This window comes from Hylobates moloch, unplaced genomic scaffold (genome assembly GCF_009828535.3).
Source record: "Hylobates moloch isolate HMO894 unplaced genomic scaffold, HMol_V3 SCAFFOLD_17, whole genome shotgun sequence".
Taxonomy (NCBI): domain Eukaryota; kingdom Metazoa; phylum Chordata; class Mammalia; order Primates; family Hylobatidae; genus Hylobates; species Hylobates moloch.
The window spans coordinates 69,421,048-69,637,388 of NW_026652292.1; the positions used below are offsets into that span (position 1 = coordinate 69,421,048).

A 216,341-nucleotide genomic window follows, 5' to 3' on the forward strand; every position below is an offset into this window, starting at 1 on the left:
AAGAAAAGAACTATGGCTATGTACTCAAATAATTGTACACTGCAGAAATGGGACTACCCAAATCCTTCAAAGGCTATAGGACACAGAACTGAGTAGGCACTAGTACTCAGGAACCCAAAGTACCAATATTGCCCCTGAGAGTGCCTATGGGGGGGGTCAAATAATAAATGAAGTCCTGGCCCTGGTCCATTTCACAGTGGATCCATTCTCATCCATTGCTATTTCCCTGATTCCTAAAGGCATAAACAACAATTTCATACTCAGGAGTTGACAGAACTCCCACAATGGCATGCAGAATAAGAGCTATGATAGTAGGAAAGGCCAAGGAGAAGTCCCTGAAACTGCTCCCTGCTCCAAGATAGTAAATCAAAACCAAGATCCCATCCTGGAGTGTATGACAGATATTAATGCCACCTTCAAATACTCAAGTAATGCAGGAGTAATAGACTCTGTCATATCCCATTTATTCAGCAGGGCAAAAACTGGATGCATTATGATAGATGTTAATGGACTATCACAAACTTAGCCAAGTGTAGTCTCATTTGTAGCTGCTGTGCCAGATATGGTGTCTTTACTAAAGGAGATTAACACAGCTTGAGATATATCATATGTGGCTATCGATCTAATGAATGTGTTCTTTTCGATATCTACATGAGAGGAAGATCAGAAACAGTTTGCATTCTCGAGGCACAAATAATGGTACAAATTCAGAGTTGCTGTGGAACTTTGTTAATTTTTCCATTCTCTCATGCTAAAATCCAAAAGGACTGTGAATGTCTGGACATCCTGAAAATGATAGGGAGCACGTAACTGTGGAATCCATCAGTCCTGCCATACACAAACCATCCAGAAGCTATTGGCCTGATAGAGTGATGAAACAACCTTGTGAATGTACAGCTGACGGGTCAGATTGAAGATGACATCCTTCTGAAGATGGAGTGCTATAATTTATGATGGGGTATATACTGTAAACCAATGGTCATTATATGGTGGTGTGTACCCAATAGATAGAACATATGGGTGAGAGAAATAGGATGGGGGTAGCATGAGCTGCTTAGGAAATTTGTGTGTCCTTTGTCTGTACCTTTGTACACTATAGGTACAGAAGTCCTAGTCTCCAGAGAAGGAGGTGTTTCCACCAAGAGATGGAGTTGAGAGTGCTACGTGGTCATTGGGCATCCTAATGCAAATAGATGAGCAGTCACAGAAAGCAGACACTATATAACAGTGGGGACAATAGACCACTGTCCTCATGAGGATATAGAACTGCTCCTTCATAATGGGGCCAAAAAATGGCTGGCATGAAGGTGATCTTTCAGAATATCTTGATAGTTCTACGTCCTATAAATGGGCAAGTACAACAACCATCATTCTGTGGAACTATATCCTATATCCTCTGGAGGAAAGACCTCAGCTAATGACTGACTGACATGGGTGTACAAAAGACTAAGCACCCCTTGACTCAAGGTAAGACTAACTCTGCTATGTAATTTTGCTTCAGAGCTTCCCCATGGGAACAAACTAAGGCTAGCCTCCAGTTGCGGCCCCATTCTTACTTAGCTTTTATTCCCTCCCTATTCTGCTTCCTTCATTCCCCTCTTCTATGACCATTTCCTGGGAAAAATTACTTGAACAAAGATACCTGTTTCAGCAGCTCCTAAGGAATTTTACCTAAATGACAGAGAGTTTTAACTGTTTTGTTCCCTGATATTTCAAAGGCTCTAGAAAGCATGGGACACAATGGGCCCCAGATAATATTGTTGAATAAAAGTTTAAACCATATCATACTGAATTGTCATGCTGGGTTTACTTGCCATCATTTATTCATTTAGTAATTTCTTTTATTCACATAATGGGCTTTTATCTAGTGCCTCCTATGTTTTAGGCTTCATGCCAAGTGTTGGAGATACAAAAAACAACATAAGTCTGTACTCCAGTTCTGACGGCACTATCAGCCTTGTCATGTAGACATATCGATAAACCGACTCACTGAAGTACAATATAATGAATGCTAATGTTATGGATTTAACTGTATGCCCTCAAAATTCATAGATTCTATATTTTGAGATAGGACCTTTAGGGAGGTAATTAAGGTTAAATTAGGTTATTAGAGAAAGGCCTTAAATCAATAGAGTTCATATCCTTTTCAGAAGAGGAGGAGGCCCCAGAGCTCGCTTGTGCTCTCTCTTTCTCGTTCTCTTTCTGCATGTGCACAGGGGTAAGACCATATGAGAACACAGTGAGATGGCTGCCATCTGCAACCCAAGGAGAGAGGCCAACCTTTGTTGGCACCTTGATCTAAAAATTAACCTTGTTGGTACCTTGATCTTGGGCTTCCAGCCTCCAAAACTGTAAGAAAATTAACTTCTGTTGTTTAAGCCGTCCAGCCAGACAACCAGAAACACCCAAGACCAGAGACTTGGGGCAGCCCAAGAAGACTGATACAGCTACTATACAGTGAGGGCCCGTATCTTCCATGTCTTTGCCCTGAAAGAGAAACACAGATGCTGGCACACAGTGGGCACTCAATAAACAAATCACTGAAAAAATTTCTCACAGCCTTATACAATGTGAGACCTGATTAGATCTTGTCAAGCACAACATCTCTCGCCTTCCATACCTCCCTCTCCCTAGCACTGTTTCAATTCTCCAACTCATGCTGGGAAAGCCATTCCATTCCTCTTTGGCTGATAAACTCCTGTTCACCCCTGGAGCATTCTCTGATCCTATTCCACCCTGAGATCCGATAGGTGCCTTCTCCAACCCGCTGGGTCTGCCTCTTCCATTGCATTCAGAATTTTGTATCATGATTTTGTGTCCATCTATCTTTTCTATGACTTAATAATCATATCAGGAACTGTGTACCCAGAGCTTATCAACTGGTTTTTTAACATCCAAAGGAGGATTGGGGTATAGAAAAAGAAAATTACCATGACTTGGGTTTTTATTGATAGTAATTTACTTACTTTTTTTAAATTTTAAAATCTGTCATTCCTTTAGCCTTTAAATTCAACTTTCAAGTCCAGTATATTTGCTTACAAATTTAACAATTGGGAGTGAATATTAAAAACCTTCTAATTCTTTAATTTCTGCTAATTTATAGTATAAATTTCACAGATTAATTTTTCCTAAGCATTATTTTCAAACTTCAACAAATTTTTTCAGACATATCAAATTAAAGTCATAAAAGCTTATAAACAACAAATTAAAATCTCTCATACTATCTAAAACTTACTTAAGTTTCCTTAATGTCAAACTATGATCATAAATTGAATATATTTTATTTTCTCAAGCTAACTCTTCCAACTTTAATAAATATGAACTTATCAAATTAGTAGATCAGACACAGGTAAGCATTTCAATATCTTCAAAAGCAATATATAAATTTAGTAACTTCAATTCTCTTAAGCTTTAAGCAAATGTAATTAAATAAAACCATCTTACAATTTAAATTAAAATCTTAAGCCAGATTCTCTAGAATGTCATTATATCTTAAATGTTTCAAACATCCTACCAAGTTTATCCAAACAACACAATGAATACAAAAGTTTTAATTACACTTGTATAATCACAATTTACATGAAGGTTTAAACACCAAATTTATTTTTTATCATCTCTATGCTTATATTTTATACTTTCCTGTAGTTACAAAGTCACTTATCCAACCAAACAGAATAGAATTACCATCTCAGGCCTACTTTAGCAAATGAAATTACAGATTCAATGTTGTCAGGGATTTGAGACACAGGTTGCAAATTCAAGGGATTTTTGAAAGACTTGGGAACACATAACCTAAATCAAACCAAGAGGAAACAGCCAGAAAAACCCAAATTAACAGACATTCTACAAAACAACAGACTGTACCCTTCAAAAATGTCAATGTCATTAAAAAAAAAGAGAGAGAGAGAAAGAAGGCCAAATAGACATAATGACTGCATGCAATGCATGATCTTGAATTGGATTCTGGATTAGGGAGAAAAATCATAGCCAAAAAGGCAGCACTGGGACAATTAACAACATTTGAATGCAGACTATGTATTGGATATCAGTTCTAATAAATGTAAACTTCCTGAGTTTGATAATTGCATTGTGATTATATTGAAAAATGTCAGTTTCTTTAGAGTAGTGACACTGAAATATTTGGAGTGAAATGTAAGATCTCCACAAATGGTTCAGCAAAAGATAAAAATAAGAATAGTGAAAGGAATAAGAATGTGAGCACATTTGTGTGTAGAGAGGAAGATAAAGCAAAAATGTGGCACAAATGTTAACAGTAGGTAAATCTAGATGAAGGGTAGGTTCTTGCAACTTTGCTACAGTTGTTTTTACAAAATAAAAAGTTAATTAAAAACAAAATTAAAGATTAAAAGTAAGATTTTGAATGGGATTATGCAAACTTTGATGTGACTTCAAGAGAATAAACTTGGGCGATAGATTATTTTATGCAACAGAAAACCACTGGCAAATTTAAACCATAAACTGCTCTACCATTAGGATACTGGATTCTTTAGAGCTGAAGGAATATTGGGAAACCAGCTTCAGAGGCTGTGCTTGTAGGGAAAATGGCAAAATTCAACATCCTTGCAGGAGACAACACTGTGTCATTGCTGAGATGAGGCATGGCAGGGTGCACCACCGGTACTGCCTGATAGAGCAGACAGTGAAACCATCACCACGGCCACTGCTCCTCTAGAAGCTGGATGCTGCTGTTGTAGCTGTTGCCACTTGCTACCAGAATGAATTCTCTGCTTTTCTTCGCATCAGTAGCTCACCATTCACAGCCTAAGGCACTTGTATCTGATTACCTGCGTCCAAGGCACATACCAAAGCATTGGCTGCATGGAAGCTAAGAAAGTCAGAATCTGAATTCCAGGGTCTGCAATGTCATCAAGTCTCTGTCCACTGTCATCAAGTCTCCTAAGGGATGGGCTTTCTAAGGGAAATGGATTCCTGTGATGGGGAGAAATAAAGAAAAAGGATACATATCTAAGATACACAGAAGACCTCTCTAAAATGGGCCCACTGTATCTAAGGGGCCACCATAGCCAAGCCTTTCATCTGGGATTTGACTTTGCCATCCCAGTTTCACCTCACCCTTTTCCTAAGACAACATCTTTGAATTCTCATCACTGTTGGAGTACACAGAAGTCTGTTCATCTCATCCTCACTGCTTTCAACAAAATATTTTATTGGCTAATTATTGAATTATTTGACCCCTTACACCCTCTTACCATTTCACCACCCTAGTCAGGATTGTGACTGATGTTTCCTGGTTATGAATTGTTGTGGGACATCCCCCAGCCTTGTTTCCACTTTCTTATTCATCTCTTGCTCATCATTTAGTAAGCATCTACTGTCAGGACCCAGTGCAGGTGGGTGAGCGCTCCGGCATGAGGACTGGTAAATGAACACATGAAGGAATGGCTAAGCAGTAAGTGGATAAATAAATTGATGGATACTATAAAAAATTACTTCCCTGGCTACACAAATGACATATAAAGCACGCAAATCCTGACCCATAACCACAGACGCAATTGCAATCTATTCCTTGGAAAATCTTGGCTGTGTTGAAACATGAGAGTTGATTTCCTAAGGCTGCTGTGTCCACTGGGTAGTGGGGGGCTGCAGAAGGGGTGGACTCTGTTCCTACCTGTGTGTGGGAGGAGAGAAATCTCTTTTGTGTCATAGGAGATGGCAGGGCCAGCTAAAGATCCCATTTCTACAGCAGCATAGAGTAGCTTCTTTCCATCCTGGGACGACCACATCCACTCCTTAGAAGGGATAACAAACGACTAACTTTGCTCATGGCTCTGAAACCCCAGCCAGATACTAAACTAAGAAAATAAACTGGTTCATTCACAGATTCTAATTTTTTAAGAGAGATGAGTAGGACACAGTGAGTTAATCATCAGTGTTCAGAATCTACAAACAGAAGCCAGTCCCAGGGCAAGTTCCCCAGCCATCCCATGTTTTTCTCTCTTTTTCTTGGCCTTCCTTCTGCAGCCAGGGACCTTGAAGCCTAAAGGCTGAAAAGCCTATTATCGCCAGATAGAAATGTAAGTAAACAAGGCATCACAATAATGAATTCTAAAGCATAAGGCAAGAATGGGGGAAGGACTCTTTGCTGCAAAGGATTGGGCTGGAACTGGGCCATTTTCCAACTACCATAATAATAGATGGCTTTTGTTGGTTTCTAGACATGTAAGTCAAAAAGGATACTTCAAGACAAAAATGGAAAGAGGAAACAGTTTCTTCACCATTGACCCTCAATCTGCATTCCAAAATTGGCTTCAAGGCTAAGAAGCTCTAATCCCTCAACCAAACAGAGAGAGCTAAAAGAATGGATTTGAAAAGACCACAGGAAATGAGAGTGGCTATAGCACTCCGGACATAGCCCTAGTCAAAGGATTTGGGGACGTTAAAAGGAGATGAAAAGGAAGAGTCAAAAAATTATCTGCAGAATATGTATGAAACACAAGGCTGAGACCAACTGAATTACTGCCCTTATTTCTCTCCCTCTCTGTGGATGTTTTAGACACCAAATGTGGGATTCCAGAGGCTGCAGCTGATATGATTGGAAATGCTGTGCATCTGTTTGTGAACTTCGAGTCTAAATTGTATTAGCGTTAAGTGATAGGGACCCCGTTTGCAATTTGATACGCAGGAGCCGACTGTTTCTGATGTTTTACTAACAATTTGGGTAAATATGCTGAAACCAATATGTTCAGCCAGGTGTCGAACGCATTTAGCCCAGCGTGGAACGGGTCTGCACAAATCTGTATCCCCAGATGGAAGAAGCCGAGTTACAAATTAGTGCAATTCAAACAGAAGAGGTTTGACCAAGGGAGAGCTTAAAGAGATCAAAGGAAAAGCAGAGGGAAATTGGATACAGTTGCATGCCAGTTCATTAGGAGGCAAAGGGGACTTAATTATTTTATTCCCGTTTTTTCTTTTTTTCTCAAAGAATTGGGTTAATGCTCTTACTACTTCAGTTTGGCCTTAAACTTCCCAAAATTATAAGGAAGCGCTGTGTCACGGTAATGTGTTAAATACTGAAGAATGTTATTCTATCATTATTAATCTGGAACCAGGCATGAAATTCCAAGTGTATTCAAAATCAGAACCCAATTTTTAAAAGAAGTATTTACATTTAAGTGTCATCAAAGAGATCTATTTACATAGTGTGCCATAATTTTTAGGATTTCCATTTATTTCTTTTTATTTCCTCTAAAGAATAAATTATTTTAAAGTTATAATTAACACAATAGCTTTTTAATATCTCTCTGTAGACATGTAAAATCATAATGATTTAGTTGTTTACCTCCCTGGTTGGGGGTCTTGCCCAGAAATAGAATAATAATTAGTTTTTAAAAAGAAGAATTGGAATCATGGACTGTGTCAATGGTGAGTTGTCAACCATAATCCGTGTATAAAGGACAAAGAGACAAGAATATCCAAGCAGTATGTTAACATTATTTACAATGTCCCTAAAATTCAGTTTGTAACCAAACAGCATGGTGCTGTTGAACTCCCTTGAAGTGGGATTCTAGAATGGAGGAAAGAGGCTAGCAGACAGGAACTATGTAACATGGGAACTAAATAAAAGTGCAGACATGGACTCAAAGAGGAAGTGGTAACATCCAGAAGAGTGGAATCCATAGCAAAAGACCTAAGATGGGTGCTGGCAGCAAATTCAGAAAAATTAGGAGTAATATTAGGTCTTTTGAGGAAACTCTGAGAACTTTATTTGCAAGGTGCTCAAAAGAATCCTGTGGGAAGAAACTCACACTAAGGAAGAAGCCTCATGAGGAAAGAGAAGGGAGGTTAGAGATGGGGTCAGAAAGACAGAGAGGAGACAATATCTGCCTTGTAGGATGGAGCTGGGAGTCTGGATTTTATTCCAAGGTCAATGGCACACCTGTGTGTGTGTGTTACCAGCTGAAATGCTACCAGGTGCTAGACCTGTTCCAGATGCTGAAGATACAGCAGGAACACACCTTCTGGTCTCTCAAGCTCAATTCTAGGAGGAGGAAGCAACACATAAATGAACAAACAAGATAATGCTATAGGTTTTACAAAGAATTAAAAACAGACTGATGTGATAGAGAGACTTGGGGCTACTTTTTTACACTGAGTGATCGAGGAAGTCTCTCTGAAGAGTTATATTTAAGTTAAGAAAATTATAATGAGCCACATTTGCATATGATTTACCACAGACAAACCCCCTCCTAAGTACTTACAAACTTTAAAGTTGTTGAGGGAAACTGAGGCAAAGGTAATTTAAGAAACTTATCTAATGTCCCTTGCTGGAAATTGTTGAATTTTAATCCAAGAAATCTGACTCCAAATCCCTCATTGCTTACCAGTATATTCTAAGTGACATTGTCTGAATGAGAAGAGATGAGGATTATCAGGAGAAGCAAGTCATGGGAGTCACTGGGGGAAGAGTAGTCCAGGCAGGCAGAGGAGTAAGAAACAGCAAGAAGGCAAAGAGGTCTGGAGCAGTGAATCAGGGGAGGGAGGAACAGGAGCAAAGTCTGAGAGACAAACAGAGGACAGAATACATAGCGCCCTGGAAACCAAGAGAAGGGTTTCTTCTAAGGGAGATGGGTTTTGTTTTGTTTTGTTTTGCTTTGGTTTTTTGAGACGGAGTCTCGCTCTGTTGCCCAGGCTGGAGTGCAGTAGCATGATCTCGGCTCACTGCAACCTCTACCTCCCAGGTTCAAGTGATTCTTCTGCCTCAGCCTCCCGAGTAGCTGGGAGGCACACACCACCACGTCCGGCTAATTTTTGTATTTTTAGTAGAGACAGGGTGTCACCATATTGGCCAGGCTGGTCTCGAACTCCTGACCTCGTGATCTGCCCACTTTGGCCTCCCAAACTACTGGGATTACAGGCATGAGCCACTGCACCTGGCCATAGATGGGGGATTTTAAGCAGGGGAAAGGTGTGATCTCTTTGGAGTTTGCAAAATATTACCTTGGTAGCTGGGTGAACAATGGAATGCAAAGAGAGAGCGCCAAAGTGTTAGCAGAAGAAAGAATTTTAAGGAAGTGCAAGAGAGAAATGCTACTGGCTTGTAGGATCATGGCCAAGACTGACTTGAAAAGAGGTAGTGACAGGGTAACTTGGAGATGGAGCTGGCAAGGCATACTGCTGGAATGAATAAAAGGCATGTTGGAAAGAAAGGAAGTAAGAATGACCATTATGTTTTTAGCTTGAGCAACTGGGTGAATGAATGATGAATGGTAGTATGCCCTTTGCTCAGATTGGCTAGGTGGGGAAGTGATGGATGGAAGAGGCGATCAATGTTGTGATAAGGAAAGTGGAAATAGAGCAGGGTAATGTAAGCCAGCATGGGGATCAGAGAAGGAAATGACTTTTAAGGTAACACCTTAGGTCATTCACACATTCCTAAAGGTCATTTAGGAAACATAAGCCACTCTCTTGCTTGAATGACCTTCTTCATGGCCTCTCTAGCCAACCCTACTCATCTTTCAAGCTCCAGATAATACATCCCTTCCACTGTCACAGCCAAAAATGTTAAAGAAAAGCTTCATGGCAGCCACAATACACTTTGAGAATACAAAGACAGTAAAACATTGGTCCTCTCTCAAGGAGGTTATTGTTTAGGGAGGGAAAACAAACATACAACAAACAAGTACAATACCTACTGAAACGGAAGTGTGTGCAGATTAGAGTGGAAGCTCAGGCAGACTCAGGAAAGTCTTCACAGAGGGACAGATACTCTAGTTTTCTTGCAGGATAAGGATATATTTTCCAGGAAGATGAGAACATGTTTGCTAGGAAGACACAGCACAGAGGGTTGCCAGACAGATGCAACAACATAGAGAAAGGCACAAATGCATAAGGCAACAATAGTATCTTGGAAAATTACATATAACAGAGACCCAGACTGGATGGATTAGGGTTGAGGGTGGTGTGTGGATTGACAGTGACAATAGTGAGAAATGAGCTTGAAGAGGTAAGCAAAAGCCAGATCAGGCATGGATGCTGTGGCAAACCCTGCCAGTGGCTTACCCAATGTCATTCACCATGTCTTCCCTGCTATCAGAATCTTGATTCAGGTCACATATAGAGATCCCTTGATCTCTGAGAAGGCAATCCTCTTCTCAGTCAAGGGATTAAACTATGACTGGTCTAAACCAATTAGGTAATATCATTCCCCTTCCTTAATGACTGGCCAACAAGCAGACATGTGATCCAGTTCTGGCCAATAAGATGTAAAGAGAAGTCTTTTGTCTCTTCCCCTTCTTCCTGCCTTCAACATGAATATGGTGCCTGGAGCAGTAGCAAGCATCATTTGACCATGAGGTAGCAGGCATGAGAGTTGCCAACATGTTAACAGTGGCAAAGTAGAAAGGTAGAAAGACCCTGAATACTTTACTGAGGCTCTGAACAAATACCAGTCATCACCTGTTTGCAGACATTTTATCATGTGAGAAAACTATGTATTTACTAGGGACTCATGTCACAAGTTAGGTAGATTTAATTTACAGTGGACAAAAGCATACTAACTGATGCATATATCATGTGAAAGGGTTTGGATTAAAAACCTTAAAAACATTTTCACCCTTTCATATATCATGTGAAAGGGTGAAAATGTTTTTAACAGAAAGCAATCAACCTTGTTTTCTAGAAAAATCACCTTGGAAGCTTTGTAAAGGATAGAAGAAAGGGGTGAGATAAAAGAGGTAGGTAGCCCAATTAGTAAACTACTAAATATTCAAAGTTAATGATGATAAAAGAATGGAAAAGGGAAATGAAAAGAAGGGAAGAGAAAAGTTATATTTTAGTGAGATCGAATTAACAGGACTTGTCTAAGTAGATGTGAAGGATGGGGAAGGGAAGGGCAGGAGAGCACCTAGACTCACACCGATAAGTTGAGCAGAATGCTAACATTTCATGAGGGAACACAGGAGAAAGGGAGATGATAGTCAGGGAGAAGAAAATATCTTATTTATTCTCAGATAAACTGATTTTATAGTCTAACCAAAATGCACTAAGTTTCATTATGTCTAAAATTTACCTTAGTCATGGAAACAATCACACTTTGTTTACTTGTCTGAATCCACAACTAAACCATGAGCTCCTTGAGGGCTGAAAATGAAAATGATGTTAATGGCAAACACTTAATGTGATGTTTGATATGTCAGGCACTAGTTTAAGCCTCTTGCTAAGATAAGGAAACTGAGGCATGAAAGGATAAGTAACTATCCCAAGATGAGAAAGCTTTTAAGTAGTGTTGCTGCTGAGGCAATGAATTCAACCCCAGGCAGTTAAATTCTAGAATCTGTGAGCTTAGCCACATGCTCCACTGCCTCTCAGAGATGGTTCCATTTTGACAACTCCCATTAGAGTACCCAAAACAAAGATTAGTGTTCAAAACATTTTCATAATAAATGAAAAAATTAGTGAATGAATATGTAATTGTGTCTCATGAAATTTAAAAGATACATCCTTAATTTGTTTTAAAAATATTAACTTAAAACTATTTATTAAAAGATATTCACGGCTGGGAGAGTGGCTCATGCCTCTAATCCCAACACTTTGGGAGGCCAAGGCGGGTGGATTTCCTGAGCTCAGGAGTTCAAGACTAGCCTGGGCAACACGGTGAAACTCCATCTCTACTAAAATACAAAAAATTAGTTGGGTGTGGTGACATGGGCCTGTAACCCCAGCTACCTGGGAAGCTGAGACAGGAGAATCACTTGAACATGGGAGGTGGAGGTTGCAGTGAGCCGAGATCGCATCACTGCACTCCAGCCTGAGTGACAGAGTGAGACTCCATCTCAAAAAAAAAAAGATATTCACAGAAATCTATAATAAGCATGTCATGAGGCAGATAGATGTCCCCATAAAGATTATGCATCCTATGACTCAGTGTCAATAAAAAAAAATAGATATGCATCCCTGGAATATGTTCTATTACATGGCAAGGGGAAATTAAGGTTGCTCATTAGTTGACCTTAAAATAATAGAGTTATCCTAGATTATCTGGGCTCAGTGTAATTACATGGGCCCTTAACTTTGGAGGAAGGAGGCAAAATGAGCAGGACTTGACTGGCCATTACTGTCTTTGAAGATGGAAGAAGGGGACAAGAGCCAAGAAATGTGAGCGACTTTTAAAAGCTGGAAAAGTCAAGAAAATGAATTCTCCTCTAGAAGATCCAGAAGGAACACAGCCCTGCCAATGTCTTTATTTCAGCCCAGTAAGACCTGTTTTAGACTTCTAACCTTCATAATAGTAAGATAATCAACTTTTGTTGTTTTAAACCATAAAGTTTATGGTAATTTGTTATAATAGCAATAGGCAGCTAATTTAAATTTTGGTACCTGTAAATGTGGTGTTATTTAGATAAATACCTACAAATATAGAATTAACTTTAGAATTGTGCAATGGGAAGAGGCTGGAAGAATTTTGAAGTGCATGAGAGAAGAAAATCTAGATTGCCTCACAAACACTCTTAGCAGAGATATTTCTGTTAATGACTGTGTTAGTGAGGACACAGAAGAAAGTGAGGATCATGATAGGGAAAACTTACAACATCTTAGAGAATGCTTAAATCATTTTAAGCAGATTGTTGGTGGAAATATGGACATTAAAGGCACTGCCAGTGAGGGCACAGATGGAAATAAGGAATATATTATTGAAAACCAGAGGAAAAGAGATCCTTTTTACATAGTGACAGAAAGTTTAGCTGAATTGTGTACAGGTGTGTGGAAAGTGAATTTGTAAACAATGTGCTTGGATATTTAGCTGAAAAGATTTTAACCAAAGTATTAAAGGTGAAGTCTAGTTTCTTCTCTCTGCTATAGTAAAATGCAAGAGGAAATAGACAGACTGTAGAACTGTTAACCAAAAAGAAACTAGAATTTGATAATTCAGAAAATTATTGGCTTATCCATATTACAAAAGATATTAAAATTAGGATATTCACTTTCAGGGAAGCATGCTCTGGAAAGAAAGTCAAGGGTGTGGTGGACAGCCTTATGCTAGTGCTTCGGAAGAATCAGAAGATCAGAGTATTCAGTTGCACAGATGGGTTTTTGAAGAAACTAGAAGTGTTACTCATGGATCATTTCAGCTATCTAAGCAGAAGCCAAGAACAGAGTTGGGATTATCCAGGAAATATCTGTGGAGGAGCCTCTTGTCTAATGGCATGAATCCCCATGACATACATGAGTGATTAACAAAGTTCTTGAAATCTCCTATCAGCAGAAATACTGCCATCTTGGACTGAAAGGTGCAGGGAGAGGATGAAATGAAAGTCTGTCAACCCCTCCCCCAGATTCTACAGGCAAAAAACAGGCTGGTAAAACTAGTCAGCTGTAAATGCATGCTATCTTTTAAGAAAAAGGAGTTATGATTGTGAGAATAAATCCATGAGCCTAAAGGTTGAATCCTCCAGCCCAGAGGGAGGTGCCTCAAGTCATAGAGGATTATTCCCAGGCCTTGGAATCAAATGGAGTTTTCCTGGCTGGATTTCAAAATTGCTTGGAACCACTGACTTTTGGGTTTTGTTTGTTTGTTTGCTTGTCTCCTTCAATTTTCTCCCTTTTTGAATGGGAATTTCTGTAACTGATATATTATGTCTGTCCTACCACTATATGTTTTGATAGCAGATAACTTCTTGAGTTTTGCAGGTTTCAGATGTAGAATTATGCCTTAGAATGGATTATACACAGAGCCACATCCATACCTGATTTAAATGATTTAGATGGAGAGACTTAAGACTTTTAAGCTGATGAAATTTAGATGATTTTTTTTTTTTTTACTGTGTATGCTGTAATTAGTTGACACATTTGTAGCTGTTAGGAGGAATTAGACAATTGTGAATGTTTTCATATCCAACTTATGTTTTGCATGTAAGTTGGATATGAAACTTTGAGGCCAAACAGCACACTGTAGGAGGCAGAATAATTTCTTCCACTCCAAAGATGTCTATGTTCTCATTTGCAGAAGCTGTGAAATATCATGTTATATGGCAAGGGGGAATTAAGATTACAAGTGGAATTAAGATTCCTAATTAAATTTGAGGCCCTGCCTCACACCATACATAAATCCATCCCAGCTTAAACAAAGACTTAAATTTTAAAGGCATAACTGTAAAATCTTTTAGAAGACACCACTAAAAACTATTTTATAAGACTGAGGTAGAAATTAACTGTAAACAAGAGAACAAAATGAAATGAAATTCACAAATTCTAATAGAAGAGACTAATAAATTCAAATACACTCATTAAGACTCCCCATTTATGCAAAGGACATGAACAGACACTTCTCAAAAGAAGACATACATGTGGCCAACAAACTTGGAAAAAAGCTCAACATCACTGATCATTAGAGAAATGCAAATCAAAACCACAATTAGATATCATCTCATGCCAGTCAGAATGGCAACTATTCAAAAGTCCAAGCAGGCACAGTGGCTCACGCCTGTAAACCCAGCACTTTGGAGATGAAGGTGGGCAGATCATCTAAGTTCAGAAGTTTGAGGCCAGACTGACCAACGTGGTGAAACCCTGTCTCTACTAAAAATACAAAAAAATTAGCCGGGCCTGGTGGCGGGTGCCTGTAATCCTAGCTACTCAGGAAGCTGAGGCAGGAGAATCGCTTGAACCTGGGAGGCAGAGGCTGCAGTGGGCCGAGATCACGCCATTGCACTCCAGCCTGGATGACAAGAGCAAGACCCTGTCTCAAAAAAATAAAATAAAGTAAAATAAAAATAAAAAGCTCAGTTTGGGAGGCCAAGGCAGGTGGATCACGAGGTCAGGAGATCGAGACCATAGTGAAACCCCGTCTCTACTAAAAATACAAAAAATTAGCTGGGCGTGGTGGCGGGCGCCTGTAGTCCCAGCTACTCGGAGAGGCTGAGGCAGGAGAATGGCGTGAACCCGGGAGGCGGAGCTTGCAGTGAGCCGAGATTGCGCCACTGCACTCCAGCCTGGGCGACAGAGCAAGACTCCATCTTAAAAAATAAAAATAAAAATAAATAAATAAATAAATAAAATAAAAAGCTCAGAAACAACATATGCTGGCAAGTTTGTGGAGAAAAAGGAACAGTTTCATACTGTTGGTGGGAATGCAAATTAGTTCAACTATTGTGGAAGACAGTGTGGTGATTCCTCAAAGATTTAGAATGAGAAATATCATTTGACCCAGCAATCCCATTACTGAGTATATACCCAAAGGAATATAAATCATTCTGTTATAAAGATAGAGGCACGTGTATGTTCATTGCAGCAATATTCACAATAGCAAAGACATGGAACCAACCCAAATGCCCATCAATGATAGACCGGATAAAGAAAATGTGGTACATATACACCATGGAATACTATACAGCCATAAAAAGGAGTGAGCTCATGTCCTTTTCAGGGGCATGAATGGAACTAGAAGCCATTATCCTCAGCAAACTAATGTGGGAACAGAAAACCAAACACCACATATTCTCACTTACGAGTTGGAGCTGAACAATGAGAACATATGGACACAGGTTGAGGAACAACACACAGTGGAGCCTGTCAGGGGAGGGTGTGGATGGGGTGGGGAAAGCATCAGGAAAAATAGTGAATGCATGCTGGGCTTAAAACCTAGGTGATGATAGGTGCAACAAACCAGTATGGCACACATTTATCTATGTAACAAACCTGCACTTCCTGCACATGTACCCTGGATCTTACAATAAAAAGAATTGTAAGACTTCCCGTTTGTCAAAAAACAATAAAGAAAACGAAAAGACAAGAAAGAGAAAATATTTGCAGCATATACTGACAAAGAATGAATATCCAGAATATATAAAGAAATACAAAAAAAGACCAGCAATCCAATAGATAAATGGAAAATATATGTGAACAAGCTTTTCACAGGAGAAAAATCACAAGTGGTGAACAAACATTTTAAAAATTAACCTTATTTAAAAAGCAGGGAAATGCGGGCTATGCACCCTCATTCTTTCCCCAGCCACCACAACAGAACTTGAATAATGTTTGACTGACAGGAATACGAAAAGCCGCCTTCTTTCAAGGAGGACTAACTCTGTGGTGCAATTTGTGCTCCAGAGATTACCCTTAGATTATATTGAAAGATATAACTAATGCTAAATGACGGGTTAATGGGTGCAGCACACCAACATGGCACATGTATACATAAGTAACAAACCTGCACGTTGTGCACATGTACCCTAAAACTTTAAGTATAATAATAATAAAAATTTTTTAAAAGATTATATTGAAGCTAGTCTATAGCAGAGAGCCACTCTTGCTTGAGTTTCTTCCCTGACCTATTCTGCTTTCTTTACTCTTCTTCTCCTGAGAGCATCCCTGCAGTAAATAACTTGAACATGGATCCTCATCTCTGGCTGTATTTCTTGGGAACCCAGACTTAGAAAAAAGTAAAAGTAACAAACAAATAGTAGAAGAAATTGAAATAATTGAAAAAATCCAAAAGAAGGCAAGAAATTAGGGTGACCAAACATGAAAAAAGTGAAATGAGTTTTTAAAAGGTAGTAAGATGATAGATTTAAACCCAAATATATTTGTAATTACATAAAATGTCAACAAAGTAAGTACTCTAATTAAAAGCCAAAGATTGCCAGATTGGAAAAAATAAAAATACCAACTCTATGATACTTTCAAGAGATATTCCTTACATAGAAGAATATAGAAAGGTAAAACAATGGAAAATGTATAACATCCAACCAATATGAAACAAAATAGAATTTAAGGCAAGGAGTATTATTAGAGATAAAAAGGGAAGGCTGGGTGCAGTGGCTCACACCTATAATCACAGCACTTTGAGAGGCCATGGCAGAAGGATTGCTTGAGTCCAGGAGTTTGAGACAAGCCTGGGCAACATAATGAGACCCAATATCTAAAAATAAAAGCAAATTTTAATAAAAGGGATATTGTAATTATAAGAGAGTCAATCTACAGGAAAACATTTTTAATCTAAATTTTTATGCACAAAATAACACAGCTTCACAATATATAAAGCAAAAAATGACCCAAATTCAAAGGAGAAACATATGAAGCCACAATTATAGTGGGAAATTTTAAGATACTTCTATCAGTGATCAGTGGAACATGGCATCATAAACAAAACTAAGGAAATGTAAGATTTGAGCATGTATGCAATAGTGAATCTGATTAACTTATATAGGAAAATGCATTCATAACCTGCAGAAAACATATTATTTTGGGGTAGGTAGGACATATAGGAGTTGCCAAAACCAGCCATAAGTTGGACCATAAAGTAAGTCTCAACAAATTCTAAATGATTTAAATGAGAATATATCCTTTGATTACAATGAAATTAAGCAAGAACAGCATTAATGGCATAAGCTAACTGGAAAATCTCCAAATATCTTCAATTTGAGCTTTACACTCTCGAATAACCCATAAGTGAAAGAAAAAGTCAAAATGGAAATTAAATAATAATTTGAAGTGAATGATAATAAAAATGCAAGATATCAAAACATATGGGATGTAGTTAAAATCACACTCATAGTAAAACATATAGCCTCAATTAAACCTAGCAGATAGGAAGACAGGCTTGAAGTCATGATATAAGATGATGACAGGAAAAACATGTCAAGAAGAAAATAATGAAGATGAAATTCTAAATTACTGAAATACAACACAAATGTACAATAAAAAGAATCAATAAATCTAAAAGTTGATACTTGAAAAGTTAATAAAATTGATAAATCCATTGTAAAACACATCAAGAAAAAAATAAGTTGCAAAAAAAATACCATCAGTGAAAAATAGGACATAACTACAAATTCTATAGACACTCAAATTAATAAAATATTATGATAAATTTATACCCATAAATTTGGAAATGTAGGTTAAATAGGTGATTTATTATAAAACAACTTACCAAAGCTAAACAAGAAAAAGTAATTTGAATATGTATATAAGTATTAAAGATATTGAAGTAAGTAAAGTTTTCCATAAAGAAAATTCCATACCAAGATACATCACTGGTGAACTCTTCCAAACACTTTAAGGAAGAAATAACACCAATATTACACAAATTTTTCCAGAGTATGGACAAAGCCTGTTCCCTTTTCAAGTCATATTACACATAGGGCCAGTACATCTTTGAAATCAAAACATGACAATGATATTGCAAGAAAAATACTAGAGACCAATAATTCACATGAACATAAATAAATAAAACACCAAACAAAATATTTGCAAAACAAATTAAGCAACACATGAAAAGAATTATTATGACCACATTGTGCTTATTTCAGGAACATGAGGTTAACTTAATGCTCAAACATCAATGGATTATAATCCACCATATTAATAGAATAACATAAAAAATTACACAAACATGTTAATAATGCAAAAAAATGGATAAAATTTCCTATTAAAAACTTTGAGCAAACTAAGACTAGAAAGGACCGGGTTAAATTTGATTAAGGGCACCTACAGAAAGAACTTCAGAAAATATTTTATTTCAATATATACTAATATATTCAAAGTAATAATGCAAGATAAAGAACTAAAAGGTATAAGAATTGGAAAAAAGAAACAAAGTTGTCTTTATTTGCGGATAACATTATTGTGTATATAGAAAAATCTGAAAAAATACAGATAAGATAGAATTTGTTAGTAAATTTGGGAAAGCCACTAGATAGAAACAATATAAAATTAATTTTATTTCTATATACTAACAAAAAAACTACTAGAAAATGAAATTTAAAAAGACATCTTTTACTGTAGCATAAAAACTTATAACTATAAATATATATATTTATATATACCTCTATATATAATAAAATAAAATAAATAAAAATAAAAAGTCCAGTATATATATATACATATACAGAAACCTATTGAGTAAAACATTTTAAATACTTTAAAAAATGGAGGAATATTTCATGCTTATAGACTGAAAGAAGTTGTAATTATCAATTCTCCACAAGTTAATCATTATAATTTTAATCAGTATGCTGGAAGGATTGCTGTAAAAATTGATAAGCGGGTTTAAACATTTTTAATGAAAATATGGGGTCAAGAAAAGTGAAAACAATCTTGAAGAAGAACAAAGCTAGAGGGTTCATGGTCTCAATTGTCAAGATGTATCATGAAGCTACAGTAATCAAGAGAGTGTAATATTGACATAAAGACAGACAAATACGTCAATGGAATGTAAAAAAGAGTTCAGGGATGGGTAACACATAATGGTCATTTCATATGAGAGTGTCCCCGCACTGCAGTAGGGAAAAGATATCTTTCAATAAATGGTACTGGGTCAATTAGACATCCATATGAATCTGAATAATTACGTTATAAGATACATAAAAACCAATTCCAGAGAGATTACATATCTAAATATGTAAAGAACAATAAAGCTTTTGAAGGAAAACATAAGAAAATATCTTCATGGCTTCAGGGTAGACCAGGACTTCTTAAAGAGGACATAGAAGGCATTCATCATAAAGGGAAAGATTGATAATTGGGCTACATTCAAAATAAAAAGTGTATATTCATCCAAAACACAATTAGAAGAGTGAAAATGCAAGGCACAGAGTGGGGAAAGATATTACTGACAAAGAATTCCTATTCAGAATATATTCCATGAATCAATGAGGAAAAGATCGGCAACCTAGTTTTTTAAATGGGTAAAAATCTTGGGCAAGCAATTTAGAAAAGGCAATAAACATATGAAAAGGTACTCAACTTTATTGATCATTAGGTAGCTATAAGTTAAAACCATGGTATTGAATGACTATCTTTAAAAAGACTGAAAATGCCAAATGTTGAAGATGTAGAGTAATGGGAACTTTAAGAACCACTGCTGGCAGCGTAAATTGGCACACTTTAAAAAACTATCTAACCAATTTAATTATTGATGCGAATTTCCTCATTTCTCTGTAATAGAATTATATATTCACACACTAACAAAGACCGCATGGTGGGTGGCATGATTTTTCCCCATCCCTTGGGTTTGACTTGCATTGCACTGAGGATATTGGTGGACAACATGTGAGCAGAGGCTTGAAATATGCTTTTGCAGTTAGGCAAGCCATCTTGGTTCCAGCCTCTTGCTGTGAAAAGAATGTACCCAGAGAAGCCACTGGTCCGAGAAAGACGAGAGACACCCAAACAAAGCCCAAGTAAGCCCAACTTAAATCAGCAACATCCCAGCCAGCCCACAGATGGGTGAGTAATAAATGCTCATTGTTATATGTTGCTCATTTTGATGTGGTTAACTTCATGCCGTTATTGTGACAATGGTTGATTCGTATGTGCTCTACTCTACCTGGTAAAGCTCCATATATATCCAATCTATGACTCAGCAAATCCACTGTTTATATATATAAATATATTTATATATAATTATAATACATATTTATAATTATATATAAATATATTTATATATAAACATATTTTAAGTATATATTTAAATGGACATACATGTGTATATCCCATTAAAATGTGTGTGTGTTTATATATACATATATATATAAACACACACACACGCACACCCCAAATGTATGAGGCTTACTGGAGCATTATTCATAATACCATACAATAAAAATAACTCAAATATTCATCAACCCTAGAATGGATACATATGCAATTATATGCTCAAACAATAAAATACTATATTACAAAAACAAAAAAAAATCAAAGAACCACACTACACCTACCAACACAGATGAATCTCACAAATACTATGTTACACAAAAGAAATCCAGATGCAAAATAATTTCCATTGTATGATTCCCTATGTATAAAATTAGAAAAACAAGCAAATTAGTCTGTGGATTTAGAAGTCAGGACAGGAGTTACGTGGGGGAAGATGGAAGCGCACAACCACAGTTGGTACTGGGAAGGTTCTATTTCTTGATCTTCATGATGGTCATTGGGTGGATTCACTTTAGGAAGCTTCATGAAGGTGTGCACTTTGGTATGCACACTTTTCTGAACAAGTTAGACTACAATGAAATAAAAATTTTTTGTATTTGCTTAATTATATTGTCTGAGGAAAAAACATTTGCTGAAATCAATAGACTCTAGTCCTTCCATTTCCAGCAATTCAGTGTCCTTCAGTGTGAGGTGAGCATGGCCATTTTGGGAACAGTGAAAAGAAAATATTAAGAAAAACTATTTATTCATCCTTGAGAAATAATAAGAGCTTTACTAATGTTTTACATACATATTGATACTCTCACCCACCTTTGGTTATTATGTGAGAGGGTCACATGCCACATAATGTGCAAAGAGTGCTCTCAAGGACAAGTTCCATGAAGGGAAGGGACAGCTGCAGCTCCCTCACACATCTGTTCACTGTCAGTATATTAACATGCACCTGGTTAAGTGGATATGCATTTTATTGTCCAGTTCTAATCATACTAATCATCACGAAATGGAGAAGTGGCTGAAAATATCCCTGCAAAGAAATGGTGAGTTGAGCATAATACAGGAGGAAAACAAGAAAACGGCAGAGTTGATGTTTCTCCTCGTGGTATGAGTTCTTGGTCAGCCCCATCACAAGATAGAAATAATGCAGTCAGTTAAAAATCTCTTCAATGTATTTTCAAAAAGTGTTTGAGTGTGAAATTATATATTAATGTTAATAAACTTCATCCAAGCATGCAGTGTGCCTCCAGAGACAAATATGCATGCCTTAAGCACAGTATGAAGCCACTAAAACCAGTGAGACTATTGTTCATATTATCTCATTCTTTTTTATTTCTATTATATATAGTAATATATGTAATATGGCTTTTTTGGTCATTTTTTGTTGTTTGTTTTTGTGTTTGTTGCGGGTTTTTTTTTTTTTTTTTGAGACAGAGTTTCGCTCTTGTTGCCCAGGCATGATCTCGGCTCACCGCAACCTCCGCCTCCCAGGTTCAAGCAATTCTCCTGCCTCACCCTCCCGAGTAGCTGGGATTACAGGCATGCACCACCATGCCCGGCTAATTTTGTATTTTTAGTAGAGGCAGGGTTTCTCCATGTTGGTTAGGCTGGTCTCGAACTCCCAACCTCAGGTGATCCGCCTGCCTCAGCCTCCCAAAGGGCTGGGATTACAGGAGTGAGCCACCGTGCCCAGCCTATAATATGTTAATAGAGCTATCCATGATTCCAAATACATATATATATATGAAGTACATGCTTAAAGTTTTTTTATTTATAGGTACACAAACAAAATGCTTTAGAAACCATTGCATACTGCGAGACTTTAGTTGCTAATTCTCTCTGGAATGAAATTTATCTATACAATAAGGAACATTAAGTTAAAGCTGAATTTTCCTTTTTTTTTTTTTTTTTTTTTGAGACAGGGTCTCACTTTGTCACATAGGCTGGAGTGCAGTGGCACAATCTCAGCTCACTGCAACCTCTGCCCCCCGGGCTCAAGCAATCCTCCCACCTCGCCTCCCTAGTAGCTGGGACCACAGGTGCACACCACCATGCCTGGCTATTTTTTTCTATTTTTAATAGAGACAGGGTCTCGCCATGTTGCCCAGACTGAAAGCTGAATATTTCTTAGATTCTTTTCTACTCTGGTGTTCCATGAGTGTATTATTTTATGTAGTAAAGGGGAAATATTACTTTAAGATATAATTTCCCCAAATCCAATAAAAATGCTATTTAGAAAACAGAAGGAGAATGAACATAGAGCACCAACTATGAGCCAAGCCCTGAGCTAACAGCTTTGTGTATACAACTTATTCAATGGCAACAGACTCAAGAGGGAGATATTATTACTCCCGTTTTCCAGATGAGGAGACAAAGTTTGATATGTAAATCATTGCTAAATAAGGAAACAGTCTCAGGTTACATTGTGGAGCAGTTGGGAATTTTAAATCAAGATCTGACTGATTGCAAACTTTTTCTTATTCCTTCACATTAGTATTCTGAAGGAGAACATGAAATTTATGTTTTTTATGTGATTTTTATGTGTATTTATATGAAACGTCCTGTTTTACTTTCCTTTAGAGGTGCTAGGGGTCTTACCAATTGTCACTGTTAACTTCTATATCCCAAGTGTCCGTACAGTGCCAAGTACATGGTGGCATTCCATAAGTATTTGCAGAAAGAAAGATGAATGAATGAATGAATGACATGGTAGAACATATTCCATGCCAACTCTAAAGGTACTCAACTGTTAACAGAGAAGCTCCTCCACTCTGATTTTTTATTTTGCCTTAAAAAATAAATCCAATATGAGCCTTCCTTCAGATGTATATTGCACTGAATACAAAACCAAAAGATGCATTTAAATCACTTATATCTAACTTTTTATGATGCCACTGGGAATGGTGTTCTTTTTGCATTTGCAGTTAAAGGGTAGAACAGATGGTGAAAGTTTAGTTTCAAGTGATGGGCCCATTAAAATAACTTATGCTGTTGAGTGATTGTTCTCTAAAGGCTCCATTCATTATATCTGCGTTTGCAAGCTTCAAAATACTTGGAAGGAAATAGGACTTCAGGAAATGTTTGCTGTATCAAGAGATTTGCTGGAATAGGACTGCAGACCCACACATTCTATCCCTTAGAAAAAAGAATATGAGCTTGCCTGAGGCTTAGCTAAATAGGAAGCTTGTTTCATAGAGCACCCACCCCGGAAGAACTTTTGCAGGAAGAGACGTGGAGTTAGAAAATAATGTTCTGGAGAACAAGTGTGGAATCCCCTTGAACAACTTTTTTTCAACTTTTCTATCTTCTATGAGTGTGAGTTTAAATATAAAAATTTGTAGCTACAAAAATAAGTATAATGACCGAATGAAAGAGAAGAAAATATAAATGTCAAAATATGGTCTGGAAGAGTCAGCTGGGAGCCGGCTGCAAGAGCTCCTTCATCTCTTATCACTGGTTTAGCAGCATGGACGTACACATCAGGAGTAGGGCCACATGAAGTCCTTTCTATATACTAACCCATCACAAATTCAGCTCAGTTTGGTTGGCCAAATGGTGGGATGCACCCTGGAATGGAAACCAGGACATCTGGGTTCTAGACCAGGAAACTCAGGTGCATCAGCTCATTTAATCTTCTCAACAACCCAGTGACGTAATATTGTCTTCATTTAGCAATTGACAAAACTGAGTATGCCCAGTGGCACCTCTGATCTAAACCCAAGTCTACATGACTCTGATATCTTTCCTCTACCCGTTATTGCACACTCTCTGTTCCATCACAATTTCCAAACTAAAATTCGCTTAGGTAAAAATGATGGGTCTTGGCTGGAAAATATCAAAAGTCAGGTCCAGTTATAACATTTCATGATTATACTACGACATTACAGAATTTAGTAAGTTTATCACAGAATATTCAATATTCATTCCATAAACATCAACTGAGTGCTGAGATACAGGCTTGGTTTGAAATATTGAGGATCTGGTTACAGATTAGATATGACCACTGCCCCTGTTAGTCAGGGATCTGGCAGGAAACAGAGAGCATGTCAAGTTGGATAAGTTAAGGAGAAGAAAGTAAAGGGAATACCTCAAAGGAATGAGCAGGAATAGAAAAGCTAATGAGAACAAGCATAGGACCCTGGGACTAATGACAGAGAGGAGCAGTTCATCTTTCTTCCTGAATGGGCAAGAGGAAGGGAAGGTTGCCAGGACCTAAAGTAGCTGCATGCAGAGACACCTGATACAAACTGAGGTCTTCAGACAACCCCTGGAGGGTTGGCATGAAATCACACTTGCAGCCCCCTTTTCCTAAACTGTACTAGTTGGAGAATGTTAGAAGTTCATGGATTGGAAATCTAGAGGTAACTGCAACTTTAAGACAGATTTCAAAGCAAATGGTTGCCCTCAGTACTGCCTTTTCTGACCTCATATATTCAACAAACATTGATTAAATGTCTACTTTTGATCCAAGCACCAGGGTTACAAGAAATAATAGATAAGCCCAGAAAGTTGACAGGTAAAACACAGGCATTTAGAATACAGGACGAAAACTGCAATAGGCATAGCTCTGGAAGGTATGAGAACTGATCTGGAAAGAAAACATCCTGGGAAAGGATGCTAACACCTTGAGTCTTGAAGGACAAAGAAGATAATGTGACTTGAAAGGAGGGAAAAGTCCTCAACCCAGGAAAGCAAATGTGCAAAGGCCTGAAGAAGACAAAAGGCATGGCTCCAGAGCCTGTGGGACCTCAGAGGGCAGATAGACTCAATAAGTAGCTGTAACTGGAGTTGGAGATAGAAATGTAGCATCATCCAGGAGAATGAGAAAGATCACCAAGGAGAATGCAGAAAGAAAAAAGAGGAAAACAGTTACAGACTATGGGGCCTGAGGTATGCAGAAGAAGTCCACATTGTAATTCCTGGAATCTGTGAATATGTTACCTCACGTGGCAAAAGGGACTGAGCAGTTGATTAAATTAAGGATCTTGACATGAGAGATTATCCTGGATTATACAGATGGGCTGAATATAATCTCAAGGATCTTTATCCATGAAAAGCGGAAGCAGAAATGTTAGAGTCAGAGAGAGATTTGAAGATGCTACACTGATGGCTTTGAAGATGGAGGAAAGGTCTATGGCCAAGGAATGCAAGTGGCCTCTGAAAGCTGCAAGGAAAGAGATCCTTTTCTGTCACTTTCCTTTTCCTACACTTTCTCCAGAAGGAGTGCACCCCTGCCCATACCTTAATTTTATCCCAGTGAAACCCATTTTCAGGTTCTGACCTCTGAACCATAAATTTTAAACCCCCATGACATGAGTTTACCTGTGTAACAAACCTTCACATGTACCCCTGAACCGGAAATAAATGTTTTAAAATAAATAAATAAATAAATAAATTTGTGTTGCTTTAAACCACTAAGTTTGTGGTAATTTGTTATGGCAGCAATAGGAAGCTAATGGGTACCCACAGAACACTTTGTTGTATGTTAAAAGAATGTGATTGGCCCATTAGTAGTGACAAGGAAAGATTTTTCAAGACACATTGTCATTGTTTTTAAGACAATTTGCAAAAATAAATTAAGCAAGTTTTTTTAAACCTCCATAAAACTAAATAAATACCCATGGATTTATACAGGTCTATAAATGCATGGGAAAAGATCTGGTACCATTTCTATCAAACCAAAACAGTGGTGACCTCTGGGGTAAAGGAAGGCTCTAAAGATTGCAGATACTAGAGGACTTCAAAAAGTTTATGGAAAGTGGAACTAAAAGATAAAAATAAAATATGTAAGTTTTATTTCACATCAAAGTCAAGACACTTTTGTAAGCTATGATTTCAGCCATTTAGTTCATCCCTAAAGTACTGAGGGTCCTGAAAATTTAGCCATGTCAATGCAACCTTTTTTAGATTATTAACTATCACATTAGTATTCTGAAGCAGAACATGAAATTTATGTTTTTATGTGATTTTTGTGTGTAATTATATGAAATGTCCTGTTTTACATTCCTTTAGAGGTGCTAGGGGTCTTTCTTACCACTTGTCACTGTTAACTTCTATATCCCAAGTGTCCAGTGTAGTGCCAAGTACATGGTGGCATTCCATAAGTATTTACAGAAAGGAAGATGAATGGGAATATGTTACCTCACGTGGCAAAAGGGACTGAGCAGTTGATTAAATTAAGGATCTTGACATGAGAGATCCTTGACATGAGGTAACTGAAGAAAAGTGGGTGCCTCTTACAGATTTTTTTAAGGTTAGACAGCAAAAAGAAGTCAGAAGACACCAAATAACAACTGTAAGGTGAATGCCTAATAATTTCCCATTGAAACGTTCCCAAAATTTCCCTTGTTTGATGAAAGGAGTGAGCAGGAGCATTTTTGTGGTGGAACAGGACTCTCTAGCAATGCTTTCCCAGACTTTTTTGTTTTTTTCTGCTCAAGCTTTGGCTAACTTTCTCAACACTCTCATAATAAGCAGATGTTATCATTTGTTGGCCTTCCAGAAAATCAACAAGAAAATGCCTTGACAATCCCCCAAAATTGTTACCATGACCTCTGCTCTTGGCTGGTTCCCTTTTGCTTTGACTGGGCCACTTCTCCCTTTTAGTAACCATTGCTTTGATTATGTCTTGTCTTCAGGATAATATTGGCAAGCCATGTTTCATTTCCTGTTACAATTCTTCTTAAAAAGTGCTTCATGATCTTGATCCCACTTGTTTAAAATTTTCGTTGAAAACTTTTTTTTGTCTGCAGATGATGTGGTGGACACCATGGTTTTGGAACCCAACAAGTGGAAAGTTTGTTAAACTTTAATTTTTCATTCAGAATTGTGTAAGCTGAACCATTTGAGATGTCTGTGATGTTGGCTCTTGTTTCTGCTGTTAATCCTCAGTCCTCTTCAATTAAAGCACAAACAAGGTGAATTTTTTCCTTGCAAGTTGATGTGGGTGGCCTGCCACTGTGGGCTTCATCTTCAACATTGGATTTATTCCTTGTTAAGGCAAATTATTCATTTGTAAACTGCTGAATAATATGGGGCATTATCCTCATAGATTTTCATAAAGCATCAATGATTTTTATCAATTTTCCACCCTAGTTTCACCATAAATTTGATGTTTATTCTTGCTTCAATTTTAGCAGAATTCATGTTGCTCTGTTAAGGATTCTTTTCAAACTGATATATTGTCCTTCTTAGTGCCTAAAACTAGATTCTGTTCAGACATGGTATAACACATTAGTATGAGTTTATTTTGGTGCAAAAAAATGTGAAAACCTTGCATAGTTTGTTCATAATATGCATTTTCTACGAACATTTTGAAGACCCCTCATAGGTGTGTATGTAAAGGCTGAGATAAACTCAGGAGTGAACCTTACCAAAAGATAAACACAGTTACCTCTGCAATATAGAAAGGAATGAAGGGTGGTATTTTAGGGGAACTTTGGCTTTATCCAAAAACAATGAATGGTTTATAAAGAAATATATTCACACATTTATTATGTAAAAAATAGAAAGCCAAATATTGGTTAAAATCCTTTAAGTAGAAAATAAAATGACCTGAATATAAAACTGCAGGTAATATGAATTTATTACATTCCAGCAAAGGGAGAGAAATAGGCAAAAGGGAATTGAAGGACCAGTGAGGGGAAGAAAGAATTTGAAGAATGTGTCCAGTGGTTTCAATCATGTTAAGTGCTGCTGAAATAAGAAAAGTAACATCAAAGCTAAAAAGAAATGCACTAAGTTTAGCCCACAGGTGGCCTGAAGGCTGAGGAATCAATGGGAAAGTCAGAAGTGGTGAGAGAAAGGGTGGCTAGGTCTTAGGCAAACTAGAACAGAAAAGAAAGAGCCACGCAAGCCAGAAAGACTCAAGGGAGGGTTTTCCAAGATGGCAGAGGTTTGGGAATATTTAGATGTTAGTGGGAAGGAAACTGAAGAGTAGGGGAAGCACAGAGGGAGGAGACAATTGATGGAGTCCCAAAGCCAGATGACTGAAGAAATGAAAAGGAAGGTGATCTAGTGCACAGGCAGAGAAATTATGCTTACAGTGCAATAGGGCATATTTTTCTCTGCATGTCAAGGGAAAGCTGTAAAGATAAGTTAGCATATAGGGGGTGAGAGGGTAATAAGCATCAGTTGGTTTGGTTGGCTTTGATTGTTTTTAGTGAAATAGAAGGCAAGTCTGTGGACTGAAAAGGGAATGATGAGTGATTGGATGGGAGTTTTAAGGAGGGTGGGAGGTTTGAAGCACTACAGAGAAGCAGAATGAGAGCTCACTCAAAAAGTACACAGTTGCTGCCAGGTAACACTGGGGAATGAGGTGAGCTCCAAGAATGTGAATTCAAAGAGACACTAGCCCACACAGGGACTAGGGGACTTTACAAGTAGTAGCCAGCAGTCAGGTAGGCATTCAGGAAAGAAAGCTTGTTAGAGTGACTCAGGGATGGGGGCTTACAGTTACTCAAGCCAAAAATGACCTAAGGCTTCTCGTTCTTTCATGCGCCCTATTATTAACCAAGGACATTTTGTTGAATTGAGCTCCTACATTTCTCTTGAAAGTATCCATTTCTCTCCATCCTGGCAGCCTTTGCCTCATGCCATTTAACATTCATCTCACTGGGATTATTGCATTTGCCCTCTCTTCAACTCTGACATCTTATTCTGAGTCAACACCCTTTAAAGTAAATGTGATAACATTATAAATTCCTTCCATTCCTTTTTTTCCATTGGGACAATATCCAAATCAAGCCTCCCCAGCCTTCTCTCTCACCAAGACCAGTCCTCAAGCTTTCTAACCATGCTGAGTTGCTTGCAGTTTCTGAAATATGCCTTACCTTTCCTTGGCTCTGGGCCTTTGCTTGACCCATGTTCCAACTCTTCACTGGATAAACTCCTGCTCATATTTCGAGGTTCATGAAAGATCTCATTTCCTCCAAAACTTCTCTAGCTTCCAAATCTAAATACCATTGTGTATGCTTTCACTAATACCCAGTTCCTTCCCATCATAACCATATCATGCTGTATCATAATTGCACATTTCCTTATCTGTCTCTTGCCATTAAATTTGGAGCATTATAAAGATAGGTGCTGTGTCTTATGTATTACTGAGTCACTGGCACCTCACAGCATGCCTAGAACACATTCAAGATTGATTGAACAACATGGTAAACCAGGCCTCAAAATCCTGGGCTTTTCCCATTAGACTCTTATTTATAGCACAAGAGGTTAAAAACATGGCATGTATGTGTTTGGGAAAGGGATGTAGTCATGACAAGCTAAGGAGTCAACCACTCAGTATCATTAAACAGGCAGCACTTATCCTCTATGGCTTGAAAAGAATCTATTTTGATGAAGGACATGCCAGGTTTCTCAACATCAATGCCAGGTGACTTCTTAATTAACTCACAGGTACTGTCAATAGGAAAGTCCAGTGTTGATTATAAGAGAGAATTAAGATAAGAGCACTGCTTCCTTTAGAACTTTAAAAATACTTTGTAGCTATTCCATAATCAAAGTAATGTTTGAGTAAGATTTGTACAATGTTTAATGTGCTATTAATCCTATTCAGTGTACTTTTCATCTTAGATGTAATTTTCAACTCTAGAATTTTGATTGGGGTCTTTTTAAAATCTCTTCTAGGTCTCTACTTAACTTGTTCAGTCTTTCCTGTAACTTATTAAATATATGGAATACAGATGTAATAACTTTTAATGTTTTGTCTATTAATTCTATCATCTGTGTTATTTCTGGGTCAGTTTCAATTGATAGATTTTTTTTCCTAATTAAGGTAATCTTTTCTTGCTTTTTTGTATGCTTGATAATTTTTGATTAGGTGCCAGGTAGGTTTAGTTGTTCTCCACTACTGAGGCAAGACCATTATTCATGAATGTCTTGTGAATTACAAGGTTTTCCACTTCGGCTGTTGGGCACAGGCACTATTCTCAGCCCTACTTAAGTTCTGAATACTGTTCCCTCTAATCCTTTGAGGTGGTTCTTCCTCTGATCTTGAATAGTTTCCTCATAGGCATGCATTGTATTACAGATATGCATCAATAATCAACTATATACTTGAGAAAGATCTTCTGTAAATCTCTAGAGTTCTCTCCGCAACACTTTTCTCTTTGGTACTCTACCCTGTGAATTTTATTATCTGCCTTGGCTTCTCCAGCCTCCCAGCTCTGTTTCTTCAGCTCTTAGAATCTACTGAGCTCTGCCTGGCTTCCCACTTCCCATGCTGTGGCTGAAAATGTGAACATAGACTGGATGACTCTCTAGGACTGCTCTATGGTTGCAATCAGGAACTTTCGTTCACTGCCTCTCTGTTGGCTTTTCTGTTCCCTGGATTCTGGATTTTTCTTCTATGTCTTAGCTTATTCCCTTGTTTTGCTGAAATACATCTTCCAAAAGCTTCCTAAAAATGAATATGTAGGAGATTAAAAATGTTAAGTTCTTTTCTATCTGAAAATGGCTTTATTTTACACTCGAGCTTAATTGAAAGGTGACTTATTAGAGAATTATATGTTGAAAATAATTTTCCCTCAAAATTTTAAAAACATTTTTCTTTGTTTTCTGGCATATAGCATATTTATTCTATTTTCTAATGCCATCCTTAATCTAGTTTCTTTGTACTGACTTGTATTTTTATGTGAAATCTTTGGTTCTCATTTTCACTGGTAGTCTAAAATTTCTGTAAGTCTATTTTTATTCACTGTGTTGGGGATTGGGTAGGCCCTCTCAACCTGAAAAGTAATGTCTTACTGTTCTGAGAAATTTATCTGTATTTCTTTGAAAATTTTCTGTCAATATTATTCTCTTTATTCTTTCCAAAGTCCCTGTTAGCTAGATATTAGACTCCCTAGATTAGTTTTCTAATTTTTCTTATTTTTCTATACTAATGTTCACCTATTTGATTTTTACTCTAATTTCTGAAAGATTTTCTTGATATTTCTACCAATCTTTCTCATTAATTTTTCATTTCATTTATTATATTTTTAAAATTGAAAAGTGGTTTTTTTCCTTATTACTCCTTGTTATGAAATCTTATTCTTTTTCATAGACTCAAGATCTTGCCTTATGTATCTAAAGGTATTAATAGAAAAATTTTAAATTTTTTTTGCTTTCTCTATTGCCTTTGTTTCTTCTGAGTTCCTTTTTATCTGGCGTTTTTCACTCATTTCTCAAGTATCTAATGATACTTCATATTTGAGAATGGGTCAATAAAATAAGAGTAGAAAGCCTCACTGTAGGGTAGTTTGGAGGCAAATTGGGTTTTTCCTTTCTATTTATTTATTTATTTTGACACAGAGTCTCACTCTGTTTCCCAGGCTGGAGTGCAATGGACTATCTCAGCTCACTGCAACCTCCACCTCCCAGTTTCAAGTGATTCCCCTGCCTCAGCCTCCCGAGTAGCTGGAATTATAGGCATGCACCACCATCCCTGGCTAATTTTTGTATTTTTAGTAGAGACGGAGTTTCACCATGTTGACCAGGCTGGTCTCAAACTCCTGACCTCAGGTGATCCACCAGACTCGGCCTCCCAAAGTGTTGGGGTTATGGGCGTGAGCCACTGTGCCCAGCCAAATTGCAGTTTTAATTGGGGAGGCCAGTACATGGTCAGGATGCCAATATCTGTAGCAGTTTTCTGCAATTCCATTTCTCCACAGAAGAATTTTCTGATCTCCTGTGTGTGTTAGTGGACAGATGATGGAATACCCCTGGCTGATGAAGTTCTAGACACAAGTCAGGAACTGAAGCAAGTAGGCAGTGTCTCACTATTCACTCTAGACTCTCCCCTAACTACTCCGATTTCAACCTGATGCCTCACTCCTCCACTCCCTTCTCACTGGTGCCCTCAGGGTTTGAGACTAAACCTCTGGTCTCTGTGGAGGAGAGGAAAGGAGCTGTCTTTGGGCAGCGAAAGGTGGAGACATCCAGAAGTCTTACTGTTCTAGTTCAGACTTTCAGTTAATTCTTTTGATTTTCATCTGGATCCTCACCTCTGGCCCAGCAGTTCATGATGTTTCCAAGTTTCAAGCCTTTCTGGGGTTCTACAGAGCAAACTCAGACTTGCTTTGTACCCTCATTCCTCTCTGCTTCTGCTTTTTCTGCTCTGTTGTGTCACTGACCCCTACTCCACGCACTTTCCAGCTTCTGATATATGTTGCTATTTCTCATAGATTGTTTTTTCCTCTCCTACCTCTGCTCTTTCATTCCTTTACCTTCATTTTAGTGACGATCTAGTGGGGAGCTGAAGAGACATAAGAATTCAATACGATAAATCATAAGTAAGTTTTACACATTCTGTCATTTAATTCTCACAATAATCCTATGAATTGAATGATAATTGTCCCTATTATATAGATAAGGAAACCGAGACTCAAAGATGTTAAGGCATTTGCCTAGGTCACATGGCCAGTAGGTGGCAGAGCCAGGATTTATGACCAGTTTTGACTCCAAAGACGATGACTATATTGGCTATATTTGGCACCATTCTGATTTTAAGTGTGTATGTGTGGATTTGCAAATTTGATCCCGTTAGTCACTGGCATCTGGGTACCCAGAGCTCCCTTATCTAATTGCACTTGGATCCCCAAAGTCTTCTGGTCCATGTGCATAAGATCTGAGGATATCCAACCTTGATCTCTGATGTCCTGCATCCCTTGGACACACACAACTACTCAGACACACTCTAAAAACCTTTCCGTCTTCCTGTTGCATTTCTTTCATTCAGTACTTAACCCTGGGCAACTTCATGTGCTAAGCACTTGCTGGAAAAATGTGTCCATGAAGCAAACACAGGCTGCCATCAGAGTGATCATGTCTAGTCAGAGAGAGAGATCCTGAGAGCAAGACAAAGAAGAGAAGGCCAAACTGGGGTAATGTGCCCTTGTAGAAAAGAACCTACTACAGCTTGGATTTCTTGGAAAACCTTGCTAAAGAGATGATGTTTAAGCTGATACCTGCATTCCATTCATTCATTCTTTCAAAGTACATTTGATGAGCATCTATCACAGGCCAATAAAAACAATCATTCAAACCTATGTGAGAACTTTCAAGTGCTTGGCATTATTCTAAGTGCTTGGTGTATGTTAACTCATTTAATCTACCCAAACATAGAAAGTAATTTCTATTATTTTCCCTATTTTACAAAGAATAAGAAGGGAGTACAGAGATTTGACTTATCTCTTTCATCCAGAAAGTTTTAGGCTAAGATTCTGCCCAGGCTATTGGGTGCAGCATTGGTGCCCTTGAACACCATGTTAGGAGGGGAGGGGGATATGGAGGTAAATGTGTCAGATGGGTTCTTGCCCCCTTGGAGCTGATTTTCTAGTGATGAGAATGAGATGAATTTAGTGATTTGGCAAAAGGGGCAGAAAGACACTGAAACTATGCATTGCAATATATATGAAATGGGCTTCAGAGGGGGAAGCTTATATGTCTTGAAGTAGCACAGAGTACACAATCTTCCAGCACTCATTATCCCCCAGAGAAAGCTGGGCTGCGCCCGCTACAGGATCTGTTCCAGGAGACAGGATAGCAGACCCACTGCACCAGCTGCTGGCTAAACCTCTAAAAGGGGGAAGGAATGGGATTTAAAGATGGTTTAGATTTGTCTCTTTTCACCAATCCAGCAAAGACCAGATGGAGGGGGAAGGCCAAGTGCTTTGGACAAAGTAACCACATCTGTTGGAGGTATGATAAGGGACAGGTCATTGGAGGTCAAGGTTAGACACCTGGGTTGTATGCACATGAACCATAAGGCTTGAGGGACATAAGTGAGCCTTGGGGGCCCTGCTACCCACAGAATAATAGAAGATGCATGGCTTGGGGAAAACCCTGAACAAAGGCCAGTGTATAGAGTGTGGTGGATGAACAGTAGAACGGTAAGAAAAGGGTCTGGAGCAGACGGCATGGGCCACATAATGCAGGGCTGGCTAAGCCATTTTGGGAGGGTTGGTTTTTCAAGCCACTGAGGATCTGATCCAGTTTAAGAACACCTTCTGGCTCCTATTAAGAGACTAAGTATGAAAAGAGCAATAGGGGAGAAGCAGAGAGACCAATTAGAATGTAAAAGATATCGAAGGCTTGGACTAGTGGCTTCAGAGTAGAGGAGGAATGGGTTCAGATTAGAGACATATTTAGGAGGTGGAATTGAGAGCACTTGTTGATGGACTGGATAAGGGAGTTGAGAGGAAAGCATTGAAGGACAGCTCCTAGGAATTGTGGAGCTATTTGCTGAGCAGGTCATGACAAGCTGAGTAGTAGAGAGGAGGTGGTAAAAGTAGACTGGGTCTTCAATTTATACTGATCTACTGCACAAGTAGGATGGAGAAATACTGGGTCAGAAGCACAGGTATCTTTTCATAGATTGCCACAATGCCAGTGGAGCCAGCTCAGCCCCACACTTACCTAGTGCAGCCCAGCAAAGCTCAAGTCTCTGAACTCTTACAGGCTGGAAACTAGAGAACTTTAAATGAATAATATAGCCCAGCCTCCTCTGGGTCACAGAGCAATCACCCCTCCTAAAATATGACTGTTTTCCTCACCATTTTAATGCCATTTCAAGGATACCTTACATTTCCGTTCAGATCTGCCGTTTTATCCAGCTGGATTTCTTTTCAATTCAACCCAATTTTAACCCCAATGCTCAAGTTATTTTTTCCCATTATGCCCATGAATAGAAGCAAATCATACCATCTTGTATAAATGCAGCTGTTTTCTCTCTTCTCTTTTCTCATTTTAGATGAAAATCTTCTTTCTTCTTTTTTTATTAACAACAGCACCCCCTCCCTGCTCCCTGCTGAGGGCCGCATCATTGGCTGTGTTTGTTCCTCATCTCCTGTGCTCTTTCCTGTTTCTTCAGGGAGTCCCTGCAGAGATGTTTTCTTATGTAATCAAATTATAGGTCAAATTCATCAAAAGAATAGCACACAGGTACATTTCTTATGAACATTAATGAATGCAGTAAGTAACACATTCTTTTTTTAAGTGGAGGAATTGGTAAATAAAGATGCTCTTTGGTAAAGAAAAATGAAGCAAGGAACACAGCTTCAAACTATGCCAAATTTCCTTGTTAAACTGTAAAGTTGTGCAAATGTTTATTGCCATCACCACCATTGTTATGACCATGTGTATTATATATCATAGAAAATATTTTTAAATATTTTATAGTTGATTTCAATAAATATCATTTGGGCACCTAGTACAAGATACTGTGCTGAGCATAGGCATGCAGAGACTGCAGAAGGTAGTTCCTTCATGACAAAGGGAAAAAGCAGACATACAGAGCACATAAACAGATAATTTTGATGTAAAAAATAGAAATGCTATAATAATGATAGGAGCAGAGACATGTCTGCAATAATACCTGCAGTGGTAGGCAACTCCAGCCAAGGCAGACATTGTCAATCATGCTTTAGATACACAACCCCATTTAATCCACATGGTAATCATGCAAAACAAGATTATGATCCTTATTCCATAGAAGAGAAAACAGAGCTACAGCAAGGTTAAGTAGTTGTCTGAAAGACACCAAGATACAGAGAAGCAGAGGGAATGAGAGGGAAAAATCTCTCCCTGACACTAAAATCTTGATTTTTTCCCCACTCCTCCCAAGGATGTTGATATGGTTTTGCTGTGTCCCCACCCAAATCTCATCTTGAATTGTAGCTCCCATAATTCTCACACGTTGTGGGAGGGACCCAGTGGGAGATAACTGAATCATGAGGGCAGTTTCCCCCATACTGTTCTCGTAGTAGTGAATAAGTCTCATGAGAGCTGATGGTTTTGTAAGGGGTTTCCCCTTTTGCTTGGCTCTCATTCTCTCTTGCCTGCCACCATGTAAGATGTGACTTTGCTCCTCATTCACCTTCTGCCATGATTGTGAGGCCTCCCAAGCCACATGGAACTGTAAGTCAATTAAGCCTCTTTCCTTTATGAATTACCCAATCTCGGGCATGTCTTTATTAGCAGCATCAGAAAAGACTAATACAGATGTATATAGTATGGTTTAGAAGGAGAGAAGGGGGCACTGAAATCAGCCTAGGGTAGAGGTAGGAATGAGTGGGTCTTTGAGGAATGCTGAGTGAGCTATGTCTTAAATGTTAAGCCATGAGTCAAGAAGGAAGGGGAGGTGGAGATGGGGCATCCTAGGCAGGAGAAAAGCAGGGAGGCATGGAATAGCATAAGACTTTGTGGCCAGACTCAAGTAGGATGGGATAGCTGGAGGACTAAGTTCAGAGAAATAAAGCTGGGGAGAGACAAGGCCAGGACCAGATTACAAAAGGCCTTATGTGTCACACTAAGGAAACTGGACTTGATTCTGAGAACAATAGAGCAGTAGGTGGATGTTGCTTTAGGAATGACATTGTCAGCCAAATGGAGGGTAGATTAGATGAAGCAGTGCTAGAAACCAGGCTGTTGTTATCATCCAAGCATCCAAGGGATGACTTCTCCATCAGAAACAGTTAGGGTTAGAGTTGTGAGGCTAAGTCAGTTTGTGCAAAGCTGTCCCTGGCTGCTTCAGCTGTATTCCCGATGGCCCAAAGCAATGGCTCTGCCATGGCGAGGCTGGTGTCATTCACCTGATATCTTTGGGAGACACCCAAGCATTGTCACCCATCTTGCTCCCTTGGCTTGGAATTCAGCCTTACCTGACTCATCTCTTGCCACTCCATTCCAGTTCACCTGAAATTCTGGACACATCGCACTTCTTACTGAGCATCAAGTGTCACGTCAGCCTCTTTCAAGCCTTTGCACATTTTTTTGACCTGGAGTGTCCTTTTCCTTCCTCTTTGTCTGGAGAATCCCCCTCCAGATAAAGACTTACCTCTTGCTTTTACCAAGCCCTACAAAGAGTCACTCTTTCCTCTAGGCCCTTGTGGGGGCCTTGTACTTTTCTTTGTAATGTCACATTTTACATGGTAACATAATCATTCCTCCTCTGTCTTTTTCCTTACTTATGCAGTAAGTTCCTACTTCCATAGATATTTCATGCATATACAAGTGTGATGGTTAATTTTATGTGTCAACTTGACTTGTCTAAGAAGTGCCCAGATAGCTGGGCAAAACATTATTTCTGGGTGTGTCTCTGAGGGTGTTTCCAGAAGACATTAGCATTTGAATCAGTAGGTTGAGTAAAGACAATCACCTCACCAATGTGAGCGGACATTATCCCTGTTGAGGTCTCAAATAGAACAAAAAGGCAAATGTAGGGCAAATTTACTCTCTTCTTACACTGGGAAATACACATTTTCTTGCCCTTGGACATTACTTTTCCTGGTTTTCTGGTATTTGGACTCAGACTGGGACTTAGACCATTGGCTCTCCTGGTTCTCAAGCCTTCAGGCTTGGACTGGAACTACACCACTGTTGTTCCCAGGGCCTCCAGTTTGCAGACAAGCAGATCATGGGACTTCCCAGACTCCACAAACATGTGAGCCAATCTCTCGTAACAAATCCATTTCTATATTAATCTATCTATACCTATCAAGATAGCTATAGATATAGCTATCAGTTCTGTTTCTCTGGAGAATCTTGACTAACACAACAAGCAAATACCCATCTATCTACACACAATACACACATACAAGTTTTTATTATTTTTCTTCGCACAGTGATGGCATACTTACACTTCCTGACCTTTGCTTTTTTAGGACTTGAGACTACACCTTAGCAATCTTCCCATAGATATACATGAAGAACTTCTTTATTGTGTAGATGAAAAAAAAAATTTAACAGTCACCTTCTGTTTAACATTTTGGTTGTTTCCAGTCTTCTGCAATTACAAACAATTACAAATCATGCAAAAATTAACCTTGCTTGTACAAACATTATTTCTCATGCATGGGAGCATATCTGCTGGATAAATTTCTAGAAGTAGGAGTATGAGGTCAAAGAATACATACATTAGCAAACTTGATAGCTACTTTCAAATTGTTCTCTGTAGAATTGTGCAAATTTCCATTGCTGCCAGAAATGTATAAAAATACTTGGTTTCCTGTGACCCCAATAACATCCAAATTTTGCATTTTTGCTAGTGTGGTTTCTGACAGTATGATTTGCAATAATGACGTTCTCGCATAGTTTTAATTTGCATTTCTCTTTTTAAGAATAAGTTGAGCATTTTTTTGTATGTTTTATACTTCTGTTTATAATTTTTTTCTGTCTGTTTACATCCTTTAGCCATTTGTTTTCTGACCATGGGTCTTTCTCTTACCATTTCTAGTGATCCATTCGTCTAGGACTCAAGAAACATTGAGCAAGTGTTTCTCCCGATTTGTTGTGTGCTTCTGAGGTTGCTCCGTGTTTTTCTTTGCACTTTTTCTCTGTAGAAATGGCACAAAGTTGGGTGAGTGATTGCCAAAGCTGAAGAAGTTTGGGTCATCACTGATTAAAGCTCATAATCTTGCTAGAAAATCACTGTAATTTCTAATAATAATACATACTATGTAGCAGAAATAAAAGGTACCCAATGATGTGTTCATTTTCTTTTTCCTCAAAAATAAAAATTTGCTTTAAGAAAGGATTTGTGGCCGAGCATGGTGGCTCATGCCTGTAATCCCAGCACTTTGGGAGGCTGAGGTGGGCAGATCATGACCTCAGGAGATCAAGACCATCCTGGCTAACATGGTGAAACCCCGTATCTACTAAAATTGCAGAAAAATTAGCCAGGCGTAGGTGGTGCACGCCTGTAGTCCCAGCTACTGGGGAGGCTGAGGCAGGACAATGATGTAAAACCCGGAGGCAGAGCTTGCAGTGAGCCGAGATGGTGCCACTGCACTCCAGCCTGGGCGACAGAGCGAGACTCCGTCTCAAAAAAAAAAAAGGAAAGGATTTGCTATAAAATTTGAACTGTAGACTGTAGAAGATTTCTCTGAGGTTGGCACATGCTTCCCTCTCCTTCTTAACCAGCATAGTTGGATTTTTTTTTTTTTTTTTAGGCTTAGCAAAAGATGCTAAATTCTTACCTCAGATAAGCCTTGCTTCTAATTTTTGCCAAACTATTTCGACCATGTGACCTTAGAAGGCTGCCACTAAAAGATTCCGTTTTAGGAGCCAATTTTTAAGAGGTGAATGAACCCCTTACATAGTTGATTTGAAAAATGAGAAGTAGACACAGAAAACTTTGTGATATCATCTAAGAATGGTAGATGGTTTAGATAAATCCAACCCTTGCAGCAATCCCTGGATAAGGATCATATTTAATCATTTTAAAATCTGTTCATGAAGAGCATTCCTGGATGCTTTTAAGTTGAAGGAGGTTATGACAAGAAATACTCCACAGCGTGTTGCACGGTAAGTAAGTATGCAAGAAATGTTTGCTGATTGACTGATATGCTTTGCTATGTATATGTAGTTTCTATGAACACAACACTGTCTCAAATAAAGCGATAAAAACAGCTGCTCCCGGTCATCAAGTTATTAGCATGAGATGTGTACATGGGTAATCTCAGCTTCTTTTCCCCCCTCAAACACTGATGTGCTGGACACTGAATCACTTAAAATGATAATTTGGCATAAGGAACCATATCAAACTCTTCCAATGGCTTCTCCATCAGAAAAAGTCACTGAGTCCCCCTGCCGAGTACTCACTGCAGCTAGAAGGCAGCCGGATATGCTGCCCACACTTCACACCCTGGTTTCTGAATTCCAGGGCTTCCCACATGGCCTACACCAGGAGGCCTCGTGCCAGATTGGCAAGAAACAAAAGCCATCACCCTCTCCCTACCTTTCACATCTCTGAAGTTGGTACAATTAAGAAATTAAACTCTATCATAGCAAAGTGTGAAATTAATTTTGAAAAAAGTACAAGTTACTCATTTATCTTAACATGTATGATGAACCAGGTGCTCTTCAAGCTTATGAGCTCCCAGTGAGCAAGAAACACAAAATTCCAGCCCTCTTGGGGGACATGGAAAATAAATACGTGACAACACAGAAACAGGGCATTTGCAGGTCAGGATGACTTAGACAGAGTGGTTCAGGAAGGCCTATTAAGGAGGTAACTTTTGACACGTGAACTTTAAAGAATAAAAATGAAGCATATATTGGAAAAACTAGGAAAATAATAATCTAGGAGCAAAGACCAATGAGGGCAAATCCTATAATAAAATGGATTCAAAGAATCAAAGAAGGGAAGAAGGAGTTTCAAATTTATATTAAAAAATATTATCATCATCGAGCCATCTTAACTCTTTTATATCTTATATACAGATATAAAAACAGCGATTCAGAAAAGGTAGTAATTTCGTCAAGGCTACCTTGCTTGGGCAATATGATTAAAGGTGACCTTCCTGAACACCAGCCAGCTATTCTGACACCATCTTTTATATTCCCCTACAAGTCAAATGCTAAACTTCCATAGGTATTAGAAATCTATGACATGACTTTAGCAAGGAAGTAGAAAACAATGATTTAGCTCTGGGGTTGGAGGGAGTAGAGAAAAGCACTCAAATGCATATTAAACCCTTCCCTTCAGAGAAGTACCCAGTCAGTCAAGATTCTCAAGCACCATAAAAACAATTCTAAATGATACTTCATTTTTAAAAAGTGTCTTTCAAAAATCCCAAAAGACTGATGGAAAAAAGATTAATAGCTATCATTTGATGGCTGTGAAATGGTTGCTTCAATCTTGGGAAAAACAGATTGGATTTCGAGGGAGATCTTATAATAACATGGTGCTTGGAAAAAAATATATACATATAAATGTATAAAGTATATTCTATATTCATAGCACATTCATATATAAATTTGTAAAAAAATATATAAATATAATATTTATATATTTCGATATATTCATATATTAACATATGTATAAACTAATATATGTATGAATGAATATATGTTTATATATAAATGAAAACTATGTGAAAGACTGCTATTATGTACATCAAATTCTGCATGGGCCTCCTGGTGCAGTCCAGTAACAGCGAGCACCCGCTCTTAACTGGTAGCTGACCATGGGCCAACTGAGAAGACGGTGGCAGGAACTTGCTGTTCCCTGTGGGTTGGTTTTCCATTCACACATACTCAAGACTGAACTTGTTCATAGGTCAGTGCCCTTCACCTGTGCATTCTCTTCTTTGCTATACTCTCTGATCTTCCTCTGTCTCCTCTGCCCCCCGCAAATTTATTCCCCAGGGCCCCAACTTCATACTGCCTGAGTCCAATATGGTCAAGGCAAAGATCCACCCCTCCAGAGACAGCAATGATGACTCCTACTAGAATCTTCCAGGGCCTTTGGAGAAGAGCAACTTCAAGACAAATTTTAAGAGTGCTAATACTGTGTCCATTTTAGTAAATACCTTGGATGCATTGTTACTCTAAAAACCATTCTCTGCTCCATGGAGGATGAGACCTGGAAAGAAGGAAGGGATGGCGATGAGGAACTGAGAACCCCAGCCTGCCTCCTATGCTTGTCTGACCCTCTGAGATGGCCATGGGAAGCTTTTCCCTAAAGCCTTTGACACTTCAGTTCTGTCAATTGCTGCCCCTTTGGCGTCTTTTCAGAATTGGTGTCACCACACTCTGCTGGTGTGTCTGCCAGAAGCCTGACCATGCTTAGGATTCGGCCTAAGGATTCGGTGAATCTAACAGCTCACTACCTGGACGGAGAAGGGAGGAGAAGATTGGGACATTAGTACTAGAATCCAAGAGGGTTAGTCTTACGCAAGTCTCAGAAATTGGCACTCCTTCAATATGAAGCCAACCTCTTTCTCCCAGGCCCAATCAACAGAAAAAGGATGCAAGTGGCAGGAAAGTAAATTATTGAGACTCTGTCTTTTAAACCACATCATCAATTTGAAAATAAAGCCTTTTATTTTTAGGATGCCAGCAGAATTGTTCTGGCTCTGCCCGTGCAGTCTCAATAGTGGCCTTGGGCTCTAAAACCTTGACCTTGGAAAGAAAACATTTACATTGTAAATGCACTGGCAGTATGAGCACTATTCTGTGGTGAAGTATCCAACAGAGGCTAAAAGTTCAGAAGCAGCTTTTCCCTTTCTTCTGAAAGGCCTAATCCGCTGGGCTTTCACAGTGACAAAATCAAACTCTTAGCAGTAATTGTGCATTGGTTCTAGCTGTGAACTTGCATAAAATCTGAAATTTCACGCCACCTATCCTGTTGCAGGGAGTTTACCACTGATCATCAGAAAATGGAGCTTCTGGAGAGGCTTGAAGGAAATTAGACTGTGCAGGCCCTTGGGCAAGCATACTTGTGAACAAAACACCTTTACAGTCATCCCTTCTTCCAAAACACAGGCAGCTTCACGCTTTGCTGAGCTGGTACTTGAATCCTGCAGAGGCACACAGGTTCTGATGCGATGGCTTCGAGAAAACAGACTATGTCTACTTCAGATATCTAAAGTCAGCCTGCTACACCCAGACATTCTCTTATCCATCTCCAGTTAGGCTGGAAAAGGGAAGACTCAGAGTGGCTTGATGGCTAATTCCATGTGCTCTGATGGATTGTCAGGAAGAAGGACAAGGTCCATTATGACCAGTGGGCAAAATGATAGCCAGTGGGTGGAAGCAATGTGAGGAAGCTTCTAGCCCATCCAGCAGGGGTTCTTTCTCCTCATTAGGACGGTCTGAAGCTGGAATGAGCCAGCTCTCAAGTTCACGATTGGCTTATCACTAAAGATGTCCAGAGGGGGGCCTCCACTGACAACCCCTGACACTAATTCTCTGCATGGCCTTGGGCCAGCATCACAGAGTGACGCAGACTGGCCTCACAGGAGCAGCCCTGGAAAATGGAGAGACATCAAGGGGTCAAGACGAAATCATTCACCTTTCTGGGGTCTCTGACTCCTTAAGAAGTTCTCCTTAAGTGTCAGGACTGCTCCAAGTGTTTTATAGTTATTAGCTCATTAAAGCTGCACACCAATCCTAAAATCAAAGGTGGGTGCGCTCATCTTTTCCTACTTTACAGATGAGGAAACCAGGGCACAGGGGTTACCTAACCCCTCCCAGGTTGCAGAGCAAGCAAGTGGCAGAGGAGAAGTCCCTGGCTAAACACCACCGTCCACCCTCATAGCCTCTGTACTGCTCTGTCTCAGAATGCTCTCTGCAGGCCCCCTGATGTCCTGTAGTGTGACCACCACTATCTGCTTTATCTTCCTTCCTTACCAGTAGCTGTTCCACTGATGGACTGGGTCTCTTCTGACATTGATTTGCAAAGGCAATACCCCCTTCCCTCCCTACACAGACTGAAAAACCCCAAGGTTATCCTCTTTGGTTGGTGATAGGCCTTGAATTCATTTTATTTTTCAGACACAGTTCCCCAGATACACAGACAGCATCTGCCACCAACGGCACTCAAAGCTGATGGAATGAATGATTTGACATCAGCAGTCACACAAATTATCACCACTGAATTGCATGGATGTTATCAAATCAGAAAGAAATGAGGCCAAAGCAAATATCATATATACGTAGTGCTTTTGCTTCTTAAATTTTAGTTTTATAAGTAATTTTGGCTCTGTATTAAAAACAAAAAAAAAAATAACATAATAGCTAACACTTATATCATGTTATGTGCCAGACCCTATCCTAAGCTCTTTTCTCTTATTAACTAATTTAGTCCTCACAAATACCCTGAGATGTTAGGCAGCATTACAATCCCCATTTTAAAGAGGAGGAAACCAAAGTACAAAGAACTGAAGTTTAGGTTTCAGTACCTGAACTAGTAACCAGACTAGTGTGCCAAGTGCCAGAGGAAGGTGGCCTAAACCAAAGTAATTTGGAAGAGGTTCAGAGAAAAGGATTAATTCAAGAGACATCACACTAAATAAGTAAATTGCAATAAAGCTGGAAATGGGAGGCAAAGAAAGAGACACCGTCAAAGACAGCTGCCAAGCTTCCAACGAACATGTCTTCTTGTCAAAACTGCGAAGATTCCACCTCCATGTCTTTGTTCAGGCTCTTCCCTTTATTTGCAACGCCTTTCTATGCCCTTCCATGACTGCTCTGCAAAGCCTCTTATTAACCACTCCTCACCTCCTGCCTCTGCATCCCTACATCTCATTGTTAGTTGGCATATAGTTCTTGGCCCTCACCCATCTTCTTCCATGTTTTAAGCTCCTCAGAGATAAAGACATAGCACAGTGACGAGTGGGGAGCCCCAAACTCTAGCCATTTGACATCAGTTTTGTGATTGTGTCTTGCTATACAGTCATGCCTGCGTTACTTTTAACTTAATTTTTAAAATAACTTGGATGGCCCAATAGGTGCAGTAAACCACCATGGCACAGATTTACCTATGTAACAAAACTGCACTTCCTGCACATGTACCCCAGAACTTAAAAATCACTTGCCTATAGGATTGCAAAGGGTATACAATAAAAAACAAATAGAAAATAGAATAAAATAATAATAACTCGCTTATTTTAGGAGAGTTTTAGATTCATGGAAAATTTCTGAAGATAGTACAGAGAGTTCCCAGATAGCCTCTACAAGTTTTCCATATTATTAACATCTTATGTTGGGATGGTATATTTGCCACAGTTTATGAACAAATATTGATACATTTTTATTATCACCTAAACTCTGTAAGTTTATTCAGATTTTCTTAATTTTTATTTTAACAAATGTCCTCTTTTCTGTTCCAGAATCCCATCCCGAATATGGCATTTGGTCATCCTGTCTCATTAGGTTTCTCTTGGCTGTGACAGCTTTTCACACTTTTCTTGTTTTTGATTACCTTTGTATATTTTGGATAAAGTTCTTTATTAGGACTTATATAGGGTTGCTCACTTTCAGGTCCATTTCTCTTTCTTTTAGCTATTTGCTATTGCTGTTGGGTGGCTGTGCTGGGTTGAACAGTGTCCCCCCAAAATTCATGTCTACCTTGAATTTGTTAATGTGAATTTGGAAATAGGGACTTTATGGATACGGTAAAGTTAAAATTAGCTCATAATGGATGATAATGGGCTCCAATCTGATGACTGTTGTTTTTCTAAGAAGAGGGAGGTTTGAGGCTGGGCAAGGTGGCTCACACCTGTAATCCCAACAGTTTGTGATGCCGAGGCAGGTGGATCACCTGAGGTCAGGAGTTCAAGACCAGCCTGGCCAACATGGTGAAACCCCCTCTCTACTAAAAATACAAAAATTAGCCAAGCATGGTGGCATGCGCCTGTAATCCCAGATATACCGATAGGGTGAGGCAGGAGAATCGCTTGAACCCGGGAGGCAGAGGTTGCAGTGAGCTGAGATTGTGGTACTGCACTCCAGACTAGGGGACAGATCAAAACTCTTCCTCAAAAAAAAAAAAAAAAGATGGAGGTTTGCACAAAGACTAGCAAAAGATAACTCTATGTAATGTCAGAAGCTGGTATCTCTCACCTAGAAAAACCTTCCCATCTTATTGCTTTTAAGTCAGATCATTCCTTAAGAAACACACACACATGAGCTGGCTCCTCTGCTTCATATCCAGAAAGTCCTCATGGAGAACATATACAGTAATAAGTTGGGTAGAAGCTGGTGGAAAGTCTGTAGAGACTTTTTTACTGTGTTTTTTAAATGTCCCCTCCAGGTTGAGCATAAATGAAAGTATTAGATTCTAGAATTTTCTCTTTGCAAGGACTTGGTTGGGGTTGCACACAGGGACAGATAGATCCTGTTCACTGTCAGGTTTGGCCCATGTCTGAAGGCCATAAATGTCACTCTTCTCTTATCAAGTAAAGAAAATCATGAGCTTCAGGGGCAGAAAGGGTTTGGGGACCTGCAGACCAGAAATTCTCTTTACAGGCTCTGTCGCTTAACGGCTTTGTAACCTTGGCAAGTTCCTCAGCTTCCTCATATAGAAAGTAAGGATGAGAACTCCTACCAGATGGGGTTGTGGAGGGATTAAATAAGAGAATAGGAGCAAAGCCATTGATACATCATGGGTAATCAATAACAGTGTTTCTTGTCCACTGGCCATCCTAGAGGATAAAACAAAACTCCCACTTTTAAAAAAATTTCACTAAGAAAATTCTTGACCTCCCTCAAAAATCCAGTCTTGTGCTATATTTTTAATGATCATTTGTGTTAAACTCCTACTATGCAAATGGTGTTACTACAGGTGCTTTAGAAATATTGGTAAACATCAGTGTTCCAGCAACTCTTAAGGTGGGATTTATTATCCCCATGTGGAGAGGATCTGATTGGTGCTCATGGGGTTAATAATTTGCCCAGAAACAGGGTAGCTATCAGCAGAGACAAACCTCTAGCCCAGGTCCAGGCGACACCACCATGTTGGAAAGCAAAACTCCCCACAGTTCTGCCAGTGTCCAAAAGCCATAAGTGAGCTACAAAAGTCACAACCTCATGGAACGGAAGGGATCTTACATTGGCTTTGAGTTGGGTGGGTTCTCCAATGTTATTGTCAACTATCTTCATCTATTCCTGTTGCTGTAATAAAATATAGGAGACCTGGTAATTTCTAAAGAAGAGAAATTTATTTCTCACAGTTTTGGAGGCTAGGAAGTTAAAGATTATGACACCAGCAGGTTAGCTGTCTAACAAGGGCCCAGTATCTGCTTCCAAGATGGGACCTTGCTGCATCCTTTGGAAAGGTCAAACACCATGTCCTTGAGTGACAATAAGAAAAAAGGGCCTAGCTAGTTCCCTACTCCAGCCCTTTTATAAGGTACTAATCTCATCTGCCTTCACGGCCTAATCACCACCTGTACATCCCACCTCTTAATGCTGTTGCATTGGGGTTAAGTTTTAACATGAATTTTGTAGGAAACACAAACATTGAAACCACAGCACCAACCACATTAGACCAGGGTTATTATGTAATAATCTCTAGAAGAGTTTACCAGTCTTTTCCAATCTCAGTTGAGTTGTATAAGTCAGGTAGGGGGCCTCTGAGAATCTGTGTAGACCTCAAGGGACTATTCCCTCATTTGTTGTGGCTAGAAGGAGCTTGGGGAGGGTCTGGAATGTCTCTGTTCAACTCTCTTGGTGTGGTGGTAGGGTTCACAGTCAGGCCCTGGCCCCATCCTACAATGATACACATTCTTTGATGTTTCCTGAACAGGCAGAGTGTGATCCTAGTCATTGGAATATAAGACGTGAAGACAATGATTTTGTTGTTGTTGTTTACTGGTAGATCTTGCCCCCAGAACAGTGCCCAGCATATAGAGTTCATGGTAAGCAATAAATTAATTAATTAACAACAGGGAATTTTCTCTGACCGTTCCCTCTATTTGGAACATTTTTAGCCCAGGATTAAATGGCTCAATTCCTCCATTTGGGTCTAGACTCAAAAGTCCCTCCACAGGGATGCCTCACCTGACCACCCCACCTAAAAATAGTTACCTTCTATAACTTTTATTCCCTTCCTTTGCTATACTTTTCCTCTTAACTCATGTGTAATCATGAGTTCATCATCAATTTCTCCACTGCCAAGTTCCATGAGGGCAGAGCACCCATCTCTTGTACATCCATTGCTATATCTCTGGCACCTAGAACAGAGCCTGGCTTGAGTCAGTGCTCTGTAAGTTATATGTTGAGTAAGTGAGTAAATAAATGAATGCAGGCATCATGCATGGGAAAAGCTTAGCACAGTGCCTGGCACATAGCAGATAAGAGATAAGTGTTAGTTTTGATGATGCTGATAATGACATCCAAATGTCACTCTGAGGCAGTGGCACTGTGGATTGGCCTCTGACATTCTCAGTGTATATCTCAGTAGGTTGGGGAGTATAAAGGACCGTCTTTTCACCCTGCTTTCCATTCCTCCCTGTCACCATCAGACATGCTAGAGAACAGTGCTTTCACCAACTTCTGCTCCTCACTTTTCCCTGTCTGTGAAATTATGATTAGGCATTGGGGATAGTTCATCCTCTTCCCCAACTCTCGAAATGAAACACTTTCAGATCCTTCATACTAATGTGTAAATGACTAACAGCAGTCTCATCTCATCCCATCCCAGCCACCTGACCTCTCTCAGAATCTGGAATTTCCCATCTCTTCTCTTTCATTCATGTTGTCAAACACCTAAAGTACCTCTACTTTGCCCCATTTTATTCCTAAAGATAATCTCTCTAAAATCCAGCTCCAATGTTACCTTCCCTGTGAAGCTCAAGCCCAGATATTGCAGGAGTTTCTGCCTCCTCTCTCTGGTTTTCCATGGAGCTCTCTGGCCCTTCCATTATAGCCATCATCACAGGGCAGTCTATGCAACCAGAACTTTCTTCTCCAGAAATGAGCTCTGCAAGGACAGGGGTCCTGCAGATGATGGTGAGAATGGGTATCTTTGACCTGAGTCAGTACAGGAGGTTCCTCAATCCTGTGAACTCTGCTGCCAGAACTCCTGGGTTCTAATCCTGCCTCCTCTCTTACCACTATTGAGACCCCAACAGGTGATTTAATCATACCATGTACCGAGTATCCTGCCTGAAAACAAAGATCCTAATTATTACACTTCAATAAGCATCAAGCACCACAGACCAATGGATAAAACTATAAAGGAAGATTCTGAAATGAGTTGCATTAGGAAATAGGTAGAAAACTAGAAGTTGTTCCTTAGTTTTTCCACTAATGTATAGGGACTACATTATGAGTTCACTTGGTACTAGACAAAAAGAAATCAAACAATGGTTGAAAACATTTCTGAAAATCATTCAGAGCTGTATTATCTTTGTTAATTCAGCAGTAAGTTCATCACTCTGCCTCATTCAGCTCAAGGACCAGTCTTCTCTGCTCATATGCACATAGCTGTGTGAGCCATGGAAGTATATAATGAGGCAGATAGCCTCTGAAAATCATATCCAAGGAAGTGAATATGAAGCAAAACAGAAAAATTTTGAAATCTGTTAAATATTCCACTCTACTCTCATACCACAAAAGTTCATAGCTTATGGGAAACTTTACAGCATACAGAGGGGCTTATGACATGACCTGCACTGTTCTCTTAACCTAATTACCATTACATGTCTGTAATACCATGAGGAAGATATTGCAGAAGGAGCTCCAGGACTTTCCACATTACTACTGATCTACTGGCTGGTCCATTTGCTGATCTGTCTGCTGGGTTGTCTTTAACAGGGTTTTGCTGCCTAGTGTATTTACATAACTGGGTTTAGCAGTGGTCAAGATCTGTGCCTGTGTTGAGCTGGTGAGGGTGCTTTCTATGTCCTGGTTTGGCTTTGTGAACTCTCTCATCTCTATTCAATATTTGAGAGTGGTCTCTGGGACCTTCATTAGCTGTGTAGGCATGGTCTTTTCCATTTCCACCTGCTCTGTGGTAGTGATCTTTTCTGTCTTGATTGTCTCAGTGGGAGTAGACTCTTCAGTTTGCTCTATGGTGGTGGTATCTTGGTGGTGATTGGCTCTGTGGGGGTGGTGTTTGAGATCTTGATTGGCTCTGTAGGGATGGTCTTTTTGGTCTTGATTGGCCCTGTGGGGATGATCTCTTTTATCCTCAATGACTCTGTGGAGAATAACTGTTGGATCTGGGTCTTCTGCTTGGGGAAGCATGGTTTGACCTCGGTTGGGTCCCTGTGAGTGGACTCTTCGACCTTATCCCACAATGTGGGCATGAATTCCATGTCATAGTGGCTGGGTTTCTTATTTGTGATCAGAGTGGAATTCACCAGCTTGATATTGGATTCTGGATACTTCTGACAACATGCCCTGGTCACCAGGTTGGCATTGGAGTTCTCATAGGATGTTTCTTGTGGCACAGGTTCTAGCTAATTTGTTTCCAGTAGACCACATTGTTGTCCAAAAACCATAGGCACAGTCTGGATTGTCCACAGAGACACAGGAAAACTCACTGTTCATTCAAACACCCTCAACTTTGAGAGTGATGCCCTCTGCCTACTCAGTCACAGCCCATCTACAGTTGGCTTGGTCTTTAGTAACAAGGCTGCTGTGATTGGGACCTTGTATGGCAGGGTTTTTGTCATAATCTGGAGCTCTAGGGCTTTCCTAGGGGGACCCGCTGATCCCTAGGCAGCACTCTATTGTCTGCTTTACTCCATTTTTCCGCTCCACCAGGAGCACCTGAGAAGCCAGTAGGAGAAAGGAGAACAGGGTGAGGCTATGGGTATTCATGGCTGCAGCTGGGTGGCACTCATTTGACAAAAGGCAGGTGAGTCAGTGGCAGGCAGCAGTTCCGCTGTGCAGGATTGCACCTTGGCCTCTCTCCACCCTGACAGGTGCCTGCCTAAATTAGGAATAGAACAAGAACGCTTCTGCCTTCTGGAATCACTAGACAAGCAGCCTGTCTACTCACATTTCCACTTGGCTTGAGTCCTGAGTGTCACAAAACTACCATTCTTTGGAGCCTCATGAACCCTTATTTTTCATCTACTCACTCAAGAACTCCTGCATTTATTCACTCCTCACTCTCATTCACTCATTCAACAAGCATTTATTAAGTGCCTACTATTAATACTTGCCATGCACTACACTAGGTATTCAAGATACCACCGGGAATGAGAAAGCCTCAGGTTTTAAAGACCTTAGAGGCTACTCATTGGGAAATTTAAATACCATTAACCAGGGAGTCTGTCCCATCTCTGTCTCAACTTGATCTTGGACAAGTGACTCTCCCCTGGGTCTCAGTTTCTTTTTTTCTTTTCTTTTTTTTTTTTGAGACAGAGTCTTGCTCTGTTACCCACGCTGGAGTGCAATGGCATGCTCTCAGCTCACTGCAACCTCCACCTCCCAGGTTCAAGCAATTATCCCACAGCAGCCTCCCGAGTAGCTGAGATTACAGGCACCCACCAACACACCTGGCTGATTTTTTGTATTTTTAGTAGAGACATGGTTTCACCATGTTGGCCAGGCTGGTGTCAAACCCCTGACCTCAGGTGACCCATCCACCTTGGCCTCCCAAAGTGCTGGGATTACAGGCTTGAGCCACAGCGCCTGGCCCTCAGTTTCTTTATCATCTGGAAATCACAGTGTTGGATGAAATGATAACCAAGCTGTCTTCCAGCTCCAATGTGCTAAATTTCTATCTCACAATCTCACATGGACACAGATGACCACAAAATGAGAAAGGGTGTAGTAAAGCTCATGAAAGTATCATAAAAGATGATGTTGACATTGACACAGGGTTGAACATGCATGGGGTTTGACACACTGAAGTGGATGGGGTTGTGGGGGTAGGAGGAGCATTTGGGGAGGAAGTAAGAGCCTCAGGAAAGGCATGAAGGAGGGAAGGTCGTCTGATTTGACTGGGTAAAATGAACCCAGGGCATAAAGAAGACCCATAATCAGGCCAAGTGCAGTGGCTCACGCCTGTAATCCCAGCACTCTGGGAGGCGGACACAGGTGGATCACCTGAGGTCAGGAGTTTGAGACCACCCTGGCCAACTTGGTGAAACCCCTTCTATACTAAAAATACAAAAATTAGCCCAGCGTGGTGGTGGGCACCTGTAGTCCCAGCTACTCAGGAGGCTGAGGCATGAGAATTGCTTGAACCCGGGAGGCGGAGGCTGCAGTGAGCTAAGATCTTGCCACTGCACTCCAGCCTGGGCGACAGAGTGAGACTGGGTCTCAAGAAAATAAAAAAAGAAGAAGAAGAAGACCCATAATCAATGCTTTTTGAAAGAAATCATTGACTTAATGATTGATGACTCAACGATGACTTGGCCAAGCTACTTAGCCTCTCTAATCTTCCATCTACTCATCCTCCCTGTCTGACAAAAGCAGCACTTCATGTATGGTTGCATACTCAATACTCACAGTGCTGAGTTATTAACATAAAGTGAAGCAAAAGAAATTTGGTTCATAATGGGGTCTGAAACTTTGCTCTTCACAAAAAGACATATTATTTATGTATTCATCATATAATAAGAGACTCACTTCCGTTAAAAAAAAAGATACAGACTTCAGTATACCTTGTCACCTCACTTTTCATAGATTTGGACATACAAAAAATTGTTCACTTCTTTCTTAACTCAAGAATAAGAAAAGCAGTAGTACAACTTTGATGATACATGGTAAATGACCTTTGGCTTTGGGGCAGGCATCATGGTGGGGACTGCGCAAACTGGAGCTTCTGCCTCTCTAAAGGTCAACAGTCAGCTCCAATTGACTAAGACTGTGTGTGTGGATAGGGCTCAGTATTGTCAGACTTTTTGATTGTTTTAAGAGATGCTTCAAAATAAAGCTGTGCTTATATGAAATTGGCTGACATGTGATCCAAATTTCCAAAAAGCAGTATCTTGATCTAATGGTGTACAGGTTAAAACTTGTAACTGTGTTGGGATTTCATGTACAATCCACCTGTTTGAGAATTCCGTGGTCACAGCTATAGACGTTGACTGATATACTCAGCTGCTCAGTCTCTGCATGAATCCACCAGAAGCAGCTATTTGTGAAGCTGTGCACCTCTCCTAAAATTGGCTCACCCAGGGGTCCATCCTCACTGTCCTCACAAACACTCCACTGAGGCCCTGACCTCTGCAAACAGGTGCTCTGGTGCAGTATTTTTTTTGGAGGATTACTTGGACATAAAGGAGATAAAACTGTTTTGCTCAACAAGGGAGACATAAATCGGAAGGTCTCCTACAAAATGTGAAATTCTACTTGATCCTCGAGAGGCAGGCAGATTCTTTGTGGAGGAAGATTGCAGTTGGAACACAAAGCATATTTACAAGGAAACACACAGACTCCAGGATCTTTCTGGGAAGTGCTTCTCTGAGATTTGACAGGTGACACCACACACTCCCCACTGGCTCTCTGGGACCCTTCCCTTTCTGTGACTCTCATCCTGGCATGTGCCTTGGTCTTTCCCTTCTAGACTGGGGGACACAGCATCAAAGCCGGCTGTGGTGCAGTTGCCTGCTTGGCCCATCCTGTCATCCACCCCCAGGTACACACAGAGGGACACACATATACACAGACAGACAGACAGACACACACACCTAGAGACATGCAGACATACAAAGACACATAAACAGATACACACAGATATTGAGAGAGACATACAAAGACACACATACACAGACATACACAGACACACATACACAGACAGACAAACACACACACACACACACACACACACACACACACACACACACTGCAATCTGGCCACACTGAAACCCTGTCCCACCATTTGCAGACGCTCTGTGCCCACACCCACTTCCTGCCTTTGCCTCTGCTGTTCCCTGCACTTGGGATCCCCTTCCCTTCCCTCTCTGCCTGGCACACACCGCCTCATCCTTCAAAGCCAGGTACCAATGCGAGCCCCTCTCTGTTGGTGTCATTGGCTCGTGATGCTCACCATGCCACCCCATGCCTTCATGAATGTCCACGGGGAGAAATGCATGCTTCCTCCAATGAGCTTATGGCGTGCTGGGCAATGTGCAAAGGCTGTTTCCCCAAGTTTTCCTTCACATCTAGATGAGTTTAGGAAACATCCTTTCTCAGTGCCCTGGGGAGACTGCAGAGGACATGGAGCCACACAGTGCATAGCAGGTTCCTGCAGCTGCAGGCCTCTCCACCTCCCCATGCTCCCAGGACCAACGGGATCTGTAACTCCTAGACATGAATGTGTAAAGGCCCACTGGCTTTTATTTCCCAAGAACCCTAACCTATGGGCAAAGTCTGCCCAGGTTCTCATGGGATAGATGGGAACTGCGGCTTACAGGGGCCGAATCCTTTGGCAAATGCTGCAGAGCTCAGAAAGCAGAGCCTGGACTTGCCTGGGTCTATGGGCAATGAGCCTCCCAGCAGAGTGTTTGGGGCATTGTCATATGGTTCTTAGATCTGAGCCTCTCCCTCCCATAGATTTAGGGGAAAAGACAACCCCTCTGTCTTAGATACCTCCATCTTCCATTCTCCATAGCACTTCCTGGTGTATACTAGATGTCTTAGTCTAATTATTTCAATAATAGATTGAGAATCTCAACTTTAACCAGCTTAAAGGAAAAGAAAAACATTTGCTGGTTCACTGTATATAAGTGAAGATGGTTCAGACAGACATGGATCCAAATGTTCACATAATCTCTGTCTGTCTCTGTCTCTCTCTCTCTCTCTCTGTCTGTAGCTCTGTCTCTCTCCCTGTCTCTGTGTCTCTCTGTAGTTCTCTCTCTCTGTGTGTAGCTCTGTCTGTGTGTGTGTGTGTGTGTCTGTAGCTCTGTCTCTGTGTGCGTGTGTGTGTGTGTGAGTAGCTCTTTCTCCAAATCTGTGTGTGTGTGTCTCTCTTTGTGTGTGTGTGTAGTGCTCTCTCTCTCTCTCTCTGTGTGTAGCTCTGTCTCTCTCCCTGTGTGTGTGTGTGTCTGTATCTCTGTCTGTGTGTGTGTGTGTGTGTGTGTCAGTAGCTCTGTCTCTCTGTGTGTGTGTCGGTACCTCTATCTTTCTCCACATCTGTGTGTGTGTCTCTCTCTCTCTTTGTATGTGTGTATAGCTCTCTCTCTCTGTGTGTGTGTGTGTGTGTGTGTGTGTGTGTGTCTGTAGCTCTGTCTTTGTGTGTGTGTGTGTGTGTGTGTGTGTGTGTGTGTGTGTGTGTGTGTCTCGGTAGCTCTATCTTTCTCCACATCTGTGTGTGTGTGTCTCTCTCTCTTTGTGTGTGTTTGTAGCTCTGTGTGTATGTGTGTAGCTCTGTGTGTGTGCGTGTGTGTCTGTATCTCTGTCTGTGTGTGTGTGTGTGTGTGTCAGTAGCTCTGTCTCTCTGTGTGTGTGTCGGTACCTCTATCTTTCTCCACATCTGTGTGTGTGTCTCTCTCTCTCTTTGTATGTGTGTATAGCTCTCTCTCTCTGTGTGTGTGTGTGTGTAGCTCTGTATGTGTGTGTGTCTGTAGCTCTGGCTCTGGGCGTGTGTGTGTGTGTGTCTGTAGCTGTCTCTCTCCACATCTCTCTGTGTTTGTCTCTCTCTGTCTCTCTCTCTGCTGTGCACTTTCCATTATCTAGTTTCATTTTCAAGCATGTTCCTTCTATTTGCAAAAGAAAAGAAACTGACCTTTACCTCCTTAGCACTCACGTGAACTCTGAAGGGATCTCTTATTGCCCATCCCTGGTACAATCACTGAGTCTGTCACAGAGAGCAGCGGCCACATGGCAGACAGCTGCCCAGAAACCCACAGAGTAGAGGAGGGCAGTTCTCAACAGGAAAGGGGCTTCTACTGTCCACAGAAAAAGACGGATACAACTTGCATGCCTGCACTTCAGGAGTTACTCATTAGATAGGAACTAATCTAGATCATAAACTACAAAAACAATTCACAGCCATCAGCCAGTTGGCTATATTATTGAGAAAGACTTCCTTGGGGCTGGGTACCATTGAACTAATTCAGGAAGCTATCTCAAACTCATGAGACACTGTGTTGGAGGACCAGTAAGTAATCTAGTTGCCTGAAGGAGCAGGTTTGTGGTGGGAGAAGTAGAAGGAAGATTGCAAAGTCGAAGAGAGGTCTTAACTGCAAAGCTGAAGAGTTTATCCCACTGGACAAAGATGACAATTCACCTGGATCACCTTCCCCTCCAGTGCCCCCGGAAAGCTGCTTGGCACTCCCATGAGCCTGAATACAGCCTCAGAGGCCATTTCAACCCCAGCCTCCAGAATGCCAGCATAAAGAACAACCTGTCCGCTGGTTCTGCTGTCGATGGGGGAAGAGCTTTTGATCCTCATTCTTAAACAGAAGAGTGAGCGAACTTATCCTGTACAGCATCCTCAAGCTTTAAGCAAGAAATTAAACATGCATCAGGAGTAGAACTTCCATGGAAGGCTTTCCTTTCCTTCACATTTTGTTCAGGTTTAATAACCCGGGAGAAAAAGTAGAACCAGTACTATCTAAAGTCCCAGGGTTAGATGTCTCCCCTTGGTCTGAGAAAGGATTTGTCTCCAACCAACCAACCCTACAGGGGAGATGGAAAGAGAAGCAATGGCGCAGAGACAGGGCTGGACAACTAGGGTAGAAGGAATCTTCATGTCATTATGACTCTTTTTAGGGTGCTTGAAGCTGAGAAATATTCACCTAACAGAATTCACTTTGTCCTTCCAGCAGACTGGTAAGACAGTTATCCCTATTTTACACTAAGGAAACTGAGATTTAAGATATTAAGCAATTTTCCTCTAATATATCTAAATAATGATGATAATGATGATACTGATAATAACTATCAGCAACATGGTGCTTCTCCATTCCAAGCACTGCTGTAAAAATGTGTGTCCCTTCATTTTTACAACAACCCAGATATGGTCTCCTTTTGTTTAGAAAGGAGAATACAGAAACAAAAGCACAGAGAGGGTAAAAAAAGCTTGCTAGGCAAGTTCCTTTGACCTGAAAATCAGATTCCTCATCTGTAAATGGGGGAGAACTGTATCCACTCACAGGGTTGTGTTTTGCTTAAGTGAGATCTGTACAAAGTATTTAGCACATGTGTCTGACACACAATGAAATGAGAGAATTAAAGATCACTTCTGTTCTTTTTATTAAAATGAAGTAATGTGCCATATATTGAAAAACTTCTCTCTCTTTTTCTCTTTCTTTTCCTCTCATCCTTTACATTTGAAAAACAAAAAAAAAACGTTAGAATCGTTTTACATTTTCAGAAAAATTGCAAAGAATATTTCCTGCCCCACAGTCACCCAGGGTCCCCCATGTTAACCTCTTACATTACTGTGGTGCATTTACAACAACTAATGAACCAATGTTGATAACTCGTTATTAAACTCCATACTTTATTCAGACTGTATTAGTTTATACCTAATGTCCTTTTTATTATTAATGGACTATAATTTTTGCAGCAGTTTTATGTTCACAGCGACATTGAGCAGAAACTACAGACTGTTCCCTGTGTCCCATATCCCTACCCAGGCACAGCCTCCCCTACTGTCAACATCCACTCCAGATGGGATATTTGTTACTGTCAATCAACCTACACTAACACATTATGACCACCAAAAGTCCTGGTCTCAACTCTTGGTGTTGAACATTCTGTGGGTTTTGAGAAATGTATAATGACATGTATCCACCATGATAGTACCAAACAATACTGTCACTGCCCTAAAACCCTCTGTTTGCTTATTCACTCCTTTCTTCCCCCTAACTCCTGACAACCACTTCTCTTTTTACTGTTTTGCCTTTTCCAGAATGTAAGATAGTTGGAATCATACAATTTGTAGCCTTTTCAGACTGGATTCTCTAATTCAGCATTTAAGGACTCTTCATATCTTTTCATGACTTGATAGCTCATTTTTTAAAAATCACTGAATAATAGTATATTATTGGATAGTATTATTAGATACTATTATGAATACTATCCACTATTATTGGATAGTATTATTAATAGTATTATATGGATGTACCACAGTTTTTTTGCTTCCAAATTTTGGCAATTATGAATCAAATTACTAGAAAACTGTATGTACAAGATTTTACATGGACATGTTTTCAATTCATTTACAAAAAATGCCAAAAAGCAAAGCATGATTGCTGGATCATATGATAAGAATAACTTTAGTTTTTAGGAAGCTTCCAAAGCATCTTGCAAAGTGTCTGCACAATTTTGCATTCCCACTAGTATAAATGAGAGTTCCTGCTGTACCACACCTTTGTCAGCATTTAGTGTTGTTGGTGTTTTGGGTTTTGGCCATTCAAATAGATATATGGTGGTGTCTCATTTTCATTTTAATTAACAATTCCCTAATGACGTGATGTTGAGCACCTTTACTTATGCTTATTTGTCATCTGCATATCTTCTTTGGTGAGATGTCTATTCAGATATTTTGCTGATTTTTTTATTACATTGCTTTTCTTATTGTTGAGTTTTAAGAGTTATTTGCATAATTTTATTACCAGCCCTTTAATAAATATATTTTTTACAAGGATTTTACTCTGTCTGTGATTTGTCTTTTCATTCTCCTAGTGTCTTTCACAGAGCAGAAGTTTTTAATTTTAATGAAGTCTAATTATCAATTTTTTCTTTCCTGGATCATGCTGTTGTATTGAAAATCTCATCACCAAACCCAAGGTCAACTTGATTTCTTCCTATGTTATCTTCCAGGAGTTTTATAGTTTTGCATTTTACATTTAAATCTATGATCCATTTTGAGTATGATTCCATTTTAACTTCTCTTTGAGTGGTTGCCCTGAGTTAAGTGATACACATTCATAATTAATTATAGCTCTACATCACTTCATAAGTAATGCAAGTATCTTATAATCTTATAACAAAGTGTTACCAATTCCTTCCTATCTGTCTCTTGTGACATTGCTGTCATTCATTTCACTTATCCATATATGCTAGTATCACCCAATACATTGATACTATTGCTGCTTCAAACTGACAGTTATCTTTTAGGTTGATTAGGAATAGGAAATAGAAAAAATTTTATTTTACCTTCATCTATTCCTTCCCTGTCACTCTTCCTTTCTTTATGTAGATCCAAGTCACTGAACTATATCATTTTTCTTCTCCCTGCAGAATATATTTTAACATTTGTTGCAAAACAGTTCTGCTAATAATGAATTTCCTGTCTTTGTTTAAGAAATTCTTTATTCCTCCTTTCTTTTTTCAGAATTATTTCATTGGATATAGAATCCTAGATTTGTGGATTTTTCTTTCAACACTTTATTATTTATTTATTTATTTATTTATTTATTTTGAGATGGAGTCTCACACTGTCGCCCAGGCTGGAGTGCAGTGGCGCAATCTTGGCTCACTGCAACCTCCACCTCCTGGGTTCAAGCGATTCTCCTGCCTCAGCCTCCCAAGTAGCTGAGATTACAGGCAACTGCCACCAGGTCCAGCTAATTTTTTTGTATTTTTAGTAGAGACAGGGTTTCACTATGTTGGTCAGGCTGGTCTCGAACTCCTGACCTCATGATCCGCCCACCTTGGCCTCCCAAAGTGCTGGGATTACTGGCGTGAGCCACTGCGCCTGGCCTCTTTCAACACTTTAAGTATGTCATTGTACTCTCTTCTTCCTTGCACGCTTTCTGATAAGAAGTCTGATGTAAATCTTATCCTCACTTCTCCTATAGATGAGGTGCTTTTTTCCCCTGACTCCTTTCAAGATTTTCTCTACATCTGTGCTTTTCTACAGTTTGAATATGATATACATAGGTGTAGACTTTTTGATATTTATCCTGCTTGATATTCTCTGAGCTTTCTGGATCTGTAGTTTGATGTCTGTCATTAATTTTGGAAAGTTCTTGGACACATGATTACTTTACATATATTTTCCGCTCTATTATCCCTTTCTTTGCCTTCTTGCATTTCCACTACACAGAAGTTATACCTATTGTCGCTGCTCCACATTCTCTTGTAGCTGCAGCTCCTGACAATTCAGATTCCTCTAGTGTCATTCTTTTTGTCTTCCCTCTTGACTTTGGCCTTCCCTGTATGCTCTTCCTCAGAGAGAGTGCCATGCAGTTCTTTCAGCTGCAATCCACCATGATACTGCATCCTTGTTAGCGGGGTCACCAGATATCAGGGAGAGAGAGCATCTTACCATCTTCTGATTAAAACTCAGACTTTTCTTGTGCCTGGGTCTTGGGATCATGACCTTCACAAGTGTTTCTTCCATGATATAAATTTCCGCCATGCTCCTTGGCATCCCTCTCCAGCCTCAGCGTTCCAACTCTATTTCCTTGAAGCCCTGTCCTCTGATGACTATGAGTTTTCTTCCCCTCAGGAGGGACAGGAAAGCCAATGGGATCTGGAGTGGGGAGGAATTTCCTCATTCCAGCTAGAATAAGTTTCCATTAAAGTTATTTGTAGGAGAGCTGCCCTTCTTCATCAAGTAGGCTCTGAGCTTATTTCACAATAGTTACTCTCCCTTTCCACTGCCAGAGCCTCAAGGAGGTTTTTCTCAGCCTCCCCATCATAAGAACTCGATATGGCTCCTAGAGGGAAGGCCCATTGAAAGTTTGGAGACCTCCACCAGTTTCCCACTCTCACAATGGTCCTGTATCTCAGGCAATTCATTTAAATTACTATTTAGATATTCCCCAGTGTATGGCATTAGTAGCTTCCCTCTAGGTAAGCAAATCTCAGGATGCACCTGTCTCTCTACTGTGTTAAGCTGGCAGCTTGTTCTGCAATCACACTTCTCTGATGATTCCAGGAAAAGTCATTGATTTTCAGTTTGTCCAGCTTTTCTTTTAAAGATGGGAATGATGGCTTCCTAGCTGTTTACATGCTTGAGCTAAAACTCAAAGTCGCTACTTAATGTTTTATATTTTCAAAATGTGCTTTTTTTATTTTAATGGATTCTATTGGACATTCCTTATCCACAGAAATCTTCTTGAGTCTTATTTTGTTGTATTTTGTGATCGCCGTGACTCTGAAACTACTTTTTTTTTTTTAACAGAGTTTCACTCTTGCTGCCGAGGCTGGAGTGCAATGGTGCAATCCTGGCTCACTGCAACCTCATCTTCCAGGTTCAAGCAATTCTCCTGCCTCAGCCTCCCAAGTAGCTAGGATTACAGGCATGTGCCCTCATGCCTGGCTAATTTTTGTATTTTTAGTAGAGAGAGGGTTTCACCATGTTGGTCAGGCTGGTCTCGAACTCCTGACCTCAGGTGATCCACCCACTTTGGCCTCCCAAAGTGCTGGGATTACAGGGGTGAGCCACCACACCCGGCCGACTCTGAAAGTTCTAAGCAGCAGACTTTTCCTAGCTCTGCAAGGAAATAACCAAAGAGCTGTTGACCTCTAGCATGACCACATACCTCTTGTTGCCTAGCATGGAATTCCACACTGCTGCTCACTCCCTTTTGGAACCCATAGAACACTTACATGCAACATGCATCCTGGAAGTAAAAGAGAGTGGTGACCAGGGGACCATCTTTGACTAATGGAAGGAAAGAAGCTGATGTATAAATGTTTTTCTCTTTCATCTCCCAGGGACATAAGGATTCCAAAAGGCCGTCAGAAGATCCTGGTGAGACCGAACTCCCACCCCCGCAGCACTGGCCAGTTCAACAACTCATTCTTGTATCTGCTTCCTGATCTACTCCCAAATTTCTGCTCCCTGAAATCATTTTCCAGAGGATTAGTCCATATGAGAACCTTTGTCTTGGGCTTTGCTTTTGGAGAACCCAGGCTAAGATATAAGATTACTTAAAAGAAAAAATTTATAACATGTCTATAAATGGATAAAAACAGCCATTTGCCATTACAAAGATGAATTCTTCCCTTCCATGACTTTCCAAAACTTCTTTGCCTGTAAATATCTATTCCTCTTAGCTCATTCTTCCCATCCTTCTGTATTTTGATAGCACATTATCAGTTGCATAAAATTATCTGTTCTTACCCACCTCCCTCTATATTTTGAAAAATTTAGAAGATAAGAAAAGAAAAGAAAACGATGCCATTAAGGACTATTCCTTATACTCATGTTAACAAAAGATTATCAAGAGTTAGGAAAGCAGTACTCAAAGTGTGGTTTATGGACAGACTATTGGCCTACAAACTGCTTTTTTGGTTTACAAACGCTTAATAAGCTTGCTCCAAATGCAAATCAACTAAATCACTATATACAGTATTATGACTGACTTTAAAAACAAATTTATGACTTCTTCAATGAAGAAAGCAAGGCATTGATTTACATTGCTGTGTCAGACTCCTGATTTCAAGAAGTACTCTCTCTTTGAGTAACACTGGATTACAGGATTAGACAGTTATCAAAGTAATAACAGTGGACATTTCTTAGTATGCACTTGGTTCTAAGCACTCTTTCATGGGCTTTACTGGTATTACCTCATTTAATTCTCAAAAAAAAACTTGTATATGAGGTAGGTTATATTATTATTCTCACTTTATAGGTAGAGATACTGACGCACAGTGAAGTTTAATAATTTTCCCAACATTACAGAGCTAGTAACTGGTAGTGGCAGCCTCCCAGGTGACTGACCCCCAATGGTCTTTGCCTCTTGGTATTTACTCCCTTGTGTAGTCAGCTCCCATAGTGTATTTGTGACCAAAGCACACAGAAGTGATAGTGTATGATTTTCAAGGATAGATCATAACAGATATTGTTCCTTTTGCCTTGCTCTCTGGCATCAGCTACTTCAAGGAAGCCAGCTTCTATGTCGTGACAACATTCATGCAGCACTATGGAAAGGCAAGAAACTGAGGCCTCTGTCAGCAGCCAGCACCAACTTGCAAGCCATAGGAGGGGGCATTCTTGGAAGAGAAGCCTCCTGCTCACTGAAGTCTTCGGATGACTCCAGCTCTGGCTAACATCATGACTGTGACCTCATGAGAAATGCTGAGTCAGAACCACCAAGCTTAGACACTTCTCGATTCCTGACCCACATGATATGTGCAAGATAATAAATTTGTATTGGTGTTTTCCATCTCTAAGTTTGGGGCTAGTTTTGTATCCAACAATAGATAACTAAAATAGTAGTAGAAAATCTGGCTCCAGAGCCTGTTTTGTTAATTGCTATGTGTACTATCTCTCAACTGAGAGTTTATCTTGGGTATATGAAGAAGGATTAAAACAGAATTGAAGGTGGAGAAGGAAATTACTTCCTTCCTATGTGATGTTATTTAATGCCAATATTGTGTACCAGCTACCCAGCTACCATCGTCTCCACTAACACCAGCAGCATGCATTCAAAACTCTAAGGGAACAGGAGTAGACAAGAGAGTATGGGATTTGAAGAAAGATAGTCTGGAATTGAATCCCAGTTCAGTTCCTTTGCTCATTTTGGTATTCCGAAAAAAGAGGCCATAATAACCAGGGAGAAAAACAACTCGTAAAGCCCAGTCTCTCTGAGCACAGCTGAGAGCTGGCTATATATATTTATTTGGGATGTATGGAGTTCAGGGATTCATGGAATTTCTCAGAAGTGGGGGTATTTACAGATTGGGTAATATTTAGCTGTATGCCTGCGTGACAGTCTTGCTGATTGGATGACTTTCAGCAGTGTTTGTGCTGATGCAAAATAGCTAATGACCAATTAGGATAAGTTTAAAACCATGTCTGGCAATTGCTTCAAGGCCAAAGAACAATGAGCCCTTTCCTAAGAAGACAGGAACTTTCTGTTCTTCCTTAAGCCATTTCCCTTCAATGTTCCTACCTGTAAAATGGGGAGAATACAGACAACTATTTATTAAGGGCCTACTATGATGCTTGCCACACGCTAATCAACTCAGCCATTGTATGGCAGCAGCTGCCAAAAACCATAAGTACACAAATGTATGTGGCTGTATTCCAATAAAACTTTATTTACAAAAATAGGCAGCAGGCAGGATGTGGCCAGTGGTCAGTAGTCTGCCAGTTCTGCTCCAGGCTATCTTTCGTCCCAGCTGTGTCCTGCTCTTCTGCCTCTCCTAGCTTCTAGCTCTGCTGTCCCGTTGATCTGTGTTACACTTTCCCCTCTCCTTAAATGCTTTTCTTCTACTGATCTGTCAGCTTTCAGCAAAGCATTACCTCATTGGGAGAAAGTGCTGTCCACACCTTTAGACTATTACAGGCCCCCCTGCTGTGTGCTCCCAAATGCATTTCCTATTTCGCCACCTTCATCTCACTTTGTTATAATTATTTATTTCCATGTCTTTCTTCCCTGCTAAACTGTGAGCTCTGTGAAAGCAGGGATTGTTTGTCTCCCATGCCATTTGATCACAGGGCTTAGCACAATTCCTGACACACAGTAGGTGTTTGGTAAATACAAGGGAAAAGAATGAATACACACAATTTTACAGAGAACATCTAAGATAAACCTTGGCTACTGTACACTTGTGTATACCTATTTTACAATTTTTCCTAAAACCACCTTGTTCCCAATAAATGGCTTCTTCAACTATATATATTTTCAAGCTCACAGGCAATTTTGCCTCTATTTTACAGCGTAAGAATTTTGAAATGAGGAAACATCAGTGAAATCCATGTTTAAGGCACTTTTATTCTCATGCCACTATTTCCCTGCAATGGTGACCTTTAAATTCAGCCTGAGTATAAGTGGGATTGTCAGAACATCAGGTTACATTATGTTATTCATCTATTTGTGCCTTTTAAAGACGATGTAAGTTCCAACATAGACCGCACAGCGGGAAAGTTACCCTGATGATATTCCGGAAACCGCCGCAGCCAGGATCACATCCGGATGTGGGTCAGTATTCAAGAAGCTTCTTGGAAGTCACTTTCACCAGAAACAGGCCCACATTTATCCTTCCAGAAAATAAGTAACCTGTGGCTCATGCATGGCCTTTCTTCTTCAGGCAGATTGGAGAGAGGATTGTGTTTGAAAGAAAAGAATGGAAATGTGCCTGCAGCACTTATTTTTCTCCTTCAGGGTGGCGTGTGGGGCTGTGTGCTTGGACCCGCAGTGAATGGTGGAGTCACTGATTGTTCCACCTAATCTGGGGCTCAGAGGACTCCGGGCTGGTACTGGTCCTCCACAATTCCTCCTAGATGTAAACCAGCCCCGCGACCTTTTTTGCAGCTGCTTCACTAGCTGAGCCTACTTCCTCATTGATAAACAGCTTTGATAAACAGGTTGAACTAAACAGCTCCCAGAGACACTTCCAGTTCTGTTCATGCAGTTGATTACTTCAGGATGCTTTCAGAGACACAGCTATCAGGGCAAGAAGCATGGGGCATGGGGTGAACGGAGGAGGGAGAGGGGATCCAGCTTTGAATGGTAAGGCAGGGTTTCTCCACTTTTTGTTGCATTGCCATGAAACAAAGACCTCTCGCTGTGCTCCCAGTCCCAAAGAATATGCTGTAAGCTGATGTCTGAGACGAAAGATCCGAAGGACATGCATAGACACATAGAAATCACAAATAATAATAATAATAAAACCTAATACAATGCCTAACTTGCTCCTTAGAAAACTGCAGTGTAGCACTAGACAAAAGACACGTTCCTGGGCTTTACCCCAACCCAGTCCAGTTTAAATGACAATGGACTTGCACACTTTAATAGTTTTTAAAGCCCATTGCCTATAGACAGGCAGGATAATCTAGTAACAATGAGAAACATCAGGCACTAAGTTCTAGCACTGTTCTGATTGCTGTAAAGGTATTAGGTAGAGTCATATGCAGCTGCTGTTTTTCTAGGCCAAAAATGGATAAACACCAGCAATTTCATATTTCTATCTAAGATTAACTCTTTTGATTTTTACAACAATCTTCTAAACACTGTTGTTGTCTTTTGTTATGAGCTCTAGATGGGTTTTTAACTCAGCTCTGCTACTCTGGTCAAATGTGCCTTCATTCTCTCCCATGTAAAATGAGACTAATAATACTGCTTGCTTCATAGGGTGATCACAAGGACTAAATGAGTGAATAAATGTAACAGTGCCTGACACGTAAGTGCTAAATAAATATCGGTCATTGTCATTAGCTTTATGTAAAGTGACGTTAAGATCTCCTTCATTCTAGAAATACTTTGTGCAGTGGCATTTCATGTTTTTTTTCTTTTTTTTTTTTTTTTACCTGCCAGGCACTTATTTCTTCTTCTCTTCTAAAATAGCATCCCAAGTTCCCTTTCAGGGAACTTGTCCCCCCCGCTGACTATCAGCCAAGTATCCTCGCCTCACCTCACTATGGTGTATACATGTGCCCTGAGCTGGGTTAGCCAGCCTCTCTCCTGTGTCCTGTATTTTCCAAAGCCACATTATTCTGCTTTTCCTGTGATTCTGAAGCTCTTCTGTGTCCTTCCAATAAATTCCTTTTTTATTGCCCATGAACAATGGGCACGTGGAGGAAATACGGAAGGTAATTTAGCAGATTGTTGGCAAGTTAAGTTAGCAAGATAAGTGGTTTCTATTGTTGCAAGTAAAGATCTTTAAAATATATATCATTGGAAATAGACATTGTAATGTTCTTTTTATGAATAATGAAACCAGCTAACATTTACTGATTCTCTGTCTAGACTTTTACTATGTGGTTATGTTTAACACACTTCTGTGACAGTAGGCTTCATTAACCCCATTTTGCAGAGAAGAAAATTGAAGACTTAGATTCCCCTGCCAGCTTCTCCTGCTTGTGTGTCCTTGAGCAAGTCTCTGAACATCTCCAAGGTCTCAGTGTCCTGATATGTGAAGTGGGGTTGGTGACATTTCCCACCCACAGGGTGGTTTTGAAAATCAAGCAAGATGATGAAAGTATAAAAGCTCTTTGTAAACTATATAGTTACATGCCATATATGGGTAAGATTGCATTATGATTCTCTTTGACGAAAGGACACATTTTAACTCCTGTGTCTTGGTGCCTAATTTAAGCCATTTGTTGTTCTTTCTGCATAATAATAATAATAACAAATAAATAATGCATGTTTCAAAATGAAAGCCCTAGCTAACACACACCCCAGAATGAGATTCTTTTTCTTGGAAGCAACACTACACCTATGTGGATTTCCTGGCTGCTTTATTTTCTTGCCAGGCTAATCACGGCTGAAGCTTGTGTTCTTTGCTTTTTTGATCAAACTTAGAGCCCTTCTCTTTCTTTTCCCTTTATTTCCCTCCTGTCTTTCCCAATCTTGAAGCTCCCCAAGGACCAATAAATTCCAGCAATGACTACACACAGCCTTCTAAGGGTTTTCAGTATATTAGAAATAAGATCCAACTTCCTGTATTGAAACCAGAATTTAAATTAAGGTTTTCCAAAGTCTACTGAGGATTATATAAAGAGTAAGCAGGAATCATAAAAATTAGGAATATTATTTTCAAATGCCAGGGGTTTTTAGTAGACAAATAATGTATGGGATCAGGCTGCAGTATATTAGCAAAAGATAAAGAAAAACGAATGAAAGAAAGATAAACATATTTCACTGTGAAAACCAGATGAATATTCTTATTGGCCCACAGCGCCATCTTGTGGATCATTTTTAAATAGGGCTTCGTTTTCAGCTGTGATTGCATTTGTTTGACTGTTCCTAATCATGTAAAGCATCCATTAAAGTCTGCAAATGATTTCCAGGTAACCCAAGAGAACATAGATGAACACACGTGGTGGAACTCATATGTTTATTGATATCTCATCCTCCTTAGGCATAGTTGGCCTGTCATTCCATGCTTTAAATAACTTCTCTGTTTGCCCTCTGTAATACTAGATGTTCACGGTTCTCTCTGGCCATTTTCTTCCAGCCTTCACCAAATCTACTTTATCTATGTAACTCCTAAGGTATGTTCTTTGCCTTCTCTTTCTAGATGTAGTGGTTACGCACATTTTCATAGGTTTTGTAACCCATAGAGAACTAATGGTTACCCATGGTCCATGGACATTCTTTCCAGAAAAAGACACTCAGATGACTGTGCCCCTCCTGGCACACACACTCTGATAGACACAGAACACACACTCTTACACTCACACACCTACAATCACATACATGCTCAGAGATTTGGGCCAACAATTTCAGGGGGGTTCACAAAGCTCCTGGTTCCATGTTTAGAACCTTTGCTTGACAGTACTTCCTTCAGTGATGTTATGGAATCCTAGACTTGTAACTATCACACCTATGAAGAGGTATCTCAGACGCAGGTTCTTTTCTATATTCAGTCTTTTGTTTCCAACTGCCCTCACTATTTCTGATGTAAACATCCTGCCCTTCCCTATGGCTAACGCTGTAGCCATGTTGATCTCCCCTCAAGGAACGCCTCTTGGCACTTTCAAATTCTGTTCACTCTCCAAGCCCCAGCTCATATGCTACCATCTCTAGGAAGCCAATCCCTAATCAGAGAGAATTAAGCTTTCCCTTAGCGATCTCTTAGACTATTTTTTTAAGTTTTCACATTAAGTATTTCAGATTTTCTACTGTTTATAACTGCCTGAGTAGATAGGTTCTTAAGGAAAGAAAATATGTCTGGTTTCATTTTGCAGCTTCTATCATAACAAGAAAGGGGCTTACCTTGTAGCTTGTAGCTTTTCCTTTAAAGTCTTTGAGGTTGGAAGACTTGGTTTAATTTCTCACTTTAGACCTTAATGTGTGACTGTGAGCAAGGTAGTTAAGCTTTCCAATCCTCGGTTCTTCATCTGTACACAGGGATCCAATGGTTCCTATATGTGGGGTCTGTGGGAGAATTCATAAGTCAAGGTATGTAATGCACTTTGCATGTTTCCTGGCACACAGCTGGGATCAAAATATGTTTCTTGAATGATAGGACCCTCAGAAAAGGAAAAGAGGCTGAGGTCACTCTCTCCAAAAAAAATGTATTCCCATGATTTTGAAATCAAGGAGTTTGTCCTTTCTTTCTGTAGGAGTGATTAGGATGTCCCTAAATGTTAGAAACTCAGTTAACAGTGGAGAAACAAAGATGAATCAGCAGTTTGCTCTAATAGATCCAATCTTTGAAACCTTTCCATCAGCATTGGGATGGCAACCCAAGTAATTTTTTTAAGTATTATTTTATTTAGGCCTGCGTGGCTGGCTTTTCAGTCTGGGCTGACCATTAGCAAGAGTAATCTGCAGCTGGTTTCGGTCTCCTGGCACCAGTGGTTTTTCACAGCAACAGCAAGTTGTCTGTGGTGCAGTAGAAAGAGCACTGAAGTTTGAGGTAGAGGGTCTGACCCAAAGGATACCCTCGTTCCTCCAAACCACATAGCCAGGAGAATGAATATGGATTTCTGCTGCTCATTGAGGTGCTCATGTCTATTGACATAAATTATTTTATGTCCTCCAGCATGATATTTTGTGCAAAAAAACAGTTTTTATAAGTTTATGTTTTTAATTAAAATCTGTTTATTTTACAACTTAAAAAATATTATCTTCCTGGTTTCTGCCATATTGCTTGCCAGCCCACTCCCCAGAGTCTTGACCCAGTTAACAATGGGCTAGATCACATTTCTCACTCCTCCCACAGGCTGAGATGTGAAGCTTTACTGTTTCTCCCTCCCCATCCCTGCCATCCTTGTTGAACTAAATATCCTCCAACAATATGATTTTCATTAATCTGATAGATGTACTGTGGAGTCATGTTGCCATTTAAGTTGGACATTTCTATGTTTATGAGAGATGTTGAACTTTTTTCCTAAGCTATTTAAATTTAAATCTATGACTCCCCTACTCATGTCCTTTGACGACAGTGTTGGCTTTCTTACCTTTTCTTGTTGGTTTGCAGGAGTACTTTTTATATTCTATGTATTAATCCCATTCAAAAATTCTACTTTTTTCATTAGCTTGTAGCTCTATGTTTCACATTGAAGTCTCTAATTATTTAAAAGTTCCTCCCCTGACCAGCCTGGGCAACAGAGTGAGACGTCATCTCTACTAAAAAATACAAAAATTAGCCAGACATGGTGGTGTATGACTTGGTCCCAGCTACTCAGGAAGCTGAAGTGAGAGGGTCGCTTGAACCTGGAGGTGGAGCCATGATCCTGCCACTGCACTCCAGTCTGGGTGACAGAGTGAAAGCCTGTCTGAAAAATAAAAGAAATAAATGAAAGTTCCTCTCCTTGTTTATGGAATAAGATGAAGATCTCACTTTATTTTTCTCCTTAATATGAGTCTATTTCCCAAAATCAACTTCTGACCTTGAGCCACCGACTTGTCTTGCCACCTCTATCATATATCAGTTCCTAGATATATATGGATCTGCTTCTGAATTTCCTGTTCCATTTCATTGTGATAGTTGAATGTTCCTGTAATAGTACTGTTTTTGTTTCCATGGTTTTGTAGTATATCTTCATATCTGCTAAGAAATTCCCTTTCATTTTCTCTTCTTTTTAAAAATTAACTTAGCTATTCACGGACTTTTAGTATTAACCACAAATTTGAGATGTCTTTTTTTTTTTTTTTTTTTTTTTTTTTTTTTTTTGAGACGGAGTCTCGCCCATTCACCCAGGCTGGAGTGCAGTGGCGCGATCTCGGCTCACTGCAAGCTCCGCCTCCCGGGTTCACGCCATTCTCCTGCCTCAGCCTCTCCGAGTAGCTGGGACTACAGGCGCCCGCCACCACGCCCGGCTAATTTTTTGTATTTTTAGTAGAGACGGGGTTTCACCATGGTCTCAATCTCCTGACCTCGTGATCCGCCCGCCTCGGTCTCCCAAAGTGCTGGGATTACAAGCGTGAGCCATAAGTCTTAAGTTTATTTAAAAAAATGCTGATGTTTATAAGCTGCTTTAATTTCTAAATTATTCGTTTGTTTTTGTTTTTGTTTTGTTTTGTTTTTGAAATGGAGTCTCTCACTGTCACCCAGGCTGGAGTGCACTGGCATGATCTTGGCTCACTGCAGCCTCCACCTCCTGGGTTCAAGCGATTCTCTTGCCTCAGCCTCCTGAGTAGCTGAGATTACAGGTGCCTGCCACCATGCCTGGCTAATTTTTTTGTATTTTTAGTAGAGACGGGGTTTCACTATGTTGGCCAGGCTGGTCTTGAATTCCTGACCTCTTCGTGATCCACCCACCTTCGACTCCCAAAGTGCTGGGATTACAGGCATGAGCCACTGTGCCCAGCCAAATTAATTTTTAAAGAATTGACTCTATTACAATTTTAGGTCATTCCACCCATGAACATAATGGCATTTTCATGTATTCAAGTCTTTGTCTATTTCCTTTAATAAAGCTTTAAATTATGATCTGTAAAGCTCTTATATTTTCTTTGTTAAGTAAATTCTTAAATATGCTAGAGATTTATTGCTGTTGTAAATGTTATGTTATTTTTCATTATATGTTCTAGTTTGATGTTGCTGGTATAGAGAAACACTATTATCCATTTGACACAGTCTCTGCAAATATTACTGATATGTCTTATTAATTCTAGTTCATGACAGTTTGAGTTTTTTGTAGATTATCACATCATCTTCAATTATGTAACTCCTCTCATCCCTTCTAGTCTTTAAATTTTATTTTTCTTGGCTGATAGTAGCACCCAAGACCTCCAAAGCCAAAACCACATTCACAGTAGCAGTAATAAAGGGTTGCATTCTGTTTTCCTAATCTAATGAGAATGATCAAAGATTTTACCATTAAAGATCATATTACAGTAAGGTTTAGGTGTGGATATTTTATCAAGTTTAAGAAATTCCCTGCTAGTCTGAATTTGCTAAGAGGTTTTAACATAAATATATTTTGAATTTTATCAGATACTTTAATCTACTAATCATACAACTATTCTTCTTTAGACCATATATTGGGATAATACCTAGTTAATTTTCATTAATATTTCTCATGTGCTAAAAGCAAATGTCATCAATTAGGATTTTTTTGCTTACATATCTGTTATCAAATTGTCTTCTGCATGAAAGTCATTCATTCTACTTTTAAAGTGTTTACCCTTAATTACTAAGACCTATACTTGTGTTTATTTTTCTATATGGGTCTCTTAAACTTAGCAATAACTCTATGTTTCTCCAAACAGTACAAAGACTCTATCTTCATTCCTTCTCCTTCTTTTTTTTTTGGGGGGGGGGTTTGATAGAGTCTACTTTTTCCATTATAGACTTCTCACATCCTAATTTTCAAGTTGGATATTCTTTGCAAGTGCTTGTTCTGGCCTTTATTACAAATTCCCTTGACTACTCCTTTGAGAAATTTATTATATAACTTAGATTTTTAAAATATGCTCCATTCATTCTACTGCATCTGGTATAGGTTATTTCCATTTGTTTTTGTTGTTTGTTTAACATTGATTCAGTTGGCCAGTGTCTTATGATTCTCCCTGGGAGCTCATATTCCCCTGGGAATATGAACTGCTTCACCATATCATCTCTACCAGGAGAGGCAAAAGTTCAGCCCCTGGTTTCCCTCCTGTAAGTCTGAGGAGAAAGGACCCTGCCTCAGGACATTGGGCCTCAGGAATTACTTATTTCTCTTAGTATTGTCCACTTGCCACTTCTACCAGCAACACTGACGTTTGCTAGCACTGTTTTAACAAGGTACCACCAACAGAATGGTTTAAACAGTATATTGTCCCATAGTTCTGGAGGCTAGAAGTCCAACATCAAGGTGTCAGAAGAATTGTTTCCTTCTGAGGGATGTGAGGAACAACTGGTTCCAGTTCTCCCCTAGCTTCTGGTGGTTTGCTGGCATATTAGTTCATTTTCATGCTGCTGATAAAGACATACCCAAAACTGGGCAATTTACAAAAGAAAGAACTTACAGTGATTGGGGAGGCCTCACAATCATGGCGGAAGGTGAAAAGCATGTCTCACATGGCAGCAGATAAGAGAAGAAGAGCTTGTGAAAGGAAACTCCCCTTTTTAAAACCATCAAATCTCGTGAGACTTATTCACTACCACGAGACAACATAGGAAAGACCTGCTCCCATGATTAAATTACCTCCCACAGGGTCCCTCCCATAAGACATGGGAATTTAAGATGAGATTTGTGTGGGGACCCAGAGCCAAACCATATCATTCTGCCCCTGGCCCTCTCATGTCCTCACATTTCAAAACTAATCATGCCTCCCCAACAGTCCCCCAAAGTGTTAACTCTTTCCACATTACCTCAAAAGTCCATAGTCCAAAATTTCATCCAAGACAAGGCAAGTCTCTTCCTCCTATGAGCCTGTAAAATCAAAATCAAGTTAGTTACTTCCCAGATACAACAGGGGTACAGGCATTGCATAAATACAGCTGTTCCAAATGGGAGAAATAGGCCAAAACAAAGGGGCTACGACCCCATGCAAGTCAGAAATTCAGCACAGCAGTCAAATCTTAAAGCTCCACATGATCTCCTTTGACTCCATGTCTCACATCCAGATCATGCTGATGTTAAGAGGTAAGTTCCCATGGTCTTAGGCAGCTTCACCCCTGTGTCTTTGCAGGATACAGCCTCCCTCTTCTCTGCTTTCACGGACTGGCATTGAGTGTCTGTGGCTTTTCCAGGTGCACAGTGCAAGCTGTTGGTATATCCAGGTGTTTTCATACATCATCTGAAATGTAAGCAGAGGTTCCCAAACCTCAGTTCTCCACTTCTGTGCACCACACCACATGGAATCTGACAAATCTTGGGGCTTGTATCCTCTGAAGCCATGGCCCTAGCTGTACCTTGGCCCCTTTTAGTCATGGCTGGAGTGGCTGGGATGCAAGACACCAAGTTCCTAGGCTGCACACAGCACGAAGACCCTGGGCCTAGCCCACGAAACCATTTTTTCCTCCTGGGCCTCTGGGCCTGTGATGGGAGGGGCTGACATGAAGACCTCTGACATGTCCTGGAGACATTTTCCCTAATGTCTTGGGGATTAATATTTGGCTTCTTGTTACTTATGCAAATTTTTGTAGCAGGCTTTAATTTCTCCTGAGGAAATGGAATTTTCTTCTCTATCACATTGTCAGGCTGCAAATTTTCCAAACTTTTATGCTCTGCTTCCCTTATAATACTGAATACCCTTAACAGCACCCAAGTTTCCTTTTGAATGCTTTGCTGCTTAGAAATTTCTTCTGCCAGATACTCTAAATCATCTCTCTCAAGTTCAAAATTCCACAAATCTCTAGGGTAGGGGCAAAATGCCACTAGTTTCTTTGCTAAAACATAACAAGAGTCACCTTTGCTCCAGTTTCCAACAATATCTCCATCTGAGATCACCTCAGCTTGGACCTTATAGTTCATATCAATCATCTCCATCTGAGATCACCTCAGCTTGATCCTTATAGTTCATATCACTATCAGCATCTTGATCAAAACCATTCAACATGTCTCTAGGAAGTTCCAAACTTTCCCACATTTTCCTGTCTTCTTCTGAGCCCTCCAAACTGTTCCAACTTCTGCCTGTTACCCAGTTCCAAAGTCGCTTCAACATTTTCGGGAATCTTTTCAGCAGCACCCCACTCTACTCGTACCATTTTACTGTATTAGTCCGTTTTCATGCTGTGGATAAAGACATACCTGAGACTGGGAAATTTACAAAAGAAAGAGGTTTATTGGACTTACAGTTCCACGTGGCTGTAGAGGCCTCACAATCATGGCAGAAGGTGAAAGCCATGTCTCACATGTTGGCAGACGAGAGAAGAGAGCTTGTGTGGGGAAAACTCCCCTTTTCAAAAATCACCAGATCTCTTGAGACTTATTCACTACCATGAGAACAGCACAGGAAAGACCTGACCCCATGATTCAATTACCTCCCAGAAGCTCCCTCCCATAACGCAGGGGAATTTAAGATGAGATTTGGGTGGGGACACAGCCAAACCATATCACCTGGCAATCTTTGACATTTCTAGACTTCTAGCCATATCGCCCCAATCTCTGCCTTCATATTTACATGGCATTCTCCCTGTGTATATGTCTGTGTCCAAATTTCCCCTTTTTATAAAGACAACAGCATATTGGATTAAAGGCCCACCCTATTCCAGTATCATTTCATCTTAACTAATCACATCTACAATGACCTTACTTCCAAATAAGGTCACATTCTCAGATACTGGGGCTTAAGACTCCAACATATAAATTTTGATGCCTTTATAAAAAATATATCGTTTGAAAGACACAATTCAATCCGTAACAGCCTTCAAAGTACCTCCTTGGACCTCTGCCCTGGGTGCTGCGATTTTATAATCTAAATATCTAATCCTTGCTCTGTAGGGAGGAATGGAGAGGTTTGTCCTCAGCTTTTATTTTCTTCCCACCCCAGTTGCATGTATCATTTCTCTGTGGTCTATAGCGAGGGCCAAGCTTATGATACTGTTTTTCTGATTTATGTTGACAGAAAACATGAGAGAGAGAAACAAACACAACAAAAGGGCTTCCTCCGTCTGCAGTTCCTGCCTTCTTCCATTCTGAGCTGCCATTTTTCCTCTATATTGTGACCCAACTATTGTTTTATCTCTGGGTGTTTTTTACAGTTTTTATTCACAATCTCAGATCCACCACCTTCTCTCTTGCTTCTGTGGCATTTCAAAAAATTCTTTCACAGTTAGGAGACTTAGTCCATGAGAATTTGAGATCCAGTTGGAATCATCCTTTGCCTGAAGTTGTTTTCTAGACACCAGTATGCAGGAAAACCCTTAGTTTATCAGGTATTTCTCATTTAGGGAAGAAAAAAATAAGTGTTTTTATAATTCCTACAATGGAGGAAAATGGATAGGTAATTAAAGCTAAAAGCAAAGTTTTAAAATGTATTTTAAAGATTTTTGCTCAAGAAAGAGTAAGCAGCTGTAGAAAAGTTAGTACATTGATAAATGATTGTTTTCCAGATATGGATTATTGTTGAAAACAAGAGGATGCTTGTTAAAGTGCCGTAGATATATTCATTTTTCTTTTCAGCATTGTTTGCTTAATACTTTGTTATGGTTCTTCCTGTCAACTTAAGAATAATGAGATCTATAAGTTTGGAAATGACACTTTATTTCTTAAAGAGGATTACAGCTTGTAAGGTGACCATTCTGACAGGCTCGGAGTGTAGCCTCCAGTCCAAGCCTAGAATCAGGCACTTGGAGAGAGGGAAGCATGAGACAGGAATTTAAGCTGAACAGGTTGGCCAAGTATACGTATTCAACAGATTACAGGAGGAGCCATGAATATTCATGAAGGTAGTCCTAACTCATGTGTGCTGAATAAACATACAACCTATGTTCACTATGGGATAGAGACTTAACCTTTAAGTGTATTATATAGGTCTTTACAGGACACAAAAGCATTCAAGTGTGCAGTCTCTGTAAACTGGCCAGAACCAGTTCATGGTCAGTGGCCTCTTATCAGGAGAAAGTGATTGAAATCACTCTCTTGTCCAGTGAAAGCTATAGTTGTGGCTTGTGGAATAGGAGAACCAGTCAGTATCTTGTGGTAGATGAGCAGCAAATTATTTTAATATTGCTTATCTTGAAGCCAGTGCTTGTTTTACTGCTAGAGAAAAATAAAAACCTGTGGCAGTTAGAACATAGTTTATTTGCGGCCAGCTGCGATGGCTCACGCCTGTAATCCCAGCACTTCCAGAGGCCGAGGCGGGGTATTGCTTGAGCCCAGGAGCTCAAGATCAGCCTGGACAACATGGTAAAACCCTGTCTCTACTAAAAATAAAAATAAGTAAATAGATAAAAATAAAAAATAAAAAATGTTAGGCATTTTTAAAAAAAAAGAGCATAGTTTAGTCTTTTAAGTGTAGGGGCATAGGTCTTGCCTGTCATGGTCTTAGGTTTACAGTTTGGGATCATATTGCCACAGAGTCCATTCTGTCAATCTTATGATCTCTATTTTAACATCAATGCTGATCAGTTGTGTCTAAACCCAAAAGGAAGAGGGTATAATGAGGGATATCTGACCTCCTGTCCCATCATGGCCAGGAACTCAGTTTTTACAGTTTCTCTGGGGTATCCTTGGCCAAGGGGGGGTTGTATTCAGTCAATTCGGGGAGTTAGGATTTTCTTTTAGTTCACATTTCTCATGCTCTAATGCACTTTTACCAGCTGAATGTGATGGAAGAAACCATGGGGTGAGAGTCGAAATGCCCAGGGGTTTGACTTGACACTGAGCAGGTCCACGGAGCTTCAGTTTTCCTCTGTCAAATGAGGGGCTAGAGCCCACATTCTGTCCACGTTCTCACCACATTTAACATTCCATGAAATAGCATTTGCTTGTCACGGAGTGAAGATCACTGTGCATTGTACTTTTGTTAGTCTGAGAACTTGAAGGGGCTAAACCTCCAAGAAATTTTGTAGATATTTTCTTTTGTATCGATTTATCTCACAGATGGATGACATAACCTATTTGTAGTAATTCTGAAGTTAATTTTATACATCTGGTGGTAAAATGAGATTTATAAATACACAATTTGACCCTAATGTCTACATTTCTAAATGGATAGAAAATGAACACTTTCTAAAAATACCTGAAACGAAGCCGTATAATATGCAAAAGCAGACAAGCGTTCGTTTGATTTAAAGAATGTACTTCAAAAAATGAATTTACTTCTCAGTCTATCCTTGACGGTCATGACCTTGGGAGTCTTGAGGAGTAGTGGCCAGATATCCTGTAGAATGTCCTGTAATTTGAGTTTGTCCAATGTTTTTCTTGCAATTTTCCTTGGGTTACTGGCTTTTTGCAAAAGTCTTACTGATGTGAATTGCATCACATCAGATTAGGTGATGAATGATATTTGCATGATACCACTATACTATGTTAACTTTTATTACCTGACTAAAACAGTGTTTTCCAGGTTTCTCCACTGCAAAAGTACTGTTTTTCCCTGTCCCTGTGTTATTCTTTGGAAGGAGTCATTAAATGTAGTCTGCTCTCAATGACAAGAAGTGGGGGAATTAAACTCTTAATGGAGTGGGAGACCACTACATATGTCATTTGAAATTCTCCTATATTGCTTGACCTTTTGATACACATGTTCTATTTTGTTTTGTTTGTTTTAGCCATATATCAATGGTGTGGTACAGTTGGCTCATAGCTTGAAAGAGCCTACTGTTAAATTTTCAGGAACTTTGCATACTGGTTGACATCATGTTGGTAGCCTAAAATCAACTATGGTGAGAGTGTTTACACCATAGATATTGGCAAACACTACAAATTAGGACTTTTTTCCTAGGGAGCTGGCTGTAAAAGTTATCAACACACCCCTGTATTGTATATATGCCAAATAAACATACCATAATATTAAATACCAAAAAAGGCAAAGGAAGATAGTGAATAGATATCACCATGGGCCCTTTATTTCTTTCTTGATTGAAACAGAAAAAGAAATCAGAAGATGTCCGTGCCCTGCCACCTCACTTCTACATCAGACACTATGCCATTGTCAATGAAGAGGCACAGCCATAAGTCCAGACAAACTCTCAGCTATTTGAACCCATCAATGGAGCCATACCATCTATACCATCTCTGGAGCCATAACATTCTTCAGACTTCCAGCTGATAAGCTTTTAATATCTATATTCCTTTGTATTATCCTGAATGCAAACATGAGGTTTCTGGACCAAATCAATAATTGTTACTTACTTATAGCAATAACTGTATCCATTCCTCATGCCTCAATTCTTTCCCCTTCAGGAGTGGCACAACGAGAGCCACACATGCCCACACAAAGGAGTTTTTGTATCATGGGAGAGGAACCCCAGAAACATGAATCTGCAAGCCTGTGTACAAGCTGCCCTCTCCACTCCAGAAAGAGGGAAGGAAATCTGGTCTTCTTATTGTATATGTAGGCCCTTTGGGAAGGGAAGAGGAAGTTTCCTGGCTTCTTTCCCTTCTGAATGTAAATAAATGTCTCATCCCTAAGGGTAAGCAAGACCAACTGGAGTTTACAACCAAGGGCCTTATTCCCCCCTTTGAAATACAAATATATAACTGAAATGTAAATATATTTTGAAATATAAATATATATTTGAAATATAAATAGATAACTCTTTAAATCCCTGTTAAGGTCTCCTGGATTTAAATCACCATCTCACTTTCAGGCTTGTTCTTTATCCCAAGCCCCAGATTTCTTCACTCAGAAGGCCCTAAACATACAGACACAAAAATATCTTCTCTACTTTCCCACACCATCTCCTGGTAGAAGGCAGGGACCATGCAGATCAACAATTTGAAGTTTTATTTAAAAAGAGCTAAATGGAGAAGAAAACTCGTAAGCAGTCTCCAGTCTCTGGGGTCTTTTGTTATCATCCAAAACACCAATATTGTGGTTTTTTCAAAAGAGATGAGGTAACTCCCATTTATAGGACCGTAAAATTGGACAAACAAAATTTTTTAGAACGATCATTGGTCTCATGAGGAGAAACAAGTAACAACTGCTGTTTCTCCAGGAAAATGATAAATGCTTCTCTGCAAATTCATCAGGCAGAGTTGGTGTCTATGATGTGCAGAGTGGCCCCAAGGTGAGCTGGAAGGATTGCATCCCCCATCATCCCTATCACTGGGACTCATTGCAGGCCTCCTGAATTGGAATCTCCAAGATTCTGGTGCCTAGGAATCCAAATTTTTAAGTCTCTTCAGGTGACTCAAAGGGCAACCCAATTTACCGTCAGCTTCTCTAAGGTTCCTCCCAATTCAAAATGTTATGGTTCTGAAAAAGGTTACAGCTCCACCTACAGATGATACTTGGTTTTGCAGCAACTCAATATACACCAGGAATATAGTTTCAGTGGGATGTAAACATGAAAACCTGAAACATTAACTTTTCTACAATTATTCCCTTCATATAGACTCTTTAAAATTTCCTTTGATATCTGTATTATTCTGTTTTCACACTGCTATAAAGAACTACCTGAGACTGGATAATTTGTGAAGCAAGAGGTTTAATTGACTCACAGTTGCACTGGCTTAATGGGAAGCACAACTGGGAAGCCTCAAGAAACTTACAATCATGGCAGAAGATGAAGGGGAAGCAGGCAGCTTCTTTACATGATGGCGGCTGTGGGGAAGTGCCATATACTTTTAAACCATCAGATCTCATGAGAACTCACTCACTATCAAGAGAAGTTTGGGAAATTTGCCCCCATGATCCAATCACCTCCCACCAACATTGGGAATTACATATCAACATGAGATTTGGGTGGGGAGACAGAGCCAAACCATATCATTCCTCCCCTAGACCCTCCCAAATTGCATGTCCTCACATTTCAAAATCAATCATGCATTCCCAACAGTCCCCCAAAGTCTTAACTCATTCCAGCATTAATTCAAAAATCCAAGGCCAAAGTCTCATCAGAAACAAACTAAGTCCCTGCTGCCTATGAGCCTGTAAAATCAAAACCAAGTTAGTTACTTCCAAGGTACAATATGAGTACAGGCATTGGGTAAATGCTCCCATTCCAAAAGGGAGAAATTGGCCAAAACAAAGGGGCTACAGGCCCTGTGCAGGCCTGAAATCCAGCAGGGCAGTCATTAAACCTTAAAGGTCCAAAGTAATCTCCTTTGACTGTATGTCTCACATCCAAGCCCCACTGACACAAAGGACAGGCTCCCAAGGTCTTAAGCAGCTCCATCCTTGTTGTTCTGCAGAGTACAGCCTCTGTGGCTGCTTTCATGGACTGGCATTGAGTGCCTGCAGCATTTCCAAGTGTATGCTGCAAGCTTACACTTACACAGAATGGATCATACTATTCTGGGGTCTGAAGGATGGTGACCCTCTTCTCACAGCTCCATTAGGCAATGCCCAAGTGGGGACTCTATGTGGGAGCTCCAACCCCACAATTCCCCTCTGCACTGCCCTAGTAGAGGTTCTCCATGAGGGCTCTGCCCCTACAGCAGACTTCTGCCTGGACATCCAGGCTTTTCCATGCATCCTCCGAAATCTAGGTGGAGGTTCCCAAACTTCACCTCTTGCCTTTTGGACAACCTGAAGGCTCCACAGCATGTGGAAGTCACCAAGGCTTGGGGCTTGCACCATCTGAACCAACAGCCTGAGCTGTACCTTGGCCCCTCTTAGCCATGGCTGGGGCTGGAGTGGCTAGGACACAGGATGCCATATCCAGCAGCTCCACAGAGCAGCAGGTCCCTGGGCTTGGCCCATGAAATGATTTTTTTCTTCTAGGCCTCCAGGCCTGTGATGGCAGGGGCTGCCATAAAAGTATCTGAAATGCCCAGGAGACATTTTTCCCATTGTCTTGGTTATTAACATTTGGCTCCTCTCTACTTACACAAATGTCTGTAGCAGGCTTGAATTCCTCCCCAGAAAATGAGTTTTTCTTTTATACCACATGGCTGGGCTGCAAATTTTCCAAACTTTTATGCTCTGCTCCCTTTTAAATATATGTTCCAGTTCAGATAATCTCTTTGTTCATGCATATGAGCATACGTGTTCAGAAAAACCAAGTCAACTCTTGAATGCTTTGCTCCTTAGAAATTTCATCCAACAAATACCCTAAATCATCTCTCTCAAGTTCAAATTTCCATAGATTTCTAGGGAAGAGGCAAAATGCTGCCAGTCTTGTTGCTAAAACATAGCAAGAGTGACTTTTACTCCAGTTCCCAATAGGTTCCTCATATTCATCTGAGGCCACCTCAGCCTGGACTTCATTGTCCATATCACTATCAACATTTTGGTCAAAACCATTTCACAAGTCTCTAGGAAGTTCCAAACTTTCCCACATATTCTTGTCTTCTTTTGAGCTCTCCAAACTGTCCCAACTTCTGCCCATTACCCAGTTCCAAAGTCACTTCCACTTTTTCAGGTATATTTATAGCAGTGCCCCACTCCTGGTACCAATTTTATGTATTAATTTATTTTCTTACTGCCATAAAGATACTACCTGAGACTGGGTAATTTATGAAGAAAAGAGGTTTAATTGGCTCACAGTACTGCAGGCTTAACAGGAAGCATGACTAGGAGGCCTCGGGAAACTTACAATCATGGCAGAGGTGAATGAGAAGTAAGCACCTTCTTCACGTGGTGGCAGGAGGTGGGGGAGAAATGCCACACATTTTCAAACAATCAGATTTCATGAGAACTTACTATCATGAGTATAGCATGGGGGAAGTTTGCCCCTATGATCCAATCATTTTCCATCAGTTCCCTCCCTCAACATTAGGCATTACAATTTGACATGAGATTTGGGTTCAGACACAGAGCCAAACCATATCAACATCTTTGAGGGACATCTTGGGCAGGTGCTATAACTTTCCAGATATATCCTGCTATTAAAAGTCCAGACCAGTTTAAAACTTGCGACTTAAACATGATTTAAATCTCATCTTCTCTCTGTTCCCTTCTCAACATTGCCCACCTCAGGCTATTTTGGTGGCATAAAGAATTAGGATAGAAGTTGGGGACTCTTTCCTAATCAGTCTCAGACCCCTTAAAGGAGGAGGACAGGTGTGTAATTCCTGACACACGAACCTCCATCCCTTTCCTCTTTTGAGTCTATCTCTCCTAAGGTTGGTGGAAAGTGGAGAGGAGAGAGGCTCGTTGGAGAACGTGGTGTATGGAGGATGTCTTTTTATGTAACTACTAACATTTTGTGACATATTGGTGTGGGAGAGGTGCTCCTACTTGGGTCAGATTTGGACTGAGATTGATTTTGTTTTGAGGTCATTGTCCCTCACCAGTACCACCATTGTCCCTCAGCAATACCATGTCCTTCACCAGTACCATTAAGGTAAGTGTGGATTAAAGCACACCATTCATTGGCATACCATCATGGGTGCTTCCACTAAACAGCAGAGTTGAATCGTCATGACAGAAGCCCATGATCTACAAAACCAAAAATATTCATTGTCTTAAACTTCATGTAAAAATTTGTCCACTCCTGTGATAGTGGAAGGAACTCCAGGTTGGAGTCAGATGATATTAATTGTAGTGTCATTTCTACCTCTTTCTCAACTATGTCCTGAAGATGGTCTAGCTTTCCACCTGCCCATTATCCATTCCCTGCTTATTCTAGTAACTCACCCCAGGTAAAAGTTCCCCCCAGGTAAAGTCTCCGTTATGACACAGTTGCATCACTTAGGGTGCCTTTAGGGGCAGCTCCAAACTGAGGACCCAGCTTCAAACTGCTTTAAATAAGAGAATAATCACAGAAGCCCATGGGCAGGCAAAGTTCGATGGCTCAGGGATGTCATTAAAGACCAGGAATCTTGCCACCTCTCTACTTTGCAGGTTACAGTGACATCTTAGCCTTAATGGTTTATTCCCTTTCTTCTGGTATCATGTTGCCAATTTTTCTTGCGGGAACCACCTCTCCTGACAGAAACACTTTATCCAGAAGTGCTTTGTAAACTGTAAAGTACCAGGTAAGTATAAGGATTTATATTGTTGTTATGTTGTTATTTTGTGAAATCCCTAACAAACAAAAAACAGCAGTGGGTTGTTGATTTAAAGTCTTTATTCTGGCCGGCTATGGTGGCTCATGCCTGTAATCCCAACACTTTGGGGGGCCACGGCAGGCAGATCACTTGAGGCCAGGAGTTCAAGACCAGCCTGGGAAACATGGCAAAATCCTGTCTCTACTAAAAATACAAAAATTAGCCGGGTGCGGTAGCACATGCTTATAGTTCTGCTACTCAGGAAGCTGAGGCATGAGAATTACTTGAGCCTGGGAAGCAGAGGTTGCAGTGAGCCGAGATTGTACGACTGCACTCCAGCCTGGGCAACAGAGTGAGACTCTGTCTCAAAAAAAAAAAAAAACAAAAAACCAGCACTGGGGATAGGGAATAAATGAAATATCTTGGCTCTTGAGTACTTGATATATTCACTCTTTCATTCATTTATTCATTGATCATATACTAGAATATATGTCAAACACTGTGATAGATGGTGGGATACAAGATTAAGATATAAGAAGATTAAGACAAAGAAACTCCATAATGGTTCCCTAATAAGGCCACATTCTGTGACTTTTATTTAAGGAGTTTTTACCTGGTTCCAAAGTACTTCTAAAATTGTTAACATCAGTGGTTAAAATTTGGATGCCCAAAGGTTAAATTTAACCACTATGACCATTTGTTTGCCCAAATAGTACTTTTAAATAATTGGACTTTTATCCTTTTGGGGCCACTTTATAATCTGCTGGTAGCTCTGAAAATGGGCATGAATACAAAAATTTGCATACAATTTTAGGGAGTTCCATGAATCCTCGGGTAAAAGCTCTTTGATGTGATAGTTGTATCACTTAGAAGGATTTAAGCTGCAATTAACTGTAAATCCAAGCTCACACCACTTTGAACAAGAAGGAAATATACCTGTAAGTCCAATTAGGCCTTATGTTCCAGACCAAACTGTGTTCCCCTTGCCCAAAATTTATATGTTGAAGCCCCATCCTCCAATGTGACTGTATTTCGAGATAGGGTAATTAAAGTTAAATGAGGTCATAACGATGTTGCCCTAATCTGATACGGCCAGTGTCCTCATAAGAAGAGGAAGAAACACCAGAGCGTTCTCTCTCTCTCTCCATGAGCACACACAGAAGAAAGACCATGCGAGGACACAGTGAGAAGATGGCACGCCAGGAAGAGAGGCCTCACCAGAAACCAACCCTTCTGGTACCTTAATCTTGAACTTCCAGTCTCCAGAACGATGAGAAAGTAAACTACTATTGTCTAAGCCACCCAGTCTGGGGTATATTGTTATGGCAGACCTAGATGCCTAATACATCTTTCCAAAATTGGCAGCTCTCTAAAGCCTTCTGTTGGCTTCCTGCAAAAGTTGTGTTATTCGAGGATGACATGACTATGGCTCTGATGTGGACAATGTTGCAAAAAGCCCTGAGGCCCATTAATAACATGAAAGATAGCAGCTGATGCGTATTGAGAACTTACCATGTCCCAGGTACTATACCGTGTGCCCTACATATATTATCTCATTTAATTATTATGATAGGAATAATTGTCCCTATGTGACAAGAAAAAAAGAAAACTGAAGGTATTTGACTCCAGAAGGTTTTCTCTCTCCATTATGCATCCCTAGTTTGAGTAACTAGGCTATAGTATGGCCCAAAAGAGTACCCCCAAAGGCTGGGTTCATTGAAGGGGCCTCAAGTCCATAGTCATCTCTGATCCCGCATTCAAACACTCACCCAGTCTTTCTGCAGATGCCCAAGATGAACCCTTAGACCTGTGTGGTGACAGATGCAAATTCATTCTCTGGACTCAGATGTGCAGAAAAAAAATAACTATTCCACCTAATACCCGTCTATACCCAATGGATAATAGAAAAAAATCTAAATTTGCTAACTCTCTTCCAGTTTAAAACAATGCCATTTCAGATTAAGTACTTAGCCCAAATTTCATATATCAAAAAACTGAAACACGTGTAATCCACTCTTCCCATTATTAAAACTTAACGATGGAGCTGAATTAAGAAAAAAGAGAATGTTACATAGGGGTGTCAGATGCCCAGTCCCTGCCTCCTCTAGACTGTGGATACCAGAAGGAGTCCTGGGAGAGAGGAAAAGACAAGAATGAGAAACCCATCCCCACTTCTGGTCCCAAGGGGATATAGTGGAAGTGCGAGTATAGACCAGCAGCCAAAGAGAAAGCCTGTCCTTGTTTCCTCTCTCTGGGTTCTGGCTGGGAAATGGGGAAGGGTGCATCCCTAAAAATCCCTAAAAATGGGAAAGGGGAGGGTGCATCCAAGAAGGTATAGGACGCCAAGGAAAGAGGGCACTTGCCTCACTTACACGTGTGGCTCTGAGGGGCGATCACCTGCCAGAATGCCCCACCACCACCACTGAAGAAATCACCTCTGGGCGCCTTTGACATGTCAGGCACTGATCCAGCACATCAGACAAGAAGATGACCATATTTTAATTGCATGCACATGTGTGTGTATATGGATTTTTGGATCATTTTATTCTATTAAACTTCCTGAAAAAAATATAAATTTTAGAGATTAAATAGTATTTTCACTGCACCAGGGGCACTTTGGGATTTAAAGACAGTTTTAAAAGAATCCTTTTGTAAAGTAAAGGTTAAGTCCACAGTTGTTTGTTTTGTTTTGTTTTTAATGCAAACTCAGATTTTTCCTATACATTTGGTTTACTTAAATTATACACACACACACTAACACACAAAAATATCTCAATTCCCTTGGCAGCCTATGATATTTGCTTCATTTATCAGATTGGAGGAAGGAGAAATATTGAAGAGATGAGGAAGATGAGATGGAATTTTTAAATAAACTTTTCCTAGAACAATCACATTTTCACATTTGCAGTTTATATTGTTTTTCTGTCATGAGTGGCTTAGAAACTAAATAAACAAACAAACAAAAACCTACATAAGAGGAAAGGTAATGGAACAAACTGAAACGCTGGTTTAGAACCACGAGTTTAGTGGGAGTGTATTATTATACTTCCTTAATTCTGCCACGTGGCAAGGTTTTCTATGTGATTAATGAGGCACCATTGTACAACACTACCAGAAGGCAAACAATTCCAATTACCGATAGAGCTAAACCATAATTACCATGCAAATGATTTCAATAATGTAATAGAATGGAGTATCTGGTCATTACAGGGCAGACAATTCACAATGTTAATTGGGGTTAGTCTGTTTTCAGAGAGTAAATAATATTAACAGTAACATAAATCCAAACTAATATTAGGTTTGACTTTGCTTATAATCAAGGGGAATGGTCTACTTCCGAAATTACATTTACATTACAAAGACAAACCAGACTTGCTTCAGTTTCTATCATAAGTAAAATGGTTTGGATTGAAAATACTAGGAAGCAAAATGATACTGAGATGAGATTGAAAATTCGAGAAGAGAGGTCAGCAATTGAACGCCTTTAGGCAAGAATTCAGACAAGGGAATAGACAACTTCTAATTCCCAGAGTTGCCTCCTGTGGGCAGGAGATGATGGTTGAGAACCCCAAAAATAGGGAAGAACAAGGAAAAAGAAAACTGCTGTTAAGTCACCCTCTTAAATCCTATTTTTCCTCTCATTCTTTCTTCTATTATCCAAGTTTTAATTTTACATAACCACCTACTTGGCCTATTGTAATAGTTTTCAAGTCAGTTTCCTGCTCACTTCCTCCTCTTCCCCATTATATTTACCTCTTCCCCATTCTGTGCAATATCAGTAGAAAAACATGAAGTTCTTCCCTCCCACTACTAAAGTCCCAATACTTTCTACTTCCATTCTGAAGTACCCAGAGGCTCCTTCCCCCAGAACCTTCCTCTTACTATACTGTACAGTCCCTAGGAAGTGCATGGTCCAACTTGGCCACTTATATTCATTCCTCCAAGGCTCCCAAGGCTCCCAAGACTCAGATGAATTGGGGTTTTTTTGCTCCAGCAGCAGTGCCCTGAATTTTGTGAAGTTCCTGTTGCTTATACTTCCACAGTAGACATAGTTTCTGTTCATGGCTCCTCCCATCCTATTTTTAAGCTTGATTCTCCTGTTTCCCTCTTATTACCTGATCCATACATCCCTCTAACAAATTCCACTTTTATAAGATCTTGGACAGCGTTCATTTTTGTGGCTTTCCAAAGAGGAACGCTAACTGATACGCCTCTCCTAAGAAAGTTAAGCCAGATCCACATGGCTTCCCCTGAGGGATAGGAGAGAAGACAGTCATGATTATCTGGCAAATTGGGGCTGTTTCTAAGGATTTCTTGTGGTCATTTTAAATTGGAAAATATCCTGTGAGTAGATGACATAATCAGATGCAGTGGAGGTAGTGGTTAAGAACCAAGCTCCAGAGCCAGGCCTTGCGGGTTTAAACCTCACTTCCTCCACTGAATAGTTGTATGACCTTGGGCAAGTTGCTTAAAAGTGAAATGGAGAAAGCAAGAAGCCATTCCTCCTGGGACTGCAACAAGAATGAATGAGCTGTACGTGTGGAATTCATAGAGCAGAGCCTGACACCAGCAAGCATTTGTAAGCATGTAAAATGTGATTATTAAGACTTCTGAAAAAATAGGCTCTGTGAGTAGGCAAATAAGATTTTAAAAATAATGATTCAATAAACTTACCTGACATCCGTATACAAGTAACTGTATAGCATCCAAAGTAGTCACTCTGGGGCTACAAATATTCTCATGATGTTGCCATTATTCAAGGTTTGTGTTTTTTGTTTGTTTGTTTGTTTTCAGAATTTCTCCTTTAGAATTTTATTTAGAATCTTCCATACATAGGTTTGATTGCCCTTGTTCCAGCAAAAAAGGGATTTAGTTACAAAATCCCAGCGAAAATAATGATTAGAATATGTAGGCTCAGTGTGTGACCATTCCTCCTTCTGGTCACCCAAGCCTTGTGCTGCAGGTAACCACAGAGGTGATGAACTGTGAATCTTTCCCCCTATGAGCCTCACTGGCTTGAGGAAACCAAGTCCTGTGGAACAATTCCAAGTGCTTGCCTGGAAAGACTCCAAGTCTCCTTAGCGGCCTTGACAAGGTATCAGATGGCTTCCAAGGAAACCTCAGTCCCAGAAAATTTTCCCGGCTCTATGTCCCATCTCACTTCTTCTAAAGGTCTTGATCAGTAAGTGCTGCTACTACCGCCACCGCCTCTTGGTCCTTTGCCAAGGCTTGGGTGGATTGCTCCCCAGTCCTGTCTGTAGTGCTTTCTTAAGCTCTCCAAAGGTATCCAGAGTCAGTCCATTCATCACAGCCCCTGACACATGTTAACTTGAATCAGTTACCAGCAAACTGAATCTATGGGGTATCTGAAGGTCCAACCAATGCCTTATTAAGGTTTAATGCTCTGCAAGGTTCAGGGTTTGAAGATAGTTGAGGGTGAGAAAATTTAGCTCCCAACTGCCAATAAGAGCAGGAAATCAAAAAGCCCATGGGCTCTCATCCCAGTGCCAACTGATGCTGTGCTTTTTATTCAGGACTCCCCAGTGCTGACAGATGTCTTGGTTGAGGGGTAGTGGTGGTAGCTATCATCAAGGCACAGGTGCATTTCAATGTATGTGTGAATCAAAGAAACAGTGTTTGAGTAGAAGCTGGCCTTGATGATCCTGTTACGATCCCAAAAGATGGTCCAAGTGACCAAGTCCTATGGTGAACACAAGTGGTGGTACAGTCCTCCAATAGTAACTACATTTTAGGGATACTGGCTCACCAGGGATGCCGCCTAGGAGGCCTCTGAGCCCAACCAGTCAGGCTCTTAGATGAAAGCTGCTTCAGTTCCTACAGCCTCAGAGAGACAGATGATTGTCTCTGAAGCCAGTATAGAAACAAAGTGCAGCTCAATGAGTGAGAATAGGCTTGGCAATAGATGAGTGGTTCTGCTGCTCACCGCTGGGAAGCCTAAACTCCAGAGACAAGGGTTGGTGGGAGGAAAAGCAGGTTTATTTGGAGAATCAGCAAACCAAGAAAATGGTGGACTAGCATCCTAAAGTATCATCTTAAGTTGGTACAAATTTCAGGCTCTTTTTATGTTAACGGCAGGAGGAAGAAGAGGGAGTTGCGATCAAGGGGTGACCAATGACTGCAGACATCTGAGTGCCAGTGAGGGTTGGAGGAGGTTGGGAACTTCTTTGTCGTTGGTCAGGTCACAGTGCACCTGTATATCTTTAACAAAGTACAGTTGTTTACCTACTTTCCCTCTAATTCCAGAATTAGTTATAGAAACTCCACGATTGCTGTTTTTGCATATTATCTCAGTGCTCTAAAATTATCCTAGCCTAGGTGCAGGAATGGGTAAATGCTCCTTAAACAAAAATGTAGTTATGTTAGTTCGTTGGCTGTTTCCCTGTTACAATAAAAGCCAGGGCTGTTCAGAAACAGGGCTACAGTTGGGGCTCTCCTGCAAAGACACAGGCTCCAGGAAGGTCATCCCCTTCCTGTGCAGGGGAATGAGGGTAGAAAACAATAGAGGAGGCCCATTCTCAAGGCCCTTCTGGATTAGTGACCCACAGGATGAGGCTCCATGGAGACACCTGCAGCACTTACAAGGCACAGCCCAGTGGGTTTCAGTGACAACAGGTTGGTATAGGTCTCCTGCCACAATTTTGACACCGAGCTCCTAACACCATCTTGGCAGTCTCAGTGACCATTTCTTCAGCAATGTTGCTAAACTTAAGCTAGTTCAAATTAACACCCAATTTTTTATAATTTCTCCTTTCTCAACTACTAAATCTTGTTCACATATATACTGCTGACTATATGTATTAATGCTTTATTTTGAATTTTATAAATAAATATTCTTAAGGAAGATTCATCTGTTTTCATTTCTCATATTGTCCTTGTTTTGTTTTTAAGGGGAGATCAGCCTTATAAAATGAACTTAAGAATTTTGTCTTTCTCTAGTCACTGGAACAGTCTGCATAAGCTAGTGAAGAATCTTTCTTCACAATTTGATGGGCTTAGTCTTGAAAATTGTCTGATCCAGGTGAGTGACAGCGTGTGTGTGTGTGTGTGTGTGTGTGTGTGTGTGTGTGTGTGTGTGTCTGTTTTTGAAGACAAATTCAATTTCTCTAGTGCTAACAGGACTTTTCAGATTTTCCGTATCTTCTTAAATCATTTTTGGTTCTCTACATTTTTCTACAAGCTTAATGAACTATTTGCAAACTTTTTGGCATAAAGTTGGAAATATCTGCAATATCTTCTGTATCTGGTTGTGATTCCTTTTTCATTCCTAATGTTAATCATCATTTGCCCGTGAAAAATGCTTAATATCAATTATCATTGCTGTAAGTTTGTCTGTTTTGTTAGCCTTTTCAAAGAACTAGTTTTAATGTTCACTGATGGTCTATTTTTTTTGCCTCCCATTTAATTAATTTCTGCTTTTATCTTCATTATTCCCTTTTTCTCTTGCTTTAAGGTTACTCTGCCATTCTTTTCCTAACTTCTCAGACTAAATAGTTTCTTTTGTAATTTTATATCTTCTTTTGTCTAATAAATATATTAAAGCCATAAATCTAAAGTATTGCAATAGCTAAATCCCATTATCTTTTATATGTAGTGTTTCATTGTTATTCTCGTCTTAATATTTTGTAATTTTTATTATAATTTCTTCTTAATATATACATTATTAATCAATAACTATGAATTTTTTTTAATTTCCAAAACTATGGGGATTGTTTTTAGTATCAATTGCTAGTTTAAATTGCATTTCAGTCAAACAACGGGGCCTACAGCATATTAATTTTTAGGTAATATAACTTTTTTGTGGCTCAGATTTTTTTGTGTGTCATTCAGTAATATGTGTATTCTCTAACTAATGGGATCAGGGCTCTATTATGTTCATTTTATTGTATTGCTCAAATTTTCTAAATTCTTAAAAAAATTGTTTTATCAAATTTTGAGAACATATGATAAATTCTCCCATATTTAGTAAGAATATACCCATGACATTCTTTAGGTATTTACTTCAGCTTTTTGAAAGATGATGTTCTTAGGTGCAGATGGGGTCAGACTATTTTAGCTTCCTGTTTTTATTTTATTGTTATACAGTCACTCTCTTATTCCTAACATTGCTTTTACTGCTATGAAAAAGGTAGTATCAAGCTAATATTGATAATTAATATTAATAATAATGCTACTTTTTTGGTTTTTGACATGGAGTCTGGCTCTGTCACCCAAGCTGGAGTGCAGTGGTGCAATCTCTGCTCATTGCAACCTTTACCTCTCAAGTTCAAACAATTCTCCTGCCTCAGCCTCCCAAGTAACTGGGATTACAGGTGTGCACCCCCACCCCCGGCTAATTTTTTTTTTTTTTTTGTATTTTTAGTAGAAATGGGGTTTGGCCATGTTGGCCAGGCTCATCTCGAACTCTGACCTCAGGTGACCTGCCCGCCTCGGCCTCCCAAAGTGCTGGGATTACAGGTGTGAGCCACCACACCAAGCCAATAATAATGCTACTTTTAATATTGCTATCACAACTTTTTGGAGAGGAGGGCTTGCATAGAAAACTCATTTCCTGGAGGCAGTGAGCATGGCTTGGGCTGCCAGCCTGCAAGCTCAGGACCCCTTTGCTTAGGCCAGCCCTCCGCGAGAGAAAGCAGAAGCATGCCCTGTAAGCTCTGTCTTGTCTCTCCTTGCCCTGCATGTGCTGGGCAGGGACAGGGGAGCCAAGACTTTGCTGATGAGCCCTTCTTCATGGGCTGCTGACATCTGCAGATGCTGCTAAGCAGAAGTGCCCTGTACTGAGCAGCTAATCCCGCTCCTCCTACCGTACTGCAGCTCCTCTCCACCCCCGGTAAGTCTTATCCCACTCTCTCACCCAGGACAAGGAGCACATCCCAGTGTCTAGGACATTTGATGGCTATCAAGACACCTCAGCCTAAGCTCAGCTCTGCCATGAGGAAGCTCAGAGACCGGGAAAATCTACTTGGCCTGTCTGGGTGTATGTTTCTTCTATAAAGTAACGGAGGTACATGTTTTTAAAGTTTGAGGTCACTGCTAGCTAAGGAAAATGCTATGAATCTATCTAATTGTAAGTGATCTTGTTGTTAACATATTATGAATTTCAAATCCTAAGTACTTCGCTGAGAAATTAGACAAATCCTCAGAATTAGGCACAAGAAGGCTTGGTGATGGGGAATGGAAGGAAAAGCCATGAATAATAGGAAATATTTATTAGATTGCAGCCTGGTAGAGCAGGAGCAAGTTTCTTTAAAAATATCAAACTAATGAAGACTTTTTTCCCAGAAAATTCCCCTTTTTCCTAAACTTTCACATACCTGGGGAAAATGACAATTTTCAAAACAAAGCAGGTGTAAGTAAGGCTAAAACATGTTTAATACATAATATCCCTTTGAACTTTATCTTGGTCCTCCAAAAATCTAACAAAGTAACTTTCTCCTAAGGAAAAAAGAGCAATCACATACATATTACAGAGAGCTTTTCCTAGGAAATCTTACCTATACCAGTGTTTTCACCCTAAAGTGCTACATAATTTGGGAAAATCCCGATACTTATATCAAAATTCAGATACAAAAAGCACAAATCTGAAATCCCAGGCACAGCTGTCCTGCTTCCTTATCATCAAGCCTATGAATTTCACTAGGTGGCAGCATGTAATAACAAATAATGACATTACAAGTTTATAAATAATAAAACTGTAACAAGCTACTTTAATAGCAAATGTCAGCCTCACAAAGATTCTAAAATAATAGAGTTCTAGTCCTTTTTCAGCATAACTTTAAAGTCCTTTAAAGGACTTTTTTTCTCCACACATTCACACATTCTATTTTAAGTAAAAATTATGGAACTAAAGCCTAATGGGTAGAGGGGTTAGGATACTCTCTGACATCTTTTCCTCATCAATATTTAGATAAAGGAAATGAAAACTCACATCTAAGCCAAAGAAGTTTTAAAAGATACCAACAATCAAATACAATTAAGTCTTTCTCAAGGTCAGGATTTTATCTGGCAATTAGCGATCTAGAAAAGAATACCAAAATTTTTGATCCAGAAAAAAACATACCAATGCAACTGAAATATTTAAGGCCATACGTAGCATTCTACAAATTCGGGGCATGAACATGTTTTGCCTGGCCTGAACTGTGTGTGTGTGTGTGTGTGTGTGTGTGTGTGTGTGTGTGCGCGCGCGCGCATGCAGAATTGTCCATATTCAAATTTGAACTTTTTCACAGAAAACTGAGAGAAGTTAAGGATGAGCTAAGTTGATAGAGAGTCACTTTCACAGATTGGAAGACTCAATATTATTAAGATGTCAATTCTACCCAGTCAAATTTCCAGCAAGCAAATTTTTGGTAAAGATTGACAAGTTAATTCAATAATTTGCAAATCCAAATGACAGAATTGCCAAAACTACTTTGAAACAAAAAAAGAATAAAGTTTAAGAACTTAAACTACTTCATTTCAAAACTTATTCGAAAGCTGCAGTAACCAAGACAGTATGACAGAGATACAAAGAGAGACATACACATCAGTGGAAGACAAGACAATGAAGAGTTTAGAAACATGCAAACATATATGGCCCATTAACTTTTGCTGAAAATGCCAAAATAAATAAATGGAAATACATTTATTTATTAATGTATTTTTAGTAAATGGTGTTGAAAAACTAACTAACCATATGCAAAAAACGAACCATCCATATGCAAAAAAACTCAATTTTTAATTCACACCACACATTAAAATTCATTTAAAATGGATAAGACCTAAGCGAAAAAGCCATAACTACAAAACTTCTATAAGATGGAAAACAATTTACATTAAAAAGCATGAAAGAAAATCCTCACAACGTTGGGGACAGGCAAAGATTTCTTAGATAGAATAGAAAGGACACACCATAAAAGAAAAATTGATAGATTTGACCTTATCAAAACTTGTCCTTTCTAAAAGGCACTATTAAGAAAATGCAAAGACAAGCCACAGATTGGAAGAAAACATTCACAGTCCATATATATGAGAAAACACTTGTATTCAGAATCTATAAAGAATTCTTCCAACTCAATAACAAGAAGACAAACAAACACCCAGTAAAAAATGGACAAAAGATTTGGATGCTTTATTGGCTAACAAACTCATGAAAAGACAGGCAACATCTTTAGTCTTTAGACCAATGCAAATGTAAACCAAAATAAAATATAACTGCACACCCATTAGAATGGATAAAATTTAATAGACTGGCAATATCAAGTATTAATGAAGGTAAGAAGCAACATTGCTGGTGAAAAACCATCTGACAATTTCTTATAAAGTTAAGTGTATATTTACCATCTCACTATTCAGTATATACCCAGAAGAAATCAAAGTGTATGTATATGCACATGAATCTCCATAGCAGCTTTGTTCATAATAGCCAACCATTGGAAACAACCCAAATGTGTGGTTTGATTGGATAAACAGATTGTGGTATATTTATAAGTAGACTACCACTCAGAAATAAAAAGGAACAAATTACTGATAACAACATGAATGAATCTCAAAAATGCTTTGTTGAAGAGTCCAGACACAAAAGAGTGTATACTATCTGATACTATTCATATAAACAGTCAAAACTAACGTGGCACCTCGGCGCAGTGGCTCACATCTGTAATCCCAGCATTCTGGGAGGCTGAGGCAGGTGGATCAACTGAGGTCAGGAGTTCGAGACCAGCCTGGCAACATAGTGAAAACCCACCTCTACAGAAAATACAAAAATTATCATGACGTGGTGGCAGGCGCCTGTAATCCCAACTACTCAGGAGGCTGAGGCAGGGGAATCGCTTGAACTCGGGAGGCAGAGTTTGCAGTGAGCTGAGATCGCACCATTGCACTCCAGCCTGGATGACAGAGAGAGACTCTGTCTGAAAAAAAAAAAAAAAAAAAAAAAAGAAAACCCTAATGTGGCTTTCTGCATTCGAACAAGCACAACTAGTCTATATTAAGAGCAAGCAGATCTATGGTTTCTTGAAATTGGAGACGGGGGATTTTGAATGCAAAGGGGCATGAGGTAACTTTTTAGGGTGATGGAATCAAACTTTTGTCTTGATTGGGCTGGCAATTACATAAGTGAATATATATATGTATATTTTGAAACTTATCGAACTGTGCATTTAAAAGAAGGGGGGAAGTATACAAATTACCTCACAATAAAGATAACCAAATTAGTGGGCCCAGCAGTGTGGGAGGGGAAATATAAGAAAGAGTAATCGCACCAACGTCGCTGTTTTCTGCAGCTTCCCTTTGATGCGTGACACGTGTGCTTCCGGTAGCCATGCTTCATGCTTTCTGCACTAGAATATATTAAGGATTCAATACAAATAGCAAAGAATTCTTAGTCTCTCCACCTACAAACACTTCACACTTTATTCTTCTGCATTTTTGTACATCTGCTTTTCTTTCTGTTATCCTGACTGCTGCACTAGTCCAAACATAGCAATGAAGAGTATTGTGTGTGTGTATATATAAATATATATATATACATATATATATGTCATCTGCCTTACATAAAATCCCACCACTCATAAGCCCAGCATAGCAGACACTGGGAATATAAAGCCTACCTGCCAAAAAATAGTAAGTGCAGAGACCATCACATATTTATTTCTAAGGATTCACACTTCAAATGAATAAGGCTCCAGGGCAGGTGGAAAGGACAGGGCCAAGAAACAAGCAGGGGAACTGGCCTTAGGAGAAATCCAGGAACCCTGTCATTGAGACATGAAAGAAGAAGAGCTGAAAATAGAGGTGTTGTGAGGGGGATGCTGCAGAATTGGCAGCCTTTTGTCTCTGCATCGTGGAAGAAAAAGTGGATAGGGTGGGGTTGGGGCTTGAGGGAAATGAGAAAAGTTTGCAACAGCCACTGTGAAGAACTGGAAACAAGTTTACCACCAAAGAGCAGTACTGACACTGCCCAGTGCCAGGTGTGATCAGAAGCCTTCAGTTTCTGATGGCATCAGTCAGTCTCCAGGCAAAATTGTCTCTTCTAAGAGTCTTGGGTCTGTTCTTTTTTTCACAAGCAGGCATTTGAGCATTTTGAAAATGCAGAAGTGTGTATATATATATATATATCACTACACATCTCTGGATAGTGAGACTATGGAGGTGTTACTTTGTATTACTATTAGGTTGGTCAAAAGCAATTGTGGTTTTCATCGTTACTTTCAATGGCGAAAACTGCAATTATTTTTGCACCAACCTAATATAAATGTCCCTAAGTCTTCTCCTTTCCAGCTTAACATCTCAACCTACAATCATTCCTCAAAAAGCAATCATTTTGCCATCTTGGCAGTTTTCTCTTGGAAAAAGATAAATAACAACAAAAAGTTAATAATTCTATATGTGATGGTTAACTTTATGTGTCAACTTGGCTGAGCCACAATGCCCAGATATTCCATCAAACTTTATTCTAGATGTTTCTGTGAATATGGTTTTTGAATGAGATTTGTATTTAAATTGGCTGACTTTGGGCAAAGCAGACTGCCCTCCATAATGTGGGTGGGCCCCATTCAATCAATTGAAGGCTTTATTAGAACAAAAACTGATCTTCCCCCTGAGAAAAAAGAATTCTGCAGGTGGACTGACCTTGGACTTGAAGTGCAACTCTCCTGTGGGTCTCCAGTCTGCTGGCCTAAACGAACAGGTTCTGGACTCACTAACCCTCCACAACCACATGAGCCAATTCCTTAAAATAAACCCAGATAGATAGATAGATAGATAGATAGATAGATAGATAGATAGATACATAGATAGAGATACAGCAACAAAGATAGATATAAACATAGACATAGACACAGACATAGACATAGACATATAAAGAGAGCGATATGTAATTCTGTTGCTTCTATTTCTCTGGAGAACCCTTGCTAATATACCTTATTTTTTTAAATGCCTTCACATAAGCTATCCAGTAGGTGGATCATGCAAGCCATTTTGCTAATCAGCTCATACAGATTTCATTCACTCACAAACAGACATAACATATAAGATCCCTTCTCCATTTCTTCTCACTAACAGTAATTTCTAAATACCAAACCCCATAGAGACCATCAAATTTTGTGTGATATTTAGTATATCAATAGAGATCGTAAAAAAGTTAGTTACACAGCTGTATGTTCATTTTTTAAATTATTTAAGATATTTATTAACAAGTGCTTGCAGTTTGTTAACTTTTTTGGAAAAAAAAGTCAAGTTATAAATTTTATTACAAATTAAAAATGTTCTTTAAAATCTCAACTTGACTGGTTATAAAACATTTAAAAATCTTTAAAGGCATTATTGAGTGAAACCACGCCTCTATTCATTCATGGCATTTAAAAAAATAATTAGTGAGCAGGAATTGGTTTATTTTCCAACTTTCCCACTGATCTTCAAATACGTTGCTTTTGTTCAAATAGTGCAGGGTTTCTAACAGTCCAGTTGTAAAGATTTTTACTAATGTGGATTTGAAATTTAGCCTCTAATCTATTGAGAATGATGAGGATTTTGCTGGAACAAAGATGACTAATAATTATCAAGAACAGTAACAGCTAGGCTGATGCAATTGGCAACTCACCCATGTATTTCCAAAAGCAGCCCACGTTTTATAGATGCGTGATGTGATACTAGCACCCTTCTCCTCAGGCTAAGCTGCCAGGGTCTTTTCTTTGACCCAGTTTGTTGACACATCATTACTTTCAAGCAAACAAACCCTTGTCCCTGTGTTTAGGATGGGAAGTGAATTGAGGAACATAGCATATATAGGATATATTGTCTCTCTTTTCAACTCTAGCTATGTAGGATTTTGTTTGCGGGGCAGAGCTACTTTAGATCAGAAGCACCAGCACAACTAAACCAGATAAGATAGTGAAATTGCATTGTACTTGTTGGAACATGGCTGCTATCCTATGCAAACACCTTCACCCCATGCTACCACTTCCTCTTCTCTGGTACACTCTTAGGATCCCTCCAAGACCTTTCCACAATTTCTAACTAAAGGGATAATGCATGGCAGAGTTGGGACCCTTAGGACCCTCAGGACCCTCATCTGGAGCTACTACCAGCATTTATTCCAGTCGGGCAGCATCCATGCCCTATTGATTGCTAAATATTCTAATAACATACTTGATTGATTGGGACATTTTTGAGCATCTTTTGACCTCCTTTGTTTGCTCATAGATTCTGATTGCTCAATCTACTTTTGTTAAAAATAAGAAGTACAAGCATTTGTATAACAATCTATCCTTTGTAGCTTTCTCGATACATTAGCTTATTCAACAACTATTCATTTAGCCCTGCCATGTTCCAATCGCTGTGATAGGTATTTACACACACATGTATATGCACACATCATTTATTCCTCATGACAGTCCCTAACTTGGGTGGTACTATAATAACTTTTACCAGGCCAGGAGCGGTGGCTGACGCCTGTAATCCCAGCACTTTGGGAGGCCGAGGCAGGCGGATCACAAGGTCAGGAGATCGAGACCATCCTGGCTAACACGGTGAAACTCCGTCTCTACTAAAAATACAAAAAATTAGCCAGGTGCGGCGGCGGGCACCTGTAGTCTCAGCTACTCGAGAGGCTGAGGCAGGAGAATGGCGTGAACCCGGAAGGCAGAGCTTGCAGTGAGCCTAGATAGCGCCACTGCAGTCTAGCCTGGGCAAAACAGCGAGACTCTGTCTCAAAAATAATAATAATAATAATAATAAATAAATAAAAAATAAAAAAAATTTACCAAAAATTATATTAGCAATATTATATATTAGTATATTATTATTGTGTTATATTATTAGTTATAATTATAATCTCATAATTATATTACAATAATTATATTATTATTATATATTATTCTGTATGCTAAATGACAGGCACTATGCTAAACACGTAACATGGATTTGCCAATTTGATCTACAAAAATGTCTTGAGATACATTCTTTTTTCATCCCTATTAGATGGACGAGTCAACTGGGACTGGTAAAGGTTAGGACACATCCTTAAGGCTAAAGATGTGTAGGAACAGGGCAAGGACTCTGATCCAGGTTATCCAATTCCAACTTTTCCACTGTTTTCTCCATTGTTCCAAGTTCCCTTGCATTAGAAGTTGATATTGGCAGAAGTACTGAATAACAGGGCTACAGTAATTTCTAAATGGATAGAAGTATCTTGAGTTCTGACTTTCAGATTTGGCATTGGCATCTTATATTTTTCACATTAGAAAAGTGACAAATTCATGCCAAAAACCAACTGTTTTCTAAACGAAGCTCTGCTCCAATTTCTCTTTGCTAATTATTCTGTTTAAAAGATGGGCATTTTGCTAGCCTTTGGAGACTCTTTCTGGGTTTTTCTTATAAATTTTATTTAAGATTTCTACATTGATATGTCTTGCTAGGGATATTATAGAGAAGGGAAGGCTTGACCTGATTCTGTCTCCTCTCCCAACTTTTCCCTACTCTTGTCCATGGAGGAATGCTAAACCATAAGCTTTTTTTTTTCGCTTTTTTTTTTTTTTTTTGAGACGGAGTTTCGCTCTGTCCCCCAGGCTGGAGTGCAGTGGCGCGATCTCGGCTCACTGCAAGCTCTGCCTCCCGGCTTCACGCCATTCTCCTGCCTCAGCCTCCCAAGTAGCTGGGACTACAGGCGCCCGCCAACACGCCCGGCTAATTTTTTGTATTTTTAGAAGAGATGAGGTTTCACCATGTTAGCCAGGATGGTCTCGATCTCCTGACCTCGTGATCTGCCCGCCTCGGCCTAAGCATAAGCTTTGAGGAGAGGGACTACGTCTATTTCATCGCATCTCCAGCCACCAACCTAGTGCCTAGAACATAAGAAAATAATAAATATTTTTTGAATGCTGGAATAAGTATGGGTGGTGCTTTTTAAATGTCTATAAGAGATACAATTGTCATAAGTATGATAACTGTATGTTTTAGCTCCCACAACATTCTGCCCACTCCAACCAGGTTAAAAATCCACTATATGTAGTGTATGACATCTGGCACTTGGTTCTCTCTTCATTCTTTTATATAACAAACACTTAAAAAACATTCATTCATGTATTTAACAGATATTTGCTGAGCACCTCTATATGCCAGGCAATTGCTAGATTGTGGGACTACAGTGATGAACATAAGGGTAAGTCAGGCCCCTTCTCAGAGAGCTTAGATCATAGTTGGGAGGAGGAAACAGGATAAATACATCTAACAAACAAGTTTTTTAAAATAGGCAAAGATAAACACGGGAAAGAGATGGAGTAGCTGGGAGTAGCAGTAAGAAGGTGACCTTTCAGTTGAGACCTAAAGGATGAGGATGACCCAGCCATGCAAAGAGATGAGGAAAAGAGCTCTCTAGGCACAGAGGAGAGCAAGTGCAAAGGCCGAGGTTCCTAGGGAACAGAAGGGAGGCTAGAGCTGCCAAAGTCCAGTGAGCCATGAAGAACAGTGAGAGGAGGAGCAGCCAGGCCTTGCAAGGCTCCGTGGTGCAGTTTGGATTTTATTCTCAGATAAATGACAAGCCAGTAAAGGGAGATGAAAATAATTGTCTCTCTACTGTGGAGAGTGGGCTGAGAGGGAAGAATAAAAGCAGTGGGGTGATGTGGGTTGCACTCACAAGATGACAGTGGAAATGGAGATAAGTCAATGGATTCAAGTTCTACAGCAACTGGGTATGTCAGATAAAGGGAGAAGGTAAGGGAAAGGACGTGACTTAAGCAACCAAGATAGGGAAGCGCAAGGTAGGGGTAAGTTGCAATCAAGAACTTTCCTCTAGCCCTCTAGGCAGAGAAGAGAGCAAGTGCTTCCCCTTCACCTTCTGCCATGATTTTAAGTTTCCTGAGGCCTCCCAGCCATGCTTCCTGTACAGCCTGTGGATCTGTGAGTCAACTAAACCTCTTATCCTCACAAATTACCCAGTGTTTTCCACTGGCTATTACACACCCAAATGGAAATATCAAGTAAGCAGTTGGATACACAAGTCTTGAGTTCAGGAGGGAATGAAATCAAAGCTGGAAGTAGTAAATCTGGGTACCACCCACAGATAGATGGGATCAACACCAAGCTAATACATACAAGGATCTGCTATTTAAACACCAGTTAAGAACCATGCTAATTCCATGATCTTGAGAAAATAACGACTTCACTCCTCCCTTTTCTCGTCTGAAAAACGGGAATGAAAGTAATGCTTTTTAGGATGGTTGTGAGGATTAATAAAATAATCCCTAGTACCTGGGTAAGCACTCCAAGAATGCTATTGTAACTGGTTTATATTAGTTTCCACAACTGCCTTTACACTTGCTCTGGGTATGGCCGTTTTAAGACAACTAAAGACTGAATGCTTTCCATGGGGTCCACTCAGACATGCTTGCTCATTCAAACTCTGCAAGTCCTGGAGGCTTACCCCTCTGCTGGCCCAAATCCTCACCAGCCATCTCAAATAGCTTCAGCCAGCTTTGCACCCTTGGAATTCTCCAGGCTAGAGAAAGGCACCAGCCTCATGGAGTGATACATCAAAATCCGCTCTCGGTAGACGTCTTCCCTTCGAGATTTGCTTTGAGAGCTGCCCTAACCTGGCAAAAGAGGACAAACCCTCAGCTTTCTCTCTTGCGCGCGGTGTGGTGGCAGCAGGCACAGCCTCGAAATGCAGAATGACGCCGGCGAGTTCATGGACCTGTACGTGCCGCGGAAATGCTCCGCTAGTAACCGCATCATCGGTGCCAATGACCAAGCATCCATCCAGATGAACGAGGCCAAGGTTGACAAGGTCACAGGCAGGTTTAATGGCCAGTTTAAAACTTATGCTATCTGCGGGGCCATTCGTAGGATGGGTGAGTCAGATGATTCCATGCTCCAACTGGCCAAGGCCGACGGCATCATCTCAAAGAACTTTTGACTGGAGAGAATCACGCATGTGGAATATTTGTCATAAATAAATAGTGAAAACCTAAAAAAAAAAAAAAAAAAAAGGACAAACCCTCTTTTCATCCCACAGAGTGAGGAGTCAAGAAATGTCACAATGCTCGTACACCTATAAATCCCCTTTAAGGCACCTTCTCAAGCCCTCTCTTACATAGTTGAAGGGGGTTGATGGAGTTGATAGTCACAGGTTCTGTTTTGTAATTTCTCAGTAAGTCCTAAAAATGTGTCCGGTGTCACTATTTAGAATGTAGAGAACTTGTACATTATAATCAGCTTTGAGCTTCAGCCACAATTCCAAGAAACAAGAAACATCTTGATATGGTTTGGCTCTGTGTCCCCACCCAAATCTCATGGTAAATTGTAATTCCCAGTGTTGGAGGAGGGGCCTGGCAGGAGGTGACTGAATCATGGGACAGACTTCCCTCTTGCTGTTCTCGTAATAGAGTTCTCATGAGATCTGGTCGTTTGAAAGTATGTAGCACTTTCTCCTTTGTTCTCTCTCCTGTTCCACCATGGTAAGAAATGCTTGCTTCCCCTTCACCTTCTGCCATGATTTTAAGTTTCCTAAGGTCTCCCAGCCATGTCTCCTGTACAGCCTGTGGACTTGTGAGTCAATTAAACCTCTTTTGTTCATAAATTATCCAGTCTCAGGTCGTTCTTTGTAGCACTGTGAGAACCGACTAATACACATCCTATTTCCCACCATATATATTTTACGTTTAATTTTTTTCCCAGTATCAAATGTATTAGCCCATATAGCCTCCATGCAAATAAATACTGTCCCATGAATCCGAAGTCGAAAGAGATTTAAGACCAATGATGGTATATAATACTGCCTCTCCTTTCTATATGCTTATGTATTGGGTTACAAATATGAATAAGGCCTTATAAAAATCTGTATAATACAGAAGTTTGCCAAAAAAGTCATCTGGGTGATGTTTGAGTTTAAGGGAAGGTGATAATTAACTGATCCTTTTCTCCAGAGTTCAAAACTAATTAAGAAATGGAGTCAGATTCAGGGAAGCCAAATCATTGGCTGTATAATATAGAAAGGCTAGAATGGAGAAGGCAGTAAAACGTAGGCGTGGCCAGGTGTGGTGGCTCATGCCTGTAATCTCAGCACTTTGGGAGGCCTAGGTGGATGGATCACCTGAGGTCAGGAGTTTGAGATCAGCCTGGCCAACATGGTAAAACCCTGTCTCTAAAAAAAAAAAAAAAAAAAAAAAACAAAAAAAAAATTAGCTGGGTATGGTGGCGTATGCCTGCTATCCCAGCTACTCAGGAGGCTGAGACAGGAGAATTGCCTGAACTCAGGAGGCAGTGGTTGCAGTGAGCCAAGATCATGCCACTGCATCCCAGCCTGAGCAATAAGAGTGAAACTCCATCTCAAACAACAACAACAAAAACCACGTAGGCTTCCCACTACTTCCCTCTACTACCAGTTCAGAAGGCAGGCCTCCACATTTGTCAAGATGAAAGCCTGTCCTTGAAACCCTCCCACATGGAGGTGGGAGTCATGAAAGCATGGTTATTGTGGCAGGCAGATCTCAGAGAGAGAGAAAGGAGGGACAAAAAATCTGAGAAGCTTGGACAAGAATAGATAAGACTTTCCTTGCCTTCCAAATCAGAATAATGAAAACGGAAGCAGATGCTAAAAGTAATCCTTGCATCTATTTCCTTCCTTTCTGTTCCAGAGAAAGGAAAGATGGAGGATAAGGGTACCCCTCAACAGGAAGAATGAAATGCTATAAGAATAGAGACTAGAGAAAGATCACCTTGAAGTAGAAGAACCCACAAATGGCAGAATCCATGGATGCTCACTTGTTCTGAGCCTGCAAGGTGTGATTTTTGTTTGTTTGTTTGTTTGTTTTTTAAGGAGAAGGTATGCAGGAAGCTTTCCATTCAGAGGGGAAGCATGAGTGAAAGACAAGTGGGGGAAAGCAGTTAGGCTCAGGGAAAGGTTAGTGGGCTAACCTTACTTGAAAATCCAGGGTTTGGGTGGGAGAAGAGTGAGAGACAGTGAAAAGGCAATCTGAAGCCACATCAGGGAAGGTCTTGGTTGCAAGTCAAGGACTTTGTGTACTATTTGGTCAAGAACCAGAAGGCAGTCAAAGTTTTTGAGTAGGAGAGGAGCATAATTATAGCAAGGCTTTAAGAAGACTAAGTGGGCAGCAGGGTGCAAAATATATAATCTAAGGAGAATTTGGGAAGAAGAAAGATCAGTTATAGGCTCCTGGATAGATTGGAAGAGGAAGTAACATTAATTCATGTCATCGCAGTGGGACTGGAAGGCAAATGACATTGTATAGTGCTTTAGAGTTTACAAAGTTCTTGTTGCATTAATTACTTCGTTTGATATGGCACTTGTGGGAAGTAAGTTAGCTCAAAGATAAACAGACCACAAGACAGTTTACAGTCAATAAATGTGAAATGAATAAACATAAGATTCTAAAGGGCTCGGTGACTACACACAGGAGGGAATGCAAGTGAGGAGTCAAATATGACTCACAGCCTTGAATAACTGGAATTATTCATTCATCAAGTATTTGTTGAGCTTTTGCTATATGCCAGGAAAAGTTCCAGATGCTAGGATTTCAGCAAAGAACATGGTAGACAAAGACCCTATTCTCAGGGAGCTAATGTACTAATGAAAGAGAGAATCAATAGATATATAAAGAAATATAAAACATCATACGGCAAAGGAAAAAACAAATCAGGGTAAGAGGATAGAGTCTGTGGGGGTGCTTTTTTAGATATTATGGTCAGAGAAGGCCTCTTTCCAGAAGTGACTATTGGGCAGAGACCAGAAGGAAGTGAGGCAGTGAGCCATGCGAAGTTCTAGGAGAGAAGTATCTGGGGCAGAGACAGTAGCATGAAAAAAGCCCTGAAATGGGTGTCCATCTGGTGTGTTCAGAAAGTAACAATGGGGCCTGTGTAGGCAGCAGAGTCAACAAGGAGGAGGTGATAGGTCACGAGCTCAGAAAGATAGCCAAAGGCCTAATCCTGAATGGTCTTGTAAGCCAAGGTAAGTACCTCTGGCCTTTGGAGGAATCATTTATAGAGAGCAAGAGTAAACAGATACCAGTAAGAAGGCACCATGGGAGCCCAGGGAAGAGACAATGGTGGCTTGAACTGATGTAGCACTGCTGGAGGAGATGAAAAATGGCCAGATTCCAGATCTATGATAAGGCAACGCTTGTAGGATTTTTTTTTATTGGATTTGATGTAGAGTAGAAGAAAAAGGATGATTCCAGGGTTTGTACTCAGAGCAGCTGGGTAAATGGTGGTGCCCTTACTGAGATGGGGTATGGTGGGCAAAGACAGCAGGGGCTTTGCTTAGCCCCTGTGAGATTTAATAAACCTCTTGGACATTCAAGTGGAGACGTTTTGAAGGAAGGATGTGATCATGGAGTTAGGAGGAATGTCAGGGTTAGAGATATAAATTTGAGATGGCTTCGCCACCATCAAAAATAGAGAAACCAGGAGAGAGAAGCAGATTCACATACTATATGTATTCACATTCAGTATGTATTAAGTACAGAAAAAGTGTGTGAATCCATTTACTATGTGTTAAGCACTTTCTTAGGCCCTGGGTGTACAGACATCAGACATACTTCTTCACCTCCAAGGGCTCACAGTTCACCTGGGAATACAAACAAGTAAGCAACCAGCTACACTTTAGTGTGATACAATCCATAACAGAAGTTTCCAAGGGGTGTTATAAGAGACAGCAGAAGGGCATGTGATGCAGGAAGCCTTCCTAAGGAAAATGATACGCAAGAAAAATTTGGAGGGTTGAGGAAGGATTGTTTTGGGACAAAAAATTCAGGCCCAAGGAGAAGGATGTTTCAGGGGGACAGAACGTAGTTTTCAATAGCATAGAGGCATGTGAAACATGACATGTTCATGCAACTGCAGTTACTTGATATGACCGGAAAAGAGGGTGCTTGTAGAAGAGTGGTAAGAGATGAAACTGGAAAGGTGAGCAGGGGATAGGCCAGAAAGGTCTCTTTAGCCCATACTGAGGAGTTTGAAGGTGAAGAAGACAAGTTTTGTTTTAGAAATGCTAAGTTTAAAATACAAATGCATGCTGCTTGGGTGATAAATGCACCAAAATCTTACAAATCACAACTAAAGATCTTACTCGTGTAACCAAATACCACTTGTTCCCCAAAACCTATGGAAATAATTGTTTTTTTCCAATCACTCTGGGAGCTTTTAATAGGGACAAATGCTGCAGCCCCATCCTACATATTCCAACATAATTGTTCGGGGGTAGAGACCTGACATTGGTCCATTAAGATGTATTTGTGTGTATACACACAATATACATGTATATGTATTCATATACATACAGTACATATGTGTATGGATTCATATTTTTATAATACATATGATTATCTCATTTCTTTCTACAAAAATAAAATAAAATACAAATGGGACTTGCCTAGCAGGTAACAGAAAATAGGAGATTAGAACTCCAGGGGAGGTCAGGGTAAGATTTATATTTCTAGTTATGTCTGTATCTGTCATATTTCAAAACCTCTGTCATAAAAATCATCGTTGAAGCCATAGGAGTGAATTAAATATCCAAGAAATAGAAAACGCAGAAAAAGGAGAAGGAAGAAAAGAACAGTTCTATAGGCAGACCCCACAATTAGAAGACTAGAGAAGGCCAGGCACGATGCCTCACACCTGTAATCCCAGCACTCTGGGAGGCCGAGGTGGGCGGATCACAAGGTCGGGAGATCGAGACCATCCTGGCTAACACGGTGAAACCCCGTCTCTACTAAAAATACAAAAAATTAGCCGGGCGTGGTGGCGGGCGCCTGCAGTCCCAACTACTTGGGAAGCTGAGGCAGGACAATGGCGTGAACCCGGGGGGCGGAGCTTGCAGTGAGCCGAGATGGCGCCACTGCACTCCAGCCTGGGCGAGAGTGTGAGACTCTGTCTCAAAAAAAAAAAAAAAAGAAGACGAGAGAAGAGGAAGGGGGCAGTCATTATGGAGCTCAGGGAAAGAACAGTCAGGAGCATTTAAGAGCTGGAAGAGTACAATGTCCAGCTCTTTCATGAGTCCATCACCATGGAAACAGGGACTCATGAAAGGGACAGTGATTGACAATATCAAACACAGAGAGGTTAAGGAGGGTAAAAATGGAGAGAAGGTCATCAAATGTGATGACCACGTGGTCCTTTGGTGACCTTTGGGAGAGTAATTTAGGAGAATGCAGGGGTAAAAGTCAGCAGCAAAGATGTTGGAGTAATTAGGTTACAGAAAGTGAAAACAAGGAAAGTGGACTACTAAGCCTTCTTTTCCAAGCCTGTCCCATTTCCGTACCTGGCATCTGCCTTTTGTACTCCACCTTGACTTGACCTTTTTCTCCTGGCATTTTGTCCTGTCTCTCTTACTTCCACTGTCTACTGGCCCCCTGTAACAGCATTCCCTGCCAGCAACAATTCTAGCATTCAGCCAACTAGCAAGCTATGAACTGAATCATCAGGTAGACTTTAACAGATAAGAAAACAGATCAAAGGTTATCTTGGTGAAACATGTGCCATCATAGATTCTGTATAATGAAAGCAATCTCTTTAAGGACGCTTCTGACTAGAAGAATCCCCACCTGTCTGTTAACACAAGTTATCCCCAGAGTTTTAGACAGTAGGAGGTTGTGGTGGGGGATGCCTTTTTATTTTTACCATATAAATAACCTTATTGTTTTAGGTTGTTGTGATTATTGTTGTTTTACAACAAAAAATGTGTTGGTTTTCAAATTTAAATTTTTTTTTTTTTGCATGCCCTCCATTCTTCTAATCTGCAGAGGTACCATTTGGCTAAGATTGTCTATATTTCTTCTTCTTTTCTTCATGTTCTCCTCCCATAGTTCTTTGGCAGCCAGAATTAACTCAATAGAAATGTTGGCAAATTCTCCAGTCAGTCTTTGTTCTTTTTAATGTCATGGACATATCTAGATAATTGTTCTTCTATATCAATTGATATCTAGCTTTTAATGTAATTGGACCTTTGCATATCCAAAAGCCACTTATGCAAATTAAAACAACGATTTCACTCAATAAACTGGGAATGATAACCACAGTCATTATGAAAGTAGGAGAAGCTAATGAAAGCCCCGTCTTCATAATTTTCTTTTTAGAGACCAGCAGCTAAAAACAAGTAGACAGGAAGAGAATAATTGGCCACGTATTCTAATCCCTGCCATTTGTAATAATAAAAAACAGCACAAATAGCAAACAAATTAATGGTTGCTCCCCCTGAGCCAGTCAATTACCAAGCTATGATCACTTTACCTCCTACTTCTTGCATCTTTTCCTTCACCACTGACTCATTCAGGCTGTCTTTTCCTCTTTCGTGGATCATGACAATAGCTTCCCAGCCTCTATTGTTTCTCTTAAAAATATCCTCCATATTGGTCACTAAAATGAGCTCTCATACAAAAACCAAGCCAATGCCTTGCTTAAACCCATCAATGGCTCTGAAAGCATCATGGAATGTCTAACCTCCTTATTGCAACATGCAAACTTGATAGTTTCCTGACTCCTACCTGTAAATCTTCTGCACTCAGACTCAGTGCACCAGACTGAGCTCTTTAACCTGGAGTTAGTGCTGTTGTGTGGAGTTCAGATCACTGCCAGACTCCACTTCCCCTTGTGGTGAGTTGGCCTTTGAGACCTTAGTGTCCTCTTCTCTCATTGCACCTTGGTCAAGACCATCACAATCCACTGAGGCAGGGTTTTCTAATTTTAACATCTGGTAGTAGGAATTGGTGTCTCCCTTCCTTCTCCTTCAGAAGGCTTTTAGGATCCTTATTCAAATATGTCCACTCCCTCCCGAAACCTCTGCAAACTGAGGAGAAGCCTTTGCTAAGACACAGGACTTTTTTTTACAGTTAATTGTATACCATTTTCCAAAGTCAAAATATGCCCCAATTCTTCACCTAAAGGATGCTGTTCCAACATGACTTTCTATATACACCTCTAAATAAAAAATTCCACCACACCAGGCACACTATTACACACATATAATTAGATGTGTAAAAAATTCAACTCTCTATAAACACATAGATATATCTTAAAGCTTTATATCTCAGCTTAGAAAATTAATTTTCTGACAACATCCTTTAATAATATTATAGCTGTTTTATAGAGGTCAATAGGACTAAGATCAGAGCCTTCTGTGACTTCAACCAGAACTCAAATGAATGAACCCTCTCAATTAACTGATTATTATTTCTTCTACACCAGACTTCTAAAAGAAAGAAAGAAAGAGGCTAATAAATACAGATGTGTCAGAGACCATTTTCAGGCTGTTGAAACAATGCCTTCATCTACAGACTTCATTCATAAATACACACACACAAATATCTACAGTTTTTAGGATCTATTGACATTTTGGAGGACAAAGTCTTCAAACTTGGCCCATTCAAGCCCTTTCACCATGTGTAACCCTACCTCTGGAAGATCTTACTCAGGCATGTAGAAAATGGTGACCGCAGAGATGGGAATTTCCATTGAAGAACAGATGGAACAAAACTTTAGAAGCAAAATGCTGGACCATCTAACAGCAATAAAAATATCTACAGGCCCCACAGTCATATAATCAACTAGCAAGCTACAGTCTTTTTAAAGATCTTTAAATATGTAAAAATATAAAAGTCGGTCCCACGTATGTTTTCAACTCCTTCAGATTTCTGAGGTCATCCACTCTCAAAAGTTCAAGTTGAAGTAGACAAGAAACTACTTTAAAGACATTAGCAGCTCTAGAACCTCTGGAAGGGCCCAAGAATCACTGTTGAAAGCCATCTAGAGAGGCACTTGTAAATCAACTTATGCGAGGAGTTCCACCTATTTGGTTTGAGATTATTGGAAGAGATAAAGAAGGCTTTGGGTCCTTCTTCACATTACAGCACCTTTAAAAATAATAATAATAAGACAAAGAACCTTATAACCCAATGCTTAGCCCCTTTTTGCTTTACTCTCAGGGAACACAGAGCTCAATTCAGAACTCCTGGCAGTAGCTCCCCAGTTAAAGGGCTGGACATATCCACTTCCCTTTTGGAATCACCTTGTTTAGATGGGTTAAATTTTAAAAGCCAAAATACAAATTCCAACTAAACAAATTAAATAGAAAGCATAATATCATCACAGTCAATTATTGCTAGACCAAGGTACAGACATAGTATGGCTATGGCTTATTAAGTAGACTCTAGATTATCAAAAATCAAAAGTCCAAGCCTTACTTTTGTTCAGGCCCTCATGTCTTCTGAAGTCATCATCCCTTAAACATTCTACCAAGAGAGCCTGGGTCCCATACCATATATCTTGGAAAATTCTGTGGCTACCTTCTCCCATCACAGATTCCCACATCCAGATACCACATGCACACACACTTGTCCCATCCCCATGTCAGCATCTCGAAGGTACCTCAGTAAGATTGTGTTTTGAGCAGTCGGCACATCCTCCAATCTGTCTTCTTTCCCCATTTCTTTGCTCCAAGATGGTCGGTACAGTAGATGCCACTGGTGCCCCCTTCATCAGAGATTTGTCTCAACCAAAAAGGAACTGCCTCGTCCAGATCATACTTCCACCTCAACCCCTTCAGAGAAGACCGGGGCCAATGATTGACCAACATAAGAATTTAAAGACCATACTCCTTACCCTAAGAGAAGTCCAACTCTGTCGTGCAATTCGTGCCCCAGAGAGCTTTCCATGGGATCTAGACTAATTCGATCCCCAGCCGAAACAACAGCCACACTTGGGCTTCTTTTCCACCCTGTTCTTCTTACTCCCCTTGTCCTGAGAGCAATCCCTCAGTAAGTCACTTTTACAACAACCCGTCTCAGGCTCCACTTCCTGGGAACCCTTCCTGACACAGTTGGATTCAGTAGCTCTTTCCTGAAAGACAATAATAACTCAACATAGAACAGTAACAATTTAGATGTGAGTAACCATGCTACATTGCTAAAAGAATGAGCATCAGAGTGAACAATTGCAGAGTCCACATCTCTCTCCTCTATACAGGGTTTTGTAACATAAGTGGAGAACATCATCTCTATTTTCATGTATTAGAGGCTTTTATTCTGTCCTCTCTCTTGACTGCCTCCCAGGGAAGGAAGTGAGCACAAAAATAAGAAAGCAAATCCTTGGTATAGGAACATTCTAGAATTTGAAACTCATATTAAAAAGTTTATGAAAGCTGGCCTGGCGCAGTGGCTCACATCTGTAATTCCAGCTCTTTGGGAGGCTGAGACAGATGGATCACCTGAGGTCAGGAGTTCAAGACCAGCCTGGCCAATATGGTGAAACCCAGTCTTTATTAAAAATACAAAAATTAGCTGGGTGTGATGGTGCATGCCTGTAGTCCCAGCTACTCGAGAGGCTGAGGCAGCAGAATCACTTGAACCTGGGAAGCGGAGGTTGCAGTGAGCTGAGATCACACCACTGCACTCCAGCCTGAGTGACAGAACGAGACTCCATCTCAAAAAAAAAAAAAAAAAAAAAGTCTCTGAAAGCTGTTGGAAGAGACACACGGCATAGGAACCAGATAATTCAACTCTTATAGATGCATGCTTCCCCAAACTCATTCCTCTCACTTTCTTTCTCACCTACTCTTATCTACAAACTGAAGAATGTTTCCCTCAATTCCTTTAGCGATTGTGCTAAGAGTTGCCAGGAGGATATTGTGATGCCATGAGGGAGGGTATAGGCAATGTGATCATAAGGAAGTCCGTGCGACCCAAGATGGGCAGGAAGGGCATAGCTTCCCCACCTACGAGGTGTGGATGCCATAGGGTTAATGTCCATTCGGGATGCTACATGGTTCATTCTGGAGGGTGGGCTAAATTTGAGGGATATACAAATTGCCACAGGACTACAGAAAAAGAAACAACCAACACCACTTGGTGATGAGGCAGGGAAGGTCAGCAAAGTTTCCACTGAGTGTAGAATGTCTGATCTGTGCCTGAGAGGATAAGTAGATGGCCATGTAGAAAAGAAGAAAGAAGTCCCAGGCAAAGAGCCTGGACGACAGCACAGAGATGTGGATGCAGATGGCAGTGCTGGCACCAGGCAAGCACAGACTACCTGCTAGGGTGTGGCAGTATATAAGGCTGGGAAGACAGCCTGAAACCCACTTGAGAAGGTCCAGAGGATCGTGGAAATTGTTCCAGCAGGAAATGCTTTGTTCACGTGTATTGTTAAGACCAATCTGCACACTCTCTGGGGAATAGATTAGTGAGATGAGAAGGCAGCAAAACCAGTTAGTAGTCTTTTGAAATGATACCTAGTGCTTATTATATTATGTATTACGTAGCCAGGCACTATTCCTAGCATTTTACACATTTTATCCTCACTCTGACTCCATGTGACAAATACTCTTTGGCATCTCAAATGACATGAGGAAACTGAGGCACAGAAGGTTAAATAAGTTACCCAGAGAGTCAAAGCTAGTAAGTACAGGGCAATTAATTAAACCAAGGGGGATCTGGCTCCTGAGCCTGCATACCTTTCTGCCCCCTTAATGACGAGGGACTATTCTAGGGCAGTAATGACTAAAATAGAAAACAGGGGACAAGACAAATGACATTTTGAGGGTGAATATAGGTGAGGCAAAGAGATAACTAAAAAGAACTGAGGTTTCCAGTTTCAATGACCCAGGAGAAGGGAATTTGAATTAATAAGAGATGGAGCAGCAGCTTCAGGGGTGAAAAGAATACCAAGGTTTGAGGCATGCTAAGTTTGCAGAGATTGGGAGACATTCCGGTAAGTGTCTGAAATGTTTGTCTTACTCCCAGTCTTATCTTAAGATATCTTCTCCCACTGTGATGGTTAATACTGATTGTCAACTTGATTGGATTGAAGGATGCAAATTATTGATCCTGGTTGTGTCTGTGAGGGTGTTGCCAAAGGAGATTAACATTTGAGTCAATGGGCTGGGAAAGGCAGACTCACCCTTAACCTGGGTGGGCTCCATCTAATCAGCTGTCAGCATGGCTAGAATATAAAGCAGGAAAAAAATGTGAAAAGGCTAGACTGGCTTAACCTCCCAGACTACATCTTTCTTCTCTGCTGGATGCTTCCTTCCCTTGAACATCAAACTCCAAGTTCTTCAGTGTTGGGACTCGGACTGGCTCTCCTTGCTCCTCAGCTTGCAGACGGCCTATTGTGGGAACTTTGTGATCGTGTTAGTTAATACTTAACAAGCTCCTATATATATCTCCTATTAGTTCTGTCCCTCTAAAGAACCCTGACTGATACACCCATCTTCCATAACTTGGTATCATCACATATGCTCTCTCCTTTGCTCAGTCAGAGTCTGTTCTTAAGACAGTGTCCAGCATAGATGCCATTCACACATTGATGTCAGCAAATTCTCTCTTCCCAGGTGGGCCTGATATTAAATGAGAGCTTTACCTCTTGTTAAAGAAATCAGCAAAAATTAATAGACTATGATGGAGAGGCATTTCTGGAGAATCTATCCTGCCTAAGTGTAAGACACTCAGCCCCACCTCCCAAAACAAAACCAGACATTCAACCCGATCAGGTTCTCCCATTAATTCAATAGCTGTGGAATGGATTTGGTGAGTTCTCAGAGTCCTCTCACAAGGCACAAAAGCCACAGGGAATAGAGAGCACTTTGGAATGTCAGCTAATTCCCTAAAGTATCCAGGTCTTCTTTCAAAAATGTTCTTGGCCAGGGTGCAGGGGCTCACACCTGTAATCTCATTTGGGAAGCCAAGGCAGGAGGATCACTTGAACACAGGAGTTTAAGGCCAGCCTGGGCAATGTAGGGAGATCCATCTCTACAAAACATAAAAAATTAGCCTGACATGATGATGTGTGTCTGTGTTCCCAGCTACTCAGGTGGCTGAGGTGGGAGGATCACTTAAGCATGGGAGATCAAGGCTGCAGTGAGCCACGATCATGCCACTGCACTCCAGCCTTGGTGACAGAGTGAGACCCTGTCTCAAAAAACAAAAGGAAAGTTCGTGTTCAAACGATTATCTTTTTAAAAATCAGGCATCTTCCTTCTCCCCCCACCACCCCCACCTCTCTCTCTGTCTCTCTCTTCTGTCCTTCTGCCCTCACCCCTACTTGTTTTCGTTAAAAGAAAAACTGAAGCACAATACAAATCTTGAAGAGTTTATCTGAGCAAACAACAATTCATGAGTTGGGAAGCACCAAACCAAAAGAGGTTTGGAGCTCCATAAAGAGGCACAAGGAACTGGCTTTTATAGAGTGAATGCAGAAATAAAGAAAATATTTGCTCAGCACCTGAAGATGTCGAGACAAGGGGAACACTTAAGGCCAAAAGTTTGAGACTAGCTTGCACAACATAGCGAGACCCCCTATTTTGTCCTCCTTTCAGCCCCCTTTTCTACAAAAAATTAAAAATTAGCCAGGTATGGTGACACATGCCTTTAATCCTAGCTGCTTGGGAGCTCAGGCAGAAGGATCACCTGAGCCTAGGAAGTTGAGGCTGCACTGAGCTATGCTCATGCCACTGCATTCCATCCTGAGCAACAGAGTGAGACCTTGTCTCTTAAAATTAAAAATAAAATATTTGATCGAATATTTTATTTCCTTATTTGGTTTGTCCCACTAGAAAGTCTCTAGTTACGTAAGTTAGTTGGCTGCTTCTGATTGATTGAGCTTAAGTTTTGTTTTCCTCTGATATAAGCATTTATATATAATGGCCCAAGTTAAGTTTTGTTTATGTTTGCAATTTAAAAAAGGTTAAGGTTATTTTCAAGGCCTAACTCACTTTGTCTGCTGAGGGATTTTTCAGATCTAGTCTCCATTTTAGTTTGTTTTAACAACTGCCCCTTTTTGGTTATCCTCTTTATCCTCTCAGCAAACTGAGAGTGTGATTAAACGGTATAGCATTCGTCTTGGTTATCACCATTGAGGGAGTTGACATAGATACTGGGACAGAGTCATAGAGACATTCTTATCGTCCATAGTTGCACTAGAAGGAAGGGTGGTGGCGTCACTGTTATCAGCACCTCTGTAGCCATCACTGATCAGGTGGTTGAGCTCCTCAAGTTGTCTGATCCTGATGGCAATCACTTGATACGTGAGTAGCTGCTGGAAAGCATTTAAAACCCCTGATAGGACACCATGCACTAGGAAGGTAAATACAACGACTCTGAAGAGAATAATCGCCAAGGACTGAAAAATCTCCCAGAGCAGAGATTCCCAGGAGCCACGATTTAATCAACTAAACAAATCAGTAGGTGTAGCATCACCTATGTGATGAAAAACCTGTATGTTTTCTTTTAGGATCTTTTAGATTTGGGGCAACAATTCCTGATTTATTAACACAGAAGCTACATTTTTCAACACTAAAAGCACATGCACCACTCTAGTGAGTGGTTAGGGTATACAGAACTTCTCTATTTCGCAAAACTAATGAAGCAAGGTTGGAGAGACCTCATTTGTAAAGCCAAGACAAAAGTGGCAGTGTCATTAAAGCTTTTTTCTAAAGTCCTGGGAACATTTATAATAGCCTTTTCTAATTCAGAAGTATCAATGGAAGGAATCAATGCTCTGACAAATGAGTGAAACCCAAAACTGCATATAGTGAGAAGCTTAGCACTGCATGAATTTCTCTTATGAGAAGCTATTTTATGGACAAATGAGCCAAGATTAATGGTTTCATTGCAGAGAAGGTTTTTTGTCTCTGAACATTTGGAGCCAAATGGTCATTCAATCTGGGGGCAATTCTTGCACAAAGTTGTGGTGCATTGGAAATAGGGTCCCATTCCTTTTATGGGTAATGCTAAAATTTGAGGCTGTCAGTTCTATTCCCCTCAGTTTCCTTAAAAAGTAGAGGGTAAGCAGATTTCCAATTATTGAATTTAGATAAAAAGAAGAGTTTGCTGTTGGATATAGGATTGGGAAACAGCTAGTTCAGGAAAATCTATTTGGATTATAGAATTAAGAATGGGTATAGGCAGAGGAGGATTTTGTGTGGTTACATTGGGAAAGGCTAATCTGAGCAGTTTCAACACACAATTGAGGAGTAATACATTCTAGAGAGGAATAAGTCTGATTACTAAAAATACAGACAGGGAATTTTCTTTCATTTGAGGATAGATAGGGAATATAGTTGGGTAAGACTAGTTAGGCTTTGGAGATGTGTCCACATCCCATTAGGTTGGTACCAGGCTGTTTTATTGGCTGGAAGCAACTGTGAAAATATATCAGGTTCTTCATATATTGTATGGGCACAAATCCAGCATTCTGACTGATTAGTTATAGATGCTATTTTTTATACAGTATCCACCAAGGAGTGTTTGCAATCAATGTTAGTAAAGCCTAATAAAGCTATTGATAACAAAAGCATTTTAATCATAGTGCCAGTAAACTTGTATCATTGATAGATGCAAAAGACTATTCACTGTGTCATTATTTATAATAGTAGAAGATTGAAAACACTCCAAATATCTACTGATAGGGGATCTATAAACTATGATATGTCCCCAAAATGATGTATATTCAGCTTTGAAGAAGAAAAATAAGAAAAAGCCTCATGTACTAATATGGAGTGTTCTCCAAGAGAAATTGTTAGTGCAAAAATCAAGGTGCAAATCAAGGTAAGTAGTATACCACTTTTATATATATGCATATGCAATTCTTCCAGTATTTCTTTTTGTAAATATAAGCATACATATTTTTGCAAATATAAGCAAACATATTTTTGCAAATATAAGCATACATATTTTTGCAAATATAAGCATATATAAATCCAAGTTAATATAAGCATATATACGCTTATATTTAATATTAATCAAAGTTAATATATCAAAGCATATATATAATATAATATAATCAAGACATATATATATATGCTTATATTTGCAAAAAGAAATACTGGAAGAATAAACCAGAAACAAAAATTAGTTACCTGTAGCCAACTGAGGCAAACAGGGTACAGGGCTCGAAGCTTGAAGTAAGAGTATCCTGGCGTATTCGTCCGTTTTCACGCTGCTGATAAAAACATACCCGAGACTGGGCTATTTACAAAAGAAAGAGATTTAATTGGACTCACAGTTCCACATGGCTGGGGAGGCCTCACAATCATGGCAGAAGGCGAGGAGGAGCAAGTCACATCTTACGTGGATGGTGGCAGGCAAAAAAAAAGAGCTTGTGCAGAGAAAATCCCATTTCATAAAACCATCAGATCTCGTGAGATCCACTCACTTTCATGAGAACAGCATAGGAAAGACCCATACCCATGATTCAGTTATCTCCCACTGGGTCCCTTCCACAACACGTGGGAATTATGGGAGTTACAAGATGAGATTTGGGTGGGGACACGGAGCCAAACCACATCACCTGAGTATAACTATATAACGTTGCCTATAACTATATAATGTTGACTTTGGAATTATGTGTTATATATATTCAAAAAGTGAAATTTTAAAAAGGAATAAACCCATCTCATGTGGACACTCAGAGGACATATTTTACAAAAGCAAATCTACAGGGAGAAGTCAAACCAAGGCCTAACCATGGTTTATGGACCTTAGTGCCCACTCAGTCCTCTAGATGGCCTGCCAAGGATGAGTGTAAAATGGGAATGGAGAACAGTAGCAGGGAAAAGACAAGGATTGGATAGAGAAGCGGAGACAACGTCAAGAAGAGTGTGGCCAAGAGCAAGTGACAAGAGAACAGGAAATGAGAAGCAGCACAGACAAGACACTGCTTCTCCGGACCACCGCCTCTGTCTGAAAAGCCTTCTCTCTCAATCTTGCCAGAGATCTTTGTCATTAGCTAATATTGGCTTTTTTAATAAGTTAAAAGTATATTTTTTCTAACAGTCCTAGTAATTTAGGGGATCTTTTGTTTGTGTGGCAGGGCACTATTTTAAGATACAAAGCTGTGCAATTTTGTCTCCACATGTGTTCATCCTTTCGCTCCCTGCTCCTCTGCCCCCTGTCTAAGCAGGTAGGCACCTGTGTTCACTACCTCAGGGAGCAGATGCGGAGGATACAAAATGAAAGCCCCTCTGTCTAACATTCACTGCTCCTCTCACTTCCTGCCCTAGGAAGTGGGGCAGAAAGAGGAAGAAAGCAGCCACTGGGGTCCTGAGCACTATTCCTGCTGGGAGGGGAAGACTTGTGCCAGGAATGGGCAAGTGGCTGCAACACTCTATGCAGAGGGCATCATAGGCAGCCTTGCACACATCTGTGATCCAAGCAAGGGAACTTGGAGGGAAAGAGAGAAAGACCCACTGGATTTGAAAAAGCTATGCAGTCAGGGACCTGTGGAGTCCCACCCATTCCTTGCAAAGGACAAGATCAGGAACTGGTAGACACAATGTCAGAGAGAGAAAGAGAGTGCTGGGAAACATTTTATTTTCCCAACAGCCTAACATAATGTAGAGTTCAAAGTTAATATTGAAGTGGTTTACAGATAATTTTAATGTAGTATTTACTGCACATTTTATTTTTTAGGAAGACACTTATGTCCAATATCTCTGACTTGTTCTCAACCTAATTAGACAAGCTTTGACCTCAAGGGGTATAGAGGCCCGGTGCAGGAAAGCAAGAACAGCGAATCTCCAGCTTTCCCCAGGCTCTCTCTCTCAGACCCGTGCTGTCCCCCACAATACCCTACACACATGGGGTGTCAGTGCTGGAACCCAGAGACAGCGGCACAGCCAAGGAATCAAGAAACAGCAAAGCAAGCAAAGGCAGAGCCTTGGAGAACTTCTCAGAGAAAGATACAGATTATGACCTCTCAGTTTACCTTTATTTCATTCATACGCTCAGAACTAAGTTCCACAGAGATCAAACAAATACACTTGACTCAAGGACACAAAATTGTCCTGCACTTTGTCCTGAAGGCAAAACCAACCAACCAATCAACAAACAAACAAAAAGGTCAGAACGGGGTCAGGATGCAAGGGGATGCTAGCTAAAAATATAAAAAGATTTGAAGAGAATGCCCTTTTTTCAATGTCCTGGAAATTTAGTAGCTGATCTTGGCTGCTACATAAGCAAATGAGTTTTCTTTAAGATAAATCGCAGTCCTGGAACCTATCCAACTCATAAAACAGACTTACCCTTGCAAGCTGTGTAGACTGGCAGGGGAAACAATTACGTGAGGATAAGAAGAGTGTATTTCATATATTCAACTGAACTCATGAGATTGTTTAGATTCTACCAAAAAAAAAAAATTAGGGTAACCTACCAGTTTCTCCTTACTTAGGCTAACTGGTTCTTCACCTTGCCCATCTAGTATACAGTATCGCAACAAGCATTAACTTACCTGCAGGACTGGGAGCTCCCTAAAGGCTGGAGCCATGTTTCTTCATGGTTTAACCTCTATTTCTTATCGCAGTGCCTGGTGCTAGGAAGTGCCCAACAAACATGCAGTGAAGACACCAGGGGATGGTTGGATGAGCCCTCCGTGGATGGAGAGAAGGATGTGTGCTGGCCGCCGCCCTATTATTCATAAGGCAACCCAAATTTTGCCGTAATTTGTTCAGCCTCAGGACAAATGGGAGGAACAGAGAATGGTCAGGGTCACAACAGAGTGTTTTGTTTCATCTGACCTGTGAGTGGTGGATCTGGTAGATGAGGTAAGACCCAGCTCACAGCTGGAGAGCAAGAGTATCAAAGCTTATCTGATATTGTGGCCAACACGTGGTAGCAAGACTTTCTCAAAAGCAGTAATATTCAAGGGTCATGGCAAGTGATAGTATTGTGGGGTTAAGGGCAGTAAGATCCCCTTGACTGAGATATGAAAGCAAGTGATAGCAGCTCTGGAGAAAGTTCTGGGCCCAGGAAAGAATTAGGGGTTTAATGGGCAACCCAAAGTAAAAACCCAAATGGATGGGCCAGATTGAGGATGGTTCTGTCTTGGGCACATGGCTGCAGAGGAATCATTAGATATGGATATTTAGGCAGCAATGCTAAATTCTACCCCCGGAAAGGACTGAGATCTTAATGCTCTTCTTGGGGATCCTGTTCCAACTCTCCTGTACATTCATCCTCTCCTCTCCAACCCGTCTGCACCTAACCATGCTTAAGTCTCTCCGTATTAAAAGGAAACAAACCAGCCAATCAATAAGCAAATTTTTCTTCTTGCAGCCCAGTGTTGTCCTTGTAATTGTCTCCACATCTTCACTTCCTTCTTGCTCCTCTTCTGTATACCCAGCTGCATATCTTTCTCCGTTCATGAGGTTGCCTTCAGTGATGACAGGGTGATGTTATTGTTGCAAAATCCACACATTTCAGTATGTATCCTCTTTGCAGCATCCAACATTGTTGACCACTTCCTCTTTCTTCACTTGACTTCCACAAGAATGCCGTCTTGTGAGTTTCTCCCTACCTTCTACTGCTCCTTCCTGGATTCCTTCTCCTAGTTTTCTGGGGTGCTCTTCTCTTATGCTATACACCCTCTGGTGAGATGTCATCCACTCTCTTGCCCCCACACCCAGATGCAAATGCTTACAAATCTACATTTCATCCTAGACTTCTCTTCAAATCGCCATACCTATATACATGTACCTATGTTCTGGACTTCTCTCCTTGGCTCTTCTATAGGCAGAAGAATGCCATTTAGATTCTGAGGCAGTTTTGGTTTTAAGGACCAAAATGAAACCGACAAGTGCCAAAATGATACACAGCAAAATTTGTTATAGATGAAAAGCTGACTTGAGAATCACAGATCATTGGTAATTTTTAAAGTTGAAAGAATTGTCTCATGAAACTATTTCGCTGGTTACAAAAAAAGGTAAAATACAACTGAAAATAGCAAAAACAGAAAATGGTAAAAAGTTATTATTGCTCACAAATTAAAGAAAAATCAAAAAGAGTAGATGTCCAAAATTTGACATGGTAAAAATAGTAGAGCTTAAATGACATTTCCCATGTAAAAGTTGTATCTGTAAAAATTTGACAAAGATGATGATAAAGAAGTTGATAAATCAAGTATTCATTGTAAAATGTACACAAGAAAGATTTTGTCCTGATGGAAACAGTGCTAGTAAAACAACAACACAGGAGGGAACAAATGGGAAAAGATTAAATTTGACCTAGGAAATAGGTCAAGAAATTAAACTAGCTTAATGAAGTTAACCCTGGAATAAGTCTTTACCACAAAATTCATCAGTGTTGATAGCATCTTGATGGCAATGTTTATATTCAAGAACAAAAAAACAGCAGGGTCAAAACATACAAGAGCTCAAAATGATGTCAAAATGTCCTGCGCTCCCTCCGGGTACTTCAAATTCCACAATTTCCACACTGGACTCATTTCCATTCCCTACCTATACCCTAAACTGCTTCTCTTGCATTTCCTGTCTCTGAGAATCGCACTGTCATCCCCAAGTCAAAATTCTGTACATTTCCCCCAAAATTTCCTCTCTCTTCCTTACGCACTTTTCCCCCACCTGTACACCGTATCACATCCTGCCTTTTCTGGCACCTAATTATCTCTCAATGCATTCTCTCCACCCCATTTCCACTGTAACTCCTGCTGTTAAGGCCATTAACACTTCTGGGCTACAGTCTCTTCACTGGTCATAGTGATTCTCTTGACTCCCTCAAACCATTCCACATGCCAGCAAGGAAAGTGATCTTCCTAAAATGCAAATCTAATCATCTACTCTTCACAGGTTCCCTCTGCCTTGTGCCTAGCTTGCAAGGCCCCTTGTAATATTTATATCTGCAGCCTAACCCCACCATCACAACTACACCTCCCTCTGTGCCTTAGACTTCCCATCCTCTCCCTGGCTTAAAGGCATTGCACACAGTTCTCCTTCTACCTCAAATCCTGCTGCTTTCAACCTAAACCCTATAACTCCTGTGCTAGTGAATCCTTACTCATCCTTTAAGAATTATGTTGCAACTATTTCCTAGTCTTTCTCTACTACCACATTATGAAGTTCTTAGGACAAAGTCATGACTTATTCACCTTTATATTCTTAATACCAAGTACAGTTACACTTGCAATTACTGACATGTAATAGGACGTCTCCATATATTTGCTGAACTAATGAATGGAGCTTATTTAATCTTCACAACAATCCTGCATAGCAGGTATTACTATTGTTGTTTTAAAGAAGCTCAAAGAAGTAACTTGCCCCAGTCCCCACAGCAAGTAAGGAACAGTTTGGATTTAACCTGTATCAGTTTATAAGGTGCATGTTACTTCTATTCTACCATGCTCTGTCTTTCAACTGGATGCAACCAAAATACAGATGTGGAGACACAGTTTCTACAATTATGGGATTGAGAGCTGACAGGGGGAGTAATGCATTAAAAAATAGTTACAACACAGTGTGGTGTGCAGTTGTAGATGCATGAACCATGGGTGTATATTGAAAAGAATGGCCACGGGGGAATGGGAGGTTAAAAAGACTGTGAGGGGGAATATTAGAGCTGGGACTTAAAAGATGTGGAAGAGCTTGATTGGCAAAGTTGGGAAGAGAGTCCTGGGCAGATGTAGAAAATAAGTTGTTTTCTTATACATCAGTTACTGCAACAGAATAAGCTTAAGAAATTAATATTCCTTCTGAGTGTAGTATAGATGACAAAGCTGCTAATGCCAATATTTTGAAATTCTAAAATGATTAAATGTATAAGAGTATAAATCATCAGCAAGGATGATTTCTCAGAAGCATTGAACATTATACTGAAAGCTTCTTTCTTGGATGCTGCCAGAGACCTCGGGCAGGCCATTATGAACGTATTTCTTCGTGTCTTGTGCTCATCAATGTATTCTACTAGGTTCCAAGTGCTAATTAAAATTGCACACTGACTGCCAAAGAAAAAGCAAAAGCGCTTACATTAAAATAATGTGTCTAAATTAAATGGCTCAAAACAGAGAGTCTGATTCCAAATTGACATACAGTTCTTACCCTACTCCGTAACTATGGGGGATTAGGCTGAGACTCAAGACACAAAACTGAATATATAATGTCTTCTTCCTGATATTTATACTTATTCACAATAATCTAGAACTTTAAAGTTTACAAAAGACGGCTTCCAAGCCATCAACATCCCATTTCATCCCTTCAATAGACTGAAATGATTTGATTTGAAGTTTTGAGGCTAAATATGACACTTGATATGTGAAGAATACATTGCCTATCATTAAAATGTATCTGTGAGTTGCTGTCAAAAAATGTTAATCCTTAATGATTTGTTTTATAGCCAAACAAAACAAATTTTTTTTTTTTTTTAAAGTTTGTTCTACGAAAGTTATGCTGAAACAACTTTTCAGAAAAAAAAAAAGATGGTAAAATGTCTTAACTAGATACTGGACTTGGACATTGAGAATAAGACTTAATGCATAGTAAATGTTCAATAAACAGATTATTGTTCCAACTGTTCTTGTGAAAATTTTGTAGAAATGCAAGCAGATCACAATATATACCAGATTAAAAAAACAAACAAACAAAAAAAACAGAATTACTCTTCAACATGTGGAGATGGCAGAGAGGAAGTGTTGGCAACCTATTAATGCCCTAATTCCTCATTTCACTTCCAGGCCGTTCTTCCCCACTCTCCTTAAGTCAAAATGCCCTATCCCACCCCCATTTATGGCCTACTATTTAGCCTTGGAAACAGAAACTCTATCTTGAAGCTCTACTCAAACACCACGCATCTTCCTACCTCTCACATTCTGCCCGTGCCCTAGCACCCACCTGTCAGGCCCTTCAGTTGCCATCCTCAGCCCTGTTTTCCATCTGGCAAACACATCTTTCCAGATCCATCCAAATGCCATTTCCTTCTAAGCTGACCTGGTCATCCCAAAGCAGAATTAATCTCTCCTCTGAACTACCATGGCACTTCATTCGGTCTTCCATTGTGGTACTTAGTGTATAGTAATAATTACTCGCGGGTGGGAAATTCATGTTATTTACCTTTGTTACTCTAAGGCTTTGTACCAGTACTGGACACATAAAATATGGTCAACAAATGTATGCTGAATAAGAAATACTAAAGACTGCTGATTGAAGGTAAGCAATTTCAGATAAACATTATCATTTACAATAGGGTACCTGAGCTCACCAGAAGGAAAATATTACAAACGAATGTCAGCATTTAATGTTAGCCTCAAATAACCCAAAAGGCACCTAAAAAATCATATAACTCTAGAGCCGAAAGGAGACTTTGAGACAATCTAGCCCACCTTCTGCTACATGAATTAGGTAATGATGGCCCAGAGTACATCCAAATTCCACAACTAGTAAGTGGCAAGCCTCCTGATTCCAAGTTTATAGCCTTCTCCATTACATTCTGCTACTCTCTATATGATGAACTTCTATAGCCTACTGCCATCATTCAAGATTACTTTTTATGGTCTAGTCCCAAACAAATATTTCACCCACTTTGGCACACAGGCAAAAGAACAGATTGTTTTGAGAAAACTATCCATTAGTTAAAAACAAATGCTCGCATGGGTGAATCCACCTGTGTGTTTATATATGTCCCTGAAGGATTAACGGTTGCTGCCTTTCTAAAAGATTTAGCTTAAAAAAACACACACTCAGAAGAAAAACCTTTGCTGATAAGCTATTTTTAAAAAACACTCCTAACATAAAGAAAATTATTTGCTTTCAAGGGAGAAGCCAGTTATACTGTCCATAAAACACCAGTGAAGAAGGCTAATCCCAACAATTAGGCATCCTTTGTGGAACACTATTAAAATATCAGAGGGAAACAAATGACAGATTTGGAGTGGATATTGCATTGCCCAAAGTCAATGGAACCAACTGATTTTTGGACCTTTAATTACTTAATATAAGACTGATTTTGTTGGATGCATTAAGATAAAGTAGAAACTGTGTGTTTATCCAGCTAGTAAAAATAAAATAAAATTCAACAACGATAGACTGGATTAAGAAAATGTGGCACATATACACCATGGAATACTATGCAGCCATAAAAAATGATGAGTTCATGTCCTTTGTAGGGACATGGATGAAACCGGAAAACATCATTCTCAGTAAACTATCGCAAGGACAAAAAACCAAACACCGCATGTTCTCACTCATAGGTGGGAATTGAACAATGAGAACTCATGGACACAGGAAGGGGAACATCACACTCCGGGGACTGTTGTGGGATGTGGGGAGGGGGGAGGGACAGCATTAGGAGATACACCTAATGCTAAATGACGAGTTAATGGGTGCAGGAAATCAACATGGCACATGGATACATATGTAACAAACCTGCGCATTGTGCACATGTACCCTAAAACCCTAAAGTATAATAAAAAAAAAATGGCATTATTTGGTCATAGATTGAATATAGCTCTCATGAGAAATCAGCTTGTTCTGTGTGAGGGTAAGAGTCACTAAGGGTTATTTGCTGGTTTCTTTAAGCTGACTTGAGAACTAAGTCTCTAGGAGAAGGCAGATGTCTTCATTCACTACCTGGAAGGATAAATGTGTGCCACACTTGCACAGACATATTGTATTGTTAGAAACCAGCATATACATTTGATGTGGAATGAAAATACGCTCTTTGTTTGGCCCAGCCCATTAATTTTAAAATGCCTAGAGCCCAAAGCAGCCCCAAACAGCTGGAATACTACCTGTTATTCCAAAATAGGCACTAAAATCCTCTCTCTATTTATAAAAAATAAAACTGCTTTTCTTTTCTTAACAAGCTTTGTCAGTGTAAAAGGAACCAAAACTGAAAAAAATAAAAAATAAAAAAAATAAAAATAAAAAAATAAAAAAATAAAAAAAAAATAAAATTACATGAAACTAAGTACTGTTCAGAAAAAGAATATCTAGCCAAACATCAGATAATAAATATCAGAACTATAATAAATATTAAAATTGAATATTTAAAAATGGGTTGCAGCACTAGAAATGAATTATTTATATAAGACAATTGTGTTATTACACTGCTAAGTAGATGAATAAAAGGTCAGAGTGTAATTTAAAAGATAATGACCAGCATCTGATTTAGTCTCAGTTTTCTTAGCAATTGAATATTTATGTGTAAATTATACATGCCAAATTTGTAACCCCAGTGTATATCTGTCAAGAGTGGGCATATGCTTAGGAGAACGTGAATTAATGTTAGTACCAGCTTAGGCAAAGTATAATTAGGAGGATAAAACTGTCACAAGAAAATAATGCTTGCTAAAGCCACAATATGTTTTCTTTTTATTGCTATTTCAAAAAATTAACCACATTCTTCTATTCTCCTCCATGAAACTGTATACCTAAGTTATAGTATTTATTAAGCATCCACATGGAAGACAAGCAGGTAAAAGTGGTTCATTATTAGAAATTGATACTAAATCGGAAAATGTCAGAAACAAGAGAAGCATTTTACAAATAAACATAGGCTTAGAACTGAAAAGAGAATAGAATAATGCATATAAAAGAGCAATTTGAAAATCTAAGGCCTTGAAATCAGATACACTAATTTCTAAAACCTGGAAAGCAGAAACCCTCAGATTTTTGAGAATCTGAGAGTTTATCATGCATTTCCAATAAATTTTGGTATGAAGGCAAAAGAGAGATAAATACTTGGGTTTGCCTAAAAGATAACAAACAATAGATCCTTGTAAGAGACTGCTTTCACTTTTTAGTATCTTGGAAACAAGGAGAAAGAAAAGGAAAAACTGTCTGGATGGAAAACACTGATTAATGAACAGAATGAAAGCTAATTACAAGAGCAGGATCACAGCCCAAAAGAGCTTAAAGGGCATCGATGTCAAGAGAAAAATTACTCAGTTATCTTAATCCATCATAGTTCAAGCAGAAACACTAGAAAAAAGCAAAAAATTATCCTAAATATCATGTAAAATCTTCCAATTACCAACTACTATTTGATGAGTGGCCAAAAGAAGCAATAAATAACTTGCCACTGGGGAATAACAAAAAGAAAAAATAAAAAAACTCTGAAAGGCAAAATTCAAAAGGACTAGCAACAGGAACTGGGTGGTAAATAAAATCTCCCCTGCTTCCTGAATTCCAAAATGAAAGCCTTTGCTAGCTAGAATCATAAAAAAGGATTTTTGACAGTTATCAACACATTTACTGGAAGGTCTGAATTTATTCTGCAAAAGGATTCTTGTTAATTAACCGACTAAATGATTAACATGGTTTGAAACAACATCTATTTATTTTCATCATGATAATGAGGAACACTGTTCTTTTTTCTTAAAGAGATAAATCTGGCATGGAAAGCCTGCTGAGTCATTAACCAGAGGCCCTTTCATTAGTATTTTGAAATTTTCCAGAAATTTAAAGTCCAGCACAAAATAAATTTTATATCTGATCATGAATAAAAGGCCCTATAAGCCAATAAGCCATGAAATTATATAGGTTCATACACTTTTATTACATAAACAGAACCTACCTTTAGGTCTTCAGAACATAATATCCTTTATAAAACACCCCTTTTAGCAAAGTATTGTTTTCAAAAAGTCCTATGTACAATGGTTTCTGTCATATATTCTCATGTCAAAGAAATGCTTTTAAAAATGATGTTGCTCATGACAGTTTTAGTTAAGGTGTAACAGGTATACTAGAATCAAAGGCACATTACTTAATTTGTGTTACATCTTCCAAGTTCTAAAGCGAACTGGTGTCCTTTAGAAATCCATGGAATAAAGCCCAAAGAGAATAAAACATAATGAGCATCAGTCCAAAAATGATCGCGAAAGATAGAAAATATTACTACTGAAACTCAGAAATTCAAACTCACACTAATTTAGTGCAAAGGCTTGTTCTGGGTTCAGCGGTGTATTTTCTTTAGAACATCAGCTGCAAAGCTGTTCAGATCTTTCAAAAACATCAACTCTTCTTTTTGACGGCAAAATGGTGAATGAATTAAATTCAGAACTACATTTGTGAAGACACATGACATTTATGATTCATGAAATAGAAGTCATGTAATGCTAGAGTTTCAACTGAGAAATACAGATTTAATTAAAACTGTGCTTTATTCAGTGTTTGAATCCATACTACGAAAATCACCTGTACAATGATTACTGAGTAATCATCTCAAATATAACTTCAGGTGCTGTTTAATGTCACCTTACAGCAGAGTTCTTAGACTCAGGTGTGCATGGGTACAATATTGGAAATTTGTTCAAAATGTAGAAACCCTGAGGCCTGGTGTGAGAAACACAGCCTTCGAGTTATGGAAGGTCACTGAGAAACCATCACTTCTCCTCATGCCAAGGAATGAAGGACTAATGCATAGAACATAAAGGTACATAAAAACTTACATGTCTTTGTTATCAACACAATTATTGCATTTGAACTCTATGCATTCAAATCTTAGACTCAATTACAAAGTGACTCTAAGTATTTCATATTTTTCTACAAATGTTGATAGTGCAGGCCTGTCTACTATTTTTAACTCAGAAGGGAGTTGCATGGAGTTTAGCCCAGTATTTTGGAGCTAGAAGGGAGGATGGGTCATTGAGTCCAATACTTTACAGGTCAGAAAATGAAGCAGAAATGGGTCACCTGTGCTCCTTTGATCAAAGACTTTAGTTGAAGGGTCAGAGAGAATCCAGGCCATCTCCTGACTCGGGATTCTTTCAAGTTAGCAAATATGTGATGTTTTTATTACTCAGGAAAAGTGTATAGAACTACTTTCAAAAATACTTTAGGGACAATACACCAGAAGTGTTATCAAGAGATAAATTGCTTTGCAGTTAAGTGAAAACTACAGCCTAAATGAAAGGGAGAATAAAGGAAAATCGTATTTTTTTCAGCTTTCATTATACGAAAGATGTTGCCCCAATTTACCAATGAAAAGACACTGAGGGCCACAGTGGCCCTCTGAGATCCTCTTTCCAGGGTCACACAGATGAAATATGTGGCCAAAACAGTATCTTTCCCAAGGCTTGTAACTGTAGGCCCTTGTACTACACTGTGCTATATCTGGTAGGAAAGAATATAGATATACAAACTAAAAAACACCACTTATTTTAAAACTTGTTATTTCATGAAATGGCAGACCATAATGATTTGGTGTGGACATTAAACAAAAAGAGTTTATATGCCTCATTAAGATAATTTTCTGGAGCTTGGAATCCATGGTTTATACATAATGGGTTCAGTATATTTTGTTTAGGCACAAAATCACTATTGTTAAATCTTTAATTACTGAAATATGAAGTTATGCAATTTATTTTTGAAGTCTGTGTATGCTACTCACCAAATTTTTCTTGTTTAAAAAATATTGTTTTGCAATTTTCAAAATACATTAGCCTCATAGTGCATATAGCAACCATTAGACTTTATCTGATTTCTGAACTCACATCCAATATTCATCACTTTCCTCTGTTGAAATTATTCCCCACTAGTGGAGTATAGAGTTTTTTTTCTTTCTAGTGCAATGACATGCTACGGCACACCATCTTATTGTTTGTGAAATCAATATTTAAGTTGATTCAGGAAAAGTGTACCGAACTAATTTCAAACATCTTTTAGGGACAATTCACTAGAATTGCCCCTAAAACCAGTTATAAGATAAAACCAGGATCTGGATAACAATGATGGACAATATTGTCATTGTCATCCAGATTTTGGTTTTATCTTATAACTTAATTCAGAATGTTATTTGATGCCTATTTAATGGCTAGGGTTGCTATGTTTCTTAAATACTCATATTGTTTTTCTAATGGTAATACCATAAATCTAAGCCTGTATTTTTCTTTTTCCAACTGATATAAAGTGCATTATGATATTTTAACTATTTATCTTCCTCAGAGAACTGCTAGTTCTTCTATGCTGCATAAATATTTCTTGTTTTAAGGTAATTTGTAACCTAGCATTTTGAAGATTCCAAATGCATATTTGAAAATACTATTTTCCTGGATTCTAACTAAGTTGCAATATGTTGAATTAACTCAAATAAAACAACTTTCCATATGCAATAAGCTATTGATTATCTGATTATCAACACCTATACAAGGGAAGAATAGCGTTAACTTAACAAATTATTTTTACTAATGCTGTTTTTAAATGCTTTTTTGTATGTTGACTTCAATACGGGTTTGTTTGAAATTGTGCAGTTTCACATGTCAGATAGAATAAAGCAGCTTCAGTGAAAAGATTCAACCGAACAGAAGCTACAAGTCCCTCAACTTGCCCACATTCGCATTCCCACATTTCCTATTTGTTCCTCCTGCTTCTTGAGGCAGTACCTAGCCTTGGCACGGCTGCTTCCTTTTTTTTTTTTTTTTTTTTTGGCACGGCTGCTTCCTTTTTTTTTTTTTTTTTTTGAGACGGAGTCTCACTATGTCGCCCGGGCTGGAGTCCAGTGACGCGATCTCGGTTCGGTTCACTGCAACGTCCGCCTCCCGGATTCAAGCGATTCTCCTGCCTCAGCCTCCCGAGTAGCTCGGAATACAGGCGCCTGCCATTACGCCCGGCCAACATTTGTATTTTTAGTAGAGACGGGGTTTCACTACGTTGGCCAGGCTGGTCTGGAACTCCTGACCTTGTGATTCGCCCGCTTCGGCCTCCCAAAGTGCTGGGATTACAGGCGTAAGCCACCGTGCCGGGACCTCTCTCTTCTATTTAAAAGGATAGGCACAGCCTTTGGAACTGAATGACTTTCCTCAGGCCTCATAATAGAAAATGAGGAAAGTCCATTCTGACAACTGGCTGCCTTATGAAACAGAATTTGGGATTCCTACCCTGCCAGCTCCTGTTGAGTCAAAGGCAAAGGCGATAACCCAATAAATGTGGTGAGACAGTAAATGGAAACTGACATAAACATAGCAATAAAAGCCTACTTCCTTGAAAATCAACACATAAGGGAATGGGTATGATTTTACACCATAAAACATCAGAGAATAATAGAATTTGGGCTGAAGAAAGCTCAGAAAGAAGCCACAACATTTTCCCTACCTTTTGATTTTCAAAACGGTTCTTAAGATTTGTCGAGAGTATTTGTTTTCAATTGTTTCAGTGAGGCTCAGTTTTGACCACATGCAAACAAAATAGAGAATTTCATGGAGGATGGTCACAGGATTGGCTTAAAAATGTAATCCTGTGAACTGTCCCGTTTCACAAATAATAAGGTTCCGACGGCTGCACCGAATGTTCCTCCTTTCAACGAGGCTGGGCCGAGTTTGGGCTCCCATTTGCTGGGGCATTTTTAGTTCATCTTGGGCTCTCACCTCTGCCTCCTGCTCAGCTGTCAGAATGCCAGGCGGCTCTGCAGCCCAAAGCTGCCCACTCCGTTTTAAACTTGCTCAGTTTGCAATCAGGTAACCCGCTACTGACGACAGAACCCTCAAGGCCCATTTATATGCGGTTCTCAAGTTTAGGTCTAGGGAAGTTTCCAGGAAGCTTAGTGTTCGGGGAGGAATTCGTTTTGCTTTTGCTAATCAGAGACACAAAAGCACAGCCGAGTCCCGAAGCTAGCACACGGGAAATCGACGTACCACTGTCCCCTCACCGGAGCGCGCAACAATCACTTGGGGAGCGGGCAAAAGGTCCCCACCTTCCCCGAGCCTGGGGCACCTTCGCTCCCACGGCCCCAGCTGGTGGTGGTCTCGACACCCCGCTCAGTGCGGGGTCACACGCCAGAGCTGGAAAGGGGAGGTCCAGCCCCAAGTAAAGCGACAGAATAAGGACACAGTGCTGGCCAAGGGCTGTCTCCTAACCCCAGTCCCGAAAGACAGTGTGGAAAGTCCGTCGGCGCACCAGCCCTTGAAGCTCTCTGCTGGTCCGGCCGCGGCCCCTCCCCTGCGCGTCCCCACCTGTTGTGAAGCTCCCCAAGCTCCTTCTTGCCCAAATGCTTTGGAAACTGCCAAAGGACACTCAGAGGCCAGAGAATGTGACAGGCAAGCATAAATATGCAGAAGAGATGGAACCAAAATAGCGGGCACGCAGGGCCGGCGCTCGCGGGGGTCGGGGATCTGGAGCCCGGCCCCCGCCGCCGCGGCCGCGCCAGCAGTGCCAAGACCTGGCGGGCGGCGCCGGCGCACTCCGGGCACCGAGTCTGCAAAAGGGGCCCTGAGCGGGCGGCCGGACACCTCGCAGACTGCGGGCAGCGGCGGTGGCGGCCGCCTCCCCGGGGCTCCACGGCCGACCCGCCGCCCGCAGCCGCCATCCCTGGCCCGCTCCTGCCGGGTCCCCGACCCGAGCCCCGGAGGCGCCCGCTCTGCGCGACCGCGCAGCCCGGCTGCATGGAGCCCGGCGCGGTGCCCCGGCCGGCCGAGCCAGCCACGGCGCGAGAAACTGCCGCCCGCCACGGCGATGGCAGGAAGAAGATGGCGGCTGCCGTGGCGGCGGCGGCGGCGTCCTCACACGCGTCGCTGACGCCAATGGCTCGCGCCGGTCGGCGGGCCACGGATGGCGGCGGCGGCGGCGGCGGCCCGGGCTCCGGCGAGGGGCGGGGCGAGGCGGGGAGGGGGCCGGCCGGAGGCGGAGGCCGGGCCAGAGGCTGGAGGGAGGCGGCGGGGACAGTTTGTTGTGCTCGGAACATGGCTGGCGTCGGCGACGCGGACGCCTCGGGAGAAGGCGACGGTGGCGGCGTGGACGGCCCGCAGCGGGACGGCCGCAGCGAGGCGGAGCAGCCGGGCGGCAGCGGCGGACAGGGGCCCCCGCCGGCGCCTCAGCTCACAGAGACGCTGGGCTTCTACGAGAGCGACCGGCGGCGGGAGAGGCGCCGGGGCCGCACAGGTGAGGCGGGCGGCGGTAGGCCGCGGCGGGCGCTGTGGGGCGGACTGGGGACCGAGGGCGGCGGGGGACGTCTTGGGACCCCGGCCCCCGAGCCGTGCGGCCGCCGCTGCCTCCCGGGGCTGTCCAGGCTGTGGGCGCGCTGAGCCGCCGAGGCTGCCGAAGCTCCGCGGCCGTTGACAGCTCCTCGGGCGGGTTCCGCGCGCAGCCCCGAGGCCCCGGCCGCGCCAGGCCAGGTGTGCACTAGAAGAGGTCTGCGGCTGGGAAAGTTCTGTCCGGGTCCCTGCACCGCCCTCGGAAGGTCTTAGGTTGGCGGGCATCTCCCACGTCTTGGAGCCCAAACGTGAGAAGCACACGGCTGATTTCTTAATTATATTCATGCCAAGGTGACTTTTTGTTCTGTATTTTAAGCGAACTTGAGCCGTAGAAACCTGTTAACTTGCCTTCCAAATAGATTTTTCACAGACAGCTGACAGTGTGGTAGTGACCATGAAGTTCAGTAGTTTTGCCCAGTACAGAAATATTTAACACTCCATAAAATGTTGCATCTGAACTTTTCCTAACTGAAACTTATGCCAAAAAAATCACTAGATGAGAAAATGTGTACTTATGAATCCTACATTCAGTGACCAGTTTTAAATGTATTGTTACAATGTTACAGTTCCTATAAGCTCTAGGTTTTTATTCTCATTTTAAAAGAATTTCTAAAACTTGCATTTGTATTCATTTGCAGTTGCAAATTAGTTTTAAATGAAAAAAGATTTTGAGATGGATGTTTTCTTAAATATAGAGTGAACCCAACGTTTTAATCCTCAAGCTTTAAACAGCAACTGAACCATAACTCCATTAAATTTCTTCCAACTAAGAAATTATTTCTGTTGTCCAAAAGGGGCTGTGTTAGCCGTTATTTCCTGCAGTTCATGCAAATCACTTTAAGTTGTGAGGCTGATTACATCATTGATTGTATTTGAGTATTGAAATTTTAAAAGTACTTAAGGGGCATAAAGTTGATCAGATGAGATTCTAATTGATTTGCTGATTCCCAGAACTGGACGTAGGTTCGATTTTGAAGCAGTCTATATCTTTGGAAAATTACAGACTGTCTTGTTTGGTCTTTTTGAATTAACCACTTAAAAATTCTCAACCATACTTTATTTGGTTTAGTTCTCAGTTAAACATTTGCTTTCAAGAGTATTTACTTTCTGAATTGGCAGGATCTAAGTAAGACAAAATATCAAATCTCTCAACTGTCTGTTTACTTACTTAGACTTGAATATTAAAAGCACTCTGTTGTAAATAGAGATAGATGTAGCCAGGCTTCACTATACTTTCTTTAAAATATTTCTCAGTTGCAGGAAAGCCACCATTTTAAAAGCCCTTTTTTGTTGTTTGCATGGAGAGGAAATGAAGTTGTTTGAAGCCTATTGATGAGCACAGATCTTGAGCTTGCAGTATCACTTAACACTTCTTCCCTGGCTTTTTCTGGGACTGGATACCTGGACTTCCATGGACTTCATTATACCACGTATCCATTTTTCACCAACATGGCTCACCATGTTTAAGGCTGGATTTTTTTTTTAACCCATAGTTGCAGGAAGTCATTATCAGGGAGATGCCTCCAGGTTTAGCTGTTGGGGTAGTCCATGTTCTTTCCCCAGTTCCATTGATTTTATGTGAGGACATGTCAGTGGCCACTCCTGCTTTACCAAGTCACACTAGCCTTGGCGATCAGGATTTAGGTGAGAATTCAAATTCTAGTAGTATTTCAGCTGGAGCCACTGGCCAGTGTTCACTCTGAGCCTCCACATGAGCCCCTCCTTCTTTTCCCCTGGTGTCCCTGCTCTGCTAGTCACATAGCTCCTGCCACTGCTAGCACCCAGTCTGTAGCTCTGATAACCACATTTGTTAAAGGTGTCCCCACTAGAGACTGAATTATTTTAGTCCTTATTCAGTGCCCAGGCTGCTAAGTCTAGCGCCGCCCTCTTCCCCTGCTCTGTAATCCCTCCTTCCCCTCCTTTTAAGAATTTAAAAAAACGATTCCCTAGGAGCTGGCCTGGGTCAGAGGGCCTTTGAGTGGCAGCACCTAGAGTCATTTGGATAGCATTTCTCCCTGAATCAAACTAGTCCTCCAAGGCTAGATGCTCGGACTTAAGGTATTACTTGTCGATTTTTTATATTCTTGTGTGCCTCTGAGAGTCTAGCACCCCTGCTCTTGAGATCTAGATCCCCCTGCAAGTTAAGGCAACCTTTGGCTTTCTTTTTGAAAGTCATAATCTTAGTGTCTTAGTGGCTGAACCATCAGTCAGTTCCAAAGTTCCCTTTATCATTTCTCACAAGGAATTTAGGGCTTCTACAGATAAGACATTTGTTGATCAGTCCCAACAGCCTAGAATTCCCTAAATGAATGTACATATTAGGTACTTATCCAAACTCTTTCCATCTGAATAAAATAAATCAAAACGTGGTGTCTGAGGTTCATTTTTTGTTTTATATCTCTGCTTGTTGATTTATATGTTTAGAAACTAGGTATGCGTATTTGTCTGTATGAATAGCTGTGTATGCTCTATATTGTATTATACGTGTGTCTCCATTAAGTATAAGCTTTCTTTTCCTCATCACTTTGTTCTCAGAACTCCCGTTCTGACTTATATTTAGCCTGGCAATAGGCTGAAGCAAGTCTCAGATGCGAGTACTTAACACCTTTTAACATAGTTAGAATTGGGAATCCCACTCATCATTCCTATTTTTATTTACTCTCTCAGAATGGTCATTGTGTATTCTCTTGTTGCATATGTGGTTACTGGCCTTGGACTCTGGATATAGTGGTTATCAAGAACTGCAGATTGATCTCTTCTGTATTTTCTTCCTGTCCTTGAACATACTACCAACTTCTGTTGTTCCTTTTGACATAAAACCAAATAATCAATATTATGTTTTTGTGCTTGTTCCCCACTTGATTCATCTGCAGAAGTCCTAGGTAGGAGAGTTTCTGTATAGTCATATTTTTGTTTAGGAATCTAAGTACAGCAAATCAACTTTGGACTAAGCATTAGGAAATCTGTGTTTTTGGCTTGGTTGGGTTGTTGAATTGCTTTGTAAACTCTGTGCTTGCTTAGACTGCTTGCCTAATCTGTTTGGTTCTGTTTCATAATGCCACTACTAGATAGTTCAGTATCTGAAGCATCTAGGTTGCTTCTAGTCACCGTGGAGACTTAACAGAAGGCTTGGTGTAAATAAGGGTAGCACCTGTGAGGATAAAAGAGTACCTGTGTAATGCAGGTGTTGGAGATGCATGGGGATAGGTATTGCTTGTACAACAAGAAAGCCTGAAGTCAGGTATAGGTGAACATATTGTTTCTACTGGTAACAGTGCCATGGACCCATTTCCTTCCTCCTCTAATAGTGACTCTGGACTTCTAAAACTTCACCTTATTATCCATCTCTTTTGCCTCTCTCCTCTCCCTTTAACCATGGTTAGACCTCTTCTTGCTTCACCTCTGTTAGAGATTGAGCAGAGGCAGGAAGAAAGACTGAAACCCAGAAGAGTCAACTGAATTTTTAGCAATACCATCAAAAGATTTAGAGTGGGACGAAGGTTTTAACTATTCATATTACCTATGTCTTATTCTTTGTGTAATTGAAAATTTGTCAGTTTCTTCTTACAAATACATTTTTATTAAAATATGTTTTCATTTAACCAGTCTTTACCTGTATCACGTAGTTATCCCAGTGGCCCCAGACTTAACCTAATGGATGATTAAAGGGTGACTGATTCTAAAATTATGATCTAGAGCCAATTAATTTGTTTACAAAGAAAAATAAAAATAATTATAAAACCGGGAAATTACTTGGAGTAACCACAAACCAGATACAAAGTAAAATTAGCTGCTTCTGACAAACTATTGCTTTGCTTTTAAAATTCTCACTTGCTTTAATTAGTATATATAGACCAAATGAACAATGAAAAGTTACTTATTTTGGTTTTTGATCAGTTCAGTGTCTTGGCTTTTTACAGTTTTTAACTTTAACTTAGTTTACGCTCTGAAATTCAATCCTAGCAGCTCATTTGTGCTCCAATTTGGGGACTACTTGCATAAAAGAAGTCTCTAGAAAGCCTATATAGCATTGACTGTCAAATTAATGATATTCTATTCTCATTTGTAATCTTTTGCTTTATAACCTTATGACTTTGGAAAAAGTCACTCCTTTGTTTATACCTGTTTTCCATCTATACATTTATAAATATTCTACTCTTTACTCCTCTAAATGAGACTATAAAACATTTTTTCGAACATCTTAAAAACTTGAATATACTGTGTGAAATGGTTCTTTTACTTAATGTTTGACTTAGGAAAGCAGAATTGCTGTTGTATTATTGATCCCCAGAAAAGCTGATTACTAATTGGCCTTGTACGAGAGTGTGTCTCTGTTTAATAAGCTTATTTAATATTTTAGTGTAACCTTAATAAAGTTTACTAAAGTTTTATGTTATTTAAGACTATGGAGATATGCATGTTTCATATTTTCCTAACAGTTAACCAGTATTACTTTCCAGCTTTTTAAATGCTCAATGCTATTTTAAGAAAGATATATTTAGACATATTACTGAACATATAAATATGTTTATGATTACTCATTACTTTTAATTAATACTTTTTAATCTTAAGTTCTTATTTCTAAAATAAGTTTTCTTAGAAGATAATTAAACATTGTGTGTTTTCTCTTAGGGGTGAGGAAAAAGCAATTTATACTATGCTTTTTCTGAATTTAAGTTCTGGATCCCAGAGCAATTCTGTGGTAGGAGATGACATCATGTAAAAATATGCTGGCGGGGCTGGGCGCGGTGGCTCACCCCTGTAATCCCAGCACTTTGGGAGGCTGAGGCGGGTGGATTGCCTGAGCTCAGTAGTTCAAGACCAGTATGGGCAACACGGTGAAACCCTGTCTCTACTAAAATACAAAAAATTAGCCGGGCTTGGAGGTGTGCGCCTGTAATCCCAGCTACTTGGAGGCTGAGCCAGGGGAATTGCTGGAACCCAGGAGGTGGAGGTGGAGGTTGCAGTGAGACGAGATCGTGCCACTGCACTCCCGCCTGGGCAACAGGTGACAGAGCAAGACTCTGTCTCCAAAAAAAAAAAAAAAAGTATATATATATATATGTACGTATGTGCTGGAGGAATTGATTTGGATTTATGATTGGTATTATTTTCCTCATATTACATGTTCACAGTTGACGGCTGGGCGCGGTAGCTCACACCTATAATCCTAGCACTTGGAGAGGCCAAGGCGGGTGGATTGCTTGAGCCTAGGAGTTCAAGACCAGCCTAGGCAACATAGTAAAACCCTGTCTCTATAAAAAATACCAAAGTTAGGTGGACATGATAGCATGTGCCTGTAGTCCCAGCTGCTAGAGAGGCTGAGGTGGGAGGATCACTTGAGCCCTGGAGGCAGAGGTTGCAGTGAGCCAAGATTGTGCCACTGAGCTGCAGCCTGGGCAACAGAGTGAGACCCTATCTCAAAAAAAAAAAAGGAAAATTCACAGTTGACAAAACATAGTTCTTCTAATGTTGAAGCACTTGTTTATGTTATAATTAAATAGTAAAATGTTTCTTTTTTTTTTTTTTTTTTTGAGATAGAGTCTCGCTCTGTCACCAGGCTGGAGTGCAGTGGTGCGATCTCGGCTCACTGCAACCTCCGCCTCCCGGGTTCAAGCAACTCTCCTACCTCAGCCTCCCGAGTAGCTGGGACTGCAGGCGTGCACCACCATGCCCAGCTAATTTTGGTATTTTTAGTAGAGATAATGTTTCACCATGTTGGCCAGGATGGTCTCCATCTCTTGACATCGGGATCTACCCGCCTCGGCCTCCCAAAGTGTCTATTTTTAAAAGACTTTTACTGAATGATATTTCTTCCTGGTAAGATTGGGATAAATGAACTAAAATTAATTGACATCTTAAAAACTGAAATCAGTGTTCAGAAAATAAATATTTGGATTATTGGAAAAATACTTATTCTTAAAACGTAAAGGTAGATGTTTGGCATAACAAATGAGAGTGACTGTTTTGCTTAGAAGGAATGAAATACCACAAAAGTCTGACAGTAGTTAAGATGTACTTAGCTATCAGAGTTCTTGGTGATACCCACAGGTAAAGAACAGTGGCTTTGCTAAATAATTAACCAGTCAACTATAGCCAAAATTATAGGACAGATAAGTTCAGATAGGTCTATAGAATTCTAGAGAGCAATGTTTAACAAAATAAAAACAAGCGAAACACTGAAACGCAGGTGTACCTCGGCACTGGAGATTGAGTGGCGCTCTGGGAAATGCAGCCTTCTCCAGGAAAAGGTGGGAGTGGTCCCGGCGAGCAGAAGCAGCGAGGCTAACTCGATGGCCCCAGCAACGAGGCAGTGTACCCTCCTACCTCTTTCACCATGAATCACAGCCAAATTATAATTGTCAGAGAGATGGTTGATCATTTTGATATAGGGGAGAGAGCACGCTGGACTAGGTACTATTCCCAATTTGTCACTTAGCCTTTCAATGACTTTGGACAAGTCTCTCAACTTCTGTGAACCTCAGTTTTTTCATAATATGAAAGTGGACAAAATATGGACACCATTAATTGCTCTCTTTAGCTCTCATGATTGTTGCAAGAATTGTATGAAGCAATGTGTGCAAGACCTTTGTAAACTGCCTTATACTGTAAAGTAGGAGGATCCTAATCCCTACGCAGGAGTAGGTGAGAAGGAGGTAAGACAAAGCTTTCAAGATATTTAACCTTATGAAACTTTGTTGTTGTGGTTAGTATTTCTTCAATGTATCATTTAAAACCATTCCCCAGCCTATTAGCATCGCGCTAGTTGTACGCAAAGATTACCCTTACATTCAGAACTCACCGGCAGGGCTGGACTTCGAGAATATAGGGATACATGGGGCCTGCTCTTAGAAAGTTCATGGTCTTGTAAGGGAGCAACTAGTAAAGAGTGTAGCTTCACAGAAGTCAGCCCAAGGTGAACTGGGAGCACAGGTAAAGGGGAGGGACAGAGGGCTCCTAATTTTCCAGAAGTAACGCAGTGGCCTGTTTACAAAGGCACTTGAGGCAATAATAGGCAAAGCTATCTAATGGTGAAAAGCACACACTCTAGCCATAGACTGCTTGACTTTGAATTCTGGCTTTTCTGCTTGCTTCCTGTGTGACCTTGGAGATCTCCTTTGCCTCTCTGGGCCTTGATTTCTTCATCTGCAAAATGGGCATAACAGTAGAACCTGTTTCATGGTTATGAGAGCTGTACACTCAAAATAGGTTATGTTTTTATTTGACTTTTTATATTCTTCGTTGTAGAATCTAAACTAGTGTTTATAATTAAAATTCTTGGCTATCTAGAGGTAGAATCCGGACACAGCACTGTTTTGTACTTGTAATTAAAACACTCAGTATTTATATTGTATGATAACATGTTTACAGAAAGTTACTTAGATGATATAGGTTGTTAGATATACTTATTTGTCATATTACCTTTTAATGATAGAGCTAGGATTGCAGAAATAAACATTAGATAACCACCAAACCAGAACTGATTAATGCTACAGTACTTGTGAAGTTAATATGAAGTAGTTGAAGACACCGTGTCATGCTTTGCAGTTTTTATATACTTTCATACAAATACTCTCTTAATCCTTTGATGATTCTGTGGATAAGGCAAACAGTTGACAGGTATTAAAAAACTGCTCTAAGCTTCCATTTTCTCTTCGGTGAAATTGACATCTGTGACTGGAGCAGGGTCACAGGACTAATGTTTAAGACAGCTGGTACCAGGACTCCCTTCCTCTGATTGCTAATCCCATGCTCTTCTGTGGATCATAACACAACTCTCATTATGGTCAAAGCTGTCATCTCCAGTCACCAGAGAAGACACCATTGTGGAGAATAATTTTCCAAATAAACCTTTTTTTTTTTTTTTTTGAGATGGAGTTTCACTCTTGTCACCCAGGCTGGAGTACAGTGCATGATCTCGGCTCACTGCAACCTCTTCCTCTGGGGTTCAAGTGATTCTCATGCCTCAGCCTCCCAAGTAGCTGGGATTACAGGCGCCTGCCACCACACCTGGCTAATTTTTTGGATTTTTAGTAGAGACGGGGTTTAGCCATTTTGGACAGGCTGGTCTCAAACTCCTGACCTCAGGCAATCCTCCCACCTCAGCCTCCCAAAAGTGCTGGGATTACAGGCGTGAGCCACTGTGCCTGGCCCCAAATAAACCTTTTTATTTAATTTGCTTTTTAAAATTGAAAATGATTGTGCAGTAATGTGTTTCTGTATCTCTTTAACCCAGATGGCATTCTTGTGGGCTGCCTAATTTCTTTCCTTGCACTTAGTGTGGATAATGAGGATCTCCTTATTCCCAAACCCAGGGTACTCATTGGCTGTGACTGCATCATGGGACCCTGTTTCCTCAGGGGGTTTGAGGTTCAGGTACCCGTTGGGTTACCTTTATAGTCACTTAGCTACACATACAGAGTAGAGGCTCCTGAATCATCAGCAGCTGCTACATTGAGTGAAGCTTTTCACTCCTTCCCTGCTAACTCCTCGAGTCTCAGAACAATTCTGTCACAATCACAAGTTCTTTTCTCAAGTATCTGGTATGCTCTTCTTTTGCCACTTCTGATTTTTGTTTTGTATTGGTACATTGTTATTTATTAAGCAATTCCATTACTGTTGAACATTTTGATTAATTCCACTTTTGTTTTCATATAGATCATCTTTCAATAGAGAAATTCAGTGGTAATGGAAAATGAGAAAATGCCAGAAATTATCATATCAGAAGGGACAAATCACCCATATGAAAGTTTAGCTCAGTTTGCCGTTTACATCGCTTCCTCAATTCTTTGTCAGTTCTGTTCTTTGCTGCCTGACTCCTAAAGAGACTAGTTTGGCCACTCCATTTTATGTCTGTAATTCTTTCTTTTCTTAGTCACTTCCCTTTCCATTTCGTTTTTAGCTTTTCACTGTCTGATTCTGTTTTTGTTCTCTATGATTTTTCTTCTTCTCCTCTGACCTATATAGTATTTTAGCAAACATTTGTTGAGTACCTGTTATGTGCTGGGTCCCAGTGATGCAAAGGTGAACGAGAAAACCAGACAAGAAAAAGAATGTAGTATGCTGCAGAAAATCATAGGCAGGTGCAGGTACTGTGGAAGCCGAGTAGGGGAAAGGACAGGCTCTGCCAGAGAAACTTAGGGAAGTCTTCACAGAGAGGGTACCGTCTGGGCATGTTCACTCCTGGAAAATTGGTAGGGGATTCTCAGACCAAGGAGCAGTGTGAACCCATTGACATGTTTGGGAGAAATGAAAAGTAGTATAAAAAGAAAATTGTGACCTAGAGATTCAGGGGAGGCAGGTGTGAAGCATGACTAAAGAGATGGCCTGTGTCCAGTCGTAGAGGTTCTGGGATGGCCTGCACTGAGGAGGTAGGACTTTATTCTGGAAGTAATGAAGAACCACTGAAGGGTTTCAGCAGAACCATATCTGATCTGTGTGAGCTGCTGACTGGCTGCCAGGTGGGGTTAGCATTGAAGGGAGGAAAGATGGGAAGAATGGTACTCAATCAAGAAGCTTTTGCAATAACCTGGAGAGAGATGGGGAGGACTAAACCAGCGTGGAGTTTAGGAAAAAGCAGAAAAAGTTAATTTCAAAGGAAGAATTGGTAGACCTTGGTAAGAAGAGAAACGGGATTGTCAAGATTGGCCCTGGGCTTCTACTGCAGCAAGTACGTCACTGGTAACTCCAGGAACTGACGTCAGGACTCCAGGAGAGGTGCTGAATCAGTGGGCAAGATACTGGTTTTGTTTTGTAGGGTAATTTCTGTGTCTATGGGATATCCAAGTAGAGGAGGCTGTTGGAAATATGACTCAATAGCCAGAGCTGAAGATGTGATTTTAGGATTTTGATGATGGTTTTAATTTTAGTTAGGAATCTATAGGAAACAAAGCATGTATAGGAAACAGAGTAGGTATAGGGAATAAATACAAGGAAGAATGACGAGGACATATTGGAGAATACCAGCATTAAAGGATGGCTGACATTTTACTGTAGTGAATAGAGCACTGAACCAGCAAACACTTAAGGATCAGGTACAGGAGGAAGGGCTACCAAAGAGACTCAGATGAGAAAAATTAGCCATTCAAGACAGAAGAGCACCGGTGAATCAGGTTTAGGTGGCACGGAGGGATGGGGAAGCTGCAGGGTTGGCTGCTGTCGGGAGAGTGTGGTGAAGTAGCCTCTGGGGTTCAAAATTCAGAGTTTACTAAAGTTAGTGAAAAATTGTATATGTGGAATCTCCTCTGCTTTCTGAAAGTCCTGTTGCTTCTCGATTTTTACATGAACTGATAATTTGTAGATACTAACTAATCAAAACATACTTTTTTTCCTGATTGGAAAACTGACTGAACTGAGTATGATTTGTTTATCTTTCATTAGTCTTGGCTATTTTTGTTTGCAACTCAAAAGGCTTTCTTTTTCTCACCTTGAAAGAGCAGATCTTGTTCTGGTTCTCGCCAGCGTAGAACATATTAGAAAGTTCCTAACCAGAAGTTCTACTCTACGTGGATTTGGTTAGACTAAGTCCTTTAAATCCAAACATCTGTTAATTTATACAGTAGAGTTTACATATTGCAAACACTTAACCCACGTGACTTCAACTGTAAATGTACTGAAAAGAGAAAGTACGACACATGGAGATAGATTCCGCCTCCCGTCGCGTGAGGCTGGCAAAGGTAGAAAGAAGTCGGCTTTTCTCTCCTTCTGTTTCAACTCCAGGTATCTCTCATGGTAACACTGACTCCCCAAACAGATTATGAATCTAGTATTTAAAGAAGTGTGTTTGTGTATGTGTGTACGTACACATATATATGGAATAAACCGTAACATAAGCAAGCCACTTGACATAATACTCAAAGAACCAGGAGTCCATTTTAATGCTGGAGGAGGTAAGCTGTTGTAGACCTATTGTTTAGAGCCAGTCAAGTTGGCTTCTAAAGTCTTTCCAAGGGCTTTTAAGGATATATATATATTTTTGTTGTTGTTGTTTTGAGACACAGTCCTGCTGTGTCACCTAGGCTGGAGTGCAGTGGCGTGATCTCGGCTTACTGCAACCTCTGCCTCCTGGGTTCAAGCGATTCTCCTGCCTCAGCCTCCCAAGTAGCTGGGACTACAGGCGCCCACCAGCATGCTCAGCTAATTTTTTTTGTACTTTTAGTAGAGATAGGTTTCACTCTGTTGGCCAGGCTGGTCTTGAACTTCTGACCTTGTGATCTGTCCGCCTCGGCCTCCCGAAGTGTTGGGATTACAGGCGCGAGCCACCATGCCCGGCCAAGAATATTTTTTACTATAAACTCTTTCCCCCTCGCATGTAGGCTTTAGATCATAGTACTCCTAGAAGGTGCAACTCTATAAGTAGATCTGCATAAATGAAATCAACCTTCCTCCCTTGTCATTTTTTGGAGGGAACATTAAGACCACATTTGGTAAAAAGGACCACAAGCCCAGTTCAGAGCAAAGAGAACAGTGGACAGTTGGAAACCTTTTGGTAACCTGCGTTCTGGAAGAGAGTTTACCTCCTGCAGAGTAAAAGTAGGAAGGTGTAGATGAAGTAAGGGGTGCTGAGGGTCATTGAGGGGATGGGCTATCTGGGAAGTGTAATGCACTGAGAAGAGGTGGGGTCGAGCATCCAGAGCCTTCGCTTCTCACCTCAAGCTTCCAATTGTAGTGAGTGGAAAGTATATAAATAACTTCCTTTGACCTTGTTTTTCTCACCCGAGATGAGATAACTATGGAGTAATTTGCTTTAGAGAAACAGAGGAAAAACATGGGTGAGTGGAAAGATCCAAGGAAAGGGAGGTTTTTCTGATCCAGTTGAGGTTGCACTTTGCGTAACTATTGTATCATGTTGGTAAGTCTTCATGTAGGGAAATGGCATTATTTAGATGTTTGTGCAGGATCTCTGAGGCTGAACTAAGAAGGGAGCTGGGGCACCAGTATCCATATAGTTCATCCAGGATGGTTCTTGAACTAAAGCGGTGCCCGTTGTGTGACTTGGCTCCCTTTTGACTCTATGTATTGCTCTACTTTATATATTCTTGACAGCTACTGATTTTCCCTCCATCTCTGTCAGTCCAGGTACTGTATCACCTGTAAGAACCAAGACCGAGCTCTTGAAAAATACTTTTCTGACTATTCTAGCCCTTAGTAATTATTCCCTTCCATATTCCTGTGGCATTTTCAGGTTATACCACAAAGAAGAATACTTTTCTCAAAAATACTTGCTGATCATTATGTGTAGTTGTTCAGTTCTAGGCATAGAATTATAGATAACATTTATTTTGGTCTCTTTGTTTTATATGTATATTACCTGTGGCCCCAGCTAGCATGGAAGTTCCTTGATAAATACTGTTCTTTTTGTTTTCTGTCATTTTCTTTTCTGTAGAGCTTTCATTGTTGAGGTTCCTCAGTGCTGAACTAACAAGAGGGTACTTCCTTGAACATAATGAGGCCAAGTATACAGAAAGAAGAGAAAGAGTATACACTTGTTTGCGAATACCAAGAGAATTGGAAAAGGTACTATTTTTTCTTCATTACCAGACATCATTTTGAAAGTTATGTCAAAGTATTAATTATGCAAAAAAATGGCGAACAGCTAGAGTTGAGTTTTTTAAATAATTGAAATAATGTTATTGGGGGAGTAGAAATTTCCTTATAGGAAGAAGCTTTAAAGTTACATTTTTTAGTGTAAGACCCAGTGATAGGATATTAATAGATCTATCAAAATCTGAACTTTTCTGCCTATCATTATCATTGTGTGCTACCTCAAAATAACTTTTGTAAGGAATTAATCTCTACTTCTGTACCCTTTTAGTTCCCTTCAGTTCTGTTTTACTAGAAACAGGTTTGTTTGTTTGTTTTCCCATTCAGCATGATAAATTACTTAATTTCAGCCTTTTTAAAGGTTTCAGTTTCTCAGAAAGCCCACATGTTTATAAACATACAGGACAGTCTCTTCAAAGAAAAAGATGGTTTGTTTAATCTTTATCACAGGAAGCATCACATTGCAGGGTGAGTGTAGTAACAGCAGCACTACATCTTCACGTGTCTTATTCCTTGGCTGTGCCTTATCCTATCAAGACCAATAAAATAGGCGGGGAAAGCAGCCCCTTCTCCCCTAGGCGATGCTAGAGTTGGTGAGTCTAAGCAATTCCAAAATTTCTTGCTAAAAGAAAAGAAGAACTAATTCAGCTTCAGCTATATTGAAACATGTTTTCATACTTCTGTAGTAACATAAATCTTGTAATAGTCCAGTCGTCTTCTTAGAATCATACTTTCTGTTGGAGTGGCTATCAGAAGAGTTTGGTTGGCTGGATTTATTGGTACATTGTAGTAACAAGAGGTACTGCAGGCAATGAGGAGTAAGGACCCAGCTGTTTGGCTGATGTTCTGTTTCTGATAGTCTGTCAGTTTAATAGAAGAAAAAGAGCCAAATGTAGAGTGACAATTTCAGAAATGTTGCTTTATGTAGGTTCTTGGTGAAGCGTCACTTGCTGAGGTTTTAGGGAGTTCTTTATTGAAGTGGGATTTAGAGAGCTGGTGAGCAAGCAAAGATTAGCGAACAAATATGGCAATGGTTTGATTGCCTTTGGCAAGGATCATTAAATATGCTTAACTATTACTGTATTCCTGCATTTCTAGAGGACTAGGGTTCCATGGAGGAGCCTGAGGGACTGACAGATAAGGAGGGAGGAGGAGTGGGCAGGGCTCTCCGCAGCACTCCTCTCCAGCGCAGCAACAGCTCTGTCTTATACATTGAGATTTATCGAAGATTTTGTTTAGGGAAAGGAGTAGGGTAGGCGGATGTTTCTTTTACTTGGAAAAAAATAAAAGATTAAACCAGTTCTTGTGTCTTAAAAGACTGTTAGCTTGCTTTTCAGCTTTCTTCCAGCAATAAGCCATGAGATGAAAGTGTGAGGACACAGAGCAGGGTAAGTGGGAGGACAGCCTGCCAGGGCCTGTATTTGGACAGGATAGTGCCAGCCACAATCAGCTTTTGCCCACCTGGCCTCAGCCCTCTACAGGGGAATTTGTTTCCTGTCTGTCTGAGTAGTTATGAACTCCCATTTTTCTCTGGGGAGGACACAGAGGGATTTGCCTGCAACTCCCACCAAACTTTATGAACATAACCAGGGGACTGTTTCAAAGTGGGTCGGTGTCTGTCTCACCCCTTTTATTACCCCTCCTGTGGCAAAACTAATGAGCAGTGGCAACATCCACTCCTGATTCTGTTACCTCAGCAGAGACAGGCTGGTTTCACGCTTCTTTCTTTCTCTTAAGGCAACGCTGAAATAACAAGCGATGTTTTGGGGTAGATTTCTCACAGAAACTTATAAGCATTTCATGTTTGTAATTATGAGTGTAAATTGTTTTCTGGAGAAAATAGCTTATACTTATGTCTTGATGAGACTAAAGTATAAACCAATGATTCTAAATTGTGGTCCACTATAGAACCACTAATGGGTCAAGTAATCAGTATAAGTTGCCATCAGAATTTTTTTTTTAAGACAATAGAAGTATCAGAGAACATTGCCTATACTAAGAATAAGTATTGTTTCATGAAACTTTGGTTCCATTTGTATGAATGTAAATGAATAATGTCAGAAAGTTGCATTAACACTGCTCATACACAATGGTAATAATTTTCTAATGATATTTGTTTTCCCTGAAAGAGGCTTTAGGCCTGTTTGGGAAAATTTGATGTAGTCTCTTAGAACAATACTTAAGAAGCTTTGTAGCCTAAATGTACAAAAGAACATCATGATTTTCTGTTTGGAGCATTTTTTCTTAACTTCTAAAACCAAGTGGGATATAGAGGAATGCAAATTTAGGTTTCAGTTTAATTCCAGGCTTAAATATCTCTCATAACTGCATGAATTCACTCTGATATCTGTAAGGCCTTTATTTTTTATAAGTAGGATTTCACTTAAAGTTTTTATTATGAGTTGAGAGCCTATCTAGACATGCAAGATAACCTAAATTATTTTTTATTGCCTTTTTTTGTTTACATTGTCTATTCTAATATATAATATCTTACTCATTTTTTTCTTGTTTTCGATAAATGCTATGATATTTTCACCTAACCTTTTCAGGAAGAGAAACTTGAAAATTAAAGAGCACTTTGCTTCTACAAAGGTTGCAAACACCATAAAACATGTAATTAATTTTTATATTGTAAGATAAAGAGAAAGGTCAACTTAATATCCTTATCAAACCTGTTTACTAATGTGAAAAAAAATCCCCCAATTTTTGTGTTATATTGTCATTGGATAGAAACCTTATACTTAACATTTAGTAAAAATGAATTGCTTATATATTTTACATAGTATTTCCAATTATTAGCACATTATTTTCACTCTTAAACTTCTTATTTTAAGGTAGGAGTATATAATTTTGGAGTGTTTTATTGGCTTTTGAGAGACATTTCTTCCATCATAAATGTACTCCCCTGACCCTACAACCCCTTGGGTTCTATGTACCAGATCTTCCGCTGTTTATGTAGTCCACTTTGGGAACTTTCGTTTTCTTTTTTATACAACCAAGGAGATTAAACTATACTTTCTCTGCATTCTAAATTGAGAGGCAAGATAGCGAAGTGTTTAAGGGGATCATCTCTAAAGCCGAACTGCCTAACTCTGAATCTTGGCTTCACGATTGATTAGCTGTGAGTCCTTGAGCAATTCACTTAATCATTCTGTGCCTAAGTTGTCTTATCTGTATATTAATTATATGGTAAGCATGTAAAATTTTTCACAACCTTCACATCAGCAACTCAGGGGGAATGCACTACTCTGCTAGAGTGAGAGGAATTTAAAGGTTTCTTGTCCCCAATTACATTCTGGTGGATGTAATATATTCTTTGCAGTAGGGATAGCTTTCATCTTTGGGATGTACACAGCAGGAGGTGATTGGGAGAGGTGTGGTTTTTAGGATTTCCCTGTGTCCCAGTTTTATCTCACATTATACTTTTAATCTCCCTGCTTTGCTTGCCACTAAACTTGACTTTGCTAACCCTGCAAGGGGCATGATTTTCTGACTCTTGGCCCTCTTGGGTTGCTGACCATAGGCAGAAAAAACCTCTAGGGAAAGCTGTCTTCTTTCCTCTTTCCTTTTACCCAGGCTGTCTGGGGGTAAAGCTGATCTCTTTCATGAAGGACATAACCAATGGCCATGAGAGATGATAACACACCCTGCCATTTTCTGCCAAGCCCTATAGAGTCTGGCCTCAGTGGGCACATGCCTGAAGCCTACAGTTGTAACAAAAACAGGGTGCTTTAACCAGAGGCTTGGTGAAATTGAGGGCAGGGAGCATCAGTTTCCTAAAGAGGAAATTCGTGGTGAGTGATTTCTCACTGTCCCATACCCCACCTTGACTTGGACATTTATATCCTACCTCTTGTATCCATTTCTGCGTGAATAATAAATAATGTTTGTTATGTAAGGATTAGGGGCCAGGTACTGTCCTAGGCACTTTACATGTGTTTGCGTTCAATCCATTCAACAGCCTCACAAGATATATATACTATTAAAGCTCCAATTCCTTTGCCCACCCCAGTGTGGCAGTTCTACATTGACTTCCAGACAGATCTCGCCTTCCACCTTTGTTTGGTGGAGGTATAGCTAGTAGTATATGCTCTCCATTTAGGTCCCCTAGGAACAGTTTACCATGCATCAGGTACAAAATTGTCCCTTGTCTAAGGACTAATTTTGTCATCTTTGTGAATCTAAAGCTACAGTAAATAGTAAAGAAATACACATTATAGGATCTTCTAAAATTCCCTGGTATGTTTAAATTCAAATTTAGAAAGGTAAAGATCACTTACACACTTAACTATTAATTTGCTCCGTCTATATTTTGAGTACTTTCTATGTTCCAAGAAGGCACTTTTGCAGTGCAGAATACAGAGATAAAAAAGACTCACACCAGGCCGGTCGCAGTGGCTCACGCCTGTAATCCCAGCACTTTGGGAGGCCGAGGCGGGCGGATCACGAGGTCAGGAGATCGAGACCATCCTGGCTAACACGGTGAAACCCTGTCTCTACTAAAAATACAAAAAAAACAAAAAGGTAGCTGGGCAAGGTGGCAGGCGCCTGTAGTCCCAGCTACGCGGGAGGCTGAGGCAGGAGAATGGCGTGAACCCCAGGGGGCGGAGCCTGCAGTGAGCAGAGATCGCGCCACTGCACTCCAGCCTGGGCGACAGAGTGAGACTCCGTCTCAAAAAAAAAAAAAAAAGACTCACACCTAGCTTAGGAGATATCAGATCCGTAAGTTATTATAATACAGGATACAAAGTGACAAGTGCTTTTAAATAGTATAAATAAAATATGAAGAATTTAGAGAAGGGGAAGTGTGCTTAGATGACAGGCCTGGGACGAGGATCCAGGAAGGAAAAAGAGGGAGATTTTGTTATATAGGCTTTGTAGGATGGGGTGGGTATGCTAGGAAGATCCAGAGGTGGAAAATTTTTAGGTATGGACAGGAAACCACTGACACATGCTGGAAAGAAAGACTGGCCAACCTAGGCAATGTGGCAAAATGCTGTCTCTACAAAAAATACAAAAATTAGCCAGGAGTGGTAGTGCACGCCTGTAGTCCTAGCTACTCGAGAGACTGAGGCAGAAGGATCGCTTGAACCACAGAGGCAGAGGTTACTCTGAGCTAAGATCATGCAACTGTACTCCAGCCTGGGCAACAGAGCGATGCCGTATCTCAAAAAAAGAGATGGGCTAGATCCAGTTATGTTGAATGGTCAGGCTGGAGAGTTTAGAGTCGAGTCTGTGAAAGGAGACTATTAAATATGTGTTTCTTAGGAATGCTTTTAGCTATATAGAACAGAAAAGCTGGCTAACAGTGATTTAAACAAGTAAGAAACTATTTTTTTCAACAAATATAGAAATAAGAGGTCTCAGTTGTTGCAGCAGATTAATGAAGCTGTCATAGACCCAAGTCCTTTTCATCTTTCTATTTTGCCATCCTTGGCAAACTGGCTTTGGGTGCTCTTGCTTGTTGTCTTCTAGTAGAAAGATGACAGCTGCAACCTCTGTATTACATCTGCATTATAAATACAAAGAAATAGGATGGGCATTGCCACTTTTTTGACTATGCCTTTTATAAAGAATTGAAAGGTTTCCCAGACGTGGCCTGGAATACTTCCACTTCTGTCTCATTGTCCAGACTGAGCTACATAGCCATCCCCAGCTGCAAAGGAGGCTAGGACGGTGAATATTACACTTTTCCAACAAACAGAAAAGAACTGAGAATGGTTATTGGATTAGCCATCCTTCAGAGCTTTCTTTCTGGAAAATTAGTATGGTCATATTCAACATGGACTGGAAAGGAGACAAGCAGGGAGAGCTCAAGATCCTTCCATGAATATAGTTAATATATAATTTAATTCTACAATTAAAGTTCTAATTTAATTCTACAATTACATAATTCTACAGATTAAAATCTTCATTTGATTTACTTATTCCCCTCTCATGGTATTTATTTCTTGTGTTAAATATGTCAGATGTGTGTTGTGGATTATGAAGCCTTTTAGCAATATTCTTTTCCGTGTTTATATATGTTCATGTAAGCTTGCATATCTGGCTAAACTAAAATGAAAATACTCTGTTGACTTTTCTTTACCTTGTAATTCTGTGCTTTTTGGCAGTTCATTATTTCATTGTTACCATGCCTTGTACATTATAGCTATTTAATACATTTTTCTAAAAATTATATTCAACTGCCTAGACTTAAATAGAAGCACTTAGTTTTCTTACCAATGTAGCAAATTTTTATAAGCCTTAAACTTGTCAGATTGAAGGTGTAAGTATTGATATATTGTTATTACTAGGCATAGACTATTTTGTTGAAAAGGAGAAGGGTTACTGTCATACAGGGGAATTATTTGTAATCAAGCATCAACAACCTTAGCTTCTTGAGTCTGTTTGTAATAGCTGAGACCTGATCAAGGCATCAAAATCTCTCTTGGGTGTTACTTTCTTCTATGATTAGAAGGTTGTACCTAGGTCATCTCAAGAGGTCTAATAGTGCATGATTCATTGAATTAGTTTGCCTGTGAGGAATGGCGAGGGTACATGGAAAAATTTAAATGTCTAGTGGAGTAACTTAATTTTGCCTTTTTGAAGGTCGTGGTGGGGTTAACATTTAGGAAAAAATAATCCAAAAGTTCATTTCAAACGAATGGACTTAAAATGTCATATAAAGCCTTTTTGTTTTATGTCAGTGTGAGGATATGTTAAGAAAACGTAATGACTATTGTTTCCCCTTTATTTCAGTAAAACAGTCCTGGGATTTCATTGTGAAACTAATAGAGAGTATTTACTCAGACCCATATTTATGGCAGTGTTTTCTTGGGCATCCTAGTCAGTTTCTAATTTCATAAAAACATGTTCAGAGAATCATCCCTCTAAATTTTTCTCATAATGCAACTCTTGCTGGTGACACACCCTTGTGCAGCTATCCCCCTGCCCATGTGGCTGCTGAGAAGCAGGAAAGCCAGTAGGGATCCACATGTCTCAGAATCTCAGCAGCCTTGGCTGGTGCTTCTCCCCTTCTCTCCAAGGCTTGTCACACCCTGCTTGTGGTGGTGGTGACCACGCTTCCACGTTCTTTCTGCAACTCTTACCATTCTTAATTTTCGCAGGGAGGTTGGGCATATGAGACCCATCAGATAGTTCTAGGACAAGCCAGCAAAGCCTTTAGGCCTCTAGCACATTTATTGATGTATTTAAAAGATAATTTTTGAACTTGGCACCATGGGCCATGTTTATCTTTGTGAATCAATCACTTATTTCTCTCATTTCAGCTTTGGAAACAGTCTTAAATTTCTCTTCTGTCTTTCCATTGTCCTATATCAGGCTGCTGTGATCATTCGTACTGATGGCTCTTCTCCTTCCGTACTGTCCTCTCTGCTCACTGCAGCCTGCTGTGGTGCTGCGTGCTGACCACTCCCTAGAAAGTCGATCTGATCCTAGATAGAAGGTGTGGGATCAGAGCCTAGAGCAGCAGCTAAGACCTCTGTTCCTTAGGTGACACTCAGTCTTGCCCTGGGACCCTGGGGGCACTCCTACCTTGCTGCATCATTCCAGCCTCTCAGCAGGAGCACCACAGCCCTGTCTAAGCTCTGTCTGTAGCAAGCAAAATACCAAGTAATAGTTCCTGCCTGGTGGGTTGTTGTGAGGATTAAGTTAATGTGGGTCACATGCTTAAAATATAACAATATTCAACATGGATTGGAAATAAGACAAGCAAGAAAGTCTCAGGATCATTCTTTGTGCATAGTCCTACAAATTAAAATCAATTGACTTGTTTTCCATGGCTACATATGCTTACATAGCTTGCCTATCATAAGAGAACCTGGCTCATGATAATCCCTTTGTTGGCCATCTCCTATAGTATAGACTTTCTGGGGCATGAATTTTTTAATTGAGATGATTAAAATGATTTTATTGTAGGGATGACCTTGAATCTGCAGTAATTGCTTTCAAAGTCAGTCATTTATAGTTTTCTTATTGATATCCTGTTCCCCTTGACATTCTGCTGATTATTGATCCCTACATGTGAGTTTATTGAGAACATCTTCATTCTCAGCAGAGATTTATCAAAATGTACATGTCTCAAAATAATCTAATCATCTTCAGGTACCTCTTTAAAATAAAAGAGCTATAAGTGAAAACAGTCAAAAGACAAGGATACCTTGGAACCTAAGAATAAAAATTTGAGCTCCTTAGTGAACTGGACGTGATTTTTACACCTCTTGCATAATGATTATATCCTAACCTCACCACTAGGAGGCTACTCACATCGTACCTGTGCATGCTCTTCCCTTGGTTTGGAATTCGGTCCTCTTTACTGCCTGGCAAAATCTAGTGCCCATCTTCTCTCTTCTGTGGGACATCTCTGCTATCTCTTGCACCTCCTTCCTTGTGGTGTGCATGCCACTCTCCCCTACCCCCAAATACACACACTTTACAGACCCAAGCTCTTCACCTGTGTTTCCAGAGCACATCATTCATTTGGCACTTACTGCGCGGTTTGTGTCAAGCTCACTGGATTGTGAATTCCCTGGAGAGGATGTCTTTCCTCCCAGTGCAGCATTAAGCAAGATATGGTCTCTGCTTTTACAGGAGTAGACCCAGAGCTTTAGCACAAGCTTTATAAAAGTGAGACTAAGCCTCTTTACTCCTACTTTCTAATACCCTAGACCAGCGATCCTCGACTAGCAGGTGGTATTTGGTGGTTGTGGTGGAGGAGATGGTATTCAGAATTTCCAGAAGATGGTTAGTGTAATTTAAAGAGATATATTGCAAAATCATTATGCTGCTTTCATTTTAGCCATAACATTTTATTTTAACATTTTTTAAATGGTGCTACAAGAAGGGCAGGAGATTTTTGTCATAAAGGGAAACATAGATTTTTTAAAATGTAAAGAAACCCTGCTTCATTCCCCACAGAAAGAGGCTGGCATTTTTACTTATTTCTCTTGAGGCAGGTATTTTTCAGATGCTAAGTGCAGTACTATTAGGTTCAAAATAAATATGATAAGAGCAGGTTATAGAAATTTTCACAAGTGAATATTTTGTTTACTTACAATGTCACAGGGTAATTTTCATTTTGTAATTTCCTTAGCATTAAAGTTCAGATGTTAAAAACTTATGTTAAACTTTATTTTAAAATATGTATAATGGTAAATCCAGTGGTGAGTGAGGCCAGAAGGATGAGTGAAAGTGTCATTAGTAGAAATTAGTGCTTCAGTTTTCTGCAGACTGAGTGAAGTCCTGGCTCTGCCTCCACCACTCAAGAACCCAGGCCAACTCCTTGTCTCACTGCAGAGTGCGGGTGGTACTAGACTGCGGCCATGCACAGACCCGCCCCAAGCCCAGCACCTGGCCAGTGCCCGGTTGCAGTGCCCAGAACCTGTAGAAGGCTTCTGAAGTCCTTCCAGACAAGATCTCTCAGAGGCAGAGAGCCTGGTGAACATTTCTGTCCTTTTATTGTTTTCACTTATAACTCTTTATTTTAAAGAAGTACCTGAAGATTATTAATTAAGCAAAAGATTATTTTGAAACATGTACATTTTGATAAATCGCTGCTGAAAATGAATTTTAGAAAATATTTTAAAATTATATGTCTGCAGTTTGTAACTCAGTACTTTTAATTCAGTTTTGCACAAAGAACTTCCCAGTGTGTTCCCACTCGTATACTCTTCTGCAAAGCTTTCTGTAGTCAGTTTGAGCTGAACTGTCTTCAGTGCTTTGGAAGCTGCCTAGGAGGGAACTAAATTTCAACCTGGCTGCCTATCTGGGACCTGATTTTCAGACTGAGTTGCAACTTTTTAGTGGATTACAAACGCTCCTTCTGGGAACATCAGGTTTCTGGCAGTTTCTGCCCTCAGTACTGAACCAGCAGTCCACTCGCAAGGATGGAAAGGCTTCTCAGTGACAGGAGAGTAATAGAAAAGGACCACGAACTCTATCTATATGGACCTTGCTCAGCCTCCTGCTGCACTGCTTTGTGTGTAAGACAAGAAAACATGCAACACTGGGACTCTACGCTAATCTACCGCACGTGACCCTACGCTAATCTAGCATCGTATTTTCATTGCTGTTCATAATGAGTCTAAATTGTTAAAAACAAAAAGAGGGCCTATATATTCAGATTAAGAAATCTGGCAAATATATGTGTAGCATATTTTTGAGATGTTTTTATCCAAAATCAATAAAATGTATTCTTTCATTTAAAGACATGTGAATTCGTTTCCTAGGGCTGCCATAACAAAGTACCATAGACTGGTTGGTTTAAACAACAGACATTTATTATCTTGTGGTTCTGGAAGCTGCAAGCGTGCAGTCGAGTGTCAGTGGGGTAGTTTCTTCTGAGGCCTCTTCTTGGCTTGCAGATGGCCACCTTCCCTCTCAGTCTTCATATTATCTTTCCTCTGTCTGTGCCTGTGTCCAAATTTCCTCTTTTATAAGGACTCCAGTCATACTGGATTAGGGCCCACCCTAATGACCTAAACTTAAATTACCTCTTTAAAGACCCTATGTCCAAACATGGTTACGTTCTGAGGTACCAACATAGAACTTGATAGAGGGGACACAGTTCAGCCTGTAACTGTGAATTTTAATCTGTGGAGGCAGGGCAATTTATTGACTAAAGATACATGGATGCTGTGGTGAGGGCATATGTATCATACCATAATTGTGTGTCAGACATACAGAAAGTTGCCACTCTTAAAATGAGTAGCTGAGTTTGTTAGCCTAGGGGTGGCTATTGGCCAAGTCCTCGAAAGACGTCACCCTCTTTCTGTGAAATATAGTCCTAAACTTAACAAGTAAGAGTGTCTAATGTTACCACAAAAAGAAAGGGTATGGCAAGTACTCAGGAAAGAAGGAGAAATATAAACGCTAGGAGGCCGGTCCTGGAATTAAGAATAAGGCCTTCTGAGTGCAGCAAGTTTCACTGCACATGAAATTGTGTTAAAGTTAGTGATCAGTTTGCATATTTTTAACATAAACAATATTGTAACTCAATATATATTCCAGTCTTTCCCATCAATGAAGCATTCTAATAAATAGGAATAGCAAAATTATGAGGAATAAAGATTTTCCATAATATCTTTAGAGCTTGAGGAAGTACTCAGAAAGCCACATCAGATGATGTGCCATTAACTATGGTCAACGGCAACTTGTTTTTGAGTAATTTCTTCTGTGAGTCATAAACCAAAGGCTCTGAGGAAGCACAGACTCACTCTTTGAAGAGTAGAACTATTAATTTGTTATTCCCAGGGCTAAGTTTTAAGAAATTAATTTGTTATAATGGTTAGAAGTTCTGATTGTTTGAAATTTTCATCTACAAGTATTTTTAAAATACTTTTTTTTTTCTTCTCTCCTTGTTAAAATTCAGCTGATGGTTTTTGGAATCTTTCTGTGCCTGGATGCGTTTTTGTATGTGTTCACCCTGCTTCCTTTAAGAGTTTTCCTGGCACTATTCAGGCTCCTCACTTTGCCTTGCTATGGCTTAAGGTAAGTTTAAGATCATTAACTATTGTAAATGTATAGTATTTCATTATTTTTAATACTTGTAGTGGTTGCAGAGTAAGGATAATTCATACAGTTTCATCCACACTTTGGCCCTTCATGCATAAACTGTCTACCTTTTTAATGGATATTATATAATATGTTTATATAATATACTTTTTATATGCTTATTTTTTTCCAGAATTGTTTTGAACTGAAACTTTGCTTTAGCCAATAAAATAATATTAATGCTGGAGGCTTTGTAGCAGTGTAAAAAGGACCCGGGACTGAAAGTCAAAGACGTACTTACCACGTTCCTAACTCACCTGGGCCTTTATTTCCCCGAAGTCCTTGGGCCTCATAGGCATCATCTGTAGAAAGGACAGGGTTCTAGGCTGGAGTGGAAAAGGAATCTCCTCAGGAGCTCTTACTACAAGCGTTCCTCCTCCATTTCATTTGAGAATCATTGTTGTAATGATCTATGGAGCCTGAGTTACTGGTTATGGATAAGACTGATTTGTGAGAGTGGAAAAACTCTGGAAGACCATTGTCCCCATGGGGAGGCTCAGATAGCCCGACCCGACATTGACTAGCTTGTGAGCTGTGCACAACTGCCTGACTTCTCTAAGTGTGTTTCCCCATCAGCAAAAAGGGGCTATTGAGACCTCAGCATCTTTTACCACAAAGATTGGAAGATGTAAAAAAAAAAATACCCAGCATGGTACCTGGCTCATAGTAGACCAGAACAAATCAGTTTTCTCCTTTTTCTTCTCTACCAAAACGAAGAATAGTAAGGTGAAGGTGTTAAGCTTACATGAAGCTTAATGCTTTATTGGTCTTGAGGTTAAAAGCAAGTTTGGCTTTTACGGTTTTCTTTCTTTGTATAGTTATGCCAGTGTGTCTCCACTCTGTATACAGTCACTCTTGACAGCGTTTTTATTTAGTTCTTAGCATAGATGTCGAGGTTACATTTCTGACATGCATCACTTTTCTAAATACATTTCATTCTGGAAAAGTTCTAAAATGCTAAAATGGACAATAATTTGTGAGACTTCATTGAACTATGGTGACTGTTCCATGGTGTATAAAATATATAATTAATAAAATAATTTAACCGTAGCAATTGAGTTAAAAATTAGTGGTCGATATACACAATCATATAGTTTTTTTTTTTTTTTAAAGACTAAAGCCATGAAAGGTTCTTTTTTAAAGTAGTAAATGAGCGTATACTTGATATTTAGTAACACATATGGTCTTTTTAAAAATAAGACTTAATCAGTTTTGATGGAAATTCCTCCCAGTATAAATTGGAATAATTATTATGATGATCACATTATAAAAGGATTTAAAATTCTTGTTTTGCAACATTACATGGAGTAAAACAATTATAAAAATTCAGCTCCTGTCATTGTTACATGCTATGTTCTGTAACTTACTTGCCTTCCAGGATAACAGTGAATTAGTGTTACATATTTTATTAATCACAAGTTAATCAAATGGGAAGGTAGTTTTAGAAATTTAGTTATATGCTTTAAGATATTTCTAGGACGTCCTTTTTTCTTTTAGGAGAAGTTTTAAGAAGGCCTTATTATTAACAAGCCTTTTTAAAGGCAGTTGTAGCGTGGTACATTAATACTAACAAAACCTAACCACAATAAACTGTTTTCTTTTATCACTATTGGGAGCTTCATGGTATCATGGCATTTTAGTTCATTTTCAGAAGACCAAAAAACAATCTAATAAAACATTACTAAATATACATCTTTATTTGGAATGGCATAAAGCAAATAGACATGTGGAAATTGAGATAAAGTCAGGTGAAACACATGACATAAAATTACTAATATTGCTGGCTGTGGTGGCTCATGCCTGTAATCTCAGCACTTTGGGAGGCCAAGGTAGGAGGATCGCTAGAGGCCAGGAGTTCAAGACCAGCCTGGGCACCATAGTAAGACCTTGTCTCTACAAAAAATTTTAAAAATTAGCCAGACATGGTGGCACATGTCTGTGGTCCCAGCTACTCCAGAGGCTGAGAGGTTAGAGAATCACTTGACCCTGAGAAGTCAAGGCTGCAGTGAGCCATGATTATGCCACTGCACTCCAGCCTGGGTGACGGAGTGAGACCGTGTCTCAAGTAAAGAAAGAAAATAACTAATACTATGTAGGGCTTTTCACATCTGCATTATGAGCTACATTACTTTTTAGTTATTCTTTGATCAACAGTGTGCGTCAAGTTCATGTTCTAGCCATCTTTATGTGGATGGCTTTTAAAGACATGTCATGTTCTCAGTGGCTGTTGGCACAATGTGGTAAAACATTAAAATGATAGATAAGCTAATGACTATATTCCTTCTGGAGTGGTCCTTTCCTTGGGCATTGGTTAGCACACATATAAGTTATACTAAGTACCAGTGGTGATTTGCCAGTGATCCCAAGGGTCTCTCTTTGGGGACAGTTGTTTGAAATTCCACCTTGTTATATTGTACAGGCATCTAAAACTGTGCTGCACTCAAGTTCATTTCTGTGTAGCCTCTGTTACGTGGGGGAACAGGGCACATAAAATAGCATTAGAAGAGTCTTTTCTAGACCAGCATGGTGGTACACACCTGACATCCTACAACTTTGGGAGGCCGAGGTGGGAGGGTAGCTTGAGGCCGGGAGTTAAGACTAGCCTGGGCAACATAGCGAGACCCTGTCTCTGCAAAAAATAAAAAATTAGCCAGGTGTGGTGGCACACACATGTAGTCCCAGCTACTTGGGAGGCTGAGGTGGGAGGATTCCTTGAGTCCAGGAATTCAAGGCTGCAGTAAGCTGTGATTGCACCACTGCATTCCATCCTGGTTGACAGAGCAAGACTGTCTCTTTAAAAAAAAAGAAAAAAAAGTCGTAAAGTGTTTGTTCTAAAAACTAAAAGGTATTGCAGGGAACTGGGAAATCTTAAATCCTCTGCCAGTGTTTACTTTTACTAGTAGTTAATGATCCCTACCTCTAACCTTTTTTAGATATTTTAAGATTTTTTTGTAGCACGTGATTGCTTTCTTACATTAGTTTGAAATACTTTGAATCTAAATTAATTTGAGTAGCATTTGAAAATAAGATGTTTTCTATTTTCAAAGTTTTATAGCTAAAATGACACTAGAGGGCAGCCTGTTACACACTACATTTAAGACTCCGTTGAGGATTTCCCCTGCAAACACTTCTTACTATTTCTGCTTTGGATTAACTGAAAGATTAATTTCATGCTGTCACTAATAAATACTTATATGTATAAAAAACATGAAATGCAGTTAAAATTATGTAACAGTTTCAGCAATTTTAAATGATAGAAGTTTAAATGAAACTTAAATTTTCATTTAAATTTTAAATGAAACAGAGTTCAGGCAATTTTAAATGCTTTGAGGATAGGCCAAGTTACACAGAATATGAAAATCCTGCCTAATGTCTTAGTGCCTTAAGTATGGTTTATCAAAATTGAGTAGTTTGTGCTTACAGTAATATAGGTTGCAATTTTTGTTTCTTTGAGCAATTTAGAAAATATCTCTGAGCATTATTTTGAAGTCACAAAACTTGAAATATTTGATAAGTCAAAAGTTACATTAAACAAAGCTATTGTTATATTAAGTCTAAGACCTTTCAAATATTTTAGGAATATAAAAACTTTAGGTTTACCAAATGATTATTTAGAAGTAGCCAGATTTTGCCTTCTGATAGCTTTTATTCCCATGTTTTCTACTTCCATTAAAGATTATTCGATTTGTCTTGCCTGTAGTAATGTCATGTTCCATCCTTTTCAGCAAGCAAAAAGTGCTCTTTCCTTCAGTCTGACTTTATTTTTTTCAAAGAAATAAGAAGTGAAATAGACCAGCAAAGAAGTTGATTGCAATTTTTTAAGTAATGTTTTCTTTTTTCACTCTCCTGTATTTCAATCTTCTTTCCGTAAAAACTTGCTGTCTTCTAGTCTCTTTGTTCTTTGAAATTGTTTTCACAAAAGGGAGGAAACAGTCCATTTGTCAAATTAATCACGATGCTGACATGAAAACAGTAACTCTTTGCAGTCTCTAGAGCTGTTTGGTTCAGTATCACATCAATAATGTAAATTATTGCCTTCTTTTTATATTTGAGATCAGTGTTCTCACCTCATCTGTTTGCAGATTTACATCTTGTACAGCATTTGTGAGAAGCTTTTTAAAGCACATAGACCCCTGTGTTCTCTGCTTCACAACAATATTTGAACCTATTCCTAGATCTTCTGCAAACTTGCCATGGTTTTTGACTTAAGTAAAATAAAGACCCTGTCCCTTCACTAAGGCTGAGGACAAGGGTGGTTCTACAGTGCCTTAAGTAAACTCAGCCTTCATCATGATGGCTCATCCAGCAGGGTGTTTTGCTGGCTTTGACCCTGTTGTTAAAGTACTGTTCATTATGAGATGTTGGCAGGGTAATTATCTGCAGTCATATTTGTGTGTGGTGTTTGCAAAGGATGCACTCCCTCCCTAAAAGTTAATGTCTGTCCTCAGTGATCTCAAGAATACTTCATTGAAATTGTTTCTGATGAATTAACAACCTTGAAAAATCTTTGCCCCCAAATATTTTGTTGTAGATTTAAAAAAAAATTAGAAAATGCATCTAAATTCTTTAAAAGCAGATTCACTTATGTATATCTTCCCTCTTTCCCAGATAAGAGTAGTATCATTTTAGAAATCATTTGAGAAACTTCTTGAACTAGGATAATCTTTTTAATGATTCATGACGTATAAAACAGAACCAAGTTTTGATTTATTATATGAAGTGTCTGTTCCTTGGAAGAATGATAGAATTTTTGTTTTTCAGAAAAGCAGACTGCTCTATATTATGTTAGAGGTACCAAACATCCTTTTTCCAAATTTACTTGTAGAATTAAATTAAAAATAGCTAATTATGTACATTTGATTTACCTGGCATTTTTGTCAGCCCTCTGTTCTCCTAAAATTGGTGACTTCGTTTTGTACTTTAGAATTCTCAGTCACGTGAGTTAAAAGTTAAAGATTATAGAGAAAAATGATATGGCCTGGTACCAAGAACTGAGTTATTGTTGAAAAAACTTTACTGAAACATTTTAGAAAGTGATACGTGAGTTGAACAGGCTTAAGTAATAAATGCCGGAGTGTTTTTTGGTTTTTGTTTTTTACTATTAGAGCAACTAAAATATGTGTGAGCAAATGTTCTGTCCCCTGGCCCGGCTTTAGGCATAACTGTCACATGAGGCTTCACAGGCTTTTATTTTTCTTGGTCGAAGAGGCAATAGTTATCATTTTCTTTTCAGAGTTTATCCCATGGGAGAGCTCTTGTCTCCCAGAATTATGAATTTCAGATGCTTGAGAGTTTCCTAACCTTTTGAGTTTCCTTCGTATGCCTTACCCCTTTTGAAATAGTTCTGCCCAAGATTAACCTCACCTATATGTTATAATAGATTTTTCTCTTTTTAGACAAAATTAAGCCTTGATTTTGGCCTAAGTGATTGATGCCACCACTGTAGCACGAGTAGGGAGAGCTCTTGGTAACTTTCTCTGGGGAAACAAATATGCCTTTTACTTCCTTTTACCAGGGCTGATCTATGTGGCTTATTTGTTGAGAGCAATATATTTGTTATTATTAGAAAGTCTTCGTAACGCCAGGTTTTATTGTCCCGTTTCCTCACCATGGAGCTCTATGTAGCGTAGCAACATTACAACCTTCTCTCTTTCTTTCTCTCTCGTAAATCAGACCGAAGGGAGGAGCACTTTCACTTCCTTTATAGAATGGAATGTGGTGGCACAGGGACTCCTTGTGGTGAGTAAACCCTGATTTTTCCTTCTATACTCTTGGCCAAATTGACATTCATTAAACGCAAAAGTAAACAGGATAGGCAGACATAGCCATTAGGGGATAGAAACATACTGAAGAAAATGTGGATCCCTGTCCTTTTTAAAATAGCATCTTTACTTGGTCTTAAAGCTTTGTCCACATTTCTTTGTGAAGGATTTGACTGTGATTTCACCTAACATGAAAATCCACTCAAAAGTCATCTTTACACATGTTAGCTTAGACTTAGCAAATACTTCATCCCCAAAGCCACAGAAATTGGCTGAGCTTAATTCCTTCCATATAAGCAGTTTTTATTTTGCATTACTAAAATTGTGAATATAGCTTTATAAATAAGTTATTTTTTTCTAGTATAGTTTGAAATGAAAGTTTAAGAAATGGTTTGAATCATTCCGTTTATGAAGTATTTATTTTTCTGTTACTTGTCAGTCAAACTGAAGATTTAAGATACTTAATTTTCTAATTCAGGAAAACATCTTGATTTCACTACTTTATTCCAGTTTACTTTAAAATTATAAAAGGATTTCACTTTCAAAAATAAAACCATTTTAAGTATTTTGCATTTTTATTTCAGTAGTGCTTGTGTTTCTTCACTCTTTCAATTATATCACAAATGGCTGAAAATATTGAGAGAGAGCGAGAGGTCTAGTCTATGGATTTTGTAATGAAATAACTCGTGCTAATACTCTGGCATGTTTCAACACTGATTTGAAATAACTATGCAGGGATTCTCCCATTTTTCTTGCTCATTTTTAGTGCCATGTCTTCCTTCTTGATCTTTCTGTCCACTACCAGATTTTACTTTAATCATAGTTAGCATATTATCTTCCCCTAAAAAGGAAAAGGAAAAAGCTTACCCTTGATCATCTTTCTCTACTGTATAATTCAGTTTCTATAAGTCTATGAGCCCTTTGAAACAACTGGAGGTGCTCTAATTGGTAAATTGTACAATGTAAAATTGTACAGTTGCTAAAAATACAATGGAAATGTTTGTAAGAATAAAAAATAAAATTTAGAAATGTAGCGAATTTGGTTTCTGTAAGGGTGGTTTTACTAGAAATTTTTAAAAGAATTCTGTTTAAATGTCTTATGTTGAAAAATGTTTAAGTTTTGTTAAATACCTGATGTAATATTACTTGTGTGATGACATACACCCAAACCTGCAAATTAGATTAGTGGGTTTTTCACTTTGCCCAACAGTATGTTTCACTTGCTTATGCTTTCATATGGGATTTTCATCATTTGCAAGGTGAATTGCCAGTAACCACCACTTAGCCATTTATAAGAACTGTAGCATGAAAGTATTTTTCAAAAGCCAATTCGGGGTTGAATGGCAGGGCATTGGATAAGCTTCTTAGGGAGTTTGAAGTGCTTATCAGATAGTCATCTAAAAATATCCTGGCAGAGAAGGAACAAATAAGCTGATTGGTTCAAGTTGTTTTAACCAGGTAAACTTATTTGTGAGGTTAGGTCTTTTCTTAGAAAGAGGCTGTGGTACATACAGCTGTCTTTTAAGATGCCACCTTAGAAACAATTTTTTTATTTTGGCAGCCTTTCTTTTTTATTAACAAGGACATTTATATGAAAACAAGACCCTTGCCGGGCGCGGTGGCTCAAGCCTGTAATCCCAGCACTTTGGGAGGCTGAGGCGGGCGGATCACCTGAGGTCAGGAGTTCAAGACCAGCCTGGCCAACATGGTGAAACCCCGTCTCTACTAAAAATACAAAAAATAATAGAAGAAGAAGAAAGAAAACAAGACCCTTGTTTTTTAAAGGTTCTGCTTCTTGTATTCTTTATTTGAATAATATTCCTTCTGAAAATCACAGTCATCCCTGCAGCAACTAATTATGATGTTAGCAATGGATGGAACACTTTCACCAGAGCAGGGGGTGCATAGAAAGCAGTGAATTCAATATGTGTATATCATATATATATCATAATAGTCCAGTTTTTTTTGCATTCATTTTTAGAAATACCAAATGATAAATAGGTTTGTTTTTTTGTACAGCAATTTATTGAGATGAGATTGCAGTACAGTGATAAAGTATCCAGTGTTAAATTTTACAGAAAGATAATAGGTTCTGAGTTGTTGATTCCTGCAAGTTTAGAAGTTCTGTTTTAAAAAGTCTAGAGTGCAGATGGTTCTGAAGAGCATGCCTTCTGGAGCCAGATTGCCAAGTTTCCATCCCTGCTGCAGCGTGTGGGAACTTAATCACTGTACAACCACTGGCATGTTCTTGACTGTCCTTTGGCTCGTTTGTAAAACCAAGATGATTAAATAAATAGTATTATTGTGAACACTAAAAGGAATATATGTGGCGTGTCTGGAACAGTGCCTGCCACATAGTAACTGAATTGTAGCATTAGGTGTTTCTACAACTTTTCTTTGTTAATTTATCAGTTTGGTTCAAAAAGTGTGGTATTATGTCGTTTTGGGATATGTATTTCCAATGTTTGGTAGATCTAATTTCTAACTATGGCTTGTATTAAATATACTATTCCTTCATTGATATACTAACACATTGTTCTTTGATTCAAAATATGTATATAAAGAAACACAATTGGATATATACTTAAAAGCCCTTTGTCTCTTAAATAAAATTGCTCTGACTGAGATCACTCAACTAAGTAGATGCCATCTAACATTAAAGCTCTAAGTATAGTTTTCTACTTTAATTAGTTATCAAAATTATTTTCATAATTAACACAAATTAATACTACCCTACTTTTAGCTTGTATCATTTTCTTTAATTTATAAACATGACTTACAGTCTTTAAACACAAAAGCCCATGACTGTTGATGATGTGTGACTTTCAGTATATGCTGAGCTGTGCCACATTTCTGAGTGGGGGCTGGTGGCTCACGTTTGTCCCCTGCTGCCCAAGTGGAGACAGTCACACCAAGGCCAGGAGCTCACAAGTGTTCAAAATGTCTCCTCAGTGTTTGAATGAGAAATATGTTTAAGTGATCAAGATCCAATTCTTGGCAGATATAATAGGTCTTCCATTTTCAGTCTTGTAGGGATAAGGGCAGGAAATTACCTGGATATTCAGATAGCGTTTGGCAGAGATCTGTGCTCTGGGCTGGTTGGTTGGGAGTCAGGAGATGAAGGGCATTCTTTGTTCCCTGAGGAGAAAAAGGTCTCTCTCTCTGTGGGGGAAAGAGGAACAACACCGAATAAAAGAAGTCATGGTGAAAAAGAAATAATGATAGAGATTGATCAACTTTGTTCTTAATGCAATCTTTCCCGAAGCCTTAACTTCAACTGCTAAAAATAATTTTACTTTGCTTAAGTCATGTGATCTGACTTAGACACATTCTGACCTCTCTTTCATTTAGGCTCGTTGGTCCAGCCCAGTGTATTTCGAGCCACCTTTAGCCCTTCGTGAACAGTCTTCACAGAATTTGCCTGCTTTCAGAATTTCTGCAGTATCTTAGATTGTCTGTAAATAGATCAGCCAAATTAATATCTAACTGAAAACATCATACAGTGCACATTGTAGAAAACAAGAATGAGTTTCTGTAACAACTGCTCACAGAATTGGTAGAGCATCATTATGACCTTATAAAGCAGTGTTTCAAGTAACAGTTTGGAAGATTTACAAGTTCCTTCTTAAACTCCACAAAGATCTTTGGAGGAAAAGCATTAGGAAAGAGCTCTGGAGAATATGTAGCCAAGGAATATGAAATACATAGGTGGCTCAGACGGCCAATGGCCAGTTAGAAAATGAGCCCACCCCTGTATGGTTGCTTAGAACATTGTCACAATTGGTGGAAATGAAGAGATTCTGCAGCTCCTAAAAAAAAAATACTCAAGCCGTTTTATTGATTGCACTATGCATAAAAGCTGCCAAAACAAGAGACAGCATTTTCTGTCCTGAGGAATCAGCCTACGACAGGCAAAGAGAACATATCTTTCCCATTCTTGTCACAAGAATTTTAAATCCAGTGGAAGGAATCTTAAATTTCTTCTTTTCTAATGTATTTTTTGCTCTGTCTTGTTAAGATGGTTCCTTTCACAATTTAGGTTTAGCTCCTTATACTCTAACCTCAGAAGTAAGGAGTGATTCTTCTGCTCATATTAATTATAAAAAAATATTACAACTGAAGTCACAGAGGACTAACATCTGTAATACAAAAGCTGTCCTATAAACCAGTACAAAAAAGATAGGGAGTGTTCATGTGAAATATAAATAACTGTTAAATATGTGGAAAGATGTTTAGTTTCCTAATGATAGAAATTAACGTTGAAACTACACTGTGTACGATTTTTCACCAATGAGACTGGCAAAGATCCAAAAGTTGATCAAACACTGTATCAGTGCCCTGGGCTACAGGCTTTCTCATGACATTGCTAGTTGAGGTACAAACTATACCCAGTACAGTGGGCAGTTCAGCTGTTTCTTTCAAAATTTCAAGTGAATATAACCTTGGAATTCCAATTTCAGGAATGTATGCTACAGGTACACTTTCATATATGAGACATGGCATGTAAATTGCATCATGGCTCATAATTGCAAAAGACTAGAAATCTGTTAGTTGTACGTTAAATAAATTATGGTTCATCCACATAGTGGAACACTATGCTGCCATAAAAATATGAACTCCTGATGAACTTATATGGGATATTATGCTGTTAAATAAAGTACAAGATGCAGAGCAGTATGCATAGAATGTAGCATTGTGTGAAAAGGGCTGATCCAGCAGGCTACGTGCAGGGATTCATGATTAGGTTAAAGGCTTATGCCATAATGGTGGAAATCTGTTGCTCGAAAGCACTCTTGTCGGTAGATACCTGCCCTCTGTTTTCATTTGTTAAGATTGCCAACATCTAATAGTAATTGTCACTTAAAATCTTTATATTCTATACTTGGACAGAAAATTTTACACTGTCGAGTAGTCATTTAGTTTAATCTCCCTTGTTTGAAGTTTTTAAAAAATCAACATAATTCTTATTTTTACCTTTGTATGCCAGTGTATATCGAGTAAAGATTATTGTTTTTGTGAGAACATACAGAGTAAAACTTACATTTTTATTACTTCTTGTATGTTTTAGGGACAGACGTTTGCTTCAGCCTGCCCAGGTGTGTGACATTTTGAAGGGTGTCATTTTGGTAATCTGCTATTTTATGATGCATTATGTTGACTACTCCATGATGTACCACCTGATAAGGGGGCAGTCCGTCATCAAGCTCTACATCATCTACAACATGCTGGAGGTAAGGGCCTTGCTTACCCTGCACAGGCCTGGCCAAGGGCACTCAGCTTCGTCTTCCAATTCTGAAAGTACTTGAGAGTCAAGAATGCTCTACCGACTCTAGTTATGGTGCTTCTGGCCTTCACTGTGCTATCATCACTTGGGGGCTCTTGTTAAACATGGATTCTGATTTAGGAGATCTAGGCTGGGTCTGGAGAATCTGCATTTCTAAGGTGGTGGGGCTCATGCTGCTGGTCTGGGACACACCTCTGGTGGCAAGCCCGCAGGCATGGCATGTCCTCCCGTAGGCTGGGAAGATTCTTGCTGCCCAGACATTTTAGAACCAGTACCCCCTTGAGTATCCAAATTGTCAAGTGCTAGGGAAATTAGTTTCACAACTTCATTAGAAACCCATGCTACAACTTTAAATTATGAAGTAAATGTTACGATTATGTATATGTTTGCTATAAGAAGTACTCATTTTAAATTGCACATTTAAATTCAGATCTTTACGTAGGGCAAATAAATACAAGTTCCCAATTTTTGTACGTAATGTTTTTAGTACAATATGTGTCACTTCAAAGCATTCAGCATATGAAAATCTGCATTTATATAAAAAATAAGTTGAGCTGGTATACATTCACTTTACAAAAAAATGCTTCACTTTATAAGCCAGATATTCACAAGTTTTTTAAATAGTAAGCTACCCTAAGTTATATAATAAACTTTGAAATTCAAATTGCAGCCCGGCACGGTGGCTCACACCTGTAATCTCAGCACTTGGGGAGGCTGAGGCGGGCGGATCACCTGAGGTCAGGAGTTCAAGACCAGACTGGCCAACATGGTGAAACCCCATCTCTACTAAAAATACAAAAATTAGCCATGCCTGGTGGCACGTGCCTGTAATCCCAGCTACTGGGGAGGCTGAGGCAGGAGAATCGCATGAACCCTGGAGGTGGAGGTTGTAGTGAGCTGAAATCGTCCCACTGCACACCAGCCTGGGTAACAGAGCGAGACTCCATCTCGGAAAAAAAAAAAAAGAAATTCAAATTGCATTTTTATATTTTATTTTTGGGGGATACAGTAAGCTCTATTTATCTTTTTAATTCGCCATGAAGAGATTTTTCCTAGTGAGAGGACAATTGGGGCGGGGGCTGCTGGCCTTTCTGCTCTGAAGCTGCATTGCTGTGGTAGACAAGGACTCTCCATCTCTTCACAGAAGCCATGGAGCTCTAGCCTTCCTGTACCTCCTAAATTCAAGACCAAGATGTTTTAAAACCATACCCCAGCTTCCTGATTCTAGGCTTGCTGCGCGTACATTTTGCCCCACCAAGTAGGTTGCCTAGGGATGGATGGGGACAAAGTTTGTGAAACAGAATAGCTCATCTTGTTCTCCCTTCCTTCCCATAGAAAGAGCCTAGGCCTGGTTCCCTGTTCCCCTCTGCTCTCTGCCTTGCTCTTTTCACCGCTGCTTTACTAGTCTCTCCTTCATAGGCTTTCCATCTTAGGACACTGGAAAGTGCGAGAGTTTCTCCCTGTCCCCAACTTACAAAGCCTTCTCAAGGTAGTATTATTGTTGTTACTAGAAAATAGGCCAAGAAAAAGGATCCATGACTTGCTGATTAAAATTATTTATATACGTATTCACATTGCAGACTGTAATTGATGAGTGGATGAGAGTCTATGCTCTGAAAGAGGCAAACCGCCTCTGGCCAAGTCCTAGTCCTTCCTTTATTACCTGGTTGTCCTGGACATAGTTACTGTTGCTGAGTATCTCTAACCCTCAGTTTCTCATCTGTAAAGTGGAGATACTAGGGAGATTATGAGGATTAAATAGACTTCACATAGAAAGGGTTTAGCACAATATCAGGCCCATGGTAGGAGCTCCCTAAATGGTAGCTGTTATTCATTCAGCAGATCCTTAGTTGGCACTTGCTGCATGCCAAGCATCTTAGACCCTGAAGACTCACAGGTAAACCAGCCTGTTCTCATGGAGCTTATATTCTACAGGTGAGAGATAGACAATAAACAAGGACATATTAGGAAATAATATAGCTCATGATGAAAAAGAACAGACTAAGATAGTAGAGACCATAGGAGCCACAAGAGATTGGATGATCTGGAAAAGGCCTCTGTTAGGATGTGGCATTCAAAGTGAATCCTGCATGTCATGCCCTCCTTTTCTCTCTTTTATGTGTCACTTTTTATTTGTTATACCGTATTCAAGAAGATTGATACCTGAAAATGTGGTTAGGAAGTAAATCTGCATATTTTATTCCGTATAATAAACCTCAAAAAAATACAGTTACCATTATTTAGAAATATTAGATATGAGTAGGTCAAATGATATATTTGTCCTAAATTTGAATCCTGAGTTTGAATGTAAAGTACTAAAACCAGAGGAACCGTGATTTTGATGTGCCCACCCCTACTTTTTTGTTGTTGTTGTTAATGTTGTTGTTGAGACGGAGTCGCACTCTGTCACCCAGGCTGGAGTGCAGTGGCGCAATCTCGGCTCACTGCAAGCTCCACCTCCCGGGTTCACGTCATTCTCATTTCCTGCCTCAGCCTCCCGAGTAGCTGGGACTACAGGCACCCACCACCACACCCGGCTAATTTTTTGTATTTTTAGTAGAGACGGCGTTTCACTGTGTTAGCCAGGATGGTCTCAATCTCCTGACCTCATGATCCGCCCGCCTCCGCCTCCCAAAGTGCTGGGATTACAGGCGTAAGCCACTGCGCCTGGCCAGATGTGCCCACCCCTTTTATTTTTGCCAATATTTAAGACTTTCTGTGTTACAAACATAGCTAATTAGTCTAATTGAAATTCTATACATATTTTAGCACTTACTATTTGTTAAAGAATAAAGAAATGTGAGTGAATAAGTAAACAAAGATCCTCACTCCTCTTAACTTGCCTTCTACTAGGATTTAAAACATCAGATCTCCAGGATTTGAGCTATATCTCAATTTTAGTTACATATTTAAATGGAATATTAAGAAACATCTTACAAAATAATTTTTTTTTTTTAGGTAGCTGATCGTCTGTTTTCATCTTTTGGACAAGATATATTAGATGCTCTCTATTGGACCGCAACAGAGCCTAAAGAAAGAAAAAGAGCCCACATTGGGGTGATTCCTCACTTTTTCATGGCTGTTCTCTATGTCTGTATCCTTATAGACGTACTGGAAATTTCCAACAGTTAATGCATAGTCTATTTTATTTGGTTAGCCATTTTATAGATTTAAAGATGTATAGATAATGTGTGTATCCTGAAGATTAATGTGAAATATCTGTGTTCTGTTGAGAAATTGATTGTCATAATAACTGTAATTAATTTAAGGAGCCTCATGTATGCATTACTCTTTGAGCTGCTGGAAAACAGTTCTGTTTGCAGTGTAACTGATTATAAGGAAGACTTTTATAATAAAACGGCAGTGTATTTTTATACATACCTTACATAGATCTATATAATTTTTCATACTTATGTTAGAATTTTTCTTGAAGTTAATCGTTAAATCCAGGAATTCTTTTTTATAACTTTGGGCTTAAAATGCATGGAATTTATCTAAAAGTAAAATGTGAAATTGGTTGGGAGGAGTTTTGGTGGTTTTATGTGTTTGTGTATTCATCCCTGGCTTAAAGCTTTTCTGTTGGAGAGTAAGTGCTTTACTATATAAGCAGTGTACATGTTTGTGTGTACTCCTACATATTTATACACACGTTCCTGCTCTTAAGTTCCATGTGAAGTCAGGACTCATTCACAAGAATGTGTCACATTTTTGTTTTTTCTCTCTCTGTAAGAGTGACACTTGAAAGAAATTGGGTTAATGCTTGGAAAGTTAAAGAACCAAGTAGGAAGATACCTGTGAGGGTAAAAGCTTGTTCCAGTTTTAATGGAGTAAAGCAGTTACCAGTCTTAGATATAAATTAACTATTCTGTATGTAATACAGATACAATTCTGCAGTTTATGGATATCTTCAAAATGACATATGAAAAAGAATCTTAATTATCAGATATTTCTTATTGCCTTACATTCCACATTTCCTGAAGAATCAGGGAAGAAAATCACTTCCAGAATTATATTTTGTGCTTTCTTTTTTAGAATGCACATTATCTTAATTCAGAATGTGTATTTCTTAGTCTCTTCTTTCAGTATTTACCATAATTTATTCCATTTACTTAACAAACTTTTTTGAGGGCCTATTTCCTGAGTACTGTGCCAAGCGCCAGAGATACAGAAAGAACAAAACAACCCTGTTCCAAAGGATTCATGGTCTAAATAAATGAATGTATAGAGGTACATTTCCACTTTTGTTCGTTTCATGTAGATTGCATATCTCCTGTCAAATTTATATCAACTATAGCTAATAGGGAAATTATGAAGATAATATAATACTTATTAAGACAATTTAGAAAACGTCATCTTCTTTATTATTCACTTTCAAAATTTTATAGTATTATCAGTAATAATATGAAAGCAAATTTAAGTTTTTTCCTTGACCTTCTATTAGTTTTGCATGCAATTCTTATAATGGTTCAAGCAACAACTCTCAATGTGGCTTTTAACTCACACAACAAGTCTTTGCTTACTATCATGATGTCTAATAATGTAAGTATGAGATTTATCTTACATTTTTGAAGTCATACGGGCATTTCAGCTGCAATACTCTGGGTGGGATAAAATTCTTTGTTCTATATGTTGTTCTCCTGGAAGTTTTATAGGTAGCAAGTCCAGTTTTTAAACTGTTAGAATCATAAAGATGGTATTTCTGTTTACTATTTCAGTTTGTTGAAATTAAAGGAAGTGTTTTCAAGAAGTTTGAAAAGAACAACCTCTTTCAAATGTCAAATAGCGGTATGTACAATTAGATTCTACTTGAAGTTCTGTGCAGTGTTATTTTGTAGTTCATTCTGAAATCCTAATGGCACATTTTCTCTGGGCCACTCTTTCTTCAGCTTAAACTGTACCTTCTGTTATGCTATCAACATCTTTACTAGGTTTTCTTATCTTTGGTTACTGTAATCACAAGATGTTTGAGATAAAAAATTAGAAACATTTGTGTGGCACCATACGATACTTTGAGAAGCTTCTTAATAGTCTAGAAATTTCTCTGAAGCGGGTGGTATTTTTCCATTTTATAGATGTGAAAACTGAAACACAGAGAAAATAATTTGACTTCACAGTCACATAGCTTCTAGGAGAATTATGACTGTAAATCTCAGATTGTCTCTAAGTCCTTAGTTTTTTAAGTTACTATTTAGTTATTGTTTACTGCCTTCGTTCTAATCCTAAAACGTGTGAATGCACAAAATTTTTGTGCCTGGAGTCGTTGTCTTACATAGTTTTTGAAAGCTAGAGCAGCGTAGCGTGGTGGATCATGGAGCCCTCAAGAACAGTCCCAGGGGCTCTGCCAGGGAGTGTGCTCAGAGTTAAAAGTGTTTTCACAGGAATATGAAGACATTATTCATCTCTTCTGCCATGGTGACATTTGCACAAGTCATGAAAAAATGGTGGTGTTTTAGCATGAATCCAGACAGATGTACAATAGAGAGGACCCCTAAAGGAACCTATTTTGTGATGTCCTTGAGGAAGGAGAGGTGTGTCATGGGGGAGGCCTGCAGGCTGGTCGTAGATAAGAGCACACATGGCTCACCCAAAGCAGCGTTTGTCAGACTTTTTGGTCCTGGGACCCTTTTACACACTTTAAAAAGTATGATGATCAGCTAGGCGCAGTGGCTCACGCCTGTAATCCCAGCACGTTGGGAGGCCAAGGCTGGTGGATCACCTGAGGTCAGGAGTTCAAGACCAGCCTGGCCAACATGGTAAAACCCCATCTCTACTAAAAATACCAAAATTAGCTGGGTGTGGTGGCGGGTACCTGTAATCCTAGCTACTGGGGAGACTGAAGCAGGAGAATTGCTTGAACCTGGGAGGCAGAGGTTGCAGTGAGCCGAGATTGTACCAGAGCACTCCAGCCTGGGTGACTAGAGCAAAACTCCATCTCAAAAAAAAAAAAAAAGTATGATGATCCCAAAGGACTTTTATTTATATGGATTATGTCTCTCACTATTCACCGTATTTGAAATTAAAACTGAGAAATTTTAATAAAACTATTACATGCTTACAAAAATAACATTTCAATAAAAAAGATAATTTATAAAACAAAATTTAGTGAGAAGAGTTTCTCAACAAGTAATGCTGGAACAGTTGGATAAAGGTTAAAAAAAAAAGAACTTTGGCCCCTCCTCTGCCCAAGAAAATTAATTCATAGTGCTTCATAACCCTAAACATAAATGCTAAAATTGTAAAACTTCTAGAACAAAATATAGGAGAAAATATTCACAACCTTGGTCTAGGCAAACATTTTTAGAGACTACACAAAAAGTACTAACCCTAAAACAAAAGAGAGAAACTGGACTTCTTCAAAATTTAAATGTGTGATCATGAAACTTAAAAAGTGAAAAGGCCAGCCACAGTACTAAGAGAAAAGATTTGAGATGCATGTATCTGACGATAGATTTTTTTTTTTTCTGAATATATAACAAACTCTGCCAATCAATAATGAAAGGACAGTCCAGTTTTAAAATGGGGAAAAGGCTTGAACAGACATTTCACAAAAGAAAATCTATAAATGTCCAATAAGGTCATGAAAAGCTGCTCAGCATTATTAGGGAAAATGTCACTGGAGAAAGACAAAGCCATAATGAGATAGCACTGCACACCCTCCAGAGTGGCTGCTCTTGTAGCCTGACAGTGCCACAAGTTAGTGAGATATGGATTAACTGGCACTCATGCGTCGATGGCGTGAGTGTAAAGTATTACAACTGCTGTTTTTGGCCATTTCTTATGCAGTTAAATGTTCACCTGCCCTGTAATTCAGTGCTGGAAATATATTTCCTCAGTAGGACTTGTTGCAAGAATTATTATGGCAGCTTTGTTCATACTAGCCAAAAACTGGAAACAACCCAAATACCTATCAATAGGAAAATAAACAAACTGTATATCCATACCGTAGAATACTACTCAGCAATTAGAGATAAAAGAATGAAATCCTAATATTGTCAACTATGTAGGTCTTAGAAGCATTATGTTGAGCAGAAAAGCCAGACACAAAAGTGTACATAATGTATTATTTCATTATATGAAGTTATGATCAGACAAAATTCATTTATGATGATAGGAATAAGAGGTTGTTTATTGGGCGTTTGGATTGACTAAGGGGACTCAAAGGAGCTTTCTGGATGATGGAACTTTTTTCTATATTAAGGGCTTGGTGTCACAAGTTATGCATTGATCAGAACTCATCACATTATGTACTTAAGATCTGTACATTTCACTATATGTAAATTTTACCTGTATATTAGACAAGGAAAATAATGGCATATGGATATCTTAAACAAGTTATAGGAGATTTGAAAACTAAGCAAGGAACAAAAAGAACAAATGGAAAACTGGAACATAAAGCCTAGATGATTCTTTGAGGCCATGCTGGACCTGAATCTCAAAGCTTTGAGGGGCAGTTCATATTCTTGCTGCTTATTAATGTTCCTCACCTTTCAAGTGCAGACTGCCAATCGTTGTGAATTAGAAATGAAAGAGGAAAGAGGGAAGGTGCTAAATTATAGAATACTTTGCTTCAGTAGTTAACCATAGAGTAAATTGATTCAACTGTAAGAATTTCGTTTGTTGTGGAAACCATGTTTTTTAAAAATGAATTCATACTAGTAACCTCCTTTGGGTAAGTGCTCTTTATAGAGCCTTAAACTAGACACACAGATCTTAAGTTTTAAGGGTTTTCAATCCTTGTGTATAAAAGCCTCAAAATTATGAGGAGGAAATTGTGAATGTTTTTAACCTTATGGCCAGCATGTTGATGTAATTAATACCCCTTTTCATTTTTATAAACGGGTTCCCCAGAATTCCAACCTCTTAGCTTAGAAAGATTAGGGATTCGATATTAGAGTTTTAAGAAAACACTGGAAAAAGAAATGATATAATGATCAGGTATGCATATCAGTTTACAAGAAATTTTAACTTTATTTTGGCTTAAAATGGTTACTACTTAGCACCAAAAAAAATTACTTTTTGCTGTAAGCAAAGTAGCTCATGTTATAATGCAAGGTGGTCTGCATTGTTCCCTTTAAGAGTTTTATAAGAAGTTAACTTTACCCTAAGGCAGATTCTCAAGTAAGAAAAAAAATTTCTAGGCAACATTCAGCTATTAAAATGGAAAGATCGGGAGTCACCAAGAGGTGCTTTTTACTCTTTATATGAATATTTTGCCTCCTTTATATGCTTTAGTAGTAGCTACTTAATGAGAGCCAGTCAGGAGAGATACTCATATCGGCTATTTTTTTCTTATGAATTTTCCTATGAATTTTTTCCTCCATCAGAAGTTGAGTTGCCAGATACATAGTGTAAGGTTCAGTCCTTCATGCTGGTTTAATATAGAAGACTTCATGGAGAAATCTGAGAGTAAGTTTACCCCTTTCAGTGGTAGCTCACTGTATATTTTCTTTGGAGGAATTGCCTGAGGACATGTGAAAAGTAGTTCAGTTAATAAAACCAGATTTTTAACAACTTATCCTTTTCTTCACTTCATTTTAACATAAGCATCAGCTGAATGTGGAACCCCAGCCTTTCTGGTTTGCATTCTTGAGATGAAGAATTTTAGGTAGTTTTTTACCCATTGGTAATGTGAACTGTGCATTTAGGAAGGTCCTTCAGAAGTTAGGTTGTCTGGAGTAAGCTTATAGCTCACTTAACACTCTTAGAAACCTGCATACCTGCAATAAATGTGGATGTTTGTTGGAAATAGTCACTCATTTTATATTTAAAATGTGACTGCAAATATGTTAAAGTATATCCCTGCTAGTGGTAATATAGCAAGGAAAAAGCTTAATAATCTGAATATTGGAAATATTTTAAAAGCATTAATACCAGTGTTTTTAAGCTTCTTAATAAAGGTTAGGAGAAAACGTTCTTAGAAATTTTAATTTTTAATCAATGTAAGAGTTCAGTTTTAATCCGAACCCTGACTATTCTGGAGATATGGTATAAATATGTTGCTGATTGCATTATTTATCTAATATATATTAGATTATCAGTATCAGACTCTTATTCTTATAAAAATTTTATTTCTTTTTATATCTTATTTTGGAGGAACTTAAAATTTGGGTATTTTTTAACTCAAATTTTAAAAGTCAAATCTTGATTTTATAATGTCTGTGTAAAACATTTAAATGTAAAAGTTGTGAAAGTGTAAGAATAAAACTTTCAAAAAAATCTTCACATAACAGCCTCATTTTTATAGTTAGATATAATTTTATATCTATCTTATCAAATAAAGATAGAGTTAATTTTTATGGTGTGACTTTTTAATCTTTAAGCTTGCCATCCTTCACATCCTTCATCTTAAAAAATTGCATTTATTTACCAAATTTATCCATTTTTATTAATCTCTATCAGATTTTGAAATAGTCTGATTTTCTAAAATTTGTTTTGGGCCAGGCACAGTGGCTCACGCCTGTAATCCCAACACTTTGGGAGGCCAAGGCGGGCGGATCACCTGAGATCAGGAGTTGGAGACCAGCCTGGCCAACATGGTGAAACCCTGTCTCTACTAAAAATACAAAAATTAGCCGGGCATAGTGGCACATGCCTGTAATCCCAGCTACTCCGTAGGCTGAGACAGGAGAATCGCTTGAACCCGGGAGGTGGAGGCTGCAGTGAGCCAAGATCGCGCCACTGCACTGCAGCCTGGGAGACAAAGCAAGACTCTTGTCTCAAAAAAATAAAAAAATCATAAAAAACAAAATCTGTTTTGCCTTAAATATACCTTTAATGAGATAGGTTTTTCCCCTTTCATCAGTATCCTTAGAAATGAAATTGTTGCAGATTTTGTCTATACTTGGCAGCTGCCGTGTGTCCAAAAATCAAATACAATTAATTTAAATTCGACAGTAGTTTTGCTTTGTTATACTAGAGTTTACAAAAGTTACTTTGGCTCATTTCAAATAGTGTTTTAAATTTCTCAAGGCCATTTATTTTCAGATAATTCTGTAATGAAGCAAGTCTGTATTATATATTCATGTTTAGGAAGTATCAAAAACAAATACATTTCATTGTTAAATTCATTTATGGAAATTAGAAAGGACTTAGCACACATACAGGTACAGCTTGCTGAATAATTCTACAGAGTTCCAATTAAAGATACATTGGCAAATTTAACCCCATGAATTAAGATCCACAGTTAGCTGTAGTAACAAAGAATATATTTTGTGTCAGACTTTGATGGAACTTATGCTAGGGCAGACTTTTCTTAGTTTCCTTTAACCTGTATCCTCTTTTGAAGTCACAGAATAAATTAAACATGTGATCTAGAATGAATCAAAACAGGTGCACCTGAAGACGCTGCATGGACTTGGTCCGGAGGTGCCCTGCCTCCTAAGGAGGCATCTCAGTGCTTGGTACCTTGAGACTCACTGTGCCCTGAGCTCACACTCCAAAACGCAGTACTGCATAATGAATGGTGCTTCAGTTTTGGAAATAGGAAGCAAGTAGTGCCCACTGGGCTTTGAGGGAGTGAAGGCACAACTCAGACCCATCACTAATAAGGAGCTTAGCTACCCTGAAAAAGAAGGTACCAGCAACTGACTGGAAGAGCTTAAGGATGTAGGGAAGGTACAGAAAGTAAAGGCCAACTCACTTATAGAGAAGGAGGTTTTGCTGTGGAATAAAAGTTTTTATCACGTTGCTAGAGAATAATGGGGAAAGGTGGAAGTAAAAAAAGAGAAGCAAAGACAGTTGCACGAAGTGTATCAGGATGAAATTGAAATTCAGAGCGCTTATAGGAGGTGCGCCATGGCTGAATGATATGGGTGAGGCTTGCAATTACTGAGGCAGTGGGAAAGTAGGGAAATGACAGCAGGCTGTAAAAAAGCTTTTGAGATGGGTTGTTATATGAGTGATTGTTTCTAGTCACAGCCACCACTATTACATAGACACACATACATGGGTGTGTCACTCTTACTGCAGACAAATTTATTTCGTCCCATTTCTTGATTACACAGTATCTTAGACTATGAGAAAGTTAACAGCTTAAAAAGTGAAATGTGTACACTGGCCTTTAGCAAGAATTCAGTGATTTGCTTTTAGTAAATTCGTTCCACCTAATCTCAGCACATAGTTATTAGTTTATGGTAAATATTATGAAGCCCAATTTGGGGTTATTTTCCCTCAAGTTCTGCATACACCCCAAGAAATGCTATTGTGGTAGCAGGATTCTCTCAGCTAAAGGACTCATCAGTTCAGTAATTGTGTACTATTTACCAGATTGGAAATAGTCTGGGATTTTATACAAGGATTTTGTTACCCAAAGTCTTTCATTTAACTCTTCTGTTTTTACTTCTGTAAAATGGAAACAGTTGTCATATGTCCCCAAAGCCCATTGGAGGAATCTAATGACCCAGTCTGAGCAGTTTGATCATTTGAATACTTTTTAAAGTTTATAGAAAACTGGAATTTCCATACTAGAATTATGTTGGCAGAAGAAGTCAATGGCTTCCCAAGGTAGCACCAGCCTATATATACACACACATATTTACATATACATATACATATATATATGTATATATAGTTGTATATTTATAGACATTTATACATCGTCTAATTCATCATGTTCTGGCTAAAATAATTGTCATATATGTACTTTATTATGTTTATATACACTACAGTACTTATATGTTGATTTTTTTTTCTTTTAGATATTAAGGAACGATTCACAAATTATGTGCTTTTACTGATAGTGTGTCTAAGAAACATGGAACAGTTTTCTTGGAATCCAGGTAACTCACTTTTAACAAAACAGTGTCTTATGATTTTACTTCTAAGCCAAAATCATTCTTTTACATGGAATAAAATGAATATTGCAGAAAACTTCAAAAGACTTTGGCTGTTTTACCGTTTGGGTATTGGAGAAACAATCATCTGTCACATAATGACTTTCAGTCAACAATAGACCACATATATGACGGTGGTCCCATAAGATTCTAATGAACCTGAAAAATTCCTGTCACCTAGTCTCCTAGTGTCCTTTTCTGTGTTTAGACATGTTTAGATACACTTACCATTGTGTCACAGTTGCCTACAGTATTCAGTATGGTAACGTGCTGTACAGGTTTGTAGCCTAGGAGCAATAGGTTATACCATATAGTCTGGGTGTGTGGTTATACCATCTAGGTTTGTGTAAACTACCCTCTATGATGTTAACACAGTGACCAAATTGGCTAACAACACATTTCTCAGGATGTATCCCTGTTGCTGAGTGACACATGACTGTACCTGTTTCAGTAGAATGGATTGGGTATGTTTTCTGTGGTGTGGTGGGATGCTGTCATTTTCCATAAACTCCTCAGTGTCTCTGGAGCTGTATACTCAGTAGGTGAGTGCGCCCTGTTATGCCTGGCAGCTCTGAGCCTTTTGGTTTTTAACTGTAGTATACTTTAGTTACCTAAATCCAAAAAGATCGTTTTCATCTTGGGGTTAACCAGGAGAACGTTTGCCCTTCCCTAACATTATCTTTTACCCATGGATTAGCATTTTAAATAGGAATAAATTAAATATAAAGTAAGGTGGAAATTTTGCTACTTAGATGCGTCTCTAAATTCAGGCTGACAGGGAATTGTCAAGACTCCATGAATTTTCATTATCCATTCAGTTAGCAGACATTAACTGAGCATATGCTAGTTTCTAGGCACAAGGGCAGGCACTGTGGCAATGTAAAAAATGCTAAGACATTTGTAGGACTTACAGGCTAATTAAGGGGAAATGGGTAATTATAATGCTAAGTGAGCTAAATGGGAAATGATCAATTTCTCAGGTATCTCAAGTAATTTAGAGTTTTTGTTTGAATGTCTGACGTTTTTGTTGGAATCTCATTCTTACAGGATGCAACCATGTTTTGGATTTCATTTATTACTCCCAATATTATATATGTTGTAGGCATTTATTAACTTATTAATTTATTTTTAATTCATTGGTAATTTTCAAGTAACTGAAAAATCAAAAACATATAAAATGAGAGATACACTCTTGGAGATACATTTTCAGAAGTTTTTTTCATAGAGAAACCATAAGATTAAATGATATCTCACAGCAGCTGGAGTAGGCTACCTGGCTTGTGGTGGAAAAGCCCCGTCCTCCACACACACAGCTAGATTCTTTGTGTACCCAGATTTGTTTTAGTGAATGGTGGTATATTTCTTTATAACTAAGTCACCTAACAGGGTGTCCCTGAAGGGCAGAGGGGGTATGTGTCACTGGTTCCAGTAGAGTACATGTAGGATCAGCAATTCCCAAAGCTGAGTGGTTAAACCAGAAGACAAATAGTCTTTATGCCTCCTAGACAGCTGGATATTTGAAGTCATATTCTCATTTATACTGCGACTTTTAATAAATTATCTTGCCTCCTTTGTTAGTACTATGGCAGATAATATGATAAATGGAGCACTTGCTTTTATTGATGAATTCACTGTTTTCACTCTTGTTTTAGGTTTTCACTCTTTTTTAAGGTTTATTGAAATTTCTTTAAAAAAACCAACAAAGTGCCATTTATGGAAGGTTGCTCTAAGTTCTCAGGGTCATGAGGGACATAAAAACAGCACTAGCCATTTTGTATGCCAGGCACATTGCTGTGCACCATTATCTCATTTAGTTCTCATAATAATTAAGTGTAGACACTTACTATCCTTACCTTGTGGTTGAGGAAGCTGGAATTTAGCTCATTAAGAAACTTGCCCTTTGCCAGTGATGTGGATTCAAAAAAAAACTTGCCGAAGGTCATACAACATTTAGTAGCAGAGTTATCGGTGAAAGAGGTCCCTTGATTTCCAAAACCTGATGTGATGCCAGACCCACAGAAGCTGTCTACACTGTCAGCTGGGATAGCCCAGCTGTGTGGTCTCCATCCCACCCTCCGGCTACCTGGGTCTTGAGTTGCTATGGGTCCTTGTCAGCAGTTCTCCCTATCTTTTTCTTGCTGTGTCCCACTCTTACATTCTTCTCCAAGTTCTTAGGAGGTTGTCTGTGGGTGTGTTTCATCAGGTACCTGGTACTGAATTGGCATTAAAAAAATTTTTTTATTGATGCATAATTTCATAGTTTGGGTGTGCAAGTGTTAATTTAATGTGTTCATATAATTTGTGAAGATCAAATCAGTGTACTTGGGATATTACCTTAAATATTTGTCTTTTTGTTAGAACCAGTCAAATTCTTCTCTTCTACCTATTTTGAAATACACAGTAGATTATTGTAAACTACGGTTACCCTATTTATCTATCTAACACTAGGTCTTATTTGAATAGACATTTAAATGTCATAATGGTGAGCAAATTTATCAGGCTAACATCTGTATGACAGTGAAACAAAGGATTGATCAATATCTTTACATTGTAGTGATCAAAGGAGAAGACTGCTCATCTACAAAGACTACAGCACATCCCTTCTAGCTATTTACTGTCACATTGAGGCAGCTATGGAATTAAAGGATTTTCTAAGGAACCTGCTTAATCTAGTCATCCCATCAGCATGTCAGCACGTAGGCTTCATGAAGGCAGAGGCTCTCTGCTAAACCACCGGAGCCCACATGTAAAGCAGTTCTTGGCACTTAGAAAGTACTGAATAAATATTTGGGTTTTTGTTGTTGTTGTTTGAGATGGAGTCTTGCTCTGTCGCCCAGGCTGGAGTGCAGTGGCACAATCTCAGCTCACTGCAACCTCCACCTCCCGGATTCAAGCAATTCTCCTACCTCAGCCTCCCAAGTAGCTGGGACTACAGGTGCACGCCACTATGCCTGGCTAATTTTTGTATTTTTAGTAGAGATGGGGTTTTGCCATTTTGGCCAGGCTGGTCTCAAACTCCTGACCTCAGGTGATCCAAAATGCTGGGAGTACAGGCGTGAGCCACTGCGCCGGGCCTGAATAAATGTTTGTTGAATGAAGTATCCTTTAACTTGATACAGTATAGCTCTTTTGATAAAGGTTATAATTGAATGCTAGTTCATCATTTACTGAAAATACTACGGTTTTGTTCTAGAGATTTCATATTTCTCTGGTAGCCTATGGTATGGTTTCTGTTCATATTAAGATATTTCGTTGTTTTTCTTTTTTCTATTTACAGATCATCTCTGGGTGTTGTTTCCAGATGTCTGTATGGTAATTGCATCAGAAATTGCTGTGGATATTGTAAAACATGCCTTTATCACTAAATTCAATGACATTACTGCAGATGTATGTATTTTGATATGCACTTCAATGTTTAAAGTTTACTTCTGTTGCTTAATTTTTAAAAGTTGTAGAATAATAGGAGTTTAATACTTTAAAGTCAGAATTGTAATTTTAAGTTTCTAAAAATTATTACACTATTGAAAGTATTCTGTTTTAATATTAGGCAATGCTAATTCCATATCTTGGGGTAGAAGTATAGATCAGCCAGTAGTGGAAGTCACAGTGTCACTAACTCAAAATCATTTTGATCAGTTAACACTGTCATAATCTGTTTAAAGACTTTAAAATCACATTGTTTCTATTTTAAAACTTAGACCATCAAAACTTTTCTCTCTGGCTAGGTTTTTAAAATATTTTATATTTAAAATTGATTTTTTTTCCACGATTATGAATAGGTTCCTGCTGAGTTTTAGAAGATGAGAGCCTTACATTTTTCTGGTGAAAGTGTTTAAACTTTGAGAAATTTGTTTTATGTTCTGAACAGATGTTCTGGATAATTTCTAGAAATAGATATGTGGCTATAGATTTATTGCATATAAAACATAAGAAAGTTTCCTAATGTATTTCTCGTTCCTGCCTCAGTCCCAAAATAAATAATAGTTCCACAGTTTTCTAGATTTTACTGGGTGGTACTTTTAATGACAGTCTCACAGTAATATTTGTTTTATTTCAAAAGGCAATTATTTAAAATAAAATGCGGTTGCAACAGCTGTGATTCAATTATGAGTTTCTTAATGTTTTAATATACTTAAGTACAGTTTTGTACTTTTTTGTAAAGCACTGATAAAAGTAATTTCACCATTTACTTTCTCAGCTTTCTTAAAGCAGAATGATTCCCTTTTCATAGGATCATTTATTTGGCATCTGAAGTCAAAATTAATAGGCTTGATTGAGACACTTGTGCAATTTTTAGTGGTAATGATCATTCACAAATGCCTTCATATTTACCATGTTCCCTAACTTAGTTTTATGTCTTTTTCGGCATTCATTTTTCTCAGAAGATATTATTATGGTTAGACAAACAGTAATTTTTTTAAACTATTCATTTAATTTAAAATTTCAAAATTATTTTATATATATTACACTACTTAAAATAGTCACTCTTCCCCAAATTCTAAACTCTCAGGATCATAGTCATTGGATATTTATTCCCCTTTAAAGAAAAACCTTTAAAAGATCTATGAATGTTAACAGTTCAGGGGAATTGAGGTTACATTTTACCTTTACTGTAGGAAAACAAATAAGGAAATTATGCCCAGATGTCTGCTTGGTTATTAGCACTTGTTCCTGGTTAATTATTAAATGTTTTTATTAATAAAGTCTGAGTCTTTCCACATGATATATTTTTAACATATTACTTAATATTTCATTCTTGTTTGTCTTTAGGTCTACAGTGAATATAGAGCCAGTCTTGCTTTTGACCTTGTTAGCAGCCGACAGAAAAATGTGAGCGTTTATCAAGGGCATAGTCTGAAATTAACAAAGGCATAGTCTGAAATTAACTGAATAATGCTTAATTTAGCATGAAATTTTAACTAAAGGAAAGCTACATAAACTGCCTACTTATCTCTATTCTCAACACTAAATAAACATTTACAAATTAAGAATAATAGTAATACTTAACATTAAGTAGTGTATGCTCTTTGCCGCATGTTAAGTTATTCAACTTTGTATTTAAGACTTGTGAACATTTGGATTTCCACATCATTTTATAAGTGCCAGGTTCTGTTCTTGCTCCATATCCTCACCTGTTTAGAACATTTGCTGGCAATAAGTGAATAGTACTTTTAAAATGCTGTTTAAATCCTATAAATCTGAATCTTTTGCTCCTTTCTCTGTTCAGGCATACACTGATTACAGTGACTCTGTAGCACGGAGGATGGGCTTTATTCCTCTCCCACTAGCTGTTTTAGTAAGTGCATACTTTTTAATGTTTTTTGTAACAAAGTAGCCATCATTATAAAATATTAATAAATGGGTTGTTAATATGATTGTTTCAAAAGGACTTGATATAAAAATTAAGGGTAAATAACTTGGAAGAAAATTTTATTTTAAATTATAGCAGTAGCTTATATATCCAAATATCTCTGTTGGTTGAGCCATCCAATAGATAAGTGACGCTTAGCTGTTTTATGTAAATGGCTTTCCTAACAATGAGAATACTCTTTTTTGCTTATTCATTTAGTAAAAAATATTTTTTAATGGAAATATCTGAGCATGGGCATTAACGTGGCCACTGCAACACATATTGGTGGAAGTACAAATTAATCCAGTATTTCTACAAGGCAATATGACAGTATCATGCTTTGATTCAGTCATTTCATTTCTAGGAATTATCCTAAGGAAATAGTTATAAAAGACACACAATGATTTATGGGCACAGCTTTGCATTTCAGTGACATTTGTAATAATAAAAATTTAGAAACAAACGAAATAGGTTAAAAAATTATGGTATGTCCAAATGAAGACATATTCTCTATCAGTGGTAATTAATACTTTTTAAAAATTGTCCAAACTTTTTGCAATGAAAATTCCTGCTTTTATACCCAAGAAGTATGTATTTTTTTTACTCGGGAGGCTGAGGCAGGAGAATGGCATGAACCCGGGAGGTGGAGCTTGCAGTGAGCCGAGATCGTGCCACTGCACTCCAGCCTGGGTCAAAGAGCAAGACTCCATCTCAAAAAAAAAAAAGAATAAAAAGAAATATGTATTTTTTTCAAAAGTACTACTGAAACTTACTAAATCAACCCTCAACAAGTCATCAACTTTGAATATTTTAATGAATTGCCCAGAACAGGCTTGCAAATAGTTTCTAGCCAGGTTAGGCTATAATAATGTTAATTAAGAGGATTTGTTTAGCCTGGCTTAGTGGCGTGCACCTGTAGTCCTAGCTACTCAGGAGGCTGAGGCAAGAAAAAAAATATATTTGCTGGCTGCACTTGTATTTTGATTATGTTCTTTCTTGACTACCTATTCTAACATCAAAACAGATGCAACCAGCTGGGCACGGTGGCTCACACCTGTAATCCCAGCACTTTGGGAAGCTGAGGCAGGTGGATCACCTGAGGTCAGGAGTTTGAAACCGGCCTGACTAACTTGGTGAAACCCCATCTCTACTAAAAATACAAAAATTAGCCAGGTGTGGTGGCAGGTGCCTGTAATTTCAGCTACTTAGGAGGATGAGGCAGGAGAATCACTTGAACCTGGGAGGGAAGGTTGCAGTAAGCGGAGATTGCGTCACTGCCCTCCAGCCTAGGCAACAAGAGCAACACTCTATCTCAAAAAACAACAAAAACAAAACAAACAAATGCAACTGTCTTTTTTTGCCAAAGGATATCTAGACTTCTATAGCTGCAGTCTCATGCAAATCAACTAAGAAATGTGTAAAGAAAGTGAAGGTCATACCAGCTATATTTTAGATCAGCTTCCTTGACTTTTTTTAGATGACAGATGATTAATAGGCTTAATGCTATTTAAATTTCAGTGTGCCTTTACAGACAACCACATCTCTAAACATTTTTAATTATATTAATAGCTTGCTTATTACATCATAATATAGCTTTCTTTTGCTTTGGAAAAGGAGCTCCTAGAATTTCGGAAAAATGGAGGCTTCTAAATAATAAAATTGTTTGTTAAAGGCTTAAGAGATTGATAAAATATTAAATATTTCTGCGTTTGTTTACTACAACTAGAAATATGAAACATACAAATATAAGGATAAACCTACAAGGCCTGATTTTTTTTTTTTTTTTTTGTAAGGATTGGTCAGATAGTTGGATTTCAATATGATCCTGCTTTGCCAAATAATAATTGCCTTATTTGTCTAGTAACTTGTCAGAAAATTCATAGTATGAACTTTTTTTGGTTTAGTATTTAAAATTTTTTCTTCAATCCTTGTTTTATTCCTTAAATGAGTTTTTATGGCTGTTATACCAAAATATTTATGAATAATTAATAATTGACAAAACACTTTTGGAACACCTGCAGTGTGCTGAAAGGGGGTTATATAGTTAGGCAGAGATCTAGCGGGCGTCCTTCATAGCACTTTGCTCACAGAGCTTCGTCATGTGCCACAGCTTTGGTGGGCATCCAGGAGCCTTGAGAAATATTTCGAGGTCTCTGTGACAAGTTAATTCTTTAATTAAGGCACAAGGATGGCAATTTTTTCTTCTAAGCGTTACATTGGGTCATAAAATGATTTTATATCCGAAAAAAGGAAGAAAAAATGTGTATTAAAGTCTCATGGAAATTAGACTGAGTAAAAGTTAACTGATAATATGCTAGATAAAAGTATAGTTATTTAAGCCTTAAATGTGATCATTGGTTTGCCTTTCATATTAATGAATAAAATCCTGGAGTCGTGTTAACTTCAGTCACAAATGCCTGTACAGTAGACATTACCCTGTAGAGACTGTGACACAGTTGAGGGCTAATTCCATTGTCACTTTTCTCATAGTGAGAGTTTATTGAACATATGACGAGCCATTGCCCCACCTCTTCCCAATTGTTCTTTTATTAAAAGCATTTTTAAATGTGTACCATTATGATGTTTATTTAAGATACCCTAAAAGACTTTGGATAACTTGACATTACTAGATAAGACCACTTCTCCCTAATTCTGTATTTCTCTTTTAACATATGGGCACAGCAGCACTTGTAATGTGTGGACATTTTCCTTTAACTGATTCCACCAGATTTATTCAGCAGACTTCCAAGGATAATGCTTTTATTCCTTTTATTTCTTTGAAAGAAGTAAGAAAATGGATATTTAACTGTAACTATCCAAAAGAGAGAAATGTTTCAATGTTTAATTAATTTTTTAATAGTGTTTAGTTTTTCTAAATACAAAACTTTTAAGGTTCCATTTTTCCTATGTTCCCTGTGAGTTACTGGGGGCTCTTAAAAGAGTCAAAGAAGAAAGGATGGGGAGCAAAAAAACAGGAATAAGGAAACGCCCACCAAATGATTCTAACTCTGGTGTGGACACGTGTAGCACGATGAAATCATTTGTACTTTGCAGAATAATATTTTATAAAAATCAGCTGCTTTGCATCCCTATGAGGTATAAGTACATGTGTCATTCATGACCTAGGTATAGGGCTGAACTTAGAGAGTCCACAAGAGTCAAACTGTTGCACTAGCCACAGGCATCCCAGATTTGCTTGAACCAATCCAAATGTACCACAGAAGGTTTCACAAGCAGGCGGATTTTGATACAAATCGACAAATCTGCCTTCTTGGATTTTTAGACAAAGGCCATAGATATATGCCTAAAATGTTAAAGTCAGCATGGAGAAATCTTTTTAAGTATTAACTAATAACTCTGTGGTTGTGTGTTCTGTTTGTGTGTTTTTGTTGTTTTGGTTTGTTTCTGGCTAGCTCATCAGAGTTGTAACAAGCTCAATTAAAGTGCAAGGAATCCTGTCTTATGCCTGTGTCATACTCTTCTATTTTGGGTAAGATTATTCTTGAATATGTTTTTGGCTATACAGTAAAGCATAAATGCAAGATGTAATGGAAGTTAATAGCATCCCAATCATACTACTCCCAGTCTATGCCAGGGGCTTCCATTCAACAGCTATACCTCCAAGTGTATTTATTTGTGACTCGGTTAGATTAACTACACTGCTATTTGGAAGTAGTATTAATAGTACTTTAGATTTTATTTTAATTTTTAGCAAAATCTTAAAGCCCTTTTTGCTTAAGATTTAGATTTCACTCACATTTTTTTGATGAATAAAAGCCTGCCATTGCAGACATGTTTTCATATTTAAAAACATCTTTGACCCTCCAATATGTTTGCCACGTTGAATTGTTCAGCACATCGTAGGCAGGCATCACGTAAACGCAAATGTAATGCACAAGCGTAGACTTTCTGTCTGTGACCAGTGGAATCCATCTGCAGGTTTGTTGGTCTCATGATCTTACATTTTGGTTGGGGGAGACATACAGTAAATTAACAACTAATTAAGATAGAAATAAATGGTATGAAGAAAATAACAATATAAAATGATGATTTTTCCATTGTTACTTTTCTCAAGAAGTAAACGATGATAAAGTACCCAGACCTGGCATTCAATTAACTTACTGAAAAATGAAACGGGAAACCTGTTCCACCCTCGCTTAGGTGATGTACATCAGGAGCTTCACTCAGGGAGGGGTGGTCTGAGAGGGTTCGAACTTGAATCCCTCCAGAGGAAAAAGGTTGGAGGGTAAGCATAGCAGTCACAACTTGAGCGGTGGATTTGCTTAGAGTTCCAGTTTCATGGTATTTTTAGTGTGTTTTTCACATTGTTTCCTGCCCAGGGCTTAGCACACTACCTGGCACGTGCTCAGGAAGCTTCTGTTGAAGTAGCATGGGAATAGTCACTTACTGTCTGCACTTTCCGCCTCTCCACCAAGGATCCTGAGTGGTGAGCCTGCTTCCCAGCTCCTGCAGTAGCTGGCTCAGGCCCTTGTCCTGCAGAGCTGTGTGTAGGTCATGTGGCTAATTTCAGTGTTTCACAGAGGAGGATGAGGTTCTGATCACACTGTACAGCATTGCCTGTTTTTTGTTTGAATGAGTATGTAAATGGTTTACTATATTAATGTAACTTTTCATTTTTTGACATTAAAAAACATTAAGACCTTCCTTTACTAATGTAGATTCTCACACAGCCCCTCAATGTTTTTAACATTGTGCTGTGTTTACGAAGTGGTATTGCTGTAATCTCAATGGGAATAATTGTTAGACAATCTAATTATTCTAGTGTTTTTTACATAATAATCAGGAAATGAAGCATGTATATGCTACATCTGAAAACCTTTGTTTAGTTACAATTGCCTGTGCATAGTTCACCCAGGGGTATGAGCTTTAATCGTGAGTTACTTAGAATTCAGGGCACCTGTGCCCCCAGCCTCCCGTGTCACCTCCCTCCCCATGTTGCTTCACTTCTCCACCTGGATAGCGTAGCCAGGCATATCTGCTCACTCACCTTTCTACTTTATTCACCTACTCTAATCCTCATCTCAGGGTGATTCCTAAATTATCCTCTTCTCCTTCAGACACTTTCTCAAAACTACCTTGTCCATGCATTCTTTATCAATTAACTACATCAAACCCAGGAATCTGTCTTCAGTTAAAAAAATAAAATCAGAATTCAGTTGGGCCTCTTGACATAAAATGCTGAGCTTTTCCCCCACCACACCCAGTTTCTCCTCTTTCCCTCCAGACTCACTCTCGCCAGCTAAGGTGGGAGGACTTGCCAGCCTCTGCCGTTACTGCTCTCTGCCCAGCGCTCCTCAGGGAATAGCTGCTCAGCAGCAGGGCCTGGGCCTAGGCCTGGGCTGGTCTAGGGCTTGACCAAAAAGAAGCCAGACAAGTGCCCTGCCTTGATGTCACAGAAATTCCCAACAACAAATAGACAACTAGAAAAACAGGTCACTCTATTGACAGTTGGTAGGAATCATTAGGAAGAAAAGCACAGTAGTATGAGGAGATGAATGGGCAAGGCAGATGCAGCTGTGTTAGAGAGGGTGGCCAGGGCAGGCCTTTCTGGTGAGTTGGTGTTTCTGTAAGTAAGGGAGCTGTGCAGCCACCTGGGAAGAGCGTAGGCTCAGCAGAAGGGCACAGGGACACAGGCCTGATGGAGGAACAGCAGGCGCCAGGCAGCTGCAGTAGTCCATGAGCAGCCACGGGGGAGGAGGGCCTGGGGAGGGGAGACCATGAAAGGAGCTGAGCGGAAGATGGCATGGTGGCTCATGCCTGTAGCCCCAGCACTTTGGCAGCCTGGGTGGGAGGATTGCTTGAGCCCAAGAGTTTGAGACCAGCCCAGGCAACATAGCAAGACCCCATCTCTACAAAAAAGAAAATTAGCTGGGCGTGGTGGCATACGCCTGTGGTCCCAGCTGTGCAGGAGGCTGAGGTGGGAGATTGCTTAAGCCCAGAAGTTCAAGGCTGCAGTGAGCAATGATCATGCCACTGTACTACAACCTGGGCGACAATGCAAGACTGCCTCTTAAAAAAAGAAAACCAACTTCTTCACTGGTTATAAAACTGGCATTGAGGTTAATGTGAGACTTTTTTCTTCCCATACTTTTTTCCAGATTTATATTGAATGCCTTAAAATATTCATATTCTTTGACCCAGAAATTTTATTTCTGTAGTCATAGGTATCTAGGTATCCTAAAGAAATACAGATTTAACATATTTTCTTAATCAGAAATTTTTTGGTAGAAGCAAAATATTGAAAATAATCTAAGTATCCAGAAATAGGAGTTTGGGGCTTTGTTATTTGATAACCCATATAGTGATGTTATAAGGCCATTTAAAATAATGTCACTGAGGAACATTAACTGATAAGGAACAAATTCATGATACATTGTTATATAAATAACAACAATAATAACAAAATTGCTTACCATGTCTGTGTGCCAAGCACTGCTCTAAGCACCTTACCTGACTGCTCTTCTTTCCAGATTAGCTGGTTGAGTAGCTTGCCCAGGTGCACGCAGGTTCTAAGCAGTAGACTCAGGACTCCACACAGACACACTTCACCCCGGAGTCCATGCTCTGCCTCCTCACTCCACTCGCCTACTGCCTTGTAAAATAGACCCTGTTTCTATACAGCAAGAAAGTACAAATACAGGCATACTCAGAGAAGGCGACTGAAAGATAACATACTAAATGTCACAGTGATTATCATAAGGGTGTGGAATCATGTAATTTTATTATTTTCTTTTTTGTTCATCTGCATGTGCTAAATGTATTTGTTGTGTAATAAAAGAATAAATGTTAAAATATTTAATACCAGAAAAAATTTCTAAATGGTATAATTTCTTATAAGAGAACTAAGGAGGCCAGGCATGGTGGGTCACACCTGTAATCCCAGCAGTTTGGGAGGCCGAGGCAGGTGGATCATGAGGTCAGGAGTTTGAGACCATCCTGGCCAACATGGTGAAACCCTGTCTCTACTAAAAATACAAAAATAGCCGGGCGTGGTGGCAGATGCCTGTAATCCCAGCTACTTGGAAGGCTGAGGCCAAGAATTGCTTGAACCCAGGAGGCGGAGGTTGCAGTGAGCCGAGATTGTGCCGCTGTACTCCAGCCTGGGTAACAGAGTGAGACTCTGTCTCAAAAAAAAAAAAAAAGAAGAGAACTAAGGAATTCCAAGTTTTTCTTTGTGGCAAAGAAGCCTCAGAAAACTCAAGATTTGTGTAAGTTCCTCTAAATCCCTAATCTGTCCCCGTCCCATGCCCCCCCACCTTCTCCTTAGCCATGGTAGTAGATGGCATCCAGAGGGATTTAGATGAATTCCAACGGATGTGGTTTGTTTTGTTTCTGTTTTTAGGTTGATATCCCTGAAAGTACTTAATAGCATCGTGCTGTTGGGGAAATCCTGCCAGTATGTGAAGGAAGCCAAAATGGAAGAGAAGCTGTCGAATCCTCCCCCAACCTGCACTCCAGGCAAGCCGTCCAGTAAATCACAGAACAAATGTAAACCCTCTCAAGGTAGGTTTGGTCCCTTTCTTCACTTCCCTGGATCATTTTCAAAGAGTTAAATCATAGTTTGATCAATGTTAAGCAACGCTTTAAAGATTGGTTTCCCTTTGCATAGATTTTTGGGTCTTTTAATGGTTGTGTTTTAGATCCCATCCCATATATACCTGGCCCAGTGTTCTGAGTTTTTCCATTTACTCATTCGCTGTTCAACATTGAGCACCTGTGACACATCAGCTCCAGTGGATACAGCAGTGGGGTGGAAAGGCAATTCTCTGCTCCCGTGGAGCTTGTTCTAGATTGTTGGGAAGAGGGGTAGAGAGAAATAAATATGCACTATGTCAAGTGACAGGGAACTGCACAGAAAACAAAAGCAGGACGGGGAAAGGGAAGTACAACAGGGAGTTGGGCGCTCTCCCCAAGTGTGAGGAGATGGCACCGCACAGAGTCCTGGAGCTCGAGACAGTGCATCCAGCCTTCCAGGAGCAGCTCCCAGGCAGAGGCCCAGCAGGCCCAGCAAAGGCACCAGGGCAGGAAGATGCTTGGCGCATCAAAGGACATTAAAAGCCAGGTGGCTGCAGTAGCCCATTCCCAGGGAAGAGGACTGGAGAGGGGGTCTTGGGGGCCATGGAGGGCTGCAGGCTGTTAGGACCTTCCAGGTGGAAGGGGGCTGTTGAGGGGCTTTGAGCAGAGCAGTGGCATGGTGCAGCTGACATTTTAAAAGGATCGTTCTCAAGCTTTGTGGAAAATAAACTCCAGAGGAGTGGGCCCAGAGGTAGGGACCAGAGAGGCAGCTACCTGGCCAGGAGCAGGGTAGGTGGTGTGAGCAGGGAGACCTGGCCAGGTTCTGGATTGACCTGGGAGGTTTGTGTGAAGTATTTGCTGATGAGGAAGTTATGCAGTGTGAGAATAGGTGAGTTCAAGATGATTGGAAGGTTTGTGGGTTGGAAGATTTGGAGGAAGAACTGGGACATTGACTTAATTTTTGTTGTTAGGTGGCAGTTCCCTGTTCACAGAGGTATTTTTTCATATAACTTTTAGTTTAAATGATGTATTTTTTTTTTGAGACAGAGTTTTGCTCTGTTGCCCAGGCTGGAGTGCAGTGGCGTGATCTCTGCTCATTGCAAGCTCCACCTCCCAGGTTAACGGCATTCTCCTGCCTCAGCCTCTCCGAGTAGCTAGGACTGTAGGCGCCCACCACCATGCCCAGCTAATCTTTTGTATTTTTAGTAGAGACAGCATTTCACCATGTTAGCCAGGATGGTCTCGATCTCCTGACCTCCTGATCCCAAAGTGCTGGGATTACAGGCGTGAGCCACTGCGCCTGGCCTAAATGATGTGTTTTTAAATGTGTGGAACTGTGTGCAAGGTCATAGAGGAGATGCTGAAGAGACAAAAATAAAGGATGTCCTTCAAGGCCTCATGTAACTACAGGGGTCCAAATAGGTGAGCAGAGGGTTTGGAGGGACAGGAGAGGGGCGTTCTTCTAAACTAAAAGCTTGAAGGATGAAACTGGCCCAGGGCAGGCTGGTGGAAAGGGCACTCCAGAAGGGCCAGCATGAGTTAGATCATGGAGGCCTGGAAAAGCATCTGGAGAACTAGCAGCTCAATATGGCAAGTGTGGAGTGTGCTTCAGAAAGAGGGAGGAGAGGAGAGTTGGGCTGGACTGGAGTCCTACCTGAAAGTGGGGCTGTGCTCATCATGTGTACTTAACCGGAAGCAAAAATAAAGTAAAATAACAATGTGTATAATCACTGGGAATTTTTTCATTATAAGAATACTATTAGTAATAAGGATTGCTTTTTTTTCAACCAACTAGGTAATTCATAGTGTGGCCTGTACGTGTTCTCTTGTTATGCATATTAGTTAAGAAGTTAGGCCGGGCATGGTGGCACACGCCTTTAATAATCCCAGCACTTTGGGAGGCTAAGGCAGAAGCAGCACTTGAGCCCAGGAGTTCGAGACCAGCCTGGGCAACCTAGTGAGTCCCATCTCTACAAAAAATATAAAAAGAAGAAGTTAGTAAGCATCACTCTTGCTTTCAAGGAGTCTAATGGGGATAAAAGCTTTAAGCACGTACTGCAGGGCAGGGCCATTGACTCAGGAGTCATGTTATGAGAAGTACATTCAGGACGACGGCCTGAGTGTTTGCTCAGAATGTCTTGGAGGTCAGGAGAACACAGACTGGAGAACATTCAGGAGGGTGTTGAAGTCAAGCTGAAGAGAGGGATGGGGCTGTCTCTCAAAGCTGCATCAGATTCATCACGTTGTAAAAGAGACAAAAGACAGCGGTCCTGGGGGTGAGGGCAGGAGAGAGGGATTACTACAAGAGAGCTGGATGCGTCATTACCTCCATCGTGGCAGTAGTGTGACCAGGTGCATGCACATGTCAGAACTCATCAAATTATACATTTTAAATGTGTACAGCTGATGGTATGTCTTTTTTGCCTCAAAGAAGCTGTTCTTACATGGATTGAATGTAGATTCAGATGAATCTCTCCAGGCCCCAGCCCAGCTGTCCCCAAAGCCAGGCTCCAGGATCTCTGTGACCTAAAATAAACATTGGGGGTTTTGTTTATTTGTTTGTTTGTTTTAACCTCTGGTTTGGACTTCCCAGAGATGATGATGCTAAACCAACTGTAGCTGAAGTGACTACAGATGACAGGTGGAATGTAGTAAAGTCTTCTTGGCCCACTCCCCGATGTTCTGTATTGGAGCAAGTGTTAATTTTTCAGGACTGGCAACAGTCATGTTAGGTCTTGATTATATAGAGAAGAGCCGTAATGTAGGTGTTGTGATCTTTCTGCAGTTGGGGGATGGCATTGTTTGTGTGATACGAGCAATGTAATGTACCCTTCCATAAAATTGAACAGATGATTAGCCTCTAAGTTTTATTATAAATGATGGCTGCTTATACAACATGCTATTTGGTTATCACTTGCTTTATCTAAAAGCATGGATAATGGGCACTTTTTTCAGCACCACTATATTGGTAAGTTTGTATTTATTAATAATTGGGGAAAAATCTTTCTCTAATTTAATGGATCTACTTTATCACAGGCCTTTCCACAGAAGAAAACCTATCTGCCTCCGTCACCAACCAGCCTATTCATCAAAAGGAAAATATCATACCATTACTTGTGACAAGCAATTCTGATCAGTTTTTGACAACTCCAGATGGTGACGAGAAGGACATAACGCAGGACAATTCTGAATTAAAACACAGATCCTCAAAGAAAGATTTGTTAGAGATAGACAGGTTCACAATTTGCGGAAACCGAATTGACTGAATCTGTGGCTTCATGTGCTGAAGAAGCTGGGTCCTGGGGCAACAAGTGCTGTGTTGCCAGGACAGATAGATGCTAAACATGGCACTTAAATATTTATTTAAAAACTTAAATTATTATTGGCAAGCAAATCTTAGTATCTTTCTTCCAGTAATATGGCCTGGCTGAGGGTCAGATTACAGGACAGGAGCGACCTCCGGCCTTGACTCTCTGGGAAGCTTGATGGATTATAAAACTTCCTCCTGCCTGGCCAAGCAGCAGCGTCACTTCCAGGACCCAACAAAGGCAACATCAAAATCTGTTTTGCTTTGTCAATCTGGGCTTCCAGAATGTTGAATTTGCCTCAAGTCCTCTTCAGTATAAGGAAATACCTGGAAAACTGTGAAACTTTTCCCACGACGTTACCTTTCCAGTCTCATACTATTTTCACAAACAGTTTTCAACCGTTACTTCATCTGCCAAAGCATTAAAAAAAATTAAACATAAGTCAAGATAAATGTTCTTACCACCAGAATAACCCTTAAAGATGTATCTTAATTAATCAGAATAAAAGGCTATCTTAAATAATACATGATGAATAGTAGCATTTTGTAGGGTTAAAAAAAAAAAAGCTAAACTAGTTTATTTATTAAAAAAATAATTAATGAAGACTATGCATTACTGGGAAAAATCCTTCATAATTTTTCAGTTTACTCTTTAAAGCAAAATGTAAGCTGTATGTCATTTAATTGGTGGATAAAACATAAATTTCCTTACAAAAGGGCACTTTTTACACCAAGGAAGCAGAGCAGTGTTAACTTTCAGGTATACCTAACTGATTTTGCTTTAAAACTAATTACTTCATAAATTATTACAGCTAAAAGGATTTGATGTTGAACAGTCTGAAAAATTGTCAATGTACAAAATTCAAAACTGTCAACTTTAACTGTAAAGTAAATGCTCCAAGTGTGTTAGGCAGCATCATCTTGCTTGGACTTACCAAATGCATTAGTCCTTCTGTTTGGTTCGACAGCGGGTGTGCCTGTGCTGGGGCAGGGTGTGTGTTCTGTGGGAGGGTGTCTGTGGGGATGTGACTGTCAGGGTGGGCCTGTGCTGGGGCAGGCCTGGGTCTGGAGAGGATTTTGTGTGAAAGTAAATGGGGTGTTTGAGGCGTATGGGTGGCTGTTGGTGTGGGGAGGCATCTGTGTATGGCTGTTGGGAACAGCAACCAAAAGGTGCTTTTTGGTTTTATTTGAGATCAGGATTCTGTTTCCGCTTAATTACTAGTTTGTGGCCTATATCATAGAAGTTATTTCCCACCCCATTTTATCTTGACAACTGTGTTTGCATTTCTGTAAAACTTCTACAACTTCTGGTTTCAGAACTGTCCAGAAGATGGTACTGTTAACTGTTATTTCCTTTGATGTTTTGATTTTGAAGTTTAGCTCTCATGCAAATGTTTCAGGCATACATATATATGCAGAAAGCAATTTTTAGGTGATTTGTCTGTTTCTTGGATGAAATATAAAGCAAGCTTTAATATTCTGACTTGTTCATTTGAAATACAAAAAAGTAAGTGAGTTTTAATGTTTTGCATTAACTAAAGAAATCTGAAGATTAATGTTGAGGAAATTGTATGGACATGCCTTTGTGAAACCAGGAAGTATTTTAAGTTAAAAATGAAAAAGCTTTTAATTGCTTTGTGTGTGTTTTAATGGAGCCCCATTTTAGAATTATTGTTTTTTCCATCTCCCTTTACCAACAAAAGGAACAATGCCACGGTGAATGGAATAGTTTGGGGAAAGCTTTGCCAAACACAACCCTGATTTCAGAGCAGGAACATAGTTTGGACAGATCTTCAGTTCTGCTTGAATTATTCTGTTACTGTGCTGTCATTTTCAGAAGATTTCCATTCCTTTGCAGATGCTGTTGGGAGTTCGGGATTATGTTCATTTCTTCTGTTATAATGGCATTCAATACTAATTTTATAAATGCATCTTGTGTGAAACTCAATAAATTCAGTTTTGTAATCTTTTTTAAAAAGGTCACTGAATTTATTTTAGTATTTACTATTGTATTTGGTAGAGTGAATTTCCCACTGTATAGTAAGAATTTATTTGTAATTCACAAGAGATAGAGCTATCTTAATTTGAATTATTGTTTTGGTCTTAATGGTGGCAAAATGTTTAATTTTGTCTTTGCAAAAAATAGGCTGGGCCTTGATTATAGATCATTTAATACTTCTCAGCAAATGAAGGTATTTGCATTTTACGAGTGTTTTGAATGTCACACAAAATATTTTTCACATCTGGGAGTCAAGTTGAAGACAGTGCTTTGGTTTTAAAAAAATCTAATGAAGGCACAGCATAGGCCAGACCCTTATTAGGTTTTCCTTTAGAATAATTGTAAAGATCAAGTGTCACTGATATGCTTGTCCAGATTTTCTTGTGGACTTTGGCCAGTATTTAGAGTTTATATTCATTTTACATAAACTGAAAGAAACTTGCTATAATTAGGCCATCAAAATATATCCTGCCACTCCTGGTAACTCAGCAGAGGAGGAGATAAATTTACAAAATAATGTAATATCTCCACATTGTTAAATATTTTCAACTGTTTTTTATCAACAAAGATTTGTTAATCACTTCCTGTGTGTCAGAAACTGTTCTAAGTGGTGGGATCAGCAATGAGCAAGATAAGTCCCTGTTCGTCTGTGGAAGACTGGTAGGAAGAAATCGATGAAATAATGTCTGCTGGTCACAGGGTGTCCACTGACCAAATGATCTCTCAGGCTTATTTCGGCTCTAAAATATAGTTCTTTAAAACGTTTATGTAAGTCTGATTTTTTTCCTATTGGATTAGCTTGAAATAATTGTATAGCAATTGTACAGTGCTTCTTTAAAATAGAAATAAGAAAAGACTTTCTCCCTGAAGACTGCTAGTTGTCCAGCAGAATCCATTCTCCTGTTCCATCATGTAGAGTTGTAGCTGGGCATGTGCTGCTTGCTGGGGACTGCATTTCTCAGCCCCTCTTGCTGTTACCTGTGGCCAGCTGACTCATTCTCCCAGGGGATGTAAGTTGAAGGGTGTATTCTGCTATTGGGCCAGGACCCTTAAGACCGTGGGTGAGTCCCCCTCACCTCCTCTGTCCCCTTCCCACAGGTGGAACCCAGAGAAGGTAGTGACCTTGTCCCAGTAGGTGCCCATCATGGCAGAGCCATGAGAGAAGGAACCTGGGTCCCTGAATGCCGCTGTGTAGCAGAGTTGATGGTCAGCTTAGAAAATTCCACTTGACTATACATAAGAGAAACTTTTGAAATGCCATTGTTTCTAAGCCACTGAACCTGGAGGTTCTGTTCATGAAGTTTAGCCCACGTTAGTACATAAGGAAATCTGAGAGGGACTATTTAGAGATCTTTACATAAAAGGAGCAAGGAGTTAGACCTATCTTGCTAAAACAGATTCTTCTGAAAATTCTCTCTCTGGATACTCATTATTTATTATTTATATGGAAAAAGATAAAGATTACTCCACCCCACTTTTTCAGAGGTCAGACTCAGCACCCTTGGCTGTCTTGAACTGAACATTAAACTTGCCCATAAGTGGCAAAGTTCTATTTGTCCATATACTCTATCAAATAGACGTTTCTTGCCCTTTATCTCAGAAAAGTGTGTATAGTAAAAGAGTAAAGTGTAAGCACAGCTTAACAGCAAGGAGAAGTAGAAGCAAGAGGAGTTAATCAGGAGAGCAATAAGAATTTACCTGAGGTCAATGATGCCATGCCTGTGATTGCCGATAAACTGTATTACAGGTCAGTGTGATGTGTCGTATGCAGTAAGTGTCTTGAGATCTAGGATGATTTAGATTGTGTTCATTACATACAATTAAGGATTGTGTTTGATACAAATTAAGGATCGTACTATTGAGAGGGGAAGTTGTTCAGAAAAAAAAATGGCATTCTCAGGGACCTTGAGTTCTCTGAAAAGTTTGCTTATAGGGAGGAACTATTGCTTAGCAGTGCTGAGCAAACAAGGCATTGCTGTTCTAAATTTTATTAAGAGAGTAAATGTATCAGCAAGTTGGCAAAAGGCACAGTTATGCATAGTGTAGTAAAGTTGTATTTGAGGTTTTTGATATTTAATGACAAGGTAGGTATCAATACAATATGTTTTGCTTTTATATGTTTTGTTTTTTGGGTTTTCTTGTGTTTTGTTTTTGGCTTATAAGGAAACCAAAGGAGGTCTTGAGGGCCCATTTGACCTCTTTTTAAAGGTATTAGCTCAGGAACTACAAAATGAATGAGCTCTTGCAGCGTGAATAATCATCAAAGTGGATAGTTAATTTTGAAACTGCAATTATTTTCAATAAGCACATTCTCATTCCATTTTTAATATGTCAACATAAGAATGTAAATACTGGGAAGATTAGAAATCATCATAATGTCAGGTTTAACCAGATAAGTGAAATGTATAACAAGGGCCGGGCGCGGTGGCTCACGCTTGTAATCCCAGCACTTTGGGAGGCCGAGGCGGGTGAATCACGAGGTCAGGAGATCGAGACCACGGTGAAACCCCGTCTCTACTAAAAATACAAAAAATGAGCCGGGCGTGGTGGCGGGCGCCTGTAGTCCCAGCTACTCGGAGAGGCTGGAGTGCAGTGGCGCAATCTCGGCTCACTGCAAGCTCCGCCAAAAAATGAGCCGGGCGTGGTGGCGGGCGCCTGTAGTCCCAGCTACTCGGAGAGGCTGAGGCAGGAGAATGGCGTGAACCCGGGAGGCGGAGCTTGCAGTGAGCCGAGATTGCGCCACTGCACTCCAGCCTGGGCGACAGAGCGAGACTCCGTCTCAAAAAAAAAAAAAAGAAATGTATAACAAGGAAAAGGTATAAAAAGCTTGTTAGACTTACTTTCATAGATATTAATTGCACTCTTTGAGCAGAGCACAGAAATGAAGGAGCCATGCCTTCTGCCCACGGGGCTTAACTGTAGTCCGACAGTGAAAAGTCCAAGATTCTTAGCAAGGCACTAAAGACTGGGGGGCTGACGGTTAAACCGACCCGGCAATTACAGCCCTGTGTGATAAGTACCACCATAAACCGCGGCTCTGGCTGCAGCAGAATATTCAACCACATTCACTGCTGTAGCCCTTGCACCTCATTCCTGGCACACACAGGCGGGCAATAAACATTTATCTGATGAAGAAAACATAGGGGCATTGTAGAAGGTGGGCATTTGGGCCGCCTTGAAAAAAGTAGGAATTAGATGGATAAGAAGCGAGAGGAAGGGCAAGGCACGAATGAACAAAAGAGGAAAGAGCACAGCGGAAGCTGCAGCGCAGGTTTCCTTCACTCGCTATTAAGTGCCACCCGTCTTGCTGGGAACATGAGGAGGGAAGCTTCCATCCCATCCCCGGGGAAACTGGAGATGGAGGATGAAGGCAGGGGCTAGATCTCAAGAGCGCTCTTAATGCCTTGCCAAGAATCTTAGACTGTTAATCCTATAGGCAAAGGGTGGAGGAGCTTAAGTGGAATTTTAAGTTGTTGTAATAATCAAATGAGAAATGAAAAAAAAACTACTTGGTAAAGTCTGAAGTGCTGTTATCAGATCAATGTTTTAGAAAAGTCAGGCTGGTGTCCTTGTAAAGGATTATTGTGTGATCTCTTTTGTGTTTGTGTGAAAGCAGAGCTAAGCTCATTTTCTACATTCTTCTCATTAAACCTTTATGTCTCTCGAAAGCAGACACTGTTACCCCATTTTATAAGTAGAAAACTGTGGCTTAGAAAGGTTAAGTAACTTGTTCAGGGTCACACAGGGAGCAAGGAGCACAGCAGAAAGTTAAACCGCCTTCCTGAACTGGAAAACTGGAGCTCTCAAGCTCTCTGCCTTCTGCTATTTATGGAGAAGGGAGATGCCAGGCAAGGAAACCCCTTGAGGGAGGTGCCTGCAGCCACTCACAGCAGAGTGCGAGGACTTCAGGGATGTAGGGTGTACTGAGCTCTGGGATATTTACCCCTCTGAGATACTCTGGAGGGCTAGCCTGCCGTGTGATGTTGCAGTCAAGACCCTTGCTCTATGCAACACAGCAAACCTCAGTCTCCTCATCTGCAAATCAGGGTTGAGAATATCCACTTCTCAGGATTGTGAAGAGCAAAGCAGATAATGCATCTGAAACTCAGTTTGTGAAGGCAACACACGTCTAAGCTATGCTGACTCAGCCCACATCAGTGATCCCCACAGTGGTCCCCGGGCCAGTGGCATCACATCACCTGGGAACAGACCAGAAATGCAGATCCTTGGGCCCTGCCCAGATGTGCTGAATCAGAAACTTAAGGGGTGTAGCTGGACAATGTTTGTTTGTTTAGACAGAGCCTTTGTTTTTTGAGACGGAGTCTCGCTGTGTCGCCCAGACTAGAGTGCAGTGGCACGATCTCAGCTCACTACAACCTCTGCCTCCCGGGTTCAAGCAATTCTCCTGCCTCAGCCTCCTGAGTAGCTGGGGTTACAGGCGTGCGCCACCACGCCAGGCTAATTTTTGTATTTTTAGTAGAGATGGGGTTTCACCATGTTGGCCAGGCTGGTCTTGAACTCCTGACCTCAAGTGATCCACCCGCCTCGGCCTCTCAGAGTGGGTCCAAGTGTGAGCCACTGCGCCCGGCCAGGACAATCTGTTTTAACAGGCCCCTGGGCGAGTCTCCCCACTAAAGTGTGAGAACCCTGGAAAGTCATCATCCTCTAGGATCTGGATTTCAGGGTGATGGGTCCAAAAACTCACCTCTACTTTTTCCAAAGTAAAGATTGGAGAGACTAAAACACGATTTGGGGGCGAGAAGTTCTCTAGCATATGACTACATTCTGTTTAAAATTCATGATTGCTGTCACTCACTCAAGGCCAGGCAGCTAGACAGAGGCAGAGCAGGCTAGGACCAGGGGCTTCTAGATCTTCCTGAAACCCCCGCGCTCCTTCTACTGCACCCTCAGGGCTCCACCCCATCCTCTGGCAATAGTACCTTTCAGACGAGTCCTGCAGAAATCATAAAGCACTCAAGATACCAAAGCTTTAATCACCAAGAGTTGGGGAAGGGAGAAAGGATATACAATCCACTAAGTGGCGTGATTCAGCACCAAAGCACCTTGTAGGGGATTCAGTCTGTTTTCACTGAGTGTCTCTGCTGATCTAGGAGTTGCTGGTACAGCCAGCAAGGCAGGCACGGCCCCTGTCTTTAGAAGCTTATATTCCAATAGAGAAAACATCATAAAAATGTGAACGGGGCATTTCAGAAGGCGACCTGTGCTATAGAGGTAACAAGGTAAGGTGATAGGGACATGATGCTTTCTTGAAACCACATGGTCAGGGAAAGCCTCTAAAGGTGACATGCAAGCGGAGACCTGAACTAAGGGAAGGAACATCATGTGGCAGAGGCCCTCAGCTTCAAAGCTACTGAAGTAAGATGGAACAGAGTGTATCCTAGGAGCAGAAAGAAGTTCATCAGGGCTGGGGAATGAGGACATGGGGGTGGGAATGGGTTGCAGCTTGAAATGGGATGGGATTGGAAGTCCAGGTCATCCAAGCCCCAGGACCAGAGGAGTTAGAATACTACTGGTCCAAGGACGAGGTAAAGAGTTAGGATATTACTGTCTTCTGCTGTCCGAAGAACGGGTTGCAGAGCAACTAGCATAAGATCAGAAAGGCTAGCGAAGGGCTGTTTCTGTGATATAAATCAGGCTCAGGCAGGCCTAGAGTCATGCCAGGGCAGGGTCAGGAGCCCCCAGCCTGGCCTGGCTCTGTCTCCACCTCAGAAGGGCAAAGCAGCAGTAACCTCTTGCAGGAAGCTTAACACCTCCTTTGACGACACAGACACAGGACAGAGGATTCTGAACCTACCTTTACCCATTTGTTTCTTCAATGCTGAAGGCACCTAGTAGGCAAAGTCAACTTTTATCTAATTGTGTTTCTCATTGGATGATCATGGTGATGAATGGCCTCCAGTTTTGCTACTCTCTGAAATGATGCCCGGGAGAAACAGAGGGAAGAATCTGTGGGCTCCCCACCCAGCATCAGGAAACAGTTCCGCTCTCCCAGTGAGGGAGTTGTGCTGAGAACTAGAAACATTATTTCCAGTTGACAAGATGAAATTTTTTTGAAGTTCAGATTCTATCGTCTTTATTTGAAAACACAGTAGAAAATCAGATGACTTTCCCTTGCAATTATTATGGATATAAATGCACTGTTCATTTCTCTTTCAAAGATGAGTTCAAAGATGACTTAGGTCCTAGGATGAGGGGATCTCAGCATTAAAGCAGCTCTAACAAAGCATCTGACCCCTATTCCAGGGCTTCTGTTGTCCTGTACTCCTGAGAAGTTATCAAATAGTTTTGTCTTGAAATAAGTGCTGTAGTATTAATGATAATTTTAAAACCAATACTTTTTTTTTTTTTTTTGAGAAGAAGTCTCACTCTGTCGGCCAGGCTGGAGTACAGTGGCCCAATCTCGACTTGCTGCAACCTCCGCCTCCCTGCAACCTCCGCCTCCAGGGTTCAAGTGATTCTCCTTTCTCAGCCTGTCGAGTAGCTGGGACTACAGGCACGTGCCACCACACCTGGCTCATTTTTGTATTATTAGTAGAGACAGGGTTTCACCATGTTGGCCAGGCTTGTCTTGAACACCTGACCTCAAGTGATCCACCTCCTCAGCCTCCAAAAGTGCTGGGATTACAGGCGTGAGCCACTGCGCCCAGCCTAAAACCAATACTTATTAAACATCTACTACAAATCATCGTACAAGGCCCTTTTAATTCATTACCTTATTTAATTTGCACAATGTCCCCGAAAAGTCCCCATTTTACACATGCGGAAACTGAGGCTCGGGAGGCTCTTTTCTCAACAAAGTCACCCAGCTAGGGAGTAACAGGGCCAGGATTTCAACGCTGGTCCCTCTGATCCCAGAGTGCCGGCCTGTAACCAACATGCAGCCTACAGGCCTCAGGACAGCCTTCCACCAGAGCTCTTACAAAATTCTTTTTCTTAAATCATTTTCTAACAAAAGCATGCATACTTAACAGAATTTCCATTCCTTCTGCCCTCCTTTCGGTTCACATTTTCCAGACTTTCATGTGATTCTAATTCTCCATAGATTGGCTTTGCTGAGTGTTATTTTTAGCATTTGGATTATGAATAGATTGTTCTGGTTATCCTGTTTATATTTTATATTGTTGAATCACCTATTTTCTCACTAAGGAATCTTGACAGTGTGAGGTGTATTTATATGATGCCTGGCACTTTCTTTTCTTTTTTTTTTTTCAGAGATGTGGTCTCACTGTCACCCAGGCTGGAGTTGTGTGGCTCAACCATAGCTCCACTGCAGCCTTGAACTCCTGGTCTCAAGGGATCCTCCCACCTCAGCCTCCCAAGTATCAGGGACTACAGGCATGTGCCACCATGTACAGATAATTCTTTTCTCTCTTTGACTTCTGATTCCACCCTGCAAGGTGGGCATAGTATGAATGGAGATATCCAAGTGCCAACCAGGAAACCAAGGCCCTGGTTTTCCGAGAGTCCAGCCAGATGCAGTGCCTGGGCTGGGAAGTGGGACTTCCCACCGTAGGCCAGCATAGGCTTCCAGCACTGCTGTTCTGCCCTGAGGAGGGGACAGTGGGGAGAGTAGCCCGCTTCCTGGCTTAAGCAATGACGATTAACACACATTTTTAGAGCTTTTATTGTTTCATTCCATAAGTAATAAGTGGCCACTGTCCTTAGCAAACTAATGCAGGAACAGAAAACCAAATACCACATGTTCTCACTTATAAATGGGAGCTAAATGATGAGAACTCACGAACACAAAGAGGGGAACAACAGACACTGGGGCCTACTTAAGGGTGGAGGGTGGGAGGAGGGAGAGGAGCAGAACAAATAACTACTGGGCACTAGGCTTAATACCTGGGTGATGAAATAATCCGTACAAAAAAAACCCCGTGACACGAGTTTACCTATATAACAAACCTGCACATGTACCCCAGCATACCTATAATTTTACCATCTAATTTGGTGCATATTTCTTCAACTCTTTCTGATAATATATAATAGAGGTTTCCACATGTAAATATACCTCAGTGAGACTCTACCATACGTGTTGGCTTGTAACATGCTTCATTCCCTTTACATGTAGTGGGCATTTTTCCATGTCAGTAATTTAAAATGTTTTCAATGGCAATGTAGACTTCCCATGTATGGCCATATCCTCATTTGTTTAATCGCTTCCTCTGTGCTGGACCGTTCTCTGATTATTTCCTTAGGATACATTCTGAGAGCGGAATTAGTTGGACAAAGTCTTGATGTCTGTTGCCAAATTGCTTTCCAGAGGCACCGAGTGTAGAAGCATGCCTGAAGTCTCCACACTTTCACCAGCCCTGGGTTGAATGACTGGCCTCCTAGGTCTTGCCAAGCTTACAGATGTTTTAAAAAAGGTACCCCGTTTTAAGAATGTAATTAAATATTTAAACATATTTATTAGATATTTTCAATATATTTTTAGTGATATGTTTGTATCTTTTTCTCTTTGATGTCAATGTTTTTCTTAATGACTTTAAAACGTTAATGAATTAAAGGTCATCCATTTGGTTAGGGGATCCGAATGCATCCATAAAAAGGTGAAAATTCCTTGCCCCACCCAAGGAATTAGGCCAGGTCCTCAGTGAGACTTGGAAATCAATTTTTACTGTTGAAATATGCTACCTGCAAAGAAGGAAGAAAGAAAGGAAATATTAACGTCTTAATACGTACAAGGCCTTTGGTAAGAAGCCAAAAAGGGGATGCATGAAGCATCTCTTATGTGATGTGTCTATGAGAAAAAACTGCCATGGATAGAAAGATAATGTATATTCAAAGTCACTGGATTAGGACTCAGAAAAAAAAATGGATTCTAGTGAAGCTCCACTGTGAAGTATTGGAAGGATCCCCTATTTCAGGCCTTCGTTTTGTCTGCTTGTAAAGTGAATTGATGTTTAGATGGATTCACCAATGAATTTACTGAAGGATTTTCCATCCTGTCATTCTATGGTCACATACATTTTGCTCGCTTTTTCTCTCTCTTCCACTTAATAACCTTTCTGGTCAGTTGAGCCGGTGCTGGACTTGGGACTTCAGAGGCAGCTACTGGAGACATCTCTGTTTTTAGGAGTCACTCCAGTGAGCTCAAAGGACCAAGAATTTCCGTGGGTAGATGTTTTAGAGAAGTTGGAATAAGGTGGAAAGATGGCACAAACCGAAGGAACTGAATTGTACTCTCCTTGGACAGAAGATTTAGGTGACCTTTGGATGCCTTCTCATCCCTAGTGCTCTGTAAACCATAGTCTAGTACCCTTTCCTGGGGGTTGCTGATTGTGTGGGCCTGAGGGAGTTGTCCTCTAGCCCTTATTCTATTGGGAAATTTCAGAAATCCTTAAAGCGATTTGCTAAGGAGCAACCCAGACACTGGGAAACTCAGTCTCTTTTTCACAAAAACAGCCTCTTTTCTGGAAGACCACTGGAAAAAGTGGAAAAAGCTTTCCACTTTGGAATCAGAAAGACCTGAGTCTAAATCAAGGCATTGCCTCTATCTTAACAAGTAACTCTGGTGAAACAATCTTACCTCTCAGAGGCTCTCCCCTCTGAGTAAAATGGAAATAATAATACAAACCTCCCAGGATGGCTGCGTGTTTAAGTGAAATAAGTGTATGTAAGTATCTCAGCAAGTCACACTTCCTTTCTTCCTCGCTTTCTAATCTAAGAGGTGAATGGTTTCACATTTTGGCCATTTTGTCCAATTCATCCAACAAACAAACATGTACCTGCAGTATTCAAAACGTGGTGCTAGGTACTGATGGCTAAACCCAAGGTGAATCAAACATGTCACCATCACTGTACTGCAGAACAGATGCAGTAAGAACCATTGGGCATATGGAGATCATTGCCAGGGTGGGTCAGAGGGAGGGGAGGCTATGCTAAGTTCTGTGGGAAAGAAGGCATTTGAACTGGACTTCTATTAGGCAAGACTCAACTGCAAGTGACAGTAAACCCAACTCCAGCAGCTTTAAGAGCACCAGGTCAGCTGAGCTCTGGGATGTGTGGAAAGAGGTATGGCTGGAAGAGTTGTTTGAGCTCTGCCTGCCACAGAAGACCTTGGCTGCCAGGCTGCAGATGAATCCTCCTGGAAGAGTTAGCCCTGGACAGGATTCTCAGCTCCTCAGTGCCTTTCTTCCCATGGTTCACTTCTCTAACACAGGCTACCCCACCCCAGGGATATTCTCCAGGTATACTCCAGTTACAACTATTTCTCGGCATTCTTTTTCTCATATGAGATAAACTGTCCTCATGTCTTTTTAAGCACACAGTTGTCACAAATGCTTCCTAAGATTTTGTTTAAACTCATCTGGATATTTCCCCAAATGACTTTGGACAACTGTGTCTTGCAGAATATGAGTCATTTTTCGATGGGGCTCACATCATTGGAGCCAGGCTGCATAGGGCATCTGATGGATTGAACCCAACCTGTGGGACTCAGCACTCTGCATCCTCTTGTTTCTCTCCACCACTGTTGCCTCATAGGCTGAGGACACAGCAACTGGGTATGAAATGATCCCTTTTCTCCCCCAAAGGAGGGCTTTGCTCAGTCTCCTTTGTGTTCAGAAAGAAGGATTTTGTCTTCACTAGTGGTTCTTTTCCATTCCTTTGGATGAGTGTGCCACCAAACCTTTGATGTGTCACATCCTGATATTAGTGAAAGTCCTGACACTGGCTCCTGACCATTTGCAGCATCAGCTTGCTTTGTCATAAAGGTGACAGTCGGTGATCGTCAGAGGGTGGTGGATGGGGAAGAGGTCCGTTGCCCACAATGCCTTTATGACTGGATTATGCTTGTAAGGCAGGGAATGTCTAACAGCTTATCATGGGTACTGCAAAAGTATAAAGTAGTCTTCAGGGAATGAAGAGGGATCTTATTTAAAGGGAACCTTAACTCATCATCTTCCATTCACTCATTCACTCAACAAACTAAGTGGGAAGAAGAGCGATTAGAGGATCAATTTTACTGCTCTGCATTCCATATAAGAAATAGCCATAGTAGGCTGGACACTGTGGCTCACACCTGTAATCCTAGCACTTTGGGAGGCTGAGGAAGGCAGATTGCCTGGGCTTAGGAGTTCAAGACCAGCCTGGGCTTAGGAGTTCAAGACCAGCCTGGGCAACATGGCGAAACCCCGTCTCTACTAAAAATCCAAAAAAAAATCAGCTGGGCATAGTGGTGTACTCCTGTAATCCCAGCTACTTTGGAGGCTGAGGCACAACAACCACTTGAACCTGGGAGGTGGAGGTTGCAGTGAGCCAAGATCGCGCCTTGGCACTCCAACCTGGGTGACAGAGCAAGACTCTGTCTCCAAAAAAAAAAAAGAAAGAGAAAAAGAAATAGCCATCTGAAACTCCTTATCGTATTTATTAAAATACTGATTGCCATAAATACCACAGAGAGTTTCAGATGGCTGTTTCTTATATGTAATTTTAAAAATAGATACATACACTTCTATATATTGAGTTTTTGTGGGTAAAGGCCGTGGACAAATAACTAATGAGCAAGGAAGCAAAATCTCCATTTTCCAATAAGGTAGGGCTCCCCTGTTCTGAGAGATGAGAGAAATGATCAAGATGTGATGATAATAAATCTTTGTGTATTGTAGAGCCTGGAACTTTCTGTACTGTGTTCTCATCAACTATCTTCTCTACTAGATGAAATCGGTTTAATTATCTTCATTTTTCAGAGCAGGAAAGGCCTGCAAAGTCTAGACAGCCTGGCCTAGGTCACAGATCACACACTAGACATGAGGTCAAGACCCACCCAAATACAAGTCTGTGACCCACAGCTGTGGGTTTGTCCCACCCCACTGCCTGAGGAGAGCACCCTACTGCCATGATAAATTGCATTCCTGTGATTTCCTAATTAAAATGGCAGTAATTAGCTCTGTCATTTTAACATAGATCACTGATATCAATGTAGTCTTTTCCTTCACTTACGAAAGTCCTTTTGCTTCCCACTACCTAATTAGGCCACAAGATAATCCCCCTAGCAAGCTCCTGACCCCATTTGAAAAGCTGAGGTCTTAGCTCGTTGCAGAAGCAGCATCCTAGCTGGGAATTAGAGTCTTCTATGTGTCCATGAACTCTTGTCTACAAACACAAAGGCAGCCTCCTCACCCCTGGGTTTCGTCCTAGAGCAGTTCATTTTCCCGCGCTACTGTTATGATCAAATGACACCAAGCTTTTACGTTTAAATAGCCATTTACAACTCATCAACCCTGCGATTTAGAGAGAAGCTGCAAGCTCAAAGTAATACAGTAAGTGGCAGAGGCAGGATTTAAATCCAAGCAGGCTGGCTTCAGACTCTACTTGAACCCTTGTCTGGTCCGTTCCCTCTGCAGCCTTTCTGCGGCGCTGAGGGCTGTGTTTGATAGCTGGACCAGGTCCAGTCCATAGAAGGACCAAGACCAGCAGAGCAGCGAAGGGTGCTAGAACTGTCCTCTTCTATGGGCCCCTCCAGATGACATGCACATCAGCTGATTCCACACAGGGACCAAAGGGTACAGAGGAAAGAGGGGTGGGTACTTGCCATATCCTGTCTTAATCCTCACAGCAAGGAGGGTAATATCTCAGGCCTATAGCTGAGGAGCCTGAGATCTAGGCAGGCCAAGTGAACCCCCTCAAATCATGCAGCAGGTGGGGAGATGAGAATTAAACCCAGTCTGTCTGATGCAAAAGACCATTCTGCTATGGCAGGCAGAAGGGTGGCAACATCATCCCATTCAGAATCAGAGGAAACAATCCCGGCTGCAACTGGTGCCAGTCACCAAAGAGGATGAAGAAAGAGCCATTGGCAGCTAAATGTTGTAACTGGCAGTATCAGCCAGGCTCAGGCAGTGTCAAAGGCTCCTTAGTTAAAACCTCAATAATTCCAGGGCTTTTGTTTCTCAAGGATCAAGATCCAAGACACATTACAGATGGAACATGCTTTCCTTAGGGGAGCCAAACTCAGTTGTTTCCTAGAAAAATCAAGACTCACGTTGACACGTCCTGCTTCCTTCCATATAATGCGGAATTCAGCCAGTATTCAGACTGACCCACATTCAGAAGACCCTGTGGTCTCCCCTTCATGATACCTGGGCATCCAGTGGTAGCAAGATGACAAAACACACAAAGCAAGATGGTAGAGGGAGGGTGTAGTTCCTAGAGCGACTGAAAGGACAGGATGAGAAGAGTGGCTAGGGAAAGGTGAGTTCCCCACCCTCTTCATTCAGACACAGTCTCTTCTGCGAGGCCACCTCCACCTGTGAGGTCCAGGGAATAAGGAGGACAGGTGATGTCTCCCCTGCTGCCCTTACCCACACCTGCCCTCTTCCCCACTGTAGGAACCTCTGACCCACCCTTCTTCAGTGGAAGAACTGCCAAGACGTACGTGAAAAGATGAGATCCATTTGGGGAGATTAGCATTACATGTCTCCTTGCTCAGGAGACAGCCTCTGGGGCTGGAGGCCAGGAGAGCTACCAAAGCTGGCAGGACAGCCCAGGAAGCCAAGTTCCCTAAATATCCCTTTTCCCACTCCACCTTGGAGTAATAAGGCAGACCCCTGAAAGAGCAAGTTCTCAGAGGCCCGCTCCTGGAGGACACCTGCACACTTGCTATGTCCCAAGATTCTCCCCATTCGAAGGACAACACCTGGCATGGCTAAGGCCTGAGTCTATTCCAGTTGGTGCCTATGCCTTTGGATTGCAAAATATTTTATATCTCACGCTAGGTTCTGAATAAAATTTTATCAGACAAAAAGTTTTCTACTGCTTTAAAACAATTGAAAACCATTCTCCTGTGCTTTGCCACCCCTCTCTATGTCCAAGGTTTCTAACTGGAGCCCACACTTGATTTTAGTCTAAAATCAGTAATCAATAAAAAATAATGGAATGTCAAGTTACAAGAAAAAATCGTGACTGGGCGGGGTGGCTCACACCTGTAATCCTAGCACTTTGGGAGGCCGAGGCGGGTGGATTGCCTGAGCTCAGGAGTTCAAGACCGGCCATGGGCAACATGGTGAAACCCTGTCTCTACTAAAATACAAAAAAATTAGCCAGGTGTGGCGGCATGCACCTGTAGTCCCAGCTACTTGGGAGGCTGAGGCAGGAGAATTGCTTGAACTCAGGAGGTGGAGGTTGCAGTGAGCCGAGATTGCGCCACTGCACTCCAACCTGGGCAACAGAGCGAGACCCCGTCCTCACCCCTGCCCCAAAAAATCGTAAAGCATGAAACATATTTGGAAATTATATGACAAAGGTGATATTGCCATAAAAAATCAATAAGAAAAAAGAGAGCTCAATGGAAGATAAGAAAGGGATATGCAAAACTGATTCCAGAAAAAATTAAATGCATACAGCCAGTAAGCATAAAAATATTCAATCTCACAAGTAACTTAATAATTACAAGTTGGAACAAGAACAAGAGACTAGTTTTTGCATATTAAATTAATACAAGATAATGAAGAACTATAAAACCAATGCTGATTGGGATCATAAGCACTTTTCTGCATTTTTGGTAGAAACTATAAATTAATATGACTTTTCTGGGCCCAGAGCTATTTGACAGAAGGTATCAAAAGAATTAAAACATACATAAACTCAGTATATTTTGGGGTTCAGAATGATTAACAGCTCAAGTTCTAGATTCAGATAAACTAAGTTTGATCACAGTGTTTGCTGTTTATAGCTGCTTAACTTTAGGCAAGTCACTGAATCTCCAAGTCTCAGTTACTTTATCTATAAAATGGGATTAATTTTAGTGTCCACTTCCTAAGTTTCTCTGAATGTTTTTTTTCTTTTTTTAGATGGAGTCTTGCTCTGTCGCCCAGCCTGTAGTGCAGTGGCGTGATCTCGGCTCACTGCAAACTCCGCCTCCTGGGTTCACGCCATTCTTCTGCCTCAGCCTCCCAAGTAGCTGGGACTACAGGCACCTGCCACCATGAGTTTATCTGAATATTAATTGTGGCAACATTTGCAAGGCACTTCACTTAGTTACTGACTTTTAGTAAGCAGTCAACAAATATTCACTGTTTTACTGTCATTAAGAATCTATTTTAGGAACATGTGATTTGTTCACAATGTTCTTTATAATAACACAAGTTACGATGATGTCTAAAAAATGTGGTGTTTAATTATAGTTCATCCACATAATACATTCCATGGAGATATTTTAAAATATAACATATTTATTGACATAGAAAAATGCTTATATCGTATCGCTAGTGTGAACCCTGAATATCTGAGACAGGTCCAGTCAATTTAGAAAGTTTATTTTGCCAAGGTTAAGGATGTGTGCCTATGACACAGCCTCAGGAGGGCCTGACGACATGTGCCCAAGGTGGTTGGAGAACAGCTTGGTTTAATACATTTTAGGGAGACATGAAACATCAATCAACATATGTAAGTTGAACACTGGTTCCGTCCGGAAAAGCAGGACAACTTGAAGCAAAAGCGGGACAACTCAAAACAGTGAGGAAGGCTTCCAGGTCATAGGTAGATAAGAGACAAATGGTTGCATTCTTTTGAGTTTCTGATAAGCCTTTCCAAAGGAAGCAATCAGATACGCATTTATCTCAGTGAACAGAGGGATGATTTTGAATGGAATGGGAGGCAGGTTGGCCCTAAGCAGTTCCCAGCTTGACTTTTCCCTTTAGCTTAGTGATTTTGGGGCCCCAAGATCTATTTTCCTTTCACCCTAGCAAAGGAGAAGCAGGCGAAACACTATAATAGGAAACTATATTTTTAAGTCTTTACAAAGAGCCAAGAACATTGGCTGAACTGTTGAGTGATTATCATATTTGTGTGTGTGGTCAGACTCCCACGTGTTTTTTTTCATTATGCGATTTTTTAAAAATAGGCTTTTTTTTATCGATATATCATAGTTGTACATATTTGGTAGGTACATGTTATTGGGGGAACCCACCCCCCAATATTTCAATGTAGGTTCTTTCTATTTTCCATAAGTGTCGGCCGGCTGAGAAATAAAGGGAAAGAGTACAAAGAGAGGAATTTTACAGCTGGGCCACTGGGGGTGACATCACATATCAGTAGGACCGTGATGCCCACCTGAGCCTCAAATCCGCAAGTGTTTTATTAAGGGTTTCAAAAGGGGAGGGGGTGTAAGAACAGGGAGTAGATCATATGCTTCAAAGGGCAAAAAGCAGAACTACTAATAAGGGTCCAACAAAGATCACAAGGCAAAGGGCAAAAGTAGAACCACTGATAAGGGTCTATGTTCAGTGGTGCCCGTATTGTCTTGATAAACATCTTAAATAACAGAAAACAGGGTTCAGAGCAGAGAACTGGTCTGACCACAAATTTACCAGGGCAGAGATTTTCCCCACCCTAGTAAGCCTGAGGGTACTGCAGGAGACCAGGGCATATCTCAGTCCTTATCTCAACTGTGTAAGACAGACATTCCCCCAGAAATGCATTCCTTTCCCAGGGTATTAGTATTAATATTCCTTGCTAGGAAAAGAATTCAGGGATCTCTCTCCCACTTCCATGTCTGTTTATAGGCTCTCTGCAAGAGGAAAAATATGGCTCTTTTTGCCCGACCCCACAGGCAGTCAGACCTTATGGTTGTCTTCCTTTGTTCCCTAAAAATCGCTGTTATTCTGTTTTTGTTCAAGGTGCACTGATTTCATATTGTTCAAACACACATGTTTTACGATCAATTTGTACAGTTCACACTATCATCACAGTGGTCCTGAGGTGATGTACATCCTCAGCTTACGAAGATAACAGGATTAAGAGATTAAAGACAGGCATAAGAAATTATAAAAGTATTATTTGGGAACTGATAAATGTCCATGAAATCTTCAAAATTTATGTTCCTCTGCTGTGGCTCCAGCCGGTCCCTCCATTTGGGGTCCCTGACTTCCCGCAACACATGTGATATTTTGACACATGTGTAAAAGGTGTAATGATAAAATCAGAGCAATTGGTATATCCATCACCTCAAACATTTATCTTTTCTTTGTATTGGGAACATTACAACTCTTCCAGCTGTATTGGAATGTACAATAAATTATTGTTAGCTGTAATTTCCCTACTATACTATAAAATCATAGGACTTATTCCTTCTACCTAACTGTATTTTTGCATGCATTTATTTTTTAAACCAGTTTTAGGTTCACATAAAAATTGAGTGTAATGTATTGGTTTCCATATGTTCTCCACCCACCACACTCGCAGCCACCCCCACTATCAACATCCCCCACCAGGGTGGTGCATTTGTTAGAACTGATGACAATTCTACATTGACACATCATTATCACCCAAAGTTCATAGTTTGCATTAGGGTTCACTCTTGGTGCTGTACATTCTTTGAGCTTTGACAAATGAGTAATGACATCATTACTACCACCATCATAGTATCATATGGAATAGTTTCACTGCACTAAATATCCTCTGTGCTCTGCCTCTTCATCCTTCCCTCCCCACAATCCCTAGCAACGACTGAACTTTTTACTGTCTCTATAATTTTACCTTTTTCAGAATGTCATATACAGCATTTGGAATTATACAGTGTGTAGCTTTTCATACTGGCTTCTTTCACATAGAAATATGCATTTAAGCTTCCTTCACATCTTTTCATGGCTTGGCAGCTCATTTAAGCATTGAATAATATTTCATATTCTGGATGTCCCACAGTGTATTTACTCATTCATCTGTTGAAGGACATCTTGGTGCTTTTAAATCTTGGTGATTATGAATAAAGCTGCTATAAATGTCCACATGCAAGTTTTTATAATTTTTATAGCATCTTTATTGACATATAATTCATATATCATAAAATTCACCCATTTAAAGTGTACAAGTCAATAATTTCTAGTATATTCACAGAGTTGTACAACCATCACCATGATCAATGTTAGAACACTTTTGTAAACCTCCAAAGAAACCCTGTACTCACTAGTAGCCACCCACCCACCCCAGCCTTAGGAAATCACTAACCTACTGTCTATCTATAGATTTACGAACTCTGGACATTTCATGAAAGTGGAATCATACAACAGGTGGTCTTTTGTGACTGGCTGCTTAGCATAACATTTTTAAGGTTTATCCATGTCACAGCACATATCAGCACTTCATTCCTTTGTATTGCTGAATAACATTTATTGTATAGATACACCATATTTTCTTTACCTACACATTAATTAGTGGACATTTAGATTGCTTCCACCTTTAGATGCTGTTGTGAACATTCATGTACACACTCTTCTGTAGATCTATAATTTCATTTCTCTTGGGCATATCCCCAGGAGTGGAATTGCTGAGTCACATGGTAACTCTGTCTAACTTTCTAAGGACCTGTCGATCTGTTTTGTAAAGTAGCTGCACCAGATGCCAGCAGACTATGAGGGTTCCAATATCTCCCACCCTTACCAACCCTGCTATTATCTGTCTTTTTTATGACAGCCATCCTAGTGGGTGTGGTGACTTGTTTGCATACAAGGTCCATTTCTCTGTTTTACAATGATGTGTATTACTTTAGTAATTGTGAGGGCTGTGTTATTAAAACGAACCATAAAAGTCACAAAGTCCTCTGCTGGGATTTCCATTAGCAAAAGTGCATAGAAATGCAGTTACAATTT

At 39.8% G+C, this 216,341-nt stretch overlaps 2 protein-coding genes and 1 pseudogene across 3 annotated transcripts; 2 read left to right on the top strand and 1 right to left on the bottom strand.

Moving 5' to 3' along the window:
• Positions 1 to 68,165: 68,165 nt before the first annotated feature.
• Positions 68,166 to 131,976, bottom strand: LOC116456931 (uncharacterized; annotated as a pseudogene).
• LOC116456720 (small ribosomal subunit protein eS21-like) lies at positions 101,295 to 101,813 on the top strand. Its single transcript, XM_058430115.1, has one exon. It carries the CDS (start codon positions 101,535 to 101,537, stop codon positions 101,784 to 101,786), a length of 252 nt encoding a protein of 83 aa, XP_058286098.1. The 5' UTR covers positions 101,295 to 101,534; the 3' UTR covers positions 101,787 to 101,813.
• A 247-nt stretch (positions 131,977 to 132,223) lies between the features above and the next one.
• Positions 132,224 to 197,706, top strand: TAPT1 (transmembrane anterior posterior transformation 1). Of its 2 annotated transcripts, none has more exons than XM_032135576.2 (14): positions 132,224 to 132,470; positions 144,948 to 145,078; positions 156,477 to 156,595; positions 167,489 to 167,651; positions 170,663 to 170,798; positions 172,146 to 172,243; positions 172,420 to 172,489; positions 179,401 to 179,481; positions 182,813 to 182,922; positions 184,306 to 184,365; positions 184,763 to 184,831; positions 188,299 to 188,375; positions 192,249 to 192,409; positions 195,458 to 197,706. In XM_032135576.2, the coding sequence occupies exons 1-14, from the start codon at positions 132,272 to 132,274 to the stop codon at positions 195,685 to 195,687; spliced, it is 1,704 nt and encodes a 567-aa protein (XP_031991467.1). In that variant the 5' UTR covers positions 132,224 to 132,271; the 3' UTR covers positions 195,688 to 197,706. The 2 variants fall into 2 exon arrangements, with proteins under 2 accessions (XP_031991467.1, XP_058286139.1); XM_058430156.1 differs by lacking the exon at positions 132,224 to 132,470 and adding an exon at positions 132,838 to 132,853.
• Positions 197,707 to 216,341: the final 18,635 nt, after the last annotated feature.

Coding starts and splice junctions, on each gene's coding strand:
- TAPT1 (XM_032135576.2), top strand. CDS start 132,272: ATGGCTGGCGTCGGCGACGCGGACGCCTCGGGAGAAGGCGACGGTGGC. Junction 167,652..170,662: donor TCATCTACAACATGCTGGAG/GTAAGGGCCTTG, acceptor TTTTTTTTTTAG/GTAGCTGATCGTCTGTTTTC. Junction 192,410..195,457: donor CAAATGTAAACCCTCTCAAG/GTAGGTTTGGTC, acceptor ACTTTATCACAG/GCCTTTCCACAGAAGAAAAC.
- LOC116456720 (XM_058430115.1), top strand. CDS start 101,535: ATGCAGAATGACGCCGGCGAGTTCATGGACCTGTACGTGCCGCGGAAA.